This window comes from Crotalus tigris, unplaced genomic scaffold (genome assembly GCF_016545835.1).
Source record: "Crotalus tigris isolate CLP2741 ecotype Arizona unplaced genomic scaffold, ASM1654583v1 scf7180000017742.2353718, whole genome shotgun sequence".
NCBI classification, from domain to species: Eukaryota; Metazoa; Chordata; class Lepidosauria; order Squamata; family Viperidae; genus Crotalus; species Crotalus tigris.
In genome coordinates this window covers 1,483,456-1,711,360 of record NW_024096609.1, presented here as the reverse complement: position 1 = coordinate 1,711,360, position 227,905 = coordinate 1,483,456, and the positions used below count along the sequence as shown (strand labels likewise).

At 39.8% G+C, this 227,905-nt stretch overlaps 7 protein-coding genes and 1 pseudogene across 15 annotated transcripts; 1 reads left to right on the top strand and 7 right to left on the bottom strand.

The window, feature by feature from the left end:
- Window positions 1-4,244: 4,244 nt before the first annotated feature.
- Window positions 4,245-16,722, bottom strand: WAS (WASP actin nucleation promoting factor). The gene is made up of 12 exons (XM_039340221.1): window positions 16,565-16,722; window positions 14,408-14,548; window positions 12,310-12,396; window positions 11,546-11,639; window positions 10,180-10,221; window positions 9,739-9,789; window positions 8,902-9,079; window positions 8,597-8,639; window positions 7,444-7,597; window positions 6,244-6,662; window positions 5,147-5,252; window positions 4,245-4,785 (listed from the first exon to the last, which is right to left on the bottom strand). The coding sequence occupies exons 1-12, from the start codon at window positions 16,676-16,678 to the stop codon at window positions 4,733-4,735; spliced, it is 1,482 nt and encodes a 493-aa protein (XP_039196155.1). The 5' UTR covers window positions 16,679-16,722; the 3' UTR covers window positions 4,245-4,732.
- Window positions 16,723-25,986: 9,264 nt separating this feature from the next.
- On the bottom strand, window positions 25,987-64,329 carry SLC38A5 (solute carrier family 38 member 5). Of its 2 annotated transcripts, none has more exons than XM_039340219.1 (16): window positions 64,164-64,329; window positions 48,931-49,119; window positions 45,429-45,513; window positions 44,167-44,282; window positions 43,801-43,874; window positions 43,151-43,243; window positions 42,776-42,857; window positions 39,647-39,729; window positions 38,498-38,556; window positions 38,236-38,352; window positions 36,940-37,019; window positions 35,250-35,350; window positions 32,718-32,842; window positions 31,555-31,699; window positions 27,317-27,420; window positions 25,987-26,760 (listed from the first exon to the last, which is right to left on the bottom strand). In XM_039340219.1, the coding sequence occupies exons 2-16, from the start codon at window positions 49,020-49,022 to the stop codon at window positions 26,656-26,658; spliced, it is 1,461 nt and encodes a 486-aa protein (XP_039196153.1). In that variant the 5' UTR covers window positions 49,023-49,119; window positions 64,164-64,329; the 3' UTR covers window positions 25,987-26,655. The 2 variants fall into 2 exon arrangements, with proteins under 2 accessions (XP_039196153.1, XP_039196154.1); XM_039340220.1 differs by lacking the exon at window positions 64,164-64,329 and adding an exon at window positions 63,388-63,410.
- A 13,563-nt stretch (window positions 64,330-77,892) lies between these two features.
- On the bottom strand, window positions 77,893-96,088 carry TBC1D25 (TBC1 domain family member 25). 2 transcript variants are annotated; one of them, XM_039340209.1, is made up of 7 exons: window positions 95,492-96,088; window positions 93,054-93,163; window positions 91,303-91,457; window positions 90,339-90,463; window positions 85,310-85,498; window positions 84,984-85,065; window positions 77,893-84,608 (listed from the first exon to the last, which is right to left on the bottom strand). In XM_039340209.1, the coding sequence occupies exons 1-7, from the start codon at window positions 95,630-95,632 to the stop codon at window positions 83,701-83,703; spliced, it is 1,710 nt and encodes a 569-aa protein (XP_039196143.1). In that variant the 5' UTR covers window positions 95,633-96,088; the 3' UTR covers window positions 77,893-83,700. The 2 variants fall into 2 exon arrangements, with proteins under 2 accessions (XP_039196143.1, XP_039196142.1); XM_039340208.1 differs by having other exon boundaries at window positions 77,893-85,065; window positions 95,492-96,085.
- On the top strand, window positions 93,062-147,787 carry PORCN (porcupine O-acyltransferase). Of its 4 annotated transcripts, none has more exons than XM_039340211.1 (15): window positions 93,062-93,182; window positions 117,584-117,728; window positions 119,227-119,419; window positions 122,657-122,700; window positions 123,043-123,224; window positions 124,764-124,894; window positions 126,412-126,426; window positions 129,962-129,976; window positions 130,067-130,192; window positions 135,215-135,315; window positions 136,880-136,956; window positions 140,767-140,830; window positions 141,864-141,949; window positions 142,461-142,571; window positions 144,325-147,787. In XM_039340211.1, exons 2-15 carry the CDS (start codon window positions 117,593-117,595, stop codon window positions 144,424-144,426), a joined length of 1,383 nt encoding a protein of 460 aa, XP_039196145.1. In that variant the 5' UTR covers window positions 93,062-93,182; window positions 117,584-117,592; the 3' UTR covers window positions 144,427-147,787. The 4 variants fall into 4 exon arrangements, with proteins under 4 accessions (XP_039196145.1, XP_039196144.1, XP_039196146.1 ...); XM_039340210.1 differs by lacking the exon at window positions 93,062-93,182 and adding an exon at window positions 115,385-115,500; XM_039340212.1 differs by lacking the exons at window positions 93,062-93,182; window positions 126,412-126,426 and adding an exon at window positions 115,385-115,500.
- On the bottom strand, window positions 99,285-107,780 carry LOC120306626 (3-beta-hydroxysteroid-Delta(8),Delta(7)-isomerase-like). The gene is made up of 5 exons (XM_039340217.1): window positions 107,627-107,780; window positions 104,636-105,021; window positions 102,261-102,297; window positions 100,657-100,787; window positions 99,285-100,467 (listed from the first exon to the last, which is right to left on the bottom strand). Exons 2-5 carry the CDS (start codon window positions 104,949-104,951, stop codon window positions 100,256-100,258), a joined length of 696 nt encoding a protein of 231 aa, XP_039196151.1. The 5' UTR covers window positions 104,952-105,021; window positions 107,627-107,780; the 3' UTR covers window positions 99,285-100,255.
- Window positions 142,580-167,157, bottom strand: LOC120306627 (3-beta-hydroxysteroid-Delta(8),Delta(7)-isomerase-like). 3 transcript variants are annotated; one of them, XR_005556360.1, is made up of 5 exons: window positions 167,030-167,157; window positions 151,656-151,692; window positions 150,665-150,795; window positions 149,350-150,475; window positions 142,580-142,726 (listed from the first exon to the last, which is right to left on the bottom strand). XR_005556360.1 is itself a non-coding variant. In XM_039340218.1 (4 exons), exons 1-4 carry the CDS (start codon window positions 167,040-167,042, stop codon window positions 150,264-150,266), a joined length of 393 nt encoding a protein of 130 aa, XP_039196152.1. In that variant the 5' UTR covers window positions 167,043-167,157; the 3' UTR covers window positions 148,288-150,263. The 3 variants fall into 3 exon arrangements, 1 of the variants encoding a protein (XP_039196152.1); XM_039340218.1 differs by lacking the exon at window positions 142,580-142,726 and having other exon boundaries at window positions 148,288-150,475; XR_005556361.1 differs by lacking the exons at window positions 142,580-142,726; window positions 167,030-167,157 and adding an exon at window positions 151,041-151,146 and having other exon boundaries at window positions 150,335-150,795; window positions 151,656-154,097.
- A 462-nt stretch (window positions 167,158-167,619) lies between these two features.
- LOC120306625 (3-beta-hydroxysteroid-Delta(8),Delta(7)-isomerase-like) lies at window positions 167,620-174,293 on the bottom strand. 2 transcript variants are annotated; one of them, XM_039340214.1, is made up of 5 exons: window positions 174,157-174,293; window positions 171,884-172,269; window positions 169,068-169,104; window positions 168,344-168,474; window positions 167,620-168,154 (listed from the first exon to the last, which is right to left on the bottom strand). In XM_039340214.1, the coding sequence occupies exons 2-5, from the start codon at window positions 172,197-172,199 to the stop codon at window positions 167,943-167,945; spliced, it is 696 nt and encodes a 231-aa protein (XP_039196148.1). In that variant the 5' UTR covers window positions 172,200-172,269; window positions 174,157-174,293; the 3' UTR covers window positions 167,620-167,942. The 2 variants fall into 2 exon arrangements, with proteins under 2 accessions (XP_039196148.1, XP_039196149.1); XM_039340215.1 differs by having other exon boundaries at window positions 168,344-168,414.
- Window positions 174,294-177,411: 3,118 nt separating this feature from the next.
- On the bottom strand, window positions 177,412-185,018 carry LOC120306628 (annotated as a pseudogene).
- Window positions 185,019-227,905: the final 42,887 nt, after the last annotated feature.

The following is a 227,905-nucleotide window of genomic DNA, read 5'->3' as shown; positions in this document are numbered from 1 at the left end:
TGAGAAAAAGAAACCTATAAAGCTTTAGTTTAGACCCTCCCCCTTGTTCAGAAATTTGTTGATTGTTAAATCACTTCTGAACCTTTTTGCGCAAAAATAAAGATCTCTCTTTCACCCATGGAATTTCGTAAAAGCCCTTTATTTTTTTAAGGCTTTATTTTTCCACAAGACATTGACTTTGATTGTCAGAAGACTGCAAAAGGTGATCACATGACTCTAGGACATTGCAACGGTCATAAATATGAACCAGTTGCCAAGCTTCCAAATTTTGATCATGTGATCATGGGAATGCTGCAACAATCATAAGTGAAAAACTGTCGTGACTTTTTCAGTGCTTTGTAACTTCAAATGGTCACTAAATGAATTGTTGTAAGTCAAGGACTACTTGTAAATCCACACCTTACTTCACATTCATACAGGGCTTCTCTAAATCTTCTATTTTATAACCCAAATCTGTTGGATTTTGACCAGTTGGTTATCTTTTTTCATGGAATATTGTTACAATTACAAAGATAATGGGGAGGGTGTATCTAACTTCCTGGGCAATTTTTGATCAGGAACATTTGTATCCTAACTGTTGGTATAGTACATTTATTATATTACCGATAATATTATATTTCAATATACTGGTATTTGATATTCCGTTGTTTAACTCACCATAGCATGCTGTTGCATTTCCATACACTTGTGTATTCGTATGAGCTGCATGTATTTAAATAAACCTAAACCTAATAATGTAAATCTAAATAGTACTGCTCAAGCCATTAACTCATTAAATCTGATGTTTCCTATTTATACCACTACTATTGCCTCTTTTGCCCTCAAATCCAAAATAAAATCACGTCTAAAGAAGTTTTATTCAATTTGAAACTATCAAACATTATTAGCATAAAACTTGTACTGTTTCCTCAAATTACACAGTTAAATATTATAATGGACTAATAAAAATGCAATTCAATACATACAAAGGGCATCAGGCTGGGGAAATCTGCCCTGGAGAAATGCTGCTTCCCATTTTGTGTTCTTTTTTAAATCTTATAGAAGAAATATAGCCAATTGGTTCCTTTACCAGTTTTGGAGGCGGATGGTAGTGGTAGAATCCTATACATATATAAGGATTCAGATAACCAAATCACCACCACAATTATCTGTTTGCATCACAATCCATGTTTTTACTAAAAGTTCGTGAAATAGTACAGTCTCATTTCCCCATTCTTCAACCATCTCTTCAAATAATTATGAAATCTTAATTTGTCCCACCCAGCTTGGTCTCAAGATCCATTTTTAAAATGCCTTAACCAACACTGAACTGAAACTCATTTTCAATTGGTCAGGACAATCTTGCTCCATTCCTCTGTTACCTTTTGATCTCTGAGTTATCATTTCTAAGTCCTTGTGTTTTTTTAACTCCCGGATCTGACTTTAGACCAGTGGTTCTCAACCTGTGGGTCGGGACCCCATTTGGGGTCGAACGACCATTTCACGGGGGTCGCCAAACAACGCAGTCTGCCATTTTTCCCCCCTTTTCTTTTGGCCATGCCCCTGAGACCCGGTGATGTATAAGTGGTTGGGGGTCACCACAACATGGGGAACTGTATTATGGGGTTGCGGCATTAGAAAGGTTGAGAACCACTGCTTTAGACACTGCAAAATTGGATAGTTATATTTACCATTCAGTATTAGAACTGCATTATCTTCTAAACTGTAAAAATTATGAATAAATTGCTATATTCTCAGCAGCTATCTAGAAGAATTCAGCACTCTGAGACTAATACCGTGTGACAGACAGAAAAAAAAATGGAATCCTATTGTAAATCTGAGTGTCCAAAGATTTTTGTTACAGTATATTAAGTTGAAAAGAGGTGTTTCTTTACAACTTAAAAACTGTGAGGTATCTCTCCAAAGATTTAAATTGTGGTGTATTTGAAATGGGAAAAAAAAGAATCTTGTGATGGTTGTTTACATTGTCTAAATCAGCGGTTCTCAACGTTTGTGTGACGGCGACCCCCGTCACACAAACGTTATGCGCATGCGCGGCACGGCGCGCATGGGGGTGGGGCCCCCACGCGCATGCGCACATGTGCGGTGCCCCCCCGCGCGCGGCGCGCATGGGGCGGGCCCCCGCACACGGCGCGCACGCGCGGCGCCGCCCCCCGGAGGCACGGCGCCGCCCCCATGCGCGGCATGCATGCGCGGCGCCGCCCCCCAGAGGCGCGGCGCCACCCCACGCGCGGCGCGCATGCGTGGCGCCGCCCCCCGGAGGCGCGCCACCGCCCCCACGCACGGCGTGCGTGCGCGGCACCGCCCCCCCGGAGGCGCAGCGCGCCCCCGGAGGCGACAAAATGGCGGATCGCCGCGTTTGGCGACCCCACAAAAGAGGTCGATCGATCCCAAATGGGGTCGCGACCCCTAGGTTGAGAACCGCTGGTCTAAATAGTCTCCGTGATGCCAAAATTTCAAAAAGTGAACCTGAATTCACAGTAAGGAGCTAGACATGGGTTCAGCAACAGAATATCCCAATGCCTTAATAATATTCAATTTCTTCTACAGTTAAACTATTTTTAAATGGCCAAAATCTTATATCAGAAGAGAATATACAAGATAACTGAAATCTCATGAAATTAGATTATTTCATTTCAGCCAATATTTTAAAAAGTAGTTGACTCAAATTAAGTTTAGAATTAATTTTTATTTTTAGTCTAATAAACACATTCTTATAAAAGTACATTTCCTTTTTCTGAACAATTCAGAAAACAGTTTCTATAGCCTCAGGTAGTACAGCAAACCTCTTCTGTCTGTGCTCATTTGAATCCAGTAGCTGGAAAACACTAAAACCTTGGAATGCTGGTTTAAGAAGAGAAATGACACATCACTCCCTCTTTTGGGAATAAAAGAATACCTCAGAATCAAATCCATTGAAAATACTATAATTTCCAGTACATATGTGTCAGGTATGTATGTGTTATTTGTGTGTGTATCATTAACTATGAGAAAGTTGTGACCTATAAAGATATTTTGAACAATGAAGGGAAACTGAAAGATACAATATTTACAAGAACAGGGTATTGATTTATCATTGTGGCCATACTTGCAAATTCAAATGAGGTATGAAAAAGATGCTAAAACAATGGGATTTTATAAAGAACAGACAGAATTTGACCAGATACTGTTAAAAACAGATAAAAAATTGATTAAGAAACTCTATAAATATTTGTTTAAGCTTAAAGATGGAAGAGGAACAAGTAAAAGAAGTAATGATAATATGGGCAAAGAACTTTGGACATAATATAGAATTAGAAAACTGGCAAAGTTTATGGGAAAGAAACGCTAAATTAACGAAAGCGGTGGCTTGTAAAGAAAACTTATATAAAATGTTTTACAGATGGCATTTAATACCGGTGAGATTAGTGAAAATGTTTAAAAATATGTCGAGCAAGTGTTGAAAATGTAAAGAAAAACCAGGTACTTATTATATCTGGTGGACATGCCCTAAATCTAAAAGATTTTGGTCAAAAATACATATATGGCTAGAGAGAAATGACTAAAAAATATATAGATTTTAAACCAGAATTGTTTCTGTTAGGCATAATAGGAGGAAACTATGAGAAAGACTGTGTATACTGTATTTTTTTTACATGTATTAACTGCAGTAAGAATAGTATTTGCCCAATATTGGAAAAATGAAAACTTACCAATGGGAGAAGAACTAATTAAGAAAATTTTAGATTGTGCAGAAATTGACAAATTGACATTAAAGATAAAAGAGAAAGAACACTCAGTGTACTTTAGAACATAGAATAATTTTTATCAATGGCTAGAAAAATAAGTGACAGAGAAAGGAACGTAATATGTACAATGTAACATTAAATATATACTAGTAAGAAGAAGACTTTGAGTGATTAAGTAACATATTGATTATGATAATATAGAAATTATTACTCATTATGTTTTAAATACATGAACCCAGACAACATGCTGTTTGCTAAGTATTAAGAATGTTGTTTTATAAAAATCCTAACCCTATAAAATTAATATATATATAAAGAAAATACTATAATTGCCAGTACATATGTGTCATGTATGTATGTGTTTATGTGTTATGTGTGTGTGTGTGTGTGTTTATGTTATCATGCTCGTAAAATATAAATAAGCATATGTTTGTTGTAAACAATAGAGGTCAGTTCCCCTTCTAGTGCCAAAGCATTCTTTTGAAAGATATGCAATTTAAATAATTAAAGTTTCAGTATGAGTTAACAACATAAAATGATTTTATTTCAAAATAAAAATAAAAAGAACTTTTTTACATTCTTGTCATTCTCATGCCTGCATTTGGTCATCAAAACTTGGGGGGGGGGAACACAATTAGATAAGCAAAAGAAAGGTTCAGGAAACGGTTGGCTGAAAGATGATACAACTATTAGAAAAATAAATGCAGGAGATTATGAATGGTCAAAATTGGAGGGCTGAAAGAGAGAGGATTACAATCTTACTTTCTAAAACTGTCAAAGGCATCCAGGTGCACAGGTGGGGGAGGAGAATGTGCTTAGGCCTAAGTGAATTTGAAAAGGAGGATGGAAAAATTAACCCCTTTGCTGCCTCTGCCTTACTGGGATTCCAGAAGTATCTGCAGAGATGGGAAGGGGAGAATTATAGCAGAGTCATCATCAGATTAAATGCCTCTGGCAACAGGTTTAAAGAAGGATCAAACTTCGTGTAGAGTGCATTTCTAGGCTCAGTCATCCCATTCATCATCATCATCTTCATCACCATTGTCTTCACCTTCATCTATGAATACAGTAGAACAGGAAAATACAATAGAACAGGAACCCAAAGCTGGATAGCATTTCAAGAATGTCAGCACAACAGCTTCTCAGAAGTATATATGGATGTGCATATACAGATTTCCCTCTCCAACACTCATTTCAGTTGTCTTGATCCCTATGTCTTTTGATCCAACACCAGGGCAACACAGCCTGACTTGAAGTTGAACTTCCCACAAAATGGCCCTGGATCTTCCTCAGAGCTTTGCTTTGTTTTTACAGTCCAAATAATCACAAAGCTTTGAACTTTTGGAAACTTGAGAAATTATATATAAGTGTATAAGCCTGAAAGAAAAAAATATCATATGGATGTATACAAGACTCACCTGAAGAGTGGATGACTTTGCTCCTCTTTTGCATCACATGCATAAGAGCCCCTACCAGACCTTCAGGACTCTGCATAGAAGGTGGAGAATCCACAACATCGGGTGTCTAAAATGCAGGAAAAATACATACATATATTTATGTGTTTATTTATATATGTATTTATTTATTACTTTTGTCCTGTGTTTATTATTGTTTACAAATAGCTCAAGGCAGTGAACGTAATATTCATTCCTCCTATTTTCCCCACAAAAACCACTCAGATGAATTGAGCTGTGAGGGAGTAATTGGTCCAATGTCTCCCAATGACTTAATAATGATATTAAATAGAGCTTCCTATACTGAAGCTCTCTAGAACCCTTACTAAGAATTTGCAGTTCTTTGTGTGGTTATTGAAAACTGAACTAGTATAAATTGATATTACATTAGTGGATATAAGTGCTAATCTCATTATTTTTCTCGGGAATATGCTAAATTTGTATCAACATAGATTGCAAACAATAGAGAAAGTATCATAATTAAATACAATTCCATATTTATTTATTTATTTATTTATGAGACTTATATACCGCTTTAAGTGCAAGCACTCTCTAAGCGGTGTACACCAGTAAGCAATGTATATATATTTTACATTGCCCCCAACAATCTGGGTCCTCATTTTACCTACCTCGGAAGGATGGAAGGCTGAGTCAACCTTGAGCCGGTGAGATTTGAACCGCTGACCTGCTGAACACAGTCAGGTAAAGTGGCCTGCAGTACTGCACTCTAACTGCTGCGCCACCTCGGCTCCTTATATATATATATATATATAAATATTCCCTCTATCTAGAATGCTAGATATTAGGTGAAGAAGATTAGACCATTTTTCCTTTGATTTGCTAATTTCCCAAAGATATACAACAATCAACTTTTAGATATACTTTTAATGCTGATTTTAGTTTTGGTTTAGTTTTATTGCATTTATGTTATTGTTTTCTATTCTGAAATTTTACCTTGTTTATAAGCTGCCTGGAGAGTCAAAATAACTAGAAAACTGTGCTATAAATTAATATAATAATAAAAGTAATAAATGAATAAAATTTAAAACAAGCCATCTCACCTTGTTAAGCTGTATTCCTTGGCGTATCTGGTCCAGCAGTGCACCACGCCCTGAAGAGATAGCAGGCGGCTGGGTCCCCACTGGTCCAAGCCCTCCAGAAGGAGGAGGAGGAGGAAGGGGGCATGGTGCAGAATCCTGAAATGAAGGAGGGGGTGGTGGAGGGGGTGGGGGTGGAGGTGGGCCTGACGCTAATGGGGGTGGTGGAGGAGGATGTGATCCAGAACGAGAAGTGGATGGAGGTGGTCCCCCCGGGGGGCAGGGAGGTCGCCTAGAAAATTGTGATGGAGAGGGGACATCTCCCCTATTTGATATCATAGGAGCACCTGGGAGAAGTGGTAAAGGACCACTTCGCCCTGGCCCACTAGCTGGGAGATGAGGGCTCGCACGATGTGGGGGTGGGGGTGGGGGATGACTTGGACCTGGAAAAAAAATATGAATATTCAAATTCATGATACTAGAGTGTTAAATCACACATTAATCAGAAAAAAACAACAAATGTTCTGTATAAAGACAAAATGGTTTTACCATGCCTACATTGGGTACAAACATCATCAAATGCATAATAAGCTTTCTTAAGATTATTCCAGACAAATAAGAAAATGATAAATTCCAAATGCCAAGGAAATATAAAAAAGTACAGATTGTGACCATTCTATATAAATATTTCCACACTGTTCTAAGAAATCTGCATGTTCTAAGAAATCTCCATGTAGATATCAATATCAATCTCAAAAGCATTTTACCTTTAACTATCACAGCTGACTATGCAAGGTGGATTATTGGTCTGACTCTTATAAAGTGAATTCAGATATAAATATTAATTTAAAATAACATACATAAACGTATAAAATATCATTTATAAAGAATGTGGTGCTGTTTCACATACTGTGACTATTTTTAATTATGAGAGCTGGCCAGATTAAGAGATGGGTGACTATATAAATTGGAATAAATAAATAAATTGCTCTCTAAAGTATCCTAAGATTCCTTTTTATTTTTACTATAGAGATTAATATAATTACTCCTTTTATTAATCAGTGCATCCAAACCCAGACTATTTACTCAGATATGCACATCTTTCAGTAGGTGGCATAACTAATAAATGCCAGGGTATGGAACCACTGATTGGTTCAAATAAAATAAAAAAGGGGACCAAAGTCACCTGTGAATCAGATATATTTTTCTGCTCCAGCAACTCACCTTGTCGTCTCAGTTCTTCCTTGACAGCTTCCAACCCTCCTTGACCTTCAATGAAATCATAGATAATCTTTGAAGTCTTAGCATCAGTCAACTGAGCATCGCTGATTCCCGCCTTAGAGAAGAATGTCTTCAAATCAGGGTCCAAATCGTTCAACTGAAATAAAAATATGTCAGCATATATTCATGGGGATGATAGTTTAACAATGGCCTTTTTAAGCTAGTAAAAATGATCCAAAAATAATATATAATAAACATATATTATATGATAACTCTTAACATGGAATTACATGGAGAGAAGGGGATAAGAAAATCCCAGTCCAAACTGGAGCCCCAATTATTACCTCAAACCCTCGTAACCAAATGGTTCTAAAGCCTGAGCCATATTTAGCACATAAATAACACAACATACATACATACATACATACATACATACATATGATGGATGGTAGTAAAAATGGTGGTTTTAATCTTTACTTTGACTCTTAGTTGGCAACATCGCCCCACCCTATATATCACCATTCCAATATATATACACACACATTGCTATGCAAAGTTCCTGATAGTTGTTTTTTTGGGGGGCGGGGGGGGAAGGGGCAGATGAAAGATAACTCCTGCAAGGAAAATAATAAATGGCTCATAGAAGGGGAAAGACAACATGGAAGGTAGCTGAGGAAAGAGAGGAATGAATTGTTTCCCTTCTTTCTTCCATTATTCCAGCTTTTGTTCCAGCATCCAAATGAGGCCAAAGAAATGAAGAGCACAAACTGTACTAAAGACTACTTAACAGCCTATTTAAGACCAAGGGAAATTCCTTAGTATTAAAGAAACCTCTGGTTCACACTTGCCCTACTGAACTGAGTATTAAGGAGAGCAGTTCCTCCTGTTAAGTTGTAAGCCAGTTTTACTTTATCTTCTTTTTCATATCAATCTATCATGGCTGCACAGCAATTGGATCTAGTGAAACTTTAAAATTGGATGTACATGCAAAAACTAAGAGAGAGTGCTTCATGACTGCCACTCATGCGTGGGATAAATGGGCAACTCACATATAAAACAATGGAATTGGGCTGCAATAACTCAAAAAGTTTAATCTCACACCCAAGAGCCCTCAGAAAACTATATCCTTTCAAATTTAATTGCCAAGGCTACGTACATCAAATCCACTGCTGGGATCCCATCCAATGTGCTGGATGTGCCTGAAAAGGAATCATAGAAGACATCCAGTTAGGTGAAGACCATCAACCTTGTTTCATCACAGAGCTGGATTTGACTGATGTCATGGCCAATGAAATGATTGGCAGAAAAGATACCCTTAGTTGGCCATCTAAACTTCGAAACAGAGAGAAATGCAGAGTTTTTAGGTCTCCATACTCAGTGGGAATGGGGCAGCTGGCTCTTTGTCAATCTGGAACCCTACCAAAGAGACTGAGGAATCTACATAGCTCTAGAAGGACTCACTTAAATCCACAAGGAGCACCAATGTCAGCCTTAGAAATCTTCTTTTTGCCCTTCTTCTTATCTACCGCAGTTGGAACTGGGAGACCACGATAGCGGGAAAAAGTGATGTCAGGATTCTGTATATTAACAGTTGCCAGAGACAGTGGAGAGGAAGGGGAATTTGGCTGTGAGCAAGGACCTTTGGGAAACACAAGACAAGGATGAGAGAACAATTAGCTTTCTTGCAACTACCATCACAACATCTGACAACTCACTAAAATCTTTCCTTCCTTCCTTCCTTCCTTCCTTCCTTCCTTCCTTCCTTCCTTCCTTCCTTCCTTCCTTCCTTCCTTCCTTCCTTCCCTCCCTCCCTCCCTCCTCAACCTATGTTATTGGTTGTGGAATTTAAGCAAATCTAGGAGCTCTTATGGGGAAACAGTTTTAAGGGAAAAATGTATCTCACACATTTTTGTAACCATTAGCATTCAGAACATGCTGAACCCTCAGCTCCTTCACTCATCATCGTTCTTCCTAAGGGTGCTGGAACTCCAATAATATCTGGAGATTCTTGGGTTGCCATGCCTGTTGTATCTCTTTGGATATTTTCAAACAAAGTGCTAAAAAGCTCTTTTACTAGAAATATTTTAAATGACTGTTTTTCCTAGTGTATAGTTGGAGTTTGTTACATATCTACATCAATTTTTCTTCCAGCTATGCTAAATTCATAATCCCAACACATTTTAAGAACAATTTAAAGAAAGCTGTTTCATGTTTTTGTGCTCTGTAGATATAAACTCTAAGATAAAAAGCATATGTGCCCTCAGAAGTCTGCAACCCAACTTTTACCAGAATGCTTACCATTCATATCAACTCCAGAAAGTGGGGGCCGTGAGAAAGTTGCTTTTCTATCTAATAAAAGCAAAAAGACTGATGGTCAGTAAATAGTTCAGTGTCAAATGTTCCCAGCCAATGATTTGAATTGAAATGGTCTTTTCTAAAACTGGACTGGCTGAGAACTTCTCATAACCAGCAATGCTGTCCGTGTGCTCCAAATCAATCTTTCTAGGATTCCACTGTCTTTACAGCAATAATTTTCCACTCTCTCTGCCAATGAGAGCAAACGCAGAGTAAGTACAACTTACAGCTAAACTGTTATTATCAGAAAGTCTGTCCAGCCATCCTACTGACATTAATGGCTATTCCACGCTCAGCATTTGTAACTGATACACATCAGGAAGGAGCTTGATTGCAAAAAACAAATAATGAACAGATTGTGAGAAAAATACAGGGGATACATACCGCCGTTCACTGGAGGGGGTGGCGGTGGCAATTGTCTGTTATCTGTAAAGCAGAAAAGAAAATATAGAACATTAACAGTAAAATGTTTCATGCTCTTTCTCTCAACTTTCAAGAATGATTTGGCTATCTGAATACAGTAGTACAGGGTTTGTTCCATTTAGTTTGGGCACAGTTGGATTTCCTTGAAGAAAACCAGGAGAATTTTGTCACAAGTTATTATCAAGATCCTTGCTGAAACCTGCCTAAGAGCCTGAACATTACATAGGAATTCTGAGACAATATAAACAGTGGTGGGATTCAAATATGTGAACAACCGGTTCTCTGTGTGGATGCCACTTCTGGAAGTCCATTCTGGGCCTAAGCAACAAAAAATCAGCTACTGGTTCTGCCGAACTGGTGCGAACTGACTGAATCCAACCACTGAATATAAATATGTTTTCAGTGATATGTTTCCCAGTCCTGGAAAGTTGGAAACATCTTTAGACCGAGTGAGGTCTTCACACCATCTAGCTCAGTGATATCCACAGCAATTAGACTATGCATTTCAAGCATTTCAGGCAATTGCCATCACAGCTAGAGGAACCTGAGACTTGTGGGGTGAAAAGTTCCCAACAGCATCATCTGATTAGTAGGAGCTCCAATAATTTTTTCCCAGGTTGGAAGCCAGGCTCTACTCCCTCATCCCACCCCCTCCACCCCTAAATAAGGTAATCAGTGAAAGAGGACAATGATCTTAAATTTGCCAAGAATATCAACAATGGAGGCAGATGAGGAGTGTTTTCTTCCTTCCTAATCTGAATGATTTGGATGATCTGAAGGTTAAGAGAAAATCACTTTAGGATTAAATACGGTATGAATCCTAACATTACGAAACAACCATGTGAGGTAAAGAATCCAAGTGTGTATTTTTCTGGAGGCAAAACAAGTATATTTCTGTAGAGATATTAGCCTACATTTCAGAATTATTCTGCAGAAAGCAGTTTGGGGCTCTGAACAGCCTGCATTTCATTTGCATTCCCAATAAAGGGAAGCATTTTCTTTACTGTAATTTCTTCCCATTTCCCCTTTTTAAAAAATGCATTTGGAATGTTGCAGGACTAAAAGCAGCTAAGCTTTCACTTTTTTTTTAAGGGAGTAATATTTAATGATCAATTTCCCTTCTGTAAATTCTAGGTTCTCAAAAGACCCATACCCAGAGTAATATTTCTCCAGAAACACAACTCCTCACTTTCATTAATTTTTAAGGTGTGACTGGGTCTTTCACCGAAGTAATCTTTCGAACGGGACAAATATTGCCTGAAGAAATGGGATTCAGACAAAAAGCATCCCCTGGAGCTACATCTCCTGGTAGGGACCTTCCACCTACCCCTCTGGTTCCTCTTCTGAATCTTCTCTTCCACCATTTGTTGAAAAGATTGTGCCTCTTGTTCATCAGCAAAGTTTAGTCCCACACTGCACTCCTGCAAGCATATGCAACACAATATCTGTGTGATAAGGCATCGAACTCAATCACAATTCTACAAATCCTCCCTGAGACATTTCTAAATAGGGATTTAGATATACATTTTTAAACAAGTATGGGGGGGGGGAAACTTTCCGTTTAAAGCAAGCATTAAAAAGATTTAATTTTAAAACAGCTGTATAGATCTATCTTCTTTTTACTAAGAAGCTAGTCTTTCAACATTGGAAAGATAAATTCATGGCCCTGGATTATTCAGTGGATTGAAGACCTGACATTATAAGTGAATTGCTCCTAGATGTAGATTATGTCTGGACAATTACAATGAAATGTGGTAAGCTTTTATTGAAACTATTCACTAATATTTCATTCACACAAGCATTCTTCCTAGAGGAAGAAAAAACCCTTATGTTTAATTATTGCTGCTGTAGTTCATTGCTTTCTTTTTGTCTTCTTTTCTTTGTGCTGTTTTAGCCAATCTATAAAGTTTTAACAAAATACCCTACACAGATAACATCTTTTTAAAGTATTGCCTTTGGGACTGCAAAGACAGACTTCGTTTTCTAAAAGCATGGATGCTTCTCGTCTAGATTTTTCTCTTCCGCAGGGTCCTATGTCAGCCTGACCACATATATCCATAGTGATTCACCCATCCATAATCAAGTACTCACATCTCCTAAAAAAGTGTGGAAAAAGGTTGTGGGAGCAAAATAAGCCATCTGGTTGTACAACTCTTGCTCCCAGGTCATCTTCTGCTGCTGCATCAAAACAAAATAATAGGCAAAGATGCTTATTAAGTCACAGACTGTTTCTCCCCACTTAAGACAATATCAAAAAGTTGAAGTATCCTTTGCGTCAGTCTAAACTCCAGGTCACACCCAAAATGGATTCAACCTTTAAGTTTTTTTAGCAATAGAATGGAAGTGGTTTGTCATGTCTTTTCACTAGGATTCCCCCCCCCCCATCGCGTGTAGGCTACAGTTCTGGAATTCCCTGGTGACTTCCCATTTATGTATAACCACTGCTGAGTACAAATATTTTAAATCTGGATGTATTTATGTAAGAAGTTAATGAAAGCAGGCATAATTTGCAAGCAAACAATGATGTTTCTGTATTTCCGTACTTCTGAATGTGAAATAAGACCTAAGGAGAGTAATTCTATTTGGCCTTCAGATGTTTAGAGGGGAAAAAATAATAGATAAGGAGAACTCAGTTTCTTTGTCTCCCCATTTAGTGACCTGCATCTGGAAGAATGGTTCTTGCAGCTCAGCTCTGATGTCTGAATGATGCTATTGGGAATGGTGCTTGATGCTTTCAATTTCAACACTATGTAGAAATGGGGATGAATCAGACCTCCTTGCCCAAATACATATTTTGATATACAAATTAATACATCTGATCTATGAACAGTAAGCCAGATGCATGGTACTTGTGGATGTTACATTATTCACAGGCTTTCTCCACAAAAGAGATGCTCATAATTAACATTTAAAATTGCTTTGTAATTCATGAGGTTTCAACATTCTCAGACAAGACTTTGAGGTTTGCAAAATTTCGGTGATATGATCTTATTGAATCTAGAATAGAATAGAGCTGGAAGGGACCATGGAGGTCTTCTAGTCCAACCTCCTGCTCAAGCAGGAGAACCTATACCATTTCAGACAAGGGACTGTCTAGTCTCTTAAAAATCTCCAGTGATGGAGCACCCATGATTTTTGAGGGCAAGGTGTTCCACTGGTTAATTGTCCTCACTGTTAGGAAGTTTCTCCTTAATTCCAGGTTGCTTCTCTCTTTGATCAGTTTCCAACCATTATTTATTTTCCTGCCTTCTGGTGCTTTGGAGAATAATTTGACCCTCTCTTTTTTGTGGCAGCCCCTCAAATACTGGAATATTACTATCATGTCACCTCTATTTCTTCTTTTCTTTAGACTAGCCAAACCCAAGTCCTGCAGCTGTTCTTCATACGTTTACAGAAGATTTGATAATATGAGAGTAGTACTGTGTGCTTAAACCAGACACAGGACTAGATCAAGATGTATTTGAAAAGATGTTTGGTTCAACTCTCTTAAGAGAATGAGTCAAAAGAATTGGGAGCAGTTGTTTTATTTTTGCCCCATAGACAATAATTGTCCAGAAGGCATAGTAGACATCAGGGACATAGATTAGATTATCTCAGTCTTCCCTATTATAGAGAGATGCATTGTATTATATTGTATTGTATTGCATTGTATTGTATTGCATTGCATTGCATTGCATTGCATTGCATTGTATTGTACTAATTATTTCTAACTGCATTCCTATATACATTCATTAGCACATACAATTAGTTATTCAACCAGGTGTTCTCTTTTAATTGGGCATTCCCAGAACAATTTGTCAAATGATAAGCTGAATAAAATGCACCAGCCAAGTACGATGGCTTGTCAAGAAGTTGTTTTTGCTTCCTGCGCAGATTGGCAGAGGAAAGTGCATTCGGTTGATTGACTTAGAAACATCAGATTGTTTCAATCACTTTCTAATAAACCCTATTACTTAATTCAGTGTAAATCTGAGTACTAGCAGAAAATAGCAAGAAAACAATGCAAATTAAAGCATGGCTTTTAGTTTTCTCCTGTCTGAACAAGAATATGCTGGTTGAGAATTCTAGTAATAAAATACCCAGAAAATAGATGTTGGGTAACATCATTTCAATGAATGAACAATAGATATGTACCTATGGTCAGAAGGAAATGCAGGGAAGTATCACAATGGAGTAAAACAGTTGATACCTTAAGATCATACAAGCGGATGAAGTAAGAACGTTTAGGGACATCCTTTACGAAACACAGCACTCCAGAACTTTGCTTGGACCAGTTTCTGCTGCTCTGAGGCAAAGCCAGAAAGAGTTGGGCCACTGTTGTGACCATGGTCTATCAGAAGAGGGAAAGTTACAAATTAATCATCCAGTTCGATCAAAGATGACATACACCTGTGGAATTGGTCTTTTCAAGCAGATATAACTGGGAATGGGGAAAATGGGAAAGCATTATCCAGTCACAAATGTGATGAATTTCACATCACAGAAACTGTAAAATCTACAGCAATATACATTATAAGGGAATAATGCACAGGGAAGTCTAGAAAAGTTCAGAAAACAATTGCTCTGTACTAATATTTCCTAACCTTGGCAACTTTAAGATATGTCTAGTTGAACTCCCAGAATTCCCTAGCCAGTATGCTGAATGTGGAATGATGGACGTTGAAATTGACGCATCTTAAAATTGCCAAGGATGAGAAAAATTGTTCTACATCAATGGCAAAATAAGAGGCACTGGTTGACTTGGATACAAAATCCAATTCATCACACACTAAGAGCCTTTTTTGCTTACAGCAGGGTACAGAATGAATGAATGAATGAATATGGTAAAAATAGTTTCTGGAGGTGAGTGGAATCATCCGAAATATTGTTTTGGAGGAATGCTTTTTTCTTCCAGTGCCCAATTCCCATTCTTTCCGTTTTGCAATGTTTGGAGACACCCTCATTCTTCAAAAGCGCCTGTATGAGGATTAAGCAGCAAGCTTATATACCTGGAAATAAGCCAGACTGAACTAAACCAGGCATCTTTCAGAGCACTTTAGACAGAAAGTAACTCTACACATTCTTTTAGGATCCAAGTTGTACTTTTTTATATATTTTGGAATCAAACAATATTTCAGAATATTTTGGAAGTTAAAAGAAGCAATGCTTTGAATCAGAAACTAAGCTAATAGAAAGATTTTGCTTTGATTTAAAATGTGAGCTGAACTGTTCTTATTCCTGGCTATGGTTTTTAATCCTGATTATGTGTGTGTGTGTGCGTGTGTATAATGCTGTTTATTTATTCCTTAATGTTGTTTAATGTTTTGATACCCGATTCGGGTAGATCAATTATGAAGCTGGCAGAATAGGCAAATGAGAATTCTCAGCATACCCACAAAACTACAGTTCCCAAAATACATTACAAGGACCTTACAGCAATTAAACTGATATTGTCATGCAGTCATGAGGCCTGATAGAGTACCTAAATAATTCAAAGTAAAGGAAATATTATTTGACAACTTCATCCAAGATCAAGGATATTTCCTCTTCTGTTGTCTGGCCTATTGTTTTGAACTAGGCTTCTTTTCAGCAAGATACGGGGTGGGGCAGGGCGGGGGGTTATGACTTCACCCCCCACCTGAGAACTGGCAGTGTGTCATTAACTAGCCAGAGCTTTTTGTTAGGCCTTTTGAGGAAGTGTTTTTTTCTCCCCACTTCCTGCCTTGAGACTGCATGTGTCTCTTAACACATCAAGCTGTTGTTTTCAGCATTAAAAAAAAAATCCACTTGCTTCTGCATAGAAGTTGGGGGAGATTTAAAAAGCAAAAAGAAAATTTCCCAATGGTTCCACAGTCTATATCAAAAGTGTTGTCAGCTAATTCGATCAAGTCAATTGTTATTTCCACTGACTGCAAGACCATAAAACAAATGTTCAGACTGATTAATACACTAAAATATGTAATGAGCAGGAATTGACTCTTAGGAGACATACGGTACTTACTGGAATTCTGTAAATGCCATGGGGGCCAAAAGGCAAATCTCTCTCTACACTAAGCCAATCCAATCCAATCTCTTCTATATTTCTCAACTTCGAATTATTAATGATGCTACTAATCCTGCTAATTTTCTAGCACGTTCTCATTTATCCATTGAGCAACTTTCTAGGGGGAAGATCATGCTGAAAATCAGACACTGGCTCAGCTGTAGGCTCTCTTCCTTCCAAGTTATTTTTCATCCTAATTCATCAATGAAATTCCAACATATAATCACACAGTTTCCCAGAGACAAGCTCCTCTCTCTCTCCCATTCCTGGCATACTCTACATTCTGCCGTGGACTTTCCTTCCTTGAATAATAACAAGAATTACCGTGCATTTCCTGCCCAAAAGATTGAACACTTGCTGGTTTTCAAGTTCCTCAAGGAGGCAAGAAGATACATTTTCCTGCTGTCCTCGGCCTCCAGGTTTGGTTCTTCTGCTCATCTCAGCCCTGTCAGGTTGTAAAGGCTCTCACGAAGCAAACTTCCGTATTGTAAAGGCTTCTTTGAACAGGAAGCTAACAAACCACCAGGCTCATCCAGAGATAGATGAGTTCTCTATCTTGCTTCAAAGGCCTGGCAACCCTGAAGCTGCCCTGAGAGAAACTGAAGTACAAAGAGAAACCAGAGCAGATTAGGTGGGTGAAGGAGTCTGAAAATGCCCATCCCTCTAAGAAACAAAAGCATTTGGTCCACCAATTCTATAGTTTTTGAGTGCAAAAAGTATTTTTGTCCCATAAATGGAATATACATGCTGCGATTTTTTTTCTGATTAGAATTTAATAGGGTAAAGAATTTGCTTTCAGGAGGTTCTACAATACTGCCACCTCCAAATAAAACTGTAAGTTTGATTTCAAAGTTTGCAGAACTGCTGCTGATCCATATTGGCAACCTTGGAATAGGTGAAAAAACACTCTGGTCTAGATTAGCAGCCCCCAACCTTTTGGACACCAGGGACCAGTTAGAGAGGTTTTTCTGTAGACTGGAGGAAGCATGGTTTTGTGTGCTGCCTATCTGGTGGATGGGGCTTTGCTTGTTTGCGTGGCCTGGTTTCTGGTATGCTGTGGACCAGTGCCAGTCCATAGACCGGGGGTTGGGGATCCTTGGTCTAGATTGCAAATATTTGCACATCTCGCAGGAGGCAGCAGAGGGAAAGTTCTGTTTTAGATCTTTGCTGACATCTAATAGTTATCTGGATATTTGTAGACAAGATCTGGTAGCCCTTAGCAAGATGGAAAAGGAAAAGCAAATAAAGAAAGTGAACAACCAATCACATAAAGAGCCTTACATCACTTAAGCTTGAAGCTCAAGAAGAGGATTTTCAGAGTCATTTCTTTCACAATGAAATAAATATAACCATTGAAATTCTGTTCCTCAAGCCCAGATATCAGCCACACAGGATGATGGCTTGTAGGATTGTGCAGACAATTTCTCAAAAACAATGTTACAAGCAAGCATTCTGCATCCTCCTCATTCAGACCGAATAACAAACGTCCTGACTGGTGATGGGATTACAAGGCAGCCAGTGAGCAAAGCACAGCATTTCAAACTAAGGGTCTGGCTTAAGTCCAAGATGAAAGAATAAGAGGTCTTCCAATATAATTTCAAGTACAGGGGATATCAATCAAGAATAGGCTGTGATGCTTTCCAAATTTAACTTCCATTCTCAATAATCCTTAGTGAAGGGATTGGTTGGAGCTGTACTCCACAACATATGGAAAACACCTGGCTGCCTTCCTCTTGTCAATGCTATAACCGCTGAGTTGCAACGCTCCCAGCCTTCTGTAGTGGGGGAGGGTAGGTTATTGGAAAGATCAGCAGTGTGTTGCCCAATGCAATTCTCTGGCATGTCAATTATACCAAATTTCTGTCAAGGGGAAACATAGGGAGAGTGGAAGCATTCAGACTTTCAATAGTCCTGATTGGTTTGATCATGATGGCTTGCTTTTTTAAAAAAAGCACCTTAATACAGGCAGTCCTAGACTTACAATGACAATTGAGTCCAAAATTTCTGTTGCTAAGTGAAACATTTGTTAAGTGAGTTTTGCCCCTTTTTGCGACCTTTCTTGCCACAGATGTTAAGGGAATCACTGCAGTTGTTAAATGAGTAACACTGTTGTTATGTGAATCTGGCTTTCCCGTTGACTTGGCTTTGTCAGATGGTTGCAAAAAGGGGATCGCGTGACCCTGGGGTCATAAGCATGAGTCATTGCCAAGCGCCTGAATTTTGATCGCTGCAACAGTCAGAAGTGTGAAAAATGGTCCTAAGGTGGTTTTTTTTTTTTTTGCATTGCTGTTGTGTCTTTGAACGGTCACTAAATGAACTGTTGTAAGTCGAGCACTAGCTGTAAAGTCTCAGGCCAACACCAGAATCCCAAGTGGCTGATGTCACAATCATGTGATTGCATCAGGGTGGGGGGAGAAAGATTGGCATTTCTGTAATTGCTTCACCCTCCGGTCTTTTTGATTGGATACATTGCCTCTCACTCCAATGCTGGAGTCATAATATAAAAATTGAAAAGGAGATGGGGGAATGCCCAGGAAGATGTATTACAAAAAAGCTGACCCATAGGGAACTATATGACAGCGTGTGCAATCCAGTATTTGATGACTAATGGCTATAAAGAAATCAAAGGTATTTTCCAGTTCTTAAGCTTTGCTTATTATTTTCCATTTAAGAAATACTGATACTGTATAGAACAGAATGCTTATGTCCAAGTATTTTGCCGGAAATGTATGATCTATGTGTTTTGGGAAAGGTAATATTTTCTACCCATCAAAAGCATGCAGCAGTTGTTTATAGCAGATATTCTGTGATATCTTATAATAATATCTTGTTCATATTATAGTAGAGAATTCACTGGTAAACCAGTAACTATTGCTAAGTATAACATGTAAGACAGATTTTTCTCCCTTTTCTTCTTAATTTGTGTTTTTGTTGTATTGTATTTTCCATTTAAAAAAAAATAAGATAAAAGATTGTTTTCTTACAAAACTATTTTAATATATATTATTTATTTATATCCCACCCTTACTATTTTTATAAATCTCTGAAGGTGGCAAACATACCCAGTACTCCTTCTTATTTTCCCCACAACAACAATCCTGTGAGGTAGGTTGCATGAAACTGGCCCAAAGTCACCCAGCTAACCTTCATGTCTAAAGCAGAACTAGAACTCAGTCTCCTAGTTTTTAGCCAGATGTCTTCACCACTAGACCAATGTGACCGCATAGTAACCTTAGCAAAAGAATTATGAAATCACATTCAGTTCCTCATACTTTGGGGGATGGGGAGTGGGTGAGGTCATAAAACTGTCCAGAAAAGTATAAACATATATTTTGTGAAATATATTCCTATGATTTCTCAATATTTATTTGAATTTAAGAGAAGACTGCTCTCAGGGGCAGACACTGCCTGAACTCCACTTCTCAATGTCTAATGATCGTAGGGGAGCTTATTTTGTGGTTGAGGGAGATAAAATGCACGGAAAGGAAGAGTACATGCATGGTTGATTAAATGGTTGATTGCAAGGTTATGAAAGAAGAAACCTCATTTATTTATTAATTGTCCTGATTTATTAACCGGCACACCCTCATATAATAGAATATTGGCAGTTGCAAAATGAGAATGCTTCCCCACTCTTTGTAGAAGCTTCAGAACCAAGACTTCTGGTATCACTACGTTTCCTTTCTCGTTGTTTCTAGCCAAGTGGACATGCTTCCAAACAATTTTTTTTTTGAACAATGCTTCTTGAAATCCATCTGCACATAAAAATGATGCTAGAAGTTGGTGCTATGTATCATGCAATCTCATCATCATCATCAATGAACATCAGCGTTTCAAAGGTGCTTTTTCAAAAAAGTAACTGGATTGTTTTTTCGTTGAGGGAGACGTTTCGCTTCTCATCCAAGAAGCTTCTTCAGTTCTGACTGGATGGTGGGGGAGGGGAGGGGAGAATGGAAGGATTATATTCCCTTGTAATCTAGATTCCATGCATGTGCAGATGAAGCTTCTCTCGCTCACCTGCCACTTAAGTGGCCCAGTTCTCATTTGCGCAGCCTGGAGATTGGGGACCCCTGATCAGCAAGAAAAAGAGTCAGGAATGAAAAGAGGTGGGCACATAACTGTCCACAGATCTAGTAGAATGATTCCAGACTTTCTCAGGAATTGGATGTTGTATATTGTAGGGAAGATGAAGATAAATCTTTCAGGAGAGCTGGGTGGAACCTGTCTAGGGGCCTCACATTAGGATTGAAATTTTAGCTTAAAAATCATATGCCAATGCAGCAAATCTCCAAGCAAGAACATCAGGTAAAGTAGGACAAAAATACGGCTACAAAGATAGAATCAAGAAATAATTTCTGGGAAAAGTATTTGGTCTCAGGACTCCTTTCTCTCTGTTCTCTAAAATAGCAACAATCCTAGTGACAACAAAATGCCCTGAGTGATGTCACAACTAACAAAAGGAGACTTACCAAATTAAATAATTAATGGCGCCAAGGATGGCTTTGTTGTTAATCACAACAAATCAAAAGGAAAGTATCAGTAAGATTTTATATATTTATTAAAATTAGGCACCATCTGACTAAATTATATATGCAAAGGAACAGTATAGTGGGGTGCAGGTGAAACAGTTCTTAAATATTTCACCAAGACTATAAGAAATGAGACCTGTGCTCAACTGGACAGTGATGCGGAATATGTAAAGAACACGAAATCGAGAAGATACAACTGAATCTGAGTCTCCCCTTCTTTTTTAAACATTTCTATACAGATATTCCTCATTTAGTGACTGCCTCATTTAACAATCATTCACAGCTATGATTGTGATGAAAAAGCAACCAATCTTTGCATTCATGATATTTTCAGGTCTGTGAAGCAAAGGAAAACTGAAAGATCATAAGCAGAACTGTGATTTCACAAACGACCATTTTGCTTAAAAATTGAGTTGCTGGTCCCATTATGGTTGCTAAACAAGGATTACTTATAGCAGGTCTCTCAATAGAAAGGAATATGTTTTCACACATAAATGAGCATATAGGCGCATATAAAACCATCACGTCCAAGTCGGGTAAAGGAGTTTATTCTATATAATAAAAACAAATTGAATACATAGTACAAGGTCAACAGTTCTTTATTGAATACCAAAATTATACAAATACTGTGTCCTTACATCAAGTTCACATTTTGAATGTGTTCCCTCCTCCCTTAAAATCTGGATCCCATTAGTACCCCAAGCAGAAAGCCAGCCCCATTTAATGAAAAAACAAAGAAGTAAAAAAAGCTGAGGCCATCCAGATCCTAGTGGGGTAGAACTGTTGCAGTGAGGTACATATTTCATTTGGATAAGAAATTAAGGTGTGGATTTCCATGGGTCAGTAGAGAGACAAAGGTATCAGGTTTCCAAGCCAGGGCTCAAATGTGAATGCTGCTAACTAAATGCTTCACCTTGCATTCCCAATATTTTGAATTAGTTGGGCTAGGAGGAAAAGGCTGCAGTTGCTAAACCACCATTCTCCCACTGTAGCCACTTCCTACTAGAATCATCCAACCATTATTGTTCCCTAACAGGCCCTGCCTCACTGTAGTTTGGTGTTGCTATAAGCATACTGCAAGTCATTAGTGGGGACATGACCTCAGTTTCTCCTCAGTTGCTTACAAGCATGCATCTAGTGCAGGCAGCTAGCTGCAAGAAAAGTTGAGATTCTTGCATCTCAATAGCTGCACTGAAGAGGGAGAGTCAGCAACAATCCTTTTCTAGTGAATTTCTCTTTTACATGCTATTAGGAGCTGTTTTGCATTTGACCACCTTATAGTCAGCTTGTGAATTCAAAGTTAGTCAGCCAAGAAGAGCAAAAGGCTCAGATATTTACCTGTTAAATAGGAGCAGCATGACAGTCAGTGGCAATGGTTTTGAAGAAGCACAGTTCAATTATGTTGTGTGAAGTTGCTCCTCCTCAGAATCTGATAAACTATGAGCAGCAATATGACAATCAGATTCAGCAAAGGACGTTGTCCCCCTTTATGCAAAACTTCAATTTGAGTGTTTCTGCATCCTATGCTGTGCAAGTCACCCTCTACTTCAGAATTCTTTGACCCTCCTTTCCCCCCCCCCCCGTGACATTGTGCTGGTTCTAAGGATGAAATTTGTTCCACAATTGGGAAGGATTGAATACCACTCCATGTAATGAATCTGTTTAGAATTTCAAAGTTCAATGTATATTACCAAATATGTAGCAGAAGATAAAGATACCAAACATGGGGCTTACTTTGTAATACACCATACAAATTAAATAAACAGAGTGCTCTGATCATGATCATAAGATTTGAATATTTTAGAAAGTACGATCTAAACAAAGTCTTATGACAATTTCCAATTCTAACAGGAAAAGACAAGATGAACGATGCAACAGATTATTTTGGAAGGAAAGGGCTAGAGGTATTCCCTCTGGAATGATCCATAAAATAAAATAATATTGCTGAAATTCTTTAGATAATTATTATAATGTACCAGCAGGATTTCCAATGATTAGATCTCTATTTACAGACTGTAAATGGTTTGAAGTTAACTCGTGTACACTTTACAGATGGGGATGTAGAGGGAAAGCACTTTAAGAGGCTTACTACCTTGGAACAGTGCTAAGCATATGCATCTTTTGTAAAAATACAAGCCACTTCCAATTTAATCTAAATTTTCCATTTGTCAACTCTTAAAGGCAGAGTACTCTGTGTACTGTCTAAGTATGTTGCAGCACAAATAATGAATATTGTTCTGGACAATATGTACAACATTGCAGTATTTCTAAGGGTACTTCCTTTTCAAATTAGGTAGATTAATCCACAGATTTATTTATTTAGTGTATGGCAATCAGCAGAGAAAGCTATGAGATGTGATTTATGTTGTTTGAAGGAAAATGCATAAATATTATCTAAAGGAACTAATATTCAATTAAGTCCTCCATAATCTCACCTTCTCAATGGAAAAAAAACTGAATCCCTAACAATTCTTTAAGTATAGATAAACAAGCAACAAATAGAAGCTAAAAAAATTCGAAGAATAAATGTACATAATGCAGAATTTATTACATAAACTAGATATAAGGTGGTAAAAGAACCCTTCCATCCTCTTTCATTTTCAAAATCACAGAGGTATTTGTGGTATGACAGAATCAAGATTAAGGGTCTTGTGCAGATGATAGATCAAATTTGTTTCCTGATTCAGACACTATGACCTTAGCCAAAGTTTCAGATTACGAGAGAATTTCTATAAAAAGAGGACAATTCCTGAGAGCTCTGACAGAGAAGCAAGCTCCCTTAGATCCAGCCATCATTAGATGGTTTTATCAGAGATGTCATATAAGTGCATTTAAAAAGATAACCTTTAAGTGTGAGCAAGCAATTACCGTACTTTCCCGTGTATAAGACGACTTTCGCAAGCGTTAAACTCGCCGCCGAAGTCGGGGGTTGTCTTATACGCCGAGTTGTCTTATACATCAGAAATTACAGTAGTTTCCGGCGTATAAGAGGACTTTCTAGGCATGCGACTCGGCGCCGAAGATGGGGGTCGTCTTATACACCGGGTCGCCTTATACAATGGAATATACGGTAGCACAATCGGGCATTGCTACAAGAAGTATTAATGCTTGATGAAATGTACACCTAAAATAAAGAATAATTTCTGTCATTTCTGTATAAGGAAAAGCTAAATAGAGGGGGAACAAATGGCAGAAAGATACCAAATAATTAGAAATGAAAAAAAAATAGATGAATAATGGAACAGAGGTTATCTTTGTCAGGCTAGACTTACAGCCTTCCTACCAAAAAATTTAGTTCCCACCCATTCACTGTCAAGGGACATGCAAAACTGCAGTGAAAGGTCCATAGTTCAGGGGATGTTTAATCTTCAGAATTATAGGACTAAGGATTCACATGAAAGTATCAACTTTCAACTTAAAAGCTTTTTTAAACCCTTTTCCAAGTTTTGACTATGACACCTTTTAACATAACTAATTCAATGACACAAAAAGATGAATTACATATAAGCGTCTCAAAATACAAAAATAAAGTGGCATGTTCTGCTGGAATAGCAGTATTTAGTTTTCTTAAACTATCTTTACATGTAAGTGCTATTGTGGTGGGAAGGAGAGGGAGAGGGAATATTTTTAAAAATTCTGAAAAGTGCAATTTAAAAGATTAATGTCAGTGACCATGAAGATGACAGGAAAGATATGTATACAGATTTATTCTGACTTGTTAAATTCCTTAATAGTTTCGTTGCACAAAATAAAACTACACCTGTTCGGGCAGGTGAAAGGCGATCCATGATTAGCCAAACTGATCTACCATTGTCCTCTAACTTCCACTTAAGTATCTCTGAATTGAAAAAGGCAGTAATTACATAGGGGAAATACTGGAAGACAAAGATTTAAGACGTCATTGTAAGGATGCTGGGAAAAAATAAATCTGGTGTTGTCAATTCCAAAGAGAAAAAATATCTAGGAATCCTTGCTGGCTTGTATCACACTGGTCACTGAATTAATTTATTTTCTCAATTAATTCATTTTCTCATATATATTGAGCCCTAAACTAATTAGGTGGGTTTACTCAACATACTAAAATCACAAAAAGTTAGCCATGTGTAGCATTTTATGCAAATTCAGCTGTTAGATTTGTAATTGGCCTGGTTAAGTGTGTTGTGCAAATATAGTCTCTATGTTAGTACAGGTGGTCCTCAACTTACAACAGTCTGCTTAGCGACCGTTTGGTTACAGCAGTACTGAAAAAAGTGATTTATGGCTATTTTTCACACTTATGACCGTTGCAGCATCCCCGTGCTCACGTGATTAACATTCGGATGCTCGATAACTAACATTTATGAAGGTTGCATTGTCCCGGGGTCATGGAATCACCTTTTGAAACTTTCTGACAAGCAAAATCAATGGGGAAACCAGATTCACTTAACAACTGTGTTACTAATTTGACAACTGCAGTGATTCACTTAACAACCATGGCAAGAAAGGTTGTAAAATAGGACAAAAGTCACTTAAACACATTTCTCACTTAGCAACATAACTTTTGGGCTCAGTTGTGGTCATAAGTTGAGGACTACCTGTATTTTTTTCCTAGTGTGTTTGCAACAATTGTCAGTCAAGGCTCTTATCGTTTTGCATATCAGCACCACTTGAAATTAACTCAGCCAGAAGAGCAGATTCCGTTACTTCAGAACTTTCAAATAGGAAGTGATGGAATCCTAAACTCAGATGCAGCACTTAGAAATTTAATCCCTGGGGCCCAGGGAGATGCACCAAAGGGAAATCACCAAGTGGTGTTGTAGTGTATGTAGAATTTACTTTTCTGGATAGCCTCAGAAAAAAAAACTAGTATCATTCAGAGACAGAAGACAGCAAACAACATTCTCCCACAATTTGTGGGAATTGCATTCCCCTCCCACTAGCAGGGAACCCTTGAATCTCCTGCTGTACCTACGTGATCCATTCTGCTCTGCCTCCTTAGATGGGAGGAGATTTCCAGAATTCCAGGGTCCCTGGTTCTCCTCCCTCCCTCCGATTCCCAGACCTCATCTATGTCAGAAAAACCTGGAATCATGGCATAGATTAAATAGGCATTAGGATGGCTATGTTATTTATACTCTTTGGTCTGATAGCCAGGTCGAAATTAAATAAAAGCTAATAAATTAGATTGTCCATTGCTTTGATCACACCCATCCAGGCTGGCATTTCTTTTGCTGTCAGTTGGTATCATTGCTATGTTTTTAAGTAATATCAGGCAGGAGACTGAGTGATATCAGACACCATGCCTCTATAGCAACCAACCCCCTCCCCCCATATTGGATAGCAAAGGATGTCATAATTGTTGAGACATCAAGGCACCATTTGGTACAATGACAAATGAGGAAAAAAAACAGCCTGAAATTCCTTCCATAACAGTGGAGGGGGAGGAGGAAGAGGAGAATGGAAAAAAAGCCAAACTAAGCCTTGTTGAGAGGCAGCATGATAATCCTGGGCAAAGATAAACCCAAACCAAACCCCACGTGCTTTTCCCGAGACATGCAATTGTTGGTGATGGCACAATATCGCCAGGGAGAAAAAAAACAAAGGCCAGGAAAATAATGCTGCTACCATAGGAGCCAGCAAATGAAGGGAGCTTATTCAGAGGCTCTGTTTTGGAGGCCTACACCTTAGAAGGGCTGTTAACGAAGCCCAGGAGCTGTTCCAAATTACTTTGCATTGCCACAGCACGAAAGGGATGCCTTCCAACACTTCTCCAAAGTGATGGACCGGTAATTATGGTGTCTCCAAGATGAGTGAGGATAAACAGCAAAAGGCACCACTGTTTCTCTGGCACTGAATGGTCTCCCTGGTTAGAACCACCTGGTCTCTTGGGGTCAGGCGTGGGCTTTGCTAGTGACTCACTCCAGAGCTCTTTCCTGTGGTTACCCAGTCGACGATGATAAAAGTGAGGCTCATCACCATGAAAATAAAACCAAGGGCAGCAAAACACGCAGCCTGTGGAAGGAGAAAAAAATTCATGAATCACGATTCCGGAAAACATCTTTTCTTTTTTCACAGAATTTTCAGGAGGGAACAAGAGGACCCCACAGTCCCCGGCAACCCAAACAAAATTTCTAAGAAAGCATTCCTTATCCCCTCTATCCAGCAATTTCCCAATCACCTAGGTTTCAACAGCCTTAGTTTCCAAAGTGCCTCTCCACAAACATGCTAATTCATGGGTGCAAAACTACCACATCTAGTTGCACTGATTAAAGATTGAGAAAATAGAAGGAGCATGGACAAAAACCGACATTCTTGAATAAGCTCCGACCCGCTGGCCTTTTGCACTAAGCCACAGGTGTCAAACTCGCCACGTCACATGACATGACGTGTCGCGCCTTTTTTTGCTTTGCCAGAGCTGGGGTGGGCATGGCTTCCACATGATGCAACCGGCCTACGGGCCGGCAGTTTGGCACCCCTGCACTAAGACTTCGTGGAATTGTCCAATTGTCTAGTATAACTCCCATGTTGTACATCCCCTCCCCTCAATCTGCTTGCCAATAGCCAATACCTGGATTTTGGGTCTTGATCGTAGTGGTTCTTTTTCATTGGGGATAATTCGGATGTAGAAAATGCTAGGAAGGATGAAGATGAGACTGGGGGCTGATGTGGCTCCTGGGAAAAATACACAGATGTTGTGAACGGCCATCCAGCATTCACAATGCAACAGCTCCCCTCCCAGCCCTAATACTGGGTTGGCTCAGATACATCCAATACATGTCTTTCCATAGTTATGGGCTTTGGCACTATGCAAAAACAAATTTTCCCCTTTCCCTCTTTCTCTAGGAGAACTTGGGTTTATTGTTTTAGGAGACTGCAGACAGTTCCCTGGGGCAAGGAATTCAACCAAGAAACAGTGATCCCTAATGGAGAGGAGAAAGGAGAAATCATTCTTCTTGGAATTTTCAGAAAATAAAAATAAAATAAATTGAAATGGAATTGAATTGTAAATCGAATAAATTGAATAAGAAATGGAAAAATCTGATACACAGATCTATTTCTTGGCTAGAAATAAAATAAATGCCTAGTTAGAACTACACAAAGCTCAATCATTGTTTTATGTGTGCAGATTAATGGCATAGTTGTTTTTTTTTTTTTTTTTGGTCAAACATTCAGAGATTCTGCCCTACTGATCTCTTAGAAGCAAGATACGTCTTGTGGATAGCAGATCAGTGCCATCTTGTGGTCTGAATGAATTCTTATTTTACTTCTGTATATTCTGTTAGATATTTTTTCCTATTCAATTGATGGCAGTTACTGCATCTCTAGATTAGAACAGCTCAGCTCTGTAATCTATCTTTCTCAGCACTGATTATCTGCATTTTAACATTTAATCAAAAAGCAGCTAAATTTCTAAACTTAAAAAAAAACTTAAACGCCTAAATATTTTAGCTTATTTTTAATAAATAAAATTTAATGGTTTATTCCCTATGAGATTAGATTTATTTATTTGATTTTTTAAAATCCTGTCTTTATTGATTTTATAAGTAACTCAAGGTGAGCATACATAAGACTCCTTCTTCCTCCTGTTTTCCCCACAACAACAACGCTGTGAGGTGGATATCTCCTAAAGCAGCGGCCTCCAACCTTTTTGACACCAGGGACCAATTCTGTGGTGGGTGTTTTTTCCACAGACTAGGGGGCGTGGTTTCGCACGCTGCCTGGATCCCACATGGTGCAGTTGGGGCTTCGCTAGCTTGTGTGGCCAATGCCGATACAGGGCCTGGGGGTTGGGGACCCCTGTCCTAAAGCAAAGGACTGATATCTCTGGTCACTTTAGAGCTTTATCGCCAAGAGTGGCAGAATAGCATTTTCCACAGGGTACAAGAGCCCTATATTTCTCACATAGGAGAGGAGGACACAGGCAAGGTGGTCCCTAGAAGCTTGTTGAAGGCAACAAGCTATTATTCCAAGGGGTAGGAAGCAGGACCCCAGTGTGAAATACAGAGGGCTTCCGGGTGAGATTTCCACTGTATTGGCCTCTCCCTACTACTGCAGATATCAGAACATCTTCTTGGATGAAAGCTGTCCTAAACCTTGAGCCATGGGGGAAAAAAGACCATAAAGCTAAGAACAGCTTGTGTAGTGAACCCATGTAGTGTGAGGGTTTAAACGTTAGACTATAACCAAGGAGGCCTCAGTTCAAGTCCACCCTCGGTCATTTTAGGCCAATTACTCGCTCTGTCAACTCAACCTATCTCACAGGTTTGTTGTTATGGAGAAAACTAAGAGAGAATACTGGGTACTATGTACAATGAGCTGAGCTCCTAAATGAATGGCAGGATAGAAATGTAATAAATAAATACATAGAAAGTTATCTTTTTTAGGAAAGAGGTAACACCAGAGAGGCAAAGGGCATGTTTTGTATGCAGATGTATCAGATTCATTGCATTCCAGATAATACTGACAAACTCTGGTTTGTATGAAGTCCTGGAGAAATGCTGCCAGTCAACTACCAAACCAAGATGTTCAAATTATGGTTTATAGAACAGCCATAATGGACAACTGCAACACTATACCTCTAATACTACATATAATAATGCTATACCATAAATCAGTATTCAATCTCTTTTTTCAGCACTGTACCATACATCAAGGGGACTTAATGAGGAAGCTTAAGGCTGCTGTCTACAGTGGATGATAGTATTGTACATGTCTATGGAGATTCTCAATCATCCAGGTCATGGTTGTCCCAATGGTGCTTTTTCAGGAGGCAACTGGACTTTCTTGGTTTTTTTTTGAAGATCTTTCTTAGATGAGAAGTGAAACATCTCCAAAGAAAAACAAAAAAGTCCAGTTGCCTCCAGAAAAAGCACCTTTGGGACATAGTATTGTACAGATTTTCAATTCTTTTTTTTTTTCAGACTGAGCAAAGAATTTGTAGAATTGTTTTTAAGTATTAAGTATATTTTACACATACACTACAATTTTTGCTACCTAAAAATAACATACAACCGAAAAACATCAGTCAAGCTTAAAAGGCTCTGGAGCCATTGTTTAAAAACCACTATAACCAGATTCAGACATTTCACCGAGCCACTGTGAAGGGTTAGTTTGGATTTGGCATGATGCATGAATCCAGACATTATAAATAATACTGGCTTGAAAAAAACCAATGGATGGATTTGGTAAGCTGCCTGTAAAGTAGGATAGTATCTTTTCACACCTGTTGTAGTGTTTTCATACCTGCCTAGAATCACCATGCATTTGGCTCCATCTGATCCTAATACTTTTTTTGGTGAAACGTTATAGTTCAGAACCATAAAATGAAATGAGACAGATTTCTCCAGCCCATAGTTATTTTTAAAAGCTGAATCTCCTCTGGAGGCAAAGGCTGTCAACTCTATAATCCCGTTTTCTGTATTGGGAGGACAAGCTGGGAGGAGCCAAGATGCCTTCCAAGGCAGTGGCACTAAGTCTTCAGATCCATTTACCTATTTGGTCACTTTTTGTTTTGGACTCTGTCAAACTAGTCTGAACTATGTTTTAAAATACCATAATTACATCTGAGCAGCTTTAGTCAACATATACAAATAGTCATTGACTTACAATCATTTTTTCAGCAGTTGTTCAAAGTCACAACTCTACTGAAAATGCAGCATCCTAGGGTCACATGAATTGTCATTTATTATCTTCCCAGCTTCCAACAAGCAAAGTCAATGGGGTCAACCAGATTCACTTAGCGACCATGTGATTCACTTAACAACTATAGTAATTTGCTTAACAACCATTGCAAAAAGCTCATAGCATCTGGCACAAATCACTCAACAACTATCATCCTTAGTGGTCGCAAGTCGAGAACTACCTGTATACAATTTACCCACAATTAACTTTTACTTCCAAATGGAAGCTCCCCACTCCCAGGAGGAGATTGTCTAATGGATATGAAAATATCATTTATTTATATATTAAATTTATATGCTGCCCCATTGTGCTATCCAAGGCAATTATACAACTCCAGTGGGCAGAAATGCTGGCTTATTTGCTAAGCAGATGCACATGGGAACAAAATTGCCAAAATCAGGCATCTCATGTAGCTGTAGTGCTGAACATGTATTAATCTGCAGATGGCAATGCTTGTTTCCCTGTTTCTGAATTCTGCACATCTACTCCAAGTGGTAAGTCCATTCTTCAGAAATTTACTTACTGTGCATGACTATAAAGAAAAGAAATCTCTAGGGAATGGGCTGAGAAGAAAAGAGGAGGCATAGGAGTAATCATGAACTCATTTCCTGTGACCCGTTTTTCTACTCAACATCACCTTACCAGCTTCTTTCTACCCTCTGTTTTCCAGATCTGTACTTATCTTAGCAAACATGCTTTCAAAATCCTGGAATGGGGCAAAATTTCTGAGATGGGGGAAGCAAACTTTGAAACTGAGATATTGTAGCAAGAAAGAGTATAATTATGAACCGACTGTATTGTTTATAACTCTTGTCACAAACTTTTCTGTTTCACCTCATTATTGTCTTCGCTGTCATTTAATGCTAGGCAAAAACTTCTATATTCAATGTATGCAAGCTTGTCAATATATTCTTTTAAACAAACCATAGTTCAAATTAATGCAATGTGTGAACTCAACTATTACATGCATCGTGCTAGTGAAGAATGAAGAGGCTACATGTTCCTAGAAGTGGGTTGCTGAGAATTCTGTTCTTTCAGCCCATGAAAAAACCCCAACACAGCATTGACACTAAATTCTCTGCTACAGTTCAATCTCACATTGGTAGAAAAATGACCCACGCTTACCAATGACTCCAAAGATATCCTTGATGTTTGGCACAAAAATGACAAGGAGGTTGACAATGAAAAGCAGGCAGAAAGCAATGATGACGTGACGGATCCAACTGAAATCCTTCTTGGGGAACAGCAAATGCTGAATGGCTCTGCGGATCTAGGAGTACAGGGTGACTTTAGCAAAGATATTTAAGTAGAGAGATACCTGCTTTACCTCAAGGCACATAAGCAACTGTCCAGATGAAGAATGAAGCATACTATTCAGTTCACACAACATCCTTTACCCATGATTAATGGAATCATAATTTACTCAATTACAGGTAGTCCTCATTTTGTGACAATCATTGGGATGGGCAAATCAGTCATTACACGAAGTGGTCATTAAATGAAACTGCCATTATGCTTATGATTTTACTTTAGTTTTCCTTTGTTTTACAGACCTGAGAAGGTCATAAAAGTAAGGTTTGATTACAAAGTTACTTTTTCATTCTGTTGTAGCTGCAAACCGTTATTGTACGAGGCAGTCACTAAGCAAGAACTATCACTATCAATTTTCTAGGCTGGACCACAAATCATCACTAGTTGGTGGTGTGGTTTGTTATCTGAAAACATTCTTGGTCAACCCCTTTCCTAAACTTATGGCACTTCAGAGGAAGCACAGTTAATTTGAACTGGTAAAGTTTCATTACTTCTTCTCCGTTCACGTTTCTTATCGCAAGCAACAAGTTAGCCTATTTTTCAGAGCTATCATTACGAAAATAAACTACATGAAGCTGCTTGCATCATTCTAATAAACTACAATAGTTGTTTGCTTTTTATCATCAGCCTTTTGGCTATTTACAAAGAGTAAGAGGAAAGGTCCTTGATTACAATGAGCTTACAACGCAGAAATAGGATGGGAAATGAAAGCAGGAGAAAACATGGTAAGAATATTTATAAGTCTTGTGTCCCACAAATTTAGGCCCAGTAAAATTTAACGTAAAGGTACAGACCAAATCTTTTCTATGAACCTATTCCCATTACTAATGGCTTAAACTTGCCAACTCCAAATCTGACATTGGGAAGGATGAAGAGCAGAAAAGAGAGAGAGAGATCACGCAAAGCTCCCTGGCCTAGGATTAAGAAGTAGTGGCGGTAAAACTACTATAAGCTACAATGGGAGAGAAAGATCTTACCGGGAACAGAACCACTGGCACAGTGAGTGTCACAGCTAGGAGTACAGCCAATCGCACACTAAGGATAAGCTTGTCTAGAGGGTCAACTCTGATGTAGGTATGCAACATCTCTGCTTCAACATTCCCTGGGGAAAAAAACAGAAGGGAGGCATTTAGATATCAGAAAGAAGGAGGCTACAGAATAGGGGTGGAAAACTTGTGGCCTCAGAGCAACCGGTGTTCCCTATCCTCTTCATGACCTGTTTTCCTTGTTCCCTTCTGGGAGGAGGCTTCGTGGTATCCGTAGCAGAACATTCAGATTCAGGCAGAGTTTCATTCCATACATCATTAACCTTGCGAACTCTCAAGCTTCCTCCTTTCGTTATATATTCAAGATGGGCATTTAATATTTATTTGCTACTGTATATGTAGGGTTGTGGATCTATACACATGTTGTTCATAGTATGTTTAGGTGTGCGTCATGTAGCCTGAGAGTGGGCAACTAAATTTCATTTTTGATGTGTGCAGTTGTGCCCACAGTAAAAAAAAAATGACAATAAAGGTTATCTTATCTTAATTTCTTTTGGAGGGCTGTCTACAAAATCCCCTTTGGGTCAGGCTACTGAGTTGATAGCACATTCCCCCATTCTTTTGAGATGAGAAACAGAATAAAATTGTCATGCAAACCCTGAAGTATGTAATGACAGCTGAACAAATAAGCAAAAGAAGAAACTCTCCAAACCGAATCTTGATGAAACCCCAATCCCTTTGTGGCTCTCTGCCCCAGCCTCAATATTACTTCTGACCCTTGACCACTAAAAGGCCACTCCTCTTCTGCTGTAAGATTTTGGGGAGAAAAAAAAGAACAAAACTCCCAGGTCTTTAACTCTCCTGTAATTTGTATACATAACTCTGGTATTTAAAGGAATATTTTCGAACACTAGCACTTCCAGACGAGACTCTGGAATCATGGGATCTTTATAAGAGTTGCAGACAAACACAACCTCCACTGTAGCTCTTGTGTATTCTGCCTTTCTCTGATTTTCTACTTCTTACCAAGATCATATAGTTGCTACCCTCTGCAAATCAATGCAAGCTTGGCCCATTTCAGGGGTTCCACTGTATTAAAAAGACATATTGATAAAATTTATAAATGGTTTAGAATTTCAATTGCCTTAATATATGGTAGTTGCATATAGGTTTCCCCCTACTTGTTCTTCATTTATGCTTAAAAATGTATTTAAAATCCAAATTTTAAACATTTGAATTTGCTATATTAAGTCCCAGAGGCAAAGTGTTTTAAATATAAATTTTCTTGAGATAAGCTTTAAAAACATAACTACTGCTCTTGTTACACAAGGTTCAGAAGTGTGTATTTTTAGTTGGAGAATGACAGACACCAGACACTTCACTAAATGCTCATGAACGTCCCACCGCAAAGTCTGCGAGATACTGTATAGATGTGAGTGATCTGCAGTATCTTTCTTGTCCTCCTTTAAAAGAACTATATATTTTTCATTGGTAAAATGAGGAAAGGTTCAACTAGAAACATCCTCAAGAAAAAAATTCAGCCTGTGTGCTGCCTTTAGTCCAAAGGTGGAACTGCATGGGGAAAAAAACAGAACAAGAAATGTCTTGCAAACAGGCTGGAAGCAGGTCACGTTGCCATTGGATCTGACAGTTATGATATGTACACATTCCTACAGGGTATTTTTATCCTATTGCCTGCATGTTAAAAAAAAGCCTGTGGCATATGTACTCCTTTTATTTCAGCTTTTGCACAGAAAAAGAAGATGCCAATAGAGGAAGCATAACATACGAAAACATTTTGCATATCCAATATAAAAAGAAGCATTTACAGAGGTGTTACTTCTGAAAAACAGACTTCTGAAATGTTCCTCTCCTTTCCAAATATGTTCCTATTGGGGAAGGGAAGTGTAGTCCATTAGACCAGGGATCTCCAACCTTGACAACTTTAAGATTTGTGGACTTCAACTCCAAGAAGCTGGCTGGGGAACTCTGGGAGTTGAAGTCCACAAGTCTTAACGTTGGCATTAGACGTAGCTGTTTCGAAATACCCGATTCAACCAATGCAAATGAGAATTCATTTCTTCTCTCAAGTGGGATGAGAAAGAGCTCTGTGAAACTAGCTAAGAAATACCTCCCATCCCTGGTGAGAGGAGAAGATCTATTTACAACATTTTTGCTTCTTAAAGGTGAAGTGTATAGGTATCAAATATTTTTTCCTTCCTTCGATTTCCACGGAAAATTTAGGAAATCCTCTGTTTTATTATATGTTTTAATCAGAGGAGATATTAGCTATATATTATTGCTTTATGCTTATGCTTTGCCTCTATTATTTCCAGTCTGTCCTCTGCATGTATAAAAGGAAGGGCTACAAACAAAGACAACATGTAACAAAGGAGCAAAGTAAGCACCATACCTCTTGTAGCCATGGAGGTGAGGCAGAGAGGGAAATTCTTCCTTTCCTGTGTATGAAAGAGAATTAAGTGGCACCCCCAATACTACCTCCTGAGAGGAACTGTCCCTTACCATAAAAGGTGAGGTAACCAAAGATAGCTGTCAGCAGATACATGGAAAACATGGCCAGGATGGAGACATTGGCTACTGTCTGCATTCGACGCTTTGAAGCCCTAAGCAAGACACAAATTTCAGACCTCATTAAAACTTAATTAGGTCTCCCATTCCTTCATAGAGTGAATGAGTGAGTTGGTAATCCAGATCAGGAGTTTGGGCTTCTTATCCTTGCTGCTGAAACCTATTGAGTCTCATGAGGGCTTCCTTCCAAAGAGAGGCCTTGTGGGAACCTAAAGAGCCATGCTACCTGTTTTTACTCCATTCCACAACCCCTGAACCTGCATTCAACCTGGTACTATATCCATATTCAGAAATCTGGATTACTGTTTCAAAATCAAGAGGTAGTTCAACAGAGGCTTTATTTTCTGTAGGAAACAATGCGTCTTCGGCGTCTTGTAAGCAAGTCCTTCACCTTCTCCTCTGTGATGTTTGGCTGTTCAAACTGCCTGCTATAATTGCCCTTCACATCAGTGTTTCAGTGAACATGATACACAATCCACAGTCCCATCAACAATCCCTCTGCTTGATCTCAGAATTCAGCCAGGGAGGAAAGGAAGGTCCAAATGACAGTGTTCAATCGCTACTTCCCATCTAAGCTTTGCCATGCTTTCTCTCTCCCCCCCCCCCATTTATAAAAAACATCCAAAAAGCCGGAAAAATGAACTAATTGTCTTTGGACTGATAGCACTAAGGTTATGTACATTTACCCTGAAAAAGCAGGGGGAATAGCCTTCATTTTATTACCCTTTCTATCACCAGTGCATACTGTGCTTGCCTGTTTCTGATCTGCATTACACAATCTTGAACTTGGTCCATCTGGCCACAACTCTTCATTTTTCAGGTCCTGCTGCATCTCTCAGCAACAAACTATACGTGAGGCATGAAGCTGCTGCTTACCTGACAAAGACGACTGTACTTTTAATTTTTTTTTTTTAATGTAAGAGACTTTTGGGTAGATGTTATACAAAAACTTTACATCCTGACAAATGTTCTTTTGTGTGGTCAAATGCTAGTCTCTGAGCACAATCAGTCATGGATCGGAACTATCTTTCTCAGAGAATCCTGACACTTCCTCCTCCAAGACAGGACCACCCATCAAATGATTGAAACAGATAGGTGGGGCATGCTATGATGATGTCAAACTCTGGGTGCGAAAGTCCTAGCCCCCCCGTAACTTCCCAAGCTTCAGAAGGTGGTTTTTGCTCTCCTATGTTTCTTCCATTTTATCTTTCTGTTTTGCCCCTCCCTCCCTATGTAATTGAAAAAGTCCCAAAGAAAAGTATTTCATTTGGGCCTTTTCCAATGTATTGCCCTCACATCTGCTGTACCAATCATCCCCATAGTCCTTAACAGAACTGATTAGGGATAATGGGCATGGTAGCTCACAAATCTGGAAGGTATAACACTGGAGAACTAGGAATGATGTGGTATAGTGCCACTAACTGTATCTGTTTCTTCCCCATCGAGCATTGCCATTCCCATTTTCACTGGGGACATGACTAAGTGAATCAATTTTTTAGCATTTTTTTCTCTCCACAAAATTCAGATTATTTTGCACATTGTCCTTCTGTTGGTTTCTATTACATACAGTATATTCTTTCAGAAAATTCAGAACCTTTCCATTGATGCTGTCAAGTTTTCTTACCTGCGCAGTTCGGTGTAAATAGGAAGGACTTCTGGATGGCAAACAAAGGCAAATGCCAAGATGGGGATTGCATACGCTGTCTAGAAAACAAAAGTAGGGGAGTCAATTTTTGCTCTACCCAGAAGATCTAAAGTTTAGAATTTCTAGATTGCTCTCTTTCTAATACATGTATTGAAGTTGTGAGTAAATTACAGAGAACAGCAGTAAGACTATTTTACTAAAAATCTTATTAGTAAAATTAGAAAGCAGGGTTAGTTTTTTGTAAATGTATATTATAATTTTCATTGTATTATAAATACATTAGAGTATATATTTTTACAGGGGGAAAAAAGGAACTAGCATTCTATCCTATCAATTGCTTTTGCTACCTCTATCACCTTCACAGTTGCTTACTGATTTATTACATAGGTACACAACCGGAGATCTCAAAACTACAGGCACCCCTGAAAAATCTGGGTATAGCCCAAAAAGCTTTTCAAAAAGTTACTAATTAATTTTTGTGTGTATGAAAGAAAATGAGTAATCATTTCAAAGGATGTACACTCCACATTTTTAAATAGTTTGATACCATCCTTGCAATTATGAAGCTTATTTCTGAATTTTACAGTTAAGATATAAATAGATCTACATAACCTTTAAACTGAGAAAGAGCTACCCCATCTTTATTCCAGGATGCTGCTAAATGATATTTACATCAATGCTCAGTTAAAAGATCAGTTAATTTTTCCAGGGTATTACAGGATTTTGAGGAAATTCATCTAGTCCAAGTATTTATTCAGCACTGTATACCAAATACATCTTTACAATTTAAATGTTAAGTTTTATAATGTATAAATTCTGTACTTAAGTTATTTTCAACATTCAAGTTATTAAATTGGTGCCTTTTTTCACAAGGATGTATACACATTTTGTTTATATATACACTCAGATTGTATCCCATCTCCATCTCCAAATAATCTACTTGCAGAATACTGTCCCCCTTCTCAAAGAAAATCTGTAATTCTAGGTATGATTACTAGGAATAATCTAGGAATCCTATTGCTCCCCCATCCCAGTGACTTTAGTAGTAGATATACTTCACTAAAAGAAAGTGGTGGGAAAGCAATATTCTATAGAGGTTAGGTGCCGGACCAAGTCCATAGAGATTGAGCTTCCAGCACACCTTCTGGCACAAAACTTACTGTGTGATTAGAATATGGTAGGAGTCATATAGTCCATAGCCAACTTGTATCTCCCTGCTCTACCATTACTCTTAATGTGTTCAGTATCACTAGATTCCGATACCATCATACTAACCTGAGAATTGAGAGGAAAGACTTCAGCACTACAGGTATCATGGCTGGATTCCGTGGTGCTATTGATTCCCACAGTATTATTGAGGGGACAGGGGATCTGGAATTTCTTGTAAATTACCTTTGTGAATGTAAAATGGATGGAGAGCATCAGGAAGGAGTGAAGGGGACATAAAGCAGCAAAAAAGCAGCAACCGTACAGCTCTTAAAGGATGGTGACACATATTTCCTATTTAAATCCGGCACCTGGGATTTAGGTAACTCACCGAGATGAGAAAGAAACACATGCAGGTGAGCGAAAGTCCACTGGTATAACCAAGATAACCTGTAAAAAGAAGGAAGGGAGCAAAAGAAGTGCATCAGTCTTATATACAGGATCTTGATAAAAAGCCTCTCAAAAGATTTTACAGCAAAGAAAGCTAAATATGGAAAAGGAAGCCATCACTAATTAGATATATCTGCTCTTAAAATAATACAACTCGGACAGCTTTCTTAGTTCTAAACTGATGCAATGGCCTTCTCAAATTCAACATCTATGCTATGATGGAAAATTTGGGAGAAAGAGTGCAGTGGGTTCAGCCTTGGAGGACATTTAACAATTGCAAGCAACCAATTCCAATGTAGAAAACAAAAATAACAAAGCAACCAGAAAAAAAAAACACTTTTTTTAGTATATGTTTATCAAATTGACATATTGGTGTTCAAATTCGGCTTCATTCAATTTACATTTATTTATTATATAAAATGCATAATTGTTGATTTAGTATGGAATGGTTGATTTGATTTTGAATGTTAAGTTCACTACGGAGGGCGATCAACTACATTCAAACTGGACCAATTCAATGCCGTAGTATTGGATTACTACATTTAGTGAGAGATTGAATTAGAGGCTCTCCCCAGAGCTTTTTCAACCCTTATATTCTATGATTGTATTAATTTAAATTAATCTGATGATAAAAATGCAAGCATGCACAGGTGAAAATCTTCCGTCAGCCCAGATTAATTGAAAGAATTTAGATGTATCAGATTTGAGCTTGCAGTTTAAATTCAATCAAAACTCCAATTTGGAAAGTCAACACAATTGAATTTGGCAATGAGCATAATGGGGGGGGGGGAAAACTACGGAATATTGCTTTTCTGCTAATATTCTTCTGTGCCCCAAATAATTGTCTGCAACAATAGGTTACAAGATCAATGTCAGTATAAGATCCTCATAGGAAGCAATGCTGATTCCCTTCAGATGGGGGTAGCACTGATGTAGATGCCTCCACTCACAGACTGAAATGACATAATCTTGCCTTGAACTCTAAGGGAGAAGACCAGCAGTGACGCAAAAAAGTACACACACACATTCAGGCAATATTTATCCAAGCACGCACAAGCAGGACACAGGACAAACACTTTCTGTCACTTACCTAAATGTTTCATCAGAGCCAAGGGCAGGATGACACTAACGCTGACGACAACTATTAAAATTTGCCCATTCATGTACCATTCGCTGAAAATAAAGCACCACAATTGAATCCATGATCATTTTTTTTTCATTCTTTTATCTTAAAAAAAAATAAATCATTTTTTCATATGGACTGAAAAGCATAGAACATAATATACTTTTGCATCTGGATATTTGACATTTTCCTCCCCAAATTTAAATCTGTATTTGTTTTAGTTAGCAAATATAACTAGCCAAATAATACCTGCCCTATTTTTTAAAAAAACAAAACTCAAAAGTACAGATACTGTACTTTGTACATGGAAAAGCATTGTCTTCCTGTTAGAGGCCAGACGTAGGTGTCAGCCCCAATAGGTCACTATTACCATTGACAACATTTGACAGTTACCCAGAGGAATCAAGAAAGAGGATGCACTGATAAGGGAATATTTTTCTTTTCTCTTGTCCAGTTGTGTTCAATTCTCAGACTGCTTGGGCAGGTCCCTATAGTTTTCTTGACAAAGTTGTCCAGAAGTGTTTGCTATTGTCTCCTTCTGAGAGAAAATGACCAGCCCAAGGTCACCCAACTAGCTTTGTGCCTAAGGCAGGACTAGAATTCAGTCTCTGGGTTTCTACCCTGTTGCCTTAACCACTACACCAAATTGGCTCTACAAGAGTATATAAAAGGCACCAACTTGAATAATCTCCAGGTACATGAATTTCAAATCCCAAAATTGTCCAGCCAACGCAGCTGTTGCTAAAAATTTTTTACAGCTGAGATCCATGCATTTGAGGGCACCAAGATTAGGAAAGACTTTGAGAGGAACTGCTGGGGTAGAAGTAACTCTTATCTACTGATGAACACAATCTCTATCTGTTTAGTTAGCCCTCATGGGACTGACCAGAAATTCAGAAGCCATTCATAAGCATGACAGTATTTAAATAAGTGAGCAGTGAATGACCAAAGTGACTTGAGACTTTTCTTTTCTTTTTTGTTGCTTGCAGAGTTGGCCAACCATCTGTTAAGTATTTTATTACAAGGAAACAAACTCTTCTCTGTTCCTCTAGGTAGGGAGATTTCTTCCTCACACTTTCTTCCAACCTAACCACCCTCTCTTTACTCCAGGGGTCCCCAACCCCAGGGCCAGGGCCCATTATTATTGGGCCACGGCCTGTTCAGAACTGGGCCGCAGAAATGGCAGGCGAGCATGCACGCAGCTCTACTTGCGTGGAGCTCTGCACACGCACACATTCACCGGCCACTCACATGGAACCATCCCCTCTGCCCCCCCGCCCATCCGCAAAGTGGGAAAGGTTGGAGACCACTGCTTTACTCTATAAACATGCACATAAATGTTTGATACATTATTAAAGATAAGACATTTGAGAAATTTTCAAATGCTACCACCATTCGCTGCCCTGAATCCATTATAATATCCTAATATGAAGATTGTGATATTCTGCTTGTAATAAAGAAATAATCTGTTATTCGTAACGGAACTTTTAATCACAAACTTTTATGAGATCAATTAAAGTAGATTAACATGCAAAGAACTGGAGTGCAGTGGTATTGACATAACCTAATTTAAATTTGAAGGCTATGTTACAGATCTTTTTCTCTTTCATCTTTAGCCCAGTCCATATGAAAAAACAGGGATTTTTTTAAAAAAAAAAAAACCACAAAGGTAAAGATGAAATGTGGCTTTACTTCCACATTTATCTGATTTAGAGCTGAAAAATATGAGATAGCATCACACATAGTTGTGTTTTGACATGTATAAATGTACTCTAGAAATTCTGTCCACTTTATTGTCTGTGGTAGTATGGTAATATTCCAGTTCAACAACTTTTTCTATAGTTTAAATTAATACACATACAAAATGTCATAACATTTTACTTTTATAACATCTTGTAACATAGGAATGCTTTTAAACATCTTCCCAACTTTATACAACACATGAATACTGATTGTTTAGTAACCTTTTTAAAATAACCAAAAAACCCATTTCTTCTGTCTTTCGACACATAAATGACCTTAGATACAAGCTTTTTAAAAGGACACTCCCACAATATAATTTTTCCTTAAATACAGTTGCCCCTTGTTCCTTTCAACTTTCAACAACATAGTTCTTTCAGACATGGTTGTCATCTTGTAGGGAAGAAAGACAAATATTAGTGGATTTCAATGCTAACATATGCCCCAGGGTGACATCCTGTAGCATTTCAACAGAATTTGTGGTGAAATTCTTTTCCACCCCTAAATGGAAGCTCAAGGGACAGTTTATGATTCACAAGAGAATATTCTCCCCCATCTTGTTTCTGAGAGTGGGGGTTTAAGTCCTCCAAGCAACAGAGCATTGTGGCTTGGTCCCAAATTCTCTTGATTAGAGGAGGAATGTGAATAAGGCAGCAAGCCCCAGAAGGAAAAATTAGCCAAAAAGACCAGCTGCTTCCTTCCGTAAAACTACTCAGAAACCCCTTAGAGCAGCTCTGAAAAAAAAAAGGCCTGCAGCAGAGTGAAAGAGGAAGAGGCGTGGTCCTCACATACATACCATCTCTAATTTCATTTCAGATCACAATGACCATAAACTGGCTCCATAAGGGAAGGTCACTAAGGGTTCAAGTTGTGAAATAATCATGGATCTGGTTGGGTTTTACCTGGAGGTCATAAAACTTACTTAACTAGATCAGATAGTAGATCCATTCATCCAATATATGGTAGGTTTGATTAGAATTAATCTTGTTTACATTTTCTGGTGCCTCCACATACTGTGTGAATTCAACCTATTTAGAGAGTTTATGTTCAATGCATATATTGCAAACACAATAAATTTATCAACTCAGTGAAGAGTTAAGCACGTTTGGTGAAAACAGTCAATGTATAATTAAAGCTGTACTGGACATTGTCAAAATCCAGAAAGCTTTCAACTGGGAATCACCCTAAGCTTAGCATGCTATGGCTGAAGATAATTCGGCCCTTTTTCTTTCTTTCTTTTTCTTTTTTTTCTTTTCTTCCTCCCTGTCTCCCTTTCACTGAGGAACTGCTGCATGTTCATCTGTCCTGTGTAATTTCAAACAGAATGAGGTTAGGAAGAAGAAGAGTTTTGCTTACCCATTGTTTTCTGTCAGCCCTAAGAAGGTTTGGATCACAAGTGGCAGTTCAGATTTAACAATGAACAAGTAACTGGACATAGCTGTGAAAAGAGAAAGCTGTCAGGATCCCCTGAATTTCCTTTTTGGGGAACAGTGAAAACAGTGAGATGACATTTGATTGCCCACCCTTATCCTCATGCTGAACACAGGATATTGGTCACAAATCATCATCTCCATCTGTTTGTAGAAGTCAAGATCACAATGCCCCAGAATCCTTTACTCAGCCTTCTTCCTTGAACTCCATATACATTTGCTTCTCTCTCTCTGTGTGTGTGTGTTTGTGTGTGTGTGTGTTTTCCTTTTCTGACCCAACAGGGAAGTGGGAAAGCCTTACCTCCGATGTTGTGTATTGAGATTATGACAGCAGCCACCACTTTGCCCCCATGGCCAAAGGCCTTCAGTCCCAACTGTTCATATGCTCTAATTCCTAAATAGGAGGAAAAAAAGAGAAAAGGGGTTCAGATAGGTTGGTTTGTAATTCTGGGGTGATAACACTACCAGTCCATTCATCTTAACCACTGTTCAAATTATGCTCCTTTCACACTAGCAGTCAAGCTCATCAATACAGTTCTGGTAGGAATTAACATATTCCTCAACATACTGAGTTTAAAAAGCATGCAGCTCCTTGGTAATAATAATAACCTAAGGACAAGTTGTGCTCTTCAGCCACAAGCTGCCAGACCAGCTTCCTGCATAGCTCACTGATCAATTTCAAAATCAAGTTTCAAGGCATCTATAGCCTGCAATAATTCTTGTTAGGCCACAGTCCTTGAAGAACAAGACTTTTCATGATGCATACTGATAGAAGGCATGAGTTCTAAGGACAATACAAACTTCTGAACACCATTCTGAAATCCCTTAATAGAATGCACCCCTGCATTCTATTAATTCTGTTTCTACCTCCAATGAGTGATATGGCTAAGTTCAGTGTCTTACACTGTGGCCGGTAGCAAATATTATGGTGTCTCCTGAACTGTGACTTACCAACAACTCCAGCACACTTCAGCAGCAGATGAATGGAATAGGAGGAGAGCAAAGCAATGCAGATCAAAAGGATCCTGGAAGGACAAAAATGAATGTCAGCCCAATGCTTCAGAAATGGACCAACTTTGAAATGCCTCTTCTATGGAGACAAAGAGAACTCTTTCCAATCCTTATCTGGACTGTGAGTTCTAGCCCAACTCTACTTGAATTCACAAGTTCTATCCAATCCCTGCTTGGGAATTAGTTCTTATAATCCATTCAGCAGCAGACCCACAGGTGGAAACTGTGGCTGAATTTCTACTTGCTTCCTCCCCCTTGGATTGTGATTTTTTTTCCTGGGTACCATGCTGTGGGAGTTACACTCACACAAAGAGGATGATTCCCGTATTCCTCATGGCATAGGCCAGGCCCAGGATGCCACTCCCCATGATGGCGTTGCTCAGATTAAAGACTGACATCCCAAACGAAGTCTTTCCCTCAAACTGCAGCCAAGATTTAAGAAAAGAAACAAAAACCAAATTTCAGAAATTGGGTGGAAAAAAGCCTTTGGGCCATGTGGTAAACAAAGCACTAATCCTAATATAAGTTAATACATGAGGGTGAAGTGCAAAAATGATACCAACCATTAAATATCCAAGGGTCATCCAAAAAAGAAAATTGAAATGGCATGAGTGTCCCTATAAAGTTACCATTATATAATGGCCAACACTGTACCAGTCTGATTCTTACTGATCTGTACCTTATTCCATATATTTGTCTGGAAACATAGCAGAATAAAAACTTCTAAGACACAATAAAAGATGGTTCTCAGAAGAAGAGATGATTCAGGGTGAACAGAAGGAAGCAATGACAGTCAAATGAAAAAGGACCAGGAGATAACAGAAGGCTATAAAGGTGGGGCTGGTTAAGCCTTGTTGGAAATTATAAATATAGGTGGGCATGATATAAATAGATAACAAAATATAATGAAGTAATACTTCTAAAAATCTACATGATATAATATCCATGTTAAGAAGAACACGACACAGCATGGGCAATATCCAATTGAAGTCTGAGATATTCTTGGAACCATATCTTATGTCTCAATGCAAGAGTTGTGCAATGACATTTTTCCCCATATAAAAAAAATAAATAAGTGACACTTGTACAAGGAAAATACTTCAATCCTGTTTCATTAGGTGATGCTGGATTGGTAGACATTTGCAAACTGCATTAAGAAATAGCTGAGACATTTGAATTTTACTTTCAAGGATCAGTAGAGGAATGGGAATCAACAGGAGCTGGTTGCTTTCACGATAGAAGTAATGTCATGGCATCCCACTGCAAGTTCTGCCCTTTTGTACAGTATGTGCGTGCAACATATTCCACATATAAAAGATGGGTCCTTGGTGTCTGCTGAGTACTAACACAGTGCTTGACTAGCAGTGATAATGTAACCTAGTTTGGATAATGAAATGTCTACAAGAAAACAACTAAATTCAAAGAGCACCAAGGACCCCTCATGTCAACCCTGAGCTACAATTATTCTCCTTTATTAGTACATATAAAACAATACGTCTTCTATCACAATTCTGCACTCCCTGTGGACACAGCTGAGTTGAAAATATCTGACTGACATTATCACCTACATCAGTGAATTGGCTGAATTTCTTGCTGGCAGCATTAGGCAAGAAGCCATCTTGTTCTGCTGAAATACGTTCCTCTTCCTCATACCTGAAATGGAAGAAGTAGAAAAGGTCAGCGGAGTCCTATACCAGAACTGCATCTGTTTATCATCACAAATCAATGGCTCAAGCTAAATATTATACAGGCTGTGCTCTGTTCTAATTCAAGTATTCAAATCTTTAGAGAAGATGGAAAGGAATGGAAAAGAGAGGAAACAAAGTAGATGAAACTATCATGTGTTATCGAACTTAGTCTAAGTATTGAACTATTAATGTGATTTATATATTGTTTGGTTCTTCTAATAAAAACAATGGGTTAATTTAAATATATGTATATCTGGCAATTTTGACTCTCTTGCCAAATATACAAGGAAGACAGTGCATTAATATTAATAAATTAAATTGTTACTAAGCTTTGACTTTGCTTCAAATATTTGGAGATAATTACTATGTCGGGTTGTAACAATTATCTTGAATTGGGAACAGCTAGATCGCCTTCCCTAATCTGATGCCCTACAGATCTGCTGGACTAATTCTCCAAATCCCTAATAAACAGCCAATGGCATGAGATAGAAAGCATAGTAATCTGAAACCTCTTAGTGGCATAAGGCTTTCTTACTGTTGCTTAATGAACAGGCTAGATGGGTGTGTCTGTGTATGTGTGAGAACGACTGTGAAGGGAAAAGAAACCAACATTCTCAATCATTCTAACTTACATTATGCCACATTGGGCAATCAAAGTTTGGAGCCTAAACTGAACTGCCATTCATACAAGGAAACTTCTACCCAAGCCCTGATATCCCCCAGCGTGATCAAAAGCAGGTTTTAAGAAACCACAGAAGGCTGCTGAGGGAGTGGACTTGCAGCAAATCCATTTTCCCCCAAAATGGTTTCATGTACAGAGGGGATATAGAATACGAGCTATTCAATGAAGCCTCCAGTATGTTTGTATCAACCAAGGCTGATACAATGAGGCTGATACAGTAAACTTTTACTCTCTGCTCTGCCTCTGAAAGAATTCTCAATAGATGAGCTAAAAGGTCTATGCCAGGGGTCTTCAAACTTGGCCTGGCTGAGGAATTCTGGCACTTGAAGTCCACAAGTCATAAAAGGGCCAAGTGTGAAGACCCCTGGTCTATGCAATTATACTACTAACTTCCATAGAGCAGACCCACTTCTTCTCAAACTGGAGGCTCTGTTTAGCCATCACAGCTGGTTTATGGATAGATGTCAGCTATTATCACCAAGTCTCAGAGCCGCATACATTTCCAACATAAGAGATTATACAGTGTGCAGTTTAGGATTAAACTGTGGCATCCTTGGTGCTCTCTGAGCGTGGTCATTTGCTTGCGGATATTTCATTACCCAACTAAGTAACATCATCAGGGCTAGTTAGTTGACTCCCTGTTTATGTAAAGTAGCTTGCCCTATCAGCATTGGTAGGAATGTGGTTTTCTTCTTGATAATCCCTTGATTAGGGTATTATTTCCTCCTTGACTGTTTATCTGGTATTAATTCCTGCCTAGCTGGGTGTTGGGTGCTTGAGATGTGTTCTCATCTTTTTGTTTCTGGTCCTGTGTTCTGATTTTGTTGGGTTTTGTTTTTGTTTTTTAATGACATGTCTATATATCAAACCAGAGATCGGACTCTGTATGGTTACTTACACTTGCCATTTAGTGGTCCAATGCCAAATCTGCAGCATGAAAAATAGTTATTCAAATGTATACCTGCCATTAATTTCTGGACCAAAGAAACAACTGGAAATTTGGTACCTTTGCTACTGAAAGCACCTGTTGATTATGCAAAATGGTGCTCCCTAAAGCCAGTGCAAAAAAAACCAAAAAACATGTGAGAGTGCCAGATTAAGCCAACGACCTTTCACAGTATTTCTATGACACATCTTCACCACCAGGAGGGAACTGAAACAGTTTTGGGTAGTTTTATTGAAAATAAAAAATATGGGGGGGGGGGGAATCCTGAATTGGAAGCTTGACAGAACATGCAACTAAGAAAAGTTTTTGTTTGTTTTGTTTCTGGCAGAGGAGTTTCTAAAACTTTGGAGATGAGACTGATGATCTTGTGTTTTAGTTTTGCCAGTAGAAGGAGTTGCTTCTCAATCTGTATTTTTCTATATTACCTCCAGGGCTCTTTATGTTACAGGAATATTTTTCCACATGTGGGGGAACTACTCTGATGTCTCTTTGCCTAACCTGAATTCCTGCTTTTCTGGCTTCGATTCTGCCTGCCTCAGTTAATTTCCATCTTTCTCCTGTGTTGCCCAATTCTGCATGCCCAACCTTCTCTTCTTCATTAACTTCCAAACTAAGAATATATAAATTGTCAATTTCACTCTCTTCACCATTTTCCCAAGCCTTAATTTTTTTTCTGCTCCATTTCTATACTTACTTATATTTGTTTTGAAGGCTGTCCAGAAGTATATATACAATTAATATGCAAATTTCTCCTAAAATCCACAATTCATATGCACATTTTCCTAATATAAATTCCACAAGTATTTGGTTTATTAATCATAATTAATATTTTATGTTGTTTCTTGTTATCCTTTCATTTGTAAGCTGCTCATCTCTCCTTGCATTGTGTGCTGTATTTCTAAGTGGTGACCTTCTTCTGTAAAGTGGAGATACTGCACGAATATATAAATGCATGCTTCAGTTCACAAAACTTGCAAAATTGTGAATTCGGTTCATTTTCATTTTTATTAAACCACCACTTGTTCAGCATGTTGTTGATGGCACTGATGGAGGTTATTGTGGCTGTTGCAGTGTCTCCACAGTCATGTGATCGCAGTTTGGGGACTTGGCAGCCAGCTCACAATTATGTCACAGAATCCCATGATTAATTGTGAGCTTCACTGCTGATTTCTGAAAAGCAAAGTCAAAGGGGAAACCAACCAGAGTTCACAAATGATGATCCACTGACCATGGGATACTGCAACCATGTTGGATTCACAGCAACTGGGAATGCCACAATTGCCATTGTTAAGTTGGCAAAGTGACGTGTTGTGGCACTGTATGACTCCATCACTTAGCAATGGAATTACCTGTATGTTTATTTATTGCATTAATATCTCACCTTTTTAATGGGAGCTCAATGTGGTATACATACAGAGTCCCCCACTTATTTTATCCTTCTGAGTGTGATGTAGGCGGGGCTGAGAGAATATGATTGGTCTGAAGTCAGTCAGTCAGTTTCACAGTCAAGTGGAAACTCGATCTGGGTCTCCTGGTCCCCATCTAACATCTTAACCGCTACGCCATAGAGCAGACATGTCAAACTTGTGACGTCATGTGACATCACACAACGTATCAGAACGATTTTGCCATTGCCGGCAATGGGGTGGGCGCGGCTTCCAGATGACGCGTCCAGCCCATGGGCCAGCAGTTTAATACCCCTACCATAGAGAATGTATTCTCAACCAATTTCTCTGCCATTCCCAAAGACTCACCCGTCCTCCAGGACAGCTGCTTTGTCACTGTCGGGTATGGTACCATTGAATCTTTCAGTGCCAACCTCGTTTCCCATTTTTTGCAGTTCCATCTTCACAGTCAGTGGGGTGTTTGCACACAAATGTGGGTAACGTATTCAGTAAACCGCCAGCAGCAGCAAGAGCAATGAAATGGGTTCAGCAGGATACCTGAGGACATGAGAAGACTTCAACAAGCAGCACTCAATAATACTGTGGGGCGGCGGGGGGGGGGAGAGGGGCTGGAATTAGATAGTACTAAGAATCCAAATATTCTACTCGCAGCTGCAGGAAGGGTGTGGAATGGGGGGGAGGGGCACTGCCGGAATAGTTCTGCCACTCCAATGAAAAGGCACGCCAAGAAACATAAAGCGATTCCAACCCCATGCCTGGAGGAGAGTCTGTCCTGACAGAGGGTAGGTGAGGAAGGATGTTAGCCTGTTCCCTCTCCCATCCACACCTTTAAACATGAGTTGGCAGGCTGCTTCCCTAAGCATTTTCACACACATCTGCATGTTACTGCCAAGAAACATGGCACGTACTCACATACTGGGTGGTGTACAAACTGCTCAATCAGTCCTCCTCCCCTAATAACTATTACACACTCAGGTAAGAAAAAAAGCACTAAAACTCTTTTTTCTCCTCTTGCATTTCTCAAAGATTCCAGTCTCTTCCACTTTTCTCAACCTGGATATGTTGGGGATACAATACACACACATGCTACACCTCCACCCACGCTTTTTGATCTTTGGGGTATCTGCAATTAGACTTCTGAAATAGCCAATTTATTCCAGTTGTTTCCAGTTGTTTTAGGCTTTACATTTGTCAAAGTTTTTGGAAGAGGACTTTGTTTTGTCTCTATGTGTGTCTGTCTGTCTGTATTGTTTTGCTGCTACCCACTTCAGCATCATTGGACACTGCTGTCCCACACAATACCTGCAATATCAATTAACAGTGCTGTCCTAGAGGCAAAAATACTTGTTCATTTGACCATTATACTCTGTAGCCCTTGAGCTCAGTGAACAGTTTCCAGCATATAACGGGCACTAACTCCTATAATCAGTGAGTGAGTGGTTTCTATTGGATAATTTAGGCAGAAGTGGTGGAAATCAAACTCATGATGAAAGTTGCAGTCCAAAATTTGATTCGAGGGCAGTAATCTGAAAAAAACTGATGTTGGAGTTTGATTTAGGCAGTCTGACCAAAAGCCTGAAAATGGTGAGATTTTAGCCTCTATTTAGAATGCAGAAATGTGAGACTGGCAAATCTGAATAAGTAGGCGCCATACAATAAGACATTCTCCATCATGAGCCTAATTAACATAAAAGACTGCATTGTTCCTACCACCGCCCCACCCAGCAGCATGCTTCTTAGGTCTTTTATTTAGATTGCAAGCTGAAGTCAAGAGTTAAATCTTTTGCCCAACTCTAAAAATTACAAAAACAAAACCTGTAGTGTATGTCTGCCAAGAAAATTGTACAGAAGCCACAGATTGCTGACCCCCTAAAGCTGAGGATAGCAACAGGCCTCTGCAGTGCAATATTATTGGGAAGGACAGTTAGGCTTCTAACCTGCACCACACTATACATTTAACACAAGAGAAATCCTGAGGGAATGGGGAAGGCAAAATTCCTTAATGCATTTCTCATGCACACTTATATTTTCATATTACTACCCAAACCAGAGGTGTCAGGTAAATGAGACCTTTAACTTTCATCCCACTCCACAGTAATCCAATCAATCCCTCCCACTTCTAGATGTCTGGAAGAGAACTCTCATCAATGCTAATGGAATAGTCCCAGGTTTAGAGAGGCACACCTGCCTCTGGGACCCAGGAATCCAAGGGTTAACTGTGCCACCTGGGAAAAGCTCTGAGGCTGGGTGGGGCAAAAATGCAAATGGAGATGTCTGATTGGTGCCTTGATCTTTAACAGCATCCTTCCCTTGGAGATATATTCCCACAGAAAATAGAACAAGAGCTTTCTATTTTGGTGGGATGAGCCAATGGGCCCCACCATGCTAGGAATAGTAACTGTGACTGGATTCCTCAGTTCTGCTTTCAGGTTGTGGGAGGTACAAAACTGCAACAGTGGAGAACCCGTGCCCTCTAAATATTGTGAAACTATAGCCATTCTAACCAACTTGTCCAATGCTGCAACACTGGGAGGGTTGTTGTCCTTACTATGGCATGAAAGGGGTGAATGCAAAAGCTGTATAAAGTTTATGGTCCAGTGGTATGTTCTTTCCAAAACAAAGGGTGGGTAGGTTTCCAAAACATGGCTGGCTGATTTGAGGCTCAATGAACTATGTGAAATTAGCCCCCTTGATTAGTTTGTTGTTCAGTGTGTTGGGTTAATCATTCATTAACCCAGGTGATGGGTTAACCATGGTTAAGTAACCAAGGGTACTTGTCCTGCAAACACAGCTGACTGGTGTCCCAAGTTTGGCCTGGTATGTTTCCATTTGGTCATATCACTTGTGATTCTAAATCAGGGATTCCTAAACTTTCTGCCACCACGCCTCCTTTTAGTGTAATCTTAATATACACACCTCCCCTAAACATCCAAATATGAAAAAGAACACAAAGGAGCATTGAAAACAATACAATGAAACTATAGGGAAGCTGGATTTATTGTAACAATGCAACTAAAAGGTTCTTTACCTTCCCCTAGATCAGGGGTAGGCAAGCTTGGCTCTTTTATGACTCGTGGACTTCAACTCCCAGAATTCCTGAGCCAGCCATGCTGAGGGGAAAGGGAGAGGTTTCCAAGCTGAGCCATGCTGGCTCAGGAATTCTGGGAGTTGAAGTCCAGGAGTCATAAAAGACCCAAGGTTGCCTACCCCTGCCCTAGATTCTGCCTGCACCTCCCCAAGGGAGGTTTATACCTCACAGTTTGGGAAACCGCATTCCAGAAACACACCTAGAGTGCAAATCAGGATGCAAACACAGGAGTTGGAGCCTGGGCAAAAGGAAAAGCTGGTCTGATGTGGTTGACTACGAAAATGCATGCAACCCACAAAAACCTATTCCCAGGACACTCCTAAAGTAAAACGGGTGGGAAGAAAAAAAAAAAAAAAAGAGGCCAGGAAAGAAAAAGAAATAAAGAATTTAGTATCAGCTACAGTGGTGTTTATAGTGTTTCCTTTCTGCAATATGAAATATAACAACCAACTATCCATCCTTCAGCCACACAAATGGAGCTACTGGTGTCTTTAATCCCTCCTATTAGTGAACAATCCAAGAGCATGACTATGACTGGTACTTAAATATGTTTATTTAAGTTTGATTGTGTTTAGAGTGGCTTCTTCTCAGACAATTGTACATAAGATAAAGAATTATATCATTAGGTTTAATAGTATCTTGTATGAGACTTTCCTTTACCTAAAATTTTAAGAGTTTTACCCAGAGATTTTAAACATCTGATTAAACAATGTGATTTATTAATTGTAGTTAATAATGATGACAACAGGAGGTTTACACATTGCAAAAGCCTTAATATGGCTTTGTTCTTGATCAAGTGTTGTCTAAACCCTGCTTGCAACAATAGTATAGTTTGCAAACCTATGGCTTAGTATGAATGAATGCTTTAATATACCACAAGCAAACCATGAGTCCAGATCATACTGCAAGGGAACTTTGTCAGTCCTTTTCTAAGTATCAATAAATTGGTTTGAAATCAAATACATCTAAACCACCCAGGAAGGACAGACTCATTGTGCATATAACTGGGCACTCTTAATCAACAGCCAAACATGACTAGGCTGTCATTTCAGGACAGCCCAGCACTACCACCCCCACAATCTTCACCCCATTTCAAGGTCTGAAATATCATCTTGATTTGCAAATATTAGAAAATGATAAATGCTTATCTTAAAGTTGTGGGAAAATCTTTTAGCCTCTGGCCCCAATCTCTCACAGAAACCCTCAAAAGATGATTGTCAGCTATGATGGGAAATCAACCAAAAATGGTTGTACCCAATAGCAGAAGGGCCAGAAAGGTTATTTCCTTTTGTATCATATGCACATGCACGCATGCACACAAACACACACAAACTTCAATTTCTTCTCTTCCCATTTTTTTTTTGCTCTGTGGTTGGTTGAGAACCTGAATTATTTACAAGGAATGTCCAACAGATTGTATGATGCAGTACAGAGTATGGTTCTAAAAAATGTATTATAAAAAACCACGGTAGCTATGTTTGACAGAGAAAAAAGAAGTGAACAATGCCACATTATACATAATGATAAATTAGAATAGATGTATACTGATAGAATGTTCACAAAACATGGGAAATAGATAGAGAAATGTTAAGATGTACAGTACCAGTAGAAAGATAGCCTGATATATATGAGAAATTGATGTTTAAGAAGCAAAATTTGCTTTATTTACAGTATAAAGAAGCATGTTTCTGCTATTTTGCCATATGAAAATGAGAGTTGGATGTTTCAGGAGAAATACAGAAGTTCATTGAATGCAGTGGCAATGGAGAATTTGTGTGATAACAAGCCAGAATAAAAAATAAATGGATTATGAATTATTGAAAGTGTCCAACATGAACAATAATAAGCTAATAAGTAGCATAATCATATAGCTGAATGATCTATATGATCTAAAGAGAAATCAAAATGTCATATACAGTAGAGAAAGTAAATGAGGATCAAATTGCAAAACATATATAGGAAGAGTTAACAGGGCAAGAATGAAAACATCGAGAAAATCATGGGCCTTTCTCACTGATCTCACCCGAAATCTTTAAGAAGACATATGTAAGCATACATACAAAATTATGGCAAAATAATGGTTTCAAATAGGTACGTTGGTCATGAACTGAAACCCAACAGAATAGAGAAAATAAATGTACGTTAAATTTCAAACCACCTGTCCACACCAAACTAAAATAGTTTTTAATAATGAAAAAACAAGTTAGAAATGTTCTGAACAAACAAGATCCCTCCTACCTTTAACTAATAACAGGAGAGCAATGATTGGGCACAAATAGGAACCACCTCCCTGAAAGCAGCCTTGGGCATGTCCTCCCAAAGATGACATTTCTAACCACTGAGGGCATATTAGATAATTTACCTCAAAATTACTTTTATTTATATGTTACATATTATATGCAAATACAGCAAAATTGAATGAGATACATGGAAAATATAAAGATAAGTATGTTATCTCTGAATAGTACTATACAGAAGTAAGAAAAAACAACTAGCAATTTTTTAAGATCTTATAACCAGGTCTTCTAAAGACAGGCTGGCCTATCCAGGACAAGTAAAATGAAGGGGGTTTATAGTCTAATCAATTTAGAGGATTGCAAAATTGAGGAAAATGCAGGCAGAAGAGCAGGCAGATGGGTTATAATTCCTGACCCGAATAAGTTAATCTAAGGTTTTACTTTCTTCATCCTTCTTCATCAGGCTGTTAATGGCTACAATAGTTATATTCTTTCAGAGTCAAGTGGGAATATGAGCCAGAGATTTCCTGTCCATATCCACCATTTTAATCATCAGTCTTTTCAGACACTACAATTCAAACTACCAATCCACATTTTGCAGCAAGCTCTACTTTCCATTTTCTCAGTAGAATATTCCTACATATGTTCAGAATTTTTTTTTAAAAAAAGAACATTAAGAAACAACTATTGCTAAATGTCAGTATGATGACACTAAGTCTGCAGAAGGAAGATGGGTGTGCAAAGTAACCACAAACTCTTAGCAGATAATTCTCCAGACCACTAATCTTTAGAATGAATTCTTTCTCACAACAATCTGACTTTACTACCCCAAGGATCCTGTTACAACAAGTATGTTGTTTCTTTCACTGTTGCAGGAGATTGGTTCACCAAGTTTATACTATCACAAGAGGGCTTCTTCCAATGATACAAAATACAAAACAATTGCAACAGGAGGACTCAGCAGAGGCTGGAGCAAATGAAAAGCATTTCTGGTTCTGAAATTCTACTGATAAAAGGAGATTGATTTATGTATGTACTGTATGTATGTATTTATTTATTAAATTTATATAGTTGACCAACTCACTCTCAGTGACTCCAGGTGGCTTACAAGGATAAAAAAACAAAATTCAATAACCTCCCACTTCCACAGTGACCACAATCAATCAATCAAATAAGCCATTGGATGGGCTCCATCCTACTCTGGGGTCCCCAGGCCCCTTGGCAAAACCAGGTCTTCAAGGTCTTGCGAAAGGGTCAGAATGGGGGCCAATCTCCCTGGTGTTCCACAGGGAGGAAGTTACTACAGAGAAGGCCCTTCTTCTTGGTCCTGTGGGATGGACCTCCTTAGGAGAGGAGATCCATAGCATTCCTTGCCTCCCTGCTCTGGTGGGTCATGTAGATGTGACAAGGAAAAGACAGTCCATCAACTAACCAGGCCCAAACCTTGTAGGGCTTTGAAGATGACCACCAGCACCTTGAATTGGACCCGGATGCACACAAAGACAAGGGAAACATCTGAAAACATGCTCACAACAACTAACAGATCCAGGAGAAACACCATGGAAAAGGTGGTAGGCTGAAGGAGGCAGGAACAATGTATAGCAGTTTTAATACAATACATTCTTTGCTCAATAATTTGAGTGGGATCCAGCAAATTGTTTGGACTAAATCCAAAGAAGTAGTTAATATGTGAACATTATGTGGACGTTTCAAGAAATAAACACTGAAATGCAGCAAAGTAATACAGAAGAAGTTTCACATTTGGTTATAGGCTATTTTCCTACATTTAGTCTACTGTCTATCTGCCTTGATAAGAGTTATATCTTAAATACATCTGAATGGCATCAGGTTTCCGTTAGTTATAACTAAGGAGATATCCCATATTCACTCCTGGACTTTGTTTTATAGAAAATGGATGGTCATAGCATAAAGTTCAGTCTTTATTCTTTTGCCCAAGAGCCAACGTTATGAAATCAACTGAAGTGAGTATCTCTTATTGAAGAGAAACTGCTTTCTGAATCATTCTGCCTTCCTATTTTATAACTACGGTTAGCAGCAAGCATGTGTGAAAGGAGAATCAAGTGCAGGAAACATAAGACTTCAAATATTGTTGAATTACAGTTCCTAGCATGTACGGCATGTATAGCTGACATGGGTTGCTCAGAGTTGCTGTGAGCTCATCAACATTTGAAGACCATGGGTTCTCCAGGTTTTATGTTTTAAAATATTGAGTTGGTATTATCATGTAAAGTCATACAGTGTAAAAGATTTAGTTTATATTCCATCCTTCCTCTAAGGAGCTCCAGGTGTGTTTGTGGGTGGGGGATATCACCTTTCTTTTATTTTCACAAAAACAACCCTATGAAGTAGACTGTGCTAAGAAAAATGATTGAGACTAATTCACCTGGTGGATTTCAAGGTCAAGTAGGGACACACACACCCATTCAGGTCCAAATGCTAATTACAATGCAATGTTAGCAATGACATCATTATACTTCTATAAATTTACACACTATTATTATAAAAATCTGTATTTCACAGATTTTAATTCTGTATATGAACTCAAACTAAACAGGGCCAGGAAAGTGTGAGAATTTTGAGTCTGTGTACTTTAGTAATAAGACATTTGAGTTGTGAGCACAATAAAACCCAATATTGTAGAAAATCAGGATAGATTCCAAAAGTAGATTCCAATTTCTAGTCTCTCCTCCAAATATCAGATCTGATGTGACTTTCTATGTGTCTGGGGATCGCACAAGAGTAGATCAAACCTAGCTGTTACGTCAAGTGATTAAAAAAAATCCCTGAACTCTGAAAAGGAACTCGACACTTTCCAGAAACAAATGCTAAAATATAAAGGATTGTCTGTATGGATTCAAACCGTAGTTCAAGCTACTGATATGTGGATTGACTAACAGCATAACCCTTGCATTCTTATTCTGAGGTAAATCCCTTTGCACCCATTGGTTCTAGAAAATTGTGCACAGCACTAAAATTGCATTGTGTGTAAGCCCAATGTTTACTTCAAAGAAAGCCAGGAAATGATTGTATTGCAAATGTTTACTAAAACAAAACAAAACAAAACAAAAATACACTTTTTCATTGTCAAAAACAAAACAAAATTTTGTCTCAACCAGTTCCATAAAAACCTCTTAAGCTATACAAACAAATAAGAGAAACCCTCTGATTAATTCTCTCAGCTCTACTTTCCTTTCCAGGGCATAAAATGGTCCACTTCCAAACTAGCTGCTTAAATAATTTTTGCATTTACTGACCGATTTCATGAACATCTGCTTAATGAAAAACTTCATAGAAATATTGGTGTATTTCTGTAGATGCTACAGAAGTATAAGCTTGTCAACAAATGAAATCTTAATTTACCCAGGGAAGATATAGCCATCATATTCAGCTCCATTACCTAAACGTTGTTAATAATTTAAAAATGAACCTTACCAATATTTACTTGGAGGTAAATCTCATAGAGTTTCAACAAGGCTTATGTCCAAATTTGCTTCCTAAATTTGAGCTTGGTTAATCTACCAAAGAAAACATCTAACCTAAATATTGAAATTGATAATGAAATGCCAAAATCAGAGGACTATGGACTTAAACCAGCAAGAGCTGATTACCACTGGCTTCTGGCGTCTCATGAATTAGGATCTCAGAGCAAAAGGGATGCTAAGGTCTTTCTGACCCTCCTATTACAAATATTAGTGATGCAATTAAAGTCTGCCACCCCTCCCTCTTTCCAAATCTTTTTTCCAAATAATGTTATTAAAGATTGCAAACAGAATAAAAACTAATAGAGGCTACAAAAAATATAAAGGAGAAAAACAGAGTGAAGAGAAAGGAAAAGAAAAAAAGGAGGGAAAGAAGTAGCTTCCCCCTCCATCCCAGCAAATGTACACCATTTTACTAGCTTATCACCATCTCTTAATACAACATATGCTCTCTTTGCCCCATAACTCATCTCTAAACTAAAAACAAAATCGAATCAACAAAACTTGAAGAAGGGATACCAGATATAGTTAATCATCAATGTTAACCTCGACTGAATAGGCCAACCATATATTCCTTCCCTGTGCTTTAAACAATTTTGATTTTTAACCCCTTCAAATAAAGTCCCAGAACTTGATTTCTGTTCATCTTTTTCTTTCTCCCAAGAAACATTCAGAACTTCAAAATATCTCTTTTGTATATCCAGAAGTAAGGTATGTCTCTTTTTTTGGTCACTTTTCAAAAAAAAAAAAAACTTTTAACAGATTTCTTTTGTCTCTCCCTCTTTCCAAATCAATGTACGCTGTGTACAGGAAGGCCCTTCTTATCAGATTGCCTGATTCTGCAGAGCTATTCAAGAAGTCCTATAGCTCCTCTATGGGGATGCTACCTGAAAGTGTGAAGAAAATGGCGACCAAAGAAGCTAGATAAGCTATCCCCTGGGTAGGACTAGAACCCGTCATTTAGTGGCTTTCATCAACTAGCAAACAGTATACAGGTAGCCATCAACATATAACAGTTCATTTAGTGACTGTGCAAAGTTACAACATTATTGAAAAAGAGTGAGTTATGACCATTTTTCATACTTACAGCCATTGCAACATCCCCATGGTCACCTGATCAAAATTCGGACACCTGGCAACTGACTCCTATTTATGACCATCGCTGTGTCCCTTTTGCAACCTTCTGATAAGCAAAGTCAATGGGGAAGCCAGATTCACTTAACAACTGGGTTACTAACTTAACAAGTGTAGTGATTCACTTAACAACTAAGAAAGGTTGTAAAATGGGGCAAAATTCACTTAACAAATGTTTTGCTTAGCAACAGAAACTTTGGGCTCAGTTGTGATTGTTAAATCAAGGACTACCTGTACAACCTTGAAATCCAACCTGTGATGAACAGCTCTATGTGTGAGATGATCTTTTCAATACATCTTCCTAGACCAGAAAGACTTTGGTAGAAGACTCACCTGGTACTTATAGTTGCAAGTGGTCTTTCCATACTCTGGATAGCACTAAAGGCAAAATTAAATTGGGAGCCAGAAGATGATTTAAAAGGTCCACAGCCATCACCACTTCTCTGAAAAGATTGCCAATTTCCCCACTCCAATGTACAGATACTTTGAAATAAGCTGCATGTGCTACCTTCATATTAGGTGACAACACTGGGAGGAGCAATACGCGGCAGCACAGACATGTATAGTGCATATCCACTTTAAACAAAAAACACACGACACCCTGAGGACAGCCATCAACTGGCAGGAAGCAGACCAAGATTTAAAATCAGCATTTCCCCCAGATTTGCTGTTTAAAGGATCTCCCAAAGGAAGAGTCTATTTATTGACCCACCCCTGGGTGCTTTTCTCCAGGATCCAGGTGCTGACAAACATTAGCATAAGCCAGGCTAGGCCCAAAGACAACTGCAGCTATTCTTGTGGGTCTTGCTTTGGCTGGAAAAAGTGCTGAAATTGTTTCCAGCTGTATCCATATGCAGCCTGCTTCATTCTTCCGTTTTCCCCCACGCAACTGTAGGCGCATGAGGGCAACCAGACAAATATGCGCCTTCCCGAACTTAAACTGTAAGTGCTGAGCATGGAAACTGGGAGAAGATATACACTCTGCAGCCACTCCCTTTCTGAGGTTGCAGGATAAAGTTTTTCTTGTGAGCTGTATTTTGCTTCCCTGATTAATTGGAAAGCCCACCTCTCTATTTGCAAGAGAAGAACTGAGCATTACTGTCTAGACACAAAATGGAATGGTCGCTGTGTACTCCAGGCCAATGGAAAAAACTGCAAAGGCCAGAAGATGACAGGGCTTGATATATGAATGAAATCAACCTACTGGCTGGAGCTTGGGAGAGTAACTGAGCCCTACGCAATTTCTGTTTGGTCCCAGGTTGATCTCAGTTTGTTGAAAGGAGCAGGAATGCAGCTTGACCCTAAAAGACCCTGGCAGCAATCTACATGCAGCTCAACTGCTTAGTCCTCCCAGGGTATCTTCAGCGCTGAAACCAAGCCCAAAATAAAACTAGGGAAAATGCTTCTAAGTCTATATAACATCTCAGAGCTGTTTACACATCATTTGATGACTCAAATTTTCCATTATTTTAAGCATGTGGGTTACAAATACCTAACCCCCTCAGCTATAACGTTCACATTGCCTACTCTACAATGCTTATTAGCATCAGTCCTCCAAAACTGGTTCAGACAAACACAACTTCCAGTGGTTACTTACATGTCCAAATGTATCATTACAGCAAAAACTACAACCAAGATGAATTCACACATTTTGCAAAGTAGTTTGGTCTATATATTCATTTTAATATAAACTCAAACCTATAAACAAAGGTCTATAAATGCAAAGGGCTACGTTCACCCATTGCACTAAATCAAAGCCAAGTTAACCCCCGTATGAGTTAGTCAGTGCAACAATGTATGAATGCAGCTAGGATTATTTCCAGTGTAATCTTTGCAAACTCTGCTGCTGACTACCAAGGGCAGAGAAACACATTCTCCCTCTGTAAATCAGTATTAATTCCAAGGAAAAATTGAACCTTGGCAAGTCTCCATTTGGATTCAGCAAAGGAGATAAAGCTCATCTAGATTTAAAAATAAATATATTCTTTGAACCCAAACCCAGATGGGAAGAGGAGAGAAAGAACAGACTCACTACACTGTCTTCTATACAGGTAGTCCTTGACTTATGACCGTTATGGAGCCTGTTCATTACAACCTTTTTTATGGCAATCATTAAGTGAACACTGCAGGCGTTAAGCAAAACAATGGTTCACTATGGGCGTGGTTTTGCCAAAATCTGGAAATGCTGATTTTCAGCAAAACTGTTATAAAATGCAATCACGTGACTGCAGAATGCTGCAAATGTCCGTAACTGCAATCTGGTTACTGAGCACCTGAAGTCCAGTCATGTGACCAGGGGGGCAACCACTGGAACTTTAAACTGAGGCCGTAAGTAGCCCCCAGGCTGGTCTGCTGTAACTTCAAACGCTTTCTAATTAATCAGTCGTAAGTCAAGGATTACCTGTAATAGGACCTGAGTGGAAGATATGAACAAGTAGTGGAGGTAGAATGGTGAATTCTTATCTTTTCAAAAATATACCTAATTACATGTTAAGACTTTTTAACAGCATAAAAATATATATACATGTGTGGCAAAAATGTGGCATATGAAAAAAAATAATTCCTAGGGTTGTGCGGGCTTTGAAAGTTGATTCCAAAAAAGTGTTCCAGCCTTTGCACAACTTTATTGTGTATTTAAAGATCTGGACATTTTTCAAACTTCTGTATGAAGTGTTACTTATTTATTTATCACATGTCTAAACCACCCTATAACAAGACTTGGGATAGCTAGAAAAAGAGTAGATAGTGGATTTCTTATAGAAGCAAGAAGCAACAATTTTTTTTTATTTTAGACTCATTTGAAATCCTATTTTAATGAAACCACTTTAATGAAGAGCAGAAAAGTGTTGCTCTTTGCAGGAGCTCCAAACATAATCTCTGTTGCCTAATAAAGTAGGCAAAGTTGTAAAAAAAACTGCCACATATACATGATGTGGGAAATAAATCTAAATGACCGGGTACTCTGTTTGCAAAGAATGTTAAAAAGACCCTTTAGGTTTGCCCTATTAATGATGGTGATGGGAGGAAGGATGTCAAATAAATCTGCCATTATTTGAAGAATACCTAAAGAAGGCAATCAACAGACAAGGGACAGATATGCTGATCTATTATCTATGGTTAAATTCAGATCTATTGCTGGATTTGGAAGGTATCAAAACTATCCCATGGACACTAATTAGTGAAGCAGAGAGAAACACACACAGGCAAACACTCCCCATTTTCAATCTCTTTCTTATTTTGGTAACCAATACATTAACTTTAAGTGCTTAAACAGTAATTAAACTGCATATGATGCAATCAAACACAGAGAAAATCTTGTTGAATCTTGCAACAAAGAAGAGCTTTCTATAAAGGATCACTAAATACAGATTAATTACTATCCTTCAATACATTTTAAACCAGCCTAAAAAGTGCACAAGGCAGGAAACAGAGTAACTATTTTGAACCATGCTAAATGTATAGAATGAGAAAGAATTAAAAAAAAATACAGGCATTGAATTACTTCAGTGGAATCTCAACTGTCGATCAGAAGGTGGGGGGCTGACATCACATATGCCATGATTTCACTGTGCAAATGACACAACTGATACAAATTACATAATTCACATGGAATGTTATTAGGAAATATATGTGGCAATCTTGCACATATTCCCTAATATTCCATGCACAAAGGCTCTGTATTCTCTGCTAACCCACTTTTCAGAGAAGTGGGCATTGAAATTTCCAGAATTCCATTGGCTTCGTTGGCTGGAAATTGGAGCTGAAGTCCAACAAGTGCAGGGGGAACCTGGTTGAGGGAGTTGCCCTAAGCTGCCCAGAATAACACTCCTTCCCTAGACCATTTGTCAAATCAAAATCCAGAATTTAATAATCCACCATTTAAAATAGCCTGAGATATTTGGTGCCTCTAGCAGACAGTACAAATAGTCCCTGAAATTACTGACAAGTTTTTGCCTTTTAAAGGAGCCAAGCTTGACTAGAGGGAATTTTTTTTTTCAATTATCTTCCCATTATCTGTGATAGGCCCCTTTATACAACAATATTAAAATTACAGGTAGTCCTCAACTTACAACCAATCATTTAGAGACTGTTCAAAGTTAAAGAACACACACAAAAAAGACGTATGGTCAGTCCTGATGCTTATTACTGTAGCCGCACCCCCCTCGGTCATTTGATTGAAATTCAGGCATTTGGCAACTGGTATATATTTGCCATGGGTTGCACTGTCATATGATCACCATTTGTGATCTTCCCAGCTAGCTTCCGACAAGCAAAGTCAATGGGGGAAGCTATATTTGCTTAACAACTGCAGAGATTCACTTAACAATCATGTAAAAAAAGGTAATAAAAATCAGGCCTGACTCATTTACAATCTTGCTTAGCTACCAAAATTTGGGTCCCAATTATGGTCGTAAGTCAGGAGCTACCTGTATGGCAGCACTAATACGCTATTTATCGTAACATTAATTTCTGATTGTATGGAGCATCTTCAAAAGGCTAAATATTAATAAATATTAATAAACTGAGTTTAGGTCATCTTATGTACTGGATACACAGTATATACAACATTTCCCAATCCCTGCCATGCTAAACATTGCTATCTACTTCTCCAACAAGACCTCTCTGATCTCCAGAGAGATGCCCTGCAACTTAATGGATCAATGTTCAAGTTTGACAAACTTAATTCTCTTTGAACTTGGGACCATTTCAAACAGGATCCACCCCAAAATGCACCACATGAGTATAAGCGGGTTTCCAATGTTCAATTTTAGCTAAAACTGCTGTCCGGTAATTGTCTACTATAAAATCCAATAAATACTGGCGCTAGTACCTTTATTTAACCAACCTTTATTTTAAAGTTGTAGACAGGTTGTTCTCAGCTCCCTGGAAGATCGATTTCGCATGTGCTTGGAGTGTGTATGTGTGTGCGCGCGCGCGTGTGTGTGTCTGCGCGCGCGGGTGTGTATGCATACAGTAATATGTCTATATATTTCGAGAGAGCCCACGTGGCAGCAACTAATCACCAAAAATAAAACACCCAGCCTTTCCAACCAACGGCTTGCCGAGAGGCTGAGCGACCCGCCGGTCTTGACCGAAGACCCTGGGTTTCTCCCTCCACCTCCCAGAGCACTAACATGAAGCCGCTCCTCCGCGCCCTCTCTTCCCCGGAGAGGCCCCCTAAAAGGGGGTCCGTTCTCGCTTGTACGCATTGGCCTTCCCAACCAAGCCCACTCACGAGCGACCGCGGGACCCAGTGCCACCGAGAGGCACCCCTCCTCCCCCCCCACACACACATAACTGTTCGCCCCTTGGCGACCCCCGCGCTTTTGGCCCAAGTTTCCTTGAGGTCCGATGAAGTCTCTGCGGCCGGCGGGGAAGAGCGGGTGCTCCCACCCAAAGGGCCCCTCCGCGGACTTGGGAGAGGGAAAGGAAAGGGACCCTCCTTCTCTTCCTCTTGCTTCCCACCCTTTGAGCCCCACGACCTCCCTATCACCCTCCCCCCCTCCCACTTTCCAAGACTGATGCAACAGCTGGAGCGAGTTGCAGGAGGAGAAACGCGCGCCTCGTTTTGCCGCGCGAGCCTCTTCCCTGGCGCCGTCTTCTTCTGAACAACACACTCACCTTCTTCTGCCTTTCTTGAGGGGAAGGAAGGGCCGGAGCCTTAGAAACGTTCCCCCTCCGGAGAGAGAGAAGGGAAGTGGAGCGGAGCGGAGGTGTTGGGGCGAGAGGGGGCAGTTTTCACCGCGCACTCAAACATATACACACACAGAGAGGCACTACGGACGCTGGCAGGGACAGACAGGCGAGCGCGTGCCAGCCTCACAGCCAATCACACCCCGAAGAAGTAGACTTCACAAGAATGCAAGCCAAGGGGCCCACGTGGAACGGGAACAGGTGAAGCGCGGGCTCTCTTTTTCTTTCCACTCAGCCTATTGCAAGCTTCGGTGCTCTGCCGGGCATTCAGGAGCCCAGGAAAATTCCAGCAGTCTGAAAAAGGCCCGTGAGAGATTCCTTGGTCTGATTTCATCGTGTAATGCACACACACACACACTCCCCGCACACTAATGTATTATGCCTTTTGGGGGGCTGCAGTTGGGTCTGGTTGACACATAAACGTGCAGTGCTTTATTTCTTACTGTTCTTTGCTCACTCGCCAGTGGTTCACGCGTGCATGTCTTGTCACTTGATGTCAACACCTGGCAGTCCAAAATGCAGTAAATAAGTTGCAGTCAAAAGCTATTTGTATAATATGAAGCAGATGATACTGCACTTAACTGTGTAAGGCAAATTTCAGCAAATAATTTTAAAAAGTTAAATGAAAAATTTGTACATGTGGGCATTAGTCTGTAATGTTTTTTCTATGTGGATAAAAACAAAAATCCATAGACACATGTGAAGATCATGCACAAAAATGTATTATTAGCTTTTTTTTTGCATGTAATAAAACAGACATGAATGTGCATGAATGGTTGTAGGGTAGTGATCTTTCTGTGCTATTAGACCACAGAATTAAAACTCTCAGGAGATGACAAACACAATATATACAGCATATGCCAGAGTCTAAGCTACAGGACAGAGAGTAACAATAAGAGATTTTGACACTTCATTGTATTCCCCCACCCCACCCCACCCAAGCATTTCCATTCATACCCTTCCAATCCAACCAGCATAATACCCAAGCTTGCTAATGCCTCTTCCTATATAGTTGGCAGAAATAAAAGAAATTATTGTAGCACAAAATCACAAGATGGCCCTCTGAAAAACCTGATTGTTTTGATTCCTGCCAAATTACAAATACCTTCCTTTAATTTAATGAAGACCAAGCTGGGCCCACTTCCAATTGCCTGCAAAATGTTTATTGGGAACCAGTTAATCTCTCAGAACATTCCATATATCAGGAAATTTTCTAAAAATGGGTTTGGAGCAAGAGTCATCAGGAGATTCACAACAGAGGTTAATGATCAGCACAATTTCCGAAACAGTGCGTTTCTCTACCTCAATAACCTCAAGATGTGTGAACTTCAACTCCCACAATTCCCTGGCCAGCATGCCCAGACATCTTAAAGTTCTTGAGGTTGAGAAACACTGGTCTAAAAAATGTGCATTAACAATGTGAAAGAAGAATCTCATACTGTTTATGATGTTAATACTATTTTCATGGCAATTCAGATTGCTTATTCTCTTCCCAGGAAGACTACTTACAGTACAGTGGTACCTTGGTACTCATCATTTATTGGTTCTGGGAGGCATGATGAGTATCAAAAACAATGAATTTTTCCCATAAGGAATAATGTAGTGAGTCATAAGGCAGCCGACACCGACAAGTTCCAGCTTGTGCATTTGAGTACCAAATAATGAGTACCAGGACAAAAGATTTTGTGTCAAAATGAGTTGAGTACCAAATTTGATGAGTCTCAAAGCAGTTGAGTACCAAGATACCACTGTAATCCCCACTCCCAACATCCTGCAAATTGCCCTGTAGGAAACCCTGTGATTTATACTGCTTCCTGATCCAGATCTACCATCGGGTAGCAGCAGGAAATTATTGTCAGAGACAGGGAGTACTGGAAGGGAGGAGAGGCAGCAGGGGCACCCTCTTTGCTGTTCCTCCTGGACTCCCCAACTATGTCTTCCTCCTAGCCTCTGGTTATATATTCCGCAGGATATGGCTTCATGGCTCATGCTTGCCCAATTCCATCCATTTCTGCAGATGGTCTTGGAAGAAGCATTGTCTTGTCCTTTATTTCAGATAGCAGAATATCTTGGGCTGACCCTGTTAGGACTAGGATGGTCAGAAGTTCTGCTCAAAGCAAGCAATTTTGTGCAGTTGGTTTTGTTGTCCGCTGTTTATACTGTATGCAAAGCATGTATATAAATCTATTATCTCTGTGGCTGTATAAGAACCTGTTTATTGGCTCAGCTTTAGCCAAGTCTCATAAGAGGCTTGCTCTTGAATTTCCATTTTCATCCAGGTACAGGCCTTTACAGACTTGTACTAACATTGGTAATAATTAGGCTGCCTTACTAATGAGGTATAATTATAAACAATTGGTTAAAGCAGTTTGGGATTCCAAAGGGTGAAGGATTAATACCAAAGGTACTTGAAGTGACCTCAGAAAGTTCTGGTCAGCTCTTTTCATCCAATGCCACTTCTTCTTCAGGCCATACAGTCTTACACCCAACAGATCTGATGCCATGGAAAAGTTGTCAATTGTAGTCTCTGGTTATGTGATACAGTCAACCCTATCATGTCTTTGCAACACTTAATGCTCAGAAAAGGATGTGCATAATAAAGTTGGGTGATTCACGCAGTAATAGCTAGAACTGTATAAATGCTGTCACCAAAAACATCTGAATTTTGCAGAGGAACACATTATGCAATCATTGCTTCTATTGATTAACTACTTTGTATAATTTATCCTGCTTTTGACCTCATGGAAAGAACATTGTGTAATACAAGGTAATAAAGCCCTGCCCTCAGTAGCTGTATTGACCACACCACTGCCCCACCTCCTTTAATTTTTTTTAACTGACCTCTGAATAAACTGGCCTGGATGACTTGCTTTCAGAGAATCTTTGCATCACTTCTAGGAGAATCTTGTTTAAAGATTTAATTCCAGATCTTGTTTAAAAGTTTAATTAGTTAACATGGTATTTGTATGTTGGTTTATTCAAAAGTCTGAAAAACTTTCTTCAACGGCATTACTGGGGTAGCACTATTTCAACTTTATTTTCCTCCTATCTCCCTCCTACTTGTCCTTTATTACAGATAATCCTCAACTTACAACTGTAATTGAGCCTGTAATTATGATCATAAATCATGGCCTTTGTTAAATGAGTCACCATGTGTCCACACTCAATTTTACAACCATTTTTGTGGCAGCCTTTAAGTGAATGTAGTGATTGTTCAGAGAATGTGGCGGTCATCTAGCAAACCAATTTTCTCCATTTTTTTTTTTTTTTGCCAGAAATTGGAAATAAATGTTGGAAACTGACAAAAAATCACCAAAAATTGTGGTCATGTGAACAGCCATAAATGCAAAACAATTGCCGTCCAAAATGCAATCACATAACCATGTGCAGTATGTGTATGTGGCTGCTGGAACTTCAAAATTGACTTGTAAATAGCTCTGGGGAGGTCCATCTTAACTTCTAATGGTCGCTAAGGGACTGGTCATTAAGCAAGGACTACCTGTATCTATCATGTCTGCTAACAGCTACTTGGGAAAGCTGGCTTACAGTTTCACTGCCTGATTGTCAAGAATTTTCCTACTTGTTCTCATAGCAGGCTGACACACTCAGAAGAACCACAAACTGGAATAGTATTATCAGGGGCTGGCAAAGTTTGTTCCCAGTTTCATGTGACTAGATTTGGTTCCAATAGAGCAGTGTTTCTCAACCTTGACAATTTTAAGACATGTGGACTTCAATTCCCAGAATTCCACAGCCAGCAATGCTGGCTGTGGAATTCTGGGAGTTGAAGTCCACATGCCTTAAAATTGTCAAGGTAGAGAAACACTGCAATAGAAGAAATGGCAAGAGAACCCACTGAGGCACCAGAGTTTCTGCAAGGGACCTTTCCCAGTCCCATCACTGCTGGCCCCATGTCAATACTTCAAATAATCAAGGAGAAAAAAGGTTCAGACTTAAGAGTGTTTACTCTCACATTACTCACTGCTTTGTTAACATGACTCCTGAAGGCTGCCCAACCGATCTACAGTCTTTCAGTGGTTTAGATGAGCATTTGGACAAGTAGAGACCTGAGCACATTTTCAGATTTATTTCTTTGCATGTAATTCTCTCCCTTCCTGTTTCACTCCTTCTCACTTTTTACCTTTGGTTCTATTGATTATAATGTATTTTGTTTAATGCTATACACTATATTTAGTTTGGTACTCTTAGGGTCTTTTATGTTATACAGTAAGTGCTGTCTTGCTCTTTTCCATCTTCCATTCAAGCAACACTTCTGCAATTATTGTTAATTTCTTACTTTTGTGTTGCTTATTAGATTTGGCAGTCAGCTGGTAAAACTGTTAACTGTTACTCATTTCCCTTCAAAAGACAATCTCTTTGTCCCAGAAATAACTTCCCCACATTGATAAGACCTTTCAGACAGAAGCTCATTAAACAGGCAAGCCTATGCCCTTTCAGAAGTGACTGAACTACAACTCCCAACAGTCTTAGGAGTTGTAGCTTGACACATTTGGGGGAAGGCCTCAGGGTCTGTCATAAATACAAAGGATCAATATCCACAAACAATATTATGTTCTACTTTGAGCTACCTAATGATGAATTTTATTCTGTTGGTTTCTCTGGTCTATAATACTCTTGAATGCGAAAATATTATAAGGATATTGAACTTTGATATTGCCTGGAAGTTATTATTCCCTTATCCTAGGGGTGTTGAGGGTGAGCTGTGATGATGCAGAGTATTCTCTACATCATCTGGGACACTGTGTACAATGCTCTTTTCTAAGACTGAAGCCTCATTCTGTTTCTCTAGGCTCAACTCCTCTTTTGCCCCCGTCTGGCAGACAGTTACAATTTGGCTCCGTTCTTGTTGCAGCTGCTGCCCACAGGGCCTTTCCCATGAAACAAGAGTATGGAGATAACAAAATCGACCAACCACAGGCATGTTCTTACCCTGCAGGAGCTCCACTCCTACTTCCTCTCTTGCTGCTGCCACATATACAACCATTTCCTCACTTCAAATTCCAGGAGCTCCTGCCATCCACAGGAGATCTGGTCTCTCATTGTTCTACTAAGGGCCTGATGGGACACAGGACCCTTTGGCTCTGCATGCATCAATGGCCTGATGCTGCTTCGTCTTTCCTCACTGCCCTTACAGGAAATCCTGGTCTTGGAAGACACCGTGTAAGGAGCTTCCTTTAACAGATTAGGCCCAAGTGTGGTGTATGCAAAGCCATGGTCAAAGTGGGATTAAATTTACTTACCAAAGCTTCCCTGGCCTATGGCATAGGGAAAGAGAGAAGAACTTTAGAATTCCTCTGAGCATAGGCAGAGTATATTTAATCCATTCAGGTAATGCAGACCACCCTTACATTCTGCTCCAAAGCTTTCAGGCCAACAGAAGATCCAATACCTTTTCTTTGGCAAATGAACCAAAAATTACATTCAAGATGATAATTTGAAAGAGGAAAACTGGCCAAGCATATGAACAAGATCCTGAGGTCTCCCCCCCCCACTTCCCAAATCAGCCTGATTTACCAGCCCCAGGTGAACTGGAAAAGTGAGGCAGTTTGCTGTACTTAACGCTCTTGAAAAGGCCACCACAGCCTCTTGAGAGACTAACATTGATTTTAATTAGCCCAAGATCTCCTCACTTGCTCTCTTGGAATGATTAAGCTGCCAGTTGTCTATGAATTGGAAAATTTCCAGGGAAAGCCTTTTAAAGTGACAAGAGACACAGCAGTAGGATTTCTGACTGATCCTTTCTGAAGTTCCTTATTGTGCTAATATCTGGCCAAATAAGGCTCACTTCCCAAGCCACAGAAATCCCTTGTACACATCACACCAAGCCATGATTTGTTTCATCAAGATTTCTTGAACAAATCACCATTGCTTTGGTACATGGAACATATGAATCCATCATTCTGCCCTTAGTAGATAGGTGTGAATCCAGCAAAGCTCATAAAGTGGGTATATTAAGAACAGCTGTTAGAATAACAAATCTGGGAATTCCAGGAGCAACAGACCTATCCAAACACATCTGAAAACTGCCATGTTGAGGAAAACCAATATTGCTTTGGACTCTTCTTCCTGGGATGGATACAGTATGAAAGCATGGGCCAATGGGGGAGAATCAGTGCAGACAGTCAGCTGCTATTGCCTCCAAGGCAGAAAAGATAGGAGGCCTCAAATAAGCAGCTCCCTTCCAAAGTGGAAAATGCTAAAGTTGACGCTTATGTCTGGAGCCCAGCCCTTCTCCTTTTTGGGAGATGCCAGATGCTTGAGGACAAGGCCTGTGGCTGTTCATTGACGTGAGCAAAGAACTGCATATGGCACAGGCTTTGAGGCCCCCCTCTTTTCTCTGTGAAGACAATCATACAATCTTCTGTCCAAGGATGTGGCCTAAAAGCCTCGTCTTTAAACTGAAGGGGGGGGGGGTTGAATTTAGGTGAAAGTCTGGAGCCCATTAAAGCTCAAATAAAACTGAACAATGAGAATTGGGAGCTCATGCTCTGGAGAATTAAAGGAGAAAAGGAGAAATCTGAGATTCTAGTTATGAAAGACAAATGGGATGTCTCTGGACCTTGTTTTATTTTAACCTGCTCATCCAATTATCTTGAATATTAAAATGAAAAGCAGCTACATTTTTATGGGCGGGTTATCAGTAAGCTACTTAGAATCATTTGGGTTGAAACAGCATAAACACATTTTACAAGCATTTGCAAACAAACCTGGCTATTTTGCTTGAAAACCTACATATATTTATGCTTAGCTGATAGAATATCCCATCAAAAATAATAGTAATAAGGTTTCCTTTTACTTTTTCTTGTCTTTAAATGGCCTTTACTGAGAGGCAGACAGAGAAAAGGATAGGCCATCCTTGTACTAAAATGTGATTGTACCAAACCTTAATCTCCAGGGATTCTGAAAGCTGAGGTTGAAGAGGGAACTGTAAGCAGCATTCAGGTGCCCTGTCTCATGCATGTCATGAGGTTATTCTAGTTAAAGAAAGAACCATGCCAATTCAATTAAACTTACTTCCTGACGTATCCTCAGTCATGTAGTTCCACTTAGAATGGTGGCTCAATGCCATTCAGCCAAGGGAAGATATTATTAGCTGAGACATAAGAATCCTTGGCTCTGGGGGCAAGGCCCTCTCTGGACAGCTGGTTATCTTGCAAGGCACAAAGATCTCCTGCCCCATCTTCAGCGCTCCTTGCGTGCTCTGTGCTGCCTGAAATGTCCAAGCTCTTTGGGCAATGCTAAAAGGGCAGGTTTGCAAAACAAAAACACCACTGGCTTTGTGTCATATGATTTTATATTGAGTAGTACTGACAAATCTTTATTAACACTCAGGCACAAGTGAACCCTAACCTGGCAATCCTAACAACTCAACAATATTCATAAAAAATAGATACAGTTGTAATGCAATGTTGTGTAAGTCACCCAAAGAAGGATTGGGTGATATAGAAATGCAAGAAATGCATGAATCTCCACATTTGTAACTAGTTTCCCTGAAATGTCAACATATGATATCAGGAAAAGTGAATTGGTTGTTCTTCTGCCTATTCTAGTCTTCAGGGATTTGCTCTCTCCTTGGGGATGCCTATTGGCTTCCCATATACCGCTTGTCAGGGAGATGAGAGCAGATACACAATTCATTTGCTTGTTGCCCTCTAAATGGAGTAAAATCAATTCCTGCCTTTGTACTTTCTGTTATTTGGATATGGAGGGAGTGTTCGATGATATCAAATCAGAAAACATTTGAGTTAGACACAGGCAGGATCCTATTCTATGTCAAACAGTTAAATTTATCCTCACTCTTCCAGGAATTACAATTTTTAATTGCTGAGCATTCTTGACCATAAGTTCTCCATACACAGCACTCAAAAAAGTCAAGGATAGGGAGGGAGATTAATTCTACTTCTTTTTTTGCAGCTTCTATGTCCAATGAGACGTGAGGTACTTTTAGCTCTGTTGAACGTCTTATTGGAGTCTGGCAAATGTTCAAATGTTCAACCAAGTTGCAGCTGGGTCAGTTTTGTCTGCTTGAAATTTGACAAGCAACAGCATGAAAATTAGAAATAAAAGGTAGGAAGGAGAAAATTCATCTCAATAGCTTAAGGGATAAACAAGAAAAAATGCGATAACCATTTGATTTATTGATGAAAATTTCAGTTCTGTAGCTTCTTGTGTTTAACTGTCCTTTGAATTCTTTGCTTATTTGCTTTAAGTATTACAACATTAAGGTCAGAAATAGAAGAGTTCTATGCTCTTTTATATTTGGCAATACCTCTATTGGGACTGTGGGTTTTTTTTTCAGTTTTAATGGTTGATTTCTGAAAAAGAAGGCACCAGTGTTTCTACCTATTTAGAAGTTTCTTCTTCAATTAAAAGCCTTAATCTGTAGTATACACTCTGCTTCAAGTTACTGTACTTAGTACTTGCTGAGAAGTGACTTTGCACATATTCTGTTTTCAGTATATTATATGATTAACACATGGTTTTCATCATGAAGCTGAATCCTGGTTCACATTCTGACTTTCTCCTTACTGTCAACATAAATTAGAGAATCAAGCTAAAAGTCAGAAATTTGATTTTTTTGTACAATACTCAAGATAATATTGTCTTAATATAAAAAGAGAAAAGAAAGCATTCACAACTCCAGAGTACTATATGTAGCCTGCCTATATTTGCAATCTTAGATTGTTCTTTTTTCCTGAGAGTTTTACTCCATCTTGTGTTGAGCCAGAAAATAATAAATAATCAGAGAATGAAGTGCTCCAAGATATCCTTGTTCAATTTATGGCCATTGGAGTTGCAAAGGCAGTACAACTTTTGAACTTGCTTATAACTTGTTCTTAAAGAAAATAATCCAAAGAAATCAAACTGAAGGTGAATTACTAAACAGTAAGGATCAGGGCTGTTGAATGTAGTCTTTTTGTTTGAATAATGAGCCCTAAAGATGACATCAAGAGAGAACCAGTTTGGTGTAGTGGATGAGGTGCTGGACTAGAAATTGTTGGACTGTGTATTCTAATCCTGCCTTAGATATGAAAGCAGCTGAGAGACTTTGGGTCAGTCACTCTCTCTTAGCCCAAACACGGCTGTTGTTGTTGGGAAAATGAGAAGTGAGCTCATTGTCTACACTGAGTTGAATCATGCAAAATAAAGGAGGGATGTAAATCAGTAAATATCAAAATTGTATTTGGACTAATCTTGAGGAACTCTTTAAGTCTACCTTTTTTGACCTTCCAACTCCAGGTATGGATTGCCACACCCAGTATTCCCAAATAATGCAATATGTCATCGGGAAAACACTAAATGAAGGAGATTGTTTTTTCTTCTGTACATTTGCTATGAAATTCTGTCGTATTCTCAATTCTGAATCTTGTTTTGCCCTACTTCATTCTATGACTTTTTAACTTTTTTCTTTTTAATGTTAAGCACCAAACATACTATACAGATTTTGTACAGGCTCGAATTGTGCCAAATGTTTCTAGGGCCTAGACATTTTTTCCTATCATCTTCATTTAGGATTATACAGATTGATTAGTAGAAAGCAATTTGGGCTACACTGGCAAATAAATAAATAAATAAATAAGGAGTTTGGGTCCACCCTTTCTGACTAACCCATTCTGTTAAAAGGCAGAAGCTTTCATGAGTCTTTTAATAAAAGGTGTTAGTTGGAAAAGGTGCTACCAGACTCATCTTTTGTCACCAAAGACTGACAAGGCTCTCCAAGAAGAACACCAAATTCAGCCATCTGGGTATACTAAAAAATTTACTTCATCATTATGGGAACATATATTTGCATATGGACTTTCTGATGCCATTTGAAAATGCCCCTTAATGGGAAGGAATATTTGCTTTGAAAGGATCAGTAATAAATTGTAGTAATAACTACAATTATACTTTTCCTTTTGAATGCCTCACAAAAATCACTCCAAAATTCTGCACTAGAAGATTACAGGTATTGGATTTCCTTAGCTTTAAATTAATTTGGAGGCTTGGTAATCTTCTCCGTAACAATGGGTGGTGGTGGTGGTGGTGACATTATTTCCTCTTCAGTTTGCAGAATACTGATCCAGAAATTCTCTCCTCATTGTTGCAATAGATTTTGTATTAAGATATACTTATAGCCCCTTAATTATCTTGTGACTACAGATTTATGTCCTCCTTTAAAAATGAAGTCTTCTAGCTCATTACTGAACTCACAAGCATTCAGTATTTAGCAGAAATCATCCTGAGAATTGCTGAAGCTCGATTTGATTAATACACACATTCATATGCTCTGATAAAAACAATCACACAGCATAAGATGCAGTGAGAAACTGTTAATTCTGCACCATCTGTTATTGGGATACAAATTGATTATTCTTGTATCATTTTAGGACTTTGCTACTCAAAATTTGCTGTTCCACAAGAATAAAACTTGCTGGGTCAGAGCAGCCTTTATGCAATTGTTGAGACACAATCCAATGGTGTATTTACATAAACAAAAATTGTTTTCATGCATCATGTAGAAAAGGCCCCCTGCCCAAGAAACCTTTGAAAACAGACTGTTAAATATTTATAGAGGGATAACATACAATTGTGAAGATAAGGTCCATAATGCCAAATTTCACTCTTTCCCAATGTATTTTGACAATAGTTGAAAAATGTCAAGCAGAATAAAAAACACTTGTCACTTCCAAATATTCCAGTCTCAAAACAGGTCTTTTTTTCAGTCTTCTGAGTTCAGTTTAAAAGAAGTTACTTTTAGTAATTTTGTCCAGAGATCAAAACAACACCTATATGTGACAAAACAAATTGCATTCTTTGCAATGGCTGCATGGAAGAGAGGAAAGCAGATGTTGGCAGATAGTCTGGTTAATATGAGAGGGAATGAAATGAAATGAAAAAAAAAACAAAACCTGGCCCTTAGCACCGTATTATGTTTAGGTGGCTTTAAGTTTTTGTTTTAGCTTGTAGTAAGATTGCTTTCTTCTAAACTTTTTCTAGACTTAGCCACTATCAAGCAAGAATCTGAGATAAGTCTATCCTGCCAGTTTACCAGGTAAATGCTGCTGTTTAAAAAAATGATTTGTGAAAGTTCGTGCAGATAAGGCAAATTGATTGTATTGTGATTTTGTATGCAAATAACCAAGCCCGGCTAATTCCCCCCAATACCTACATATAATCAAACCTAGTTAGTGCTTAGGTGCAAAACCATCAAGAAATCCAAGGATAGTAAGCTAGACTTGAAAATTAAAACAATATATCAACAGGAAGCAATAGCTAAATCACTTGACATTATTGCTAAGAAAACTGGCTATTTCAGTAGTCAAAAGTTGAGTTTTGAGTCTTTGCTTAAAGACCTGCACATGTAGGTGTAGTACTGTGCTTTACATATAAACGTTGCTAGTATGTTCAGGTAATGAAAACACAATGACTTTGACATATTTGATCTGTAGATGTATATGAAAGTCTTTGTGTTCACATACAGTACACATGTCCTTTGCATTTGAGGGTTTTTTTGTTTCTGTTTGTTTTTTGAGCTTTTGAAGATGTTATCTATAAAGGTTCTTCAATCCTGGTTAAGTTTACAGAGATCATTTTAAAATGCCCCAACTGCAAAAATGATATTGCTTTGAGACAGCCAGATCTAATCTTTTTCTTCTGTGCTACGTGGAGTTTAATTTGTCATGATTGAACTCTCAGCCTGTGCAATTTTTTCTTTTGTCCTTGTGAGCTCCAGCATGTTTTGCTTCCCAACTGCGGCAATACTCTATACAGGTAGTCCTCGACTTACAACCACAAGTGCGCCCAAAATTTCTGTTGCTAAGCAATTGTTGAGTTTGCCTCTGTTACGACTTTTCTTGTTGTTGTTGTTACAACTTTTCTTGTTGTTACGTGAATCACGGCAATTGTTAAGTTAGTAGTAACATGGTTGTTAAGTGATTCTCGTTACTTAGCTTGTCAGAAGGTTTTAAAAAGTGATCACATAAGCCCGGGATACTACAACTGTCATAAATATGAACCAGTTGCCAAGAGTCTGAATTCTGATTACACAATCATAACAGTTATATGAAAAACAGTCAAGTCACTTTTTTCAGTGCCACTGTAACTTCAAACAGTCACTAAATGAATGGTGATAAGTCAAGGACTACTGGTATGTTATTTCCATAGCTCTATGATGCCATCAAGAAATATATTCATTAACACAAAAATTAAAAATCAGGTTGAAAGCTAAATTGATTTTTTACTTTTTGAGAACAAAAAAAAAATATAGCAAAGAATAAAGCTGTAATGGTACGGCATTCTTAATAATGTTCAGTCACTGTTCCAGTTCCATTCTTTAACAGATTTTTGTGTTTTTGTTAAAAAAAACTCATCCACTGATAATTCCCCCCCCCCCGAAAGTTGTATGTCTGGTATCTTGATTACCATCCCATCTACCCTTCTTGTGCTGATATTGTTACATTTCTTTCAAATTGGTTTGCTAGAATTTTCTCCTGACATCTCTTTCAGTGCTAGCCCAAAATACTGAGGGCAACATTCTAGAGGTTTGGGCACCATTTTCTTTCTTCTTATCTATCCTGTACAGCAGTGGTTCTCAACCTGTAGGTCGGAACCCCATTTGGGGTCGAACGACCATTTCACGGGGGTCGCCAAACAACGCAGTCCGCCATTTTTTTCCCCTTTTCCTTAGCTGTGCTACTCCCTTTTATTCTATTGGCTTTTGAAAGCCAATAGAATAGACTCTCTTGAATAGAGTCTAATTCTATTGGCTTTCAAAAGCCAATAGGAATTGTCCAGCTGTCTCTGCCCTGCTGAGTCCGCCAAAAGTCCCATTCTGCAAACAGTGCTGCAAGTTGTCTGCAGCAAAGGCGAGCTGTCTGGAAGTTTCCACCCCTCCCTGCTGAGCAACTACTAAAAATGTAAGTAAAAGAGAGCCAGGGGTGGGAGATGGGAGGCTGGCGGGCACAGGGAGGGTTGCTGGCACGCATGGGGCCCGGCGGGTGCCTTACCTCCCTTGGGCTGGGCCAGCTGGTGGCCCAGCCGGTGGTCGGCCTGCGCCATCTCTGCCGCTTGCCAGCTATGCCTCGGCCGGCGCAGGGGGAGGCACCACACATGCGCAGTGCTCCCAGGAAGGGAAAGTCCTCAACTTACGACCGGTTGGGTAGTCCTCAACTTACGACCAGTTGGGTAGTCCTCGACTTACGACCGGTTGGGGGTCACGGCATTAAAAAGGTTGAGAACCACTGCTGTACAGAGATGTTTTCTATAGTGCTTTAAAGCACAGCATATCATATGCAGGATCAGGTTTCTTAGGTTTCTTAAAACTCCGTATCACAAATGTTCATCTATGTTAACCTATAATTCTTCAATTAAGAAAATCAATAAATTGGGATTGCCATAGGATTCTACTTTTAAGACTGAAGTATTCTCCATTAAAATATTAAGTATTTGTTTTGGCCATATTTTGCTTTTGTTAGCTACTCTTCCTCCTTTGTCTTGAAGCCACTATAAGGATTCTTTGTCTCTCCTCCAGTTCTCAACAACTTAATCAACAGTCACTAAGCTGACATTAGAATCTGATAACAAAGGAAATGTAAATTACCTTAGCAAAGCACAAAGCTGGGCTGGTCCACTCCTATAATTCACAAACCAAGGCAACAAGCAACAGTTTTTTATTCAGTCTTTCAAACCTTTATCTTATTGGTTTTAAGCAAGAGACAAAAATGTCTTGAGGTCCAGCAGGAAAAATGGCCATCTGAATTTAATGGTAATACATTAAGAGGAGATAAAATTGGAAAATAGTTACATAAGTACATGAGCCAAAAAGAAAAGGTTTATATGAGAAAGGTACTGTCAAACATGCAACAGTATAAATTCCTTGTCCTGAGGAGGTGGAGTGAGGGCTGAAACAGAAAATTAATTCTAAATATCATACAGCCTTTCTCTGGTCACTTCCTTTTTTTAGTTCTTCTTCAGACCTGCTGGTGATGACCAATCAACCCCTGATCCACTGAAGCTTAGAAATTATCCCAGTGGAATGAACCTAAGCGACTAGGTTATCAAGAATATAGGCTAAAGGTTTCCATTTTCTCAGCCCATCAAAACAACTTTAAACCTTAATATGACTAAAAATCCAGAGCTATAGGCAGCCAAAATATCTTGATGCCTGAGGTAGGAACTCCACGTACCACCTTTCTATGCATTTATAGAGGATATTGGGAATGTTCTTGTGCAAACCTCAAACAAATGAACTGAAGAGTTCCTTTTGTATTACTGTTCATTTCACAGGTACCTGCTATGGGGAACTTCCCAAAACTGTAGGTACAATGGGTCTCGAGGGCACTGAAGCACCTCTATCTGAGCTGGCCAGTTTATATACTTTTGGTTACACAGTTTATTCAGCCCTCTTCTATCTTTTTACTGAAAACCTAATTTTCAAAAGGGTTTTCTTCAGCTTTAAACAAGCTCACCATCTTTTTAAGACTCTGTGTAACACTACAAAGATACGAGACCAAATATGCGAGCACCAGGATTCTGGCACCACAACCTTCCTTTAAAGCCCTGGTGCTCTTCACAAGTCCCTGTTACAAATGTAAAGCATCACAACAAAAAGAAAAGAAAAAACCCTTGCATAAATAAATAGCAGAAAAAAGAATACAATGGCAAGATAAAAATATATAGATATAAATATAACACAGAATAACAAACTTTAATAAATTAAAAGTCTTCTCTCAGGTCTGGGAACAGAAATGGAGGAAGGAACTCCAACAGAATTTGGCCACCAGCTTTCAAGTACCATAGGAGGCTCCAAAGATGGAGTCATATAAATATTATAGCATTTGTACACGGAGATTGGTTTATAAATGATATCAGTTGTAACATAGTTCTCAAAGTTATCAAGGGGGGGAGAATTTGGACCCCTGTACATCAGCAGGACTACCCTTCTGATGTACATCTAGAAGCAGAAATAAGGCATACAAGTATTACCATCACTATTTCTGCTCTTAAAGAATCATGACAAAATCCTTATACAAACCTCACCAAAACCAACAAAGAGCACAAAAGAATTTATGTTCATTTCACTCAAACTGCCAGGCTGTTTCAATAAATTTTAATAACTAGATCAGATCCATCTCCATGTGGTAGCTGCCCAATAGTCAGATTCTCTGCCTGAGAAACAAATAGGAGAATCTGAATTAAAACATTGTTGTTGGTGATAACAGTAGAGAGGGAAGAAAATCCAGAGCAGCAGGCAAAGGATTATAAGGCAAGGAAAGTTCAGGGACATCTCAACAATACAGATACGGTCTGTTATCTTCTCATCTCACTGATAAAACCAATTATTTTTGCAATACAGTATTTGTCAATTCCATTATCCAAAGCATAAACTTTGGATGGTCACTGAAGTCAAGCAATTAATTAAAAGGGGCTGAAAATTATACAATTACAGCATCACTGCCAATTTCATGGAGATTTGTTTTGTTCCTAAACTTTCATGAACATGAAGGATTTGCATGTTTTTGAAAGACAGCAAAGATTTCTTTAGTTAAAGCAGTATGGTGAATTCTCATTTTTTAGACTCCCATTTAAAGACTTTGGATGCAAGAGACTAAATTTCAGTTGAATATCTCTCTGAATTAAGAAACATGTCTGTTGCATCTGAAGTAATCTGAAGAAGGAACTTAAACTCAGGCTAGTTTTACTTATCTTACAGAGTTTGCCTCATAAGAGATGAATCACAACTTAGTATGTAATTTGTGATTTGACATCTGAGATAAAATGGACACCTTTACCTCCCAATCAGTCCATTATACCAAGGTTCAAAACAAGTGTACACATAAAGACTGTTATTATGATTGAGTCTTACCTCTGTATTCAAACTTGGTGGCAGGTCCAAATTTAATCCTAAAATAAGTTTTCTGAGCATAGGAAAAGGCAGAGGTCAGGCCCGTCCTGTTCTCATAAGGAAGGGAAACACTTTAAAAGCTATCCAGATTGTATACCAGTTGTCCGGAAGTTAAACAAATAACCAAGAGAACCTAGCTGAGACACAGCGACTCCAATAGCACCACGGAGGAAGAAAATCACCAAGGGGGGTCTGTGATCCACCCTCCACAAGTCAGAATAAAATATGTTGCCTGCAATTTACTTACTGTTGAAAATTAGACACTTACAACTAGTGCAACAGATGTGGTTCCATTAGTAACTATTTTGTACTGACAGCTCTGTTAGAAATTTCAGCTGATTATAAAGGGATAAGCTAGAAAGAAAAGGGGTTGCCTCCTGAAAAAAATGCCACAGCTTAAGCCCAGCAATATTAGCCTTTTACCTACAAGTCAAGAATCAAAAGTGAGGAGGTTGGCTTGGACCAAATAAACTGAACTAAAGTGCTTCAGAATTTGTGTTGATTAAAATATATGCCCAAGCCAAATTAAAACAAAAAAATTAATTGCACACAATGGAAGTCTATGAAATAGCTATTGTTGCTCCATGTGATCTTACTGCCTCAGATCTTTTGAGGAAATCCATGAGTTTTGTCTACCTCAAAGAACTCTATTCATATTCTACCCAATTCAGTATCACCAGCGGTATATGAAATGTTCAGTTAGGGAGGCAGTAAAATGTACCCACCTCTCACTAGTATTTTGAAATATGCAGATAAATATGGCTAGAGATTTCATATCTGGTCTCAAGTCAGCCTGGACTATCTAAGGACTAGCATAATGTTATAATATCACTTGACCACTCTTATATTCTCAGATGTTATGTGAGAAGGTTAACATATGGCTTTGAATTCCAGCTTCAACTAATTATAGTTTATTACATGCATGCTTTCATGTAAACTCATGGTAATACAACTCTTACTGTTTTTCTAATGGCAAATCATGATGGAAAATAGCAATTGATTCTTAGGCAGGAGTCTTTTCTAGAAGAAACAAAATTTTTCATGGAGAAGAATTGTTATAAACTAGATAGGAAGCTTGCTTAGGTAACATGACCACAGAAAAAATTAGAAATGGTCTTGATATTTTGGTATTCCCACAGCCTGCCTGGTTGCCCTCCAACAACACTAGCTATTGCTACACAAGTTGGAATACCATCAGCATGAATCAGAATGCAGGGCAATTTATATCATGAGATTTGAACTAGCAGTCTGAGTACTCTGAGGTTTCAAGATCACTAAAACCAATGCAAGGGAGACGTTTGGTTGGAAACAGACATAGAACCCTATAGAAAAATAGGATATAATAAATGTCACGTGATGGTCCCAGATCGTATTATTACACAAAAGGGGAAAGTGTTGAGAAATAATTAGGATTGTAATTGTAATCCATAAAACCTGATTCACTTTTGACCTCCAAATGTTGTGTTCATAACTCATATTGTTTACCCAGGAAACAGCTGAGTAAATTAAGAATATGATTTCCTTAAAAGCAAGACACGCTGTTTTCTACATTGTGGGAGGATGCACCTCATTAATATCAAAGATCTTAAGGCACCATTTACAACCATGAGTTGGTAGTAGCACACTTTAACTATCAGTATGGGAAACTCAAATGCCCTTTCCTTGGCCTCTCCAAAAGGCTTGGACTTTAAATCTTTTGATTAAATATCATCATCCCTGAAAATAATCCAACTTCAGAAATGCTATCAATCCAAACAGATAAAGAATACTTTGCAATAAGGATTGAAGTCTTCCAGATGTTACAAAATCTCATTCACTCTAGCTAAGAAAACTAATGGAAAGGGATTGTGGATGTGACAGGTTGCCTGTCCCTACTTTATGGACATGTTTCACTATTGCTTCATAGGTTAGATTAAATTAAGTTACAGCTCCTTCTAGTGGCCATTTAATTAAAATGGATTTTTAAAAAAAAAAAAAAAAAACCTGCATGCCAGCTTTACCCAATCTATAAAAAAAGGCTGAGACTAAAGGGGGAAAAGTCAATAGCCATGTGCTTGTATATCCAACATTACTAAGGGAAGACATTTTTTCCTCCCTGTGTCTCAAAATAAAATCTTAACAGATGCAGAAGATGCCTAACTTAAAAGAACTTAAAAGAACTATGGATTCAAACTGCCAGATGATGTTACAGGTAGAAAATTGACCTTAAGAAACACACTGGGTTGATACCAAGAATTTTGGTATCCCAACTGATTGGGAAGTAATTCCTCTAGGCAAGATGACTTTGGACCTAGACAGAAGGATGCAACCAACTTAGCTCAGATTTGACATCATTCAGCACTCTCTTCAATCACTGATCACCTCTCCTCTAGATTAACCACAGCAAAAGGCAAAAGCGGGAATCTATTTTTACCTTAATCCTAAAATAGCCACCAAGGAGATTCAAAGATTCAAAAGTCTCTGGCAGGAAATCAAACTGCATGCACTATTATGTGTTCCTCCTTGGTGTCAGGTTAACAAATAATACTAGAAATGACTTCTGTCAAGCTGCATGATACAGAATTTCCTGCTACATATTTTAGAGCTATCATATGACAACCTGCCACATTGAGCAGGGATCTGGATTTATATAGGAAGGGCCAGCTAAACCACCTAAAATGGACCTCACCTATTCAGACATGGTTATATGTGCAGAGAGTCAGTCTTGGATGGTATGTTATTGGGAAGACAACTAATTAAAAGGCACGTGCAAGTACAGCATAAAGTACTGCACACCTCCAATTTATTCTGTAAGGTCACTTTGGCATCAGGTCTCCATTTACTCTCTCTGCCCAACCTCTCTTTAAACTGTTGACTCTCCTGCAGGTAATTTGTCAGTTTGGCTTTGAACACATCCGGTGTGTTTTGTTTTTGTTTTTACATGGACATTAGGTTTTTTTTTTTAATGATCAGAAACTACACGTAGAACAGAAGCCCCAGAGGAAAACCTGGGCCAAAAAACACTGAAATAAGCATATGAGCAATTTTTTAAGCTGAAACATCTTTGCAAAACTTCTGACAAGCTCAAACTGCCAGAAAATAAAAATATGCCATGATGGAACATTAAAAATATTTTGGCAATGCTATGTGGAATAAAAGATTCTGGTTCCAGAAGGATCAGAAATCAGGCTGGGTCTCTTAGCAACCAACATCTTAAGAAATGAAGTGGGCAGTAGACAGGGAGAAATATTTGGGAAATATTGATTAGGGAAGGGAAATGGGAAGAACCTGGCTGCTCCAGGGTAAATCTTCTTAGAAAGACTATTTAGCACTTGGAAGAGAAGGGGGTACCAAAATGGATGGGAAATTTGCCCAAAGATTTAGTTAAAAACAGAGTACGTTAGATACAGAAAGTGTATTGAGTGTGGCAATCCAATCTAGTTGCTCCAGACCATCTTCCAAAAGAATTGCTGAATGATTGAGTCTAAATTGGATTACTTCACTGACCACTCTTCCACATCAATGCTTGCACCATAATGACTGCAGGGAACCTGTCCCTACATCAAGACGAAGGGGGAATCATGAAACCGCAGGAGATTCGGCTGCTGCCTCATCTCCCTCTTCAGAATCCCAGACTTCTGACTGTAAGTAGTTAGCAAACAGGGCCTTGGCACGGTGAAGGATCTTGTTAAGATTGTGCCGGCGGACCAAGCGATCAAAATGCATGGCTAACTCATTGTAGTCCATGTTGTTTTTGATTATATGGTCTCGATGCTCCAAAAGAATGGCAAGACATAGGAAGAGTACGAAGGGGTTGCCTTTGCCAAATTCTTGCGGAGGAGGGAGGCTGACTAGGGCAGGAGGAGTAGAAGATGTAAGTCCATGGGAGGGAGAAGAAGGGGTATTAACTACTGAGTCTCCCTTCTCTTCCTCTGATTGACTTTCCTCATTGCCATTAGTTGAGGAGGAGACAGAATCTCGAGAGGGTGGGGTCAAGGCCCGAAGAGATGGAGCAGAGAAGGATTTAGCCATGTTAGTTGTCTGAATCAATGGATCCTGCTCACTGGTGCAATCTTCCTTCTCATCCACTGAGTGCTGAGATCTGGGTGACGGGTCATCCTCCAAACTGTCTTCATTATGAGCAATGTAATACTTGAATTCCCCAAAACTAGACTGCTTTACTAATACCTTCTCTTCAGCAACTGCTCCCTGGCACAGCCGATCCCCAGCTGCCTCAAAACTACAAGCTGGGCGTAGCATGTGTCTCCTTCGGACAGACTGGCTGCTGTCTCCGGGCCTGGCTGGAGGGCCCACCAATTCCACTTCCTTCTCTGGAGGATCAGGAGGAAAGGAACTCCATGTGATCTCCAGCATGCGCAAGGCATCCTCAAATGCAAACTCCCGTTTCAACTCCAACAACAGCCAACGATAGCAAAAGAAGAGGTCATCGGCACCCCGAGAGAGGAGGTAGGAGTAGAAATCTGGATCTGAATGGCGGAGGAGAAGCTTGAGATGGGTAAATTTAATTGACATGACTTCACCGTCTACCTGAAAGTTACCTTCCAGGCGTTTCATGATGCCACAGAAACAGATGAAGGCATGTGCTTCACTATCCATTACAGCCAGTATGGGAGAAGCAATGTCACTCATACCCTGACAGTAGGAAATCTGTGGGTGGGTCACAGCATAGGTGGTCAGCAGATCATGCAGAGCTGTCAGGTGAGGATTATCATCTGAACCAGCGTAGTAGGGATGAGTGCGATCTGTTCGCAGAACATCCTTCAGCACATTACTACGGATGAAATCCAGGTCTTCGGGATTGGTCCGTGCTTCCCATTCCCCCTTCAGTTGTTCATACTCACGTGTCTTCTGCTTCATGTAATCCATACGCTCCTGTCCAGTCAAGCCATCAGGATAGACATTCAACAAATATCTCCAAACAACCTGCAGAAATAGGGTAGATTCAGCTTGAAAAGCAACTTTCTTCATCAATAGTGACTAGCTGATGGATCAGCTATAGGAATAAATCTTTCCCCTATAAGGAGCGGATAACTACTACCAGCACTTAGGGAGGCCAAGATTATTGCTTCAGAGTGAAAGCAAAAGAATAGAAGGTTCTTCTCTTCCTCATTATATCTCGCATCAATCTCTCAAGACAGAATCTTGGTTCCCAAATGCCCGTTCTCACCTTGCGCAATGAAGGCTCAACTCCACCATGGAAGATTCGGAGGCGCAGTTCTGCTGGTCTTGACAACTGGCCTTCATGATTCAAATACGTATGGAACTCTGAGTCACTCAAAGGAGGTTTGAAAGGTTTGACATCCTCCCCATAGGACCAGCTGAGTGCCTGCTGGACCTTTGACAATGTCCGTCCCACCTGACAAAAAGCAAAAAAGAAAGCTGAGGTCAACAACAAACACTCAATGACTTAAAGCTGGAAGGAAAAAAAAAAACAAGCCACCCATCACAAATAGTTCCGTATTTTAATATGCAAGATTTTAGTTAACTGCTCCTTAAAAATTGGAAGCTTGAAGGAGAGTAATTAGTATCAGGCACAAGAAATCAGAAGCTGAGCTGATCAGAGTAATATGTTGTTACTGGATACTTCCTTATTGATAGGCCTCAATTTGTTACGAGTTGGAAGGAAAGTTTCCAATTCCATCTTTTTGAGTACAGGTTCCCCATAGGCCTGTGTCTTGAGTCCGTTACTGTTCACTTTGATGACCCATGACTGCTATTGCCAAGTCTGCTACAAATCATATTGTGAAGTATGTGGATGATACAGCAGTGGTGGGTCTTATCTGGGATAACAAAGATTCTTATAGGGAGAAGATGAAAGCTTTGGTGGACTGGTGCAATAAAAATAACTTGGTTTTGAATGTTAATAAAACAAAGGAGATCATTATTGATTTTAGAAAAAGCCGGCATAGTCATACTCCACTTTGTATCAAGGCTGCAGCTGTGGAGGTGGTCAACAGTATTAAGTATCTGGGGATGCAGATAACTAACAATCTGACTTGGTCTCTTCATACGTTATCCTTAGTGAAGCATGCAAACCAGTGTGTGCATTTCCTGCATCGGACGAGGAGAGCACATCTTTCTCCTTCTCTCCTGGCCACTTTTTAGAGAGGCACAATGGAGAGCGTTTTAACAAACTGCACCACTGTCTTGTTTGGTGGCAGCACTGCCTCAGATAGAAGGTCCATACAGCTGAGATTATAGGAAGCTCTCTTCCCATTATTCAGGATACTGCTTATAAGCGCTATGTGCTTAGAGCTCGGAGCATTGTTAGAGACCCCACACCCACCACTTTACAGTCTGTTTCTGTTGCTCCCCTCTGGGAGAAGATTTTGAAATATTTCTAGCAGGACTACTAGATTTTGTAACAGCTTTGCTCCTTCTGCCATCCGTCTTGTAAATTCACAGGATTATTTTTTTCCGCCATGTATATGTATTCATTCAAACTAGACTGTGATGTTTCTCTGTGTCATATATGTATGTGTGTGTGGGGGGGGTATGCATAATGGTATTTTCTGAGAGCTGAATGCAATGAAATTTCATTTTAATGTATGCTGATTAGTGTACATTTAAAGTGACAATAAAGTTTCTCTTCTCTTCTTGCTCGTCTATAGATAGGAATCTTGCCAGACTAAAGCACATGCTGCATAACTACTAGATAAATACTGCAAAGTTTCAGGGAGGATCTCTCTTCAGCTTCTTCCTTTCCGTAACGGACTCAAAGCTAGTCCTCAACTTAGCACCAGATTCTACCACATTTAAATTTTAATTGGCCAACCCTTTCTCCCAAGAGTTCTCTGGTAAAAGATATTTATGACAGACTGCCATCAGTCAGATCAATGTCCCGACTACTGGCAACCTGCATAAATATCTTTTACAGTCTGTTCATCTGGAGTTTTTAACCTTTTTGCTAAGGATTTCTCTCTTTAGCCAAGTTATGGAAAAAAGTAAAAAAAGATGCTTTAGATTTTTCTTTCCAATACGTGAAAGACAAAATTTAGTAAACCTTGTGGCAATCCCCAAAAAACAAGAGGGTCCTGAATGCATTTCAGAGAGGGTGACTAAAAGGAAATCATCTGGGCCTCTGCACAGATGTTGGTATGATGTTGAGCTTGCTTTGTGACTCCTCTTCCTTTCTCTTTCTCTCTTTCCACAGTAGACTCATTTTATACAGTACAGAGAATAAGCATAAACTGAGGAAGCTTTGGGGAAGCTGAGTGTTGCTCTTGCCAATTAAGCAAAATCTTCGTCCTCTTACATCTGACCTAGCTGCAAATTAGAAATTCCTAGTGACTAAGCAAACCCTCCTAAGGTCCAATGCTGAAATTATAAAGATGCAGTTTAATTTTCACCTGGGTCCCACTACATAAATAGGAGTATATGAAAAGCTAAAAAAAAGATGACTTCTTTCTATTCAAGCCTCCAAACATGACATCAATTTATAGGATACTTGAGAGGGCATTGCTGTGCCATACCGATAACTTGGTTCTTGTCACATCGAAAAGTGTGACACACGGTTAGAATCAATAGCCTGGGAAGACAGAAGTCTTTGGAAACAAATGGACCCTTATCATCTCCCGAAGTATCTGCCTTGCTGGTTTAATCTGACAGGGTTGGCATGCTCTGGGTCCAATAATTAAATAATGCCATTTTTCAGGACCCTTTGTAGCAATTCCTGCCATTTGAATGAGGTTCCCCATGAGAATCGAGTAGTCCCCAACCTAATTGGCATTTCAAAGGACCCTAAAGATGTGGCTCTTTTCCCAGGCCTTTGGTTAAGAATGATGCCCCTTTTCCTTGTTCCCATCTAGATTTGTTTTCTCTGCTATCCTTGTTTGTTTTCCTATATAGCTTCTTGTTACTTGCGTTTAAATGTTTTTAACAGTTTACAAACTACCCAGAGGTAGCATAATAATTATTACTACTACAATTATTGTTGTGTAATAATAGTATGACTATTACTACTATTAACGGTATAAATTTGTAAATCATCCTGAGTAGCATAATAAAGTATATTATTATTACTACTACTACTATTGTATACTATGCTGTAATGGGTACAGTTAAATTGGAGGATAATGGTATACAGGTATACAGGTAGCCCTCGAGTTACGAGTGTAATGGAGCCTGCCCTTTCCACTCGTAACTTGAAAACTCGTAGAGTGAATCTCGTTCCTTTAGTGAGATCACTCTCTTGCTCGTTAAAACACATGCGGCTCGTTAAGTAAACATGAGGTATCCGAGGGTGGGGAAGGCAATGGAGGGCCTAGTGCTGGAACAGGCCCCAAAGACCTCCCCGACCCACTAAGATACCGCATGCTTCCCCCTCCCTTCCTGCCGTGCCAGACTCACCTGGAAAAGATCCTTCTTCTCTCTACCGCGGTTCCTGCTGCCGCCTGTATTTGAGGCTGGGGAACGGTTCAGCACACCCTGTGCCACCCGATCCAGGCTTCGGTGGACTTTTCCAGGCTGTTGCATCCGGATGTAAGCCGGGGGAGGCTTTTGCGCCCCTCGCGGTCTGATCTGGGTTCCGGAGGCCTTTTCCAGGCCTGATCAGGCTACGGGGGGATTGCAGAAGTGTTCCCCGGGCTCAGAGACCTAGAGAAGACCTCCGGAGCCCGAATTGGGCTGTGGGGAGAGGGCATGAAAGCCTCCCCTGGCCTCAGATCCGGGCCACAGCGACCTGGAAAAGGCCTCTGGAGCCCAGATCAGGGCGCAGCAGGGGCACAGAAGGGTTCCCTGGTCGCAAATCCAGGCGGTAGAGGCCTGGAAAAGGTCTCTGGAGCCTGGATCGGGCCGCAGGGAGGTGCACGGAAGCCTCCAAGTGCTTGATCCACGCCTTGGAGGCGTTTTCCTAGCCGTTTGTGCCAGGAACGGAAGTCGGGGGGGGGGGACTTCTGCATGCCTCCAGAGGCTGGATCCAGCCCTCGGAAGACTGCTCGAAGCTGCTGCTGCCCAGAACGGAGCTTCCAAGGCAGAAAGGAGTTGGGGGCAGGAGCAAGAGACAGCCACCTTTTGCATAGAGAATGAAAGTCTCTGAGGTCCATGATTTAGCACAACTTCAAACACTCGCGCGAGGTCACAGACTCCAGAAACTTCCATTCTCGGTGCAAAAAAACATTTCCAAGCCGACTCTCCTTTCCTTCAAAGGGAAAGAAACGGCAGCAGACAGGATTTTTGTAAGGTGAGTGAGTCTGGCGCGGCAAGAAGGGAGGGGAAAGCAGTTGTGAGGAGTGTGTGTGGGGAAATAGGGTGAATGTTGCAGTGCCACTCAAATCACTCGTAAGGGCGAAGAACTGCCATGGTGCTGCAATATTTATAACTTCGGGACTTGCTCATAAACACTAGGGGGCGCTCATCACGTAACTTTGAGCGAGCGTTAAGTGAACACTCGTAACTCGGGGATTACCTATATTTTATGGTTTTGGGATAACTGACAATTTTTCTCCTCTATCGCTTTTTGTCCTAGAATCTAAATTTTTATTTATGACATTGATACACTTCATCAATCTAACTGCACTTTAATATATTAACATGGGATAATGCAATAATAGAACAGTAGAAAACAATATTTTCATAGAATAAAGCCCATTCTGATGGCTTCAGAATCAATTCTGAAAGGCCCTCTGGAAAAGATAGTTCCTTTACAATTCTCCAGAAAGCCCCACAGTGGGATCAATCTTCACTTTGGAGCATAAGCTGTTCCGTAAGACAAAGAGTGCTATACAAAGAATGCTGTTGTCAGGCCTCCTCATACTGCATCTCGTAGTAAATGGGGATCCTGGGAAGCCTTTCTCTGACTGTTCAGAGCAAGTAGGTAGATTTTACCAGAGAGAGGCGATCTCTTAGATCAGTGTTTCCCAAACTTGACAATTTTAAGGCATGAGGACTTCAACTCCCAGAATTCCACAGCCAGCAACGCTGGCTGTGGAATTCTGGGAGTTGAAGTCCACATGCCTTAAAATTGTCAAGTTTGGGAAACACTGTCTTAGATGTCCAGGCCCCAAGCCACCGAGGTCTTTAAAGAAAGCAACCAGCATCTTGAGCACAGAAACACCCTGCTTCCACAACAAGAGTATAATAGAGCAATATAGAAACTGATTCATAGGAATGCAGGCCACTGCATTTTGCATTATTAGATCTTGTAAATACCACCCAATGAAAATATAAGTTAGCAACTCCACTCCCTGAAGGCCCACCTGGGAAATGATGGACTGGGTGAAGGGCAGGGCTGCAGCTGCCAAAGACCTCTTCTCCACTAACAGCAGGTCGGTACTTATAACATCCTTAGGGCTGATAATATCCCAATCTTCTAGCAGGGGGCCTGAAAGAGTATGATATTGTGAGCACATTCCTCAGACCAGTTCTGCCAATCCCTCTCCCCTCTCTCCATTCTCACTTTTACAGGGACAAAGGTGTCTACCCAAAAGGATGCAAACTAGAGTTCATATACCTCATTATAAGAAGAATTTAACCCTCTCCCTTTTATCCCGATTTTCCTGTACCCGCACCGACCCTACCTTTCCCTTACCCATATAAAATCTAATAAAATATATTTTTTTAAAAAAGAAGAATTTAAAACAAAAGTTAGTGCAACTATTATGATTTACTAAATCATGAATTCACTTATTCTGGTTCTTTTGAGAAAAATAATATAGAGAGGGCCTTTTCAAGCTTATATTTCAGTCTAACTGCATTCTAAGTCAGCAGAATCGTCACCCAGAATTCTGAACTTGTGTCTTTGGCGACTGGAATGCACAGTGTTCTAAGCCATTTTAATTTTTGCATACCATGAGCTGGAAAGAGGTGCTGGTAAAGTACACTGTACAAAAAGAGGCCTGATAACAGATAGCTTTCAGGTGAGTCAAGCAATGGGTGGGATGTACCAAAATACACATGCACAGATTTACCTGTTCAACCCTACTGCTGTTTCCCCATCCGTGACTATGCTAACAATGCTGTATCTGTCAATGCTGTGATTCATACCTTCTCTTCTATAACAGCTATCAGCCACCATTCCCACAAGAGCAATATAAATAGAGAAGCTAAAGATAAGGAACTCTGTTGATGGAACATGCGCTCTGTATAGAATGAGAACAAGGTATGAGGGAACAGAATCTTTATTATTTGCTCTTTCGTTAATGACAAGTAAAAATTACTCACTGTCTTCCAAGGGTTTGATGTCTATCTTTAGTTGTAAAAAAGGCTTAGAGGCTCCGGCAAAGGCCATCCCCAGATCCCAGTCTGACATCAATGACAAGTACATTTCTTGGTTTTGCTTATCTCGGCTTAAATAGCTGATGGTAAAATTCTTCTTCCTGATGCAGGCAAAGGGTTTAGAGTTCTTTTCATTGAAGCTGAATATCTCTTTCTCAGCATGGCATATATTTATGTAGAAAACAAGCTGAGAAATCACCCAACATATACTAAGCAAACTCCCATAGGTGTACTGTGAAATAAGGTCTGGCTTTAAGTGGGGCTTTCCAACAGGTTTACAGCCAGACCAAATCCTCATTAGAGGATAATACAAGACTAGACAACATTGCAAGGGTTGCAGGAAATCATCCGAAAAAAGAGAAAGGGCTGATTTTTCCCCCTCCCAATTATATGCAGTTTTTTGGGAGTTAAAATATAGGGGAGAGGTAGCCTTTAGGAGACAAATTATAACACCATCCCATGATTAAAAATAATCAGAACCTGAAAAATATTCACCACTTAGGAGGTTGACATGAGAGACTAGTGAATTGTAAGGCTGATAATGAGTTAGGCGAGAATGCCTCTCAGGGTCATCACCACCAGCAGCAATTTTGAAAACAAAAGCATTGCAATACCAACAGTGTCTTGCTGAATTCCAGTCACGCCATTTGGGATCCTGAGAAGCTACAACTGATTGTTGGGAGGGGTTCCATAGATTTAGCAGGCTACCCAACTGATATAAATAAAAAAAAAAACCCCAAAAGGAACAGTACTGTTTTCCTTCACTATACTTAGCAGTAAATTGCTGTCTAAAACAAGTATTTTTGTTTAAAGTGAAACTTACAGTCCCTCTTTATTCAGATATATCAAAACATCCATCCTCTCATTTTCTTAGGCCCCTCCATACAATACTAGCAGTCTCCCTCTTGGCATGTGACATTCTTTTTTGAATGTGAGATTAGCTTCATTGCTATTGTAATATATGATGTCACAATGAGGAAAAGGATACAAAGTCTCTTTGCTCACAATTCATGTTCTGAGTTCTCATTCCCCTTCCAATGTCTCAAAACAAAAAGCCCTAGCTCAGTGGTTCTCAACCTTTTTAATGCCGCGACCCCCCAACCGGTCGTAAGTCGAGGACTACTCAACCGGTCGTAAGCCGAGGACTACTCAACTGGTGCAGCACCGTTTGCAGAATGGGACTTTTGGCGGGCTCAGCAGGGCAGAGACAGCCTGGACAATTCCTATTGGCTTTTGAAAGCCAATAGAATTAGACTCTATTCAAGAGAGTCTATTCTATTGGCTTTCAAAAGCCAATATAATAAAAGGGAGTAGCACCACTAAGAAAAAGGGGGAAAAAATGGCGGACTGCATTGTTTGGCGACCCCCGTGAAATGGTCGTTCGACCCCAAATGGGGTCCCGACCCACAGGTTGAGAACCACTGCCCTAGCTTATAGTTCCATCAGTGATGTGCTACAAAATTTGCTTTCATTAATTGGATCCATCACAACGGGAGCTGAAAGACAGGGTCACTTATTTCTATTCTCCCTGCACTTGCTTTTCACAACCGACATGACAGAAATGATACCATTTGTATTTCAACATTTCTGTTCAATAGAAACGACAGTCATTTGTGTGGAATGATATAGGGTCTCCTGCTTGAGCAGGGAGTTGGACTAGAAGACCTTAACTCTGTTAATTCTATATTCTAACTCACCCATTGAGGTCAAAAGCTCTGATGAGAATGTGTTGCAATACATCCAGTGAAGTGATCTGTGGGTCCACAGCAAAAGTCCGGAACTCAGGTTGCAAGAAGCCTTCACATTTCTGCAGAAATTGCACATAGGTAAGATTTTAAAAACAGTGCTAACTGGATAATCTGCATAATCTGTACATATTAGTCTCAGCATTTCCTGGGAAAAAACAAAATTTATTACTGTTTCATTATACAATGAAGATTATGACTACACTTGATTCAATCCCATATTTTTCAGGCGATCTCCATTAAAATATATTGTTACTATTTCATTTTCTCTCTCTGCTTATAAGCATGCCTTCTTAAGAAGTAGAATCACTATGAGAAAGTGAAGGGAAAATAAATTAGAAACAGCTTGTTGCTAGTCTCTCCCTAATCAACTCTGAGTGATAAGTGGACTAATTTGTATACCTTTACCAAATCAACAGACTAAACAGCTATAATTAACTACACTGCAAACTGACTCCATAAACTTTTTGTTGTTGTTGTTAATTGCAAAGTCGTGTCCGACCCATCGTGACCCCATGGACAACGTTCCCCCAGGTCTTCCTGTCCTCTACCATCTTCTGGAGTCCATTTAAGTTCACACCTACTGCTTCAGTGACTCCATCCAGCCATCTCCTTCTCTGTCGTCCCCTTCTTCTACTGCCCTCAATCTTTCCCAGCATTAGGCCCTTCTCCAGTGAGTCCTTCCTTCTCATTAGGTAGCCAAAGTATTTGAGTTTCAGCTTCAGGATCTGGCCTTCTAAAGAGCAGTCGGGGTTGATCTCTTCTAGGACTGACCGGTTTGAACGCCTTGCAGTCCAAGGGACTCGCAGGAGTCTTCTCCAGCACCATAGTTCAAAGGCCTCAATTCTTTGGCGCTCAGCCTTTCTTATGGTTCCATAAACTTAGATGAAATGAAATAATGAAAGTCCACTATAAATATTGAGGGCCAGGATCAAAAAATGCTTCTGTTCTTTATATGTATTTAAAAGTGTTGCAAAAAAAAAAAATGAAGAACTAAATACAGGACAAAATGGCTTTTGGCTTCATATTACAAGAATGTAATTGCCATGTCTTAATGGATCTCAAATATGGTCCAAGTTATTACAGGTAATTCTTGACTTAAGACCATAACTGAGCCCAAAAATTCTGTTGTTAAGTGAGACGTTTGTTAAGTGAATTTTGCCCCATTTTGACCTTTTTTTGCCTCAATTGTTAGGCGAATCACAGCAGTTGATAAGTTAGTAACTCAATTGTTAAGTGAATCTGGCTTCCCCGTTGACTTTGCTTGTCAGAAGGTTGCAAACATTATCTTGTGACAGAGCAACAGTCATAAATACGAACCAGTTGCCAAACATCTGAATTTTGATCACATATAATGGGGATACTAGAAAGAACGTAACTGTGAAAAACAGTCATAAGTCACTTTTTTCAATGCCATTGTAACTTTGAATGGTCAATAGGCGAACTGTTTTAAGGACTACCTATATATTTATTGACATTTTGATTCAAAGACCCGATTCTGACATGAATGAGAAAAACAGTGTCCAATTCAAAAACCAAGTGTTCAGATCCCAACAACTCAATGGACATAATCTAAATAAGGAAGGTTGTAGTTGCCAGTAAATATTTTTAAACAGTTCTGTATAGCATATAAGTTCCTTACAATATGGAAGAATCTACTGGAATGGGCAGCTATATTAAATCTAATCAACCACAATAACAAAATATATTTATTTCTATTTCTATTATTATTATTATTATTAATCAGAATGCCAGAATAATAACCTAATATCAGTTATATTTAGAAAAGCTGCAGTTAATACAAGCCAAAGCCTAGCATGATGTCTGAACAGTCAGTGACTTAAACACATTTTATGAAACAATAAGAATTTGAGTCGATGCTTTCCTGAGCAAAAGAGCAATGTCTCAGCCACTGCAATAAGATATATAATTTTGCAAGGTTACCTTGGAAATAAACAGATTCCCATGCCAACTACATGACCAATTTCACAGCCAAATACTCCATACAATTAATTCCATTATGCAAGTGCTGCTGAAGAATAATTTTGGAACCTCAGCTCTGCTTACCTCTGGTATATAATCCTTTTATAATTCCTTACCCAATTATTATCCATCCACATTTCATCCTGCCGAAGATTCAGCTCCAACAATCTTGTGGGCCACCCTCCAAGCGCCCCATTTTCCAGACACCATCCTAATAAGCCTCAGCAATCTGGATAGCCCAGGTTAGGGAAGGATGCCCTGTGACATCATTATGAGGAGAAATCGTTTGGCGGACTAGACTCAACTTCCATGGGAAACACCTGGGGCGCACCTCCACCTGTGGCTTCTCCCTTCCTCCCCACCCAGAACCCGGCCACTTCTGGTCTCTTCGCCTCCGCGTCCCTTACCTTGACCCGCACACGAACCACTTCATGTTCTTCTTCTTCTTGGGGCTGCAGCCATGATCCTGGTCCGGCGCCGGCGCCACCCTCTCCGGGAGTCGGCAGCCGGGATGCCTCTGCCCCCCCCGGGGCCGCCACCGCCGCCATCCCGACCCCTCCCCCTTCGCTCTGCGGCGGAGGCACCGCGCGCCGGGGCACTAACGGCCCCCGCCCCCGTGACGTCACCCACCCCGAAGGCACCTCTCGTGCCGTCAGCTCGCGGGTGTTCTCGCGTAAGGGGGAAGGCGGGAGGGGGGAGGGAAGAAAGCACCGCTTCCATCCAATTGCCCCCGCCCACGACTTCCGCCTTCGCCGGCAGTCTCCGCTTCTGCGCTGACTTCATCAATCGTATCTTAAAGGCATAGAGCGGAAGCGCCGGATGGTGTGTCTATAAATCAAAGCTTCTGGCAGCTCGTGGGTTAAGCGGCAGGGCTTTGTAGGCTACCATAAAGGGCGGGGAAAATGACGACCAGGAAGTCTTTTTAAAAACGACCCCTTCCGACTTAGACGAAAATAAGCGGCAGAACAACGAAAGCCGAAGCGAACGAAATGGTAATCGTCGGGTGTTTGTCTACTCCATGGAGATTCGCAGTCATCCAGGTCATGGTTGTCCCAAAGGTGCTTTTTCAAGAGGCGACTGGACTTTCTTGTTTTTCTTTGAAGACGTTTCGCTTCTCATCCAAGAAGCTTCATCTGGTGGATGGTGGCAAATGACCAGCTGTATGCAAGGAATATAAATCCTTGTTCCCCACCATCCAGTCAGAGCTGAAGAAGCTTCTTGGATGAGAAGCGAAACGTCTTCAAAGAAAAGAAAAAAGAAAAGTCTAATTGCCTCTTGAAAAAGCACCTTTGGGATAATCGGACGTTTCAGTGACATAATACCCAAGCATCAAGAAGAGATATTCCCTTTGACGTCATGGTTTCCCTTACAAGAATATGGGGGAAAGTGGAAAAAAACCGAAAATTTGGGTTGTCTGATCTGGATGGCAGACAGTCAAATGGTCACAAAAAAGTGCAGAAAACTCTGTTGCTACCTAGCGGAAGTCCTGTTTTTTGCAGGTCAGATTTGAAACTAATCAAGGAGAAAAGCAACCTGGAATTAAGGAGAAATTTTCTAATAATGAGAACAATTAATCAGTGGAATGGCTTGCCTTCAAAAATTGTGGGTGCTTCATCACTGGAGGTTTTTAAGAAAAGACTGGACAGCCACCTATTTGAAATGGTACTAGTAACTAGATAAGAAAATCTCCAAGGTCCTTTTTGATTGATTGATACCAGCTGTGGGGGGGGGGAGAGGAATGCTGCTCAGGTTTCTCGGAGGCATCTAAAGGGCCATTGGGAAAACACTTGCTTACGAGGCAAGGCATTAGCGATCTACCTGGATGCTAATTACACACCGCGGTCATTTTATGCCATTATCATCCGGGTCACGACAAAGTTCTGTGCCAGTGACTGTCGACTGGATTGGGCAGAGATGCAAATTCAAAGCCAGGGATAGAAAAAGACGAGAATGCTGGAAGGTTTATTGTTAGTTTGGGTTATGACATATGGCGGAAGTATACAGCATTGTATTAAACTTTAATAACTAAAGGGAAACACTCCTTTTAACCAAGCATGGCTCTTAAGGCAAACCAGGGTCACGGGGAGGGAAGAGGGACAGTTTATGTTTCCAGGGCATCACAATCATATGGTAATGAGATATTTACTAAGCTAAGCTTCCCCCCCCCTACTGATGTCACTATGCCGAGATTATGATGTCCTCACAAGTAGCAGCCATGATATTGCATTTGTTTTTTCCGCTACAAGACTTTGCCTAAATCAAGAAGTGAGGAACTATGGCTCCTTCATGACTTGTGGACTTCAACTCCCAGCATGGCTGGTCCAGGAATTCTGGGAGTTGAAGTCCACAAGTCATAAAGGAGCCATAGTTCCCCACCCCTGACCTAACTGGTCATAAGTTTGCTTTTGAGAGGCACTCTCCAGCCTGGTGCCCTCCAAATCTTTGAGATCATGAATGGCTGTGTATTCTTGGAATTGAAGGGTCCACAAATCTGGATGGGGAAGAATGGCAAACAGGCTGTTTACAAATGATAAATAACATGCCTGGCCTTCAGTATAGCACATTTATCTATACCTAAGAACATGGGCCAAACCACAGTAGTACAAATTTGCAGAATTGTTTAAACAGTAACCAAAAGTGTGTCTGAATTGGATACCACACATACAGCAATCCTTCCCAACCATTCTTGATTACTGACACAGAATATAGAAACTTTGTGGAATAGCAAAACTATGACACATTTTAATAATTTTAGTTGGGATTTAATAAGTCAAAATAAGAGTGGCATGCAAAATTAAAAATGGGGGGAGGGGGAAGCACGTACACACACTCCAAGAAAATTGACGTGTATCTACTTGTCAATCTTGGTTGCTTTGATGGCTTGTTTTTTGGGGGAAGGAGGGGAACCTTCAGAAAGAAAATGAAATTTCTCACTTCACTGCACTTTTTTTTAATGTGCTATCAAGGAGAGGCAAAGCCACTGCTTAGTCAGAATTGGAGCCTGTTCCTCCCCATCCAGCCTCCATCCTCCAGTCACTAGGTCAGCTTCAAAACAGCACCCCCTACCTAGCTAGTATTAATGATACTGCACCATGTGCTGTAGAATGACCTTACCCAGCAATTTTATGTGGATGTTAAAGGAAGGAAGGAAAAATCTGAGGCATCCCACATCAGTTATAAAGCTCATAAATTAGCTGATATGGCCAAGTGACTCCTGAGAAGTATGCTTGTTGTACCAAGGCATTCAGCCGTATATAAAAATAAGTTTGGGCTCATTCTTTCCTTTTCCAAAACGAACAATTAATTTAGAAAGCGTGAAATTTTTCATTTTTTCATTTTTATTGGCCTTATCACATTGTCAATGTTCTTTTTCAGAAGCAGGATGGAGACAGTTGTAAAAACCCAAGGTTTTTACTTAAGCTTTGTTGTCCTGTACATATATATTACATTTTCAGAAAGGGAATACACTTCACAGGCTCTTGATTATTACAATAACCTCTATTCTGCCTATGTTACAGACTCAGATTCTATAAATTAGTCTTCTAATACTTTCAGTGTCTACACTGTTGCCTTCTGTTCTAACAGCGCCAACAAGTGTAACACAAGACAACCCTGGAATATAGTCAGGACAACCCCTAAATTTAATACTTTACACAGTTCAACTCCAGAGAAAAAGAGATTTCCTAATTGGTCTATTGTGCCCACTATATTGATGGTCCTCTTTCACAAGAAATTATGAAAGTTCTTGATGATGAAACTTTACAGTTAAAATCACCCCCTAGTACAGTGGTTCTCAACCTGTGGGTCGGGACCCCATTTGGGGTCAAACGACCATTTCAGGGGGTCGCCAAACAACGCAGTCCGCCATTTTTTTCCCCCTAACTGTGCTACTCCCTTTTATTCTATTGGCTTTTGAAAGCTAATAGAATAGACTCTCTTTCAAAAGCCAATAGGAATTGTCCAGGCTGTCTCTGCCCTGCTGAGCCCACCAAAAGTCCCATTCTGCAAACAGTGCTGCACCAGTTGAGTAGTCCTCCACGTACAACTGGTTGAGTAGTCCTCCACTTACGACCAGTTGGGGGTCGCAGCATTAAAAAGGTTAAGAACCACTGCTCTAGTATTATAGTCTGATTACATTTTAAACAACTCAGAGGAAACAAAATATTCTATCCATTTAGAGAGAAAATTCCATCACAATTATTTGTTTTCTCTGAAGCCTCAGCCAACCCATACAACACGGAGATTGTTTATTAAAATGTCACACCTCAGTTTACAAATAAGAGAGTTTAGTGCTGTGCAGAGGGCATTCAAGGGAATGGAACTTGGGATACAGTGATAAATTGGGACATTAGAAAATAGTTGCCCATAAAGCAAGAGATCTGTCTCCTTATATACAAATCTTTACAGTACGTTTTTTTTTTGCTGCAGATATACAATCCCAAAGCAATTGAAAAAATAACTGAAGAAAAAAGAAAAGAAAGGAAAAGAAAGCTATCAATAAAATGAGTGGTGATATAAAAGTATTTACTATTCTGCATAGTTCAGATATGGACATATGATAGGTTCCTCTTTGTGCTACCTCAAAGTATTTATAATTCTTGAGCGACAGCTGTCAGATACTATTTCCCAGTTTAAGCCATTCACTGACTAATTATACATGGGAACAAAAAGAATCTTCAAGGCAAGTAGCTTTATGTGGACAGAAGCAAGTTGCCAGCCCCTCTAACGCTACCTTCTACTTGATCTGAGAATAAGACTAAATGTTTCCCGCAGAGTCTCTATACTTCAATGTATTGAACTCTAGATGTGGGGCCCTCCTTGCAGGCTTAAGTGATCATAGCTGCAGGTATCAAGAGAAACAAAGCTATATGGTCCACAGCAGGGCTCAGTTCAATACTGACTAGTATTAGCTGAGTCACTTGATCCTAATAACATTTGTTTAGAAATAAAATCTCCCGATTTAAAAAAAAAACCTTCATGAAGATAAAACTGCAGTCTTAATTTTAAGCTCATAGCTTAAGAGCTATGAATATTTAAAGAAGAGAATAACCACCATCAAACAGAGAGAAACCACAGGAAATATCTAAACAAGTGCAGAGGAACAGGAAGAGTACAAGATCAACCTCTGAATGGCTGGAAGTACCATCCAATATGACCTCCTGTGCAAAACATCAATGTTTCTTGACCTTGTTGGCATCCATTACTCTCTGGCAACCACTGAGGTGCTTCCAGGCATCCCAGATGAGAATAGAGGGAATGATAATCCACAGACCATTCAGAAAGACAAAGTAAAACCAGAAGTAGGTAGGGTGCCACTTCTCACTATGGCAAAAGCCATCATGGTATTCAGTGTAGAAGTATAGAATATCACCATATAGTTGACCTATGGTTAGAGATAGACAACATGGCTGGTTAAAGTAGGAAGAAAAGATCAAAAGTGGACAAGCCAAAAAAGAAATGCAGTCAGGTGTATGGAACATTAACCAAGAATAAAAATATTAAATTAATTGCTTTTGAAAGATTGCATTAACATTTATATATCCTGACATACCTGCCTATCTTGCATACCTACCTAGAGACACCACTAGCTGCAGCACGTATCGATGGGACTGGCGTGAAAGAAATGCGACTGCAGTCCAAAGACTGAGGGGACCCCAAAAACAGGAAGTGATGGTTTCCACGCAAACTATGAAACTACTTGACCTGCAATACAAAAATGAAATGAATGTCACCTTGAGGTCCCAAAACTTCCCAAGTTTCTTACAGTTCACTACATTCAAACTGATCATAGATAGATGACAGACAGACAGAGTTCTGTCCCAGCCTATGTCCATCCTTGTTACTTCACAGGACAACCCCTCTTTTAACAGTAGGCTGGGAAAACCAACCCTTTTTATTTGATTTACAGTTCAGATAATTTTCCCTCAAAACAAAAACAGAATACTTTTCCAACCAATAATTGGTTCAAAATCAAAACAGCAGGAGTTACACAAGAAATAATTCACGGGTAAAACAAACAGACCATGATTCCTTGACAGTGCAGTTCTTTGCAAATGGTTGCCTCCAGCAACCAGCCCTGCCCACACATTCCCTTTTTGTTGTGTAGCCCCCAAAGCGTGGTTTCTCACTGCTTCCTCCTCCTCCTCCTCCCTACGTTTATCTCTGAGTTCTTCCAGGTGTGCTTCCTCTGAGTCTAACTCATCCTCCCACCACACCTGGCTTTCAGTTTAATCACATGGAGGAGCCAGGTTCTTCCTCACTTCCTAAGTCTTGTAACTCATCAGAGCCCTCCTCCAACTCTGATGGCTCCCCTGGCCTTCCTCCTCCTCTTCTGATTCCCCCGACTCAGCTGCTGGGATCACAGGCTGGCAGGGAATCACAACAGACAGATACCAATTTAGGAAAATGTTTCATTTTATTTGATGAAGTAGAAAATGGAATGCACCTCATTCAAAGCCATGAATAAATGCTTACAAACTATACTCTTCTTGGGCTAAACCAATTAAATGTCATCCCGGTTTCCCTCATCCATGAAAATTCACAAAGATAATAAAACCATCTCAGGCCAAACTGCAGAATTTGATGCAAGTGAGGAGAGTGAACTGTGCAAGTTCTTTCCATTCAAGCCTTGCTCATTTTATTTTCCCAAGCTCAATTACTATGGCTGAGGGGAAAAGAGAAAAAAAAATGAATTAAAAATAAATGGGGAAAAGTAGAATTTAGCCATCCCTTGCAGATAAAATACTCATGTTCATCAACCAGATTTTCCATTGAGCTTGGGGAACCCCACTGATAATACTCATCTCAAAAGTTCATAAATATGAAATTGGAAAACATATCATTCCCCAATATGCTCTTTTAAGGTATGAATAGAATTCAATGGGATTTTTTTTCTAAAATAATTTAGAAATATAAAAGATTAGGATCCTTAAAAAGAAATGCAGGAATTCTTTTAATTTTGTTATACTCACCCTATTAAAAAGTTGTCTTGGCAACAGAAAATATATTAAGAGAACTCATGCAAAAGTTTGAACATCTCAGCTATATTTATGTTTGCATTATGTCAAATCATCCCTTCCCTATCCCCGTACTCAGACCAGGTACTTGTGTTCAAAATTGCTGGATCTTTGCAGAAATATCCAGACCTTTGCCTGTCATTTCAAAGTTAACACTTACATCATATATCTGCTGTCACCTTTGCCATATTCCTTCCCTGGAAGATATAAAGAAAAATCAGTAGAAGAAATCCATGGGAACAGCAATAGAGAGAGTTTGTGAATTTCCCTGTATTAAGAAACATACATTTTCACTTCTCGCAGTTTCAATAATACTAGAAGGAATCAAATACTCTTAAATTCAGATGTAGTTGTCGAATCTGAAGGTTTTAGTATGTTGTATGTGTGCCCCATTCATTATGGCTTATTCAGCAAACCATGGCAAAGCCAGATGTGCAAAGTGAATTATTGTGACTAATATAAAACGTAATTTTTCTAATCTGATTTCTGCTTCCCTTCTTGTTACAATTTCAAAGCATAGCATTATAGCTATATGTTTTTTACCTAGACATTTGTAAGGATTAAGTGATTTAATACTGCAGATTCTGTACTGCTTGTTCAAAATCCCAGGAGCTGTTATGGGTAATGATGATCTTTCAGCTGACATACTATTATCACTTCTGCAAAAAATGCAGATTTCTAGGTATATATATTAATATAAATATATAAACCAACTTGTCCATTTTGAAAACTTTCAGGTATGCTGGATTTCATTTCTCATTTTCTTTCACATATGTGGAAAGCATTAGGTTGAAGATGCTCCATGGATTAATCTCAACAAATAGTAACCTGTCTTCAATCAAACTTATTTTATCTACAAAAGATACTGTTACATCTTGTTGTTGATATACATGCTATATCTAATTGGACCATGTTCTATGTGAAGGCTAATTCAGGAGTTTGGGAAGAAAAAGGAAATAATTAGGGAACAGATTGGTTAAAGTGCTGGTCTAGAAAGCAGGAGACTGTGAGTGACTTTAGGCCTGTTAGTCTGTCAGGCTGAACCACTTCACACATACTTCTTTTGTGGAGTATTAGATATGGAGAATGGAGTATTAGATATGTTCACTGCCTTGAGTTGACACATACAGTGAGGCGAATTTTAAAAAATGTAATAATACAGATACAAAATGAGCTGAGCCATATGGCAAACATCTTCCAGCCACTGAGGGAAATACAGAGGGTTACATCTGCAAAATATTAGTATCCTCTTACATATTTCAATTCAAGATGAGTTTTTTCCCCCAGGGCTCACTTTAATGCTCTCCATCAAGCCAACCTGGAGGTTGCAGCACCTTATGTCAAATGCATTTTCTCAGCATCATGGTGCAGATGTAGAGAGCAGCCAGGAACCACAGGGGAAAATGCATTGCTCTAAAGTAGTCTCTTTTCACATTCCATTCCATTATACCCCACAGCCCTAGCATGCAACACAGGTTCCCTAAGGATAATTATATGTGGAAATCTATTTGCGGCCTTATTTCAGTATTCACATCATATCAAGTTCCTATATGTGGAACTTTTCTTATGAACTATTAAGAATCAATAGCTCTACATGCACAAAAAAATAGACAGAGCTCTATATGGAGAGCATAGCAGAAGCATTAAACTATTCGTGTTATAACAGCTGAACCCAGTTTTATCTGCACATTTTATATTTTCCTTACTCTTATTGTACAATTGTAATAGGTGCCTTTCAAAGGTACAGTCAAAAAGCTGCCTGCAGATACAAAAACCAATCAATCTGCAGAATTTTGAAATCTATTTCTGGAGTGATTGCAGGATAGTGCTATCTCAAAAATAACCACATACAGACAAGTAGTCCTCATTTAATGTCCACTTGTTCACTGGCTGTTTGAAGTTACAACAGTGCTGAAGAACTCGCAACTGTCCTTGTAGTTGTGGCCATCACAGCAGCCCTATCGTCAGGCTAATGTGGGTCAGATACTTCAAACTGGCTTGCAATTATATCACAGCATCTTGCTATCATGTGACTGAGGGATGCCACAACCATTCAGGATTCATCTAAAGATGGCAACTGGGACTGCAGGAATTGTTAATAAGTCAGGGGTCTTCAAACTTGGCCCTTTTATGACTCGTGGATCTCAACTCAGAATTCCTCAGCCAGCGTACTTGGCTGAGGAATTCTGGGAGTTGAAGTCCACAAGTCATAAAAGGGCCAAGTTTGAAGACCCCTGTTATAAGTTGTTGTGGTCATGTGACAATGAATTATGGCCACATCAGTTACACTGAATTTGCTGGTCCAAGTTACTGTTGGTAAGCAAAGACTGTCTACACAAGTGTCACTATCACATATTTGTGTTCTGAAGTCTGATTCAAGTATACAATAGAAGGATTGACCAATGTGTCATTTGCTCCATTTATGCCTCCTGCAGATCCTCCTGCCACACTCCACTTTCCCCCCCATGTTAATCTCCTGCATCAATTTTCCCCCCCAAAATCAAGAGACAGAAACCAGATAGACACACATCTTACAGAGCTGCGAGAGAAAGGATTGATCTCCTGGGATTTCCATATAGTAAAGGCTAAACCAGCCTTCGATGACACCATGAATAAAAGCACAGATGGTAAACCAGCAAATGATCAAGGTGCGCCAAGTTCCAAAAGGGCCCCATGTCTTGCTTCGCCAACCTGCTACAAAACAAGTCAATAGCAAGAGAATTCCTGAAATAGAAAATATGAATGTCAAGAGCTGCCATAAGGGTCGGTCATTTGGGATGTAATTTTGGAGTTCTAAATTCCGAGGCCAGTATGGGTGGTGGACAACATCAGGTTTTGCTTCCGGAACCATACTGGGTTGAGAAAGTGTGAGTTGAGCCAGTGAAAAAGGCAAGGGCTTCTTCTGGTAGAAAATGACCCACCTGCATTAAATACAGAGAACTAGTTAAGCACAATGTATGATCAGATTCTTTCAGTTTGACAGCTGAAAAAATAGAAACAGAACTTATCTTAAAATCTGAACATACAAATACACATATATACATATGTTGCATGTGTGTGTGTGTATATATATATGTATGTATATACACATATACTTATATATATATATACATATACATACATATACTTTGATAATATCCGTAAAAATACGACTCCCGGGCATAATTATGAATAAAATAAATAATATGCAATCACCAGGAGAGTTTAAGTAAGAAAAATACTTTACTAAAAGCTGCCAAGCTTTCGTTGGGAACTCCCAACATTGTCAGGGCTAAAAAGCCAGTTTAACAAGAATGACTTAAATAGGTTTGGCTGACATCTGCACCTGGCTCCTAGACCGCGTCACTGGCCCCAGCCAGTCAATTAATGTTCCGGATGTTTCTTTGGTGTTACATTCTCTTCTGTCGTTCCTTCGGATCTTCCTACCTGCCCCTTTGTTATTAATTTTTAAGTCTATTGACACCCTCGTATCCTCCTCCCCTTCGGTGATATTTACTCCCATCACATCCTTCTTTCTGCTACGGATTTCAGGGGCATTCGATTCAGTGTTAATCCTCATTCCGTTAGGGCTCCAGGTACTTTTCACCTCCTTTGATTGTGGGTCAATGTTTTCTTCCTGTTCTGTATTCCCCTCTCCCTTGACCATATGAGTATCACTTATCCGGGCATTGTGCATTCCGGTGCTTGTTTCCACCCCCCACCATAGCGTTCTCTACATCAACCGTTCTCTCTACACACACACACACACACACACACACACACACACATATACACAAACCAGTTTGATTGATTACACCTTGGCATTTTTAACTGCTATACTGCAGTTATACGTTTTACAATCTCTTTTGCCTTGCAGCCCCCCAACTACGGGCGTTAAGCAGGCTCAAGTCGCAACTGCGAAACATTTACAAATCCAAATTTCTTTTTCTGACAAAGAGTTAAAGAATTAAATTGGGAGACTAAGATGGCCATTTCGAACTCATTCTGCCCTCTTCAGTTAACCACACCCTTTATGGGATTCGAACCTGGGCAGTTTACATACCAGGCAGTGATTTAACCACCAAGCCACAAGCTTTCTCCCCTCTTTGCCAGCTGAGTCAAGGGAGTATATACAGGAAGTTTTTCAGACAAACCGGTTTGATTGACTACACCTTGGCATTTTTAACTGCTATACTGCAGTTACACTTTTTACAATCTCTTTAACTCTTTGTCAGAAAAAAAAAATTGGATTTGTAAATGTTTCGCAATTGCAACTTGAGCCTGCTTAACGCCCCTAATTGGGGGGCTGCAAGGCAAAAGAGATTGTTAAAAAGTATATAAATTTTTTTTCTGGTCTGACCAGAAAGAAAAAAACTTTCTATATATTCCCTTGGCTCTGCTGACAAAAGAGGGGAGGAGAGCTGGTGGCCTGGAGGTTAATACAACTGCCTAGTATGCAGGCTGCCCAGGTTCGAATCCCGAAAAGGGTATGGCTAGCTGATGAGAGCAAAATGAGCTTGAAATGGCCATCCTAGTCTCCCATTTAACTCTTTAACTCTTTGTCAACAAAAAAAGAAATTCGAATATACATATATACAAATATAATATACATATATATATATATATATATATATATATATATATATATATATACATATATAATATACATATATATATATATCCAACAGTCATAGCATAGTCTTAAGCTTTTAAATTGTCTCTGTGCAACAAAAACTTGCCTGTCACTGGTTTTAAATACATTTCCATTACACAATACAGCTCCTCCTTTCACAGAAATCATTCCAATAGATGAGTTGATTTCAAAGATCCCAGAAGGAGCATGTTCCTTCAGGAAGCAAAAAATTGGCTCCAAGCAGTGTGTTCGCAAGTCTACCATTCTACAATGCCACAGTTCAGCTCAGAGGGTTACCTACTTTCCATCTTCTAAAGAACTTCAAAGCAATACCTCCCAATATTCAGTGCCATCCATGCATCCAAAGTGGACATTTTATGAGTCTTCATAACTTTTTTTTTTAGAATTGAGAGCAATCTGCTTATTAATAGACATTTACAGCAACATTACTCAGTCGCTGTTAGAACTTAATAGCTTACTAAATAATTATTTTTGTTACATCCTTTATTAGATGACAACCTTACCTCCCCCCCCCCCGAATTATCCTTCGGTTTCAATTTGAGACAAGAAAGTCTTTTTCACGACTTTTTTTGCCTTCGCTTTCTCCGTTCTGAGATTTAGAAACTCAAACTGCACCCATCATTCCAACTACGGAGGAGAGCCCTGAATTTTGGACTCAAAAGCAAATCAGGAGAATGGTCTTAGCAGGACCTTGTGCAAAAAACCCCTTAATACCACGGGCTGTAATGAGGCACTCTGTAAATACAGTATATAAAGGATTTGTGCCCCTAAACACAACATCTATCCCGTATAATCCTTGACCATAAGAGAAACACTACAAAATCTATAAATCAACCAGGAAATCTTATACGCAGGTCAGTTTTTCAGATAACAAAAATTTTCTCAAACCTTACCCAACCTAGCTCGCAAAACTTCTGCACCAAACGCTTCTCGTCGGTTCCCTAAACCCATCCAATAAATCCAGAAGCACCATCGGCAGGTATGGTAGCAGACAGTTAAACCAGCCAATCAGCGCCTGCTATGATAAAGACAGAGTTCTTATAGGGTTGTTTTTTTTTTTTTTTTTGCTTTACCCGCGCAACTAATCGGAATGTAGGCTCTGACATCATACAGTATTCTGGCAAACCGATTGGTGGAAGGTGGCTGAGGCGACGTGGGTTCATAGATGATCTTCACCGCCTTCTGGCGTCGTTTTTCTCGTCAGTTGTGTAACGTTTACTTACTAATCTAACAAACCTATATAGTCGCCCACCTACTCAAGGAATTATAACTCACAGTTCAAGTAGCCATGGTTTATTGAATAAACTACCATGGCTGGTGCACGATAAACTTTTCACCCGCTTTCATTCACACAACGCGCTGAAGCACAACAAATTTTCTTCAACGTGCACAAACATTGTGTCTAAATAAACCATTGTTTAGCATTTGTGCCTCCAACAAGCGTGATAAAAACTGCAGTTATCCAGGTCGTGGATGTTTTCTGAGCGCTTCCGATCGGGCTGTACTACCTGCCAATAAAAGGTGATGCGCTGGAGACTGGAGTCCTTCTACTTCACAGCATTCTGGCTGCACTGCATGTGGACGAGTGGCACGAAATTGCAGGCTAAGAGGGTTAGAGAGGCTGGAAACAAAGTCGCCTTAAAGGTGACAAATTCAGCCTTACAGAAAATAATTGCTTCCTCACATACTGGGGAAAACGGAAAATAGATTATCAGAGTGCCTATAATGAGATGTTCCTGCTGTAGCTTCTGCAATAAATATGTTGAAAGCACACCTCACTGGCTATATTAATTGAAATGCAGAGACCTCTTATAGTTCAGTTCTATTATCATAACCACAGGTAATAGTGCAAGCTGTTGTACTTCCTAACTCTCCCCTCTCCCCCAGCTATCACATCAAAGAACCCAGCCATCTTTTACACCAGCGGTTCTCAACCTGTGGGTTGCGACCCCATTTGGGGTCGAACGATCATTTTATGGGGGTCGCCAAACAACGCGATCCACCATTTTTTTCTGAGCTGGCAGCACCGCGCATGCGCGCCGCACATGGGGGGCACCGCGCATGTGTGCCGCACATGGGGGTGCTGCGCATGCGTATCGTGCATGCGCGCCGCACATGGGGCAGCGTCACGCATGCGCACTGCGCGTGGGGCCGTCGCCGCGCATGCGCACCACGCATGGGGGCGGCATCACGCATGCGTGGCGCACATGGGGGCGGCGTCACGCATGCACGGCGCGTCCTTATGACCAGGGTCGCAGTATAAAAAGGTTGAGAACCACTGTTTTACACAGTTGTAATCCTTAGAGCAGTGGTTCTCAACCTTCCTAATGCCGCGACCCTTTAATACAGTTCCTCATGTTGTGGTGACCCCTAACCCCCCATCCAGCTGGCTGGGGGGTGGGTATCAAAAACTTAACCAAAAAAAAGAGGAAAAAAATGGGAAAGTATAGGTAGTCCTCGACTTACAACAATTTGCTTAGTGACTGTTTGAAGTTACAACAGCACTGAAAAAGCGAATTATGATCATTTTTCACACTTATGATTGTTGCAGCATCCCCAGGGCCATGTGATTTACATTCAGATGCTTGACAACTGATTCATACTTATGACATTCACAGTGTCCCAGGGTCACGTGATCAATGGCCAGGGGGCATGCCCAGCTGATCACTCAGGTTGCAGAGTGCCTGGGATGGGACTGGGGTGGGTGCCTGCCTTCCTTCCCTCCCTTCTCTCCTCTTGTCCCTTCCTTCCTTCTTTTCTTCCTTACCTTCATCTCTTTCTTAGTCTCTTCCTCCTTCCCTCCCTCTCCCATTGTCCCTTTTTTCTTTTCTTCCTTTCCTTTACCTCCTTCTTAGTCTCTTCCTCCTTCCCTCCCTCTCTCCCATTGTCCCTTCCTTCCTTCCTTCCTTCTTTCCTTCCTTTCGTTCACTTCCCTTAGTGTCTTCCTCCTTCTCTTCCTCTTTCCCATTGTCCCTTCCTTCTTCCTTTCCTTCCCCTCCCTCTTAGTCCCTTCCTTCCTTCCTTCCCTTTGTCCCTTCCTTCCTTCCCTCCCTTCCATTGTTCCTTCCTTCCTTCCCTCTCATTGTCCCTTACTTCCCTCCTTCTTCGTCCCTTCCTTCCTCCCCCCTTCCGTTCCCAAGAAGGAACAAGGGGAGGGGGACAGGCTGCCAGAGGCAGAGGAGAGCTCCGCCCAGCTCACTTGCTCAGCTTCGCCAGAAAACATGCCGCTTGCTAAGTTAGCAGAAGCCCCAGGATCAGCGCCAGGCTACAGCTGATTTGCACTTCTGCTAAATTAGCAAGCGGCATGTTTTCTAGCAAAGCTCGAGCAAGTTTGCTGGGCAGGAGTCAAGGAGAGCTGCTACAGCTGACCTGCTTCTTGGCTGCTCTGCAGAAGCGCGGATCAGCTGTAGAGGTTTGCCCCGATCCTGGACATGAGGGGAAAGAAGGAAGGACAGAAGGGACAAGGGGAAAGAGGGAGGGAAGGAGGGACAAAGAGGGAGGCGAAGGGAAGGAAGGAAGGAAGGAAGGAAGGAAGGAAGGAAGGAAGGAAGGAAGGAAGGAAGGAAGGAAGGGACAATGGGAGAGGGAGGGAAGGAGGAAGAGACCAAGAGGAAGGGAAGGAAAGGAAGTTCCAGCCAGCAGAGGTTTGACTGCCGAGGAACAGAAGAGCGCAAACCCAAGGAGAAGAAGGTGGCGGTTTCCTCCCAAAGGGGTCTCCTTTTCTCCACCCCTTCCCTGGGTTTGTGGGGAATTTCTTGTCACCAACGCTGACAGGCGCTCCTTCGAGCCTGCCGCGAGCTTTCTCACCCCCTTTGCTTCTCCCCCGCTTTCGTGAGGATTGTGGTCCCCTTGGGAAGCCGATCGTGCTATGAAGCTTAGGAGAGGAGGAGGAGTCCCTTCCTCCTTCCCTCCCTCTCTCCCTGTCAAGCCCCGGCGGGCTCGACATGAACGGGTGGAGGAGTCGAGGACAGGCGGGGTGGCAAAGGAGACCGGCGGCCGTTGCCAGACCTCCCGGCTGACAAGCGCAAGTTCGGGGGTCACCAGCTGACGGGCACAGGAGTTGGATGCTGCGACGGCCTCCCCTTTGCTGACCTGTGAGAAGAAGTCAATCCGGTTGTTGCACAATGAGTCTCTGGGGAGGGCGGGGCCTTGCTCTGCGCCTGCGCTCTTCATCCGCCCTCTGCAGGGCACATTTGGTAGAATTCGTGCAGACTGCCGCCAAGCAGCATATTTTCCACAAACAAGTGAGGTGGAGCGGAGGGAGGGAGGGAGAGAAGGCAGTTGACAAGCCCTGCCTAAGACCATCGGAAATATGTGTTTTCCGATGGTCTTAGGCGACCCCTGTGAAAGACTCGTGCGACCCCCCAAAAGGGTCATGACCCACAGGTTGAGAACCGCTGCCTTAGAGACTAAGGGTTCAGGACTCAAACATAGAAGCAATTTAAAAAAAGAAGAGAGGAAAATCTGCATAGCTCAGATCATTTTCATGCACTTCTTCATATATACTATTTTCAAGAAGACAGTACTTATCTGGTCATACTGGTTTTGTCATTCATTTAGCAGTATTTTTCAAATTTGACAATTTGAAGCTGGGGGGGGGTGAACCAGAATGACATGCAGTAGACTACTGTACAGCAGATTTAATCAGATGCTTAATTTTTTATTGTTTACTTTATAATATACTTTAATAGTAGAGACCTAGAGGAAAAAAACACAATAAAATGTGATAAGTGTGTGGCAAATCAAATTTATTTATAGCAGTGTTTTATGGCAATAGTAAAAAAAATGTCACTTTGTTCTGAGTTGTTTGTTCAATTTCCCAATTGCCCTAGCACTCTTTGGGAAACCTTAATTTTAGTAGTAAACTTGTCCAACATTCCTTAGCTTTGTCTGTTGTCAGCTAAGCCTAACAAAGTGCCATCAAATTTGTGTCAACATTAAAATAATGAAGATTTGAAAAACCCATAGTTACAATATCCTGCTATCATTCATGCAGTGGCCAGGTTCATACATTCTAGTAAAGATGTGGTTCTCAACTTTTCATATCTTAAACAGTCTATCAAGTAAGTCAAGCCTCACCATGAAAGAAACAAGGGTCCAATGAAAGGCATTTATAATTCTGGCTATCCAGGCATGTTTTCATTTACAGCAGGTGTTAAATGTTTCAGATTTCTGGTTTTACCCTAAGCCTAGGGCAATCTAACATACTTCTGAGTTCCACCTGCAATCCATATCCTAAAAAGTCAGGGCATTTTGTAAACCACAATTTGCATTGGCTGAATTCACCCTTTGCAGAAACCAAAACCAATGAACTCCATCATCGTTGCTTATGAAGTCGGAATAGAATATGTGATATTTTAGACATATTTATTAAATTTATTTTCTCTTTCTTGCCATCTGGCATAGCAACTAAAAACATATAAGCCCACAATTAAAAAAATACAAGATAATCAAATAATGAAAAATTTAAAATCAGTAATATTTATTTATTTATGAGACTTATATACCACTTTAAGTGCAAGCACTCTCTAAGCGGTGTACACCAGTAAGCAATGTATATATATATTTACATTGCCCCCAACAATCTGGGTCCTCATTTTACCTACCTCGGAAGGATGGAAGGCTGAGTCAACCTTGAGCCGGTGAGATTTGAACCGCTGATCTGCTGAACACAGTCAGCTAAAGTGGCCTGCAGTACTGCACTCTAACTGCTGCGCCACCTCGGCTTAAAGCCAGTTTAACTAACAATCTGTGAAGACAATGGTTTTTGTGGTTTTCCAAAATATTAGAAAAGCTGGGGCACAATGTCCCTTCCTGGAGTGTATTCCTTGGCATGAGAGCTTAGGGAAAGGTGATCCTGCAGATAGTCAGGCCCTGTGATACATGGGGTTCAGCACTTTGAATTGCTCCTGGAAAGAAACTGGAAGCCAATGCAGCTCATACAACATAAGTGTTATATGGGCAAATCTAGATGCCCCTATTACTGTTTGTGCTGCTGCATTTTGGACCATTTGAAGTTTCCAGGTGGTCTTCAAGGGTAGCCCCATGTACAGTATATTGCAGTAATCTAGATGGGCGGTGATCAAGACATGACTGACCATGAACATGGCCTCCCTATCCAGGTGCAGATTTTAAAAAGGAGCAGCAAGAGCTTGAGTCCTAAAGCACCCTAATTACAAGGGCCTGGGGTTTGACTTCTCCTCTCTTACCAACACCAACTGGAAGCAGACATGGAAGAAAGAGAAGCACCATAACACAGTGCCTCCCACTCCCAGCCCCGGAAGCCAGTCCAGAAGGATATCACGCTTGGTGGTTATTAAAAGCTCCTGAAAGATCTAGGAGGGCCAAAATGGTTGCGCTACCTCCATCCTAAGCCCTTCAAAAGTCATTGACAAGTGTGTGACCAATGCTGTTTCAGTGCTGTGCCCCAGCCTGATTACTGAAAAAAAAAAGAATCAAATTATAGAGAGAAAAAAGATAGTTGCAAACAATGTACTCTAAAGAGCAAGACATAGCTAAGCATACACAAGGCAGAGAAAATGCAGAGCAATTTTGGTTCAAATTAAAAAAAAAACAAAAAAAAAAACAAAAAAACAAAGTAGGAAAGAGGGCTAAGGAAGAAGTTTCTGTCAGAAAATGAGGAAAGGATTTGGAATGAAATTAAAGTAAGGGAATGCTGAAGAGGATAGTTTGGGGATTTGTACAGGGATTACAGTGATATGTGAAAGAGTAGAACTGAAATGTTACAAACGTTAGTGACCAAGGCTAAAAAAAACGATGAAAGGGAAGTCAAAGATCCTGTGAAAATATTTTTAAAAAATGACAAGGCTGAAGGCTCAGTGTATTAAGAGAATGGTTTAAAAATGGGATGCTTATGGAATGGGGTAATTTGTTTGTACCTGATGATTAGGGGAAAGAAAGAATCAGTGATTGCAGAAAAATGTGTTTTTGGATTAATTTTTTGATCTAAAAACCAATAGAAAAGGGGCTGGACCAAATTCTGAATTGGTATAAGACATGATGATAAACAAAATAAGTTGGAAGCATATATTGCAATACCGCTTTACTCCAGGGGTGGGGGAAACTAGATCTTTTTTTTTCAGCAGGCCATTTAGAAGTGAATGTGAAACAATCTGCTGTAGTTTTGTTTAGAACAGGGGTAGGCAACCTTGGCTCTTTTATGACTCGTGGACTTCAACTCCCAGAATTCCTGAGTCAGCCGACTCAGGAATTCTGGGAGTTGAAGTCCACGAGTCATAAAAGAGCCAAGGTTGCCTACCCCTGGTTTAGAAGTATATGATAAAATGGCTTCAATTATGGAAAGCTATGCATAAATATGGCGGTTAATTACTGAATGCAGTAATAGTTTGTATGATGAAAGTAAAACATGTAGGAGAATATTCTGTGAATGTTTCAATATTGAGCAGGTAGCAGATAAGCAATGTCTGTTCCTTTGGATGTTTAACATATTTTTGATATATGTATAAAATATTTGCCTGATATCAGAGGTTTGCTGGTTGGCATGTGAAATATATATTTTTGTATGCACAGAACCTGAATGATTTATTACAAGAGATATTTCACTATATGATGCATCAGTGAGCCTGGATCTGGAAATTAATGAATCAAAGAATAAGTTGCATCAGTTAGGGAAAATTGGGCAAATAATTGTATTATACATAAATGATGAAAAGTAGAGCAAATAGATAAATGCATATACACTTATCATTGAATACAGTAGAGATGGAAAAAGAGCTAAAGAAATTTTAAGACATGCAAACATTGAAACTTGAGTGAGAATATATAATCTGTTATGAAGAAGGAAAATTAAAGAAGTGTCTGTATATCAGTATGCAGTAAAGTTGTTAAGTGAAAGAGAGGGTTGGGTATGTCAAGAGAAATAGGAAAAAAAGATGAATGCTACCAAAAAAACAGATAGTGTGCATACCAACTAAAACAGGAAGCAGCAGGATAGGGAATGAATAAGTGCTGAATAAACGTGCAAAAAGTGACTGACCAGGATGTTCTTATTAAGGAAGTTGGGATCAGACACTTTGCCAATCTAAAGTATTTCAAATCATCTGTCAACAGCGCAGACCTACTCTGTGTGCAACCCATAATTGAAAGAACTGACTCCAGTTTCTGCACCCAATCTCCTCTCCTACAGTACGTGGTCCACATTTGGGTATGTGTGTGTATGTTAAAGGCTACCATTCGTGTTTTCTCTAGGGAGGATGCTACATGGCAGCTTTCTGCCATGTTCACCCTCCTTTTTAGAGAATAACGTTTTCAGAATAAAAGCCTGTAAAATCGTAGCTCTTTATTGCTAGCCGCTCTCGCGGTTTCCTTTTCGCCGATTTTGGCGCCCTTGGGAAGCCGATCGTGCTTTGAAGCTTTAGAACCTTTAGAAGCGAAGCTTTTGCTGGCAGGCAAACGTGACTTCACTCAAGGAGGATTCGGACTAATTTCTGTCTTCTCGAGCCCCGCCTTTTCTCATTGGCTGGCCTTTTGCGCGTCTACCCCCATCTTTTCCATCCGATTGGCCGCTCAGCAGTTTTAACTATTCCTCTCCGGCCTTCTCATTGGCATTTTCAAGCGGTCCACCTCCAACTTTAAACAGTGATTGTTGCACCCCTTCCCCACCCCCTACCTCTCCTTCCTTTTCCAGTTTTCCAGCTGTTGGGGGTGGGAGGGAGAGGGGAAGACCGATACCCACGCAGCTCCGGAAAGCTGGGGAAAAGAGGGTGGTGCGAATAAAGACGCATCGGTGAGTTAGCAATAACGCCGTGCCCTGCCCCTTTAAGGCATGCCGCTGGAACAGCTGGCCTAAAAGGAGCTAGAGGGCCGGTGCTGGGATGGATAAGAGGCGTTAAGGCAAGTTCGGCGAGAGAGAAGCGGAGCAGAGTTAAGGGGGCGCCGAGTTCTCGCCTCTCCCACAACGCAGCGCAGTGGGAGAGGAAAAGGCCTCCTAGATCTAGATCGACGTCTCCGAATGAAGGGATTTCCCTTTTTCTTTTTCTGAAATGACGCGAAGCCCGCCGTTTCCCTGGGATTCCCATCGTTAGCTTTTTCTCCCTTAAGAATAGCGCTGTCAGGAAAGCGGGCTAGTATCCCAGAGGGTGCAGTGAGAAAAAAAAAATAGCTTTCGGGAGGTGGAGAAATTATGCTAGAAAGGAAACGAGACGTGTAGGGTTATTTGGAGTTGCAGGACAGGGCTCGTTTGATTTTCCTTTCGAATCCTTTTGTCTAAAGCCACATTCCCCTCCTCCATTCTGTGCATCTGCGTTTCCTTCCTGCCTCTGTACCTGTCTGTTACGCCACTGACCAGCAAATCCGCAGGGTTCCTGTTTCATGTTAAACATAATATGCTTTGATTGGTTTTGGCTTCCTGTATCGTGTGACTCTGAATTACGATGGTTTACCAACTCATGATGAAATCATGTTTAATGCAAATGTATCATTCCGGCCATGTCTTCCTTCCTAATGCAATGCTTCATCAATTCATTAGCTGTATATTACTCCTCACCAGCCATTTCTCTACCCCTATGTGTAGCTAGGCTTAGTGTTAATTCAACCTTGGAAAATTGAAGTAGAATCAGAATTTATGCTATTATTGTGTGACTGGTAACTGGCCTTCTGTTAATGATGGTGCCTTTCTCCCCCCCCCCCAAAGGGCTCTTTTGGAATATGTTTTTATTCCTAAACTGGGTCTACAAATAGTAAGAATTAGTTCCATGTAAGGAGATACAGAAAGAGTTTGCATCAATGTAGAAGCTATAGTTTGCTCAGCTGTACTGCAGAAATAATCAGATTCTGTGGATTTTAGCAGAATTTACTTCCATACAATAATTGTTTATGGATTTATTTAGTTGATTTATACCTGTGTCTTGTCCTCTGTAGAATTTGGGGAGACATGGATGGACTGTATTCCTGCAATACCATAAACTTAAAAATAACATTTTAGTTCATTATATTTTGTGATTTCAGCTTGCATAGTTAATGGTTCAGCATGTTTTGTATACAAAATGAGACTGATTGAACAAGCCATAGTTAGGTTAATCACGAGAAACACAATCTTAGTAATAGTAATAGTAGTAAAGTTGGAAGGGACCTTGGAGGTCATCTAGTCCAACCCCCTGCTCAGGCAGGAAACCCTACACCATTTCGGACAAATGGCTGTCCAGTCTCTTCTTGCTGCTGTAGTTACATGGTTTTCAGACTCATCTCTGCTAAGCTACATTTAGTGCTATCAGACCAAGATAATACTTAGACTGGATTTCCATGCTGCTGTTTCAAATCTATAGTTCTAAAACCAAAGGGAAAAAATATTTACAGAAAGGAACATTGGGTTACATTGTGCCATTGATGGGCAGGTGTGTCTGAGATGATGAACCTGGTTACATGGGTTTTAATGTCAAGGGATACTAGACCTGTTGACTGGCTGGCTTTGGCATGCCTAACTATAACTGGGCTCAGACCATGCACTGAACCACAAATGGCCAACCAGGTAGTAGGTTATGTCAATCTAGCTTGTGTGGTTGGTTGATGTATAGTTCAGTGTGTTGTGTGAGCCCCAGAAAGTGGGCTTTGAGGAAATTGTGGTTAAATAAAACATTAATAAGCATTGTATAAACACACCTTTTATCTTTGTGCATGTCTTGAAAGTTCAATCATTCTCCCAGTAGAGGGAGGTTTTTTCAACTAGAATAATTCCAGTTTAAGAACAGGACTGGGTGTAGCTTATTCCAAGGCTTTATTCTTTGGATTTATAAATGATTCAGAATAATCTTGACTTCCCTCCAGAGTTAGCGTGATGTGCTTGCTCCACTTCTCTTTCTTTCTCTTTCCAGGTTGGGGCCATGGCCACCTTTACACGGCAAGAGTTTTACCAGCAGCTGTTGAGCAGTTGTGTATTGCCGACTGCTCAGCAGGGTTTTGAACAGGTTTGGACTCTGCTGCTCTTGTGTCTAGCTTGCCGTCTCCTATGGAGGTTATGTAAGTAGAGGCTGAGTTTGCATACATATGAGATAGTATCAATTAGCTAGTTTCCAGTTCAGTGTTGTTTGCTTGCAAACATTTCATTATCCAACTAGGTAACATCATCGGTATGAGGGAGTTTGGGGATTGCAGCCTGTTTATATATAATAATTTGTCCCGCAAGTTTTGGTGGGTATGTAGTTTTCTTTGGTGGTTCCTTGACATGGATATTTTTTTTATTACACACACACACACACACACACACACACACACACACATAGGGCTCTGGTTATTCGGGTTTTCTCCCGCATCAAATTGGAAGTGTCTTGGCGACGTTTCGACGAAGTCTCATTCGTCATCTTCAGGCTGGTGTTTTCGGCTTCGTGCTTCTAGAAGCACAAAGCCGAAAACACCAGCCTGAAGAAGACGAATGAAACTTCGTCAAAACGTCGCCAAGACACTTCCAATTTGACACGGGAGAAAACCCGAATAACCAAAGACCTACGTACACCCGCGAAAACTTCAGAAAACATATATATATATATATCAGTAAAAAAGGAAGCGATCACCAGGAAATAAAACACCAAGGTTTTAATAAATAAAATCAAGCTTTCGATGGCTAACATGCTTATAAGTAGGTTTCCTCACTAGCTGGCTTGTATCCTGACGATGATGGTAGATGTTAGCCATCGAAAGCTTGATTTTATTTATTAAAACCTTGGTGTTTTATTTCCTGGTGATCGCTTCCTTTTTTACTGAAATGTATGTACCCAGGAATCGCTATTCTTCAATTTTTAATGTAATTTTTATATATATAAAAATATTTATATATATAGTCAATTACCAATAAAACGTGAACACCAGGAATATAATAAACTATAAAAGTTTAATACCATCACCGATTACCAAGCTTTCGTCAGATACTTCTGACATCGTCAGGGTTAATGCTGGTCTGTGGGAGAGTGCCTTTATAGGTGAGCCGTCATTTGCACACAGCTCCTAGATCTTGTTGTAGGTCCTAATTGATTTAACTGCTTTTTAATTACGGCTTCCATACTGATGACTCCTCTTTTCTTGCTTTTACTGCTTGTGGGTGTGTCAACTACAGATTACAGCACACTCAGCTGGGACCCGTGACACGGTCCAGGAGCCGAGTGCAAATGATTAGCGGTTGCATATAAGCTTTCCCAACGACTACCGTTTACACCCTGATGATGATGTCAAGAGCTCTTGACGAAAGCTAGGTTCAGTAAATAAAATCTTTTATATTTTATTCTCTTGGTGATCGACTATTTATTGATTTTAACATGAACATACCCGAGTCATATTTTTACTTGTATAGCTGATATATATATCAGCTATACAAGTAAATATATATACACACACAAGTAAATATATACACACATACATACATACATACATACATACTCCATATTATGGCTAGCTGTGCTGGGTGAACCCAGCCATGGTGAGCTTCTCTTTCTCTCATCCAAGCTCCCTGCCTCTTCTTTTCCAGCTCTGCCATCCTATGCTAAGCACCTGAGCACTGTCGCTAGTGGCTTCTACGCCCTCTATCACTTTTTTCAGCTGCAGATGGTGTGGGTTGTGCTCCTCAGCCTCTTGTGCTACCTGGTTTTATTCCTGTGCCGCCACTCAACCCAGCGTGGAGTTCTGCTCTCCATCACCATCCTCATCTATTTGCTTATGGGGTAAGTGAGGAATGTGGGTGGGCGTAATTAAAAGGTTGACACAGCCAAGAGCAATTCATGAGGAAAGGGTTAACTAATACAGTAGTACGTTGCACCAACAGGAGAGACTAGTCAATAAGTGGGACACCTTTCATAAGGGAGCACAAGGTAAACAGGTCCTTAAGAGTTGGAGGCTCTTAAGAATGTATATTTATTCTGTTTTGGCCAGCCCCATTTTCCGAGGTTTACCTATTTCATGGATGAAAGCCACCCAAACCACCTACACTTATCCAAATAAAAATGAGTTGAATAATTCTTAGGTTTTAATAACACATTTTATTTTTTTATTAAAAAGGAGCTAACTTTTACAAATATAACCCACCCAAACCACAAGATGCTCTCAAATCAGTTCCCAGGATAGTAATTCCAGAGGACTGGAAAAGAGCTGATGTAGTTCCCATCCTCAAAAAAGGAAAAAAAAATGGATCCAGGAAATTATAGACCTATCAGCCTGACCTCAATACCTGGGAAGATTCTGGAAAAGATAATCAAACAACGAATCAACGAACACCTAGAGGCAAACAAAGTCATTACTAAAAGCCAACATGGGTTTGTCAAAAATAGATCATGCCAGACAAATCTTATTGCATTCTTTGACCAAGTGACAAAATTAGTGGATCAGAGGAATGCTGTGGACATAATTTACTTGGACTTCAGTAAGGCATTTGATAAAGTAGATCACAACCTACTACTTGATAAGATAGAAAAATGTGGGGTAGACAGAAACACCACCAGATGGATCCGTAGCTGGCTGACCGGCCGTACTCAGCGAGTGGTCCTCAATGGAACTGCATCTATATGGAGGGAAGTGTGTAGTGGGGTGCCCCAGGGCTCTGTTCTGGGCCCAGTGCTCTTCAACATCTTCATCAACGATTTGGATGAAGGGATAGATGGGGAACTCATCAAATTTGCAGACGACACCAAGCTGGCAGGAATAGCCAACACTCCAGAAGACAGGCTTAAGATACAGAAGGATCTGGACAGACTTGAACACTGGGCACTAACTAACAAAATGAAATTCAATGGTGAAAAAAGCAAGGTTCTACATTTAGGCAAGAAAAACCAAATGCACAAGTACAGCATAGGTGGCACCATGCTCAATAGTAGTAACTGTGAGAGGGACCTCGGAGTCCTAGTAGACAATCACCTAAATATGAGCCAGCAGTGTGCTGCAGCTGCCAAAAAGGCCAACACAGTGCTAGGCTGCATTAACAGAGGGATAGAATCAAGATCACGTGAAGTATTAATACCACTTTCAATGCCTTGGTAAGGCCACACTTGGAATACTGCATCCAGTTTTGGTCACCACGATGTAAAAAAGATGTTGAGACTCTAGAAAGAGTACAGAGAAGAGCAACAAAGATGATTAGGGGACTGGAGGCTAAAACATATAAGGAACGGTTGCTAGAATTGGGTATGTCTAGTTTAACGAAGAGAAGGACAAGGGGGGACATGATAGCAGTATTCCAATATCTCAGGGGCTGCCATAAAGAAAAGGGAATTAAGCTATTTTCCAAAGCACCTGAAGGCAGGACAAGAAGCAACGGGTGGAAACTAATCAAGGAGAGAAGCAACCTAGAACTAAGGAGAAACTTCCTGACAGTGAGAACAATTAATCAGTGGAACAGCCTGCCTCCAGAAGCAGTAAATGCTCCAACACTGGAAGTTTTAAAGAAGAGACTGGACAGCCATTTGTCCGAAATGGTGTAGGGTTTCCTGCCTGAGCAGGGGGTTGGACTAGATGACCTCCAAGGTCCCTTCCAACTTTACTACTATTACTAATTGCCAAGTGGGGCAGAGTTGACTATGTTACTGATATTTACATTTTTTTTTTGATGGCCAGATTGAGAATAGTAAGTTAAATTGTCCCTGTGCCAGTTATTTTCCTCCAAATGTATCATTAGTTCTGTCTGGGAATTATGGAATTATAATTCAAAATAGTTGGGAGATTGCCAGGTTGAGAAAAGCTGGGCTTATCTAAATAATACTGTAAACAAGTCAACTAAGGCACAATAAGTTAATAATCTTTCTTAGTATCCATACATAAACTACCATTTTAGCTCCTCCAAAATTTGCAAGCTGCATTTTAACAAAGATTTGTATTTCATTTATTTCCAAACCTGATTTACAGTATCTTGAAACCAGTATTCATCCTAATAAGCATTGTTGTTGGTTGAATGTCCTGATTTCTGACTCTTTGAGGTTTGGAGGACACAATAATAGCCAAGTCTGGTTAAAATGCAGCATGCAGTTGAGGGAGAGGGGTTAAAGTGTTAAGTATGTGTGTATTTGTATCCTTGTTGATGGTTTTTAGTGTATATTGTTGGAAATAGCATTAGAGAGAGGTTGAACCAATGGACTAAGAAAGCTGACCAATTGTTTTGGTAGGTCAATGGGAAATGCAGGAAGGAAGGCATCTGTGTCAACAGTTGGAAGCAAGTATGGACAAGAATGAATTAGAATATTCTTTATTGGCCAAGTGAGATCGGACATACAAGGAATTTATCTCTGGTGTATAAGCTGTCAATGTACATACAAAAAAGCAGAGTGATAAGTTATAGATCATAAATCACAAGATATAATCATCAATCATGAGGTACAAACAAGTCATAAATCGTAAGATACTAATAGGAGAAGGTAGTAGGAAAGATGAGAAAGATGAGAAGATAATAGCAATACAGCCCGACTACATCGGTCAATATCTTAAGGCATAGGACAGTGCTGTGGAAGTTAGGTGTGTAACAGAATGGGGAGGGGAAACTGTCTTTGTGTCTAGTTTTTTTGGCATGCAATGTCCTTTAGTGGCATCCTGAGGGGAGAAATTGAAACAGTTTATATCCTGGATGTGAGGGGTCTGTGGATATTTTCTCAGCCCTCTTTCTGGTTCGTGCAATACTGGATTACTGTATTTACTGTAATAACATAGCTATTACTGGAAGATTCCATAAATTTTGGAGTCAGAGATCAAGGAAAGCAAACTAACAAGTTATAATAGCATAATTCCTGGAGTCTGTTGCATTTCTAGTCACCCAGTCCTTTGACGTGAAGGTACTCCTTTTTACTGGAAAGTTCAGCAAGAAGAGAATTTGGAAACTTATCTGGATCTTAGGGAAAGGAAAGATAGCAAATAAAGGACTGATACCCAAAGATAATGATTTTTTTTTTGTTTGTTTCCTGCTTTTCCCTCCTCCTCTATAGAGAGATGCATATGGTAGACACTGTGAGTTGGCATAAGATGAGAGGTAAGTGACAGTTCTCCTTCTGTTCATATCTGGTTTTAATGTGATAAGGTGTATCATAAAAATCTATGTATTGAAAGAATGTGCTGCCTTTCCAAAAGCATAAAGTACTATTCAGCATGTGTACCAATCATAGCTTTGCAGCTAGGAAATTCTATCAAGACTTATAAACTGAGTTGTTAGAAGGAATGATACTTTTCTTATATACGGGCTTCCATTCATAAATCCCATTGGATCTGAATACCTTTTCTGGATCAAAGAAAAATAATTTGTGCTCGTAACAAATTCTTTAAGTTACTTGTTAAGAATGTCAGCACTGACCCTCTCTCTCCTTTCTACCACTAGGTGCCCAGATGATTGTGGCAATGAAGGCTGTGTCATTGGGCTTTGATCTGGACCGGGGCGAGGTGCCAACCATTCCATCCCCAGTTGAGTTCATGGGATATATCTATTTTGTTGGAACAGTTATTTTTGGACCCTGGTTCCGCTTTCACACCTATCTGCAGGCTGTAGAGAGCAGGAAAATAGTGAGTGCACTCTATTGTCTATTATTGGCAGTGTGGTGGGCAAGATCTGGTTGGTGGGAAAAGGATGGGCCACATTTAGCTTTGAAGATTTATTAAAAATGACACCTTCAGCCTGGGCATTTTTCTCCAGGCTTCCTATAGTTGCAAATGATCAAGCCATGACAGAGTTCTTTAATTTTTCTATTTAGACTCAGAGTTGGAAAGGTTTGGGCCATGGAGAAAGAAGGACCTCTATTTTTTTTTATAGAAACCATATTACAGTTATGTTTAGGAAATGATTATTTGAATTAACTGATTGTTTTCTTTCATTGGCCAGAATAGAAGCAGCCATATTTTTACAGAGTAGTTGGATAGCATTCTGCCTACATCTTTCAGTCTTATGTAGAGGAGAAACAGTAAAGTAGAATGTTGAACACTATTCCAAACCTTCAATGATACTTTCATGAAGAATTTCTATAAAGTGCAACCCTTCCACTAGTTCACCCTCCACCAACTTAATCATTCCATTAAGAGAGAATTGTGCCACCTTTGGGGGGGGGTCAGGGAGGGATGGCCTCAGTCTTTGAATGACTTGCTAAGGGTCCCATTGCAAAACTCAGGTGGGTGGGGACTAAGAAGTAGTAAAAAAGATGTTGAGACTCTAGAAAGAGTACAGAGAAGAGCAACAAAGATGATTAAGGGACTGGAGGCTAAAACATATAAGGAACGGTTGCTGGAATTGGGTATGTCTAGTTTAACAAAGAGAAGGACGAGGGGGGATATGATAGCAGTGTTCCAATATCTCAGGGGCTGCCACAAAGAAGAGGGAGTCAAGCTATTTTCCAAAGTGCCTGAAGGCAGGACAAGGAGCAACGGGTGGAAACTAACCAAAGAGAGAAGCAACCTAGAGCTAAGGAGAAACGTCCTGACAGTTAGAACAATTAACCAGTGGAACAACCTGCCTCCAGAAGCGGTGAATGCGCCAACACTGGAAGTTTTTAAGAAGAAACTGGACAGCCATTTGTCCGAAATGGTATAGGGTTTCCTATCTGAGCAGGGGGTTGGACTAGATGACCTCCAAGGTCCCTTCCAACTTTATCATTATTATTAAATAGGAAGTAAATAAGCACACAATTAAATAGAAGTGAACTGATTTAAAATATAATTAAATCTTACTTAAACATTTATTTACATGCTACCTCCACCAGCAGAGTATCTCTAGACAATTATCGGCCACCCAAGTGGATCAGATAGGAAACACACAAGATGAGCCAATTCTACTTTATTGTAAGGTTTTTTTAAAACAGAATCTTGCAAGTCTGAGGTTACAAATCTTCCACTGTCATTTACCACTGATAAGTTAGGGTAGATCCTTTCTAAATTCCTTCCTCTGCCTGTTACTCAACTGCGGCTCAAGGTTTTTGTATCTATACATGGGGTTGTACTGTGGGGACTGCTTTGTAGCTGATGGAGATGCATGTGAATGAAGAACTACAGGGACTGGAATCCACATAGAGGATGCTCATTACATAATGATTGGTTTTGATTCTTTCCACATAGACTTTCTCCTGGTTTCAGAAGGTCTTTCTGAGCTTCTTCCTCTGCCTTGTGTGCCTCATCATGTCCACCTGCATAGCTCCCTATCTCTTCTCATACTTCATACCCCTCTACAGCTACAAGCAACTCAGGAAGTAAGTGCCTTGTTTTGAATTGATGTTCTAAGACTCAATTTCTCATAGGTTCCGTAGCTGGAAATGAGTTTATTAAGGAAACTTGCCAGCAGAGCTAAAGGAGCTTTCAAATACCAAATTTGAATTAGAAATCAAGTAGATTTAGAAAAAAAAACCCCTGAGAAATATAAACATGAAATGTTTTGAAGTTCCTTATTCTTTACCTAATGCCTCCATCAACCCTCTTCCGTCAATACCTCTGGATTTTTAGCTGTGGCAAGACACATCTTTAGTATTTTTAAAAGGACTTTTAGTATTCCCTTGTTTTATTTTGGGGTTGGCTTTATGATGCCATCAGCACTGGATAAAAGGAAATGGAGTAGAATCGACTGTACAGCTATGCCCTTGAAATATCAGCTCATTTGTATACAGATCACCAGCTCTACACAGATAGTTTGGAAGCAGTAGCCCACTTTAATCCCAGTCTTTCATTCTAAAAAGTACTGTTTCAGGAGTGTTGTGGTTATATGCCAGTATGTTCTGGAAAGCTTCTGATTGTCATAATATTTTTTAGTAGGGTGTCCATCCTGCAATTGAAGATGATTGTGATATCTGTAATTAGAAAGATTGGGATAGTGCCTCAAGCACCTGATGTTGGATCTAATCAAAAAAGAAAACAGCAAATTGTTAGTTGTTTAATTTAGCATTTCTCTTTACCATCCAGAAGAGATTCTTGCCAGATATTGTGTCTCAGAAGTGAAAAACGACCTGAGGGAAGCACCATTTACCATTGCGTTTCCTCATTAAGTTGATTACGACAGAGAAAATCTTTCTCTCCAGATGAGGGTTCTTAATGATTCATCTTGTACTTTCATCATCAGATTAAATATGGTGCTGTGGTAGAGAGCTGAACATTTGTCTGTGTGACTATTCGGACTATAGCAAGCCCACTTGGCATTTCCAACAATTAAATTGTAGGTCTTAAATTTTATCTAAGCTGATCATTTATTTCTAAACCACATCTTGCTTATCTTAACCTGAGAAAAAGAGGATTAGAACCATACTGAAGCTTGTAGTTCTGATGCCTGAATGTTGTGTAATCCTACACTGCATGAAACAGAAAATCCAAGGAAAAATGAAACATTTTTATATAGGAGTAAGGAATTGTGATTGTTCAGAAGTGGCTGAATTCTCATCAATGGCAGCCAGCAACAGGGAGAGATCCTGCAAATGGTAGCTCATCCACCTCAGTAGGCCTCTGGTTTGGTGACTTCACATTTTGGGTTTAACAGTTGAGAGATCAAGAGAAACCCAACAATTGTGGCATCTTTCAACAGCATGGGGAGAAGTTGTGCATGTCATACTTTTCCCACACGTAGTTAACTTTCTCAAAAGGTGCTTTTTCAGAAAAACACAATTCAGAATGTACAGTGACTTAATGAACTTCTTTTTTCTCTCTTTCCACCAACTTTAACTTTGTTTAATCCTTCTCTCTCCTCCCTTGCTTTCTCTCATTGGGATCACATCCCTCGTGACAGGAAGCGCAGAAGCAGGTAATATGATTTAGATGATAGCATTTGGGTTCTTTTTTCCCCAGTCAGACATCTCATTCACAATTCTTGACATCTACACGACTGTTGTGTACATCTCACCGTCAAACCATTTGTTCTGTCACTTTATTAGGAACTTTGTAATACGAGATTTCTTTCAAGCTTACTTCAGAGATGTTTGTGGCCCAGCAATTGTGGCACAATTGCTTGTAGCACGTTGGCATCAAGTCATTATGGCTCACTATTTGAGACAATATGTCTTCAGAGGTCTCTAACCTCACCTGTGGCCTGTAGGCATAAATATTTCTGCATTAGTACCTCCTATGGTAGCTTTGCTCTAATGGCATGTATAGGTTTGCCTTATTACCTTGAAGCCATTCAGGGGCTCTATTCCTCCATTGCAGAGGTATTGTATAAATTATGTAACAATCAATTTTGACAATTTGTCTTGTGAGCTACAGTCAGTAGATACCAAAAATTAGTTTTTTATTCTCAGCATGCTATCACACTTCGTCTAATATTAGAAAAATCTGAAAGACATTTTTACTGAGAAGATGGCTGAAAAACAAATATCCCGTTAGTAGAATTAAAACTGCTGAGAAGTTGTTAGACAATATTTTGGAACTCTATTGGTTGTTGGAGAAGAAGAGAGGCTATGAAAAGCCAACACATCCCAGCTCCATAGCCAAGTGAATTTATGCTTTGTCCACCTAATGTATGGTCAGCCTTAAATGAAGGAAATAGGCTCATTTTTGGTACAGCAGCTATTATTGGAAAGCAGAAAAGCAAATGATCAGTCTGGCCATGAGACATTCTCATTAGAGATCAGATTGTTCAGCTGGAAGTAATCAGTCCAGAATGAACTTTTTCTAGAACTTTATAGGTTCTAGGTGGAACTTCATTGGTTTCCCGAGAAGGAAGTGCCGCATCATGGATGCTGGAAGTAAGACATTGGAACCTAACTTTGGGATCCATGAGGCAAGATATCTGTTAGTATATATTTCAGAAATCAATGCTTTAACAGCAACTACTTTGCCTGTGAAGAGTGTAAGAAGTTTAAAATTAGGCAAGAAAAACCAAATGCACAGGTATAGTATAGGTGGTACCTTGCTCAATAGTAGCAACTGTGAGAAGGATCTTGGAGTCCTAGTGGGCAATCATTTAAATATGAGCCAGCAGTGTGCTGCAGCTGCCAAAAAAGCCAACACAGTGCTAGGCTGCATTAACAGAGGGATAGAATCAAGATTACATGAAGTGTTAATACCACTTTACAATGCCTTGGTAAGGCCACACTTGGAATACTGCATCCAGTTTTGGTCACCACGATATAAAAAAGATGTTGAGACTCTAGAAAGAATACAGAGAAGAGCAACATAGTTGATTAGGGAACTGGAGGCTAAAACATATGAGGAACAGTTGTTGGAATTGGGCATGTCTAGTTCAATGAAGAGAAGGACGAAGGGTGACATGATAGCAGTGTTCCAATATCTCAAGGGCTGCCACAAGAGGGAGTCAAGCTATTATCCAAAGCGCCTGAAGGCAGGACAAGAAGCAACGGATGGAAACTAACCAAAGAGAGAAGGAGAAACTTCCTGACAGTTAGAACAATTAACCAGTGGAACAACCTGCCTCCAGAAGCGGTGAATGCTCCAACAGTGGAAGTTTTTAAGAAGAGACTGGACAGCCATTTGTCTGAAATAGTATAGGGTTTCCTGCTTGAGCAGGGGGTTGGACTAGATGACCTCCAAGGTCCCTTCCAACTTTATTATTATTATTAAATCTGCGTGACTTTCCACATCACAGAAGGATAGAATAGAATTCTTTATTGGCCGAGTGTGGTTGGACACACAAGGAATTTGTCTCCAGTGCATAAGCTTTCAGTGTACATACAAGTATTAGTGATAAATCATGATAATAAACAACATTAAAAAATACATTCATAAATCATAAAATATAACACTTCATCATAAATCGTAAGGGCTTCCTGCTTTCTCCAGTAAAGATTAGTTAAGAATCATTACCTCAATAGATTCCATTACTGAATTAGCATGTAGTATTTAGTCCACCTCTGCTCATATTCCCAGAGTATTTCCTAAAAAATACTCTGCAGTCTGACTTGTTTACTTTCAAGAAAAGACCCACAGTGAAGAACATTGTATGTGCTGGTAGTTCTTGACTTATGATCATTTGTTTAGCAATCATTCGAAGTTCTGAGGAAAAAAGTGACAACTAGTCTTCCCAGGGATCGCGATTCGAGTGCTTGGTAACCGTCACACATTTACGACGGTCGCAGTTTCCCATGGTCATGTGATTGCAATTTGCAACCTTTCCATCTAGCTTCTGACAAGCAAAGTCATTCGGAAGCCGGCAGATTAGGTCCTACATTGTGACTCACTTAATGACCATGATTCTTTGTTTAACGACTGTGGCAAAAAAGGTCATAGAATTGGGCGCGGTCACATGATGCCTCTCTTAACAATCACACAGCTTAATGATCGATTTTCCAATCCTATTGTGGTCATAAATTAAGGATTACCTACAGGGTGAAAAGGGCTATTGCATATAAAAAAAATTAAGGAGATGTGCAGTTGTCTGCAGTTGCCGTTGTGCCCAATTCTGGCTGAGAAACTATTCAAGGTGAAGTGCAAACTAGTGGAAAGCCTGGATCTGGGACTTTTTGATTATCTTTCTGGCAGGATTTATTCTTTTAAAATCAGCATACAAACACACACACACCAAATCCATCAGCCCAGTCTAGGGGAAGGCAACCTTGGCTCTTTTATGACTCGTGGCTAGATCAGGAATTCTGGGAGTTGAAGTCCACGAGTCATAAAAGAGTCAAGGTTGCCTACCCCTGGCCTAGTCAGAGGAGCAAGTGCCTTTAATGCAGTGGTTCTCAACCTTTTTAATGCCGCGACCCCCAACCGGTCGTAAGTTGAGGACTACTCAACCGATCGTAAGTCGAGGACTACTCAACTGGTGCAGCACCGTTTGCAGAATGGGACTTTTGGCGGGCTCAGCAGGGCAGAGACAGCCTGGACAATGCCTATTGGCTTTTGAAAGCCAATAGAATTAGACTGTATGCAAGAGAGTCTATTCTATTGGCTTTCAAGGGAGTAGCACAGCTAAGGAAAAGGGGAAAAAAATGGCGGACTGCATTGTTTGGCGACCCCCGTGAAATGGTCGTTCGACCCCAAATGGGGTCCCGACCCACAGGTTGAGAACCACTGCTTTAATGCAATGTTTTCTACAGAATTTAATCAATGGGGTAGCTTGCCAGGAGGGAGAAAAGGCTATTGCTTTTTTGTTAAGGGAGCATGGCAAAGAAAGGCAAGAGTAATCAGAATGCAAACAAAAAAAAAATGGAAGCTGAGTCAAACAGGAGACTTGATTATCTTGTCACATAATCACCAGAAAATCTCCCCCTCCCGGTTTAAGTGGGAGTAGGAGGTTTTTAGGAGGCTTCCGGTACTGATTTATTTCTTATTTGTTTTCTGTTTGACTTCTCTCCTTTTCTTTCCTTCCTTGTGCGTGCCAGAAGTACCTTAATGAGGTAAGTCTCCCTGGGGGCCTTAAACTTCTCTTGGAAAAGTGGGTGTGCAAATGTTTCATGAGTTTCTAAATTCTCTCTTCTTATGTGCAGGTGGCTCAGGGCTTACGAGAGTGCCAGTTCCTTCCATTTCAGCAATTACTTTGTGGGCTTTCTGTCTGAGACCACAGCCACCCTGGCAGGATCAGGTTTTAGAGAGGAAAAGGAGAATCTGAAATGGTGAGTGGGGTGTAAGATGGCACCTGGGATCCTTTGCTTAAAATCTTAAAATTCTCAAAGCACAATTGGGAATAAAGTAGGCAAATCAGAAACATCTTTATTTATAACATTTATTCAAATGTTAATCCTCTTAACATTTGTTACTGTTTTTATTCCTAGTCTTCTTTCAAGCTTTCTCTCAGTTTCTCTCCAATGAGCTCAAGGCGATATGCAGGACTTCTGTATGCAAAAAAAATAAAAATAAAATAATGCCACAAAAATAAAAAAAAAACCTATTACCTATTCTTTGCTCCAAGATTTCTTTTTCCACAGTGGTTTTCTTCCAAGGGGCAGTTAGAAGAAAGTGCAGAGAACTAATTCCTTAAAATGACATTTATTCACAATCAATTTCATGCATATTGCATATATTTAGTTGAAAACCGCCTGTAATTTTACATTCCTCTGTTTGTCTACCTTTTGCATGCCAGTCACACATTTTTCCTCACTCATCAACAGCCTCTCAAGCTCAGAAGTTCAACCACCCAGTCCTAAGCAAAGGCACGGGATAAAGATCCAACAGCAGAAAGGGGAGCTCCATAGGCTGGGGAGGCTTGCTAAAAAGCAGGTCAACAGAAGAGCAGATTCTAATTCTAACAATTCTTCAGCTGTGCATTTGGGTGGAGGTTCAGCATGGCTGATGTTCTCGTATTGCTCAAGCCAATGTTGTCATGGCTGATTTTTGTGAGTTCTTCCATGCAGTCCCAAACTAGTTCTAAGGTTGTAAGAGAAAATCAAAAACTTTGTCTGAAGCAGCCCATTGAATCCATCCTCCCATTCCCATTCCCACTCCACTCACTCCACTCTATTCTACCCTACCCTACCCTACTCTGTTCTGCTCTGCTGTACTCTATTTTCTTTATAAGATTTTTATCCCATCTTTATTACTTTTATACCTAATTCAGAGCAGAGAACATACCTCATACTCCTGCCTCCTCTTATTTTCCCCACAACAAGTGGTTTGAGCTGAGAGGTAGTAACTGGCCCAAAGTAACCCAGCTGGCTTTCATGTCTAAGGTGTGACATTTGTTCACTTTTCTCACATATCATGTTTCAGATGCCTGCATCCGTGTAAAACAAAATCTTTTTCAGTATTGGCACCATCAGCAACCTGACTTTCTTGTATTATGGTTTTGGTCGCACTATACCGTCATCTCCAGTTCTAATAATAAAATTTGATGGTCTGCCTCAATAACTGACTAACTACCTTTTGACCTGAAAGTCTCATTATATGGTACCCCAATTTCTCAAGATGTTTTAGACATGTCTGTTTAGTTTTCTTAGCAATAATATAGAAATGGATTGACATTGACATTGCCTTGTTTGATTCTGGAGTTTCTTCTTCTAGATCAGGGGTGACAAACTGCCGGCCCTCGGGCCGGTTTCATCATACCGAAGCCACGCCCAACCCATTGCCGGCAATGCAAAAAGAGTTGTGACACGTCACGACAGGTCACATGACATGGCGAGTTTGACACTCGTGTTCTAGATGGATTTGCTTCCATTAATCCCTAGAGCTTTCACCTGTCTTGGGTGCAATCTAAAGCAATTGGGCATCACTGACATTGAGAAAATCACCATCAGTCATTTGAAAAAGACAGCTTTACTCAGAAAAGCTTATATCCTGTGGTTTATTTATTTCATTTATTTTATTCTCTGTCTAATTAAAAAGACTCGGGATAAGGGGATTATAGTGAGTTAGAATTATAAATGTATTAGAATAAATCAAAACTATCAAACAAAACATCAATCATACAGTAAATAAACAATAAATTAATCCTTTTCCAGCATGGACATTAACAAAACCTCACTGGGGTTGAAAGCCCAGTGAAATAAAATTTTAAAATTTTCTAAGAGAATACGTGTGACTTAATTTCTTCCCTTTTAATCTTACCAGCAGCAGTAAAACTACCAGAAGCATCTGCTGCCACTAAAATCATTACTCTTCAGGTTACTGAAACTACTGAAAAATTCTGCCATGTTAATTTAATTGGGAAAATCAGGGCAGTCAAGGACTGACAGAATAATATTGCCTGCTTAATTATAAACATAGTTTTGTTGCTTAATGCATATTTAGTAATATTTCAAAATTGTAAATCAGTTGATTATAAGATGCAATGTTGTGGGAGAAACAGAATTGAATTGACCTTGGTGTACTTGCTTATGTAAGCATTGCTCCTAAGTGGTTTCAGAAGACTGATGGTAGTCCATAAGTTGAAAAAGATTCCACCTGTTTCTGTTACCTGTTCTTGAGATATTTGGGGGTTATCTCCATGGGAACCAGAAAGTTGGGTTCTTTCACTCCTATTTTTTTTTTTATTAGAAATTTTTAAAAGTTTTTACAAAGAACAAAAAACACAACAACAAAAAAAACAAAACAACCCTCACCCACCCACCTCCCAAACCACCCCCTCCATCCCCCCCGACCTTCCCAGAGCTGAATATAGGCTTGGTTAAAATTTTAAGAATCTTAAAAAAATTAAAAAATATATAAATCATAAGTATATCTAAATAGCTTACATAAACAACTTATAAAATGATTAACAATAATAATAATAATAATAATAATAATAATAATAAAGAAAAGAGAAAGAAGAAGAGATAAAAAAGTGCAATCTATAAAATATCAAAATTTATATACAAGTTATTAAAAAGCTAAATGATATTTTTTTATATCCAATTTATATTGTATAAAATTTATCCATTTTTCCCATACGGCAAGAAATTTCTCTTGCGATTGCTCCTTTAAGAAAGCCGAAATCTTTGCCATTTCCGCCAGATAAGAAACTTTAAAAAACCACTCTTGCAAGGTAGGCAAAGATTCCTTCTTCCAGTATTGCCCTACTAACAGCCTTGCGGCTATAATCAAATTTAACATCAATATAACCTCCTTAGCATCACAATCAGTAACAATACCTAACAAAAACAATTGTGGAGTAAATTTTACCCTCTTTCTAAAAATTCTTTGAATATTCCACCATATCTTAATCCAAAAGGCTTTTATATTTTTACACGACCACCAAATATGGTAATAAGTGGCATCCAGACAACCACATCTCCAACATTTAGGCTGTAAGTCAGGATACATAAGAGACATTTTTTGTGGATCAAGGTGCCATCTATAAAACATTTTATAAAAATTCTCCCTTAAGTTCTGGGCTTGTGTAAATTTAACATTCCTCACCCAAATAGTTTCCCAAGTATCCAGTAGAACTGGTTCATCAAAATTTTGTGCCCATTTAATCATACAGTCTTTGATTAGTTCTGATTCTGAATCCAGTTCCACTAGAACCCCATAGATTCTCTTGATGTGAGTTCGCCTTTGATCCTTTACTTGTTTAAAAAGATTTTCATCTTCTCTAAGCAAGCCCATATCACGATCCATCTTCCATCTATCCACTATTTGTCTGTACTGAAACCATGAATAGGTAACATTTTCATATGCTAAATCTTCCAAAGATTTTAACTGTCAATTTTGACCATCCCATCTAAGTAATTGTGTATAAGAAACCCTATCCATCTTAACTCCTCTCCTTATCCCCTCTATCGCATGCCAAGGTATAGCCCATAATGGTATTTTAAAATCACTTTTATAATATTTCCTCCAAACCCGAAGTAAAGAAATCCTTATAATATGAGATTTAAAAATCCGGTCCACTTTTTTATTGAAAATTAGATAGGCATGCCATCCAAAAAGTAAATCCCAACCCTCCAGATGGAGTATTTCTACATTTGTTAAATTTACCCAATCACTAATTAATGTTAAAGCCACAGCATCATAATATAATTTCAAATTCGGTACCTTGAGTCCACCTCTCTCACGGAAGTCTTGCATAATTTTAAGCTTTACCCTTGGTTTTTTCCCTGCCCAAATAAATTTATTAATGCCTTTCTGCCATTCATTTAAATTAATCTCATTCTTTAAAATAGGTAACATTTGAAATAAAAAGAGAAATTTTGGCAGGACATTCATTTTAATCACTGCAATTCTTCCCATAAGAGATAACTGTAGCTTCTCCCAATTCTTCAAATCTTTCTGTACCCTGACCCACAGCCTTTCATAATTGTTTTTATACAATTTTACATTAGAAACAGATAAAGTGACCCCCAAATATTTTATCTTATCAACAACTTCAAAGTCTGTCAGATTAACCAAAATCTGCTTGTCCAGATTGGTCATGTTTTTAGATAATATTTTAGTCTTATTATTATTAATTTTAAAACCCGAAACCCGTCCATATTGATAAATCAGTTGTAATAACTTTACTACAGAATAGGTAGGTTGAGACAAAGTAACCACCAAGTCATCTGCAAAAGCTCTTAATTTATATTCTTTTTTGTTAACTTCTATTCCTTTTATTTCCTGCGACTCTCGAATTTTAATCAACAAAATTTCCATCCCTGTCTTGTACCTTTTTCTATTGTAAAAACCTCTGACAAACCCCCATTAACAATAAGTTGTGCCGTTTGTTTTTGATATATAGCACCAAAAGCTTGTAATATTTTTTCTCCAAAATTCATTTCCTCAATTAACATAAACTGCCAATTCAATTGATCAAAAGCTTTTTCAGCATCTAAAAATATCAGCCCTGCAGAAATTTGGTTATTCTTATCTAAATATTCTAATAAGTTAATAATTTGTCTAGCATTATTCTTCATATACCTACCAGTTATAAAACCCGATTGATCCTTATGTATAAGCTGATGCAAAACCCTCTTTCACTCCTATTTTTAAAACAAATATTTTGTGTTTGCTCCAAATTCTGTAGCCTGTTATTTTTTTATATTGAAGCCACTTTCCTGGGACAGCCATCATCAGACAATTTCTAAAGTTCCTGCTAAGGTAGAAAAGACCGCAGGAGCTTCACGTCTTTTTAAACATGCCAGTTGGACAATTCTACACTTGTAGCTCAATAGATCCTTGACATCAGAGATCCTCCTTACATTTTGCCCCAAGTAATTGTTTATTCATTTCTCCTTTTTTAGGGACCTGACAGTGTCTCATCCTCTGAGGGTGGAGTTGCCACGTTCTATGGTGGAGGTGGTAACCAGCTGGAACCAGCCCATGTCACAATGGCTAAACTCCTGTGAGAATGCTTACATCTGTCTTGTCTTTAGAACATTTACTGTGTTCTGGGTGGAGCTCTTAGCTTTAAGTGCCTGTGCCTAAAATCCTGTCAATGACTCCACCTGATGGGAATCATATTTGTGGCTCTTTGTCATGGTTCTGAAAGATGAAACTCTTCAAAGAACTTTGAGGCATTGTTTACCTTAAGGAATCTTTACTCAAGCAGCAGATTTCCCCAAATATGTACCTATAACGGTTATATTGGCTGAGGGTGATGGGAATACATCTACCAAAACAAAATGAAGAAAAGCTAGGCTAGATGCTTCCTATTTTTATGCATCTTTCGGTAGGTGCAGACGTAGACTATGGATTGTTTTAACTTGTAGGTATAGAATTTCATATGTTTCTAAGGGAATTGCAATAAGATGGTTGTTTCAGTCATGGTTTGGTCAGGATCATATAGATTTTCTGCTCTCACTGTGGTTTATAAATGGCTGAGTTCATATGTTAAGCCAAAACTAAACAAAGAATATTATACATTGCACTTTGAGTGATAACAATTCTGGAGTTGTGAATTAAAGAATGGATAAAACAGCAGAAGATGGAAAGTGGGCTGTGCTTGCTAGCCCCACCTCTACCGATGCAATGTCTTCATTGAATTTTGCCCTTACATGATCTGAAGCTATGGGACTGCCTTCCTAGATGTCACATGTGATTTTAGAATCACTTCTGGGAAGTGTGCTTCTGTAGGACTGTGTCTATGTTGCAGCACGTGGGCAACTGTGAAATTGCATGATAGAAGCAGCCAACATACACACACACACACACACACACACATACCGCTGATTATGGGAGTCTAATCAAATAGCTATTAAAAAAACATACAGCTAAAATTAATTTTCGCCAGATCCCAAATAATTGTCTATTTTGCTAATTTGGGTCAAGAGATACAGGGCCTCCTATTAAGTCTGATCTTGATCAGCAACAACCTCAAGCCAGAAATAGGGAATAATTATTATAAGGCATAATTAGCCTTCAGGGTTCATTACTAGAAACGTGAGAGCCATCAGCATACATACTTTTAAGGCCATGGCTACAAAAAATATTAGATGGAATAAAACTCTATTCAAAGACAATATTTTTTGTGAAAGCTGATGGTTTGAGAGTTACCAGTAGCTTCCAAAAGGATGCTAATTGTTATGTCCTGGGCCGGCAGGCGCAGGCTGCAGCGATTGGCCTGGGCAGACCACGGGGATGCCCGGGACAAGAAAGGCTGCACCCAGCCTTGCGCACGTGCATAAGGTGGGAAAAGATCCCTTGCAATGATTGGACAGCAGGGTACTGTGCAGGGGGGCTATAAAAGGGGGCTGCATCATTTTGCAATCTGTTCTATTGATGTTTGCAATAAAGAAGGACTGTGTGACCGTGCTTCGTCTCAATGCCTCTTCTTCGAGAATGGAACACTAATAGTTCATTCTCATAGAGGAGCTGGACATATAATTCCTTAATGATTGGAATGATGGTCCAGAGTTTTTGGAAAGGGCAAGAGAATTGACTCAGCTGATTAATTCATTCTGTTTCAGATGTCTTTAAGAACTCCCTGAAACTGGGGATCTTCTCAGCCATCATTGTAACCTATGCAGCTAGTGCCCTCTTACACGTGAGTATCCCTTTATAAACCCATTCCCATATTCCATTGCAGCACGAACGAATCTTTAAAAGTCTGCCAATCTTTAAATGACATCAAATTAGTGTACTGTGAAGAAATCTCAGTGCATCGTTATACAATGATCTAATAGATTGCATCATCTGCAGTTACTTGTCCCATCTCCCCATACATGCAGTAACAAGTAAGTTGGGTGATATTTAGGAGAGATTGAGCAAGATAGAATGGCTGGAAATATATATATATATATATATATATATATATATATGCTCTGATTGGATGGGGGAGTGTTCTGTTTGGAATACTCAAGGCAGCCCACCATCGTAAACCCCCCTGCAACTCAGACTAACCTGAGTACAACAAAGCCCCCACCCAAACAGAACACTCCCCCAGCCAATCAGCACAGCCAACCCCCCCATCCAATCAGAGCACAGCCAAACCCCTAACCAATCAGAACATACCTCCACCCAATCAGAACACAGTCAAGCTCCCACCCAGTCAGTTCATACCTCCACTGGCAGTTAAAAGGAAGAAACAGCTAAGACCACACATTGCTCCTCGAAGCATGAAGCTGAAAACACCAGCCTGAAGATGATGAATGGGACTTCGTCAAAACGTCGCCAAGACACTTCCAATTTTACGCGGGAGAAAACCCGAATAACCAAAGACCTATATATATAGAGAGAGAAAGAGAGAGAGAGAGACAGACAGACAGAGAGACAGACAGACAGACAGATACGTAAATCCCTTTTTGGAGTAAAGGCTGCTATTTCCCTCTTCTACTCTCTCTAGAATTTTTGATCAGATTCTTCCTTAAGGGCAAATTGTTTCCTTCTAACCTAGCCTTTACCCATTTGTACATGCCAACTATGTGAAGGTTGGATTTATGGGAGCTTTGGGGTACAGCAGATTCATTTCCTCAGAGGATCAACAGTGTAAGACCACTAAAATCTCCTCCCTGCCTCACAGTTGCTAGGGAAGGTTTCTTTGCACTCTCTCCTCAGTGCTCTGGCATGGCCTGGCTCACTGCGTTGGGTCTTCACCTTCCCTCAGACCATATTACTTTGCACTGGGCTTTTTTTTTTTCTGTAAAAGTTTTATTAATTTTTTACAATAACAACCTTAGTCCTGGTGTACAGCGTGTTGTCTTGGTTCATGAATTTTTTTACAATCAATAGTTAATTAACAGTCAATAATAATTAATTTTTATATTTCCATAATTAGTATATCAATTGATAATATATTTCCTTGATCTTTTCTTCTCCCAATAGTATTCTCCTTCTTCAGCATTAAACAAATATAATTTTTAATATATAATATTATCCATATATAAATGATTACATAAAAACATTTCTTCTGTATTTATACCAACAATAATAGCGTCCATATATAGCATTTTTTTTTCTAGTAAACCATCATAAGTGCCATAGTCTCTGTAATTAGCCTTGTCAAGCTGGCCAAAACTCAAAATCCAATTTTATATAGTTCTTGTCTTTATATATAATTTTTATAATCCACTGTAATTTTCAATTGTCAAGGTTTCAGTAAAATCAATGTTTTATAACAATTTGTTATAAAACAATTTGCTTTCCAACTCTTTCAGGCAAGAAGTTCTTATTATTTTTCTTTTTTTATATATATAAGTTCATCAAAATCCTTTGGAATATAATCTTAGCCTTTGTTTTAGTTTCTGAGTTTGATCAGATTGTAGTATTTTAAATTTAATTTCAATATGTTTCTTTCCTCCTTAAAGGTTAATTTGTCGCTTCCATCTATGGGGGAATAGGAATGTAGTCCCCTCCCCTCATTTTTGCAGGTTTTTTGCTTTGGGGATCTTTCCAGGGGACTTAGTTGCAAAATAAGGGAGAGAAGCTCAAATACTTTCACCAATTCCAAGCATGGTGGCCCATATATTCATTTTTTTCATGAAACCCAACTTCCTGCTGATCATTGGCACAACCTTTGATCTAATTATTTTAACTGGTTTTGAGGATGGGCCATTCAGGTTGACCAAGATATTAATGATGTCATCTTGCTTTCCTGAAACATCATCTCCTAGACTGCCATTTTGGAAGTTCATAAACTGGATAGTTTAACTTATGTTGCCAGAATTTATGAAGTCTGCCTTCCAGGCATCTAAGATGCTTGCTGTTTTGGATTCACAAAACACGATGAGCTGTTGACATTAGTGTTTATAATGTATAATAGGAATGTAGCATGATGATATATGTATTCATTAACTAAGTTCGTCTGTTGTGGAAATAGCCAAAGATTGACTGCCTGGGAACAGATTTCTATCACTTGCCAACTTAGTGAGATAGGACGGTTTGGTTTGGTTTGGTTTGGCTTGGTTTGGGAGGGGGGATGATGGCGATGGGGCTAGAAATCTGGATTTTCAGAGATATGGATTGCTTTCATTCATAATGATTCCTACTCAGTTCTGTGCAGTGAACTTTCTGCAACTAGCAAGAATTGATGGAATAGGACAGTGGTGGCAAACCTATGGCACAGGTGCCAGGGGCGGCACTCAGAGCCGTCTCTGTGGACACATGCGCTGTCGCCTCAGTCCTAGGCCTTCAGCTGGGTTTTATAAAACCTTTTCTCTTTAGGCTGCCCCCGCTGTGTGCAAAAAAAAAAAAAAGGTTCAATCAATCAATCAATTTCAACTTCTTGCGGGAAAAAAAAGATCTTGCAAAGTTGGAATTCATTGATTGAACTTTTTAGTCCCACCCAGTCTGCTGTTACCACTGCAGCCACACCCACCCAATTGGCCACACCCACCCGGCACTCAACAATGCATAAGTGGGTTTTGGGTTGCAGTTTGGGCACTTGGTCTCTAAAAGGTTCGCCATCACTGGAATAGGAGATGCTAATTATATCTTCCCTTTGAAATTTAAAGCTTCTTCTACTGGCAATTCTTAGAAATACACTCCATAGATTGCTTGTAAACTAGACCTACACTAACCTTAAGTGAGGAACTCTTTAGATTCTGTTCAGTAGGATGCTTTATTTATTATTATTTTGATAGATTTAAAAACATTTCTGTTCTACCTCTCTGGCACTACTTTGTGTGTTTGTCGAAGCTCGTGTTGCCTTTGTATCATCCATTGGTCAACCAAACGGAGAACAAAATCAGTAAACCAATCAGTACCAAGCCAAAGAAACAAAATAGGCTATGGTTTGTATAGTCCGGCTGACCTTAAATTTGTCAGAGTTCCCATCATACGCTTGAGCTTCACATATGCTAGCTGTCAGTCTGCCATAAACTTTGGGGGGTCAGTAGGGAGTCAGTAGGGAGAACTTTCCAGAGACACCATCTCAAGGTCTAAGCATTGGGAATGGAATGGATCACCAACCAGCCCCATCAAAGAGACAGTTACCAAAACAATTTATTCAAATATAATTGGACAATAAGGGACTAGCAAGGGGGAGGAACTGAACAGGGAAAGTTAACCGGGAAAGTTTGATATGCAAATGTCAGTTCTGGCTTTGCTATATTGTAATCTACTTGGCTTTTAGTAAAAGCATACCTTTCACTACAAATGGAGTCAAGAGTCTTTCTTAACTAAAGCACCAAGTCAGGGCATGTCTGACAAACTTGTTCTTCCTTCCCCTGTGTTTCCTGGCTATGTCCTCTTGGGGGGAGATCTGTTCATATGAGAAGAATTGCTATCCAGTTTTTTAATCCGGCATCTTCGGAAATCAGTCTTCTTGGCAGCTGTTCTGTGCATCTACTTTTAAAGGTGACCTGGTACAAAGAGGGGTCAGATGTGGCTGTTCTAACTGCAATCTCATTTCTTTTAGGGGCTAAGCTTCCATTTGGCTGCTGTGCTGTTGTCACTCGGCTTTATCACTTACATTGAACACGGTGAGTCATTCACTGCTGTTTTTCTCCTGCTGAGATGCTCTGCTTCCCTTCCCTTATCTATTGTCTGATTTCTGCGCCAAAGCCAAGTCAGATAAAAATACTATTTTATGTATTTTATTGTTGCTCTTATTGTAAATAATAGCCACCTAGAATCACTTGACAATGAGATGGGTGGCTTATAAATTTAACAAATAAAAATAAATAACAAATATAATAGCTAAGAATTAAGATAACATCCAATGAAACATATTCCTTAAAAAGATGGGGGAAAAGCATTCTTCTAATATTCATACTAGAAAGATTTCGGTCAGCAAGTAAATTTTCAGCCACCACTTTAAAAAATGTGATGATAGTGCTCACTTTTCCACTTCCTCGCAGTTTTAATGTGGGCACCATCATCACAAAAACCTGCCTATTAAGAAATAGTAGTAGTAGTAGTAGTAGTAGTAGTAATAATAATAATAATAATAAAAGTTGGAAGGGACCTTGGAGGTCATCTAGTCCAACTCCCTGCTCAGGCAGGAAACCCTATACCATTTCAGACAAATGGCTGTCCAGTCTTGCCAGATAGCAACTTTCAGTGTCTTTAGTAGAACCTCCCTTGATAATTATTATTAGATTTTTATCTAATTTTTCATCTCTCTATCACGTCAGGTGGTTGGACTGAGATAGGACTGACCAAAGTCACTCAGCCAGCTTCTATACCTAAAGGAGACCTAGAACTCCCCATCTCTTGATTTCTAGGCCAGCACCTCCGCCACTATATCATACTGGCTCACAAGGCATCCAGATCTATCATTAATTATCCTGAAATGACCTAAGGACAAATGTCATTTTGCAATTCTGTGTACAATCTGTGGCAAAGCTTGGGTTTTTGCATTTTTCTCTCCTCCCTTTGGGAGGAAAAGGATATTCATATCCCAATATAGGAAATTTGTTTGAAGCAAGCATTCCTTAGTTAAGCAAACCAAAACTTAAAAGCCAAATCCTGGACAGCTGTGAGTACAATTTTGCTTGCCTGGTTTCCATTTAGTTCTCAGAAAGAGGTTGTCTGTCATCTTTGATGCCTGTATACTCTCCAAGAAGTGTCAGCCAGGATGCTCACATCGCCACAGCACGGTAAGTGTGTGCTGAAATGTCAAGGGATCAAACCCCCTCCCCTTTTACACCTCATGCTAGAATAATGTTCTAGCACGAGGTATGCAACTTTGACATTGTAGGACTGCATATGTCCCTTTGGTTTCTACAACTCATTGGCAAGAAATGGGTTCATACTTCTGTTGCTCATTGTCTCTCTCTCCAGTACAGGAGAGAGGAAAAGCAGAATGTCAGTGAAAGAATAAATATCCCTGCCCCCTTCTGACTCTGACCCTGTCCACTCCCTACTTCAACCTTGTCCCCTGCAACCTCAACTGATTGTGCCAAAGATTGTACCTTGCCTTCCTGATCCTGAAATCTCTTTCAGCTTTTGGGCCTGGAGATCATTGAAGCTTGACATGACAAGGCAACGTGTGGCTTCTTATATGAAGTCTCTTGACCAGGCTGTTTATGTTGGGGGTGTGGCGGGGTGGGGTAAATCCTGCTTGTTTACAGTTGGACTGAACCTCGGATGCTTCTTCTGCTACTACAGAATCTCTGGGTTCGTCTCCTCAACCTGCTCTTTGGGGCTCTTGCTGTCTTTCACTTGGCCTACTTAGGCTCATTATTTGATATGGATGCTGATGACTCTGTGGAAGAACAGGTGAGATAGCCAGGATAGCGGTGAGTGGCAGAATAGAAGTTTTAAGTGATAATTTGTCCTGGACGTATTTTTGGAGAGCAGTCCTAAAAAAAATGTACAGGTAAATGTACTGATGAAAAATCAGCTTTATGACTAGTCTTCGCATTTCTGCAGGTCTGTAAAGCAAAGGAAAGCTGAAGTAAGATTATAAACATAGTCATAGTTCCACTTAGTAACCACTATGCTTAACGACCATTCCTAGTCCCAATTGTGGTCATGAAACAAGGACTGCCTATATTATCTGAGACACCCTCACTCCTTTATTTTAACCTAACTGATCTCACAATGTGTGGATGTGCCACACAACAGCTAATCTCAACACCTATCTGCATGAGGATGGCAGCAAGCTTAGGGACCATCCACCAGAGCTTAATGAAATTTCCCCGCAAATTCGGAGGAACACAGAATCATCTCTGATCTGCCTTTCTCGTGATGTCTGAAGCCAGATCAGAGTGAAGGCAATATGCCATTGCCACACTGTGTGGTAGAGCAGACAAAGACAGTATCAAAAAATGGTGGGGATCATCACCATCGTCCAGACCACAGAGAGATACAGCTGGATCTCACCTACCAATGGTAATTGAATTGTCACTGACAGAGTTGTAAAATGCGAGGCAGTTACAGCAGTCCCAGTTGTTGTTAGGACACGGAGTTGTAGTGTCCTCGCAGTCATGTGACTGCCGCTGGCAGCTTCCTGCCAGCTTCTCTATTGACTTTGCTTGTCAGAAGCCAGCAGTGAAGGCTACAAAGGGCAGTCACGTGGTCTCAGGACACTGCAAGATCGTAACTGTGAATTAGTTGCGGGGTGCCCAGATTGTGATCCTGTGACTGCAGCACACATAGCAACAGCTGCATTTATAAGGATCATCGTAAGTTCCCTTTGCTAAGTTCCATTGTAACTTCAAAAGATCGTCAAACATTTGGTTGTTCAATGAGAAATGCCTATAATTAAAAAAAAAGAGGGGGTGGGGAAATTGAGTGATTTGTCAAGCTTTGTGTTGCCACCAAGTCACCTGCTTAAGTTAAAAATGTTCAGTTTAGAGCATTGTTTGTGCCTATTGGAGCACAGATTACAGCTACTTGGGTTGAGAGTTGCTCCCTTTCTGTAGTGGGTCACACATAAAATGATTTCCAATGTCTCATCTTAGAGGCTGCTCTTCACCTCAACCCCCCCCCATCCCATAGCTAACTTTTTTTTTTTTTCATGGAAGGCCAGAATAAGGTGACACTCTTATTTGGCCTAATTTTACTTGTGGCAACCAGCTCTCGGGAAACAAGCATTTATTAAGGATGCTGATATTAATTGGATAATCAAACCTTTGTTTATTACTTGCTTAAGACTGCACTAGATATTGCTGGTACCTATTGAAATGTAACTTCAATTGTCCTGAGGGATCAAAACTAAAAAACTGTAATAGTGACAGCAGTGACAGAAAAAGGAAATCCCTCAGTGCAATCGTGGAATAGGGGTAAAATCCCGCTAAGAAAGGCTCAGCCTTTCTGAACTTCAAGTGGCCATCATCTCCAGCTAGTCTGGAAACTACCAGGTCAAGTACCAACTTAGTGGAACTTGCCTGTGACAAAAGGCTAGGCCTGTATATTTATTTGGAAGGAGATTGTCTAAATTTTTCTCTGTCTGAACGAAAGCCTCTCCACCGTTGGGAGATGTCTGTGCCAGAATCTGACTTGGCTGATGTGCTGCTTTTCCCTCCAGGGCTATGGCATGTCTTATACCATCAACAAATGGTCTGAGCTGAGCTGGGCCAGCCACTGGGTGACCTTCGGGTGCTGGGTCTTCTATCGTCTCATCAGCTGAAGCAGGACCTTCCTGTGAACTTGAGGAGATGGAGCAGGGGATGGGTGGAGAGGCAGAACTGATAGACTCCTCATCTTCAAGAACATTGGATACCCACCATCGACTTGAGTGCCCTGGATATTGACCGATTCCTTCTTACTCTGGGATGCTGATGGAGGGAAGGAGCTCCCCAGTTGTGTGCCCTGAGGGGGGAGGAACATGCATCCCATGTAGACAAGGCTGGTTGAGTACCAAGGTATTCTCCTGAATACCTATAAAAAAAAAGCCTTTTCTTCCTTTCCCAACATGGTCTGGACTATAGTATCTATAATATTCTTCCACTGGCTTCCTGGGGCTTGTGGGAGTTGTTATCCAGAGGGTACCAGATTGCCAGTTCAGATCTTGTACACAATACCTCTTTGAGAAAAATCTGGCTCCTGTCAGGTCCTTGTTGACACTCCCTCTAGTGGCAATTGAACAAACAGCACCAGCTTTTCCTTCCTCTCTGAATTATTTTTACTGCATGTTTTGCCTCTTTTTGCTCTCTTGCGGCAGTACGTGGGAGCTGCACCCACTGCTTCCGAGGTACCCCTTGTTACTCCTTAATGGAATTCTGTCTTTAGTGTAAAGTCTGATGATTAGCCAATGGGAATCATGATGCTTTAAACTGCATTGAAGATGCTGTTGATTATCTTTAAAAGTAGGGCAGTTTGTGTAGCTGTAATAACTTTCTCTGTTTTACTTCTGAAGCCCTTGGATTTTTTTCAGACAATCATAACAGAAGCATTGTTGAGGCCATGGAGAAGAGGGCTGGAAAGACTGGGAAGGAGCACAAGCAATTCTAGCTAGGGATGATCCTCAAGAAGAGCTGAATCTTTTGAAATGTTCGCTATCTGAATCTATGGAATTCCTGTTCATTTCAATTTTTATCCACTGTTATATGGTGGCAGAAACTGGCAGCATTTTTTTTAATCAGAGTGTAGCTGCTCAGATACTTAATTCAGCAGTGCCAAATTTTGCACAGAAGCTTGAACTGCTCTAGTAATAGCATACAATTGATTTGGATTAACTAATATGGACTAAGCCTTGCTCCATAGTTTAGTGAATATATTGTGGATAAAGTGCCCACTAAGTGTTTAAAACAAAAAAGGAGGACAGGGAGAGGAGAACCATTGTGGCTTCTTGAGATATGTTACCCTCCTGTCTTTATAAATAAATCAAAAGCTTATTTGAGTGGGTTGGAGGAAGTATCCCCCAATTTCTGTTATGTGGTATTTACAAGCTAAGGATGGTATTGTTTCCTTTGTCACTAACAATGACAGGATCGCATGACAGGATCTCTCCTGAAATATATACAAGCTGTTTAGGTGGTATACTTCTCATGGGAAGGACCACCCTGTCATTGCAGCAAGGAATTAACCTTTAACCTGTTTTTGTCAAGGGGAGGCAAGATCAAGACTGGGAACAATAGGATCAGAACATTCAACATGGACAATGTCCAAGAATGGAAAGTTGGAACACTGAACAGTTCTCGAACTCTCTTCTCCTGTAAAAGAAAGCTAAATGCAAACAAGCCTTTTTCGTGGGGCAGATAGTCCTGGACTCGCAACCTTCATTTAGTCATTGTTCAAAAGGACAACAGCATTAAAAAAAAAAGTGACTTAGAATTAGTCACGTTTAAAACTTGTCACAACATCCCCTCAGTCCCATGATCAAAATTAGGCCACTTGGCAACCGGCATGTATTTATAATGGTTGTAGCATCCTGTGGTCATGAGGTCACCATTTGTGACCTTTGTGGACAGCTTCCAACCAGCAAAGTCAATGGGGGAAATTGGATTCGGTAAACGACCGTCTGATTCACTTAACTGCAGTGATTTGCTTAGCGGCCGGGGCAAAAGAAAGTTGTAAAATTGGGCATGATTTACTTCACCACCACCTGGCTTAGCAAAGGAAAATCTGGTCCCAGCTATTATCATAGGTTGAGGACTACCTGTACTATGGAATTCAGTTCTCTCCATTTGCAGGCCCAGCAGAAGAAGGTGGTAGAAGGTAGAAGGTGGTAGAAGGCAGAAGACCACTCCAGGTGTGAAGAAAGGTGTCCTTTTTGAAAATGGCTGCTCTTGTTTTTTTTTTTAAGTGTACATACTTTGAAATGAAATGAAATAATAGAAATGTGCCCAGCAGGGGATAAGCAGTACTTTTAAAATGGGGGGGGGGGGTACAGACAGTGGTGGGATTCAGCCAGTTCGCACCACTTCAGCAGAACCGATAGCTAATTTTTTGTTGCCCAGGCCCAGAATGGACTTCTGGAAGCGGCATCCACACAGAGAACCAGTTGTTCACATATTTGAATCCCACCACTGGGTACAGATCATTCAATGCTATCCGGAGCAATGCCATTTCTTCTACCTCATGGAGTATCCATAAAGCAGGACTAGCCTGTAGAACATCCTAGCAGAGACAGGTTTCTTGGCTGCATGATTTCAGATGACATGGGAGAGTTCGATCTTAACAGGCCAGATGAATTCAGATCATGAGAAGATATGCGGCAGAAGGCTGCACATGGAGTTTTCTCCGGTTTAAAAAATTAATGCTTGGATTTATAAAAGTTTGGAGAGCCATGTTCTGGAGGTCTAGTAGAGTCACTAGCTGAATCAGTTCGGGTAGGACAGGAGAGACAAACTAATGACACCTGACTCATTATTGGACAACAATATAAGTTCCTATCACCCTTTCTCTAACATGCTAGTTTATTATGTACGTTGCCATTTTCAAAAGTGCTTGTGTGAAAAAGCGACCTACACACCAACTACAAATGGAAGTATTAGTTTTCCCCCTTATCCAGATGTCCCCCCGAGGGTTGGACTTAAGGTTTCTTCCCACAGTTTTTATTTGCTGGCCAAGATACAATGCAATAATTTAAAAGGTTGCATTGTGATCTGAGTTTTGATCACCTTGCTACTCTTCCTTGCCTCTGTAAGGGCACAGCAGAATACATTTGCAACTGGATGCAAAAAATAAGGTCAAAGAGAATATTTTAGCAGACAATGCTTGTTTTTTGTCTGATACTGGTGCATGTTGAGCCTCTCTCTTCCATCCAGCTGTTTAAAACCCTGGATTCTGATTCCTTTTAGCATTTGTTTATCTGCTAATCCTTCTTCGGTTTTGGAGGAATCAAGACCTTGCTGGAATACAGTCTAGCTTCATTCCAAGTCTTTTTGTGGACTACACTGTCAAAATACCAGGATATGTCTTCTCTCCCTTGCCTGGGTGAAGCAGAAGATGCTATGGACCATAGGTAGACTATTAAATGACTGACTTTTCTTTTTTTAAAATATCTTTGATTTGTTTATAAAATAAATATTCAGTGGAAACAAATGGACAATTTTCTGATGTTTTACATGTTTTACTCTTTATAAATTTGTGTGATGTTTTCCTTTTGAGGAAAAGGCTGGTATGAAGTGTTCTATGAAAATTCTATGCAGTATTTTCCATTTATTTTAAATCTAATAATCCAATTTCCCCTTGTCTCAATATCTCCCTTTAGCCCACTAATTGACAGTTTAGGACAGTGGTTCTCAACCTGTGGGTCGGGACCCCTTTGGGGTCGAACGACAATATCACGGGGGTCACCAAACAACGCAGTCCGCCATTTTTTCCCCCTTTTCTTTAGCTATGCTACTCCCTTTTTTTCTATTGGCTTTTGAAAGCCAATAGAATAGACTCTCTTGAATAGAGTTTAATTCTGTTGGCTTTCAAAAGCCAATAGGAATTGTCCAGGCTGTCTCTGCCCTGCTGAGCCCGCCAAAAGTCCCATTCTGCAAACGGTGCTGCACCAGTTGAGTAGTCCTCGACTTACGACCAGTTGACTAGTCCTCGACTTACGACCGGTTGGGGGGGTCGCAGCATTAAAAAGGTTGAGAACCACTGGTTTAGGATGCTCTCTAGTAAGGCAAAAAGCCCCAGTTTTTCAACCAAATTCTAGCTTTCTTCTTTTGCCAACCAGGCTTCCATATCGGTGCTTTTAAATCATTGAATAAATCTCCATTCTTGTGTATATTACTTGAATTAAAGGAGACCATCGAATTGCCAATTTTCTAAAAGATCTAACCCATTTATAATCATTAGGTTATTGCCCTAGTAACCCAGATCCCTGTATTTGCTCTGGTATAGTTGTCTTCAATTCAGTCTGGTCGTCTTCTTTCTTAGGTTTCTTCTGATTTGTATAGAAAATCATTTCCAGTTTTATAGTAGGTTCTTTCATTGCAATCAGGGTTTCGCTTTGTAAATTTAAGCTGGCACCTTGGTCTTTCAGTCTAGTTTTGATTATCTCAGTGGCTTCAAGAATTTTTTCAAGTATAAGTTTAAACATAGCCAAAGTTTTTTGCTGCTCCTCCTCCATTTCTGACATGCTTATAGATGGTCTTTTAGTGAAAGCTATTTATTAAACAAGAGTCAGTAAGTATTCACCTCCACAATTCCTAGAAACCAATTTCACTGCCCAGCTGCTCTCTCAGTTTTTGATCTCTCTTAGATAACACCAAGGTCAGGTCCGGGCTATGAGCAAGTCTCTTTGTCAAAAGTAATAAATTGCTGCACCAAGCTTTGCCATAAGATGTCCCTGATAGCATTTAAAGTCTTTTTCAGATCCCAGGCTAGGTTTTTATCCAATTTAAGTTCTTTTTCTTCTTTTTTATAAGTAAATAATATAGCAGGTCCCCGTAAGAGTAGGAACTTTTTGGGTCCCCAAATTCCAAAAGGATGTAAATCCAATTATATTAAGTTATTCTTTCCAATGCTTTGTTTCCCCAGGTAGTCAACAGCACCATTTTAGAGAGTGAGAGGAAAAGGTTCCTTTCCCTCTCTCCTCACAGGGGGAAGAGTTTTGAGGAAGCTTTTAACAGAAAAAGTACTTGGGGTACAGAGAAGGTAAAAATCTCACCCTTTTTCTCCATGTTGCTTTCAAAGTGCTTGTTAGTGAATTTGGCTTTGGCTGTCAGCAGCCTAATGATGGGCCATGTTGATAGCCAATCTTTTCCCCATCACTTTGAAGACCTGCCCGGGATCAAACAGGAGGGCTGCCGCCCTTCCGCGATCACTCAGGGGTCCTCTTCACGCTCGTCGCCCCTACAGGGCGACTTCCGACCCTCTTCAGAGTCTCCTGGTGGGAAAAAAACAGACGGTAGAGAGAGCGATCGTTCTGCATGTCTGCCAGCGCTGCGATTGCAAACCGGAAGCCAAAGTATTTATAATTCTTGAGCGACAGCTGTCAGATACTATTTCCCAGTTTAAGCCATTCACTGACTAATTCAACATGGGAACAAAAGGAATCTTCAAGGCAAGTAGCTGAATCACTTTATATGGACAGAAGCAAGCTGTGAGCCCCTCTAACGCTACCTTCTACCTGATCTGAGAATAAGATTGAATATTTCCTGCAGAATCTCTATACTTCAATTTTATGAATGCTAGGTGTGGGGCCCTCCTTGCAGTCTTAACTGATCATAGCTGCAGGTATAAAAAGAAACAAATCTATATGGTCTACAGCAGGGCTCAGTTTAATACTGACTAGTATTAGTTGAGTCACTTGATCCTAATGACATTTATTTAGAAATACAATTTCCTGATTTAAAAAAAAAAACCATCATGAAGATAAAACTGCAGTCTTAATTTTAAGCTCATAGTTCAAGAGCTATGAATATTTAAAGAAGAGAATAACCACCATCAATTCAATCAATTAACTGAAAATGGAGAGAAACCACAGAAAATATCTAAACAAGTGCAGAGGAACAGGAGGAATACAAGATCAACCTCTGAATGGCTGGAAGTACCATCCAATATGACCTCCTGTGCAAAACATCAATGTTTCTTGACCTTGTTGGCATCCATTACTCTCTGGCAACCACTGAGGTGCTTCCAGGCATCCCAGGTGAGAATAGAGGGAATGATAATCCAGAGACTATTCAGAAAGACAAAGTAAAACCAGAAGTAGGTAGGGTGCCACTTCTCACTATGGTGAAAGCCATCACGGTATGCAGTGTAGAAGTAGAGAACGTCACCATATATATGACCTATGGTTAGAGATACACAACATGGCTGTTTAAAGTAGGAAGAAAAGATCAAAAGTGGACAAGCCAAAAAAGAAATGCAGTCAGGTGTATGGAACATTAACCAAGAATAAAAATTTTTAATTGCTTTTGAAAGATTGCATTAACATTTATATATCCTGACATACCTCCCTCCTTGTCTTGCATACCTACCTACTGACACCACTAGCTGCAGCACGTATCGATGGGACTGGCGTGAAAGAAATGCGACTGCAGTCCAAAGACAGAGGGGAGTCAAAACACAGAGAGTGACAGTTTCCACGCAAATTATAAAATTATCTGATCTGCAAATACATAAATGAAATGAATTTCACCTTGAGGTCCCAAAACATCCCAAGTTTCTTACAGTTCATTACATTCAATCTGGAGAGGGAGAAAGGGGATGATAGATTAGATAGATAGATAGATAGATAGATAGATAGATAGATAGATAGATAGATAGATAGATAGATAGATAGATAGATAGAGATGGATGGATGGATGGATGGATGGATGGATGCATAAAAATTCACAAAGATAATAAAACCACCTCAAGCCAAACTGCAGAATTTGATGCAAGTGAGGAGAGTGAACTGGTGCAAGTTCTTTCCATTCAAGCCTTGCCCATTTTATTTTCCCAAGCTCAATTATTATGGCTGAGGGGAAAAGAGAAAAAAAAAATGAATTAAAAATAAATGGGGAAAAGTAGAATTTAGCCATCCCTTGCAGATAAAATACTCATGCTCATCAACCAGATCGTCCATTGAGCTGGGGGAACCCCACTGATAATACTCATCTCAAAAGTTCATAAATATGAGACTGGAAAACAAATGTCATTCCCCGATATGCTCTTTTAAGGCATGAATAGAATTCAATGGGAGGTTTTTTTCTAAAATAATTTAGAAATATAAAAGATTCGGATCCTTAAAAAGAAATGCAGGAATTCTTTTAATTTTGTTGTACTCGTCCTATTAAAAAGTTGTCTTGGCAACAGAAAATATATTAAGAGAACTCATGCAAAAATTGTGAACATCTCAGCATTATGTCAAATCATTCTTTCCCTATCCCCGTACTCAGACCAGGTACTTGTGTTCAAAATTGCTTAATGCTGGATCTTTGCAGAAATATCCAGACCTTTGCCTATCATTTCAAAGTTAATACTTACATCATATATCTGCTGTCACCTTTGCCATATTCCTTCCCTGGAAGATATAAAGAAAAATTAGTAGAAAAAGAAATTCATGGGAACCGCAGTAGGGAGAGTTTGTGAATTTCCCTGTATTTTTCTTAAATATTAATTATAAAAGGATTGTGCACCACTTTAGATAAAAGGCAAATAGATGCTTGGAACATCCAGAGGTGCAGAAGTGACACCTGTCTCCAACTCCTTAAACCAAACACATCTGTTCTGAAATTTCCAAGTACTTCCTATTCTAGAAGGCAACATATAATGAATGTGAGATTATAAAGACCACATGAATGCTATCACGCCAATAAAACTTTCTAAATACATGAGGACTTACTTTAGGCTAAAATCATGCTTTTTGGTAACAAATGCAAATATTAAGAAACATACATTTTCACTTCTCACAGTTTTGATAATACTAGAAGGAATCAAATACTCTTAAATTCAGATGTAGTTATCGAATCTGAAGGTTTTAGTGTGTTGTATGTGTACCCCATTCATTATGGCTTATTCAGCAAACCATGGCAAAGCCAGATGTGCAAAGTGAATTATTGTGACTAATATAAAACATAATTTTTCTAATCTGATTTCTGCTTGCCTTATTGTTACAATTTCAAAGCATAGCATTATAGCTATATGTTTTTTACCTAGACTTTTATAAGGATTAAGTGATTTGATACTGCAGATTCTGTACTGCTGGCTCCAATTCCCAGGAACCGTTATGGGTAATGATCTTTCAGCTGACATACTATTATCACTTCTGCAAAAAATGCAGCTTTCTAGGTATATATATTAATATAAATATATAAACCAACTTGTCCACTTTGAAAACTTTCAGGTATGCTGGATTTCATTTCTCGTTTTCTCTCACATATGTGGAAAGCAGTAGGTTGAAGATGCTCCATGGATTAATCTCAACAAATAGTAACCTGTCTTCAATCAAACTTGTTTTATCTACAACAGATACTGTTACATCTTGTTGTTGATATACATGCTATATCTAATTGGACCATATTCTATGTGAAGGCTAATTCAGGAGTTTGGGGAAGAAAAAGGAAATAATTAGGGAACAGATTGGTTAAAGTGCTGGTCTAGAAAGCAGGAGACAGTGAGTGACTTTAGGCCTGTTAGTCTGTCAGGCTGAACCACTTCACACATAATTCTTTTGTGGAGTATTAGATATGGAGGATGGAGTATTAGATATGTTCACTGCCTTGAGTTGACACATACAGTGAGGTGAATTTTAAAAAATGTAATAATACAGATACAAAATGAGCTGAGCCATATGGCAAACATCTTCCAACCACTGAGGGAAATACAGAGGGTTACATCTGCAAAATATTAGTATCCTCTTACATATTTCAATTCAAGATGAGTTTTTCCCCCCAGGGCTCTCTTTAATGCTCTCCATCCAGCCAGCCTGGAGGGCAGACTGTAAAACTTTTCAATAAAACAGAGGTGATTCAAAAGCACAGGAGGGCACACATATGTTATTTGTGCAGTGCTTTATGTCAAATGCATTTTCTCAGCATCATGGTGCAGCTGCAGAGAGCAGCCAGGCAACCACAGGGGAAAATGCGTTGCTCTAAAGTAGTCCCTTTTCACATTCCATTGTCAAACCTTACTCAACCTAGCTCGCAAAACTTCTGCACCAAACGCTTCTCGTCTGTTCCCTAAACCCCCCCCCCAATAAATCCAGTAGCACCATCGGTAGGTATGGCAACAGATAAGTAACCCAGCCAATCAACATCTCCTATGACAAACGCAGGGCTCTTATAGGAGTTTTTTTGCTGTACCCGCGCAGCTAATGGGAACGTAGGCTCTGACATCATACAGTATTCTGGCAAACCAATTGATGGAACGTGGCTGAGGCTATGTGGACTCGTACATAGTCTTCACTGCCTTCTGGCGTGGTTTTCTGGTCAGTTGTGTCTCATTTACTTACTACTTATCTAACAAATCTATATAATCGCCCACCTACTCAAGGAATTATAACTCAGGGTTCAAGTAGCCATGGTTTATTGCATAAACTACCATGGCTGGGCGCACAATCAACTGATCATCCACTTTCATTCACACAACGCTTTAAAGCACAAATTTTCTTCAACATGTATACATTCTGTCTAAATAAACCATTGTTTAGCATCTGTGTCTCCGACAAGTGTGATAAAAAACCTGCAGTTATCCAGATCGAGGGTTAGTGTATTGCATGTTTTCTGAGCGCTTCCGATCGGGCTGTACTACCTGCCAACAAAAGGTGATGCGCTGGAGACTGGAAGGGTCCCTCTATTTCACAGCGCTCTGGCTGCAGTGCAATGTGGACGAGGGGCACGAAATTGCAGGCTAAGAGGGTTAGAGAGGCTGGGAACAAAGTCACCTTACAGAAATGGTATAGGGTTTCCTGCCTGAGCAGGGGGTTGGACTAAATGATCTCCAAGGTCCCTTCCAACTTTTATTATTATTGTTGTTGTTATGTAAGTTGGTGAGAAATAGATAAAACGTGTATCCTGAATATTAGACTTTGTGATGAATTGTGATAAAGGGAACTTTGGTTACTTAAAACCTGGAAACTATAAATATTAAATATTAAATTTAAATATTAATATTAATGGTGTTATGTGCTCCTGGCTACTTTCCTTTGTGACCAGAGGCAAGCTCGCCTGACCAATAACCAGCCAAGACACAGTGAAGGCCTTTTGTTTCGTTTATTGCAATAAGCGGGGAGAGAAGCTATCAAAGCTTGGTTCTCTCCAAAGTTTTAACCCAAAATATCTCCTTCTTTTATTCATCCCTATCACCGGCCGCTACAGCCCTCCTCTTTCCCCATTGGCTGAGGTAGTATGAGGTTACACTCTTTCCGTCCGCCTATACACATTTCCTGATAACATACTAAATCATATTCACATATACAATAAGAATAAGAAAAAATATTTTCTTATCGTTATTTTAAACTCAATATATTTATGTCTCCACAATAAGCTCTTTTCCTGCTTTTCTATTCATTGTGTCTCTCTTCTTATCTTATTTGGCATGGTTTCCTGCTTTCCTATACTTCCTGGTTAGCCATTTCCTTAAAAAAAAACAACTATTTATCTATTTTATTACTTCCCTCTTCCTTTCTCAGACCCAGCTATTTTTACCTCTATGGTTATCTTACTTCCTTAATGTTATCTCTTTCTGACTCTCACCATCTGTATTTTTAACTGACTGAAGATTTATCATATTGATGTATATTTATCAATCCCCCCTGTATTTCTGTATATTCTGATGAATCTTCATTTTTGGCTATATTAGATAACATAAATTTAATCTGTACATCTTTTCCAGAGATGTTTTTCGCTACTGACCCCAATGTTTTGGTGCAAAATGAAATACAGCAGGGTATACATTGGAGACAGACACAACACATAATACCTATCACAACTATAAACACTAGTCCTATAAATATTTGTTTTAACCATCCAAAATTGGGAAGCCAATTTGTTAACCAACTCCAATCACCCCACATATTTTCATACTTTTGTTCAGGAGCTTTGGCCACATTCCTGATTCCTTTTGCAATATCCATTCTGCTTCATGATTATCATCTATCTTTAAATCCCACAAACACATTTTTACCTTTATTTCCCAGGCTGTTCTGGTGTGTTGTCTTCAGTAATATTAGAAGTAGAATCCACCCCTCATGATTATTACACAGTATTTCACACCCACAAATTGATCCACAATTACAACAATAACAATAATCACTAGCTATTACAGAGGTAACACATCCACCACCTAATTCTTACAATGTACAATTCTACATTTTCAGTTTGTAATGGTGTGACTTCTGACTTAGTTATTCATTTTATTTGTAACAAACAACTTTTATTTCTCTGATGAGTCACCACCAACATCTTTGTTCTTCGTCTGGGGTCACCTGAAATTCTAATAAAGATATTCAAAATAGGTAGGGGTTCTGGTCCACTACCCATTCAAGTCCTTTTAAACGTGGCTTTCAGTCCTTGTCCTGGAATAACCGTTCAGCCTCTTTCAGGTCCAGTCACCACCTTTGCTCATGTGTAGTGAGTCCAACCCTTCTCAGCCCTCCGGACAGCAGATATAACAAGGAACTTCCTTTCTTTGGTTGTAGAAGTTCCTCCTTCCATTTACGATTCAGCACACACTGTCCCGGCTGGATTTTATGGACTGGAAATTCCAAAGGAGTTGTTTGCGCCACCAAGCCTTCCTGTCAAAGAGAAGACAGAGACCCCAGTACTTGTTCTACATTTAGCTATTTGTCTCCCTCCTTTGGGAGCCTTAACCCTTTATTAACCCTTTTACATATCAAACATCCTTCTGTAGCCCTTTGGGGTATCCCATAAATTCCAAGGGTAGCATAGAATTTCAAATACATTTCTACCTATGCTTTAATTCCCCAATGATTCCCCTCATATAGTTTTTGGATCACCATTCTTGCAGTATCTTGTAATAACCACAGAATCCCCTTAAGACCATTTTTGTTGTTTGGTAATTATAAATCTATATCCTTAATCCTTTTACTATCTATTTTCCTTTCCCCTTCAACTATAATATATATTCTAGATATTTTACCTCCTTTCATACCAACTGGGCTTTATTTGCTAGACACCCTCTTTCCTTTCTTCTGCCAAAAAGTTGCTTTCCCATTTCTTTATAATTCCCAGAATAAGATCTTACAAACCTGGGAAGCTACATAAAACTGTATTTGCTTCCACAGCTTAAAAGGGGAAGAAAGAAAAGAAAGAAAAAATCATTTGTCCTGTATCAGATAGACTACACTTGTCCATGGAAGCTCTATCAAAAATTGTCACATTTTTTTTCTCCTCCCCCTTTCACCCTGATTAGATACCATGCTACAAAAATATAACTCAATAAACTTATTGTAAATAACACATTCAGGATTTTAAAAGGTAAAGCACATAGGCTCACCAATTAGCATTGGGCCAACATTTCTGGAATGCCTTTGTCTCAGGCAAATAACATTCAAATCACTCTTGTGGCAGCACATCAAAGAACGCCAGGATAGCTAAGAAGACAAAAGATTGTCTCCCCCTTCCCCCACTCACTAAACCAGACAGAGTAAAAATTTATACAAAACTTTTGCTTGAAACAGCCCTCAGGAGGAAAATTGCCTTAACATTTACAAAAGTGGCTTGCCAATACCTCCCTCCTAGGGCTAAAAAATAAACCAGCCCCAAAACACTCAGCCAACCCTCATGGCTAAAGCAGGATTTGAACTCAAATCCAGCCTTGCAGCCTGGTTTTCTATAAAGATTTCCCTCCCCCTCCTTGGCTCCAAGGAAAAGGAAAACAAATTGTGCACACACAGTATGCAGCAATTAATCATCTTTTCTGCAATAGCAAGGAGTCCCAAAGACACATATTTATCAGATGTTAAATAAAACATCGTAAGATTGTTCCTTTGACAAGAATACCCTCAAATGCATTATTAAGGATAAATCCAAACTAAAATGCAAAGGAAAATCACTGAAGCATACCACACATACAAAAAGAGAATATCAGAGTTGAATGGGACATTAGAGGTCCTCTAGTCCAACCCCTTACTGAAACAGGAAACTCTATCCATTTCAGACCCTATCAATTTCTAACCTCCTCCCAAAAACCTCCAATAATGAAGCATCCACAATTTCTGGAGACAATTATCCCACTGATTAATTATCCTTACAGTCATGAAATTTTACCCATTTTCTGTTCTTTAAAAACACACATACACACAAACAAACATGCAGACAGAAACTGCCTCCCCCCTTTTTTCTTCTTCTTCTTTCTTCTTCTTTTTCTTCTTCTTTCTGCATCTCTTACTTTTCCAAGGCAGAAATTCTTGGGTTAAAAAAGTAACAAACTAAACATTTTTAAAAGGATTGCTCAAAAATTTCACCCCCCTTCAATAGCCCTTCCACCATGAGTTTTAAACCCATTCTTCCTTCCAATGTAATATTATACTGTTTCTGGTGAATTACTTCACCAGGGTTCTTTAAAGTCACCTTTAAAGGATCCATGTGTACCCCTCTTCTATTGCCCTCTTGGGCCCATATAAGAGGGTCCATTTTTCCTTGAGCTTCCTCACTCAAGGCCATAATGTTTACCATTATTTCCCTTTCATTTCCCATAATAACAATCCCCAATTTACCAATTAAGTACCCCCTGGCCAAATTGCAGCTCCCTTTAATCAATACAAAGTTCAGGTCCTTTTACTACTGTCTGGACCACAGCAGATTTAAATATTGTTGCTTCTACTACATGTCCATAATTCCCTGATCCTTAATCTTCCCTTTCCCAATTTGCATTCCTGGAGGTAAAAGTTCAGGGTAAATCAGGTGGTCCAGAATCCACCAAGTACACCCTTTCCTCCTCCAGGGATCCAACCTTTAAGGTTTATCAGGGGTTCCTAAAAAGCTGGACCAAAAAAACAGATTAGTCCCCTGACACCCCTAATCCTCAAAGTTCACCAAATTTGCTAGTTCTTCCCCCTCCTTCCTCTTAAGGTACCGTACTCATTTTCTCAGTGTCCTTCCTCCTTACAAAATGCACATTTATTTATTTAAGGACTGGGGAAAATTTTTCTCCTAGAGATTTATATCCCCTGGTGCCAACTGGCTGTCCTCACCCCCAGCCTGCCTTTCCTAATTACTCTTCCTCTTTGCTGGCCTGTTTGCAATAATTGAGCCATGATTGTTATCTTATCTTATGTTTATCTCTCTCCTCTTCTCACTTCGCATATACTTTCTGAGCCTCTTTTACCGCTAATAAATCTTCTATTGTTTTAGTTTTCCCTCTGTCTAATTTCTGCATTTGTACCCTAATACCTTCCCATGCTTTCCATTGGTCCTAAAAAAATTTCTAACCTGTTTTCCTACTTCAATAGGATCTTCTATTAGTTTGGGCAATTCTTTCCTAGATTGCCTGATTTCAAAAGCTGTTAGGGGGGACAATTCCCTCCCTTTGGAGAGAGGTTTTCTCCTCTCTTGTCACCTTCCAAACTATAGGAACCTCAAGAAATACATAGCTTTCTACTTAACTCTTTCACACAAAATAGCAGATCAGAGATCTCGCCTTTCATCCTGGCCAGGCATAAAACTTCATACAGCTCCTTTCTCTCTCTCTCTCTCCCTCTCTTCCATCTGATTATTTCCATTCTTTTAACACCTTCCATTGTCCTTCTAATTACTAAGAAACTACCCTTCTTCACCCTTTCTTGCTTTTACACCCGACACAAAAAAATTCCAAATGCTTCACCCCAGGCAAAATAATCATTCTTATTTTCAAGGAACTTTTTCAAAGCCAATGAGTTCCATCTCCCAAATTTCCTTTTGGAATAAGGCCTTGTTGTTTTATTGTATATTACTGTTAGAGGGTCTCTCCCTCCCCTCCCCCAGTTCTTTAGAAATGAGTCAATACACTCTCCAAACACACAGACCATTAAACATAATTTCCAGACCTTTCCACTTTTACTCTTTTATTGGCCGGCACATTGGCCGGGGAGGCATCCCTCCTCTTCAAACTCTTATTGCCCATTAACACCTCTCTGATATACAGATACCCCTCTGGTATCTTACCTGTCAGGCTGAGTTGAAGTCCTTCCTTAGGTCGGCCGACTTTTCCTTAGGTTTTCACTGGGTCCTGGCTTTCCGTCTCGGGATCTCCAATTCCTCCTTGTTTGAGCAGGGGCAATCCGACCTTTAGGGCTGGGAAAAACTTACCCAGGTGCGCATTCCCCTTTCGAATATCCCCGGCTGCCAAAGATGGAACAGATGCAAATCCCGGAGGAGCCCCCAAGGCTGTTATGTGCTCCTGGCTACTTTCCTTTGTGACCAGAGGCAAGCTCGCCTGACCAATAACCAGCCAAGACACAGTGAAGGCCTTTTGTTTCGTTTATTGCAATAAGTGGGGAGAGAAGCTTTCAAAGCTTGGTTCTCTCCAAAGTTTTAACCCAAAATATCTCCTTCTTTTATTCATCCCTCTCACCGGCCGCTACAGCCCTCCTCTTTCCCCATTGGCTGAGGTAGTATGAGGTTACACTCTTTCCGTCCGCCTATACAAATTTCCTGATAACATACTAAATCATATTCACATATACAATAAGAATAAGAAAAAATATTTTCTTATCGTTATTTTAATATATTTATGTCTCCACAATAAGCTCTTTTCCTGCTTTTCTATTCATTGTGTCTCTCTTCTTATCTTATTTGGCATGGTTTCCTGCTTTCCTATACTTCCTGGCTAGCCATTTCCTTAAAAAAAAACAACTATTTATCTATTTTATTACTTCCCTCTTCCTTTCTCAGCTATTTTTACCTCTATGGTTATCTTACTTCCTTAATGTTATCTCTTTCTGACTCTCACCCTCTGTATTTTTAACTGACTGAAGATTTATCATATTGATGTATATTTATCAATGGGAAACTAAAAATTGGGAAAAACAAATTAGGACATTGATTGTCCATAAAGACTGAATGTTAAAATAATCAGGATATGTATAAGCTAAAAATTATTGATAAATATAAGAATGTTATTTTTATTTAATTGATATAATAAGAATTGTATTAGTTTAAACATGAGACAGTAAATACTAAGGGGAAAAGAGAGGAAATATATAATGTGGTAGTTTGAGACTTATACTAAAGATACTTGTATGTCATTGAATTATTGATTAACTCAGCCGCCATGTTGCTTTTTAAATACTTAAATGTAAAATTAGAAAATTAATAAAAGATAAAAAAGAAACCTAACAGTTTACTAAATAATTATTTTTGTTACTTATCCTTTGTCAGATGACAATCTTACACACACACCCGAATTATCCTTCAGTTTCAATTTGAGACAAGGAAAGAAAAGTCTTTTTCAAGACTTTTTTTTCTGTAGCAGAAGATTCTTGCCTTCGCTTTCTCCGTTCTGAGATTTAGAAACTCAAACTGCACCCATCATTCCAACTACGGAGGAGAGCCCTGAATTTTGTTTTTTTTTTTCCAATTTTTTTTATTTTTCAATTATCAATTACATAAACAAAAAGAAGAAATTTCACATTTAACAAGATAAAATAAATACACCTAGATGTCGCTTGCCCACCCCCCCGAAACTGCATCCACCCTCTCTTATACTCTCCCTTACTTCCCTCCTCCTTCTCCCTCCCCTCACCTCTCTCTCCCTTCCCCCTCTCCTCTCACCATCTTACTTCCTCCCAAACCTTTCTCCTCCTCTCTCTCTCCCCTCCCCCTCTCCTCTCACCATCCTACTTCCTCCCTAACCTTTCTCCTCCTCTCTCATCCCTCTTCGGATACAGTACCGGGGAAATGCCCAAGCAACATCTCTCTCATAAGTTATCCCTTATTATCTTACTTTGATCCTATCATCTAACCTACCTACCCCCCCACCCCAACCCCCCTCCCTCCCAGTCCTAAAGACCCACCCAGCCCCAACCTCCCATCCCCCCCACTTCCCAGAGCTTGGCACAGGATTTTCAAACATATTAAACAAAATCTACTTAACTTTAACTAATGCAAACTAAATCTAACTAAACCTATCCAACTATACAAATAACAAAATCAGTAAGTTACTTTAACTCAAATACAAAACAAATTTAAACAAATTAAAGAAAATCAACTATCAAAATCAAATAATGCCAAATTTAAAACAAAAATTGTTCATAATCAAGACAGTACTTTTAATCATATCTACTCTAATCAAATTAAATCCCATATTTATTTTAACTTTAACTAATACAAACTAAATCACAGTAAGTAAAACAAAAATTATTCATAATCCAAACAATACGTTTAATCATATCTACTCTAATCATAATTTACCCATTAAATCCCATATTTATTCTTCATATAATTTATCCACCTTTTCCACACCGAGATGTGTATTTCTTTTAAACAATATAAACTTAGCTCTTAACTCTTTCCCCCCCAGACCCAAATAAATTTTGTAATAACCTTTTCTCCCAAATCAAAACCTTACAACATTCTTATCCACTTTTAATATATCATAATATATCATAAGTACTCTCAAATATTAAATCACCAAATTAAAACCTATCAACTATTCTCTCAAACAGAAATCATAATTTTAAACTTTTAAACTTTCCCCTAAAGAGCAAAAAATTAACTTTATACATTTATTAAAGATTATAGTAAGTACTCTCAGATATTAAATCCCTAAATTAAAGCCTATGAAGTCCTCTCCCAGGCAGAGATCACAAATAGCCGGCTGGTATTCCAACTTCTCCTTCTATTATCTATTGCTTAGAAGATAACGAAAAACCTTCTGCTGTTCCATTATTTTACTTCTAAAAACTGCACGAGTCATGCCCAGTTTCTTTGATGAATCTTCTGTTAAGGAGGACTGCTGCAAAGGTTCAACCTGCATATTTTCTTCAATCAGCTGCTCTTCCAACTTTTCTTCCACCTTTATTTTACTTCTAAAAGCTCCACAAGTACTCAATTTCATTAATGAATCTTCTGTCAAGAGAGATTGTTGCAAAGGTTTAACCTGCATATCTTCTATCCATTGCTCTTCCAACTTTTCTTCTAATATCTCAGCTGTAGGTAATAAAGAGCCCGCCTTCAAAACAGAAGTGTAAAAATCTTTCGCTTTTAAAATTGTATCAAGTCTGTAGCATGTCCCCGCATAATTCACCACTATTCCAGCCGGTATCTCCCATCTGAAACGAATTTGTCGCCTCTTAAGCTCATCAGCCAGAAAAGCAAAATGCTTTTTTACTTTAAGAATTCTTGAAGGTAGTTCTTTCAGAAGTATAACATCCTGGGCTGCAATTTGAAATCTCTGCTTGTAAAAGACTTGTAAAATTTTATTACGAAGTGATCTACTAAAAAAATAAATAACCACATCTCGTGGTAAATTCCTCTGTCTTGCAACCCTTGAATTGACCCTAAAAACTTTTTCTGTCTCTCTCAATATTTCTTCAGGCTCGGATTCCAAAATAAGAGCTATATCCTTTGCAACCACTTGTCTCAAATCTTCTTGATTATTTTCCTGCATTCCTCTTATTCTTAAAGCGAACTCCATACTTCTATATTGTAACATAGTAATTTCATCCTGAATTATTTCCACCTTATCTTCTATTTTACTTCCAATTTTTCAAAATTTTCTACAGCAACACCAATACGCTGATCCAAACGATCTATATGATCAGCAAACTTCTGAAACACAGACGCAATATCTTCTCTCAATTTCCTAAATTTATTTTCAATAATTTCACTTATCTCTTTTTCAATCCGTCGCACACTATCTTCCAAAGCGTCCTGTAAGTCTTTAGGTAAAACTGCAGGTAAAGCTGAGAAAAGTGGTGGAAATTTAGACTCAACTTGCTGAGCTATCTGCATTACCGAAGAGGAGATTGAGGCTTTAGAAACGAAAGCTCCAGAATGCTTTGAAGCCATCTTAAAAAAAAGAAAAAAAACTCTTAAAATCTTATAAAACCTTTAACAAAAAGAGAGAGAAAAAAAAGGAGACAGAAGGAGGGGAAAAAAGACAAAAGCCCCGTGTATATAAAAAAAAAGAAAAAAAAAGAAAATTGTTACATTGTTTCAAATTGAAGTTCCGGTCCTTTCACTCTTCAAAACAACATCTCAGCGCCATTTTTCACCCCTCTCAAATAAGAAAAGAGAGAAGATGAAATCTTTTCCAGAGTTAAAGTCTCAAAATAATCACAGATATAATCTCCCTGGTCAGCTCTGTCTGCTTTAAATTTTACTCACAAGTTCATTTTGAAAACAGATGTGTAAGCAGCGTCTAACTTTGCCCCCCCCCCAAAAAAAATTAGAGCAAAGACATCCTGGAATGTGGAGAACGCCTCAGACTCCGTGGGAGCTCTCACCCTCCGACAACCAAAGAAAAAAAAAACTTTGGGGTCTCTCAGGGAGCCCTGCCACTATCCGAAGGAAACTCATCTCCTCCCCTTCGCCCAGGGAGAGAGATTCCAAGCCGCAAGACGGCTGTTGCTCGCTGTCTCAGCTGGCTTTGACACATTCCAGGGCGGACGGCTGAAAACAGCCGCCCTCGGCGCCGCCGTCACAGGAAGTCGCCGAGAGCCCTGAATTTTGGACTCCCATATAATCTTTGATCATAAGACAAACATTACAAAATCTATAAATCAGCCAGTAAATCTTACACACAGGTCAGTTTTTCAGATAACAAAAAAATTATCTCAAACCTTACCCAACGTCTGCACCAAACGCTTCTCATCCGTTTCCTAAATCCTCCCAATAAATCCAGTAGCACCCTCAGCCAGTATGGCAACAGACAGGTAAGCCAGCCAATCAACATCTGCTATGACAAAGGCAGGGCTCTTATGCATACAAACTGTTAACTTTAGGTGGTATATTCCCCATGAGAAGGACTACCCTGTCACTGCAGCAAGGAATTAACCTTTAACTTGTGTTTGTCAAGGGGAGGCAAGATCACAACTGGGAACAATAGGATCAGAACATTCAACATGGACAATGTCCAAGAATGGAAAGTTGGAACACTGAACGGTTCTCGAACTCTCTTCTAGCATCCTAGGATCATGAGGTCACCATTTGTGACCTTTATGGACAGCTTCCAACCAGCAAAGTAAAGGGGGAAATTGGATTCGCTTAACGACCGTCTGATTCACTTAACTGCAGTGATTTGCTTAGCGGCCGGGGCAAAAGAAAGTTGTAAAATTGGGCATGATTTACTTCACCACCACCTGGCTTAGCAAAGGAAAATCTGTCCCAGCTCTTATCATAGGTTGAGGATTACCTGTACTATGGAATTCAGTTCTCTCCATTTGCAGGCCCAGCAGAAAAAGGTGGTAGAAAGTAGAAGACCACTCCAGGTGTGAAGAAAGGCGTCCTTTTTGAAAATGGCTGCTCTTGTTTTTTTTTTTTAAAGTGCACATACTTTGAAATGAAATGAAATAATAGAAATGTGCCCAGCAGGGGATAAGCAGTACTTTTAAAATGGGGGGGGGGTACAGACAGTGGTGGGATTCAGCCAGTTCGCACCACTTCAGCAGAACCGATAGCTAATTTTTTGTTGCCCAGGTCCAGAATGGACTTCTGGAAGCGGCATCCACACAGAGAACCAGTTGTTCACATATTTGAATCCCACCACTGGGTACAGATCATTCAATGCTATCCGGAGCAATGCCATTTCTTCTACCTCATGGAGTATCCATAAAGCAGGACTAGCCTGTAGAACATCCTAGCAGAGACAGGTTTCTTGGCTGCATGATTTCAGATGACGTAGGAGAGTTCGATCTTAACAGGCCAGATGAATTCAGATCATGAGAAGATATGCGGCAGAAGGCTGCACATGGAGTTTTCTCCGGTTTAAAAAATTAATGCTTGGATTTATAAAAGTTTGGAGAGCCATGTTCTGGAGGTCTAGTAGAGTCACTAGCTGAATCAGTTCGGGTAGGACAGGAGAGACAAACTAATGACACCTGACTCATTATTGGACAACAATATAAGTTCCTATCACCCTTTCTCTAACATGCTAGTTTATTATGTACGTTGCCATTTTCAAAAGTGCTTGTGTGAAAAAGCGACCTACACACCAACTACAAATGGAAGTATTAGTTTTCCCCCTTATCCAGATGTCCCCCCGAGGGTTGGACTTAAGGTTTCTTCCCACAGTTTTTATTTGCTGGCCAAGATACAATGCAATAATTTAAAAGGTTGCATTGTGATCTGAGTTTTGATCATCTTGCTACTCTTCCTTGCCTCTGTAAGGGCACAGCAGAATACATTTGCAACTGGATGCAAAAAATAAGGTCAAAGAGAATATTTTAGCAGACAATGCTTGTTTTTTGTCTGATACTGGTGCATGTTGAGCCTCTCTCTTCCATCCAGCTGTTTAAAACCCTGGATTCTGATTCCTTTTAGCATTTGTTTATCTGCTAATCCTTCTTCGGTTTTGGAGGAATCAAGACCTTGCTGGAATACAGTCTAGCTTCATTCCAAGTCTTTTTGTGGACTACACTGTCAAAATACCAGGATATGTCTTCTCTCCCTTGCCTGGGTGAAGCAGAAGATGCTATGGACCATAGGTAGACTATTAAATGACTGACTTTTCTTTTTTTAAAATATCTTTGATTTGTTTATAAAATAAATATTCAGTGGAAACAAATGGACAATTTTCTGATGTTTTACATGTTTTACTCTTTATAAATTTGTGTGATGTTTTCCTTTTGAGGAAAAGGCTGGTATGAAGTGTTTTATGAAAATTCTATACAGTATTTTCCAATTATTTTAAATCTAATAATCCAATTTCCCTTTGTCTCAATATCTCCCTTTAGCCCATTAGTTGACAGTTTAGGATGCTCTCTAGTAAGGCAAAAAGCCCCAGATTTCAACCAAATTCTAGCTTTCTTCTTTTGCCAACCAGGCTTCCATATCGGTGCTTTTAAATCATTGAATAAATCTCCATTCTTGTGTATATTACTTGAATTAAAGGAGACCATCTAATTGCCAATTTTCTAAAAGATCTAACCCATTTATAATCATTAAGTTATTGCCCTAGTAACCCAGATCCCTGTATTTGCTCTGGTATAGTTGTCTTCAATTCAGTCTGGTCGTCTTCTTTCTTAGGTTTCTTCTGATTTGTATAGAAAATCATTTCCAGTTTTATAGTAGGTTCTTTCATTGCAATCAGGGTTTCGCTTTGTAAATTTAAGCTGGCACCTTGGTCTTTCAGTCTAGTTTTGATTATCTCATTGGCTTCAAGAATTTTTTCAAGTATAAGTTTAAACATAGCCAAAGTTTTTTGCTGCTCCTCCTCCATTTCTGACATGCTTATAGATGGTCTTTTAGTGAAAGCTATTTATTAAACAAGAGTCAGTAAGTATTCACCTCCACAATTCCTAGAAACCAATTTCACTGCCTAGCTGCTCTCTCAGTTTTTGATCTCTCTTAGATAACACCAAGGTCAGGTCCGGGCTATGAGCAAGTCTCTTTGTCAAAAGTAATAAATTGCTGCACCAAGCTTTGCCATAAGATGTCCCTGATAGCATTTAAAGTCTTTTTCAGATCCCAGGCTAGGTTTTTATCCAATTTAAGTTCTTTTTCTTCTTTTTTATAAGTAAATAATATAGCAGGTCCCCGTAAGAGTAGGAACTTTTTGAGTCCCCAAATTCCAAAAGGATGTAAATTCAATTATATTAAGTTATTCTTTTCAATCTTTTGTTTCCCCAGGTAATCAACACCACCATTTTAGAGGGTGAGAGGAAAATGTTCCCTTCCCTCTCTCCTCACAGGGGGAAGAGTTTTCAGGAAGCTTTTAACAGGAAAAGTACTTGGGCTACAGAGAAGGTAAAATCTCACCCTTTTTCTCCATGTTGCTTTCAAGGTGCTTGTTAGTGAAATTGGCTTCGGCTGTCAGTAGCTTAATGATGGGCCATGTTGATAGCCAATCTTTTCCCCATCACTTTGAAGAGCTGCCCCGATCAAACGGGAGGGCTGCCGCCGTTCCGCGATCACTCGGGGGTCCTCTTCACGCTCGTCGCCCCTACAAGGCAACTTCCGACCCTCTTCAGAGTCCCCCGGTGGGAAAAAAACAGACGGTGGATAGAGCGATCGCTCTACATGTCTCCCAGCACTGCGATTGCAAACCGGAAGCCAAAGTATTTATAATTCTTGAGCGACAGCTGACAGATACTATTTTCCAGTTTAAGCCATTCACTGACTAATTCAACATGGGAACAAAAGGAATCTTCAAGGCAAGTAGCTGAATCACTTTATATGGATAGAAGCAAGCTGTGAGCCCCTCTTAACGCTACCATCTACCTGATCTGAGAATAAGATTGAATATTTCCTGCAGAATCTCTATACTTCAATTTTATGAATGCTAGGTGTGGGGCCCTCCTTGCAGTCTTAACTGATCATAGCTGCAGGTATAAAGAGAAACAAAGCTATATGGTCTACAGCAGGGCTCAGTTTAATACTGACTAGTATTAGTTGAGTCACTTGATCCTAATGACATTTATTTAGAAATACAATTTCCTGATTTTAAAAAAACCCCTTCATTAAGATAAAACTGCAGTCTTAATTTTAAGCTCATAATTTAAGAGCTATGAATATTTAAAGAAGAGAATAACCACCATCAATTCAATCAATTAACTGAAAATGGAGAGAAACCACAGAAAATATCTAAACAGGTGCAGAGGAACAGGAGGAATACAAGATCAACCTCTGAAGGGCTGGAAGTACCATCCAATATGACCTCCTGTGCAAAACATCAATGTTTCTTGACCTTGTTGGCATCCATTACTCTCTGGCAACCACTGAGGTGCTTCCAGGCATCCCATATGAGAATAGAGGGAATGATAATCCACAGACCATTCAGAAAGACAAAGTAAAACCAGAAGTAGGTAGGGTGCCACTTCTCACTATGGCGAAAGCCATCACGGTATGCAGTGTAGAAGTAGAGAACATCACCATATAGTTGACCTATGGTTAGAGATAGACAACATGGCTGATTAAAGTAGGAAGAAAAGATCAAAAGTGGACAAGCCAAAAAAGAAATGCAGTCAGGTGTATGGAACATTAACCAAGAATAAAAATATTTAATTGCTTTTGAAAGATTGCATTAACATTTATATATCCTGACATACCTCCCTCCTTGTCTTGCATACCTACCTATTGACACCACTAGCTGCAGCACGTATCGATGGGACTGGCGTGAAAGAAATGCGACTGCAGTCCAAAGACTGAGGGGAGTCAAAACACAGAAAGTGACAGTTTCCACGCAAATTATAAAATTATCTGATCTGCAAATACATAAATGAAATGAATTTCATCTTGAGGTCCTAAAACATCCCAGGTTTCTTACAGTTCACTACATTCGATCTGGAGAGGGAGAAAGGGGATGATAGATTAGATAGACAGATATAGATAGATAGATAGATAGATAGATAGATAGATAGATAGATAGATAGATAGATAGACAAACAGATATAGATAGATAGATGGATGGATGGATGGATGGATGGATGCATGCATGCATGAAAATTCACAAAGATAATAAAACCAACTCAGGCCAAACAGCAGAATTTGATGCAAGTGAGGAGCGTGAAAATAATTTAGAAATATAAAAGATTAGGATCCTTAAAAAGAAATGCAGGAATTCTTTTAATTTTGTTGTACTCGCCCTATTAAAAAGTTGTCTTGGCAGCAGAAAATATATTAAGAGAACTCATGCAAAAATTGTGAACATCTCAGCTATATTTATGTTTGCATTATGTCAAATCATCCTTTCCCTATCCCCGTACTCAGACCAGGTACTTGTGTTCAAAATTGCTTAATGCTGGATCTTTGCAAAAATATCCAGACCTTTGCCTATCATTTCAAAGTTAATACTTACATCATATATCTGCTGTCACCTTTGCCATATTCCTTAACTGGAAGATATAAAGAGAAATTAGTAGAAGAAATTCATCGGAACTGCAGTAGAGAGAGTTTGTGAATTTCCCTGTATTTTTCTTAAATATTAATTATAAAAGGGTTGTGCATCACTTTAGATAAAAGGCAAATAGATGCTTGGAACATCCAGAGGTGCAGAAGTGACACCTGTCTCCAACTCCTTAAACCAAACACATCTGTTCTGAAATTTCCAAGTACTTCCTATTCTAGAAGGCAACATATAATGAATGTGAGATTATGAAGACCACATGAATGCTATCACGCCAATAAAACTTTCTAAATACACAAGGACTTACTTTAGCCTAAAATCATGCTTTTTGGTAACAAATGCAAATATTAAGAAACATACATTTTCACTTCTCGCAGTTTTGATAATACTAGAAGGAATCAAATATTCTTAAATTCAGATGTTGTTGTCGAATCTGAAGTTTTTAGTGTGTTGTATGTGTACCCCATTCATTATGGCTTATTCAGCAAACCATGGCAAAGCCAGATGTGCAAAGTGAATTATTGTGACTAATATAAAACGTAATTTTTCTAATCTGATTTCTGCTTCCCTTCTTGTTACAATTTCAAAGCATAGCATTATAGCTATATGTTTTTTACCTAGACTTTTATAAGGATTAAGTGATTTGATACTGCAGATTCTATACTGCTGGCTCCAATTCCCAGGAACCGTTATGGGTAATGATATTTCAGCTGACATACTATTATCACTTCTGCAAAAAATGCAGCTTTCTAGGTATATATATTAATATAAATATATAAACCAACTTGTCCACTTTGAAAACTTTCAGGTATGCTGGATTTCATTTCTCATTTTCTCTCACATATGTGGAAAGCATTAGGTTGAAGATGCTCCATGGATTAATCTCAACAAATACTAACCTGTCTTCAATCAAACTTGTTTTATCTACAACAGATACTGTTACATCTTGTTGTTGATATACATGCTATATCTAATTGGACCATATTCTATGTGAAGGCTAATTCAGGAGTTTGGGGAAGAAAAAGGAAATAATTAGGGAACAGATTGGTTAAAGTGCTGGTCTAGAAAGCAGGAGACAGTGAGTGACTTTAGGCCTGTTAGTCTGTCAGGCTGAACCACTTCACACATAATTCTTTTGTGGAGTATTAGATATGGAGGATGGAGTATTAGATATGTTCACTGCCTTGAGTTGACACATACAGTGAGGCGAATTTTAAAAAATGTAATAATACAGATACAAAATGAGCTGAGCCATATGGCAAACATCTTCCAACCACTGAGGGAAATACAGAGGGTTACATCTGCAAAATATTAGTATCCGCTTACATATTTCAATTCAAGATGAGTTTTTTCCCCCAGTGCTTTCTTTAATGCTCTCCATCAAGCCAACCTGGAGGATAGACTCTAAAACTTTTCAATAAAACAGAGGTGATTCAAAAGCACAGGAGGGCACACATATGTTATTTGTGCAGTGCTTTATGTCAAATGCATTTTCTCAGCATCATGGTGCAGCTGCAGAGAGCAGCCAGGCAACCACAGGGAAAAATGCATTGCTTTAAAGTAGTCCCTTTTCACATTCCATTGTACCCCACAGCCCTAGCATGCAACCTTTAACACAGGTTTCCTAAGGATAATTATATGTGGAAATCTATTTGCGGCCTTATTTCAGTTTTCACATCATATCAAGTTCCTATATGTGGGACTTTTCTTATGAACTATTAAGAATCAATAGCTCTACATGCACAAAAAAATAGACAGAGCTCTATATGGAGAGCATAGCAGAAGCATTAAACTATTCTAGTGTTATAACAGCTGAATCCAGTTTTATCTGCACATTTTATATTTTCCTCTCACTCTTATTGCACAGTTGTAATAGGTGCCTTTCAAAGGTACAGACAAAAAGCTGCCTGCAGATACAAAAAACAATCAATCTGGAGAATTTGGAAATCTATTTCTGGAGTGATTGCAGGATAGTGCTATCTCAAAAATAACCACATACATACAAGTAGTCCTCATTTAATGTCCACTTGTTCACTGGCTGTTTGAAGTTACAACAGTGCTGAAGAATTCACAACTGTCCTTGTAGTTCTGGCCATCATAGCAGCCCTATGATCAGGTTAATGTGGGTCAGGTACTTGCAACTGGCTTGCAATTATATCACAACATCCTGCTATTATGTGACTACCATTTGCAACCTTCATTGCTGGCTTCCAACAAATGTTAACAGGGAAGCCACCAGGAGGTTGCAAATGGTGATCATGTGACTGAGGGATGCTACAACCATTCAGGAGTCATCTAAAGAGGGAAACTGGGACTGCAGGAACTGTTCTTATAAGTCAGGGGTCTTCAGACTTGGCCCTTTTATGACTTGTTGACTTCAACTCCCAGAATTCCTCAGCCAGCATGCCTGGCTAAGGAATTCTGGGAGTTGAAGTCCATAAGTCATAAAAGGGCCAAGTTTGAAGACCTCTGTTATAAGTTGTTGTGGTCATGTGACATTGATTTATGGCCACATCAGTTACACTGAATTTGCTGGTCCAAGTTACTATTGGTAAGCAAAGACTCTCTACACAAGTGTCACTATCACATATTTGTGTTCTAAAGTCTGATTCAAGTACACAATAGAAGGATTTACCGATGTGTCATTTGCTCCATTTATGCCTCCTGCAGATCCTCCTGCCCACCCTCCACTTTCTGCCCATGTTAACCTGCTGCATCAATTTTTCCCCAAAATCAAGAGACAGAAACCAGATAGACACACATCTTACAGAGCTGCGAGAGAAAGGATTGATCCCCTGGGATTTCCATATAGTAAAGGGCAAACCAGCCATCAATGACAGTATGAATAAAAACACAGATGGTAAACCAGGAAATGATCAAGGTGCGCCAAGTTCCAAAAGGGCCCCACGTCTTGCTTCGCCAACTTGCTACGAACCAAGTCAATAGCAAGAGAATTCCTGAAGTAGAGAATACGAATGTCAAGAATTGCCATGAGGGTCGGTCATTTGGGATGTAATTTTGGAGTTCCAAATTCCGAGGCCAGTATGGGTGGTGGACAACATCAGGTTTTGCTTCCAGAACCATACTGGGTTGAGAAAGTGTGAGTTGAGCCAGTAAAAAAGGCAAGGGCTTTTTCTGGTAGAAAATGACCCACCTGCATTAAATACAGAGAATTAGTTAAGCACAACCTATGATCAGATTCTTTCAGTTTGATATTCTTTCGTCCGCCAGTTTGGAGGGGAACTCCGGTTCTAACGGGAGAGCTATCACTCTCTTGCAATCCAGCGAAAGCGCTTCCTTGCTGGTCACCTCTTCAGGGCCACTTTTTGACCCTTTTAGCCCCCCCCCCAGCGATGCGAAACTGAACTCAATCCGGGGCAGCCCTCCAAACCAGTGGACAAAAGACCGGCCATAGAAATATGACCTGTCACTAAGCTGCAGACAGCCAAAGTCAAACTTACCACCAGACACCTATAAAGCAGCGCGGATGAGACTGGGTGAGATCTGAACCTCTCTTCAATCCTATTTTTTTTATAGAGATTTTATTGATTCTCTTTTGCATACATATGTTAATTTTCCAATCAACGAGCTGTCTGGAGTTAGCTATGCTAATACATATTTGATTCCTAATCCTTCATTCTTTACTCTAACCAACGATAAAATAAATCCCAAGTTTGGTAGTAGTCTGTGGCTTCTTTATCTTTCAATCTCATAGTTAATCTGTCCATCTCTGTGCATTCCAATATTTTTCTAATTATTTCTTCTTCTGATGGCCATCCTTCATTCTTCCAATATTGTGCACAGATTATTCTCACTGCTGTGGTAATGTGTAAAATTAAAAATAAACTCTGCTTATTAATCTTTTCAGGTATTATACCTAGTAAAAAAAAAATCAATGTGTTCACCTAATATTTTTTCTAACCACGTATGTATCTTTTCCCAATAAGCCTTAGCTTTGCCACATGTCCACCAAATGTGATAGTACGTGCCTGGGTTGTGCTTACATTTCTAGCATCTATCTGACATATTTTTAAACATTTTTGCTAATCTTGCTAGTGGCAAGTGCCATCTATGAAACATTCTATACAAGTTTTCTTTATATGAAGTTGACATTGTTAATTTGTAATTTCTCTCCCATAGCTTTTGCCATTTTTCTAGTTCTATATTGTAGCCAAAGTTTTTCGCCCATCTTATCATTGTTTAACTTGTTCACTTTCCATTTCCAAAATTAACCTTTATATGCTGCCCGAAATATTTTTCCCCCTCGTGGAGAGAGAGAAGGGAAATTCTATCACACCCTCTAAAAACAGCAGCGAGCAGCGACTGATTATCCAGGGAAGTTTAAAACGTTGAAAGAATAATCTGATTCTAACTGGATTTTTATCTTTCTAAAATTTGAGGACTAAAAGATTTTTTATTCTTATTGACGATAAAAAAAAATCCTAAACTGTATGGGTGACATTTTATGGCTAAACATGATACTATATCTATTAGAGGACTGGAGGCTAAAACATATAAGGAAGGGTTGCTGGACTTGGGTATGTCTAGTTTACTAAATAATTACTTTTGTTACTTATCCTTTGTCAGATGACAGTCTTACACACACACACACACACACACACACACACACACACACACACACGAATTATCCTTCGGTTTCAATTTGAGACAAAGAAAGTCTTTTTCACGACTTTTTTTTCCTGTAGTAGAAGATTCTTGTCTTCGCTTTCTCCGTTCTGAGATTTAGAAACTCAAACTGCACCCATCATTCCAACTACGGAGGAGAGCCCTGAATTTTGGACTCAAAAGCAAATCAGGAGGATGGTCTTAGCAGGACCTTGTGCAAAAAAACCCTAATACGACGGGCTGTAAATGAGGCACTCTGCAAATACAGTATATAAAAGATTTGTGCCCCTAAACACAACATCTATCCCGTATAATCTTTGATCATAAGAGAAACATTACAAAATCTATAAATCAACCAGGAAATCTTACACACAGGTCAGTTTTTCAGATAACAAAATTTTATCTCAAACCTTACCCAACCTAGCTCGCAAAACTTCTGCACCAAACGCTTCTCGTCCGTTCCCTAAACCCCCCCCCCAATAAATCCAGTAGCACCATCGGTAGGTATGGCAACAGATAAGTAACCCAGCCAATCAACGTCTTCTATGACAAACGCAGGGCTCTTATAGGAGTTTTTTTGCTGTACCCGCGCAGCTAATGGGAACGTAGGCTCTGACATCATACAGTATTCTGGCAAACCAATTGATGGAACGTGGCTGAGGCTATGTGGACTCGTGCATAGTCTTCACCGCCTTCTGGCGTGGTTTTCTGGTCACTTGTGTCTCATTTACTTACTACTTATCTAACAAATCTATATAATCGCCCACCTACTCAAGGAATTATAACTCAGGGTTCAAGTAGCCATGGTTTATTGCATAAACTACCATGGCTGGGCGCACAATCAACTGATCATCCACTTTCATTCACACAACGCTTTAAAGCACAAATTTTCTTCAACATGTATACATTCTGTCTAAATAAACCATTGTTTAGCATCTGTGTCTCCGACAAGTGTGATAAAAAACCTGCAGTTATCCAGATCGAGGGTTAGTGTATTGCATGTTTTCTGAGCGCTTCCGATCGGGCTGTACTACCTGCCAACAAAAGGTGATGCGCTGGAGACTGGAAGGGTCCCTCTATTTCACAGCGCTCTGGCTGCAGTGCAATGTGGACGAGGGGCACGAAATTGCAGGCTAAGAGGGTTAGAGAGGCTGGGAACAAAGTCACCTTACAGAAATGGTATAGGGTTTCCTGCCTGAGCAGGGGGTTGGACTAAATGACCTCCAAGGTCCCTTCCAACTTTTATTATTATTGTTGTTGTTATGTAAGTTGGTGAGAAATAGATAAAACGTGTATCCTGAATATTAGACTTTGTGATGAATTGTGATAAAGGGAACTTTGGTTACTTAAAACTTGGAAACTATAAATATTAAATGTTAAATTTAAATATTAATATTAATGGGAAACTAAAAATTGGGAAAAACGAATTAGGACATTGATTGTCCATAAAGACTGAATGTTAAAATAACCAGGATATGTATAAGCTAAAAATTATTGATAAATATAAGAATGTTATTTTTATTTAATTGATATAATAAGAATTGTATTAGTTTAAACATGAGACAGTAAATACTAAGGGGAAAAGAGAGGAAATATATAATGTGGTAGTTTGAGACTTGTACTAAAGATACTTGTATGTCATTGAATTATTGATTAACTCAGCCGCCATGTTGCTTTTTAAATATTTAAATGTAAAATTAGAAAATCAATAAAAGATAAAAAAGAAACCTAACAGTTTACTAAATAATTATTCTTGTTACTTATCCTTTGTCAGAGGACAATCTTACACACACACACGAATTATCCTTCAGTTTCAATTTGAGACAAGGAAAGAAAAGTCTTTTTCAAGACTTTTTTTTTCTGTAGCAGAAGATTCTTGCCTTCGCTTTCTCCGTTCTGAGATTTAGAAACTCAAACTGCACCCATCATTCCAACTACGGAGGAGAGCCCTGAATTTTGGACTCCCATATAATCTTTGATCATAAGACAAACATTACAAAATCTATAAATCAGCCAGTAAATCTTACACACAGGTCAGTTTTTCAGATAATAAAAAAATTATCTCAAACCTTATCCAACGTCTGCACCAAACACTTCTCATCCGTTTCCTAAATCCTCCCAATAAATCCAGTAGCACCCTCAGCCAGTATGGTAACAGACAGGTAAGCCAGCCAATCAACATCTGCTATGACAAAGGCAGGGCTCTTATGCATACAAACTGTTAACTTTAGGTGGTATATTCCCCATGAGAAGGACTACCCTGTCATTGCAGCAAGGAATTAACCTTTAACTTGTGTTTGTCAAGGGGAGGCAAGATCACAACTGGGAACAATAGGATCAGAGCATTCAACATGGACAATGTCCAAGAATGGAAAGTTGGAACACTGAACGGTTCTCGAACTCTCTTCTAGCATCCTAGGATCATGAGGTCACCATTTGTGACCTTTATGGACAGCTTCCAACCAGCAAAGTAAAGGGGGAAATTGGATTCGCTTAACGACCGTCTGATTCACTTAACTGCAGTGATTTGCTTAACGGCCAGGGCAAAAGAAAGTTGTAAAATTGGGCATGATTTACTTCACCACCACCACCTGGCTTAGCAAAGGAAAATCTGGTCCGGCTATTATCATAGGTTGAGGATTGCTTGTGCTATGGAATTCAGTTCTCTCCATTTGCAGGCCCAGCAGAAGAAGGTGGTAGAAGGTAGAAGACCACTCCAGGTGTGAAGAAAGGCGTCCTTTTTGAAAATGGCTGCTCTTGTTTTTTTTTTTTTAAAGTGCATATACTTTGAAATGAAATGAAATAATAGAAATGTGCCCAGCAGGGGATAAGCAGTACTTTTAAAGTGGTGGGATACAGACAGTGGTGGGATTCAGCCAGTTCACACTACTTCAGCAGAACCGGTAGCTAATTTTTTGTTGCCCAGGCCAGGAATGGACTTCTGGAAGCGGCATCCACATAGAGGACCAGTTGTTCACATATTTGAATCCCTCCACTGGGTACAGATCATTCAATGCTATCCGGAGCAGTGCCATTTCTTCTACCTCATGGAGTATCCATAAAGCAGGACTAGCCTGTAGAACATCCTAGCAGAGACAGGTTTCTTGGCTGCATGATTTCAGATGACGTAGGAGAGTTTGATCTTAACAGGCCAGATGAATTCAGATCATGAGAAGATATGCGGCAGAAGGCTGCACATGGAGTTTTCTCCGGTTTAAAAAAATAATGCTTGGATTTATAAAAGTTTGGAGAGCCATGTTCTGGAGGTCTGGTAGAGTCACTAGCTGAATCAGTTCAGGTAGGACAGGTGAGACACACTAATGGCACCTGACTCATTATTGGGCAACAATATAAGTTCCTATCACCCTTTCTCTAACATGCTAGTTTATTATGTGCATTGCCATTTTCAAAAGTGCTTGTGTGAAAAAGCGACCCACACACCAACTACAAATGGAAGTATTAGTTTTCCCCCTTATCCAGATGTCCCCCCGAGTGTTGGACTTAAGGTTTCTTCCCACAGTTTTTATTTGCTGGCCAAGATACAATGCAATAATTTAAAAGGTTGCATTGTGATCTGAGTTTTGATCACCTTGCTACTCTTCCTTGCTTCTGTAAGGGCACAGCGGAATACATTTGCAACCGGATGCAAAAAATAAGGTCAAAGAGAATATTTTAGCAGACAATGCTTGTTTTTTGTCTGATACTGGTGCACGTTGAGCCTCTCTCTTCCATCCAGCTGTTTAAAACCCTGGATTCTGATTCCTTTTAGCATTTGTTTATCTGCTAATCCTTCTTCGGTTTTGGAGGAATCAAGACCTTGCTGGAATACAGTCTAGCTCCATTCCAAGTCTTTTTGTGGACTACACTGTCAAAATACCAGGATATGTCTTCTCTCCCTTACCTGGGTGAAGCAGAAGATGCTATGGACCATAGGTAGACTATTAAATGACTGACTTTTCTTTTTTTAAAATATCTTTGATTTGTTTATAAAATAAATATTCAGTGGAAACACGTGGACAATTTTCTGATGTTTTACATGTTTTACTCTTTATAAATTTGTGTGATGTTTTCCTTTTGAGGAAAAGGCTGGTATGAAGTATGAAGTTCTATGAAAATTCTATATAGTATTTTCCAATTATTTTAAATCTAATAATCCAATTTCCCCTTGTCCCAATATCTCCCTTTAGCCCACTAGTTGACAGTTTAGGATGCTCTCTAGTAAGGAAAAAGCTCCAGTTTTCGGCATCCATTATGCTCTGGCAACCACTGAGGTGCTTCCAGGCATCCCAGGTGAGAATACAGGGAATGATAATCCAGAGACTATTCAGAAAGACAAAGTAAAACCAGAAGTAGGTAGGGTGCCACTTCTCACTATGGCGAAAGCCATCACGGTATGCAGTGTAGAAGTAGAGAACGTCACCATATGTATGACCTACGGTTAGAGATAGACAACATGGCTGATTAAAGTAGGAAGAAAAGATCAAAAGTGGACAAGCCAAAAAAGAAATGCAGTCAGGTGTATGGAACATTAACCAAGAATAAAAATATTTAATTGCTTTTGAAAGATTGCATTAACATTTATATATCCTGACATACCTCCCTCCTTGTCTTGCATACCTACCTATTGACACCACTAGCTGCAGCACGTATCGATGGGACTGGCGTGAAAGAAATGCGACTGCAGTCCAAAGACTGAGGGGAGTCAAAACACAGATAGTGACGGATTCCACGCAAATTATAAAATTATCTGATCTGCAAATACATAAATGAAATGAATTTCACCTTGAGGTCCCAAAACATCCCAGGTTTATTACAGTTCATTACATTCAATCTGGAGGAGAAAGGGGATGATAGATTAGATAGACAGATAGAGATAGATAGATAGATAGATAGATAGATAGATAGATAGATAGATAGATGGATGGATGGATGGATGGATGGATGGATGGATGGATGGATGCATGCATGAAAATTCACAAGGATAATAAAACCATCTCAGGCCAAACTGCAGAATTTGATGCAAGTGAAGAGAGTGAACTGGTGCAAGTTCTTTCCATTCAAGCCTTGCCCATTTTATTTTCCCAAGCTCAATTACTATGGCTGAGGGGAAAAGAGAAAAAAATGAATTAAAAATAAATGGGGAAAAGTAGAATTTAGCCATCCCTTGCAGATAAAATAGTCATGCTCATCAACCAGATCTTCCACTGAGCTGGGAGAACCCCACTGATAATACTCATCTCAAAAGTTCATAAATATGAGACTGGAAAACAAATATCATTCCCTGATATGCTCTTTTAAAGCATGAATAGAATTCAATGGGATGTTTTTTTCTAAAATAATTTAGAAATATAAAAGATTAGGATCCTTAAAAAGAAATGCAGGAATTCTTTTAATTTTGTTGTACTCGCCCTATTAAAAAGTTGTCTTGGCAACAGAAAATATATTAAGAGAACTCATGCAAAAATTGTGAACATCTCAGCTATATTTATGTTTGCATTATGTCAAATCATCCTTTCCCTATCCCCGTACTCAGACCAGGTACTTGTGTTCAAAATTGCTTAATGCTGGATCTTTGCACAAATATCCAGACCTTTGCCTATCATTTCAAAGTTAATACTTACATCATATATCTGCTGTCAGCTTTGCCATATTCCTTAACTGGAAGATATAAAGAGAAATTAGTAGAAAAAGAAATTCATGGGAACCGCAGTAGGGAGAGTTTGTGAATTTCCCTGTATTTTTCTTAAATATTAATTATAAAAATAAGATAAAAGGCAAATAGATGCTTGGAACATCCAGAGGTGCAGAAGTGACACCTGTCTCCAACTCTTTAAACCAAACACATCTGTTCTGAAATTTCCAAGTACTTCCTATTCTAGAAGGCAACATATAATGAATGTGAGATTATAAAGACCACATGAATGCTATCACGCCAGTAAAACTTTCTAAATACACGAGGACTTACTTTAGCCTAAAATCATGCTTTTTGGTAACAAATGCAAATATTAAGAAACATAGTAGTAGTAGTAAAGTTGGAAGGGACCTTGGAGGTCATCTAGTCCAACCCCCTGCTCAGGCAGGAAACCCTACACCATTTCGGACAAATGGCTGTCCAGTCTCTTCTTAAAAACTTCCAGTGTTGTAGCATTTACTGCTTCTGGAGGCAAGCTGTTCCACTGATTAATTGTTCTCACTGTCAGGAAGTTTCTCCTTAGTTCTAGGTTGCTTCTCTCCTTGATTAGTTTCCACCCGTTGTTTCTTGTCCTGCCTTCAGGTGCTTTGGAAAATAGCTTAATTCCCTCTTCTTTATGGCAGCCCCTGAGATATTGGAATACTGCTATCATGTCCCCCCTTGTTCTTCTCTTCATTAAACTAGACATACCCAATTCTAGCAACCGTTCCTTATATGTTTTATCCTCTAGTCCCCTAATCATCTTTGTTGCTCTTTTCTGTACTCTTTCTAGAGTCTCAACATCTTTTTTACATCGTGGTGACCAAAACTGGATGCAGTATTCCAAGTGTGGCCTTACCACGGCATTGAACAGTGGTATTAATACTTCACGTAATCTTGATTCTATCCCTCTGTTAATGCAGCCTAGCACTGTGTTGGCTTTTTTGGCAGCTGCAGCACACTGCTGGCTCATTTTCACTTCTCGCAGTTTTGATAATACTAGAAGGAATCAAATACTCTTAAATTCAGATGTAGTTGTCGAATCTGAAGGTTTTAGTGTGTTGTATATGTACCCCATTCATTATGGCTTATTCAGCAAACCATGGCAAAGCCAGATGTGCAAAGTGAATTATTGTGACTAATATAAAACGTATTTTTTTCTAATCTGATTTCTGCTTCCTTTATTGTTACAATTTCAAAGCATAGTATTATATAAGGTGACCAACCGTCCTCCTTTTGGGAGGACAGTCCTCCTTTTTTGAGTTCTGTCCTCCCTTGAAAAGTGCCCTCCTAAATGTCCTCCTTTTCCATATATCGTCCTCCTTTTGGGAGGACAGTCCTCCTTTTGTGAGTTCTGTCCTCCCTCGAAAATGTCCTCCTAAATGTCCTCTTTTTCTATATTTGAAGACTTATCTGCAGGGCTTTTTTTCCCTCATAGAATGCTCAGAAGGCATTCCGGGAGCTTTTTTTGATGGTTTTTTTCAACTTTTGCCTGAGCTGTGCTACTCCCCCTATTGGCTTTCGAAAGCCGATAGGAATTGCTGCTGAGCGCGCCAAAACACCCGGACGGCAAACTTTGCACGTGCAAGTTGCAGGAACTTTGCACCCCTCACTGCTACCCAACTACACCATCTCCTACTTAGTTCCACAGATAGCTGGAGCAGACTGGAGCGGTAAGTTTCTCTTGCTCTTCCCTGTTCAGTTTGATACAGGGATGCACAGGGTAGGCGGTGGTGCTGGGGGGTGGCTGGGGGGTGGCTGCAGGGCTGGAGCCGGCGCGACTGGTACTTTGCAAGCCGTGGGGCCAGCTCTACGGGGATGTGCAGGGTGGGCGGTGGTGCTGTGGGGTGGCAGGGGGGGTGGTGGCTGCAGGGCCAGAGCTGGCGCGGCTGGTGCTTTGCCTTTGCAAGCTGCGGGGCCAGCTCTACGGGGATGTGCAGGGTGGGCGGTGGTGCTGGGGGGTGGCTTGGGGGTGGCTGCAGGGCCGGAGCCAGCATGGCTGGTGCTTTGCCTTTGCAAGCTGCGGGGCCAGCTCTACGGGGATGCGCAGGGTGGGCGGTGGTGCTGGGGGGCGGTTGCAGGGCCAGAGCTGGCTCGGCTGGTGCTTTGCAAGCTGCGGGGCCGGCTCTCCACGGCAGGGCAGCGGTGCTGGCGGGGCGGCTGTGGGCAGGGGCACGGCGGGCAGTTGACCTTCCATGGGCTGCACCAGCTGGTGGTCTACGCAGTGCTTACCTGCTCTGCCACCACCTCACCCTGCGCACCTACGTGGCCGTCCTGGAGCACCTGGCTCACAACACCTGCCTCCACCGCCCACCCCTGTGCAATTCAGCCGTATAGATTTTTGGACAAGTGAGAAATCGAGATTGAATGTTGATACTCTAGCTGCAGCACTTGCCATAAAATTCAATATGAAGGATATTTCTTGTTCAGATATTTCCAATATATTGTTAGAAGATGATACATTGACAAAAAATATACATTCAATGGAAAAGTACTCATTTAAATAATTAATAGGCATGTAAGTGTAATTACAATATAAAATGTTATTATTACAAATGGTTTTTATTATGCATTTATCATATTATAGTGTATTCTGTATTATTGTTGCAATAAATACAATGTTTCTTTTATTTACGATATTTTTTCTTCAATTTATTCGTGTCCTCCTTTTTGTTGTAAAAAAGTTGGTCACCTTACATTATAGCTATATGTTTTTTACCTAGACTTTTATAAGGATTAAGTGAGTTGATACTGCAGATTCTGTACTGCTGGCTCCAATTCCCAGGAACCATTATGGGTAATGATATTTCAGCTGACATACTATTATCACTTCTGCAAAAAATGCAGCTTTCTAGGTATATATATTAATATAAATATATAAACCAACTTGTCCATTTTAAAAACTTTCAGGTATGCTGGATTTCATTTCTCATTTTCTCTCACATATGTGGAAAGCATTAGGTTGAAGATGCTCCATGGATTAATCTCAACAAATAGTAACCTGTGTTCAATCAAACTTGTTTTATCTACAACAGATACTGTTACATCTTGTTGTTGATATACATGCTATATCTAATTGGACCATATTCTATGTGAAGGCTAATTCAGGAGTTTGGGGAAGAAAAAGGAAATAATTAGGGAACAGATTGGTTAAAGTGCTGGTCTAGAAAGCAGGAGACTGTGAGTGAATTTAGGCCTGTTAGTCTGTCAGGCTGAACCACTTCACACATACTTCTTTTGTGGAGTATTAGATATGGAGGATGGAGTATTAGATTTGTTCACTGCCTTGAGTTGACACATAGAGTGAGGTGAATTTTAAAAAATGTAATAATACAGATACAAAATGAGCTGAGCCATATGGCAAACATCTTCCAACCACTGAGGGAAATACAGTGGGTTACATCTGCAAAATATTAGTATCCTCTTACATAGTTCAATTCAAGATGAGTTTTTTCCCCCAGTGCTCTCTTTAATGCTCTCCATCCAGCCAACCTGGAGGGTAGACTCTAAAACTTTTCAATAAAACAGAGGTGATTCAAAAGCACAGGAGGGCACACATATGTCACTTGTGCAGTGCTTTATGTCAAATGCATTTTCTCAGCATCATGGTGCAGCTGCAGAGAGCAGCCAGGTGACCACAGGGAAAAATGCATTGCTTTAAAGTAGTCCCTTTTCACATTCCATTGTACCCCACAGCCCTAGCATGCAACCTTTAACACAGGTTCCCTAAGGATAATTATATGTGGAAATCTATTTGCGGCCTTATTTCAGTTTTCACATCATATCAAGTTCCTATATGTGGGATTTTTCTTATGAACTATTTTATTTATTTATTTATGAGACTTATATACCGCTATAAGTGCAAGCACTCTCTAAGCGGTGTACACCAGTAAGCAATGTATATATATATTTACATTGCCCCCAACAATCTGGGTCCTCATTTTACCTACCCCGAAAGGATGGAAGGCTGAGTCAACCTTGAGTCAGTGAGATTTCAACCGCTGACCTGCTGCACAGTCAGGTAAAGTGGCCTGCAGTACTGCACTCTAACTGCTGCGCCACCTCGGCTCATATTAAGTATCAATAGTTCTACATGCACAAAAAAATAGACAGAGCTCTATATGGAGAGCATAGCAGAAGCATTAAACTATTCTAGTGTTATAACAGCTGAATCCAGTTTTATCTGCACATTTTATATTTTCCTCTCACTCTTATTGCACAGTTGTAATAGGTGCCTTTCAAAGGTACAGACAAAAAGCTGCCTGCAGATACAAAAAACAATCAATCTGGAGAATTTGGAAATCTATTTCTGGAGTGATTGCAGGATAGTGCTATCTCAAAAATAACCACATACATACAAGTAGTCCTCATTTAATGTCCACTTGTTCACTGGCTGTTTGAAGTTACAACAGTGCTGAAGAACTCACAACTGTCCTTGTAGTTCTGGCCATCATAGCAGCCCTATGATCAGGTTAATGTGGGTCAGGTACTTGCAACTGGTTTGCAATTGTATCACAACATCCTGCTATTATGTGACTACCATTTGCAACCTTCATTGCTGGCTTCCAACAAATGTTAACAGGGAAGCCACCAGGAGGTTGCAAATGGTGATCATGTGATTGAGGGATGCTACAACCATTCAGGAGTCATCTAAAGAGGGCAACTGGGACTGCAGGAACTGATCTTATAAGTCAGGGGTCTTCAGACTTGGCCCTTTTATGACTTGTTGACTTCAACTCCCAGAATTCCTCAGCCAGTGTGCCTGTCTAAGGAATTCTGGGAGTTGAAGTCCATAAGTCATAAAAGGGCCAAGTTTGAAGACCCCTGTTATACGTTGTTGTGGTCATGTGACAATGACTTATGGCCACATCAGTTATACTGAATTTGCTGGTCCAAGTTACTATTGGTAAGCAAAGACTCTCTACACAAGTGTCACTATCACATATTTGTGTTCTGAAGTCTGATTCAAGTACACAATAGAAGGATTTACCGATGTGTCATTTGCTCCATTTATGCATCATGCGGATCCTCCTGCCCACCCTCCACTTTCTGCCCATGTTAACCTGCTGCATCAATTTTTCCCCAAAATCAAGAGACAGAAACCAGATAGACACACATCTTACAGAGCTGCGAGAGAAAGGATTGATCCCCTGGGATTTCCATATAGTAAAGGGCAAACCAGCCCTCGATGACAGTATGAATAAAAACACAGATGGTAAACCAGCAAATGATCAAGGTGCGCCAAGTTCCAAAAGGGCCCATATGTCTTGCTTCACCAACTTGCTACGAACCAAGTCAATAGCAAGAGAATTCCTGAAGTAGAGAATACGAATGTCAAGAATTGCCATGAGGGTCGGTCATTTGGGATGTAATTTTGGAGTTCCAAATTCCGAGGCCAGTATGGGTGGTGGACAACATCAGGTTTTGCTTCCAGAACCATACTGGGTTGAGAAAGTGTGAGTTGAGCCAATAAAAAAGGCAAGGGCTTTTTCTGGTAGAAAATGACCCACCTGCATTAAATACAGAGAATTAGTTAAGCACAACCTATGATCAGCGATGTGAAACTGAACTAGAAAGATGGAGTTCATCTTCCAAGCGTCCATGGCGGCTGCATCGGCAAACCGGTAGCTCTTCTGCTCAATCCGGGGCAGCCCTCCAAACCAGTGGACGAAAGACTGGCCATAGAAATATGGCCTGTCACTAAGCTGCAGACAGCCAAAGTCAAACTTACCACCAGACACCTATAAAGCAGCACAGATGAGACTGGGTGAGGTCTGAACCTCTCTTCAATCCTCTTTTTTTTTTATAGAGATTTTATTGATTCTCTTTTGCATACATATGTTAATTTTCCAATCAACGAGCTGTCTGGGGTTAGCTATGGTAATACATATTTGATTCCCAATCCTTCATTCTTTCCTCTAACCAACGATAAAATAAATCCCAAGTTTGGTAGTAGTCTGTGGCTTCTTTATCTTTCAATCTCATAGTTAATCTGTCCATCTCTGTGCATTCCAATATTTTTCTGATTATTTCTTCTTCTGATGGCCATCCTTCATTCTTCCAATATTGCGCACAGATTATTCTCACTGCTGTGGTAATGTGTAAAATTAAATATAAACTCTGCTTATTAATCTTTTCAGGTATTATACCTAGTAAAAAAAGTTCATGTTTAAAATCAATGTGTTCACCTAATATTTTTTCTAACCATGTATGTATCTTTTCCCAATAAGCCTTAGCTTTGCCACATGTCCACCAAATGTGATAGTACGTGCCTGGGTTGTGCTTACATTTCTAGCATCTATCTGACATATTTTTAAACATTTTTGCTAATCTTGCTGGTGGCAAGTGCCATCTATGAAACATTCTATACAAGTTTTCTTTATATGAAGTTGACATTGTTAATTTGTAATTTCTCTCCCATAGCTTTTGCCATTTTTCTAGTTCTATATTGTAGCCAAAGTTTTTTGCCCATTTTATCATTGTTTAACTTGTTCACTTTCCATTTCCAAAATTAACCCGTATAAGCACAAATTTTCTTCAACATGTATACATTCAAACTGCGCCCATCATTCCAACTACGGAAGAGAGCCCTGAATTTTGGACTCAAAAGCAAATCAGGAGGATGGTCATAGCAGGACCTTGTGCAAAAAAAAAAAAAAAGAAACCCTAATACCATGCGCTGTAATGAGACACTCTGCAAATACAGTATATAAAAGATTTGTGCCCCTAAACACAACATCTATCCCGTATAATCTTTGATCATAAGAGAAACATTACAAAATCTATAAATCAACCAGGAAATCTTACACGCAGGTCAGTTTTTTAGATAACAAAATTTTATCTCAAACCTTACCCAACCTAGCTCGCAAAACTTCTCCACCAAACGTTTCTCATCCGTTCCCTAAACCCTCCCAATAAATCCAGTAGTACCCTCGGCTGGTATGGCAACAGATAAGTAACCCAGCCAATCAACATCTGCTATGACAAACGTAGCGCTCTTATAGGAGTTTTTTTGCTGTACCTGCGCAACTAATGGGAACATAGGCTCTGACATCATACAGTATTCTGGCAAACCAATTGATGGAACGTGGCTGAGGCTATGTGGACTCGTGCAAAGTCTTCAACGCCTTCTGGCGTGGTTTTCTGGTCAGTTGTGTCTCATTTACTTACTACTTATCTAACAAATCTATATAATCGCCCACCTACTCAAGGAATTATAACTCAGGGTTCAAGTAGCCATGGTTTATTGCATAAACTACCATGGCTGGGCGCACAATCAACTGATCATCCACTTTCATTCACACAACGCTTTAAAGCACAAATTTTCTTCAACATGTATACATTCTGTCTAAATAAACCATTGTTTAGCATCTGTGTCTCCGACAAGTGTGATAAAAAACCTGCAGTTATCCAGATCGAGGGTTAGTGTCTTGCATGTTTTCTGAGCGCTTCCGATCGGGCTGTACTACCTGCCAACAAAAGGTGATGCGCTGGAGACTGGAAGGGTCCCTCTATTTCACAGCGCTCTGGCTGCAGTGCAATGTGGATGAGGGGCACGAAATTGCAGGCTAAGAGGGTTAGAGAGGCTGGGAACAAAGTCACCTTACAGAAATGGTATAGGGTTTCCTGCCAGAGCAGGGGGTTGGACTAAATGACCTCCAAGGTCCCTTCCAACTTTTATTATTATTGTTGTTGTTATGTAAGTTGGTGAGAAATAGATAAAACGTGTATCCTGAATATTAGACTTTGTGATGAATTGTGATAAAGGGAACTTTGGTTACTTAAAACTTGGAAACTATAAATATTAAATGTTAAATTTAAATATTAATGTTAATGGGAAACTAAAAATTGGGAAAAACGAATCAGGACATTGATTGTCCATAAAGACTGAATGTTAAAATAACCAGGATCTGTATAAGCTAAAAATTATTGATAAATATAAGAATGTTATTTTTATTTAATTAATATAATAAGAATTGTATTAGTTTAAACATGAGACAGTAAATACTAAGGGGAAAAGAGAGGAAATATTTAATGTGGTAGTTTGAGACTTGTACTAAAGATACTTGTATGTCATTGAATTATTGATTAACTCAGCCGCCATGTTGCTTTTTAAATACTTAAATGTAAAATTAGAAAATCAATAAAAGATAAAAAAGAAACCTAACAGTTTACTAAATAATTATTTTTGTTACTTATCCTTTGTCAGAGGACAATCTTACACACACACACGAATTATCCTTCAGTTTCAATTTGAGACAAGGAAAGAAAAGTCTTTTTCAAGACTTTTTTTTTCTGTAGCAGAAGATTCTTGCCTTCGCTTTCTCCGTTCTGAGATTTAGAAACTCAAACTGCACCCATCATTCCAACTACGGAGGAGAGCCCTGAATTTTGGACTCCCATATAATTTTTGATCATAAGACAAACATTACAAAATCTATAAATCAGCCAGCAAATCTTACACACAGGTCAGTTTTTCAGATAACAAAAAAATTATCTCAAACCTTACCCAAGGTCTGCACCAAAGGCTTCTCATCTGTTTCCTAAATCCTCCCAATAAATCCAGTAGCACCCTCAGCCAGTATGGCAACAGACAGGTAAGCCAGCCAATCAACATCTGCTACGACAAAGGCAGGGCTTCCCCATGAGAAGGACTACCCTGTCATTGCAGCAAGGAATTAACCTTTAACTTGTGTTTGTCAAGGGGAGGCAAGATCACAACTGGGAACAATAGGATCAGAACATTCAACATGGACAATGTCCAAGAATGGAAAGTTGGAACACTGAACGGTTCTCGAACTCTCTTCTCCTGTAAAAGAAAGCTAAATGCAGACAAGCCTTTTTCGTGGGGCAGATAGTCCTGGACTCGCAACCTTCATTTAGTCATTGTTCAAAAGGACAACAGCATTAAAAAAAAAAGTGACTTAGAATTGGTCATGCTTAAAACTTGTCACAACATCCCCTCAGTCCCATGATCAAAATTAGGCCGCTTGGCAACCGGCATGTATTTATAATGGTTCTAGCATCCTAGGATCATGAGGTCACCATTTGTGACCTTTATGGACAGCTTCCAACCAGCAAAGTCAATGGGAGAAATTGGATTCACTTAACGACCGTCTGATTCACTTAACTGCAGTGATTTGCTTAGCAGCCGAGGCAAAAGAAAGTTGTAAAATTGGGCATGATTTACTTCACCACCACCTGGCTTAGCAAAGGAAAATCTGTCCCAGCTCTTATCATAGGTTGAGGATTACCTGTACTATGGAATTCAGTTCTCTCCATTTGCAGGCCCAGCAGAAGAAGGTGGTAGAAGGTAGAAGACCACTCCAGGTGTGAAGAAAGGCGTCCTTTTTTAAAATGGCTGCTCTTGTTTTTTTTTTTTTAAAGTGCACATACTTTGAAATGAAATGAAATAATAGAAATGTGCCCAGCACGGGATAAGCAGTACTTTTAAAGTGGTGGGGTATAGACAGTGGTGGGATTCAGCCAGTTCGCACTACTTCAGCAGAACCGGTAGCTAACGTTTTGCTGCCCAGGCCCAGAATGGACTTCCGGAAGCGGCATCCACACAGAGAACCAGCTGTTCACATATTTGAATCCCACCACTGGGTACAGATCATTCAATGCTATACGGAGCAGTGCCATTTCTTCTAACTCATGGAGTATCCATAAAGCAGGACTAGCCTGCAGAACATCCTAGCAGAGACAGGTTTCTTGGCTGCATGATTTCAGATGACATAGGAGAGTTCGATCTTAACAGGCCAGATGAATTCAGATCATGAGAAGATATGCAGCAGAAGGCTGCACATGGAGTTTTCTCTGGTTTAAAAAAATAATGCTTGGATTTATAAAAGTTTGGAGAGCCATGTTCTGGAGGTCTGGTAGAGTCACTAGCTGAATCAGTTCGGGTAGGACAGGTGAGACACACTTATGGCACCTAACTCATTATTGGGCAACAATATAAGTTCCTATCACCCTTTCTCTAACATGCTAGTTTATTATGTACGTTGCCATTTTCAAAAGTGCTTGTGTGAAAAAGAGACTCACACACCAACTACAAATATTAGTTTCCCCCCTTATCCAGGTTGTATTGTGATTTGAATTTTGATCACCTTGCTACTCTTCCTTGCCTCTGTAAGAGCACAGCGGAATACATTTGCAACCGGACACAAAAAATAAGGTCAAAGAGAATATTTTAGCAGACAATGCTTGTTTTTTGTCTGATACTGGTGCACGTTGAGCCTCTCTCTTCCATCCAGCTGTTTAAAACCCTGGATTCTGATTCCTTTTAGCATTTGTTTATCTGCTAATCCTTCTTCGGTTTTGGAGGAATCAAGACCTTGCTGGAATACAGTCTAGCTCCATTCCAAGTCTTTTTGTGGACTACACTGTCAAAATACCAGGATATGTCTTCTCTCCCTTGCCTGGGTGAAGTAGAAGATGCTATGGACCATAGGTAGACTATTAAATGACTGACTTTTCTTTTTTTAAAATATCTTCGATTTGTTTATAAAATAAATATTCAGTGGAAAGAAATGAACAATTTTCTGATGTTTTACATGTTTTACTCTTTATAAATTTGTGTGATGCTTTCCTTTTGAGGAAAAGGCTGGTATGAAGTGTTCTATGAAAATTCTATACAGTATTTTCCAATTATTTTAAATCTAATAATCCAATTTCTCCTTGTCTCAATATCTCCCTTTAGCCCACTAGTTGACAGTTTAGGATGCTTTCTAGTAAGGCAAAAAGCCCCAGTTTTTCAACCAAATTCTAGCTTTCTTCTTTTGCCAACCAGGCTTCCATATCGGTCCTTTTAAATCATTGAATAAATCTCCATTCTTGTGTATGTTACTTGAATTAAAGGAGACCATCTAATTGCCAATTTTCTAAAAGATATAACCCATTTATAATCATTAAGTTGTCGCCCTAGTAACCCAGATTCCTGTATTTGCTCTGGTATAGTTGTCTTCAATTCAATCTGGTCATCTTCTTTCTTAGGTTTCTTCTGATTTGTATAGAAAATCATTTCCAGTTTTATAGTAGGTTCTTTCATTGCAATCAGGGTTTCGCTTTGTAAATTTAAGCTGGCACCTTGGTCTTTCAGTCTAGTTTTAATTATCTCAGTGGCTTCAAGAATTTTTTCAAGTATAAGTTTAAACATAGCCAAAGTTTTTTGCTGCTCCTCCTCCATTTCTGACATGCTTATAGATGGTCTTTTAATGAAAGCTATTTATTAAACAAGAGTCAGTAAGTATTCACCTCCACAATTCCTAGAAACCAATTTCACTGCCCAGCTGCTCTCTCAGCTTTTGATCTCTCTTAGATAACACCAAGGTCAGGTCCGGGCTATGAGCAAGTCTCTTTGTCAAAAGTAATATATTGCTGCACCAAGCTTTGCCATAAGATATCCCTGATAGCATTTAAAGTCTTTTTCAGATCCCAGGCTAGGTTTTTATCCAATTTAAGTTCTTTTTCTTCTTTTTTATAAGTAAATAAAATAGCAGGTCCCCGTAAGAGTAGGAACTTTTTGGGTCCCCAAAAGTAGAAGTAGTGTATACCTTTTTTTAATGAAAATTATCAGCACTTTTGATCAGTGACGTCATCAAAGTAAACAAACCCACGTGCTGATTACGTCAACAGGGCACAGCCCTAAAAGGAAGTGACGTGCTCAGCCCCCACCCTCCGGATGTGACGTTTTGGCCTAATCCCATCAAATTGGCAGTCAATCCTCTGGGTACATGATTAGGTTAACCCTAGACTAATTCTATGGACATTTAAAACCAAAAAGAGCTAAGTAAAGTGAATAATTAGCAGAGGCCTGTGTTTTTGGGGAACAAGCCCTACTTTGGGGAGCTGTTAACCCTAGACTATTTCTATGGACATTCAAAACCCAAAAGAGCTAAGTGAATAATTAGCAGAGGCCTGTGTTTTTGGGAAACAAGCCCTACTTTGGGGAGCTGTGAAATAAAAAATAAAAAAAGGCTTTTTATTTCTAATCATTCTAGCCTAACGATGCTTTTAATTTTTGTGGAGTTTTAAAAATCAGTGCCTCAAAAGCTGGGGAAAAAGAAGCCCCTGAAAGGCAGCCAGAGCCTGCATTTAACCCCTTTTTTCTAAAAGATATTTTTTTCTAAAAGGTATTTATGTCTAGGTGGTTTTAAAAGCATTTCCTCGAATGCAGGGGGAAAAACAAACAAACACAGCCCCTTTTAAAACCCACAGCTGGTTTTTACCTTTGTAAAAAATCTAAACACACATATTTTGCCATTTGTACCCCGAATAAAATTTATTCTGCCCGCCTTCCCACTATAGCAAAAGACAAGGAATATTAACAGGAATTAAAATGCTCACAAGAGGCAAGCAGCCAACCAGGCTCACAAGAGGCAAGCAGCAAGCAGCCATGTGTGTTTCTGTCTGTCTGCTAGTAAAAAAAGGGGGGGTTAGGCCTTGTTTGGGACGTGCCCGGGCATGTCATGCTCCCCGTGATCTGGGCATGCGCAATGCTCAAGGGCGTGTCATTGCAAGGGGCAGGGGAGTTTGCTCCCCGTGATCTGGGCATGCGCAATGCTCAAGGGCGTGTCATTGCAAGGGGCAGGGGAGTTTACTTCCCGTGATCTGGGCATGCGCAATGCTCAAGGGCGTGTCATTGCAAGGGGCAGGGGAGTTTGCGCGGGCAGGGACATGCCCGGGCATGTCATGCCCCCCGTGATCTGGGCATGCGCAATGCTCAAGGGCGTGTCATTGCAAGGGGCAGGGGAGTTTGTGTGGGCAGGCCTGAACAGCTAGCGATTTAACCCCAGCAGTCTTTTGAAGATGGCAGCCTCTGATGGAGATTTGTTTGATGTAAATTTGACCCCCAAACCACCCAAGCGTGGGCGCAGAATAAGAAAAGGACCTGAGTTATACAGTTTCATTGAAGAGAACAAACTTATAAAACCTTGTTATTGCAGATTCTGCAAAACATCAAATGGTAAGTAAATATATATATATATAATTAAGAAAACAGTATTTTGATTGGTTGAAACAGCTAGCCTAAATCTACCTTATTTCCTGCTTTAGAAACGGCGGAGTCTCAAAATGTCAGCATGCCTCAGATTCTGAAAGCGTGTATTATTAAAATATTACACCACTGTTTAATGGGGTGTCTACAATCAGATGAAGACCACGTGGATGGTACCAGTGAAACAGAACATATTAAAAGCTTATGCTTTAGACTTTCTATGCCTCATGTTCTCTGGATCATCATCAGTATTTCTGACAAAATGAATAACTTATATTTCACCCAGGGTTCCCTTGATGAGGTCAAGACATTCATACAGCGCATCGAAAAGAGCCGTAAACCACTGTCATTAATGTCAAAGATTGAATCTGAATTGCCATTGTCTCTGAAGAGGCTCATATGCCAAAATGTAACAGAAATTAATTACAAGAATCTCTTAATGCTATGAAATTTATAATAAAATGGGTTTTACAAATCACATGAAATATGTATTATGTTTTTCTTTTGCTGACCCCTGTTTAACTTTGGCAGATGTTAAACACAATTTAATCAAAACTCAAGGGGTATTATTCAATTGGGTTTTCCTGATGAGGCGGGGCTGGCCAGATTTGCAAAAGTTGTGAAAAACACACCTCCTCTGATGTGATTAAGTTGTGACATCACCAGCGTATACAAAAGCAGGGTCCATACTGGTCTAGTCACATTTGCTGGTTTCTGGCATATCTGTACCTCCGGAGCCATTTGATCTGCTAAGAAGACCCTTTTCAGAATGGAAGCCACTATTGTAAGTAGTTTTATGGCTAATTTTTGAAACACTTAGATGCAAAATGGAGTTTTAGAATATTCTTGTCTGCTTGCTTTTTGACTGATTGATTGTTTTATTTCACTAGAATGAATTGACAGACTCAGAATGTTTGAGGGCTTATGAAGGTATTTGTCTTTCATACTTTTCACACATTTAGATTCTGGTAAACATTTCTGCAACAAATCTGACCATAGGATTTCTCTTTTCCTTCAGAATGGGAGGATGATCAGCTATTTACTGGAGTAGTTATTGCTATTGAGAACCAATTGACAGACTCAGAATGTTTGAGGGCATATGAAGGTATTTGTCTTTCATATTTTCATAACATTTTAGATTCTGGTAAACATTTCTGCAACAATTCTGAACATTGGGGGGCTTTTTTTTCCTTCAGAATGGGAGGATGACCAGCCCTATGTAGACCTTACATTACCCCAGGAGCCCCAAGAGGCCCGGCCATGCACAAGCTACACAACACGAATGCTGTTAGGAGGTATAATATTTAGCATTTTATCCAACTACAAAATCATTAGTATTATTTTTTAGAAACTAAAGGTAGGGGAACGGTATTACATTATTAGGAATGTTGGTGATAGCCTTTTGTTTGTTTGTTTAACCAGAGCCGGCCTGCAAAAAAGCAAAAATGCATGGAGGTGGACTTCCCGCATCCCCAGCAGACAGTCATAAATGTGATTTCATGCCAGCATCTCAACCAGAAGGGGAGATATGTCATTCTACACCACAGCTACAAGCCCCTAACTCTGCAAACTCTCAGAATATGAACAATGTTTATTTGGATATGGTACAGGAATGGGAGAAGCCTATCAGGAATTTCAGGGCTGTGGAATATTATCAACGCTATAGATTTATTAATCTTGACCAAATCCGGTCTTTTGTAGATGCTATAGAGGCTGTTCATAATGTGATACAGCCTCTTTTGAATAATGTTGCTAGGGACATAGGTCCAAACGATTTTGTTCAACTACGGCTTGATGCAGAGGGGTTAAATCATCCTCTCTTTTCTCTTAGGAGGAATATCAATGATTTAAATGCTGAGGATTTTCTGACCGGTATTGAAAATCTGCTGCAAAGTAAGGCCGAGATATTGTGGGGGGGTGATTTGCAATTAGTGGTTACCATCGTGAAGAACAAGGAGGGGGGAGGTCTTAGGAAGTTAAGCACTGTGCTGCTCACCAGAGTGCTGGAGAAAAAAAGGCAGCACCTAGTAGATTTCAATGTGGGAGGTGAATTTCTATGTTTTGCTAGCTGTTTGCTCTGGCTGATTGGCGGGGATGTTAGAAATCAAGAAATTATTACCAGGGCCAGGGAACTTCACAATAGACTGGGTGTTTCCACAGAAAACAGAATTGACTTTTCTCAGATACACCTCTTTGAAGAAGCTTTAAGGGTCACTATAAAGATCTTGTTTTATATGCAGGACGGTTGGCGGTTTTTTGTCACAGGTAGCCCCCAGCAAGAAAAAATAGTGTTTATATTGTTACACGACAAGCATTATTATGGCATCAAAAATATCAAGGGCTTCCTGGGTGAACGCTATTTCTGTAAATTCTGCCACACAGCCTACCACCACAAATTTAGTCATGGCTGTCAATATATCTGCAGAGCCTGCCTCACCCAAGAATGCCAGCAGGTGGTGGGGGAGAAGGCGCGCTGCTGTAGGTGCAAAGAGTTTTGCTGGTCTAAGGTGTGTCTTGAAAGACACACACAGCTTGCTATGGAGGGAAAAGTAGACTGTAAGAATAAAGAATATTGTGAAATGTGTGGGGTTTACATCTTTAGCCCCCACAAAAAGTGCAAGGAAACCAAGTGTGGACAGTGCTCTGAGAAGGTTGAAAGTTTGGAAGGGCATTTATGCTTTCTAAATTCGTTGGACCGGCCGCAAATTGGCAAAAGATATATTATTTATGATTTTGAATGCTGTCAAGAGACAGGCATCCATATACCTAATTATGCCTGCGCCAGGGATATGTTTAAGGATGAGGATGATAAAGATGTTGTGAGGTGGGATTGTTATGGTGTTAGATGCCTGGAGCAGTTTGTAAAGAATTTTATAAATCATAAGTTTAAAGGATGTACTTTTATCGCTCACAACTCCAAAGGTTATGACGGGTACCTAGTACTGAAGCAATTGATCCGTGAAAAGGTTAGGGTTCAGCTTATAAATCAAGGGGGGAAACTTTTGTGTATCACCCTGCCAGATTATAAGATCCGGTTTATTGATAGCCTCTCATTTTTGCCCCTTAAATTAAGCAAATTACCCAAAGCTATGGGGTTTCAAGGCAGCAAAGGATATTTCCCCCACTTGTTCAATACAATGGCCAATCAAGACTATGTGGGGCCACTCCCTGAAACCAAGTATTACAGCCCTGAAACCATGATGCCCGGGGAGAGAGAAGAATTCATGAAATGGCACTCTGCTAATACAGGTACTGTGTTTAAACTAAAGAAGGCTCTGGCTTACTATTGCAGACAAGATGTAGATATATTAAGAGAGGCCTGTATTCGATTTAGGGAACAGGTGATGGAAATGACTGAGCGAGAGTGTTTCAGGGGGGTCGGGGGGATATTGTTGAGGAGATAGCGATTCGAGGCATTGACCCCTTCCAACATATCACACTGGCATCTGTCTGTATGGCCCAGTACCGGTTCATGTATTTGAAGAGCTATACCATTGCATTAGCTCCTTTGGACAATTATCACAAGACACAGAAAAGGTATTCAGCTCCAGCGATTCAATGGTTGTTGCATATAGAGCACACTGAGAATCTCAATATCCAGCATGCTCTGAAGGGGGGTGAAAAGCAAGTAGGCAAATATTTTTTGGATGGTTTTGCTGTCATAAATGGAACTCCCACAGCTTTTGAATTTCACGGGTGTTTTTTTCATGGGTGCCCTGTCTGCTACTCTGAAAAAGACTTCAACAAATTACTTGATTCAACATATGGAGGCCTGCACAGCCGTACTAAGATTAAAGAAGAGTACCTCAGGGGCCAGGGGTATGCTGTGCGCTGCATCTGGGAACATGAATGGAGGGCCATGGTGGAGGATGACACCTCTTTGAAGCAGTTTCTAATTGAGAATAAGCTCCCAACTCCTTTGAATCCTCGAGATGCTTTTTTTGGTGGTAGAACAAATGCTACATGCCTGTACTACAAACCAAAACCCGGTGAACAAATCTTATACTATGATTTCACCAGTTTGTACCCGTTTGTGAATAAGACCAAGGAGTACCCAATTGGCCATCCGCAAATCATCTACCAAAACTTTGGGGACATAAAGCAATATTTTGGGTTGGCCAAAGTCAAAGTGTACCCACCAAGGAATCTCTATTTCCCAATCCTACCCCACAAATCAGAGGGCAAATTAATGTTTAGTTTGTGCTCAACCTGCACAGAAAAACTGCAAACCACCCCCTGTAAACACAATGATGAGGAAAGAGCTCTGACTGGGACATGGTGTACCATTGAATTGAATGTAGCTTTAGAAAAAGGTTACAGAATTGTTGAAATCTATGAGATCTGGCATTTTGAAAGAACATCAAATGAGCTATTTTCAGGTTATATGAACACGCATCTCAGACAGAAACAGGAGGCCAGTGGTTACCCTGACTGGTGCAAAACAGAACAGGATGAAGAGCAATATATTCAGGATTATGAAAAGATGGAAGGTGTCCGCTTACGACGTGACCACATTGAAGTAAATCCTGCTAAAAGACAGATTGCCAAGCTGTTTTTAAATTCGCTGTGGGGCAAGTTTGGTCAGAGCACCAATCACCCGACCACATCCGTGGTGACAAACCCTGAGGATTTATTCAAATACCTTTTTGTGCCCTATTATGATGTTTCCTCATGTGAGTTTGTGGATACAGAGACAGCTGTTGTGACATGGAAAACAGCCAAGAACCACCCCACCAAATCGACATGCACTAATGTATTTATCGCCAGCTTTACTACTGCTTATGCCCGGCTGGAATTATACAGACTACTGGATGGGCTGGGCGATAGGTGCCTGTACCATGACACCGATTCAGTCATTTTTGTAAGTAGAGAGGGGGCGTGGACACCTCCTTTGGGTGATTATTTAGGACAGCTGACAAGTGAGATTCCACCAAACACTACGATAACAGAGTTTGTTGCAGCTGGTCCCAAAACGTATGCTTATGCTTTGTCCAACGGGGAAACGGTGCTAAAAGTGAAGGGGATCACGCTAAACTGTGGTAATAGCAACAAGGTTAATTTTGACAGCTTGAAAGATTTGGTAGATGATTATTGTGTGTCTGGTGCAGAGAGAAAAAAGGAGATCGGGGTAGAGCAGTTGGGGATTGTTAGGGTTAAGAAAAATTGGACCCTAGAAACGCGGGTCCTCCGAAAAACTCTAAAAGTAGTGTATAATAAAAGGTTATTAAAGAGTGAGGATTACTGTACGCTGCCTTACGGTTATTAAGGATGGCAGAAAACATTGCACAATTTGTACATCCTTTCTCCTGTATTATAAGCGGCCCGTCCAATTCTGGCAAATCTTTTTTTATCAAACAAATGTTAGAACATGGTGATGTTGTGTTGTCTCAAATGCCTCAAAATATTGTATGGTTTTATAGTTGTTGGCAACCTCTGTACAAAGAACTGCTTAATAAAGTTCCTTATATTAAGTTTATGGAGGGGTTTCCGTCTTCTTTTGAAGATGATGATTTGTTTCCGCCAAAACAAATCACTCTAGCTGTGATAGATGATCTCATGGCATCGGCCGGTGACAGCGATCAAATAGAGAAGGCTTTTACACAGTACGTCCATCACAGAAACCTGAGCATTATTCTCATACTACAAAACCTGTTCTTTCAAGGTAAGAAAATGAGAACAATAGCTCTGAATTCCAAATATTTGGTTTTGTTCAGCAGCCCCCGTGATCAGATGCAAATTGTCACACTGGCCAGGCAAATGTATCCCACTAACACAAAGTATTTTTTAGAAGTATTCCAAGATGCCACTCACAAACCACATGGGTACCTTTTGGTAGATTTGGCAGTCACCACTTCAGAATCCTACAGGTTGAGAACAGGCCTCTTCCCGCCTGATTGGCCTACTGTTTACACGATGAAAAAGAAGTGTAAAAAGCAGTAGCTCAGTTACCCTAGCACTAGTTCATTTAAGATGTCAGAGAGGGTACGTAGAAATTGGGGGCTTTTAAAAATCTTAGTAAAGGCTGGACCAAGACAGAGAAAAGCCATCTTATGCAATGCTAACAATGACCTGGTGGGGGCAATAGCAGAAATAGCTCTGAACACCCTAAAAGGAAACCTTCCTCTGAAACCTTCACAATTCCGGTCTCTAAAGAGAAAGAAAGGTGTCATTAAAAAGTTGAGTGATAGAAAGGTCTCACTAAAAAAGAAGAAGAAGATCATACTTCAGTCGGGTGGTTTTATCGGGCCCTTACTAGGGACAGCTATTCCGCTGTTGACTAGCCTGTTAGCTGGATAAACCATGGATCATGCCGAGAAAATGTACCTGGTGTCGCGTCATCAGATGGAGCAACTACAGGGTAGGCCACCTACTATGGGGGCTATAGCCACTAACCGGTTGGATGATGAGATGCGTACCATTCTTCAGAGAGCTGATTTGTCTGAGGATGACAAGATTAAGCTCTACAATTCTACACTGCAGAGGTATCTAAGACTGACCAGGCAAAATGAATCTGAAAAGGACAGACTGAATCTCATTTATCCACCGGAAGAGCCTCGACCACTTCCAACTTTACCAGAACAGCCGCCACAGCCATCTCCGCAGGACACAGCGATGGATGAGATCCTAAGGGGCGTGAGCACCCGTTACAGGAAAAATGCAGAACTTTTACTGAACAAAATGAAGCAGCATCAGGACGTCTCAACCTGGGATGATCGTGGTACCTTTTTATACAAAGGGGTCCCTATTCCTGGTACTAATATTTTAGACTTGGTAAAAGGAGCCTCACAACACCGAGCTCCTACTGAGAAGCGGAAACCTAAAGGCTGGGATGACTTTATGAATGCTATGGCCGAGGTGAATGTTCCAACCTCTGTGTTGGGATCTACAACTGTTAAAGAGCAAATAGAAAAGTTGAAAGATTCTCTGGTTGTTAAGGATGAAGCTGCTACTAACCCCGTCTCTGTTATGACACCCCCTTTTGGAACTCAGAAGCCTCTGATTACCGGTACCCCCTCTAGCCCTTGGACATTAAATCCTAGAAGTAGGTTCAAGTTTGGTGACTGGCTCAATTTGTAAAATGAATAAAAACACAGTGAAACAAGTAAAAACGTTTAAGTCTTCTTCTTTATTTTACAATAAGGCATGCATGTCTGCATGCATTGGTGACGGTTACAGGTTCCAAGCCCCCTTCCCACCTTTATAGTTTTTACAAACAGCTTTACCATTTGATCATTTTTAATATCGGCTTTGGAGTACATCTTTAAAATATTTTCATAGTCCACTCCTTTAGTCCGGTTCAGTAGAAAAAACGCACAGTGTTGCCCGCAGGTCACAGCGCTGGGGTGTTGCAGTTGACGTTGGTGAAATGTGTACTTCTCAGCTTGCTGCTCTAAAAACATCACTATAGAGCCAGGAAAGTCAGGGCTATCCGGCGGTCTTCCATAAGAATCAAAAAATTCCCCATATCCAGGAGATGGGAAGTAGAGGGCCAGCCAGTGTTCACCAGGCAGAGTGTGAGGGTGAGTATTTACAATTAATCCAAAAGGTCTTTTGGAGATATGTCTCTGGGGTAGCAGATCACAAGGGTAGACCCCTAGAAAGGCAGTATTTCCAGAGAACAATTGGAGGAGCTGCAGTGTGTCCATACTCACATATAATCAAAAAGCACATTCCTTGTGTGACTTATTTCAATAAGGTTTTCAAAAATTGCATAGAGAATCATGTTGACGGTGTTGGGGAGGGGTTGTGCAAATCTAATTTCGGCTCTGAGGTTACCATTCTTGATCAAAGAATAGTGCTCAGAACACCCCTGATCAGGACTCAAGTCAAAACAATACAAAGTATACCCTCGGTTAAACTCTTCCCGGCTGATTATCAGTGGCCTGTCTTTCATGCCTTTGCCCGTGGCTTGCACCATCTGCATGTACTCTCTCACAAAAAGACCGTGTTCATAATCAGGCTGGAGAGGCTTTGCAGGGATCTGCTCGCCATCACAATACAGGGCGCAAAAATTGACATTGCAGTGTTGAAAATTGAACGGGTTTCTTTCATAATCCCCACTAAAAGATGCATTGTCCACAAACCCAATCACTAATTGTTTAGGTAGCTGCCCCAGAAATAGATTTTCCTGATTACACACAAGGCTCCCTGCAGGAATGCTGTAAACCTTCATCCCCACTCGATCAATGGGGTATTTGGCATTGGAGGTGAGCAAAGCTTCTGCATGCCCAAGGCGCACTCCCGGGGCTATTTTTACACGTTTTACAAAGAGAGAAGCTGCCAGGAGTTGCACTTTATAATTCTCATTGCCGTCCTTCATCACACAAAATTCATTTCTGCTTCTTGTGAGTTTGACTTTCACATCAACGCCATTAATCAGCAGTCTGTCTTGAAAAAACAGATCGCTATGCAGAGGCCCTAGCAAATCCCATTTATGACTACCGGCCGTGTGTCTTGCTCTCGCTTTGAAACCGGAGTTCCCAGCAGCTGTCAGTAGAGTACTCTCCATGAGTTCTGAGTCATCTTTGTAAAAAACCCCAGCTGTAAATTGGGTACCCAGTGCATCACTACCAAAGTTCAGAATCAGTTCAATCATGGCCCGATAAGAATAGCAATGATGGCTCTGTGTAATGAGCCGATCTCCCAAAGTAACATCCAGCTGGTTAAATAGTGATGCTATAGGGTAGTTGGTCAGGCCCACCCTTGCCCCATCATCAATATCCGTCCCATCCGCCTTTACAATCTTGCAACTCACATACAGCAGAGTGTTGTTTAAATCCGTGTAATGCTCACCATGCCCCGTGATAAAAAATTCCAGGGGTGCGTTGGGTGTTAGCGCTGATAAAGGAGGGATCTCGACATAGGTACTGTTTTCAATACTGGTCTGTGTAGGCGCCAGTTGAAAAAGATCCAGTTCTGATTTAACACATTCCTCTGAAGCAGAATGAATAAATGACATATTGTATTAGAATATGTCTTCCTTGTCACAGAGCTTCCTCTTCTGCGCACGTCTCCTCTTGGTATGACGGGCCTTTTTCACAAGTCTTCTCTTTTTAAGCGGAATAGGCGGGCCCGATGCATAATTCTTCCTGGCTATGAACAACCCTGATCCAGCCTGCCCCCTATCAACAACTTGGGATACAAGATTCCCCGCAACATCTCTGACAATGTTTTTGGCAGCAGATTTCACATGCGGCTTAATGATTTCTAACCCACGCCTCAAAAAAGGCATTGCTTTTCGAAAAAGCCCACGGAACAGACCCCCTAACCCTGTCCCGTACATAATGGGGGCTCCTCGGAAGCCTGGAAGGCCTCCACCGGCTTGTGCCCTGTAGTAAGCCACATAGTCTTGAGGGTTCCCGTGCTCCTTGATTACAACCATCCTTCACTTTTCCGAGGCCTAAAATGAAGCTTGACAATCACCTTCCCGTTATAAAAACGCACGTTTTTGTCCTGGTCGGTTTTGATTTCTATAGTAACGGTATCGATGTGATGTTTGCTGACTGGTACATAATGTGGACGGTCATAGGTTATTGTGATGAAATCATTGTCTTGCCCTTGCACAGGCACACAGCGCAGTAATGGCACATAGTAGTCACCCACTATCTGGAGCTCTACAATGTCTGTGTAAACATATAAGGTGTTGAATCCAGGGAACGTACTTAACAGATGTCCAAGTTCTCCGCTAACTAGAATGGTATGCGGTTCATCACCTTTAAGGTTAATTTTTCGACCCACTGCATCATACTGTAGGGTTGTCTTAGGGCCGTCCTTGGCACTTGATATAAGCTTGTTCATATTTTCTAACAGTTGTCGGATGCTAGTATAGTATCCGCTTCTCAAAGAAAAATGCCATCTCTTTCTCTCATTAGCAATTTCAAAATATCCAGGAGAAGTTAATGTGTGCCAACTATGCGGATACTGTATCTCTGCTAGCCCTACTTCCCATGACCCTGGAAGATCCAATGTGTTGAGTCCGTGGCGGGAAAACAGACACGAGAAGCAGCTGGAGTTCTCAGTTTCATTTATTCAGCGTTCAGCTTACAGGAAGATGACTTCAGCCTCGCCCAAACGCCTCGCAGCCTCTTATATAGGCAACTCCCGGGTAAATGGGTTACTTTTCCCGCGCCAGCACCCGCGCATGCGCACGGCGCTGGCGACAGCCTGTCTGGTCCCGGGCAGCTTTGCACCTGCCCGGGACTGCCTGCAAACGCCCGAGCCGTTTGCAAAGGCTCGGGACATAACACCCCTTTCCCCCGGGCTAAAACTACTACCAACATACAACATTTATTTTATATGACATTTGCTCCCCAGTGCTCCCACTGATTACTGGCTTTTGCCTTGCCAGCAATGTTATGTAATCTTCTAGATACTTAGGAGATTTCTTTGCTCTCTGTGACCTTCTTAGCTCTGGGTTACTGGCATAAGTCCCCTGACTGGAGGGAGGCGTGAGCCTGTTCTCTCTATTGTGCCCTGGTGTCTTCCAAGGACTGTGCCCCGATGCCTGGCCTGCTTGCTTGCCCACCGGGCTCGTCAGGCCAGGGCTTCTGTTACTTTGTGACCTGGTTGACCTACCTAGCTGTAGACCCTCAGGCCCCTTGAAGTGATAGCCGCTGCTGGGCGTCTCTGTAGAACCTCCTAGGTCAGTCCAAGACCTGTCAGGAGGCTGTCCATTCCCTGAACCCCATTCTGTGTTCGGGCTCGTGTGGGTTTCTGTACTTTCCCAAAACTCAGGTGTTCCCTGATTTGTGCTAGGGTTGTTGTAGTCGGGACTTGGTTCCTCGACTAACTCTGTGTATGTTTGACCCCCTGTAGGATTTGGGGTAAGGTCAGGCCAACCTTGGGAATTGTGTGCCAGTTCTCTTGCGGGGAATGATTTGTTGGGATGCCCCCGGGTATCCTCCGTTGCTGGAGTGCTGTGTGATGTGTGTGGAAAGTGAGTATGCCCCCGGGGTGACTCCCTGGCTGGAGTAGGCGTGAGTGCCTGTTGTGTGGGTAAGCTCCATGACTTTCTTTTCGGAGCAATTGCAGAACCTTGGGACGAGCCGTTTGTGGCTCCCTCAGTGGAGATGGGCAGTAGCTCTTGCCCTTCCCTTTGCTCCAAAGGGCTCCCCCTCCCCCCTGGGAAAAGACCCAGGAGTCTCATCTGAAAGGTCCCGCCTAGGGCGGAGTTGGTTGATGTGCTGACGCAGGACACGACCGTTGTCCAGGGCTACCTCGTAGGAGAGAGGACCTGTGACCCTGGAAATAGAAGCGGGGACCCATGTATGACCAGGCCCGTAATTGCGAGCCCAAACAGGGGCACCCACAAGGAGTTGTCTAGGTGCCCTAGGATGTGAGGTAGATGAAGGCAGTCTGTCCGGATGCAACCGGTCAAGTCTAGTAGTAAGTTGGCGCCCCCAACGAAGTTCAGCTGGAATTCTCCCTGTAGAAGTGGACGGTGTGGTGCGATAAGAAAGGAGAAAGTCAGCCAACCTGTGATGACAGTCCCCGTAGGTGAGTCTCTTCAAGGCGTCCTTTGCGATGCGCACCATGCGTTCAGCCATACCGTTGGTGGACGGTGTGAAACGGCGCAGCAGGGCAGACGAATCAGTTTGCCTGTAAGAAAGCTTGGAATTCGGAGGAGTGTGAATGAGGGCCGGTGTCGGTACACAATGACATCTGGCAGCCCGTGTGCAGCAAAAATCCCCCTCAGTACCTGAATAGTCTTTGCAGTGGTGGTGGATGAGACAGGCACAACCTCAAGCCATTTTGAATTGCTGTCAACAAGGACCAAGAAGAACTGGCCCTGAAAGGGCCCAGCGTAGTCAATGTGCACCCTAGACCATGGGGACTGTGTTTCCTCCCATTTATGCACAGGAGCTTGGGGCATCTCGGGGCGAGATCGTTGGCACATGTGGCATGCGTGTACCTTAGCCTCAATATCTTTATCTAAAGCAGGCCACCACAAGTGGCTGCGTGCAAGAGCCTTCATACGAACAATGCCAGGATGACCCTCGTGGAGGGATTCTAAGACCCTAGTCCTCATTGAGGTGGGAATGACAACTCTGTTTCCCCAAAGCAGACAACCCTGAGAAAGGGACAGTTCATTCCTTTTGGACCCGAAACTCTGAAACTCAGGACTAGGGCAGTGCTCAGGCCACCCGGACAGGACCCAGGAGCGGGACGTGAAAGTGTGTGATCTGTACATGTTCAGCGGTAACATCCCGGGCACTAAGAGGGAGCTCGGGCAAGGCTTGGATTGATAGAATGTTGACAGCTGGCGCAGGGTCAGCTTCTACTACTGGCAGGGGCAACCTACTGAGGCCATCAGCATGGCCCATTTCTTTCCCAGGCTTGTGGAGTAATGAAAAATCATATGCAGACAAAAAAATAGACAACCTAAGCATTCTAGGGGAAATGATGTGGGGAGTCTGCTTACGTGTGGTAAACAGTCCCAGCAGAGGCTTATGGTCAGTGAAGACCGTGAAATGCCTGCCATATAGAAAATCATGGAATTTTTTAATTCCAGCAACAACAGCCAGAGCCTCCCTGTCTATCTGAGCGTAGTTGCGCTCGGCAGAAGACAATGTTCTGGAGTAGTATGCAATAGGAACCTGAGTTCCATCAGACCTGAGGTGACTCAGGACAGCTCCAACCCCGTAGGGGGATGCATCACAAGCGATGCACACAGGAAGAGACTCGTTGAAATGTGCAAGAACACTGTTAGAAGTGAGCAAGGCCTTGACTTCTTTAAAGCAAGCCTCATGTGCTTGTGACCACAGCCACACAGCTTGTTTGTCTAGTAGCCTGTGAAGAGGCTCAGCTACACTAGCTTTATGTGGAAGAAAAGAATTGTAGAAATTCAAGAGGCCTAGGAAGGCCTGAAGTTCGGCCTTAGACTTTGGCCTGGGTGCTTGTAAAATAGCAGTTAGTTTGGATTCAGCAGGATGAATCCCAGCAGCATCAATTTTGAATCCCAGAAATTCAGTAGAAGGCACCCGATCTTGCATTTGTCTTTTCTGAGCTTGAGGCCTGATTCCCTGAATCTTAACAGGACAGCCCTAAGTCTTTCAGCTAGAATGTGTGTGGAGTCTCCTGCAATCAAGACATCGTCAAAGTAGGGGCAGACCCCTGGTATACCTCGTAGTGTGTTTTCCATTACGCTTTGGAAAATCCCAGGAGCGACATTTACTCCAAACTGTAGCCTTTTTACTTTAAAGGCTCCCCTGTGGGTCACAATGGTCTGAGCTATGGCAGCATCATCATCAACAGGCAGCTGTTGATATGCTTGAGCTAGGTCAAGCTTTGCAAAAACACGCCCCCCCTTGAGAGAGGCCAGGATGTGACTGACCACAGGAACAGGATAGGCATGTTGCTGCAATGCCTTATTGAGTGTGCATTTGTAATCAGCACAAATGCGAATGTCCCCATTTGCCTTTAGAGCGTGACAATGGGGTCTCCCACGGGCTGGAATCAACAGGTTCTAGGATTCCCTGTTGGATTAGTTTGTCTAGTTCAGTGTCAATCTTACTTTTTAAAGCAAAAGGGACCCTTCTTGCTTTAATCCTAATGGGAGTGACAGTGGGGTCTAGCTTTAAGGACACAGGTGGTCCTTTGAATGTGCCCAGCTGGGGGCTGAAAACATCTGCAAATTCTTTGCAGACTTCCTGTAGGTCGAGTGTTTGTAAGCTGTTGAGTCCTGTGACGTGTATCCCCAGGGCCTCAAACCAATCGAGTCCTATGAGACTCGTTCGTTCACCCCCTACTACTAATAAGTCTAGTGGACCTTCAAAACTCTTGTATTGCACGTTAAGGGTGGCCTCCCCCTTAACACACACTCTTGAGTTCTGAAAATCTGTTAATACAATATCAGAAGGCCTTAACTTGGCCTTAGACCCACTTCTGGAACAAATCTTCCTAAATGTATGCAATGAAATGATGGACAGGGCAGACCCTGTGTCTAGTTCCATAGATAATGGAACCCCTTGTAGCTTCACGTTGAGTGACAGCTTTTTCTTCATGGGCTTGTGTGTGCCTGTTCTACAGATGCTTCTTCGCGAAGCGCAAAAACCTACCCTATTCTGGCTGGGGAATCTGGTACCTTTCAGGCGTTCTTCTTGGGGTTGTGCCTTTCGTCGGCTCAGACACACAGCTGCAATGTGCCCTTGTTTGCCGCATGCCCGGCAGGTAGCGGAGCGGAACTTGCAGTCGGTTCTCCTGTGGCGACCTCCACAGCCGATGCACTTGAGCGGAGCCGAAGAGCTTCCCTTCTGGTTCTCTTCCTTCGCGGGGTGTAGACGGTCGACTTCCTCGTCCGGATCCTCCTCGGAGTTTCGTCGGACGTCTTCCTGGTGCACGGACGCACCCTCTGCACTGTTTCTGATCGGCCGCATGTTTTTGATGGCGCCGCCTGCTGCTTCTTCTGCGGTGACTTCCCTTAAGGCGTCTTGGAAGGATAATTCTTCCTTGGCAAAAAGTCTCTGTTGTAGCTCTCGATGCCTTAGCCCGCACACGAATCGGTCCCTCAGTCGTTCCTCGAGGTCCTTGAACTCGCAGGGCTTGGCGGCCTTCCGTAGCGCGGCGATGTATTCCTTGGCTGTTTCACCGGACCGTTGATCCCTCTGCTCGAAGGTGTGGCGCCATGAGATAACGGACACCTTGGGGTGGAAGTGCTCTTTCAGCAGCTTCTTCAGGTCTGCGTAGCTTACAGACTCTACTGGAACAGGTGCTACAAGATTTTCTGCGATTTCGAAGGCGTCTTGGCCGCAAACGCAAAGCAGGGTGGCGGCCTTCAAGCTATCTTCCCTCACTTGGTTTGCCTTGAAGTAGTTCTCCATTCTGGATACGTAGGACTCCCACCGCTCTGGATGTGAGACGTCGAATTCCGAAAGCCTTCCGATTTTCGCCATCTTCGGATCTTCAGGAGACGGGTCTATCAGCCAGCCTACCCCCGAATGCGCACCGGATTGGCGGGTAGCTGCCGAGTCGACGCCGTTCCTCTTCCGCCGCTCAGGACTCCTCGGGTAAGCTTACACTTCTTCCTTTCCAGGTAGTGCAAGGCATCCCACCTTCGTCGCCAGTGTTGCGTCCTTGGCGGGAAAACAGACACGAGAAGCAGCTGGAGTTCTCAGTTTCTTTTATTCAGCGTTCAGCTTACAGGAAGATGGCTTCAGCCTCGCCCAAACGCCTCGCAGCCTCTTATATAGGCAACTCCCGGGTAAATGGGTTACTTTTCCCGCGCCAGCACCCGCGCATGCGCACGGCGCTGGCGACAGCCTGTCTGGTCCCGGGCAGCTTTGCACCTGCCCGGGACTGCCTGCAAACGCCCGAGCCGTTTGCAAGGCTCGGGACATAACACTGTCCATACTGCCTTTCTGCTGCAGGATCTTTGTGATAGAGGGGGATGATAGTGTGGAGGCTCAATAGAGTAGAAGAGCTGAACTGGACACCTAATTTCTGCCTGAAGAGCACAGATTACAGACCCTAGATAAATAATCTAGTGATTGTAGTGATTCGTTTACAGATAGGACAGTTTCCAAGTTTGAAAAGAGCACTGCGAAAGACAGCTGCAAAACAAGTGTTTCACTGAACTAAGCCAGACATTCTGAGATAAAAGAAATCTCAGACGCACTTGCCCTGAATGTACTGCTGCTGTTTTTGATTTTTAGTTATATGATTTGCGCGCCGTTAGGTTCACGGGACGCTACTTTCCTCCTCCACCCTCCTCCTTCTTAACTCACTGATTAAGATGAGGAAAGAGATTCTAGGAATAGTAAAACACATATATAAATGAATGGCCATAATATCAAAGTGAGTAAGCATTCTGTTTTAAGGTTAAAATCTCTATAATTACAAAGGAGGGAATAGAATTGTCAGTTATCTCATCTGTACAAAATGTAAGCCATATTTGCCTATAAATTGCATAAATATGTGAATGTGCATATTTTTTCCTATCTATCTAATCTACACTCATACCCACATCCATATCCTTCAGAGGAAAAAAAATAGATATTAAAATGTGTCACTTGAAACCTCCATAAACCCCTTGGAAGTCTAATCTTTTCTGCCAGAAATCAGGGTTGTAGGGGAGAGGTGTGGTTGGCCTTCACAGGCAACAAAATGAGGACAAGAGCATTTCCATATCTTTGATACCATCTGCACAAACTTAGGGTTTTACATATTTGAGGTTTTATTCCTAAGAACAAAAGAGAAGCTAAAAAAGCAACTGCTATGCCAGATAGATAATAGATGTGGATCTGGCTCATTCTGAACTTACTGATATAGTGTGCAGACCTAAATCTTTTGCAATCTGAATAAGTGACTGAGATCACCTTGGGGTCTGTGTGTATAGTTGTAGCTTTTGGTCTTTGGCCAGATTAACAGAAAATGCAAGCCTATCATCGGTTCCTTTAAACAGCATTCAATGAAGCAGAAGGTCTGCAAAATTCATGCTACAGCATCTATGTCCTGGTTTATAGGCTGATGAGTACCCAAGGCAACTTGTGAGGCTCTGTCTCTCAATAATTTGTGGGGGAAGGGCACAAAACCTGATTTCTGGAACGTTCTGGTGAATATAAAGCACACAAATTAAGGATGTTGGTGGTCAATGGATCAGATTCAATCAGGTCATCTTTACTCTTTCCAAATGAACGGAAAGTTCAAAAGAAAATATGTAAAGCGGGTGTGGGATTTTGACTGCCCATCTGTCAGAAGATTCACTCTCTGAAATGAAACAGAATGTGACTAGATTTGGTGTGAGAGTGAAAGAAAGAAACGCTATGATCTCTCAGGATCCTGAAGCATGACTTCTCTGTAGCAACACCTGCCCTCTGGAATGAAATTCCCACCCAAAATCTAGATAGCCTCTTTTTTCTTGAGGCCTCTTTTTCCATCATGCGTGCCAACTTTATTGTTTATGTTTTATTGGGTTGATTGTAATTTCTTTTATTGTTGTGAGCCTTCCACATTTATTAAGAATTGGATGGCATACAAGTTTAATAAATTTTTTATTAACTAAATGTCATAACTTAGCCAGCTATGTGAGAAGCTTGAGAGTTTATGTGGTATTATTCACTCTTTGGCAAATAATGAGCTGGACAACTATAGCAGAAATAGCAACATGAGCTCTGAGAACAGCATGTGGCCCAAATTCCTTTTCTGCAGCCTCAAGGAAACCCTTGTGTCAAAACCCAGTGACCCATTCTGAGGTAGGAAATTCATTATACCTTAATCTTCCATATTTTAAAAAAAATAAAATAAAAATTGTGAAAAACCCCAAGTGAATTTTTTTTTAATCAAGCCTCACCAACATAATCCCACCCACTTTACACTACCGCCCCATCCAATGTGGCCCTTAGATCTCCCCAAATCAATAAGTGCAATTCTTGTTCCTCAAGGGAACAAGGTAGGGAGGTGGCTTGCAATCCTCCCACCAGGACTGTTAAAATCCTAGCTAGTCTAGAATTACTTTCCTTGCATAGATTACTTTCTCATGCAGTGCACAGCAGCTGCGCAAAAATGTAGAGATTCATGTGTATCCCTTCCATGATTGAACACAATTATAAATCTTGCTTCTCTTTTTGCTATGCTCTATTACATTTTCTTTTGTGCATACTCCTTGGTTATTTCCCCAACAGCATGAATTTCCAGCACAGAAGCGTTTGCTATGAAGAGAGGACACTGATGCTTGACAATAGTGAGGAAAAAGCAAAATAAGAGCAAGAACAAGAAGGGATATGTTCTCCTTTGATAAATGCAGTTGCCTGGGTTGATATTATAAACACAGACATTTGTTCAAAGTAGAGCTCACCCTCTGATATTTAACATGGGATCAAAGCATCCACAGCCCACCACAAATATTCTGGGCAACAGTCCCTTGCCAGAAGCATCTGGATTTCCCAAAAGAAGCTCCTGAAAGAGCCAAATGCTTAAAGGCAGTATTATTTCACTCCTTTTTTTCCCCCTCTTGCATTAGCAAGGTGTATATCTATTAAACAAGGTTCTGCTGAGATATGCAACAGCTGAAGTGAGAGAAGCTCTCAGTTGATGTTCTTGTAGGTGTTGCTGTTTGCTAGCTATTGTCAGAACAGCACAAAAATCTTTTATTCATGGTGCAAGACAGAAAAAGGAGCACCCGCACTCTGATGCCTTGTCAACTCTTTATTTAAAACAACTTGTATCATAGGCACAGACAATGTGTGTTTATACACGTGCCAGAGGTCTAACTGGAATTATACTGCTCCTCAGTATAAACTAGTGCAAAGTGTAAATTTAACACAATTTGGGTCATTCAAGAGAGCTTTTTACTGATCTAGGATAAGGTGGAAGTTTCTGAAGTCCCACTGTGAATGATAGTCATCTGGCATAGTCTTGGCCTGATGTACTCTATTGGGAATCTGTAGATGGAAATATTTTAAAGCAAGAAAAATAGTAGATAGCCTATGTGGCCTGTTGTAACAATGAACTTTGAAATGAGTGAAACAAGTCCACATCAGTGGCTACTTCAGTCCACTTTGTTACATGAAAATGAAATAAAATATAAAAGTAAGTTGAATGCGATGCAGATGGGATACTTAAGTTATAGGGTTGCTAAAATGAGAAAAAGTGGGATCAAAAATATATCACTGGTGAATTTGCATATTGATTGGGGAAAGTCAGCAAATTTGGAGGAGGAATTAAAAGGCAAGAGGAAGGAATGGATAGTGTAATGTTCCTAGAAAAGGAGAGGGCTTCCATTCTGATGCCCCTTCCATCATTTTGTCTTGTTTGAAACATACTGGTGGTGAGTGGCCAACAGTAAAGAAATACTCTGCAGTAAGGTTCGGTTGTGCACAAGAGGATGAAGGAGGTCCACAAAAGTAGAAGGAATGGATTGAGAGAAAATCCATGATTGGATGGAGTTGATGACATCCTTGAAAAGAAAAGGTGAGGAATGTAAGGAATAGAGGGGAATATATGATGGAAGCAAAGATGTTTTGCAAGAATTGATAAATATAGAGGGATATAGTAAATGTGGTTGATGTAAGCTAGATTTAACTATACAGTATCTCCTTTTCATATCTCATGTTTTGGCTTGCTATTTCTTGCTCCCTTTCTGTGCTTTGCAAAAGAACTGCTTACCCATAAAAGGGAATAGCAGTGATGGGTATGCAATATGATCCTCATTTGTTCTCTCTTTATAACTAAACTCACATCTTCTTTCATAATGATTACTCTGTTTTGTATTCAGCCCATATTCACTCAGAACCATTCACTCTTGACTCCAGCTCTTCTTTGTAATAAGCACTTAAATATCCCATTCTCACTGCATTCAACTAACTTTTATGTGTCACCTAATATACTCTGTTCTCTCTTCTTTCTAACAAAGTAGGCAGAAGCAGGCTTTTATGCATAGCAGTTTTTGTTTCCTTCAAGCATATCCTAGCAACAGACTATCACTATTTTTCTACAAATGTTTGCATGATTTACATTTCTCCAACCATAAATATTCTACCAAGGTATAACGATGTATTTACTTTCTCTAGTTTTTCACCATTAATGTGAAACTCCAGGTCCTTTCTGTATCATGTTACTGATGCATTCTCCCATTGGCATGATTCCTCTGCTTGACATTCTCTGCAAATCACTGAGCTTCTCAACCAGCAATGAAGCATTGACTGCAAACACACACATTCACATCTCCAGCTACAATGCCTTTAATGTTATCACAAATATTCCTTACACATTTATCTCTAAATACATTAAACCAGAGATTCTCAGAGTGGGTGTTAAGCCCTCCTAGGTGGGTCATAGAAACTAAGAACCTTCTTAAAATTAAAAAAAAAGGTTGCACAGAAAAATATAAACACTGTCAAAGCTCACTTCCAATTTGTCTGGAAAAGCTCACAGTAAACTTGCATAGGTAACATGGGGAACAAATCCTGGAACATATCAAGTAGTTTTGATAGATGTAGCCATCTATCAAAAGTATTTACCAATCACAGCAGTTTTATTGATTATTTAATTTTACTGATCATGACAACTGGATAAATTCATTTATCATTTTAGAGGATTATAGTATTGCAGTATTTAAATCTTAAATGACCTAGCTTTGTTTTGCTGCCTGCTCAGTGTTGAATCATATGTTAAGATTACCATTTCTTCTTACGTATAATTTAAGTTCATTATATATCACTTTTACTGCATTCAGCAACCAAATTTCAACTTGTTATTGGTACAAATAATTCCAAAAACCAGAGGTGATTCTGGACAACTAACACATTAAAAACTATTTAAAAAAAAACAATATCAACAGAAGTATAAAACCCCACAAAGGTTGTGAAAACAAAAACCAATAAATATTCAATAGTAAGAATAACATCTCATGAACCATCTACTTGCCCAATCCCCATGTCTTTGAGCAAGTCCAGGTTTCAGCATTTTTCAAAATGCCAGCAGAATTGGAATCATTTGAATCTCAGAGAGTACGGTGCCCAGAGGGCAAGTGTTTTGCAAGATATTTCAACTACTCATAGAACTTGTCAACTTTGGATCCATTTGTATTTGTGGCTACTGCAGAGATTTGGATCACTATAAAATTAAGTGACGTGCTTTAGCTTCTGATTGAAATAATGCTATTACTTGGGAAGTTGTATTTAGCATTAACAACCTTTTGTTAACCTTGTAGGTGACATCAAACCATATGTTCTAATATATACTTAGCTGTTTCATTCATAATTAAACCTAAATCTTCACTTTCTTGCATGAATTCTTGAATTCCACTCCATAAAATCAGATCCTTTCATTCAGATGGGTTAAATCCATTCCATTTCTCTTAGTTTGTCAGACACCTGGCATCTATGTTTTTCTCTTTCATTTTACTTTGTTATTTCATGCTCATTACCATTAACTCGCTTTACATTCCAAGTCATGATATTGCTAATATGCCTTGGTTGTCATCAGATGGGCTCTTATATACTGATTTCTGCCATTCACTGTAGCTGTGGATAACTGATGCATTCACAGGATGTTTTTTTAGCAAGATAGAGATTATGTAGACAAGCCTTATTTGTACTTATGCTACATGGAGCCTTCCCTATTAACAGTAAGGGCAGAACTGATTCATATGGGACGCATTTTAACCAATATGCTATAAGTGCAACCAAACCCCAGTTTTATTCCAGACATGCTTCATATGTTTTGCAAGCTAGGGTCTCTAAGTCTCTACTCTGAAGGCCAATAAGCTGTTGTCTACATCCAATCAACCAGGAGGAGCATGTGCAGACTGATAAGTAGAATTTATATCTATATGCAATGATATGTGGGAAAGGCCTTGAGGAACAGGGCAAAGAGACACAGCCAAAGAAGTGGTCACATGAGAGGCAGCTTAGCCCCTAGCAGGAATATGGGCAGAGTCAAGTGTTTCAGAAAGGACCTTTCCTAGTTTCTTAACTTGAAGAGGGGACATGAGGAGAAATGTAAGACTTGCAAGATTTTCTTAATATAAAATTATCACAAAGTGAAAGTAGCTCATGTCTAAGTTTCAGGCTACCAAAATTGCTTGTCGTGCTATGAATACAGTGTTTTCCAACACACACACACACACAAACAAACACACATACCCAAGCAAATGAATACACATATACATATTAGTGTGCATGTCAAATTAATGAAGCACCTGAGTAATTTGGGCCATATTTTGCTTCAGTCCTAGGAAGAATGAAATGATAAACTGCTTCACAAGAATGTTGCCAAGAAGACTTCACGAAGTTTAGATTGTCTTGAAGGAAAAACAAAAAGGAGCAGAGATGTCAAATGTAGAAGTGAATGAAATTGACTCTCAACATGTACATAAAGTGAAAAAAAATACATACATTCTTTGTTTCTAGGGCATTGTATTTCCTAAGAGATCCAGAAACAGAATGAGAAAATCTAATAAAGTGAATGTGAATCAACAAAGTCAACTTTTTGTGGCAGTGATAATTTTTAGATGGAAATATCTGTTTCTGATGTTTATGTAAAGATTTAGATATTGAATGTGTATCTAAAAATTTGCTTTCTGAGTCTATACAAAATGTATTCTGATTATCTATATCAGGGATAAAGTTGCATGGAATGTTTTGGGTATATTGGGAGATTCTTCATTTTTTATTGGTGCTTTTTTTTAAAAAAATATCATCAAGTCTGTTTAAAGTTTGAAGTTTTCATCTGCTTCTTGACCAATAACCAATACCACTAATTTTCAGGAACTGTGCCTTGAACTTTTGTGTGTCCACCTTTGATCTACTTTATGGATTTTGTGGTTTATATCTATTTGTGTAGATATGTGGGTGTATATGGATTATGTAAGCAATTCTTCATCCTTAACCTCACCTATTTCCTTCTGCAATAAATTGTTCATGTGAAACTAAGTTATACTTCATGTTTTCTCTGAATACATTTTTATATATATGAGGAAATAGTTGGTAGTAAAAGCTATGATATTTTAATGCAAATGGGAAAATAGTCAGCCAGGTGCTCTAAAGATTATTTATATTTTTTATTTCTACAGAGTTGGTCTATAAGGAGATAGAGTCTACCTGTTCATTCAGGTGAATATCCACATTACACAAAACACATTAGGCCAAGTGCTCTGGGGATAAGAGGTCAACTAGTGTTCTAACAGTACCAGGAGATTCTTCCTCATGTTAAGTGGACTGAACTTCAGATACAGCACGTTCTATAGAAAATACAACTTCATAATATTTAACTTGGAAGCAAGTTCATCCTTGAGCCCATGGGAACTGACATTGATGGGCTGTCCCAGGCATCAGCTTGAGGTTCACAGATGTCCCTAACCCTCTTTGGCAAAAGTGTCTATGCAGCAGAACAGAGAAAGAAGGCAGGAAAACTTGGGTAAGAAATCTTGACCTCCCCAGGAGCCAACAGGATGAATTAAATGGGAAACGATCAATGGAGCAAGAAGGAGATGGGGGGTGAAAGCCAATTACTTTGTTTCCTTGTAAGCAATGAAAGCGTCTCCTTTCAGGGCCCTGACTGAACTCCCAAGCCATCAAGGCCACTCCAAGTGCATTTCCATGTCATGCCCTGTGTAATGGGAAGTGACAGCTGATGAAAGCTTTTCTTCATGCCCTTCTGACACTGCTGTTTTGTGTCGGCACATGTCAGGGTGAAGTGAGTCTAAATACAGGGAACAGCAAGCCTGGAGAATGTTTCACTGTCATTGGAATGAGTTGGGAGTGGTGGATGCCATGCCCCCATTTTTCCAAGGGAGTTGGAATGATTGGGTATCCAACTGGCTTGAATGGGACAATGAAGGCCTTTATATTCCTTCCACAAAAATTGTGTGTGTTCCGTGTGAGTATGCAGACCTCAGCTCTGCAGCAAACTCAACTTCCTAGTTACCACAATATCTTGTTTGCATTACATTGAAGATCAGTCACTGGAAATTTGTTTGTCATGGAGGGTTTGAAGTGGTGAACATTTCCAACATGAGTTTAGCTGTGATTTATTTTCCTCAACACTTTGCCCAGCTAGTGGCTTGAAACTGTAATCTATCATTAAATAGAATAGAGTGAGCCATATAAATCAAATAAATAACAGGAGGATCAGTTCTCTTCAATACTTCAGTTCAGGATGTTACATGGATGTTCAGAATTGACACTCGGTAAATTGACATTCAGTCTCAACTGCACAATTTTGATTATTCGAGGGATGATAATTCATTACCAGCCTTAAGCTAAGTACTGACACAATACCTCTGTGTTCTACTTCACAAAATGGCAGATATATGTTTGTATTTTAAACTAAGTCTCATTCATCTTCGACAAACCAATTCTTCTAACTCCAATATATTATTTAATAATCCTGCATTGCTCTAATTTTGCATATTTATGGGTATGTGCTGTAATAAATTCCCATTGCAATGGTGGTCAAGTGGACTAACTCTGGAATCAGAGGGTAATCTCAGCACAACTCCACAAGAGTTGTGTAGCTGCTCTTGCTGAGGCCTCCTTGGATGCCTTCCTCAAGTCTGAACAGATGATGATGATAACACTCTTATTTGGTAAACTGCAGGTAACTAGACCTCCCCAAAAATACCCTAGATGCACAACTAACACAGTGGTAACCTGCAATGGAGAGGTGAACACAGTGTAACAACAAAAAAGAGCATCTTATGTGCCTTTCTGTTCTGATGAATTTACATTCTACTCTGGTTTCCAATTTATTGCAAGTAGTCTTTCTTTAGGAATAAAATTCATGTCCCATCCTAATTATTCTTCTATACTTCAACCTGAGGACATACTCTCCTGTCATTTGTTTCCTTCATTCAGTTTATTGCAACACCTCCTCTCTATCACAGTTTGACTCACAATTACAGGGTAAAGAAAGGTGACTTATGGTTAGTTTTAGTGTGGAAACATGTTGTCTAACATTTCTTGTTCAGAAATTGTATTTGGGATCAGTGTTAACAGGAAACTTTTGACAGTAGAGGCGAACATCTTCCTTTACAATTTATTATTTGATTAATTATAAAAGAAGTTCATGGGTTGACATGTCTTAGGTGTGAGGTTCAGACTGGCAGGCTCCAATCAATTTGATAGAGGGGCCATTGGTGAACCATATGTCGTCCTTTCTTTTTTCTAAACTTTAGGCTGTCATGATCAGGACCAAATAAGAGACTTGTATGGAAGCAATTGCTGAGACTCAAGCAAAAAAGAAAAAGAAAAAAAAGGCACAAATATACAATTTCATCTTTTTTCTTGTCCTCCCCATTTCTTTATTTATAACCTCTTCCTTTCTTTTATCTTGCTATCTCTCACTTCAGTTTTCCATACCCATTTTTTCTTTCTCTTTTATGTAGGCACAGCACACACACACACACACACACACACATTTATACAGCAAAACACAGCAAGCATATACTTTAAAATATGCATATAGTGCCTATCAAACAATACATCTTGAAGCAAGGAAAACAAAGTAATAAAGTAATATCAATAAAACAATGGAGAGATTAAGCATGCATTCATGAGCTTTTAAATGCAATTTTCAACATGTGCCTAGATAGTAGCAAAGTTAATGTATGCTTTATTTCTACAGGAAGAATATTTCAAAGAATGAGTGCTGCAAAGAAAATTAACATTTGATTTTTTCCCCATTCATGCTTCATCTCCGTCTTTCCTTCTTTTCCCTCCTTCTTTTATCTTTCTTCTTTTGCCTGCTTTTCTGGTGTAATATTTTCCTGTTCCTCCCATTTCTTCTTGAGCCATTTCCCTTCCTTAGCTCTTCATTTTATCTCCACCTCATAAAAATCAAAGCCTTGAAATAAGCTTGCATTGTGTGTGGTGAATTAACCTTTCTCTTCCACTACTCGGCCCTTTCTCAAACCCTTGCTCAGCAATTACATCTTAGAAAACATTCGTGATTAAGCTTAGTTTAAGGCTAGTGGATACACTTGGCATGTTGACAATGGTGATGCACTGAGTGTTTTGAAACTGAAACTTTTTCAGTTTAAGATACTCCATTTGAAGTTTGAAATGCTCCATTTTGAGTTCAGGCCCTTTTGGAAATATTCCAATGGTTCCATTACACATTCAAAACACCTACTTCTGACCTGAAACAGGGAGCTCAAAATATTCTCAGAATGAACAGAATACTTCTTATTACAGTAGGTCAAAACAGCCCGTTTGGAACTCGAAAAACATTCTGTGCTCAAAATGCTTTCCATTCAAAATTTGGCATACCTCTGGTTTATAACCTATCACTGATGTTTTCAAAAAGTGGGGACCATGATGGGAACAGCACATAAAAACAAGCTAAGTATTTGTTTTAAACTGATAAAGTTGGTCTTGGTTGAGCCAAACCATCCATCCACAAAACCTTCTCTACACAAAAGAATTAGGAGTTTGTCTAAGCCTGACAAGTATGTTCTGAATACCGAATGAGGCCAAAGAGCCAGAGAAGAAAGAATAGGAAAAAAAATCTAAAGATATTGGTCATTACTGAGAAGAGGGAAGGAATAGAGAAGGTTAAGGGAGTAGACAAGATGGTAGGATATGCTGTGGTGAAAGGAGGGGGGGGAGCAAGATTGAAGGCAGAGGAGAGTGTAATATGGATCATCTTTGCTCCACTCACCTCATAAAATCATTCCAAGATCCCCTTTGGCTGAGTTTTGCCCAAACCTGCAGGAAAAAAAAAAAAATCCAGGATTCGTTTCTTCCAAACCACAGCCATCCAGAATGGGTTTGGCAGAGCTTTGGGAATATGATGTGTTTGCTCTGAGCTAATAAAAAGCAAAACATGTTTTCTACTTCATTCAGACCCATATCTCTTCAGATGCCTTTGACTTCCCAGGATGCTTTATATCACCCAGCTTAACTTTGTCTTTTTTTTTTTTCCCCTGAGCAAAGAGACACATTTTTAAGAATGCCTATGTGGCTCAGTTTGGAAAGAAAGATAATGTGAGAGCTTGGCACTTTCTTGGGTGGCAAGCAAACATCACATTATTACTTTATTTGAAAAGATTCTGTGAGAAAATTTTAAAAATCAGATGAGGAAGGAAACCTGCCCTAAGAAAGTTACTAACTTGCACATTGCATTTATTTCTTTGATTAATTGATTGATTGATTGATTGATTGATTGATTTGTTTGTTGCCCATCTTTCTTTGATCCTCTAGCTCAGTTCTTACTTTCAGGGTTTGCTACCTAGATAGCACACAAGCTGCTTACTTCCAGGATTTTGTCAGATAAATGATGGGTAAAAAAGAAAATAGAAAGGAGATGGATAGTTGGTGAATGACCTCCAAGGTCCCTTCCAACTTTATTATTATTATTATTAGATCTAAGTTCAGATAGCGCATTAAATGTGATGATGTGCTAGACCACTAACTTTTTCTCAACCTGTATTCTCCTAGGAAAAATGGAGTGCTGTTTATAATGTTTTGAACTCCTGGAGGAAAGACAATATGTAAATCTAATGCACTGAAAACAAATGAAAAAGAAAAGAGAAAAATGGAGAGAGCTATGCAGTTAATTCTCTTTTTCTCAATTGTGCAAACTGCACTGTATTTTATAGACTACCCAATACAAAGAATTTTGTTCACAGAACTCTCACAAATTTTATGATGCAGTAGTCATTGAAAAATTACTTGACCCAGTAGTCTTGTCTGAAGCCCTCTAGCTTGCATATGCATCAAACAGCAAACCCTAAAAGTGTCACAAAACACTTTGTCTACAGATAGCAACTCCACATGCTAGGCAATTTCTCCAACTATTTTTATGGACCTCATCAAACATTGTGTCCATACTCTTTCCCCCAAAACAATCTTTACTGTGATCCCATTTTCTTTCTCCTTTAAAATCCTGGCTTTCAAGCCAGGAGCTACAGGCATCACAACTCTCCACTTTTATGGTGCAAGGGAACTGCCAAGGGAAACAGAAGGGGCTTTATGATAGCAAAATTGCAAAGAAATAAAAAGGTAGAAGGGCAATTCAGGATTATAAAGCACAGAATTTTTGTAAAGCCATTTGGGATTGTTGTACATCTTTTCTCCCTTTAAAAATAATAAAAAAGGTAGGGAATTGTTCCATTTCATTAAAGTGTTACACTGCCAATGTTGAAAAACATGAAGTCTCTAAAAGTCTTTTGTTAAAAAAAAATAATGGTGATGCCTTCCTTCCTTCCTTCCTGTAAGTTTTTTATTCTTGATATCTGCCTGGACTATTCCTTCCAGTTTTCTTTGCAAGGTTTTTTGGAGTAGTTTGCCCTTCCTAGGGCAGAAGCAGAGGGAGAGGGAGAGGGAGAGGGAGAGAGGTCCAAAGTTACCCAGACCGGCTTTGTGCATAAGGTGAGATAGATGCCATGGTCTTCTGCTTTCTACTCTGGTGCCTCAACCACAACACCAAGCTGTCTGGCTTTTACCAGGACTAATATAACACTTCTAGAACCATGGTGGTGCAATGGTTAGAATGCACTATTGCAGGCTGACTCTGCTGACTGCCAGGAGTTCGATCCCGACTGGCTCAAGTTGACTCAACCTTTCATCCTTCCAAAGTTGGTAAAATGAGAACTCAGAGTGTTGGGGGCAATATACTGCCTCTATAAGACCACTCAGAAGTGCTGCAAAGCACTATAATGCGGTATATAAGTTTAAGTACTATTGCTATTGTCTATGGAGATTCTATTGCTATTGCTATTCTACACACTGGGACACCTGTTGATACAATCCATTGGATTGTACCAGATTCCCAATGATCAAACTGTTAGTCTCCTTAGGAGGCTGAAAATGCAAACGCTAGTGATATTTTCCTGCACCAACAATTTCTCTTACATTTCTTTCATTTCCATAGTAAGTCAGACTCCAGCTTTAGGCCACAGAGTATAGACTAGAGGATAGGAGCAGCAGTCTGGGAACTGTTGCCTCTCTATGGTATCTGCTTGCAGATTGTAGCTTCTTAGAATGATATGAGGACTTTCTGACATTTGGAGAGTCTCACCACTACCTCTTCCTCCCTGTATGGCCACATGGAAAAGCATGATGGCTTCCAACTTCTATAAGAGCTCGTAGGGTAACTTAGGAAATGGCAACTGACCTTTGAGTTTGGAAGTTAGTTAGGATTGGACCCAGTTAGTATATAGGTGAGAGAAAATTAGTACTTTCCAGGATTTTATACTCCTTGAAGAAATTGAAAAATATTCTAGAAGATGGATTGCTCCAGTGTTGCTAAGAAAATTATATGTCTGTCTGCAAATACCCAGAGATGAGCTTGACTTAAGGATTTCAGTCTTATTTTTTTAAAAAAAAATATTGTTTCCCCCCTCCCCTCTTTCTACTAGCTCAAGAAGCCCCAGATATTTTTTTTATCTTTCATGCAAAATGACATACAAACTAAGAACATAACTTAAAAACAAGACCTCTGCTAGCTCAGAACTTATTTTGTCTCTTTCAAAGACTGCCAGCTACACACCATGTTTTTTTTTTTAAAGTTATATATGGGATTGTATAGTTGCAGTCACCATCTTGACTTTTTGGACCTTATTCTGTAGCAGGTAAGGTTTGTTGCTTTACATGGTTTCCATCCAAGACTAACTGGCAATGGGAAATTATAGATATGGGCAGTGGTGGGATTCAAGTTCGCACTACTTCAGCAGAACTGGTAGCTATTTTTTTTGTTGCCCAGGCCCAGACTGGACTTCCAGAAGTGGCATCCACACAGAGAACTGGTTGTTCACATATTTGAATCCCACCACTGGATATGGGCATGTGCATCCCTGGAAACCAATATTCTATGTCAAAGTAGAAAGCACATCCATTTGCTTTAACTGCTTAAAAGGTATCTGTCTTCAGATGCATAAGCAAATATGCATTTCTTTTTCATATGAGGCTATGTATTTGTATATACATTAGCTCTATATGTCACTGAAAACAAAATATGCTTGAACAAAGATCTGGGTTTTAAATATGTGCCTTTGATATGGATTATAATGGCAAATGTAGCAAATATGCTTTCTGCCATGGAAGTGTGGAAGGAAGGAGGGAGGGAAGGAAGGAAGGAAGGAAGGAAGGAAGGAAGGAAGGAAGGAAGGAAGGAAGGAAGGAAGGAAGGAAGGAAGGAAGGAAGGATAACCAGGAAAGTAAGAAAGAATAGACTCTGCAAATGATTCATTCTGATAAATCAAGAAATAATGGAGGGTGATTTCACTTCATTCCTTCCTATGGCTCTTAGATCTGGGCTACAAAAATCCAGATAACCATGAGAAGGCAGCAAAGAGATTTAGGAAATTCTCTTTGTAGCAGTACTGTAGAAAAGAAGGGAAAAGGGAAGTAGAAGGGCTGCATTGTAAATGGCTTAATAATATATTTAATGAATAAAGAGTAAGAAACAGTGAATCATGTGATTATCAACGTATCTGGCATCTGGAATAACTCAAATAGATGCACTGTAGCTGCTGTCTTTATTTTTCCCTTTCATTTTTGTGTATAACATTTATTTCATTTCAACTTTTTTAGACACCCACAAAGTATTGGTTTTCTCCTCAGGGAGTCCAAAGTGACCACAGTCCAAGCATTTATTTATTTACTTACTTACTTATTTATTTGTTTGTTTGTTAATTATTCTCTAGTTTTTCAAGAAACTGAAATGCAAAGCAAAATGTGTAGGAAATTTACATTTCCTCTATTGTAAAAAGTGTTTAGGGAACATATACTTCCAGCAGTGATAAAACATATATGTTGTCTGGAGAAAGAAGTACCCAATTATTATTATTATTTAATTCTTCCATGCCCCAAAATAATTTTTTTCCAGCTCTTCACTGGACTCCATAGCATGAGAAATATGCCTGCAAATTTCATTCAGTTGTGTTTTTTAAAATTTAAAATGCATTTTGTACATATGGAATATAGTGTAAAATCTTTCAGTTAGAATCTGGTCATGTATTATCTAGGAGGAATGCAGCGCTTGCATAATTAACTCTGGGTAGCATTAAAAAAATCACTTGATCTAGGAATAAATGTAAAAATTCTATTTAAATGATACGATTTTAACATCATACTTGAAGATCCAGGAGTATATTTTCCTAGAATTTAATCCCTGTATATGCATACAAATAAATAGACATCTCATTTTATTTGACTGCACAGACAATTGGACATCCTGCTGCCAAGTCACTCAGTGGCATTGGAACATTTTTGAAGGATGATCATCTGCTTTCCTGGGGCAACAAGGACTGTGGTTCATGGAAGAGAATGTGCTTTGCAAGCAGAAAGTTTTATATAAGACACACACACCCCACACCCCAAGAGCTGCTGCTAGTCACAATTGATAATATTAAGGTAAAAGGACCTGGCTGGATATTCTGACACAATAGAGCAGCTTCCTGGTGTGGGAAGTCAATAACTCCAAACAAAAGCCCAAGAGGGTATAAAAACCCACTCCCTACTACATGTGCTCACTCTCTTTTCTTCCTGAGCCATCTTTCTGTCTGGCTCTCCTCTTCAATAAACTGCAACCTTCTTTCTAAAACAGTCACCATGTTATAATAGTAGTAGTAGTAGTAGTAGTAGTAGTAGTAGTAATAATAATAATAATAATAATAATAATAATAATAATAATAATAATAATAATAAAGTAATAGGCTCACTGACTACTGGAGAGACTAAACTGGCCTACAAGAAAGACCAAATGAAGAACAGAATAGAGGCATGGGAAGACAAAGCACTACATGGCCAATACGTGAAAAAAATAGCTGGGAAAGCAGATAATAATAAGACCTGGCAATAGCTAAGAGCAGGAAAATTGAAGAAAGAGACCGAGGGACTAATTCTGGCTGCACAAGACCAAGCATTAAGGACAAATGCATACAAAGTCAAAATTGAGAAGACAGCAACAGACAGTAAGTGCCACCTATGCAAAAAAGCTGAAGAAACAGTGGACCACCTGGTAAGCTGTTGCAAGAAGATTGCACAGACTGACTACAAGCAGCAGCATGACAAAGTAGCAACAATGGTGCATTGGAAGATCTGCAAAAAATATCATTTGCCTGTAAGCAAAAACTGGTGGGATCATAAATAGAGAAAGTCATAGAAAATGATAAAATTAAACTGCTCTGGGACTTCAGAATTCAAAAAGACAAGCACCTGCAACATAACACCCCAGACTTAACAATTGTTGATAAGAAAGACAAAAAAGTCTGGATAGTGGACGTGGCAGTGCCTGGAGACAGCAGAATAGACGAGAAAGAAATGGAGAAGATAACAAAATACAAAGACCTACAAATAGAAATAGAAAGACTGTGGCAAAAGCAAGCAAGGGTAGTACCAATAGTAATAGGCTCCTTGGGTGCAATCCCAAAACAACTGGAGCACCACTTGAACACCATTGGCATTGACAAATTCGCTATTAGTCAATTGCAAAAGGCGGCCTTACTGGGAACTGCTTTCATCCTACAACGATACCTGTAATGCCATTGGAATCCGCATCTGCCTGTCCCAGGTCCTGGGTAAGGACTCAATAAGTAGACAAAATGCCAAATCCAGTCTGAACATCTGGCTGACTGTGCAATGATTATTATTATTATTAATAATAATAATAATAATAATAATAATAATAATAATACGAGAAAGAACTGGAGAAGATAACAAAATACAAAGACCTACAAATAGAAATAGAAAGACTGTGGCAAAAGCAAGCAAGGGTAGTACCAATAGTCATAGGCTCCTTGGGTGCAATCCCAAAACAACTGGAGCACCACTTGAACACCATTGGCATTGACAAATTCGCTATTAGTCAATTGCAAAAGGCGGCCTTACTAGGAACTGCTTCCATCCTGCGACGATATCTGTAATACCATCAAACATCCACATCTGCCTATCCCAGGTCCTGGGTAAGGACTCGATAGGTAGACAAAATGCCAAATCCAGTCTGAACATCTGTCTGACTGAGCGATGATCCATAATAATAATAATAATAATAATAATAATAATAATAATAATAATAATGATGATGATGATGATGATGATGATGATGATGATGATGGAAGGGACCTTGGAGGTAATCTAGTCCAACCCCCTGCTCAGGCAGGAAACCCTATACCATTTAAGACAAATGCCTGTCCAATCTCTTCTTAAAAACGTCCAGTGTTGGAGCATTCACGGAGGCAGGTTGTTCCACTGGTTAATTGTTCTGTCTGGAAGTTTCTCCTTAGTTCTAGGTTGCTTCTCTCCTTGATCAGTTTCCATCCATTGCTTCTTGTCCTGCCTTCAGGTGCTTTGGAGAATAGCTTGACTCCCTCTTCTTTGTGGCAGCCCCTGAGATATTGCAACACTGTTATCATGTCCCACCTCGTCCTTTTCTTCATTAAACTAGACATACCCAATTTCAGCAACCGTTCCTTATGTGTTTTAGCCTCCAGTCCCCTAATCATCTTTGTTGTTCTTCTCTGTATTTTTTCTGGAATCTCAACATATAGTTCAGTGGTTCTGAGATCACATATGCCAGTTCCTTGAGAACCTTGAGGTGTAATCCATCTGATCCTGGTGATTTGAACTCGTCTAAGCTGGACAGGTGCTCACTTACCATTTTCTTGCCTATCTTAACTTGTGTTTCTATTCTGTTTTTTATGGCACTATTTTTGATAGGTTGGTCTGTTTATTCCCTTTGTGTAAAGACAGATGCAAAAAATGAGTTAAATAGTTCTGCTTTCTCCCTATTGCTTGTCACCTTTTTGCCACTTTTACCCACTAATGGACCAATCATTTTCTTCACTTTTGTCTTGTTTTTTACATGTTGAAAGAAGCTTTTTTTTGTTATTTTTGACTTTGGTCGCAAGCCTTACTTCATTTAGAGCCTTAGCTTTCCTCACTTCATCTTTGCAGGCTTGGGCTATTTGCTGATATTCTGACTGTTGTTTATTCCTGGCTTGGACTGGACCCTGATGAAGACTTTCCCCTCAACACTGGGTTTCACTAGATTTGTAGATCTGTTATTTATTCCTAGACATATCCACTCAGCATCCTAGATACCAATTGACACATGAGCCTAGGACACATCATTTATTTCATCTTTATGGCACATTTAGACAAGACTGCAACAGGACATTTTTTTGAAGGTTTTAACTAAAAATATATATGCACAAAACTATGGGAGGAAATTTTATTAGGTCGCTTTTTAAAAAAAAAAACTATTAGGAAGTATAGTTGTGTGATTAACTCAATCTTTGGAGTTGAAAATGTTTATTTTTTTTCCAGTTCCTAAATGTGAATGGGAAAGTCTATGATCAGAAAAGCTGTCGATGTTAAACAAAATATTAAATTCCTTATTTCCAATATTGCCTATTTCCAATACTCCTCTTTATAGGAGCTAGAGGCAATTTTAGAAATTAAGATGATGTTTCAAACTACTGTTGGTTCTGCATCATGATAACTTCCCATTTATCTCTTTTTGGAAATTATACTGAAAGGTCCTGGAACAAAGGGAAATTGTTTCGTCTAACTGTTGCTTTCTTGCTTTTTGTAATCAGCTTTTGCACCAGAGAAATCTCATGCAGGCATGAGAATCATGTACATGGATGGGATGTACTGAAGGAGGGAATAAGGGAGTGTACAGGAATGACTGATAGTCTTCCTTATGATGTAATGGCTCTGTTGTCTGATTTTCATTGGCTAGCAAAGTTTATAAAGCAATGCTACCAACTTTTTAAGATGTGGTACTTCTGGACATAACTCTGCCAGCGTTCCAGACTGTTGGCCACCCAGCTGCTTAATTTGATCAAATAAAGTGCTGCTTGAACAAGAAGTCTCCACTTGGGTTATCTGATTAGATTGATATGGTATCTCAAGTTCAAGTAAGGGACTGGGACCTTACAATACTAATCTTCAAACATTGAAAATAAGGTTGGGTATAGAGTGGATTGGCCATCAGATCATTGTTCCGAACCCACTGGTACTCATGGACTCATGGGCTCAGGCTTCTTCTTTTTAAAATTCATATATATTAAAAGACAGAGGAAGGGAAATTGATTTAAACTATTACTTATATGAAATAGTTCTAATGTGCACCAGGTTTCTTTCTATCTCTTTACTTCTATGCCACAAAGACAGCAACATTTCTTTGTACCCGTAAACTTTATTAAAATGTGCTTCTTCAGCCTTAAATTAAATTTAAAAAGTATTTTGACTCTTACAGAAATAGCATCAAAGTGAGGAATTGAGAGGATTACAATGCAAAGAAATAAAATAAAATAGCACCTACAAAGGAAAGAAATTCCCCCTGCCCCATCAATTAAAAAAAAGGCATGGATCTCTCTCTTGGCAGGCTTTAGATAGTTTACCCTATAATGCTGGAAAGAAAAGAAAAAGCAATAATTATCTAAAATAAATAAACTGCATATGATATGTTCTTGAAAAGGAGCTGTAAAATGATACTGCATCTATTTGCATTTATTGTATCATTATTCTGAAGAGCATGGAATTCATTCAGCAGGCCTCTTCATAATCTGACTTGGAATTTTATTTAGTAACAAACTTGTGAGTTTATGCTGTATCCTGCTATGGTAAAAAGTAATAGTTTTGAGTAGCTGCATCCTTTAGCTTTTCCTACATTCAGAAAAAATGACATTGCAATATCCAGTGGAACAAGGCCCTGATTTAGCCACTACAGAAAAAGCAACAATATAGAATTTTGCCATTTACAAATCAGTTCTTATCTTTAAGTTGTCTGATGATATTGTTTTAGATAAAGATGACCCTTCAGGCATAAATGTTGATGAGTAAATGAGTCTATTAGCTTTGAGAACATCTTCTAATTCTCTTACTGCTCCAAGAGCTGAATATCATAACTTTATAAAATATATCCTTCATTTTAGAACATTTCAATTCGATGTCATCTACAGAGACAAGAACATTGCTCCAAGAAAAAAAAATATGTTTTCATCTGGAAATCTTCAGCTAAATCCCAGGAGATTAGAGAGAGAAAATAAACTCACAAGATTTATTCAGATATTACAAAACTGCTCTGCCCCAGAGTCTAAAAGGA

What these genes read in the sequence shown, in the direction of transcription:
- WAS (XM_039340221.1), bottom strand. Translation starts at nt 16,678, where the DNA reads ATGAGCAGAAGAACCAAACCTGGAGGCCGAGGACAGCAGGAAAATGTA. An exon ending in TCAGAAGAGGAACCAGAGGG is followed by an intron (nt 10,222 to 11,545) that starts GTAGGTGGAAGG and finishes TCTGCTTTACAG; the next exon opens with ATAACAGACAATTGCCACCG. An exon ending in ACCCCCTCCAGTGAACGGCG is followed by an intron (nt 9,790 to 10,179) that starts GTATGTATCCCC and finishes TGCTTTTATTAG; the next exon opens with ATAGAAAAGCAACTTTCTCA.
- SLC38A5 (XM_039340219.1), bottom strand. Translation starts at nt 49,022, where the DNA reads ATGGAACTGCAAAAAATGGGAAACGAGGTTGGCACTGAAAGATTCAAT. An exon ending in ATTTACACCGAACTGCGCAG is followed by an intron (nt 35,351 to 36,939) that starts GTAAGAAAACTT and finishes TGTCTTGCTTAG; the next exon opens with GGCTTCAAAGCGTCGAATGC. An exon ending in TGGTTACCTCACCTTTTATG is followed by an intron (nt 32,843 to 35,249) that starts GTAAGGGACAGT and finishes TTTTTTCCCCAG; the next exon opens with GGAATGTTGAAGCAGAGATG.
- TBC1D25 (XM_039340208.1), bottom strand. Translation starts at nt 95,632, where the DNA reads ATGGCGGCGGTGGCGGCCCCGGGGGGGGCAGAGGCATCCCGGCTGCCG. An exon ending in AGAGCTTTTGACCTCAATGG is followed by an intron (nt 91,458 to 93,053) that starts GTGAGTTAGAAT and finishes TGCCTGCATCAG; the next exon opens with GAAGAAGAATTTTACCATCA. An exon ending in CCCAGTCCATCATTTCCCAG is followed by an intron (nt 85,499 to 90,338) that starts GTGGGCCTTCAG and finishes GCTTTTTGTCAG; the next exon opens with GTGGGACGGACATTGTCAAA.
- LOC120306626 (XM_039340217.1), bottom strand. Translation starts at nt 104,951, where the DNA reads ATGGTTCCGGAAGCAAAACCTGATGTTGTCCACCACCCATACTGGCCT. An exon ending in ATCCTTTCTCTCGCAGCTCT is followed by an intron (nt 102,298 to 104,635) that starts GTAAGATGTGTG and finishes TATATCTTCCAG; the next exon opens with GGAAGGAATATGGCAAAGGT. An exon ending in GGTGACAGCAGATATATGAT is followed by an intron (nt 100,788 to 102,260) that starts GTAAGTGTTAAC and finishes TTTGTATTGCAG; the next exon opens with GTCAAGTAGTTTCATAGTTT.
- PORCN (XM_039340211.1), top strand. Translation starts at nt 117,593, where the DNA reads ATGGCCACCTTTACACGGCAAGAGTTTTACCAGCAGCTGTTGAGCAGT. An exon ending in GCTCACATCGCCACAGCACG is followed by an intron (nt 141,950 to 142,460) that starts GTAAGTGTGTGC and finishes CTGCTACTACAG; the next exon opens with AATCTCTGGGTTCGTCTCCT. An exon ending in ATGACTCTGTGGAAGAACAG is followed by an intron (nt 142,572 to 144,324) that starts GTGAGATAGCCA and finishes TTTTCCCTCCAG; the next exon opens with GGCTATGGCATGTCTTATAC.
- LOC120306627 (XM_039340218.1), bottom strand. An exon ending in GGTGACAGCAGATATATGAT is followed by an intron (nt 150,796 to 151,655) that starts GTAAGTATTAAC and finishes ATGTATTTGCAG; the next exon opens with ATCAGATAATTTTATAATTT. An exon ending in GCAGCTAGTGGTGTCAGTAG is followed by an intron (nt 150,476 to 150,664) that starts GTAGGTATGCAA and finishes CTCTAACCATAG; the next exon opens with GTCATATATATGGTGACGTT.
- LOC120306625 (XM_039340214.1), bottom strand. Translation starts at nt 172,199, where the DNA reads ATGGTTCTGGAAGCAAAACCTGATGTTGTCCACCACCCATACTGGCCT. An exon ending in ATCCTTTCTCTCGCAGCTCT is followed by an intron (nt 169,105 to 171,883) that starts GTAAGATGTGTG and finishes TATATCTTCCAG; the next exon opens with TTAAGGAATATGGCAAAGGT. An exon ending in GGTGACAGCAGATATATGAT is followed by an intron (nt 168,475 to 169,067) that starts GTAAGTATTAAC and finishes ATGTATTTGCAG; the next exon opens with ATCAGATAATTTTATAATTT.